Raw genomic sequence first — 247,808 nt, 5'->3', positions numbered from 1 at the left:
ATGGGACTTATCTTAGGTGGGGGCGACGTGGGAAGCAGGAGCATGAGTCACGGGCAGGAAGCTCCACTCTGGGGAGGGCGAGAGGCCGGGAGGGCCAGGAGGACCTGGAGGCCTGTGCAGCCGCCAGATCTGCAAGGTGCATGTGGTGGATGGTGCTCCGCCTGCGTCCCGGCCCAGGAGTCCCAGTGGAAAAGCCGTTTCATTGCAGGGCCCTTGACGCCAAGCACATCACACACCAAGGCCGCGGTCTGCGTGGCAGTGGAACATGCTGGCCTCCGGGAGGCAGCAGGCAGGGCCACCACGTGGAGATCGGCCTTCCAGTGACCGGAACCACCACGAGGAGCTCACAGTGCAGACGCCAGGGCTCCACGGCTTCCTTTCACACTGTGTGCCCAGTGATCTTACATGTTAAAAAAGATCCTTTAAAAAGCTCATCTACATGATGCTGGAAAAGTCGGCGGGCTGGGGCAGCACCCTCACCAACAGTGCGTGGTGGACAGCACCAGGCTCTGGACCGGACCCAAATGGGAAGCCTGGGCCTGCACTTTGGCGTCAGCGGCCACCCCGACAGCCACTGCTTGACTGGCTGCTGGTGCCACAGAGGCTGTGACGTCCTGGAGAGCCACTCATCCTGAGGGACCCTGAGCGGGGGCCGTCCACGTTCTGCTGGAGAAGGCTTTGGTGGAATGTGATGGCGAGGGGTTACCTCTGCAAGCTCAGGCACTCACGGGCAGGGGTCTGAGGTCCCTCCTCCACAGAAGGACCTGTGTCCCTGGCCAAAGATGGAGACTGGAGTGTGATTGTAGAGCAGCGACACCTCAGGTTCCTTGAGACCTTGTTGACCAAGAGTCTTGACCCTTCTAATAAAGCCACGAAATGCTGTGAGGCCCTCAGGCTGGACGGGGTTACTATTTCCAACTGTTTTCATTACTGTAGAATGACACTGTGAACTCCCAGGGAACAATGTGGCTTGGAATTGGGTGACGAGATTTGATGCTCAGTCCCACAGCTTTTTGTCATTGTGAATGTGGGAATGTTTTTCACCTCTCTGGGCCTCGGTGTTGCCGCCTGTGTCTTCAGTGCCTAGGAAGGGCATGATAATGCACTCATACCCGGGCCTCAACGCCCCAGGAAAGAACGAGCTTAAAAATGAACGCAGAAAATATTCACTTCATTTCAGAAGTAGTAGGAATATCCCTTAATTAATATGCAAATTTTGTGCAACTGCATTTTTTTTTTCAATGAAACTCGACAGGGTTATTCAAGGACAGTCAAGAAGAGTGGAAGCCCACTTGGCCCTGATTCTGCGAAGATTCCAAGAATTCTAAAGGGGTAATAATTTAAAGATGAGAACACAATGGTTTCCTATTTCCACTGTTACAAATTACGGGAAACTGGGGGTTTCCAACAGAAACTTCTCGTCTCATGGTTCTGGAGGCCAGAAGTCCAAACCCAAGGTGTGGCCGGGCCTCCCTCTGAAGGCTCCAGGGGAGGGCCCCTCCTGCCTCCTCCTGCCTCTGGCTCTGCTTACAATCCTTGGCCTGAGGTTGTATTGCTCAGTACACACAGTCACATCTGGAATGCCCCCTTCCTCCATCCCCACGTGGCCTTCTCTCTGTGTGGAAACTCCTCTGCCTCCCTCCTGTAAGGACACTCACTCACGGTGGCATTTAGAGCCCACCAGGATAACCCAGGACACTCTCCCATCCCGAGTCTTAATTTAGCCACATCTGCAAACCAGTTCATGTCCTGATGAGAAGTGTCCAGGGACTCAGGCCTGCTTTCTTTCCGCGACCGCTTCTCAGCCTAACCCAAGTAGCAACAGCAAACGGTAGAAAAGAACCACCCGAGTCCGTGTGTGCCAAGGGCGTTCTCCCTTTGTGCTCCCTTCCTTTTAAATTCTGAGAACAAACCTGCAAGAAAAACTGAGCGCAGTCATCTTCCAGAGACATTTTTCTTTGGTGAGGCAGACAGATCATATGCGTAGCATCGTTCAAGTGTTCTGGGGCTGATCCCAGAATGACAGATCACTCGAGTTACCAGAAGAGCGGCTTCCTGGAACAACGGGGTGTGGGAAGGGGTGGAAACACGCCGGCGGGGGCCCTTCGGGGTGATGGAGATGCCGGGCACCTGGCTTGTGGGGCCTTCGAGGTGATGGAGACACCGGGCACCTGGCTTGTGGTGATGGTGGCTGCTGTGGTTTGAATGAGCCACCTCCAAAATTCACGCGGAAGCTTAACCCTCGATGTGGTGGCGTTGAGAAGCGGGGCCTTTGGGGACGGACCTGTGCCTCGTGGACAGACTGGAGGGAACCGGCGCAGGCCTTCTGTGCTCCCCGCTGTCCTGCCAGGAGAGGACAGTGCCAGAGATGGCACCATCGGTGAGGAAGAAGGGCCCTCGCCAATGGCCCCGCGGCACCTGGTCTTGGATTTTCCAGCCTCCGGAACTGTGAGTGATAAATTCCTGTTCTTAATAAATGTCTCCGTTGCAGGTATTTTGTTACAGCAGCACAAATGACTAAGTCAGTTGCACAACTACACATTTCCTAAACGTTGACTTGTACACTTAACATGGGTAAATTTATGGTACACCCACCTGGTACACTAAACCTCAAGAGAGCTGTTTTGAAAAAGCGTGAGTTCCTGATGAATTGTTACTCATTAAATACCTGTGAGCACAGAGACACACAGGAATTTGGAGCTCAACCTTGATCCAGTGTCAGAAGACACTTCACACAGCAACCGAGGATTCCCTGTCACCTCACTCGATGGCAAAAAGAAAAGGTCCCAGGGAGTCACCCCCAATGTATTTCTTCCACAAGGGCTAAAAGCTGACTTCAGCACGAAATCACTCCCCACTGGATACGATTCCACTCAGCCTGCAGGACATGTGAAAATATTACCTGTGCCAATTTCAGAAGAAGGACAGCGTTTTCCGTTTCCAGTTCTGCTATCTTGTCTTCTTTGGCCTACAACCAAGGATGCAAAAAGGACAGCGAACAACAGAGCACGCACCTGGTCGCACCGACAACACGAGAGTTCTGTTCATCGGCCATCACTTTCATCCTCGGAACACAGCGCACACCAGACACAAACACACGGGCCCTCGGCAAGGAACTGCCGTCCTGGGCTGCACGGCTGTGCTTTAGTCAATGACAGGCCTCGTACCTCACAGGGGCCCCTTGAGATGGTAGTGCCTTATTTTTACTGTGGCTTTTCTGTGTCGTGATGCACAATTCCTCACTGTTGTGTTACAGCCACCCGCAGTGTGCGGCACAGTCCCGCGCTGCCCAGGTCTGTGGCCTGGCTGCAATGGCCGCACCCGATAGCAGCAGGCGGGACCTTCCCAGTTCGTGGAAACGCACCCCGCGATGTTCCCACAATGACAAAGTCGTCCAAGGACACATTTCTCAGAACACAACCCCGCCATTAAGCGATGCCTGACTGTATGGGAACTGACCGATGCTGGGCTCGGATGACGCCGCCGCCGCAGGACAGGGAGGAAAGGCCATCTCCACCCCCGACAGGCCCTGCTTCCCTCCCACCGTCCACGCTCACATCCACCACCTCTCCAGCCTCCAGTGTGGCCCCTGACCAGCAGTGGCAGCCGAACCTGGGGGCTTGGACCCTCCCACTCCTTGTCAGAAGGGGACTCAGAGAGGCCGGCTGGGAGGGCTAAGGGCTACCACAGAAACACTGGGGCACAGAAGCAGCCGGTGTGAAGTCCCCGAGGTGGGAACGAGCGTGGCGTGTTGAGGACGGGGCAGAGGCCTGCGAGGTCGGCGAGTGGGTGAGGGAGGCTGGGGTGGGAAGGAGGCCGGGAAACAGCCAGGGTGTGTGCAAGCCAGGTGCAAGCCCGGGTTTGATCCCACGTAGACGGGAGGGCACTGGAGGGTCTGACGTAGGGCAGTGACATATCACCCTATCAACAGTGAACACGGAGAGAGCCAGCGACCAGAGAATTTCCTGCAAAGACAACCACCAGTTTCTTAGGAAGGGGGTTCAGGTGCAGCCCCTCCTACTGGGGGTTCAGTCCTCTGCCGGGGACTCCTCCTCCCCCATGCCTGCTGACACGCCCACAACCAGCTGTGATGAGTTTAGGACAATCTTACTTGTAACTCCAAACTCTTTGGGACTGGTGACGTGACCTGAGGCCTTGGGAGTCATCTACACCAGAGGTCCCCAACCTTTTTCCCATCAGGGGCTGGTTTCGTGGAAGACAGTTTGTCCACAGGCTGGGGGTAGGGTGGTTTTGGGATGAAACTCTTCCACCTCAGGTCATCAGGCATTAGATTCTCATAGGGAGCACGCAACCTAGATGGCCGCATGTGCGGTTCACAAGAGGGTCCACGCTCCTCTGAGACTCTAATGTCGCTGCTGATCTGGTAGGAGGCGGAGCTCAGGAGGGAAAGCTCACTGGCCCCTGCTCACCTCCTGCTGTGCACCCTGTTCCTAACAGGACATGGACCAGTACCAGTCCATGGCATGGAGGCTGGGGACCCCTGATCTACGCTACCCATTGCTATATGCAGTCCATTTAAGCTCTTAAAAAGAAATCTCTGGAATATTTCCTCTCCAATCCACTTAATTCCAAAAGGGCACCCTCTCTTCATGGACAACTGCAGGAGCGGACACCACCACTCTCTGCCAGCTTCTTCTTTCTGGAATTAATTGAAAACATTTCCATATCCTGACTGAGGTACAAATCACACGCCAGACAATTTACTCATCTCAAGTGCACAGTTCAGCAAGCTTTAGTGTCCTTCAAGTGCGACTCACCAGAAAGGTTCAGAATATGTTCATCTTCCTCAGAAGAAACCCTTAGACATTACTCCTAACTACTTCCTACCCCAGTGCCAGGAAACCACTGATCTATTTTCTGTCTCTATTTGCCGATTCTGGACATTTAATGTAAATAGAATCACACAACACGTGGTCCTTCGTGTCTGGCTTCCACTCTGCATGTTTTCAGGGCTCAGCCATGTGTAGCAATATCAGAATTTCATTCCTTTTTATTGCCAAATAGTATTTCATTGTATGGATGTACAACATTTTGTTTATTCATTCATCAGCTGGCGGACGTTGAGGTTTTCTCTTTGGTTATTAAGAGTCATGCTGCCAGGACGTTCACGTACAAGCTTTGTGGAGAAGTGTTTTCAGTTCTCTCGGGTGCATATACCTAGCATTTTGAGGAACTGCTAGACTGTCTTCCAAAGCAGCTGTGAGGCAGGAGGATAGGGAATTCGGGTAACCAAGGGTGAAGGCATAAGCAGAAGAACAGCAGGTGCAGCTACTTCCAGGCAGGACTGGGCAGCACACAGGCCACAGCCTCCCTCCAGTGATAACAAGACAGACAAGTTGCACGTCAGCCTCGGACTGACCACGGGCCACATCTCTGCTTCAGCCTCTGATTGGTCACAGGCCTCTAAAGGGCACCCAGGGGTGTTACCAAATTCTTTTCGCTTAAGAAAAGCCCTAAAGAACATTGCAACTGGGGATCTTGAGCCGCTTGCTTGAGCCCGCTCCCACTCTGTGGGGTGCACTTTCGCTTCAGTAAATCTGCACTTTCTATACATCTGTGCTTTTGTTGCTGTTTTCTTTTGTTGCTTTTTTCTTTTGTTGCTTCTTTCTTTTGTTGCTTTGTTTGTACATTTTGTTCAATTCTTTGTTCAATTTTGTTCAGTTCTTTGTTCAACGCACCAAGAACCTGGACAACTCACAGTCAAGATGTCCCATCCGGTAACAGCAGCATTAGTTTTACTTTCCCACACAATTGCATGAGGATCCTGATTGCTCCACCTACTCTCAAACACCTGTTATTTTCTCTCTTTTTTATTATAGTCCTCTTTGTGACAAGCAGTGGTGTCACACTGCAGTTTTATTTGTCTTTCCCTGGTGGCTAATAATGGTGAACATCATTTTCAGTGTAAAAGTCTTGTTAAGTCTTATACCTTGTACTTCTTTGGTTAAAGGTATCCTGAAATGTTTTGATATTTTTGATGCTATTGTAAGTGAAATTGTTTTCTCTTTCTTTCTTTTTCTTTTTTTTTTTTTTTTGGACAGAGTCTCACTCTGTTGCCTGGGTTGGAGTGCAATGGCCTAATCTTGGCTCACTGCAACCTCCACCTCCCAGGTTCAAGTGATTCTCCTGCCTCAGCCTCCCAAGTAGCTGGGATTACAGGCACCCGCCACCACGCCCAGCTAATTTTTTGTATTTTTATTAGAGATGGGGTTTTGCCATGTTGGCCAGGCTGGTCTCGAACTCCTGACCTCAGGTGATCCACCCGCCTTGGCCTCCCAAAGTGCTGGGATTACAGGCATGAGCCACGGTGCCCAGCCTTTTTTTTTTTTTTTTTTTTAATAGAAACAGGGTCTTGATATGCTGGCCAGAGTGGTCTTGAACTCTTGGCCTCAAGCAACCCTCCTGTCTCAGCCTCCCAGAATGCTAGGATTACAGGCATGAGCCACCATGCCTGGCTGGAATTGTTTTCTTAATTTCATTTTCAGTTGTTCATTTCTACAGTATAGAAATACATTTGCTTTTTGTATATTGATCTTATATTCTTCAACCTTGCCGAATTTGTTTAGTGAGTTTAACTCTATTCTGAATACGCTCCAGGATAAACATGCTAGGTCACAGAACAAGCCTGAATACATTTAAAGGATATAAATCATATATGATTCAGGCTTGTTCTATGACTTAGCATGTTTATCCTGGAGCGTGTTCAATGCGCACTTGAGAAGAATTTTCAATTCTGTTGTTAGGTAGCGTGTTCTACAGGTGTCTGTTAGGTCTGTTCAGTTTATCGCATTCTTTGAGTCTTCTGCTTACTTGCTGATTTTCTATCTAGTTGGTCTACCCATAATTGCAGGTAGAGTATTGAAGTCTGCCATCCTTGTTTTTGAATTGCCTATTTCTCTTCCATTCTGTTGGTTTTTGTCTCACTAGTTCAGGAGCCCTGTTGTTAGGTGTATTCTTCCCTCCTTTTATATTATTATAGTTATACACATTATATGTATATATGTTATAAATATAATACATTGTTATAATTATGACTTTACATAATTTCATGTTCATTAAAGGAGGTGAGAAAAGGAAGGAGGATACATATTTATTTATATGCAAGTTCTATTTCTCTTTTTATTCACCATGTTTGTTTCTCTTCATTTGGTCCTGTGGATTCGAGTCACTGGCGTCCTTTCCTGACTCCAGTAAAACTTTGCCTTCATCACATCCTTTGTGTTATTTTTGTCAAATACATTACATTTCTACATGTTACAGGGCCAACAGTACAATTATACACACTCTGTCTTATACAACTGTTCTTTAAATCAGTTAAGAGAAGGAAAATGAAGAAATATACATGTCTACTGTCTTTTATAATTATATAATTACCTTTACTGATGCTCTTTGTGGATTTGAGTTTCCTTGTGGTTTCACTTGCTTTCAGCCTGAGGGATTTCCTTTTCACAAGAAATTCTCTCTGATTTTTTTTTGAAGAATGCTTTTATTTTGCTTTAATTTTTGAAAGACAGTTTTGCCAGATATAAGACTCTTGATTGACAGCTTTTTTTTCTTTCAGCACTTTGAACATCTCACTCCACTGCCGTATGAGTCCATTTTCATGCTGCTAATATAGACAAACCCAAGACTGGGCAAATTACCAAAGAAAGAGGTTTACTGGACTTACAGTTCCACGTGGCTGGGGAGGCCTTCCAACCATGGCAGAAGGGGAAAGTCACACCTCACATGGTGACAGAGAGAGACAGAAGGAGCTTGTGCAGGGAAACTCCTCCTTTTAAAACCGTCAGATCTCGTGAGACTCATTCACTATCACGAGAACAGCATGGGAAAGATATCTGCTCCCATGATTCAATTACCGCCCACCAGGTCCCTCCCGCAACAGTGGGAATCCAAGATGAGATTTGGGTGGGGAAACAGCCAAACCGTATCAACTGCCCTCTGACTTCCATCATTGCTGAGGAGAAGACAGCCATCAGTCCTTTTGGGTTCTCTTGTACACGGCAACTCGTTCCCACTTTCTGCTTTCAAGATTTTCATGTTGGCTTCAAACATTTGTACTATGACATGTGTGAGTGTGAATCTCTTTGTATTTATCCTACTTTTGGGATTCATTGAACTTCTTTGAGAGATTCACATTTTTAAGCAAATTTGGGAAGTTTTCAGCAATTATTTCTCTGAATGTTTTTCTGCCCCTTTATCTCTCTTCTCTCCTTTTGCTTTCATTATGCATATGCTGGGGGGCTTAAAGGGTTCACATATTTCTCTGAGGTTCTATTCCTTTTTTTCAATCTATTTTTATCTCCGTTTTTAAGATAACATAATTTCTACCAACCTATCTTAAAGTTTGCTGACTTTTCAGTTCAAATCTACTCATGAGCCCTGCCAGATGTTTTTTGGCATTTCAGTTATTTTCAGCTCCAGGATTATCATTAAAAAATAATTTCAATCTCTGTATTTTTTTTTATTTGATGAGACATTGTCATGGTTTCCCTCACTTCTATGAGCACAGTGTTGTTTAGTTTTTTGAACATGGCTGTAATGTCTGCTTTGAAGTCTCTGTCTACTCAACATCTAGGCCCTCCTGCTAGTCAGAGTCAAATTAAAAAAAAAATCTAGGCCCTCACAAGGCAGCTTTTGTTTCCTGTGTTTTCCTCATGTCTCATTTTCCTGTTTCTTTGAATGTCTTTGCATGTCTACATTTTTGTTGAAAATCGGATGTTTTAGGTAACAGTATACAAACTACATGCTGATTCCTCTCTTCCCTCTCTGTAGCTTGGTTTTGTTGTTTTGCTTATTTGTTGAGTCACTTGGCTAGACTATTTCAGTGAAGCTTATTTCCCCTGCAGTGTGAAGCCTCTGGGGTAGTTCCTTGGAGGACTCAGCCTTGGGCATGCACGCAGCCAGCCTGGGTTGTGGTGGTTTTGGTGGGGACACTGGCTATCTCTTTCCTTGATCCCTCTGTTAAGCTATCTACCTCATGCGGTATCATATCTACCTGTTAAGCTCCATTAATTACTAACTGATTGCTCTATGATTTTCAGTAATGACCTGGGCATACATTTCTTCAATGTCTGGTCCAATTAAACTGCAGCAGTGAACATTTTTTAAGGCCAGTCTCTGAGGTTTGTTTTAGCTCCAGGAGGGCTTTTTTTTTTTTTTTTTTTTTTGAGACTGAGTCTTGCTCTGTCACCAGGCTGGAGTGCAATGGCGCGATCTCAGCTCACTGCAACCTCTGCCTCCCGGGTTCGAATGGTTCTCCTGCCTCGGCCTCCCGAGTAGCTGGGACTACAGGTGTGTGCCACCACGCCCAACTAATTTTTATATTTTTAGTAGAGACGGGGTTTCACCATATTGGCCAGGATGGTCTCGATCTCTTGACCTCATGATCCACCCACCTCGGCCTCCCAAAGTGCTGGGATTACAGACGTGAGCCACCGCGCCCAGCCGAGGGCTCTTCTTAGTGTCACCTTGGTTCTCTCTAGCAACCTAGCAGGGCTATGAATTAGTTTGTTGATGATGTGCTGAATTGTGTCTCTACCCTCGAATTCGTATGTTGAAGTCCTAACCCCCAGCGTATTAGAACATGATTCTATTTGAAGATAGGCCCTTTAAAGAGGTGATTAAGTTAAAATGAGTCCATGGGGGTGGGCCGTATTCCAATGTGACTGGTGTCCTTACAAGAGGAGGAAATCTGGACACAGAGACACAAGGAATGAAAAAAGACCACGTGAGGACACAGTGAGAAGGGGGCCATTCACAGGCCAAGGAGAGAGGCCTCTGAGGCAACCAAACCTGCCAACGCCTTGAGCTCAGACGCTTCCGCCTCAGAACTGTGAGGGAGAAATTTCTGTTGTTTAAGCCCCCAGTCTGTGGTGCTTTGTTCTGGCAGCCCTCACAGACCAATTCATTGCTCCTAATTAAGAGGAACAATCATTTCAGAGCATGCCTTCAGGCTTGAATGTTTCCACGCTGTTTCCAATAAAGCCAGTTCCTTTGGGAAGAGCTTCAGAGCAACCTTTTCTTCCCTGTGGACTGCCCTGCTCTCTGGTCTTTTCAGTTTGCCTCTTTTTACGGAACTGCGTCCTACAGTGGAGCTGGGCACAGCAACTGGATCCCAGCCTTCTTAGCCCGCTGTTCTTGGGCTAGAGCCCCATCCGATGAGTAGGGACTGGCTGGAGGAAGGGGGCTGTCCGTCATGCTCACCAGGAATTTAGCCTCTTCAACTGGGTGCTGGGGTGAGAAATGCTGGCATCTGTCCCTCCTGGTGAGATAAGGGGACCCTCGGGTGGGAGCTGAGGGGAGAGCGAGCCCTGTCTCCTTGGCCACAACCACCAAGAGTGGGGCTTCTGTCAAGATGAGCTGGGGTGGGGGAAGGAGGGAGCCACAGATGATCATTATTCTTAGGGAGTTTCAGCAGACTTTCTTGAATAAATATTTGTCATCTGATTTTTGCTGTGAGGACTATGCTCTGATTTTTTTTTAACTCTTACTCAAATTCCTATCTAAGGGGTCTGGGGAGTCATGCCCTACAAATCATAAATTCTTATCAGATGGGTTTTATTTAACCCTATATATTGTGACTTGCTTTCCAAACCTGACTCGTGCATAACATTACGAGACAAGGAAGAAAGTCAAAATATTTTACCCCAAAAGCATGTTTCTTTGCCATATTTTGAAACGGTCCTGCAGAGCTGTCCGTTGTTGGGAGACGTGTACATCTGTAAAGAATCTCTGTTAACATGGCTAGATCTTTCTTCCAGGCCCTCCCAATCCTGAAGAAATGAACTAGAGTCTAGCACCTTTTAAAGATCTAAATAGGAAACATTTGTCACCTATTGTCTCCAAGGGCAGCCACTATGAGGCTTCAAAAGAACCTTGGTCTCCACAGTCTTTTATCTTAACCTGAACATTTCCTTTCTACTGATCCCAGGTCTTCGGAGAAACTCAACCAATTGTCAACCAGAAAGTGTTTACATTTACCTAGAGCCTGGAAGCCCTCCCCCTGCCCTTTGAGTTGTCCCGCTTTTCTGGGCAGAACCAATGTATTTCTTAAACGTATTTGATTGATGTCTCCTGCCTCTCTAAATTGTATAAAACCAAGTTGTGCCCCGGCCACCTTGGCACACGTTCTCAGGACCTTCTGAGGGCCGTGTTACAGGCTGTGGTCACTCATATTTGGCTCCGAATAAATCTCTTCAAATATTTTACAGAGTTTGACTCTTCGTTGACAGCTGTTCGCACAATTTCCATTAAAACCTGGGTGGTTTTCCCCATTTTGCGCGTTTTGCTCAGGTTTCCGGGGCTCCGGTCCCTGCCACCCCGGGTGTCCCCGGGCGGTGTTCTCCCTCCATGGCCATTACTGCGCTTGAACCACCGCCCTCCACAGTGTGACATTTTCAGAATAGGAATGTAATCTCAGCTTCCCACCCTTCTCACAGGCCCTCCGACGGTGGCTCCGTGCCCTCAAAAGAAGGATGATCCCTTCCTGGTCCCGCCTGACCCGGGGGAGCTCGGCCCCTGCTGTGCTGTCAGCCTCGCCCCGGCCGCCCGCGCTGACCCCCGCCCGGCTCACAGCACCGCTGGCCGCAGCCTCTCACCGAGAGCTCCTGCCCTCAGCCTCCAGCCGGAGAAGGACTCCCCATCCCAGCAGAGCTCAGCTCAGCGGGCACGCGCACGACGCAGAAATCCTTGATTTCTCAGGTTAGGCGACGGCTGAATTATAAACACGGGTAAGACCACGCACCTCCACTTCCCAGCGTTCTGTATTTTACAACCATTCTGTGTTTATTTCATTGATCTACTTCCCGGATTCAACGGTATACTCCAAGAGGGCAGTGACTAGAAGAACTTTATCTGTCCCGGCTTCGCTACTGTGCTCCCAGCACGTGCACAGCACACAGCAGACAGTTTTAAAAGCCGCGGAGGCCCCGGGTGGGAGGGGAGAGGAGGCCCCGGATGGGAGGGGAGAAGAGGTCCCGGGTGGGAGGGGAGAGGAGGCCCCGGATGGGAGGGGAGAAGAGGTTCCGGATGGGAGGGGAGAGGAGGCCCCGGATGGGAGGGGAGAAGAGGTCCCGGGTGGGAGGGGACAGCAGGCCCCGGATGGGAGGGGAGAAGAGGTCCCGGGTGGGAGGGGAGAGGAGGCCCCGGATGGGAGGGGAGAAGAGGTCCCGGGTGGGAGGGGAGAGGAGGCCCCGGATGGGAGGGGAGAAGAGGTCCCGGGTGGGAGGGGAGAGGAGGCCCCGGATGGGAGGGGAGAAGAGGTCCCGGGTGGGAGGGGAGAGGAGGCCCCGGATGGGAGGGGAGAAGAGGTCCCGGGTGGGAGGGGAGAGGAGGCCCCGGATGGGAGGGGAGAAGAGGTCCCGGGTGGGAGGGGACAGCAGGCCCCGGATGGGGGGGAGAAGAGGTCCCGGGTGGGAGGGGAGAGGAGGCCCCGGGTGGGAGGGGAGAAGAGGTCCCGGGTGGGAGGGGAGAGAAGGCTCCGGTGTGGGAGGGGGGAGGGGGAAGGGGGTAGGAGGTCCCTGGTGGGAGGGGAGAGGAGATCACCAGGGAAGTCCAGGGGTGGGAGGACAGAGCAGGTCCACCACCCCTAGGTCCTGGAAGCCTAGACGAGAGGGGACAGGTCACGTGGGACGTTTGCGTCCAAAGCTGGCTACCATCCAGTGAAAGCCTCCAGCCCACCCGATTCTCCCAGGCCTCCGCGTGGAGCCTCTGAGGGGGGTCCCTCCTCCCTCCCCCCACTCAGCCGCACTGGGCTCTGCAGCTGCCGGGTCCGTCGCTCCCAGAAGCCCCCCCACCGCCCGCTCCCCGCCGGCATCGCCTCTGCTTCTGGCCTCCTCTCACTGCCCCCAGTGACCAGCACAGGAGCGGGCGTTGGGGAGCACGAGGGGGTGGCTCGAGGCGGGAGCGAGGGGCAGGAAGAAATAGCAGGAAGACCCAGGGGCAGGAGGCCGGTGTTCAAGCGTCGAGGAACGTTTCATCCCTTCTGAATCCCAGGCCTCGCTGGACCACGGACCCGCCAGGTTCTCCCGCAACTTGCGGAGCTCCTGGACCGGCCCTTCCCAGAGGCGCAGCGCTGAGTCCCAGGAGCAGGACCTGAACCAGGAAGGGGAGGGGCGAGCACAGTCCTGCCTCCTCCTCCCCGCACAGTGCTGGGGGAATGACCCCCACTGCCTTCTTCTCCTCCCCCAACACTGCAGGGGGAATGACCCCCACTGCCTCCTCCTCCCAACACACTGCAGGGGGAATGACCCCCACTGTCTTCTCCTCCCAACACACTGCAGGGGGAATGACCCCCACTGTCTTCTCCTCCCAACACACTGCAGGGGGAATGACCCCCACTGCCTCCTCCTCCCAACACACTGCAGGGGGAATGACCCCCACTGTCTTCTCCTCCCCCCACACTGCAGGGGGAATGACCCCCACTGTCTTCTCCTCCCCCCACACTGCAGGGGGAATGACCCCCACTGTCTTCTCCTCCCCACACACTGCAGGGGGAATGACCCCCACTGCCTCCTCCTCCCAACACACTGCAGGGGTAATGACCCCCACTGCCTCCTCCTTCCCCACACACTGCAGGGGGAATGACCCCCACTGCCTTCTCCTCCCCCAACACTGCAGGGGGAATGACCCCCACTGCCTCCTGCTCCCCACACACACACTGCAGGGGGAGTGACCCCCATATTTTAATGCAGTGGTTTCTCTGGTCACTCACGGTCCAGCACTAGCACGCAGCAGTCGGGGAAATGCTGTGGGTATGAGACGGCCTGGATTTTGAAGGCGCTGCATGAAAAAGAATGTAGAGAATCTGAATGCATTTTATGTATAGATTGCATGTTGAAATGATGCTGTTGGGATATATTAGGCAAAATAAAATATATCACAATTTATTACACCTCTTTCTACTTTTTTCATGTGACTCCTAGAAAATGGATGGTCTCTGAAGGGGCTGGTGTCAGGTCTCGAGGGGACTGAGCTGCTCTGAGCCTGTCCCGTGTCACAGAATGTGGCCAAAGGTTCCAGGAGAGTCGGTGGCAGTGCTGGACGGAGGCCTCGTCTCCTGCTGCAGCGTGTTTGTAATACATCAGGTCCGTATCACTTTGTTTCCAAGCTTATTTACGTAGCAGCTGTTGGCTAGGCATGCACATAGGCCAGGAGAACAGTGGCGAAAAGGCCAGCTCACGCCTGGCAGAGGTGACAGGACACGGTGTGCGACGTGATCGCGGCGACCATGTGGCATCGTTGGTTAGGAACATGGACACCAGCTTCTCATGGCCCCAGTGCCAAGGACGCCCTCCCTGACCAGACCCTGGGCTTCTCCACGCCCTTTTTCAACTCAGCCTCAAGTCTGCATCGCCGTGAGAATCCCCCACGCCTGCGTCCGACATCTGATCAGTTCTGCGTCCCCCGCCAACCCCCAGGTGATGCTGGGTTCCCCAGGCCTGACTTTAGGAAGACTCCCCATGGGTCAGTTTAGCCTGAGTGCCCTCCAGCCTTGCTGTATGCAGAGTTGAGTCCAGCTCCAAACTGCGGTGTTTTCTTCCCCCTATTACAAAGTTCTGGAATCCAACCTGCTTTACCACTTTAATGACTCTGGCTCTGCCCATGTCATTAGAAACCCTGCCAAGAGGTGTGACAAATCTGTGTCTCCACCTGAGACAGCCAGAGGCCCCGTGTATGTACACAAGTCAGCCCCGCAAATGGTGTCCTCAGGAGCAAAGAATATTCAGGGCGGCCCATGTCCAGTGCTGCCTGAGAAACTCCTCTTAGAATATGAGGCTGAGACAAATTCCCTCCGGAAGGTGCTTGCGTCTTGCTCCTCTTCTGAATACATGCAACTGGTATGTGGTACCCAGCCTCCCCGCGCAGCACGGCCTCGCAATGCAGTCGGCCTGTGTGGTCCTCACCTTTGCACTCTCCTCTTCCTTCATTTCCTATTTTTGTTTGTATTCCACCAATCCCTTTTCTTGTCTTGCTACAAGAATTCTTGAGAGAGATCTGATCAAATCATTTATAGACTGCAGCCTCCAGCTGTCTGTGAGCAATCCGTCTACTGTACTGAAGATAGCATTCCTCTATGTTTTCTTGCATGGAAAGCTAATTTCAGAAAGTTATATTTAGTAACACTAAGCAAGATGTAACTGGATGACTTGCAGGAGGGAAAGTATATGCAAAAAGTGAATTTTTAATTCCACGATTTCATCCAGTTTATTCCAAAAAGTCACACAACCCCAAAGATACATACTAGACTTCAGATTGAGAAGAATTTACCCAACAAATATTTATGGGTGCCTAGTCTGCGATGGGTGACGTATAATTAAAAAACTGGAAAGAGAAATAAACATCTCACATCACAGGAAGGAGAGGCTGCTTCATTAAATAAGTCACTCTTTGTCCACAAAGACTTAGAGGGCTCTGGACAGTCTCTGCATCGATGTCAGCAATTTTCCAATATTTAGGTAATGGCAGTTACAGAAATCAGACAAACCCAAAGTCCCGAGACTCCCTAGCTATGCTTCGCCTGTTCAGAACATGGTACGTATTTTGCTCAACTGAACTAGGCTGTTTTTATATTTTGGGATCTATTCTCATACAAAAAAGATTGACGGGAGGAAGGTGGAACATTTTTAAAGCCATACAATTGACTCTATGGTTTCCCAGGTCTCTCTTTGGGCTTAGATTACTTAATATCTTATAATCATTTTTAAAAGTTCCAAGTTGAAGTTGGAACCACTGTCTCCAATTTAACATTCATTTAAGCCTGTAGTCCCTATAAAAGAATAAAACGTAAGATTTAGAAGAGCAGAGAAAAATAAGATCTAACCCACTGAAGACATGTGAAAGTAGTTTTCAAACAGAAAGCCATGGTTACCAATTTGTTTGAAAGCCAAGCTGAGTTTTGTCCTCTTTTCTAATCTGTTCTTTGGCATCTCTGTAGCTATGCAAACAACTCTAGAGCTTACCTGTGCCCACCCCAGCCCATGCCTCCATGCTCTCCTATCTGGGTGGCCACACCACCATCTGGTTCCTCAAAGCCTCCAACTCCTGCAGGAGCCTGCTCCGGGCTTCCATTCCTTCCCCTCCCATCCCGGCAACCAGAGCGACAGCCACTGACATCACCTGGGTGGCCCCAGCCCCTCCTAGAAACCCTGCAGAGGCTTTGCACTGCGTGAAGAAAACAAGTCACATTTCCTGCCATGGTCTTAGAAAATACACTCTTTTACCACCGGGTAGTGCCAGGTGGCCCCTGGCTCTCTCCAGCCCCTGCCTGCACCCTCCTGTTCTGGGGCTCTGGCTCTGGGCTCCCCTGATCTTCCTGAGGTTCCAGCTTATCTGCCTCAGGCTTCTCCTTCCATCTGCAAGGCTTCTCAAGATCATCACTTTCTCAAAACAGCCTACCATCTCCCAGGAACTTTATTAGACCTCCAGGTGTCCCCTGCACTTCTTTACTGTTAACAGTTACTATGTATCTGCATATGTAAATGGAACATGTGCTGCTGCCTCCTGGAGTGATGCTCCCTGGGGGCAGAGCCACGCTGTTTCAGGACAGCAGGTAAGCGCTGTGAGACCCGTCACCATCACTGAGGCAGGAGGCACCCGCAGGCTCCCATAAACATCTGCTGAATTAAACAAGAAACTAGCTTCAATTCCCAATCTCAAGTCTAGTATGTCTCTTTTGAGGTTATGTGATTTTTGGAATAAACTGGATGAAATACTGGAAATAACAAAACTATCACTTTTTGTACATCCTTTCCCTCCTCCAAGTCACTCGAATTAAATTTTGCTTAATGTTTACTAAATATAACTAAATCTTTGAAATCAGTTTTCCACTCAATAAAGGATAGAGGAAATTGTGTCCAACGGCGCACACCAGAAAATGATCAAGTGCTTGCTGGTCCGTATGACAGACCACTGTAGGGCAGTACCATTATTTCCACTGACAGCAACAGAAACACAAGGCTTGAGGAGAAAAAGGAATCTGTAATAATACTCAGACTTCCTAAGTTTTTGTATTCCCAAACATTAAAGTCCCCTTTCAAGCATTAAAATATAGTAAAAGTGAATACTATAGTTCTAATACACAAACATCTCGTTCTATCAAAAAGGTCTCCACAAGTTTCTACAACCCTAAGACACACTCCTTCCTTCATGAACGTCCTTATTTTTACAATACATGGACTACAGTCACCCTGCTGTGCAGCACATGGATCTGAAAACCTATTCCTTTTGTCTATCTGAAACTTTGCATCCTTCAACCAACAACTTCCCATCCTTTTCTCCCCCCATGAAAGCTCTAAAAATTCTCCATCCCTGCCCTGTCCCATCCCCCTGCTCACAGGCCATTAAAAGGTCCACTGGAAATAGGCAGAGGCAGGAGATGGCGCAGAGGCAGCGCTGAGCCCTGTCCACACAGAAGGTCCCGCCCGCACATGCCCAGGCCTCCCGCAGCTCCCAGGTCCTCACAATGTGACTTGTGTAGTTTTACAATCAAACACACCCTTTTACACGAGGCCGTCCCGAGTGGGTTCTTGCACTAGGACGCTTCTCACCAGGATGCCTTATGTACACCATTTACTTATTACTACGGATATTTTATTTCAAAGGGGCCACCAAGAGACAGTGTCACTGAGAAATGGCTCGAATGCCCACCTAAGCTTGCTGGGATCAAGGAAGCATCAGGAAGGCCTGGGCAGCAGAACGGCTTATGAGACTCAGACACCACCCGTGAGCTGTGTGACGAGGCACACGACACGTCCCCACAAATGAAAACCACTGCCTGACACAGAAATCATACTCAGTAAGTGTTTAATGAAGAAGAGACAGATGGAAAGAGATGGGCGAGGAAGGCTGATGTTACAAATATAAACTTTGTCAGCACTTTCAAAACAATAGCAAATACACTTAAATACATACAAAGTTTATTAAAAATAGGTTGCAACTGAAATACAGTAGAAATGGAAAACTACAGCAGTTTTGATGTTTTCTCATAGTAATGCAGTTCTGAAAAGCACTTTTACACATATTCACATTTGACCTCACTGCCCAAAGATGGCCAAATCCACTTGTGTATGGGTTTCACAACCACACATACAAATATCCCTGTATGTAGATATTTACATGTATCTGCATGTTCTCCTGTGTATTTTTCTATATATTAACAGAAAAGTAATTCATCTGCATCTCTTTAAAGAAAGTGTGGATTTAGTCACCATAAGGCTGCCAGTGTCCTCAAGATATTTGGGAGGTGCCTGCTTTTCCTAGAACTTCTGCTGCAAGCAAGCAAATCCTTCCTAAACACTCAGAACCATTCACTCTCTTACTCAAACAAGGAAATGGTAAGAGCACACTTTCAAATAAAAACCCTGATAGAGGTAAAAAAAAATATTTACACTCGCATTTTTAATGATTTATCATACAACTTTTATTAAAAGTGATTTCGAAGGCAGTAAAAAGCCCCTATACCTCTCTTTGAAAGTGTGCCTATTTTCCTAACATATGTAAGAGAACATTCTCTTTGAAAATGTGTCTATTTTCCTAACATACGTATGTGTAAGAGAACATTCTCTTTGAAAGTGTGCCTATTTTCCTAACATACGTATGTGTAAGAGAACAATATGGTACAGAAAAATCATTTGGACTCCACCAAGGGCTTTGTCAAATAGAAAATTTGCTTGTAATCACAAAGTAATTTATCATCTTAACACCAGACAATATAAAACACACTGAGGTCCGTCTCCCCAACATCAGCCACATATCCATAGCTGAAGAAATGACAGTGGTAACTAATAATTCAACAAATTAAAATTAAATAACTCTATTATAGTATAAAAATAGCTTGAACTTCCATATGAGTTATTCTTACAATATTTAAGTTACAGATGCCCTGTAACTGAATTCCTTCCTTGACGGCATACAGATGAAAATCGATTTCTTTTTCAAATTTAAAATTTCTGAGTGACAGCTGTGCTTGAGGGGTCCCTACTCATCTCCCATTCTTCTGTCATTCCCAGTCACATGAACATTGCTCCAATAAAGATATCTTCTTTTACAGACGCCTTGGAGCGAAGTATTAGTGAACTTTCCAAGGTAACTGTCATCTTTAAATTTAACAGTGATTTATTAAGTCTAACAATAATCTGGTATTTATAAAAATAAAATCCCCTAAGCTTAAATCCTCAAAATTTTCTTTCAGAATTAAAATTAATCAAATATTTAGAATTGATCAGAAGAGCTCAAATTTGCGAGGAATGAGATGGAACAGTCTCGGACGTGCGTCATCACACAGGAAGCTTTGGCCTAAGCCACTTCACGATGCAGACTAGAAGGATATTGTGGGAACAGACACCATCAGGGGACATGGGAGGAGCATGTCGTCATATGTTCCTTCCCGGGTAGAAGAGCGTGTGGTCACTACTAAACAGTGCCAACAATAGTCTGAATAGTTCAAGCTATTCTCTGCTTGACAGCTAAAATAAAGTTTCTGAAAAAAACAGAAACAGAACTTCTTTGTGCTCCTCGGTCGATGATGAGGGGAAGATGGGAGAGAAGACACATCCATTCTCTTCTCCTGCCCTTAGTTCTGTCCCCTTTGAACTCAGGACTCCAAAAAAGAAACCAACAAAAAACTTACCCTCGTGTGAGTTAGATAATTAAGAAACTAGACAGTGTTTAAATTACATAAATGGCAATCTCATGGTAAAGTAAAATAAAATTTCTTGGAATTGAAACATTTCTAAATCCCAACAATTTTAGAAACAGAAATTGTAAATCACTTAGAAATATAACCCCCTTCCTCTTTTCCTCTTCAAACTCGCACCTACAAACCCACAACTGAAAAGATTTTGGGGTAAATACAAAGTGTTCTCCTCATTTTCTTTCACTTTGTGTTCAGTTCATTCTCCAGTTCTGTTAATTTACGAGAAGCTTTCACTTTATTGGATACATCTTGACCTTGTGAAAAAAGACGCTGGCGTTCCTTGAATGTCAAGTTTTCAGGGGCCCCAGAACTTCCAGGTGAATCTGCATCTTGGCTGCAGAAGAGGGCAATATCAAAGATTACTGGACAAACTAGAAACAACCTGTCAACAATTACACACGTTTGCAAAATGGGCGATTAAAATTTTCACTCATTCTTTGTTAAATTGTGCTATAACCTTTCTTATAATCGAAATCACAGGGGCTGTATTTAAACCCATCTAGAAAAAAAGGGCAACATGTTCTCTTGGCTACAACATTAACTTTTCCCAGTCATAGTCAACTCTCAAAAAACTTGTAAGTTAGATTTTAGCAAGCAGGTGACTCTTACCAGTTAAGTGTAACCTGAGGGGTACAGTTTTAAAATACAGCATTTTAAGGCATCTTACATGTACCTGAGAGGCATCTATAAATATGCCAAATTTAATAATAAGTTATAGAATAGTACTGATGATTTTTCTGGTGAGTTCAAATTCCATGTTTTAAGAACACTTGGGGCAATAGCATTCCTAATTACAATCCAGGTGAGGTCACAGAGTGAAGCCATGAAGTCTGTTTACATAATCTCAAGGTGTCGTGAAGAGTGAAAGGGCTCATCAGGTACAGATGAAGTTCCTCGTCTAGTGCAACCGTCCATACCTTTTAGAGCGCTTCTCTTTTGCATCCCGACAGGCGTCATGGGCTCCAACAGCTGCTCCAGTAGATCCTGGGTAAGAGTTTGGTCCTTTTCCATGAAAGAAACAGTACAAGTTAAAGTACCTGATTATTTCTAAGCTTTACTCATGATAAAGATGCAGTGCTCAGAGAATACAAAAATACCTTTACTGAGTAAGTAGGAAGGTAAAAGACCCCTCATATTGTATCAAAGTTTCATCAGTTTGAAATTCATCCCTGTTGGTGGCCTGAGTAATCCAATTACTACTCTCAAAAGGTGCTAAAATGTTGACCTGACGCCCTTCACTATGAGGGAGGAATACTGCCCACTGGCCCAGCTCTGCCTCTGACTGGCACAGCAACTCTGGGTGAGTGTAACATCAACCCATCGGCAACATTTGCCCTGTTCCTACTGGCTTCGGTGGATTGTTGAGGATCAAAAGATGTGATGCAGATACAAAGTTTTCAATGTATCCAAGTAATAATGTCACTAAGTGTATCCAAGTAACAATCAATGTTATATTGTTAAAATCATAATGCAGTAAATCAGTGTTAATGTATTTCTATTAATTGTAGCATTAGAAAAATTCACACTGGAAAAATCTGACAGTGTAATACAGGCTGCAGTAATAAATGCTCAAACTATTTAGCAAATACTGACAGCAATGAATATTGGATTAAACAGGCCACAAAAGTAGTACAATATTTTCACATTAAAATTCTTTTTCAAACAACTTGCACAAAAATACATTTTTGTTTCTCCTCTTCTACAAAAGGACCTGCTGTGCAGAACTCATCTGATGTGCTGCAGACGGGACACAGCTGCCTTTTGAAGGCGCCTCTCTGCACTGCACCTTCACTCAGGTTTCCCACCACCCTGCAGAGGGCGCCATCCTCAGCAAAGACTCAAAAGATTCAACAGAAACACATCTCCACCTTACGACAATTTATAGCGGGCCTTTAGATAAATTACCGCATGGAGACATTTTTTTCAATTTTAGTTCCAAATTTTTTATCTTGCTTAGTTTTAAAAACATTGTATTATATCTTTTGAGCTTTAAGAATGATACTGGCTTCTTCCACTGGTAAAACTAATTCTTCTGAATTTTCGGAACTTTTAGACTTAAGAGTATCAAATACCTTCAGCTGACTCTCTATGAATACTCCAAATCACAGATCATTTTCAAAAAGCTTTAGTAATGAATCTTTCATACAGTGCTATGTTCAAATCTGGCATTACTCATTCACATCCTAATGCTGCTCCTCTCACTGTCCAGTGGAAGAAGCCCAGTCCATCTGCAGAAGCATGCTTTACCAGAGTGCTCGCGACACAAACAGAGCTGAGCAAGGAATGAGACCATGCTAGTGAAATGAGGAGGACACAAGGTCGGAATGCGCTCTGCACACGGTGCAGACGGCTCTGTACATTACGAAGAAGTCTTCAAAGAGGTGGAGCAATCAGATGTCGGCTATGACCTGGTCCTGTGAGGTACTTCATGTGTGCGGTAAAATAAGGGTTAGTGGTAGGACTGAGAGCCAAGATGGTGAGTAGTGACACCTCATTATAATACTTGGCTACCAAACCTCACATTTCTGTCATGACACATAAAAAAATATCTTAGGTTCAGCTTATAAAATTCAATACAAGGAGACTGATGGCATCCTGCTTCAAAATTTACTATTATTCCGTAAATTTCTCTAAAAGGTACCAAATTGTAGATACTTACAACAGATATTTCATAAAATGATTTAATCCTGGCTTCCAAAGTGACTCAACCTAAATATTATTATATATTAAACCTTCAAAGTAGATCAAAGCTCTGATCCAGGGGGGCGGGGAAAGACAGAATTCTGGCAAAATTAATCTGTTATTTGTAAGGGTGACAGTTACACTGACTCTTAGAATATTTGACAATTTCAGAATTGTCGAGTCCCATGCATTGCTTATGCAGAATGATGCAGGATTTAGAAGACTCTCATACACTCACTAAAAGTAATACTCTTGTATTTGAAGATATTTAGTACCAGAATTCCAGTTTCATTTAAGGTAAGATTAGTGTGAAATCTGAATCCTTATGAATTCAGCTATATTTTAAACATGCTGTCTTGAAAACAATGACTACTGAACCCACGCCTGTGACAGCCTCTAGGCCCTGTCCCCTGCACAACTGTCCTGCTCTACAGTCAGCATAGGGGTTTCCCTAACGGCAGCTGCACGCCTGCTAAGGTCTGGCTGCTGGTGTTACTAGGTGCTAAGAGTGCAAGTAACAGGAAGGAGTGAAGCCAGTTAGAGGAAAAGGGGATGAGAGGAATTTCCCTGTAACGGGGGTCTCTGGACCCTGGCGTGAGGCAGCCTGCACGGAGGTCATGAAGCCAACAGTGAACCAGCTTAGCGGATGCTCCGGCCACACCAACCAAACCACCATGAGAGCGCGTGATCTATTCCACAGGCTACTTAATCCAGAACAGAAAGTTCTGCCAACATTAAATAAAGGAAACTTATAATAGAATTATAACCTTTGTCTCTAGAGACACTACAGCGTGTGAAAAGCACTTGTTCAAACAAATAGAAGATCATTGGTAGAGAGAGAAAATGAAAGCCAAGACCAACAGTACTTCAAGTGATTTGGGAACAACAGAGAAGGACTGATTGTCAGCTGATCAAAGAAATGGAACTTTTTAAAGTGTAAAAGAAATCGGAGTACTAAGATATCTACCAAAGAGTATTAGCACAGAACATCACAATCAGAGGCAGAGGAGGATCACCATGCCGAGACCAGTGATCACATGACATCCAAATTCCAAGGCAAGTATGATCGCCATGGACCATACTACAGGGCAAGTGTGCAGAGAGATGCTGAGGTTCCAATCATTAAGACAAAGAGAGCTGATTTGTCACTCTTTTACCTCTACCTTTGCAGTGGCTGGGATGGTAGGAGCTGGATTTTTTTGGAGGGGGCAGGGGCTGGCCTTTTTTGTGAGCAGTACTGTTGGCTTTGGCTGAGGGTGGCTGGAATGAGTTGGAGAGAAAGACGCCATCGGAGGCCGGGCGTGGCTGGCAGGGGGGTGGCCGTGGTTTAAGAGGGGCAGGAAGAAGGTCCCCATGAGACTTTCTTGTGCTGGAGTACTTATCCTGACCTGCTAGGCTGCAGTCCTCCTCCTCCTCCTCCTCATTGTATGCAACAAACTTGGCAGTGAACAGCGAGTCGGGGGAGAGGACCTGTGTTTTGAGGTAGGAGGCGTTTCGCTGAGGCGGGGGAGGAGGGGCGCCGGGCGCGGGGGACGGGGACGGGGGCTCGTAGTCCCGGGGAAGCGGAGGGCGGCACAGACCGGGCGCCTCGGGCTCCAGCAACCTGCGCGCCGCCTCGTCGTGCTGTCTGCGCCTCTCGGCTTCCAGGCGGCTGTAATACCCTTCTTCCTGTCGCCTCTGCGGGCGGGAATAGACAAGAGTGCAAAGGTCAGAGGTGAGAAGGGAACAGCCGACCCACTGGGCCTTCAAAGGGAACAATCCTCATCATCACACTGACGTCAAAGTTTAATAGTTACAATTACTATGTAACAGAAGCAGCAGGTCAATCCAGAGTCTTCTCCCTAGACTTACAAGTACATTAATACTATCCTGGATTATTTGACAGAAAACTGCTCAGAAGCATGGAATGGATTCTCAGCCTCCTGCTTCCCAGTCACTTATGCCTTTCCATTATCCCAGTGGACTGAATTCTCCTCTGCTTTCCTTCTTTCCTTCCTCCACGCTCCTGTTACTTCCTTCTCTCTCTCCTCTTCTGATTTTGGCAGGATATTAACTTACCTGTTACTGCTGTGTTTAAAGATAATGCAAAACTAAAAATAGGCTGTCACTGGCTTTCTATGGCCAGCACTTTCCAAAAGGCAAACTTGCACTCTTTTTCACTGAGCCCCCATGAATGCAGAAGAGCAGTCCTTCCTGGACAAGGAGGACATGAGTGAACCACCCTGTTTACTTCAGTTATCAGGAAGGAGATTAACAGGAAACCAGAAATGAAGAAAAAAAAAAAAACACTCATTCTCCCAAAGTAACAATCTAACAAATATGCTTTCCATAGTTCTTAACTTGTATTTCAAATCTTAAGAAACTCCCTAACAGACAGAAAATTAGAGAGCCAGGAACTAACAGCAACAGCAACAAGATATTCAAATATATTTTGACACATACTGTACATTTTTTTCTGACATACATCTGCACAAACTACAGTTGACAGTGTTAAAATTCTTTTAACATTAAAAAAGGTAACAGCACAGTTTTGTTAAAGATTGACAAAAGTTTTAGAGCACAAGAAAAAAGTAAATAAGAAGGGGGATGAAAGAGCAAACAGAATAAACTGCCTCGAGTAAATGTTTAATGCTGTGAAATGAAGTACAATGAATTGTAAATTTGTTCAACCAAAGAAAACTAATTTTAGAGAGCTTGCTGGCATTCAGTGAAAAGTTGTTAGTCCCTGTTTTCAATTTCATCCTGTATTTTCTCCCTACTCCCTCTAGAGCTACACACACACACACACACACACACACACACACACACACACACACACAGAGTGAATACGCAATGTCACTCCTTCACCTTTTGAGGGAGAAAACTCTTAAGAATAAATGCCAGCCCCAATTACTGCCCTGAGCCCAATTTTTCATTGAATCTTCTTGCTCTGTGTTTAGAAATCCTGAAGGAAAGACTCTCATCTTCTTGTCTACACAAAGTAAGTGTTCCCTTGGAGTGAGGAATAAACCAGAATGACTTCTTGTGGCTTTTAAATGGAACTATCAAGAATCTTAGTATTAACATGAAGAACAGTTGCTTGGTAACATTTTAGGAAGAAATCAAAATATCCTCTTTTAGTTATACCAAGAGCAGATACAATTACAAGACAACTTTATTCTACCCAACAAATGAATGGCACATTTTTCTATAACAAAGCAAACCCATGAGTTTTGGACATTCTGATATAAAAATAGGTTATTCGCCTTTTTACAGTGACCACTTAATTATAGAAGCAGTTACTAACACAAGTGTATTTCAAATAATCATGAGTTATGAAAACACATTGGAAAAATTAAATAACCCAAGAGTTTCTCAGCACAGGAAAAACATGGCCTGGTCCTCTCTGCATGTGCACTGTGCTGCCGTGACAACCCAGCTGCCCCCGCCGAGGCTCCGGCGTGGCCAGGACTGGGCCCAGCTATAGCAATGGGCACTGTGCACGGCCTGGGACAGCCAAGCTGGCACTGACCTGGAAAAGCACAGCCCTCCAAGCAGCCAGGGAGCGCTTTCATGGAACAGCAAAGCAACAGCAAAAACCACCAACACTTAGACATCAAGCGGCTCAGCATTTTGTAAATCTGATTTCCTTAGAAAGATCATCAATGTTGACTTACCATTACACAAGTGAAAGACTCACAGGGGAACCTAATCCTGAAAGCTCAAACTCTTTGAGAGGACTTCAAATGCTGTTCAGATTCAACAGATAATATGATGATAAACTTAGAGGGCAAAGGTCTACAAAATGCAGAAATCACCAATTTCAACAGAGGTGAGTGTCCTTACATTATTCACTCTACTCCATTTAAGTGAAGTCACATCATGTCTATCAAGCTTACTCTTAGATTGTTCTGTATCCTAATAGAGCATATCACTACAAAAAACTCCCTACAAGTTCTTTTCTGTGAACAGTACACTGTTCTATTAATATAGTTCACTAGACTATCCAAGAAGGAATTATTAATAAAAACTAAATTTTCCGCCATCAGAAGTTGTAACACTGAAAGCTTCTACCTTCATAGAAGGGAAGTAACAGAGAAGAGCAGCTTCTCTCAAACCACACAGAGCAACACGCAGTCCCCTCGGGATGAAACAGGCCCCCACAGGGAGCTCAACGGCTACAGCCTCTTCATCCAGAGGGCGTCGGCCACACACACAGGACAAAGGGAGATATGGAGAGAAACATCTCAAAATCCCCATTTCTCAGAATGTCAAAATTCGCTGTCATTTTAAAATTCAATTAAAAGGGTTACTTGATTTAAACACACACACACACATGAAAATAAATAACTTAGGATATTTACTGGATTACATACTAAATTTTCCTGTATCATGTTTTCTAAGCCATCTGCTCTCTTTACCATCAACCAGAAGTGAGTGATTTGAGTAAACCATCTATTTGAAATGTTGAATGGCAGCCAACTGTCTTACTACGCTCCTACTGCTTCCCACGGTCCACATGCCATTTAAGCAATCACTGAACCAATGTCACCTTCACAATGACAAGCTGGGCCATGTTCAGTAAAGATGAGTGCCCGAGGAAACGAACCCTTTGCAAAGAGGCTCACTGCTACACACGCCCAAGAGTTCAGAAGTTTGAAGGAGACAAAACTTGGCAGATAAGGGGATCTGGAGACAGTCCAGAAGAGAGGTAGGTGGGCCAGATGGGGTAAAGTTGCAGGTCCAATCACAAAGCTGGGGGAGCCAGGCCCTGCTCTGCCTCGTGCTTCTTAAGAAACACAGAACTTCCAGCCCGCTCTGCCCCAGCCAATCGATTACGTTCAGGCTAACTTGGTAAAATTCTAGCTGCCCTTAAAGGACCATAACCTTTTCTTCAGCGTCTCGTTTTGTTCGCTCCTCCTCCTGCCGCCGGCGCTCTTCCTCTTGCCTCGCTCGGTCTTCCGCTTCCCGCTTGCGCATCTCTTCTAACTGCTGCTGCCGCCTCCGCTCCTCGTCCTGCAACTAACAACAGGCTGACATTAATCTCCCTCCACAAACTCCACCAGCACAAGACATAAAATGCACACATTAAGACAAGTAGACACACATATACACAAACACACACACACAGAAAGTTAAATATAAAATACCAGGTTAAAATCACTGTTGGAAAATAAAACTTTTTACAATTTTTTAGCTCTACAATTTTAAAATAAATTACCTAAAAACGGTTGCCACAAATCCCAGTTATTCCTCCATTAATCATGGCTATAAGATGGAATTTATCATCTACATTCACACATTCAACAAGCACAATTCTTTTACTGGAACAAATTTAGTTAACCCGTTCATGTAAATTAACAGGCTCAAACAGGCCCCACTTGATGGACCTGCAGAACACACTGAAACACCTCCTTTCTCCTCTCCCTTTTTAATTTCCACTACGAATATCTTGTAGAAGAGGGAGGCCCCCACTCGCCTCTGCATAGGTGGGACAGAAGCAGCATATGTGACTCCAGTGGGCCGGGCAGTCGTCCATCTTTCCCGGGGACCAAGGCCTGCCACTCTCTCTCCTCTGCCCTTTACCATCAGCTCCCTCCAGATCCCACCCTGGACTTCAAGAATTCCCTCCCGACTCAGGACTACCCTACACTCTGCACCATGGACTCTGAACCTGAGATGGGAAGGAGCCCTATCTCGGCTCTCTTCTGTCTGGACCTAATGTTGACCTCTCAGTCAATACAATCCATTCTGTTTTCAGGTAACACTAGTCAAGAAGTTCTTATGTTAACAATTCATTACCTCATTGTTTCTCTTTTTGGTCATTCCAGTTCTGCCTTTTTGAAACAACACAGAAAGATACCTTTCCTTCATATCATTCAAATACTTAAGGATGTCCTTCAAATACCTAAGTCCCTTCTTTTCAATTTTTAGCTCCTTTATCCTTCTGCTCACATCTCTATGCACTATAGGTTGAAAATACCTTTTCTAAAGAGGAACCCTGGATTAACAACCAGTGCAGAACAGAAAGACTCTCCCTTTTGGTCTTGGATACACGCAGCTTTTCTGTTATTCTAGTCTAAGATAATGGTAACTTTGAAAACTGTGTTCTCCATTTACTTCTTATCTGGTATAGACCTGTGCTACAGGAACACCCACAGCTGTATTATCATGTGTCATGAAGAAGTAATCAATATTTATAGGATTAAAATGAAACTTAAAGCCATCTAGTTCAATCTCTAACCACTGCAGGAATCCCTTACATAAAATTCCTACGTGCTTCAATTTCTACAGAATTACCAGTTTGTCTATAAATTGTTTGTAGTAGAAATATAACAATGTTAAGTGCTGGAATTTGAATTGATTTTGTATGTATTTTTTTTTTTAAATAAAAATCAACTTCACTCTCCCTTGATTTCTGTGAAGAAAACACTGTATCTGGTGAGAAAGAATAAATTAACCTGTGTTACTAGGCTTTTTCATGTCAATAAACAATAATAAAACATCTTAGAAAAAAATTAAAATTGTCTTCTCAAAGAGACAAATAATTGAACTGTCTCTTTAGGACAACCTATCCATACCCCAAGAGGGATGTTAGGATGACTGGCTTTTAGGGGGCTTATAGCAGGAGTAGATGCCACTAAGAACCCACAAGGAAGCCGTCGGTGACGCCTTGCCCTTGAGTTGACAGAACCAGCCACAGCTCCCCACAGGCTTCCTGCACCAGGGGCCAGAGCAAAGGATGGAAACGTTCAGCAAGGATTTCAGGGGTCAAGAAAAACTAGGAGAACTAGGAGAAACAGCGCCAAACAAAAATAGCAAAATAAAGCAAGTGAGAATATTAAATATTCTACAGAAAAGTAATTAGGGTAGAATGTAAAATTGCATTAATGCAATATGGGCCTTTTCCTTATCCCACAAAGCACAAACTAATTTATGTTAATATTTTCTAGCCTCAATTAAAAATAAGCGCTGAGCAAGAAAGTGTTACACAATGATAGACCAATTAGTTCTTTTAAACAGAAGTATATTTTAAGAAATCAGAACAATTATTTTCATAATTTTTTATAAATCTGTAAAAACAGGCATTTTCTTCTTAAAAACCTCTATTCTTCTAAATCTGGAATGCGGTCAGCAAGGAGCCTCCACTTGTGTTCAGCTCATCAGTTACTATTCGTAAAGGAAGGCAAATCAACCAGCACCAATGTCATCAAGGCAGTTTCTTTCCACTCTTTGGCTAACTCACGTATTTCCATCTCCAAAACATAAATTGTTTTGTTCTTCAAAGCTATGTTGCTTTACTCCCACCATTCACAAAGCATTAATGAGAAAAACGAGAATCTCTTAATTTACTCAAAATAATAGCTTAAAACAGTACACTGAATTGTATGGGTTACTCACATTCAGTAACACTTAAAGGATATTTTAACTTAAATTACAAATTTAATCACCCAGCAATCCAGTGGCAAACTGCCTATTAGATTAGCACTTTGATTAAAAGAATGAAAAGTTACATGCTACCAAAATAGCCTTGCAGGAAGTGATCTTTGAGGAGAGTGCAGAATAGATTAAAAAATAACTATTACCCGATGAATCAAGACCATGCAGACTGAAAGTTATTCTAAATCGAGAACTACACTGGGATTTGAAAGCCAGTATGTAGCAAGCTTGAACCAAGGTTCTGCTATATGGGTAGTCCACATTCCCCAAAACAGGTATTTTCAGGTTTTATATACATATATATGTGTGTGTATATGTTGAGATCTGTGTGTTTATAATTTTGTATCATGAAAATGAAACTGGTATCTGAACATAAAATGGGGTCATAATACCCTTTACTTTTTGACAAATTACTGAAAACACGACTCTGTTAAAGCCCTTAAAAAGCCTTTTACTCTACAGACTTTTTCTGCCTATGCTCCCTCCCTTTAAAAATGTCCACCCTAAAAAAATTTTAGGGACAAAAACATGAAGAAAACACCTGATCATTTATTACAAATTAATGATTGAATCGGAGTACCTCTGGTAAGTGACATAACACCTGGTTTTTAGACCAAGCAAAAGTCTACTCTATGTCTTAGGGACCGATTTCCTCATTAGGAAACTGAAGTCCTCTCTCACAGTGGTAGAATGTATTAAATGACACAGGAAAAACCATCCACTGTAGCACCTGGTCCTCAGTAAGTGCTAGCTCCCTTCCTGTAGCACAGCCCACACACTTTTTTCAGATTTAAGTAAAATGACCATTTTATTAGAAGTTGTAAGATCTAGAGCTTAGCTGGTGAAACGCCCTTGTGGCAGAGACTTAACACCGTAATCCACAAGGAAGACAGTGTGGCTCAAAGAGGCCTACAACAGAAACTTGAAGTTCTTTTAGGGCAACTGTTTTACGCAATCATACAAACTTTGTATTCCATTCTGCAATATATACGTGTTGGTTTTAATACATATTTCTTCTCCTAATTCCTTGAGTAAAACTGAGACTTCCTGAAGATGCACTGTGACTACACTGTGGCTCTGATATTCTGGGCAGGGCCCATTTTCATTCTAGAGGCACTCCAATTTGAATAGACAAAATACAGTCTGACTTCCCCCAGATAGATTTCTCTGAAGAAACAATTCTGAAATTAGGCTTCCTACTAATTCCTGCTTGAAATTTTTATAAGGCTTTTAATTCAACCCCTTCTATACCTGGGATGCTCAAGAGGGGCATGTCCAATTTCTACAGTTCCACGCAAAAACAAGCAAACAAAAACAAGAAAGCGGAAGAGGAGGGAAGACCTAGCTTGGGCTTTCATGTAAGGAAAGCAGCAGAACCACGGAACTCTTTGAAAACATCTTTTCACTGGTATTATTACCCCAAGGGGGAGGAATTTCTCCTGTGAGTTCTCATGTTTTCTGAGTCAGCAGATGATCCATTAAAACGTGTTAACAAGACAAACCTGAGCTTAGCCACTGAGAGATTTGTCAAACCAAGTAAATTTCGAGAAAATGGTTCCTGCCACTACAGTGTTACAAAAAGAGGCATTTTTGTGTCCTAGAAAGGGCACGTAATATGAATTCAGAAAACTCTCGTTAAAACCTTCACTCTCACCTGATCCATGTGATACAAAGCAGAGTATCCCTTATCCAAAATGCTTGGAACCAGAAGTGTTTCAAATTTTGGATTTTTTATTTTTGGACTATTTGCATATATGTAATGAGATTTCCTGGAAACAGGACCCAAGTCTAAATATGAATTGATTTCTGTTTCATATACACTATATATATAGCCTAAAGGTAATTTTATAACATATTTGAAATAATTTTGGACATAAAACGAAGCTTTGACTACAACCTCTCACTGAGGTCAGGTGTGGAATTTTCTACTTGTGGCATAATGTCGGTGCTCAAAGAGTTTTGGATTTTGGATTCTGAATTTTCAGATTAGGAATGTTCAACATGTACTGGCAAAGTCTCTCCCATGGTGGGTTTGGGGACCCTGGCTCTCACGTGCTCTGTGTGATACTGGGTCAATCTCTTCCATGCTGGCTTAGGCCCTTGTGCTCTGCCATAGAATAGCTTTGTCATGAGGAAATGAGAGGAATATATGCAGTTATGTGGCAACCTGGAGCAATGAAGGCACGAATCACACACCTTGTCATCAGGTGGAAGGACTAGCTACTTCTCGAGGCTGCAGCCAGGCAAAGCTGCAGCCACAGTCACGGCCACCTCCATGGTCCTAACTAACCGGCTACTCAAGTTAGAGACAGGTTCCAAGGCTAGGACAGAGTACTCTGCCAGGAGAAAGCAGACATCCTGACGAATTCCAGGTGTCCTGGATTTGCCCATGCGATATAAAGGAAAAGCCCTAACGACACAATGGGCTTCATCATAATCTAGTGCTGAAGGAGATCCCTCCAGCAAGTCAGACTTTGGTTTGAACATGACTTACACACCATCTCAGTCATTAAAATAGGAAACAACCTAGTAACAGCTTTACTCTTGAGATGCTAACAGTCAGGAAGGTCACACACCTTCGAGAGCTTGGGACCTTGGCCTGGAATCCGATCCCACTCACTCGACTGCCTACCACACTCCAGAACTCTTCTAGAAACTTGGACAAAGGTCACTGTTCCCATGGAGGTGGCGCTACCCAGAAGAGACAAACATGCCTAATGATGAGTAATGTGTATAGCATGTCCACAGAAAAACACACAGGACACAGTGAGGCCAGTGGGCCCCTGATACAAAGCAGCATGGGCAGGTGGGCCCCCCCCATATGAAGCAGTGGGGGCAGGTGGGCCCCCCCAGAAAGGTGGCATCTGAGAGACACCTGCATGTGCCAAGAGGGTCAGCCATGGAGACAGGCAGGGACCCTCCCGACGGCCCAACATGTGGAGGGTCACTAGAAGGCAGGCAGGCAGGCTGGAGGGCCAGTGGGCAAGGGTGTGAAGAGGAGATGAGACCCGAGCAAACTTAGACCGCCTGTCTAAGTGAAAGGAGAGACTTAGGAGGGCTGTGAGGACATTCTCGTGAGACTGCTGTATGCTATGTCAAGGCTGTCCTGTGAAGGGACTGGGGGACAGTACCGAGGGATCCTGCCAGTCTCTCGCAGTGACCCCGGCAGGAAAAGGAGAGAGGCTCTGGTCACGGGGGCACAGAGATTGGTCAGGTTGTGAGGAGGTCAAGCCAGTAGAGTTTCTGAACAGAGAAAAAAGGGGGTCATGCATGACTGTGAGGTTTCTTGCCTGAGCAACTCGAAGCATCAGCTGAAATGGGGAAGGCTGAAGGCAGAATGATGAGCAGTGCAAGGTGAGTGAAGCAGACAAAGATTTCACTTTGAGCATGCTGCATTCCAAAAGTCTTACTTGACTCCATGTGGAGATGTTACATGGGCAGGTGGATATCTGAGTCTTTAGTATGTGAGAAGTTTGGACTAGAAATCAAATGAGGATATTGCTGGCATCAAAGTGGTGCTACCGTCTCAGGTCGGAAGTGAGCACAGAGGATGGAGAAGGTAGGCCCTGGACTGACAGGGGTGATGGGTCACAAAGAGACCAGAGGGAAGAGCAGAAACGAGTGCAGGCAGCCTCCCAACTTTATGAAACTCAGCTGCTTCCAAACAGGAAAAGACCTGCCTCATTTCTCTAATTACCTACCTGAAAATCCTGTGATGTGTCTAAGAAAATATCTTAAGAACCATACTGGGTAGTGTCACTCCCTATATAGTCACATATTTGCCCTTATCCTTATTAAGGAGAGGGCTAATATCTTCACAGATGAGGGTCTCCTAGGGTAACCTGCCAATTCTTACATAAAAAGAATTCTATAGTTTTTTTTTTTTTTTTTTTTTTTTTTGAGCCAAAGTCTCGCTCTGTTCCCCAGGCTGGAGTGCAGTGGTGCAATCTCTGGTCACTGCAACCTCCACCTCCTGGGTTCGAGCAAGTGTCATGCCTCAGCCTCCTGAGTAGCTGGCATTACAGGTGCCCGCCACTGTGCCCAGCTAATTTTTGTATTTTTAGTAGAGACGAGGTTTCACCATGTTGGTCAGGCTGGTCTTGAACTCCTGGCCTCAGGTGATTCACCTGCTCGGCCTCCCAAAGTGCTGGGATTACAGGCATGAACCACTGTGCCCACCCAAGAATTTTATAAATAATGAGGTGCTGTTAATAATATGTACTGGGGAACTGGGCTAAGAAATGCTCAGAAACATGTGGTTAAGATCAATATTAATACTCAAAATAATTATCTTCTAAAGAAAGAAACTCTCTGAATTATTTCTATGGAACAAAAACCTTATTGCAAGCATTATTTTACTGTTCATGTGTCACAGAATTCTTCATAGTATAAGAAACTCTCTTTGGGCCTGAGAGCTGGCTGGTATCTTCAATGCCTCAGGTCAGTGCCCACCGTGTCATGGATGCTGAGCAAGTATTTGCTGAATGAATATCTCACACTAAGGTGACTCTGATCAATATCTTCCAGCTACACTTATGTACATCAAAACACACAAAGAAGTAGGGAGAAAAATGTATAACTTTTAAATCTTTGTTTCATGTAAAAAAAAAAATGCAAAGCTCAGAAAATATGCCTTCCAATCACCAAGGAGGGAAGGTGTTTGTAAGAAAGGTTCCTCTCTAAGGTGTTATTACCGCTGTGCTAAACTGAGGGGGGAAGGAAAAGGGGACTATTATTTGGTGAAAAGGCCACTAAAGTCAAACCTTGATTCACAGGTTTTAAATGTACCGTCTGATATTGGCTTTTGTCTTTATAAGTTGACTAGAATTTGTCTTCAAGTTTATATAAATATATCAGAGTATAATTGTCTAGCAGGTGATAAAGATACCATACGCAAGCATAATGGGCCCTAAACGATGAGCCAAACTTCCCCAATATGACAATGAACACTTTGAATTTACAACAGACCATGAACCTCAAGTATTTTTCAGCAGACTGATAAATTGGCATGGCTGATAAACTGAATTAAAATCCATGTTATATTATTAAAGAAAACATAGAATACATGTTCACTGGAAATCTCTTACTCTACCAACAGACAGTTATATCTTAACTGGCAAATAATGTCAATACCCTTTCAGCTGAGTTTATAACAACTGAATATTTAAAATCTATGTCTAATGTGAAAAAAATGAAATAGATTACTCATTACAAAATTTATTTCATTTGCTCATGTATTTATGACTACGTAAGAATACACGGAATCAATTTATGACTGAAACCGAGAAAAGGTCAAAACCATAAACAAACAGTAACACTTAAAATTAACGGAGAAAAGCAAAGAGTAACTAAATCTAGGAACATTCAAAGGCATGCTTCTAAAGTGTCAGGGACTCCATCTCCTGATGGAGGACACCCCTAAGGAGAACTGGATCTACTGAAAACATCAAACAGCCACCACTGAAAGAAAAGAAAATCAAGACAGGAAAAAAGTACCAAAGGGAAAGAAACAAGAACATACCAAATCTAGAACAGAGATTGCTGGCATAGCAGTCTGCTGCAGGTAACAGAGAAAGAAAAAAAAAAAGAAAGATGAAGTGTGGAAAAAAAAGTTAGGTTTAGACCTGTAATCTGCCATCGGCATATTTTCTCACTATCATGCGTCATCTGTGTTTCGACAACTTGATGAGAAAGGTAAAGAACTACAGACTAACTTCTAGTATTCAGAAACAGAAAAATGCCCACATGGTATTAAATGAGTTTCATCATTAGGATACATAGAAAATAAAAAACAGCAAAATTTCCCTTAGCTTTCTTATTTGGAGACTAAGATACTAATTGTAACAGAACTACTAAGCAAAAAGCAAATATTTTTTACTAAATTTTCATAAGAAACTTTCCAAATATCGCAATTCATACTAAAAGGCTTTGAAATATTCAGTGTTTTAACCCATTTGGAAAAACTCTGAGAGACCTTTAAATAAAAGTTTAGTCCTCACAGAAAAAGATACTTACAGAAATACTACAAGGCTAATTTTTCATTATTGTCAGGATACAGTTATAACAATAAGAAATGCTGATACTGTTGACTCATTTGCCATACACAACAGTTGTATATTCAGAGTTGAAAATGCAGCGAAGGAAAAGACATCTTTTCATCTTTTGGGGTGTGGGTGACACAAGGCCATGAACGTCCTTAGGATCCTAACGAATCCATCTTAGTGCACCCAGGAGCGACACTGGCCAGAGCAGAGGAGCATGCACCTGGCGCCAGCAGGCCCAGCACCTTTCAGAGAGCTCTGATGGGGAGGGGAATGCAGAGTACTTTTAAAGTACTGTAATTTTTAAGCTACTTTTAAAGTAAAATAGCTATTAATGTAGTGGTTGGTTTTTCAAATAAAACAGTGCTTACAGTAAACACAGCTACTCATCAGGAAGTTTACTACTAATGACTTGAGGAATACTAATAAAAATAGTAGTAAAACAATGTAATAATTCACACTTTGGCCTCATTTAAGAAACTTAAGTGTCTAAGGGGATTCAAGCTGAATTTTGGGCAAAGTTTTATATATACACACATTTTGGCTGAGATATGTATATATTAAGAAGTATGTGTGAGAGAGACTTTTCAGGAAAAATTCACAGAGCAAATCGAAAAAGAATCACACTACTGGGCTCCAAGGATCTAAGGACTCACAAATTATTATCTAAGGTTAAATTTCATTGTGAGGTAGAAAGATTAAAATGTCTGACCTAATAGCTCCTGGTAGAGCTTTACCATTAACAGCATAAAAAAACAGTTGAAATTAGAAACAGAATCCAAAAGATAAAAAGAACATGGCTCTGGCCATCTTTTCTCAAAATATTGCACTGTGTCTAAAAAAGAAAAAAAAATCACTAAAACTCATGAACACAATATGGTCAATAGCATTCTCTATAAATTAATATTAATAAATGCCCAAATTAATAGCAGTAAATGCCTCTTAACAGTTCTCTTTATAGAGTAACAAAGTCTTGCTTTTATCTAAAATTTCTGCATCACAATTTATTGTGTTAAACGAATTTATACTTTTGTTAGTTTATTTAAAACAAAAATCATTTTCATACTGTGGAGAAATAAGAATAAAATCAGTTCTCAATATCTTTATGCTACAATTGGAATATAATTGTTTATTACCTTAACAAATGCTTGCTTCATCAACAGTACAACTACTGTGAAGATTCTATTTTTGGTAATGACTGTAAATGTAATGATCTGAACAGTTTCTTTTGTTCACCACCACAAAATGCTGACAAGACCAGGGGCCAGACAGTCATCTGCCCTGTGTTTCTGTAAATAAAGTTTTATTGGTACAGAGACACACCCATGTGTTTACTTGTGCCTGTGGCTGCTTTTGTGCTACAACAGCAGAGCTGGGGGTTGCCAGAGACCCCGTGGCCTGCAAAGCCTAAAGTATCAATCTGGCCCTGGAAGAAAAATTTTGCCTACCCTGGATCAAGATTATTACTGGTCATTAACAAATACTTGTTTTCTCAACTGGAAGTGTTAAGGAAAAGGATAATTATGAGTTTGCTAATGAAAACAATCAAGTTCCATTTGAATTGTATTTAATACTTGTCAAAGCATGTCTTAAAAAATTTAGCCTTATAGGCCTGACTCATTTCTCTACGACATCAGCCAAGAGTAACACATACAATAAAACAGTATAAGCCTAGGGGCCCTTTTAATCCTTATCACGATCAGGGGCCTAGCTATCCCCATGGGAAACACGCAGAAGCTAAAATAGGGACCACAGATGGGCACAGCCAAAGCACTCCCCCCTTTACCCTCGCTCTTCGTTCAGCCTCCAGGCGCTGCATGATCAGCATGGTGTCCACATCATCGTCCTCCTCCTCCTCGTCATCTTCGTCCTTCTGCTTCGACTCCTGGAGTCTCTTCTGGAACTGCCACTCCAGCATGAGCTTGCGCAGCCGGTCGCTCTCCTCGGCGCTGCGGTCCGGTTTGCTCTGGAGCTCCTGGATCTCCTTGCTCAGCATGTCCACGATGTGCATCTGCTGCTGCTTCTCCAGCTTCTCCTTGGCGTCCCGCTTCCACGGGTCGGGGGACAGACTGTCCCCCGAGGAAAGCTCCTCTTTGCTGACTGTAATGTACTGCAAGTCTCTGCGCTCGATCGTGCGGGGCTGCTGCTGAGGCTGCAGCTCCCGAATGACTGTTTCCTGTGGCCGCTGGAGTGTGGAAGGCTTTTCGGGCTTCATCTGCTGTGCAGTCAGGGGAGAAAACGGAGCAGGGTTTAAGGACTGAGTGCGCATCTGGCCCAACTTCCTCTCCTGCTCTCTCCGCTTCCTCTCCCGCTCCTCCTCCAGGCGGGCCTTCTCCTTCTCATACCAACGCTGATGTTCTTCTCTCTTTCTCCGTTCAGCAGCAGCCACCTGCGCAGACGGCAGCCCTATCTGGTTGGCGGAAGGGGGTGGTGGGAGAGGCAAATCCATGGACATTCCATCGAAATCACCGGCATAGTGGACTGGAGGTGGCGGGGGTGGCGGAGGCAGGTCTGTTCGGATTGGCTGGGAGACGGCCACAGGGGTGGCCGGTATGGCTGCTGGTGTTTTCCAACGGCCAGGGCCACTTTTGGTCAGTGTGGAAGCAGGGGTGACCGACTTAGAGGAATGGTTCAGATGCTCCTGGCTAGAGGTACTGGAGTCCAGTGAGGAGCTCTGATTTATCCACATATCACTATCAGACTTTCGGTCCATAGCTGCCTCTATTCGATGCCGCTCAAGTTGGTAAGCTTTATCTTCTCGAAGTTCTTCTTGGGAACGTGTAACACGCTGCAAAAAGAAAAAGAATTATTATATTTCAGCCATTTACTAGAAATTACCAAATATCCACAAACATTTTATCTTCAGACAGAAGAAAAACTGTTAAATCAGTGTACAGAAAGAGACTGAGACTGCCCTACAAGGCTCATTGGCTAATGTGGAGTAACAGTGCATTTATCTGTGTAAAGAAGGAAAAGCGGCCAAGCGTGGTGGCTCACGCCTATAATCCCAGCACTTTGGGAGGCTGAGGTGGGTGGACTGCTTGAGCCCAGGAGTTCGAGACCAGCCTGGGTAACATAGTCTCTGTCTCGACTAAAATTTAAAAAAAAAAAAAAAAAAAGCAAAAAAGCAAAGCTGTACTTTCTCTCTGCCTCGAGGCCCTTCAGTGCCAGTGCCCATCCTCATCCTCCTCACCCTCCTGTGTGCCCAGCACCATCTCCACTGCAGAGCCAGACATGTGACTTGGACTTCAAAGCAATGAGTGTGTTTATTCATAATATGTAAAAATCAACAACAGGTACTTCTCTAATTACTATGACGAGTGATTATTAAATCTTAACCATGTAACCATCCGTGACTTTCTGCATTTTACAAGCTAAGGACTGGCTTTCTGGGCTGACAGAGCTGTGCACAGTAATGCAAGGACAAGTCCCACACATCTGCGATACGTCCGCTCCAATACCAGAAAGGTCCAAAATGTATTGCTACAAATGTGTTGAACACAAAGGTAGGGGTATGTGTGTGTGTGTCTGTGAGAGACAGAGAGAAATGACACACACACACACACACACACACAGACACAGAGAAAAATGAGTATACTTTTTCCAAAGGGCTAGTCTAAAATCTGAGAAATGGCACATATGAAAGGAGTCTACTCAGATAAACATGATCACTATGAGGTCTGAATCAAGCATCTTTTTCCTGCCCTGTTACTGAATACAAATTAAAGATGTAAACCAGGAAAACAAATTATTTCCTTTTCCTTAAAAAGCAAACCAACAACAAAGATGAAGTATCACTTCAAAAAGCAGTAGTCTCACAGAAAAATGGAACATTTACTCCCAACATTTTGCTAGAGCTTTACTTAGTACACAGAGTCTCATTACTGGGGTATAAAATCTATGGACCACATAAAAACAGAGACTGTGCCTACCGCCGCTCCCTGCTGCCGGAAGGGCTGACCTGAGTCACTTCTCTGCTCCCTTAAGACTTTGCACTGGCCCCGGCTGCTGGCTCGCACTCTCCACCTCCTCGCTTAAACCCCATCATAACTTTTCATTCCACACTCTGGCCTGCCTCTCAGTTCCTCAACTCTCTCCTCTAGGTATTGTTTATCCATGTGAGGTAGAAACAAGTAGCAGCTGTATACTATAAATGTGAAGACGTAATGCCAGCCCCACACAACAGGAAATACTGTGCATAAAAATGGGATTCAATGTATGCACTACAAATTGGGTTGTCTTGACATATGGGAAGCAGATTCTCCTACGTTCTAACAAAAGATACTAGAAGGACTAGGGCACAAAATTACTCAATTTTTAAAGAGAAATTTGGAGAAAGACACCTTCTCCCAGATAACTCCAGCTTTTGGTGACAGAGTGCATCCAAAACTCCCAAGACTGGGCCGTTGCAGGTGATCAGGCCCACCTAGGAAAACAGCAGGATGGACCAGCACACCAGACAAAAGGCCAAGATGAAATCTCCTGATAGCCAACATCTGTGGCCTGAGGAGCATTTTCTGCCGTCAGAAAACAGGCTCCTCCTCATCTGTATCACAGCGTCCATCTCCTCAGTGCAATCCTCTCTCCGCTGCCTACTGTTCTCATTCTTCAAGGCTCAGCTCAAATTCCATCTCAACTCTGAATTCTGTCTTTTCCAACCACTCTAAGAATGCTAATCTTCAGAATTCCTAGAGCGTCTGCGATCCAGGGCATGTATTTGTCACAGATCCTAGACTGTAACTATTTTTAAGCATACCTTTAATTTCTTCTCCCAATCCTTCACCATACAAACAGTTATCTCTCTAAAAAGAAAACCACATTGGATAACGTTCCCCAGCTTAACTACTCAGATTGGCATCACCCGTCTACTAATGTGGACAAAAATCAAATTCCTTAGCTGTCATGTCAAGCCCTTCTGTCTGGCCCCGCCTATCTTCACTGCCTTAGATCTTGCCACCCCTTTCCCCTCTACCCAGGGTTCCTGCTGAACTACTACACATCTCTGTGCCTTTCCCTCCTCCTGGAAGGCCCTTCCGTGCATACAGCTGTGCCCAGGTTCTCGTCCAAGACTGAGAAGCTCCATCCCCTGCTGGGGCCTCTTCTCCCACAGCACTGACCATGCTGTGTCTGTTGTGTCTGTCTCATTTCCCTGCCACACCATGAGCTCCCACAGGCAGGGATAGCTCCTGATACAGTGCAAAATACACCACTTGAGTTCTAATTTCTCACTTCTAGAATCAGTGAACTTTGTCTTAAAAATTGTAAGGCCTTATATTCCTAACATTTTGTTAATCAAACATCAGAGAACAGATAATCCTTTTTCTTATTAAGTATTCTATCCTGTCTCCTTTTTTCCTCAAACTTAACCACAAAACCATTAAAGGAAAAACAAAAGGCCAACAATGCTGTTCTATAGAAAATATTAATTGTGTCTCAGAACTCAGTGTGTCCTCCTTGAGAGGTGAGAAAAGTGTGTGGAATCTTTGATTTCTAACCTGAATTGCAATACTGGAATGATTACTATCTGTGTGCATATGTGGCTTTTCCTCATAATTTGGCCACTGGTTCTGAGGAGGAGCCATCCGATCCTGGGATTTGGAAGCTGGGAAGGTAAAATACTCTCTGGTGTACGTCTGAGTGGGGATGGGGTAGGCTTCAGGTCTAGGCGGAGGCGTCTGCTCCTGTAAAATGTGAAGAACAAAAAAAGTGAGCTTTTTACAACCATACAGACTAACTTGATTTTCAATGATCTGTTTTAAAATTTAAAAAATAGTATATGTTAAATACTGCATTAAAAAGTGTTTGATCCATACTGAGAATAAATAACATTTCATTTTGCCCAGACTTATTAATTTAAAACTGATTTACCTGACTAGTATATTAAAAATCAAAAGATAAAACACTGCAAATTTAGAAATTATAATCAATGCTAATTCAGAGTAAAAATTGTACTAGATAACTGAGATGTCCAAAGGGAACCCTAAGGATGGAAATGCAGTAGAAGCCTTTTGCTTATCAATCAATCAGACCTCAGTGCAGAGGTTTCCAGTAGAGACAGATGTTATCTTCGCTGTTGTTCCAGAGGCATATGCACTTTTCCCTCCAGGACTAGGAGGCTGATCTGCTCAAGTCAGGGGGGAAAAAAAAAAGTGTAATATTAAATAAACAACCTATATATAACATGAAATTTCCTTAAAGACCTCATTCATCTTCATACTGCTAGTGAGTATCCAGCACAGAGATGAAAAAAAAAAATCAAGGCAGGTAAGAAATCAGGTCTTGTCATATCCACATCCATCTTTTAAATAATCAGAGCCCAGAGCTACAAAAAAACCTTTGTAGCTCTGTGTATCAGGCCAGGGACTGGTAAACATTTTTGGTAATAGGCCAGAAAGTAAATACTTTAGGCTTTGTGAGCCTTTGTCTCCTGCTGCATATCCTTCTATTATTTCTTCTTCTCTTTGTTAACAACCCTTTAAAAATGTAAAAAATATTGGCTGGGCATGGTGGCTCAAGCCTGTAATCCCAGCACTTTGGGAGGCCAAGGCGGGCAGATCACGAGGTCAGGAGATCGAGACCATCCTGGCTAACATGGTGAAACCCCGTCTCTACTAAAAATACAAAAAATTAGCCGGGCGTGGTGGTGGGCGCCCATAGTCCCAGCCACTCGGGAAGCTAAGGCAGGAGAATGGCATGAACCCAGGAGGTGGAGCTTGCAGTTAGCCGAGATCGCGCCACTGCACTGCACTCCAGCCTGGGCGAGAGAGTGAGACTCCGTCTCAAAAAAAAAAAAAAAAATGTAAAACATATTTTAGTTTCTCTTGGTAATTTACCAACCCCAAATAGAGATGTTATTAATGTATTTGCTTATGGGATCAACTGAATCTAAAGTTTTTCCATCTTAGTTTTTGTTAGAGAAATGTTACTTATGATATCCCTTATGAAAACCATATCCTAGTTAGCCAATGTTTGCAGAGAATAATTTTAATAATTAACAAACCACAAAGTGCCTCCTCTCACTTCAGACTGTGATCACAAGTGTACTTAGGAAGCAAAAAAGTGTCACTCTTACTTGCTACGTTGGGGCTGGAACGGTGATCAGCTCTATTTTTCATCAGTCTGTCATCACCAGGCAATTTCTTTGGTTCACTATATTCTGCCCAAGGCAGCTGAGGACTCTCAGGAGACCCATTTTGAGTTGAATTATTATAGAGCTCAAAGCCTTCACTCTTTGGTCGGGGTTTACCTGAGCCACGACGATCTGAAACTGGAATCAAAGCATATTCAGTATCTCTTAAGATTTTATTTTCAACACCCTGATTATCATTAAAATTCCATAAGAATTGTTCTTAGCATAAGAAATAAGGTGATAAAGGTCAATTCTTCCTACAGAATCATAAAACAGCTTTTAAGTAAATATACTGAGAATAAAGAAAATATTTTTACTTAATTAGTAATGATGGGAAGATAAACACTTTCAAAGCTTATTTTCTCATTAACTGAAACTTCACTATTTTAAGCAACAAATCTAACCATTTTTAAAGTATCTTTAAAAAAAAAATCAATAAAGATATATATGTTTCCCTGACTTTGTAGAAAAATATCTGAACTTTTAATCGCCCAGCGTCATCGTTCTGAGCAGCCGTCATGTGACGTGAGCCTTCCGCTCCTGGCGGCCGCTTCTGTCAGTTCTCCTCCTTTTTGCTTGCTCACCCTGGTTTATCATCTACTATTCACAGCTTCCCTCTGTGATTTCTAACTCACATTCTAGTTTGCTTCTTTTAAATGACCACTAACTAAGAAATTAGACAACCAAGATGTTAAGTTCTACGTGACATAAAAAGTAAACAACATGCTGAGCAAGGCAGACAATACCACACGAGGTTTTGTTGAGCTGCCCCTTGGGTGGTGTGTGTTTGCTTCAAGAAGCAGCAAGTCACGTTCTCTGATGCCTTGGCTGTGGCTGTGATTTGTTACTATTAGGTACCAACTTGAGGTTCTGGGTTGTGAGGTTTCTAGAATCCTGCCTTACGGAGGAGAAAGCCATAAAGGCCATATTTAGAAGTCTATGTATACATTTAACAAGTTGTGCTATGAATCACAATGGTTTTCTCCTATTGTGTCTGAACTAATTATTTTAAAAGCCCTAAATTTGTATTGATTTTATCCTGAGATTCTTTTTGATGTAGCTGTAAAACCACAGTTCCAGAAAATAAATTATTTAAATAATTAAGATGTTTAAGTGAATTACAGTCATGAACCAAATAAGCCCATTTTGGTCAATGATGAACCACATCCGTGACAGTGGTCTCCTAAGATTAAAACGGAGCTGAAAAATCCCTATCTTCTAAATGATCTTAGCCAGTGTAAAGCTGTAGTACAATGATTCCTCGTGTTTGTGGTCGTGCCAGACTGCACTGCTAGCTGTATACAAGTATAGTTCATACAATTATACACGGTATATAATACTTGATAATGTAATATGCGACTGGGTTGCTTGTTTATATATTTTACTATACTATATTTTTTATTGTTATTTTAGAGTGTACTCCCTTTACTTATAAAAAGAGTTAATGGTCAAGTAGCCCCAGGCAGGTCTGTCAGGAAGCCTTCCAGAAAAAGGCATTGTCACCACAGGAGGTGATGGCTCCATGGCATGTCACTGCCCCTGAAGACCTTCCCGTGGGACCAGATGTGGAGGTGGAAGACAGTGACACTGATAATCCTGACCCTGTGCAGGCCGAAGCTAATGTGTGTGCTTATGTACGAGATTTTAACCAAAAAGATGAAAAGATAAATTAAAAAAAAAATAGAAAATCACTTATGGAATAAGCATAGAAAGAACGAAAATATTTTGTACAGTTGTACAACATGTTTGTGTTTTAAGCCAAGTGTTACTACAAAAGAGTCAAAAGGTTTTTTTTAATTTAAAATTTTATGTAGTAAAGTTACAGCAAGCTAAGGTTAATTTACTATTAAAGAAATATATATATATATTTGTAAATTTAGTGTAGCTTAAGTGTAGAGTGTTGATAAAGTCCACAGTAGTCATGGCCATGTCCTGGGCCTTCACATTCACTCACTACTCACTCGTGGACGCACCCAGAGCAACTTCCATCCTACAAGCTCCACTCAGGGTTAAGTGGCCTTCTATGGGTCTAGCATTGTTACTCTTCCACTTTTTTTTTTTTTAACTGTAGTTTTTCTATGTGAAGATATGTTCCCACTGAATTACAGTTGCCTGCAGTATTCAGTACAGTGACACGCTGTGCAGGTCTACAGCCTAGGAGCAATAGGCTACACCATCTAGGTTTGTGTAGTACACTGTGACGTATATACAATGATGAGATAAACTAAGGACGAATTTTTCAGAATGGATCCCCCTTGCCAGGTGAGCATGACTGTATACAGAATGAGATCATCATGCCTTATCTCAGCAAATGCAGGACTAAGGTAACTACTCATATACAAATAGATGCCTATTTCTTCAGTGAAGAACTGAATTTATTCTTTAAACACTTTAAATCCTGAGTCTGCCTATCAAAACTGAAAATCCATTCATTCATTCTTTAGTTTTTTTCCCAGTTCATCCTTAACACGTCACATTCATTCTCTACTGAGCACCTACTATGTGCCGGGCCTATGGAAGCTCACCAGCAGTCAACCAGCCCTGTGGGGGTGAAGTTAAATGGCTCCTGGTGACAGGGAGGGGTCCTGGTGACTCACAGTGTGGGCTCCAAGGTCAGAAGGTTCACATGGGAATCCCAGGCACTATGCTGAAGCGCTCTCATCCTCAATTTCTTTCTCTTTAAAACTGGGGCGATAGTAACACCAGTACCTCCTCCATGGGGGTTTTGTGACCATTCAAAGAGGCCATGACTGTAAAACACTGTTGTTTCCCTACTGGTCCTTACTTCTCTGCATCATGGGGGATGGCTGATTGAGAAGGGTGGCCAGACCGTGGTAGATGGCACCCTGCTTTGCTACTTCCAGTGTCACCACAGAGCTTGTTCTTGTCATGAGTTCTGCCGCCCTAGGAGAAGAAGATTACACATGTAAGAAAGACTAAAACGCAGTGCCTGCTCTGTCATGAATCGCTGTGATTATAGCAATGGAAAATCATGTTACACAGCTTCATCTATTATTTTGAGTAATGGTTCTGACTTCCAGACAGCTTACTCACTACCCATTTTCTCCTTTGAAAACTGACTATGAAAATAGGCAAACACATCTCCTGTTATCATTTTAAGAATAGTAAGATAATATTCAGAAATTTAAAGAAGTGTTGAGTATGTTTCTTTCAAGTTTCAAAGAAACTGTACTAGATTAAAATATATATTTATAATTTGATAACAAGTGAAATGTCACGTACACTATAAAAGGTAAAGAGTAATATGAGCACGTTTTAGCATAGTTTTTATCTTCCAATTTCAACATTTAATGCAAAAATCACCTAAAAATGCTAATACTATGCTTCAAGCAAATAAATCAATGATACCTTTCCTGAGAGAGTCCAACCAGACTTCGTCCATCCACACTGAGGAGCTGATCACCTGCAGCTAGACGTCCATCCTAGGCAAATCCACAGGTGTGTGCATGGATTAGGGGTAGAGAGCAAAGAGAGCGGGAGGAAGAAAAGGTAATGATGAGTAGATACTCTATTTGTTCTTCCAACAAGCACTATAGTGCTACATAACTAGAAGTATCAGCAGAATCTCTCACATCATTTGCTGAATATATGACACACTGAAAATGTACTTCTTTCAAAATGATACTGACCACATCTGCAGCACCTCCTTTCACAACCGACTTCACATAGATTCCTAGTTTATCTTGACCAGCACCCTATTGCAAAAACAAGGCGAAAACACTGCATTGAAGATATATTGTAAGAAATGCACTATGCAGGAAAGTAAAACAAAAATAAAACCACCCAACATGTACACAGATAACTGCAACAAAGTCCTGGTTCTCATTTTTACATGAAAATTACAAGTATGAAAAATCAGTTATTCATGCATCAGTTAATGATGAGAGTAAAATAGAGACTTGGAATCCTGAAGTTAATTTAAGAATAGTTCTGAACAGCCACAAGTGTAAGCAAACTAAAAACTACCTGCATGATATATACTATCAATCATTTTAATACAAAAAGCAACCTAGTACAGTATTTTTACATTTCACCATTTACCTATATCCTCCCTTATACCCTTGTTCTTTTCATACGTATAGTTTAAGATTTTAAATGATAAAAAAACTTCTTGTGGCAAACAGAGGAACTTAGTAAGAGAAAATCATACAGAAAATAATCAGTATTATAACTCATGTACTGTAACTGTAAATAAATATCAAAGCAACAAGACCCAATTCACATAGAATTGATATATTATGAAAGAATAAAATTCTGTTACATAGACTTAAGTTCTATATATAATTGTTTTCAGAATCACCAATATTCTACTTGGATACCACGACTATACTAAACCTAACTCTATAACAATCAAAATTTTGGGTAATTTATTGCAACTATCAAAGAAAGCAGTCCTACGCATGAAATCTTACTTAGATATTATGGACAAGGTTATACAACTGAGCATAATTCCTTAGGTCACAACGATTGAAGACAAATACAAATCCATTTCAATCACTGCGAGGCACTGTACGGTAAGAGTAAAAATACAGCACAGAAAGGTACGAAGATACGATTCAACACATGACTTAGTTAAAACAGATTTTCTGTAACACCCTGGAGCTATGTAATTTTCACTTGGAAACCACTCGCATTTGTCCCCTTTAGTTAACAAGTTAAGTTTACAGAAGACAGCCTGACTGGCCAGCACTGTTGATCCTGACTCCCTTTATCCCCTCAGGGAAAAAACAAACCAAACCAAACCAAACCAAACCAAAACAAAACGCCTGTAGCAGGTCAAATTTTGTAAGCATAAAACCATCCATTACATATCTCATTTTAAAAACAGTATAGTATTTCTTAATTTAACAAAGCAACTCCATTTTGGAGAGCAGTATATACTTCAAATTTCATGGGTTACATTATCTGGCAACTAAGTTTATAAAAGTTCTACAGAAAGCAAAATCAAGTATTCTCCTTTGCAGCTTTTGATCTGAATTTTCCATCTGTTCACCTCGTCATCCCTCTGTGTCTGTCCACACATCTCTCCTGTGGATGGTTTCCACCCTCACCCCTACATCCCTCTGTGTCTATCCACACATCTCTCCTGTGGATGGTTTCCACCCTCACCCCTACATCCCTCTGTGTCTGTCCACACATCTCTCCTGTGGATGGTTTCCACCCTCACCCCTACATCCCTCTGTGTCTGTCCACACACCTCTCCTGTGGATGGTTTCCACCCTCACCCCTACATCCCTCTGTGTCTGTCCACACACCTCTCCTGTGGATGGTTTCCACCCTCACCCCTACATCCCTCTGTGTCTGTCCACACACCTCTCCTGTGGATGGTTTCCACCCTCATCCCTACATCCCTCTGTGTCTGTCCACACACCTCTCCTGTGGATGGTTTCCACCCTCATCCCTACATCCCTCTGTGTCTGTCCACACACCTCTCCTGTGGATGGTTTCCACCCTCACCCCTACATCCCTCTGTGTCTGTCCACACATCTCTCCTGTGGATGGTTTCCACCCTCACCCCTACATCCCTCTGTGTCTGTCCACATCTCTCCTGTGGATGGTTTCCACCCTCATCCCTACATCCCTCTGTGTCTGTCCACACACCTCTCCTGTGGATGGTTTCCACCCTCATCCCTACATCCCTCTGTGTCTGTCCACACATCTCTCCTGTGGATGGTTTCCACCCTCACCCCTACATCCCTCTGTGTCTGTCCACATCTCTCCTGTGGATGGTTTCCACCCTCATCCCTACATCCCTCTGTGTCTGTCCACACACCTCTCCTGTGGATGGTTTCCACCCTCATCCCTACATCCCTCTGTGTCTGTCCACACATCTCTCCTGTGGATGGTTTCCACCCTCACCCCTACATCCCTCTGTGTCTGTCCACACATCTCTCCTGTGGATGGTTTCCACCCTCACCCCTACATCTCTCTGTGTCTGTCCATATGTCTCCTGTGGATGGCTTCCACCCTCACCCCTACATCCCTCTGTGTCTGTCCACACATCTCTCCTGTGGATGGTTTCCACCCTCACCCCTACATCCCTCTGTGTCTGTCCACACGTCTCCTGTGGATGGCTTCCACCCTCACCCCTACATCCCTCTGTGTCTGTCCACACATCTCTCCTGTGGATGGTTTCCACCCTCACACCTACATCCCTCTGTGTCTGTCCACATGTCTCCTGTGGATGGCTTCCACCCTCACCCCTACATCCCTCTGTGTCTGTCCACACATCTCTCCTGTGGATGGTTTCCACCCTCACCCCTACATCCCTCTGTGTCTGTCCACACATCTCTCCTGTGGATGGCTTCCACCCTCACCCCTACATCCCTCTGTGTCTGTCCACACATCTCTCCTGTGGATGGTTTCCACCCTCACCCCTACATCCCTCTGTGTCTGTCCACACGTCTCCTGTGGATGGCTTCCACCCTCACCCCTACATCCCTCTGTGTCTGTCCACACATCTCTCCTGTGGATGGTTTCCACCCTCACACCTACATCCCTCTGTGTCTGTCCACATGTCTCCTGTGGATGGCTTCCACCCTCACCCCTACATCCCTCTGTGTCTGTCCACACATCTCTCCTGTGGATGGTTTCCACCCTCACCCCTACATCTCTCTGTGTCTGTCCACCCATCTTTCCTGTGGATGGTTTCCACTCTCACCTCAATGCAAGTCTCCAGCCCAGTCCCAGATGCCTCATGGCCCACTTGCTACCTCCCTCTAGAAATCATTCACCATAGTCCACACACCACAACAGCCAAATACAACCTGTGGTCCTTGAACAGATCCTTTTGCCATAAAAAGCATGACTGGGATAGTTGGCAAAGACTGAGCTTTTTATAAATTTAAAATTTCAAAAATAAAAGATAAAATATACAGCAGGCACTCAATAAACAGCAACTTTCTGAATTTTAGCATATCACTTAGAAAAGAATAATACATATGCTTTTTGCCTCACTCTATCTGTGACAATGTTGGGTTTCCTTGAATCTAGGGACCTAAGACACACTACGGAAAAATACTTCTAAGACACAGCACCCTCCTCACCGCCCCTATTTGTTAAATCAGGTAATCCCTCATACATAATCTAATTAACTGAATTTTTTCACACATTTAATAATTTTATGTGATTCATGAATAACTTTAATTCTACAACTTGGCTGTTTAAACGACAATTTCATTCACGGAACAAATATCCATCGAGCGCCTGTATTGTCCTAAGCTCCACGTACACATCAATGAACAAACCAGACAAACACCTTTGCCGTTTGGGAGCTTCTTCTATTCTTCAGCAGAGTTTATCTGTGGTCATCCACTAATAATTTTAGTTGGAGCGCTGATAGTCCTTCTTCTTCTTTTCCTGAAAATGCTGCATGCCTATTCCCTTCCAGCTGGTACCCTAGGTCAGTTTTTAAAAAGTTCTACAAGCACTACTTATTTTTTCCTCTGCTTTCCACCTGACTACAGAAAAGCAATGATTACTGAACATCAGAATGCCAACTGTCAGTGAGAATGGGCACCTCACGACATTTTCACATGGCATTATCTTCCGGTTAATGTAATACTGACCTTGTAAAGAATAAAAATCATCCCTTTACTAAGATAACCAATTATTATCATCTCTGACAAGAAAAATGTTTAGCAATAATATTAGTAATACAGCATTTTTAGTGACACTATTATAAACAAGGAAATACCAAATATATATTTTAGAACAATAAATCAAGCCTCCTTCCTCCATTTCTGGTATGTTTTACATGATCACAATTAATACAGACCAAAAAAATGACAGTTACTTAGACAAACTGTAATAACAAAACTCCCTTTTTAAAATCATAAAATAGAATGATATCAGAAATGAAAACAGGACTGTTTCATTTCTCCCTAAAACCCAAGCCCCTGCACACACAGTTGGTGCTGCCTGCCAGTCAGCTCTTCTGCCACTCCCAATTTTCATTTTTGGAAGATGTCTTTGTTCCAGTTTCACAATAAACTTCAGTTTTGTGGCACCTGTTACTCCATGTTTCAACTCCTTCATTCAGAGCAGTAATCACATACCTGAGGGCAACCACTAGGCTCTTTTCCTTCCTAGCCACCCTATACAAGCAGACAGCCAACGTGCAAGCTGAACATGTGGACTCCACATGAACAGCACATGGCATTTAAAGAACCCGAAATCCTCTACCATTTTAAGGTAGGTAATTTATCATACTATATGCAATAGAAAATTTAATGCCTAAATTTAAATCCTGAAGCAAAACTGATCATGTACTACTGATATTTTGACTGCACTCCCTATCTTTAAATAGGTTGAAGTTTACATTATAAATTTCAGACAAATTCTGGCAAAATGAGGAAGCTCTCCTCATGACTGATCTTCTGGTCTCTCTAAATCCAATCACATTTCCTGAAGCACAGCTCAGCTCACACTATGCTGACCAGACTCTTGTAACTGCCAGCTGCTGTAAAAATTCACAGCAGCTTCCTGCATAAGTTATTCACAGCTCCATGAACCTCTCTCGTCATTCTCCACCCAAATCGCCCCTCACCTCTTCCCATTCTATCTGACTCATGTTCATGACTTGGTTGATGTTCTCTCTACACCAAGTGTCTTTCTGATGCAAGATATATGCCCAAATCCTCTCCATTCACCTCCGAGGCTCACCTGCCAGCCCACTCACCTTCCCAGTGTCAGGGAAGGTATCATCATTCACTTATGTTCTCATCACATTGGATTCTCTTTGTTCTCTTTGAGCAGTGAGTCACTGTGTCCTGCATTACAGCTACCTCTGCAAATGGCTCCTTCCTCCAACTCCATTAGAAGCTTCTTGAATATAAGGAGCTCTATCCCTTCCAGAAGAGCTTCTCAATTAGGTTGACTTATAGTTTACCAACATTGATCGATAAGGAATTTGGCCAATTTCCTATTTTAAAAACCTACGATGAGGAGGTCTGTAATTTTACTGAATAAATAGTAAGTTAAGAAGCAACCGATATGCCCATTATATATGGGTTAGCAATAAAACTGTAAAATTACTAGTTTAGAAAGATAGATACAAAAGCACTTCAGGCTCTGGCACCCAATGTGCCCTTTTAGGAAGGGAACTCAAATCCATGATTGTCAGGAAAGGCACAAATAAGACACATTCTATTTTCTTATATATTCAGAATTTATCTGAATTCTAAGTAATAACCACTTCTTTTAATTCCAAGTAAACTGAATTTATAAAATCTGTTTGTCACAAAAGGAGGTTTTCATTTAAGGAAATAAGCATTCATGATAGGGCCAGGCATGGTGGGAGTCATCCCAACACTTTGGGAGGCTGTGGCGGGAGGACTGCTTGAGGCCAAGAGTTCACAACCAGCCTAGGCAACATGGCGAGATCCTGTCTCTACAAAAAAATTTTAAAAAGCATTCATGATTATTAGAGACCTCAATTCAAAACACCCATTAAAATCTAAAAGGTCTATTCAAGGTTGATCATAAAAATGGAATTTGATCAAAAGTCAAGACAATGCATCACGAAATATATTTTGAAAATACTCTTAGACACAGAAGACAAAACAATGTGCAAGTAAAGAATACGGATCTAGATAATGTAACAGGTATCCACATTTTGGTCGGCATTCGGGCCTCCACTTCACGGACTGCTCTGCTTCATGGACATTTCCGTGGACACATTCCCTGTCCACTGACCCTGCACCTTCTGTACACACTCCTTTCCTGCAGACCCACTGGCCCTGTTCACATGCCCTTCCCTCCTATCACCTCTGGTTATTTGGATCCTACTTATACTTCAGGTGCAGCTCACAGTCATAAACTGATCATAAAAATTCTAACTACAACTGCTGAATGGAGAAATTACAGTTCTACTGGTAATTATCTTAGCAAAACAAAATTAGAGATGATTACCCAGAGATGAAAGAACTCTAGGAAATGTCTATTTGTATCACATCAATATGGGCAATTACCTTCAACCCGAACCACCACAGTCTCTGTCCAACTACAAGGTGTCCACTTGTCCAAGGTTTCTCAGTCTGGCTATGGCAGTGCAGGACTGGAATGTGCACCCTGACTGGGGGAAGAGCAGAGTAAAGAAACTCTGCTGCATCCCTGCCTCTGCTGCTGGTCAGATGCCTCAGCAAACTGTCGTCTGTCGAGCCATAACAATTCCTTAACATTATGGAGCTCTCACTACCTACCCCCCTTCATTTGAATAAATGAGAATTGTACTGCCTACGGTTAAAAAAAAAACTGTATGAAACAATTTATTAATTTCAGAAATATTAAACCACTTAATTTAGGTCTTATTTCTAAACAATAATGGACAATCTATGTAGTCTATTAAGGCTGAACTCAAAATTTATTAAAATAATTAGTGTCTTTATATTTACATGCGCACACAATTAAAATTCATTTTATGGTAATTCTATTTCTTTTCCAACTAAGAAAGAACAGCCAGGCCTAGAAGCTCTATGTTCTTTGCTGCTGTGTGTCAGCATGTAGAACATTCAAGTGTTAGCTACCAACCAAAAACAATCACAGAAATGTAGAAACAGTTCCAAGAATACTAGTGAAACGGCATTAAACACTGTGCTGTTCAGTATGGCAGTAGGCAGGCCACAGGTGGTGACAGAGCACTGAAAGTGTGGCTCATCCAAACTGAAATATGGAAATGCAGAGACTTAGTATGGAAAAAAGAATGTGAACTATCTCATTGATGATTTTTATATTGACTGCATGTTGAAATAACATTTCTGATGTATTAGATAATATAAAATATGGTATTAAAATTAACTTCACTTTTTAAAAAAACACAGCTAGCAGAAAACTGAAAATTCCCCATGTAGCTCATATTATATTTCTATCGGATAGTGCTGCACCAATAATGTAGATTTTCATAGTATGTTTGTTATGAGTAATGATAGGTACTAGCAACACATTTACAATTATGCAGATAATATGGCAAAAACAAGATTTTACCATACTATAATTTACATGCTAACATTACACATCCTGATTTCCAACCAAAAGAAAAAAAAAAGAAAAGCAAAAGAGCCATTAAAATTGAGAACACAATATTATAGATAACTCCAGAAAGGCTAAATAGTTTTAAGGATTACTTGCTTAAAGGTACCTAAATATGGTATTTGAAAAGATATTATTGCATTTTAGTCCATTTATTCTCTGCAAAACTAATTATTCAGGATTACTCATTCCTCATTTAACAAACCAGTTTCTTTAAAGAAAAGTTGAGGCAGAGGTCTTCTGAAAAGCAGTTACAGATTCCAAAGACATCAGGAATTACAAATTTCATTAAGTACAATTTTGGAATTTAATTAACCACACTTAAATACCAGAGGTAAATTTTTAAATGCACTTTTCCCCGTCTGGAGGCCCCTGAGAACATCTGCAGTACAGCGCCCACACTGCTATGTCCAGCCTTTGTGCCCTTCAATGCAATTTCAGCGTATCAGAGGGTACCCAACGTGTAGCACACACTGGCAGAAGATTTAGATCTTGTATCCTTTAAAAAACACGCAAAAAGGAAACACAAAGATCACTGCCTGTTTGATCTTAACATTTTAATCTTAAAATGCCTCTTGAAACTGCCTTTCTTTCCATTAAAAAGGAAGAAGGGGGTTTCAGAGTGGGGATGGGACTAACGAGGGAGAGGAGAGAGAAGAAAGGAGGACAAAAAAGGATGAACCAAAGCTGTATCTGAAATTCACCTGTAGAACGAGCTACAAGAGAGAATGGCAATAAATGAACAAAAAGTTATCAAAAATTATAATAAAAAACAGAAATAACTCAGCTGCCATACATTCAACTTTCCCTAGAACTGAGAAAGAAGCACGCACCTATAAGTTGCTTTGTACATCCGATGAGAAATGGCAACAAGGAAAAGACTGCTCCCCAAATGTCTTCTCTAATTCTTTTACTGCACCTTTTCAGAAGAGGGCTTATAGAAGTGTAGGTAGTCTCCCCACACGCACAGGGAGGCTCGGTCAGGCGGAGCCTAGGCTTCAAACATTCCAGTAGCAAACCCTGAGTGCGTGTGGGAGTACAACGTGATAAACAGCATAAAGACATCATTAAAACACAATCCAAAAAAAAAAGAGCAGGAGGAAGAAAGATATGCTGGCCAAATCATCATGAATCCAACCCTATTGTTCTCAGGTAAGAAAACCTAGCCTGGGTTCTCTGGCTGGTGATTTTAGAACAATAAGTGGCTGAAATGACCTCAGAGCCCAGAAGTATTTCAGTCATCAGGCATACTTCTGTTGACACTCTGCCCGCTCGCTGCTCTCCTCTGGGTTTTTCAACTGCTTTACTTCTAGTCAGATAAGTAAATCCAGGCTTGGGTTTTAAAAACATTCTAAAGATCTCTCTTCTTGGGTAGGAATTACCTTAATTGTGAAATAATCAGTTCTAAAATTCACTTTGTATATGAATTCTACATTCAGCAACCTTGGAAGTCCATGGTAAGTTACCCCCAGCAGGTTTGGTGCTGTGAGCAAGGTAACTGAGCTTGATATCTATGAGCAAGGCTGTAGTTCCAGCTCTGGGTTTCGTTTATGCTTTGTATAAAATACAAACCCAACAGACCACATCTATCTCTTCCCTCTCCATAAAATGAAGGGAACGAAGGTGGTCCCACAGATGGGATGCAGGAAGCCCATAAACCCCCAAAGACCGCACGCGACATTTGCAGGTGTGTGAATTTCACCAGGGTAGAGTGCACAACTCTCCTTAGCCTCGCAAAGCGGTGTGCGACTCAGCAGATTTTCAGGCACAAGAGACCACTGGAGGTGAGCCTGACACTCCTGACAAAGCTCCCCAGAGTCCTGGCCTGTGCAGGGGATGGGTCTGGATCACTTAAGATTCCACTGAGAGAGATGGGGCAAGCCTGGGGCAGTGTGAACCTCTGGGCTACCCCACAGCCAATATTCTACATCCAGGTAAACTCTACAAATTATCATTTTCTATGATGGCTCTTTAGAGGATCAACATTTTATGTTCCTATTATGTTATTTTAATGTTGTACTTGAATTCAGTATTTCAGCCAATCCAAGAAATCAGCACTTAGGCCAAAATTATAAACCAGGTAAAAATAGTATTCTTTTATATAATTTACTATTTTGCTTTTGATACACAAATATATTGTTTCCAAATTCATAAGAAGCCATGAGGGGCAGTGTCACTTCATACAACTTAGTGGAAAGATGTTTCTGGCATCTCCGTGGAAGAAATGTAAGCACAATAGGTCTTTGGAACTGACTAAAAAGGAACCCGGAATTTCCTGACTTCATTTGTTTGACTAGGTGTTTCCCACATGGTCATAATTAGACCATTAAAGAACACAAGAGAAGGTCTCAAAGTCTTCAAAGGACTAAATTACAGTTTATGCGAGAAACTGACTCTCTAAACAGTGAGAAGGCATGTTAATAAACAGTCTTTACCATCTCATTTTTAGGGCATAGGAATCTTATGTTTTAAGCTAAGATTTTAAGATTTTAAAACTTTAAATCAGTACATTGTCTAAAAGCATAAACTTGAACATACTTAAGGCATTAATTAACCATTTATTTTTAAATAAAATAGTAAAATATCCTAAGTACTTTTAAAAGTGTCATTTTTATGTTCACTTTTAGAAAAAACAGGTCTTAGAGAAAGGCTGTAGTTAAAACCACCTAATGGGGCCAAATACAGGTTACATCATAGATATTCTTGTCCATGTCTTCAGCAAGTTACATAGCGGCAGTTATCATATTTAAAGCAACCTTCACCATATTATACCCAGCAGGATGAAATATCATGGCTGTTTTCTTAAATAAGAAGCATACAGAAGGCTTATGTTTTTATGAAGCTTAAGAATTTGCAGCACAAAAGTAGCAAAAACAAAAAAAGAGTGTGTAATTACAAGCTACATTAAACGGTTGTTGCTTCATGAGCAAGTTAATTATTGACAGGTTTAAACAAGTTACACTGAAAGAAAAAGCATTCCTTCAAGACCACAGTGAGCACGAGAACACCGGCAACTGCCCCCTGAAGAAACTCACCACTGACTGTGTTCTTCCAACAACAGAGAACCACATTTTCATTTCCGGGACCACAACAACTTCATGAACTGAAAATCAACCGTCTACTTCTCTCAGTTTTCAACAGCAACCAAGACAGCTGGTTTTTCAAGACCGGGATCACCACATTCTGCGCTGGATGCTATGACCCTGTATGGCATTTATCAACACGACCTAGAACCAATGCAATATTCAGGCTCTTACGTAACCAGTCCACGCTGACTGCTATTCGCTTTGTACTTTTAAACTTTAAAAAGACTTAGAAAAATAAAAAGGAGGGAATTGTTTGTAATTTTAAAATCCAAATTAAACAGGAAGCATCATGTTGTCCCACAGATGACCAAGAAGTAGCCTGCTGACCGTCCCCAAAAGCAATGTTTTAAAAAGTAAACTGCATACCCACACTGCTTCCAAATCATCTGGATTTCATAAAACTTAACCACCGTGTGGAAGGCGAGTCAGGGAACTTAACATCAAAACATGGTTCAGGGTTACAGCAGCTACCCCATACACCAATTTAGAAAAGGAAAAAAGAACGGGCCAAAGACAAAAACCACGCAGCTTATAGAAAACAAGAAAAGCACACAAATGACTAGGGGTAAAATTTAACGACACAAGTCTATAGGTTCCTCTGCAGAAAAAACATATACCACACACTCATGAGACTAACAAGAATACAAACAGCAGGTGATTATCCAATACCAGGCTCAACATGCCTGACACAGCTTCTCTCTCTGAAGAGCTGAGGTAACTATAACTATTACTACTATATTAAAGGCAAGGAAACTGAGGCTTTGAGAGGGGGTGCCATGGGCTCCGTGCTCCAAGGCTGCCAGTGGCAGGAGCAGAATATGCACAGCAGCAGCGTGACTGAAAAGCCCAGGCATAAACAGAATCCTATGTGATGCTGCCACACCAACACGCTCAGTAAGACGCAGGGCAGGGCTAACGGTGAAATCCCCCTGTATACTGCCCTACCCTGCACTCAGAATACACCCCTGAAATCTCAAAAATACCTCCACTCTATTATAATGATGTAAGCAGACCCACATACCTATCAACTATACAGTGTTATCTCGGCAGTGTGTATGTATTAGATGACTTTCCAAGTACCAGAAATTACAAGTAAACTGGAAAAAAAATGGACTGTATTTAGTAATCCAGTATGCCAGGGAACTGCTAGATTCATTTCTCTCATTTCAAGAAAAGGCATTAACAGATGCTTCATTTCTGAAAATGTTACACTGTCCAATTAACAGGCCATTTTCTTTATTTCCTTCAGAGCATCTATATGCTGACATCCAAATTTTATCTCTAGCTCTAACCTTCTGAGCTTCACTATCCAACTATCTACTAGATAATCTATTCACTCACCTGAACAGGCATCCCACATCTCCAGTGTGACATGTTCAAAGCTGAACTCCTGATGCCACCATGCCTGCCCCCTTCAGTTTCCCTGCCTTTGTAAATCACACCTCCATATGTCCAGCTGCTCAAGACAGAATCAAGATTCATCTTCTTGAGATTCATCATACTTCCCTCTTTCATCCACTACTGCAACTCATAAGCCAATCCAAAAACTGCCATTCAACAAATATGTATCAGTACCTACCATAACCAGAAACTGTCAACCTTTCAATAGTGGACAAGAGAAGATGCCCGCCTTCACGGGGTGTCTGTTCCAGAACGCCTTTGTCCTCTGCACACAGAGCAAACCATCTCGTCATCTCCACTGCCACGACCCTATTGTAAGCCTCCACGACCTCTCATCTGGAAAACTAGTACAACTTACTTACTAGTCTCTGGTTGTACTTCTGAGCGTCTCTAATCCATGTTCCAGAGTTGTAAAAATAAACTTTAAAAACTGCACTCTAATCATATCATGCCTCATTTAAACCTCAAGGGTCCTTATTTCACCTATAATAAAATCCTCAGCTCTGTCCAGACCCACCATCACAAGGCCTTTCTTTATGAAGTTTTATTGGAACACAGCCACGCTATGCCACAAACTGCCCTGTGGCTGCCATGATAGCAGAACTACTCAGGGCAACAGATTCCACATGGCCTGCAAAGCAGAAAATCTCCACAGTCTGGGCCCTTACAGAAAAAGCTTGCTGACACTGTACTCTATGATCCGGTCCTATCTGCCTCTCCACACACCCCACATGGCTTCCCCTGACAGCCCAAACTGGGCTGAGCCTGTGCACAGGGCCCGCTGCCATCCTTGACCTGGCTAACACTGACTCATCCTTCAAGTTCAGCACTGACTTCCACTCTGGAGCGCAGTTTAGACATTCTGCAAACAGCCATGGATAATGACCATCAACCATATAATTCATCACTCATATTATTCTGTCTCATCTTTCAAGTGGTCAAGGGGCATGTGCTGATGAAGTGACTAAGATCATAGACATCTCACCAGGAGAAGAAAACTTTTATCACTAGGTAAAAAAAACTTTCATGAGCGTCAAATCCACGCTTAGTCTCCCTAAATCTATTTTATAAGCTGATGATTAACCATTTTATTATTGTTATTATGAGACAGGGTCTTGCCCTGTTACCTGGGCTGGGGTGCAATGATGAAAAAACAGTTCACCACAGCCTCAGCCTCCTGAGCTCAAACCATCCTCCTGCCTCAGCCGCCAGTGTAACTGGGACCACAGGCGCACATCATCACACTCAGTATACTTTTTGATTTTTTTGTAGAAATGGGGTCTCACCTTGTTGCCTGGACTGGTCTCGAACTCCTGGGCTCAAGTGATCCTCCTGCCTCGGCCTAAACCCATCTGCTGGGATTATAGGCATGAGCCATGGCGCCTGGCCAAGTTAACCATTTTAGAACTAAATCTGAACTCCCTTTTCTTTCTTCCAGTTTTCAATTTATACACATTATTCACTGTGGAAGGTATTTGAAAAGACCAAAAACAAGAACAAAGTGAACATCATCTACAAGTTAGGGAGGATCACTCCCCACTTTAGAAAAGGGACACACAGGTCTATGTCCCCAGCAAAGGGAAGAGCAGGGCCTTTCCAGCCACTCTCTACCTCTTCCCGTCTGACTCCTCACGGAGGCAGCAAAGCCATGCATGGGAGAGTGAGACAAGGATGCCAAATAGAGCGGGTGCTCAAAACCTCTTCAGGCTGTCTTTTGGAGTGTCCTGCTCTAAGGGGACAACTACCTTCACCTTCCTCTTACCAGGGAAGACTTGCTGTGTGAGTGACCTGAGGAGGGGGAGGGAAGCATGTTTAATTCAGGAGTCACAAATTTGCAGGTGCAGTGTAGACATGCACATCAGACACATCCCCAATCTAGCTTCAGCTGGTGAAAGGTCCATCTTTTTGACTGTATGTACCTAACCTTCTACGCTGTTACTATGCCCCATTAAGCCCCAATTCTATTAATATAGCCTACAACCCAGTTAGAAGTACTATTAACATTGTTATTTCCTGGTCTTCTTTACAAATCTTTGTAAATATCTTTTGTTAATTTTTTTTTTTTTAATGCTGGAGATTTAAAGTTTAAAAGTGAAAATTTACACTCTACTTTTCACACGATAGGCAGTAATAGTCTTTCTGAAATATTATTTTAACTATTAGACACCACTTTCATACTAAGTTTATTCTAATACTAGTAAAAGTACAAAGAACCTAGTCTTGAAATTACAATATACCCTGAAGCTAACCCCTGCAGACTCCTAAATCACATTAGACTCACGGAAGCCAGTAATTGTACTACACTGATACCTACTGTACCTTTTCACCACACATGACAAATATTTTCGTAATAGCAAAGATTCCAGAGTCAGTTATTTTTATGACAAAATTACTTTCCATTGAAGATACAGAGAGAAGGCTGTGTTTCTTCTGAGGCTTCCTTGTGTAAGAGCAAATGCAAAGAGGACATACAGCAGCTCAGGGGACTTCACACCCCACAGAAGAGGGGATTAGGGATTAGCAGAGGCTGGGTGTGGAAGAGGTGACCAAGTGCAAGGATCTAAAAACAAGAAGCAAAGACAGGTGTGGGCAGCAGCATGGATGCACAAATGGGCAGAGGCCGGGTGGAGCCCATTCAAGCAGCATGGGCTCCCTGGACTCAGGCACAGTCGGGCACTCCTAGGGCTCTGCACCCGTGCCTGAGCGTCTGAGCTGAGGCACTTTTCCTGACACCTTTTGCACTCCTTCCCCTCTTCCCTCCCAGGTTCATAACTGGCAGAATCTTCCTTCTGGAGCTCCTCCTTGAAGTGAGAGGATTCTCCTCATCTGGGCATCATCTGACTGTCACCTGACACTGGGGCTGGCACCTTGTCCCTCAGCCTCTTGCCTGCATTGCCACAGTAAAACTGAACAGAGGCTCAGGTGTGACTTTCAAGCTGGCTTGTTGTCCTAATTGCCCCCTGTCACCCTGGCAAGGACAGAGGTCAAAATTCAGAGACAAACAACCAGAGGCCAGAGGCCACCCAGCAGAGGGTGAGAAAGTGCCAAGTGAACCCAGAGCTCCGCTCCTTCTGCCCTGCTGTAAGGTAATGCTGGTTCCTTTATACATCCGGAAATCATGCGAAAGAGAATACCAAAAACTCTGAAAGACTGAATGCAGAAGTAAATTAGACTTGAATCTATAGGAAACAAATAGTTTTGTACTGCAAGATACTTCTTTTAACTGGAAGAGGTGGACACTGATCTTGGAAGCCCCCTACTTCCACCTCCACACTCTTAAAACCCCAGGTAAGAAGAGCATTTAAAATAAGGTTACAGGATGAACATAACAGAAAATATGGAGGTTACATTCTGCCCACAGATTTGAGTACAGTAGGGTAATTTGTGATTCTGATTTTTTCCTGAAAATGGGCATTGACTCAGTCGGTAAGCAAAGAGAAAACATAGCTCTATGGCTGACAGTTCCCCTTTTACATCTCCAAATGTTTGAGTTCTGGTCCCTTAAATTGCAACAGCCTGGAAACATGGCCTGTGAGCAGGACCCTTACCAGGAGTAAGCAGAAATTCTGGATGGTGAGGTGGACTGAAGGGCCCTGGACTACCCTCTGCCTGCACAGGTGAACCCCACACGTCTTGGTCTCTGAGAGGCAGCTTACTATGCCCCACGCATCACCTTCAACCCATACGCTAAAAGGGTTCAGGTTCCTCTGACGAACTCCTGAACAGATGCCCACCTTTCGTCCCAGGTTCTTCTAATCCATCCTGCACACCAGACCCAGATGAAGCCTCCTAAAATGTCAGTTTCATCATGTTCCTCTTTTGTTCTAAATCCTGCATTTCTTTGTGGTGCCTACAAGATAAGGCACAGACTCCTTAACCTGTCAATCAAGAGTTTTAAAACTAATTAAGCACTGCCTTCCTTATTCTGCTCTCCTTAGTAATCGCACAGGTCTCACCTTATCCAAAAGTGGCCCACACAAGACTCGTTTCTTCTATCTCTGCTTGTGCTCTCACTCCCACCCACAATATATCTCCCTTATTCCTTTATCCCAATTATGTCTGTTCCAAGGATTAGCTGAAACTCCACCTCTCCCAAGATGCCCTCCACAACCGCTACAACGCCCATTCATCTTCTTAATTTCTCCAAAATACACAAAGGTAAAGTTTTATGGTACTTGTACTAGATCTTAATCACATATTGTTTCGTAGGCATTTGTGTTGTTATGACTAAGATTATGGATAACAAATTTTCCTCATAGCTAATTCAGTGAGAGTTGTGCTAATATAGCTGGTAATGTGTTATTTTAAATAAACTAACTTCCAGGATTAAACCTGTGTAACAGCAAATCAAATATCCACTCGGTAAAAAAAAATTGTTCTTATTTGCTATTTTTCAACAAGTATTTTTTGCCTACTATATGCTGGGGACTGTGTCTGGGAGTGGGGATAGCTACAAAGAAGATGCTACAGAATCAGTCTGACAGGAAAAAAGATACCAAACTCATGATTTAATTCCAGTTCTAAAAGTACCCTGATTTAGGGGACAGAGATGAGCAGAGTGAGCTGCCAGCAAGTCCTTGCAAAGTAGGACACAAAAGCTTTGTTAGCACTTTGGGAGGCCGAAGTGGGAGGACTGGTTGAGGCCAGGAGTTTGATCGAGATCAGCCTGGGCAGCATAGCGAGACCCTGTCTCTAAAAAAGTTTTTAAAATTAGCCAGGCATGGTGGTATGCTCCTGTAGTCCTAGCTACTTGGGAGGCTGAGGCCGGAGGATCACTTGGCCCAGGAGTTCAAAGCTGTGATTGTGCCACTGCACTCCAGCCTGGGTGACACAGCAAGACCCAGCCTCTTTTAAAACATAAAAATAAAGGTCTCACAGCATGATGGGACAGTAGATGCAAATATGCCCAGCCAGGCAAAGCCTGTGTACTTGTTAGACCACTTAGTAGCTCACCATCTAGCCTTCGGTTCAAAGCCAGGACCTCAACATTTTTTCTCATACTTCTGCACTTGTTCGCTGCAAAGCTGACCTCATGGCCTGCCCCTATACCCTCATTTCAAACGGACCCTTCACAAATTAGAGCAGCTGAGGAAGAAAAAGCTTCGGTGAAAGCTTTTAAAAATCACAGGTCTCTAGCAATGGGAATGGCAAGGTTTCAAATGACAGTCCATTTATTTCCAAATCAATATTCAGGATAATATAATTCTGGTATAAAGAAAAATAAACTAAAATTTTTGACTATTAGCAATTAAAATATTTCTCAAGGCACATTAACTGTGTAATTCAGAAGGCACTTCTATCATATTGCTATGTAACAGTTTCAAGCTTTTCATATATTCCCTAGAGATAGAAACAAAAATACAAATTGTAGTGGCCAAAGTGTTATTTTTAAGCAAAATATCAGCAAAGTTGACTGAAACATTAGTTACTGAATATTAGCTAAACACATATTTGTTTCATGGAAAATATCTAAATATGATTCAAAGCTAAAATTCATTCTAAGCAAACATAATTGAGATTCCATATTGGAAGAGGCTCATGAGTGAGTAACACCAAGTCACAATACTCATTTCTTTAACTCAAAGAAAAGATCTGTGTAGCTTTAAATATCCTGCCAAAACTAGCAGGTGAAGGGATTCAAACCCCAAGAATTCCAGGAGGGTGGTCCAGCAGTCAACACCTATCAGAACTATATAAGGCCTAGGTTAAGAATGCCATTTCCTAAGCTCCACACCAGACTTACTGGAAGGCACCTGGAAATGAGAACCAGAAATCTCCTTGTGTAGCAAAGTCCTTAGCGGTTTTTATGTGCACTGGAGTCTGAGAAAGGAGTCCAGTGGCCCACTATGATGAGGTGACAGCCCTGTGCCCCACTCCCACGATGCAGTTTTCTACTGTAGCAATGCTTTCTCTCCTCACTGTGCGAATCAAGTTTTGACTATGCCTTTAAATTGTTTCCTTCTGAGCACCATCTGCTCAATCTCAAAGTATCACTCTAGCTACATTCTCAGAGTAGGAGATCATCCCTCAACTAATTGGGCCCAGTGAGCACACTGGCTTCATTCATGTAACACCATTCCTCTCCTACGCAGAAACAGAACTGAACAGGCACGTTATACACAGGTGGTAAAGTACTCCCACACGATCCACTCTGACAACCACTGATTCAATGCCGAAAGACTGGAGAGAACAACTCGCACGTGACTAATTGGCCTACCTTTGCTGCAACAATGCTAAGGCCCATTCCATTCTGCTTTTTTAGGGTCACAGTGATTATTTCAGGTTCTTTCCTCAGAGGCTGAGCCTAAAGGATGAAAACAAAGGTTTATTTTATGACTGAAATGGAAGTGCTTCTGTATGGTTAGACAACTCATGATCTAGTCAATCATGTTCACTGGAGCAAATGGGGAAAGAAAAAGGATGAGAAGATAAACAGTAAAAAAAATTTCAATTAATATAGATACTCTTCAGGTATTAATCTGGTAAACTAAATCGATATTCTTGACTCAAGTCTTAAAGATGAATTTAGTCACAAATGCTATTTAAATTGATTTGAAGAACTTAGTTTATGAAACAAAATTAAACTCCCATTACTATCAGGTAGAAAGCCTGATCGTAAGGAAAAAATTCAATTTTCACTTTATTACCTTTCAAAATAAATTACCAGTCTTTTTGTGTTTTCAAAGAAGAAATGTAAACTTATTTTACACTATCCACGGGGAGGACTGCAAAAAATGGTTATAACAAAGATGACCTAACGTCTTTGTCTCTTGCGAAAACCCAGCAGTCATTTTATTTTAAATCACAGCACCAGGGCCGCTGCAGGACTCATGCAGCAACACCCAGAGCACGCTGCTATTGAGTGAAGCCCGCCTGGCTGGGTAAGGAGCCTAAAACTGACAGACCGTAAGGCAAGACAGCTCCTGACAGACTCAAAGAATGAGAAAGCAAAATTACTCATTGAAGTTACGTATTCTATACATGTCACTCCTATACGCCAAAGAGTAAACAAAATTCAAGAAGAAAATTAACAGTGCATACACACTAAGGAGGAACTTAAGTAATTAAATATATAAGCAGGAAGGTACCTTGCCAAGAGGTGGTAATTATACATATGGCTTTTTAATTTAGAAGGATAATAACTAAAGCTTGTAAGAGACTATTTTAAGGAAAATAAAATTAGTTGACATTAGAATTATTATTTTTTTTTTTAAATCAAAACCTGAAATCTCCTGAGGAATCTTAGAATAAACTAAAAAGACGAGGAATGAGTGAATCTACCTAGAAGGTACTTGTTTTTCCACAAAATTGGGTAAACAGAAGTTGCTGCTGTTATTTGGGACTTAACAGACAGCAGTTAGTAAAGTCAATAAAAAGTATTAGGGGCCGGGCGAGGTGGCTCATGCCTGTAATCCCAGCACTTTGGGAGGCTGAGGTGGGCGAATCATTTGAGGTCAGGAGTTCGAGACCAGGCTGGCCAACATGGTGAATCCCCGTCTCTACTAAAAATTCAAAAAAATTAGCCAAGTGTGGTGGCGGGCACCTGTAATCCCAGCTACTGGGAGGCTGAGGCAGGAGAATCGCTTGAACCCAGGAGGCAGAGGTTGCAATAAGCCAAATCGCGCCACTGCATTTCAGCCTGGGCGACTGAGCGAGACTCTGTCTCAAAAAAAAAAAAAAAAAAAAAAGTATTAGGGTATGTTCACTTTGTCAGTAGTTCAATGTGATCATCTATTTGGTACAAAAGAACGATCATCAATTAATTCAATTTCTGGAGATGGCCATGATATGATGCTCAAACCTAAGGTATGCCAGGAAGCCAAATTAATTACTTTGAATATACAAAAATTCCTGTTTGTGTTTAAAACTGTCTATATGAGGCAAAGTAGAATTGTTCTTAACATGTATGAAACTGGGAAATTTTGGGATTTACCACTCTTTCAAAAAGATATAAAATATTACTAAATGGCTTGATATATATTTAAGACAAGGCAGAACTGACTATAAAAGAATGAAATATTTCTGCCAAAGAATTTTAAGAAAATATTTTAAGGTTATCATATTAATATGTTTTAAAATATGTATTAAGACTGGTACAACCATGGGTATAAGTGTTCTTTATTTTAAAAAGCACCACTGCTTACAGACAAAACTGTAATAGACATGGCTTGGGAGGAAAAAATACATATATATGAATTATGGCTTGAAAATTTCTGAATATCAGTATTTAACAGCGATTTTAAAACTCTGCCATCACACCAATCTTCAGTGTAAGAAAGAAACAAATCTGCATCACATCTTCAAGTCCTAAGGATCCATTTCACTTCATGGTACCCTCAAAATACTTGCCAGCTCTGTGTTCTCACGCAGAAGGTGACTTTCATAATCTGCACCTTCAAAATATATTGTCCAAGTACCTGGTGAACGTGTGTGAGGAATTAACCTGCAAAATCCTAAGGAGGAAACAAGCAAATTGTAAGTGAAAAAGCACATCTTGTCAAGATAAAGGAAGCAAGATTAATTACCAATTGCTTAATATCCAACACACGGTATTGATTCTTCTTACTCTACACCTTTAATCCCCTCTGCAAACTGAATTACCAGACATTTAAAATTATCCATTTGTTTTGGTCCAAGAGCATTTCAGCACCAAGCAGTAAAGTAAAATTGGCCTCCCACTCCTCTGTGTTCCAAAAGAACTTTTTTCTTACTCCTATAAGAAATTACCAAATAGCCTTGTCATTACTTCCTTGCAGAACCGTTTACTCCACTACACTAAGAGATCCTTAATAACATTCAGAATACCTACTTAGCAAAGGGAAAGAAAAGAGGGAAGGAGCCAGAAAACAATACGAGCATGGGGTGTCTGCCAGCACGTCAGACTCTCGGTTCAACTACTTACATTCAAATTACTGGGTAACTTGTATAACAATTCTAGGAGTCCTCCTCATTACTCTGTCCAAATTTACTTTTAAGGTCATACTAATTTAAATTTCTTACAAATAAAGTTCAGAATCATTTTATAATGTTTTCAAGAATATCTCTGATATTTTCATCAGGGACAAATGACATGCTTTGTAAAAGTAAGCCTTTCAATTCAAACTAGGTCATTCCTCATTTAGTCAAATCCTATTTTGTTTCTCAGCAATGTTTTTGACCAACTCCTATCTATCACACGGGCCCTGAACAATCCTCGGTACATTTTCTCTACTGCCATCTTCTTCCCACTATCAGCACCTAACATTCATCAAGAGCGTCCTGTGTGACAGACTCTGCGCAGCTTTTCACCACAGTCTCAAGTGGTCTAATGGCTTGGACTGGTGAGGAGTTTTCCCTGGCAGTAGCTGACAGTCTCACCCATTCCAGTGGTTCAACAAGGAGAAAATTCTGACCGTTATTTGTGGACAATTAGGTTATTTATGGTAGGCAAAAAAGGAGACGTCAAAAACATATTCAGTTAAAATAAGTATACAAAGTAATTTTACTTAGTTTTTTTTTTTATTTTTTAAATCACTATTTCAATTCAGATTCATGAAAATATAACCTACAACTTGCTTCTCTTTCTCATGTTTCAGGGAATCACTAATTTATCATGATTTTGAAATCTGAACAATTATAAATTATTTTATTTTTTTCAAGGGCCGCATTTCCATAACAAGCTCTGGACCATATTACAAATAGAGGTTTGGCTTTATTAGCTTACGGAATGCATCTCAGACAAGGAATGAGTCCAGGCTGGTCGTACAGTCTTTTCTCACAGAACTGTATTGTATGAAGGAAACAAAGGAATATATATTGACGGCACAAAGTAATTCTTTAATCAGCTTGTAAAGAATTGAGTGTGAAGCATTAAAAACACTGATGTCATGAAAGAAAACACTCGATTCTTTGTAAGTCTTCTAAAGGCATCTGTGTACTAAGCTACGTGTACAATGATCATCTAACACACATGAAGTAATGTGGTGATGCCTCGGCCACGGAAATATCACGTATGTCCTAACATTAATCATTTAAGAGAGCTTATGGGGAAGTCACAAAGAATACTCCATCATCAAGTCAAGAGCTCACTATTTCCAACTTGGTGAGGATCCGCCCTATGGCACATGTGACAAAACTGGCAGTTGCTTCTAACCTATAAACTATACGCATTTGCAAAATGCTAGTAGTCACCTTACATGCTTATTTGCAAGGTATTAATTATAAAAACAACAGTTACTGAGCACTGAACATACAGCAGGCCCATGTGAGGTGCTGAGGATCAGAGAAAGTGCAGCTGGTCAAGCCCAGGATCTCAGGGACCACCCTCACTAAGCGTGGAGGACAGACAGCGGCACGCGTTTGAAACACAATGTGACCAGTGCAAAAATAGAAGCAAGTAACTAAGAATCACTCCTGGGGAAGACATGTTAAGTGTGGGGAAGACATGTTAAGTAGGAAGACACTGAGGTTTTCCACATAAAAGGACGCCTGATTAGAATTAAGAAAATAAGTAAGTGTGTAAGTTCAACAGCAGGAGCAGGAGTAGAGTACCGACAACGGTAACAGCACAGATATTAATAATATACAGTTCAATATGAATGACATCTATAGTGTGCGTATTTCAAGGTGAAGAAGTAAGGCTGGAAGATGATGTCATGCTCAACAGTTTAAATTAATCCCACACATGACAGAGGAAGAGTTCCTGGCAGGAGAGCGCCATCCGCAAACCATGGTTTTAAGATACCATGGCAATATGAACAATAGAATACAATGAAAAAGTGGAGTGAGGAGACTGTCCGAGGACTAACGCTCTAAGTAACCCGTGTGTGGGGAAGAAGCCTGTGGGAAGGAAAGCTGGCTGTGCTTTCTGACTTGCTGAGATGCAGCACACTGGGAAGGATACTTCTCAGCAGTCCCGTGGTGGCCGAGTGCCTGCCGCTTGGAAGCTGTGCTGCTGCCTCTGGGTCCACCAGTGTGTGGCATGAGGCTTTTTCCAGGGAATGGCAGAGCACGGAACTAATGCTCTGGGGCTAGTTCAGGCCCACTCCATTTCTCAGACCTGCACTGAAACCCAGCCCTCCTCCTTCCCCAACCTCGTCACAGGTGCACCTCTACCAAGACTGAAGGCTCTCCCTGCCTACTCCTGCTCCTACCCCTCTTCCTTCACACACACTTTCCTAAAAGACCTCACCCCAGCCTCATCTCACCTTGGCCTCTCTCTGCGTCTCTGAGGATGGCACTGAGCCTTGAGCACCTTTTGGAAAGGCTCAGAGGTAACTGTTTTGCAAACACATTTCATTAAAGAAGCAGCCTTTGTAAAATGATTTTTTTAACTATCAGAAACTTTGAAGATATCTTGAAAGGTATAAAAACGTATTTATTGTGGGGAGTGAAACATTCACTGAAATTAAAAATCACACTCACCAGATTTATATACCTACGGGCATAAAACCTCTATCGTTATTACTTTTATGTGTTTAAACAAACCCCTACACTTTGAGTCTAACTTTCTACTCATCTGAGCTGTTTTCTACTTTATGAAAAAGTGGCAGACTGGGATTAAAATTTGGTCTAATACAAAACCTCATACATCAGAAATAACTGTGGTGTTTTTGATCAGTACAGATCACAAGAAAATGTAGTAAAAGTGACATAATAAAATCCAGGAAATCAGTTGTATTCGAACCTTTCAGGGCTATAAGCCCTTCACACAGAAAAGCACACAACATGCTGGAGTTTGGGTCTTGCCAGCACACAGGCGCAAGCCAGCTTGGCAGTGCTGGCCACAGCAGCAGCAGCACTCACACCCACTCGCTCTGTGCTAGAGTTCTGCATGCTCCACAGGAAACCATTCAGTCCTCCCAAGAATCTCTTAGCTGGGTACTATCAACATGCCCATTTCACTGAAAAGAAACTGAGGTGCCAAAGTCACCTGCCAATGGCAGCACAGCCTGTAGGTGACAGAGGTGGGTTTAGAATGCAGGCAGTCTGCTTCCAAAGCTTGTGTTGCTCTTAACTGCTATGCTGGTATCAACAAAGTTTACAATTTAGTGCTAAAGGAATGAATCAACCTACTACGCTCATAAAATACCAAGAAGGGAGAACAATAAACGGTTCCTTGTTATCAGCCCAGGCAGAAAATGTAACCATGACATCAAGTGCGCAGAGCAGATGCTCACTACAGGGTCACAAAACATGCCCAAGGGCTCTGTGTCTCGACACTTCTGACCTTACATCACCATGAAATATTTCTCCAAGTCAGTGGAACACGGACTTCTCCAGACAGCACGAGGGTGCACTCCCACACAAGTGGACTACCCTATGAGATGGACAATGAATAAAATGCTCGCTTCAACCTGGGGCGTAGCTCAGACTCAGGCATTTAGACTAATTTACCTCTCTGGCACAGAGGGTCTAAAAATTCTTGTAAACCATTTGGAATGTTTCTGACAACATCACAAGAATAACCATCTTCTGGCAAAAGAAACGGCAGCTGCAGATCAGGATCCTCCTCCAACTGCACTTCCCTTCCATCACTGCGGGCCAGCTCATCGGCAGTGTTTTCAGCCACAGTCACTACATTTTCTATAAGATCCTGTTTGGAAAACAAACGCAAAATTAAAAAGAGATGCTCACTGCCTGGTGCATGTGACCAACAACTATTCAAAGGCTGTCTGCTCACTGCAGCACAGCTTATCTCACAGACACACACACACACACAGACAGACGCAGGGTTACGGAGGGAGCACAGGTCCCAGGAGTACCCCCATCATCAGTTTTCTAAAGCCAGCAACTCTGGGCCGCACACATTTTATAGATGAACCAAGATTTTAATTACTAATTTTAAGTAACGTGTAGCTTTAAATAAAAAGAAATTGTTCAATCACAAGAAGTTTCTTTTCTAATCATTTTTTTCCTCACACAATTCTTTAATTTTCAGCTGTTAATAACTATATTTGTATAGAATGTTTAATGATATAGGGAAAAGCCCACACAATGTAAAATATAAAAGACCGGAATCAAATATCTACCCAGTATTTTTGCCAGTTTGGAAATATATCAATATATAGAGGTTATTTCTAAATTATTGGTTTATGGGTGATTTTTATTTAGACACGTTTTATTGATGTATTACCCACATATAGGAAAGTTCATAAATCCTAACTGTACAGATCAAAAAGATGAACACACCAGCTCAACCACCAGGTTCACTTCTGTTCAAGAAAAGAGAACATCGCCACCTGAGTAGCCACCCCATTCCCTATCACTGTCCCCTCCTTCTCCTTCAAAAAGAATGACATGGTTTTCAGGCTTCTATCACCAGAGTGTGATTTTGACTGTTCCTAAAGTGTACACAGATAGAAGCATATTCTATGCACTTTGCACAGGGCTGCCTTTTTTCACATTATGTCATAATGTTCATCCCAGTTGTTGTAACTGTAATTCATTCTTTCTCACATATTTCTTTAAATGACTATGACACGATTTATGTATATGCTGTGCTTTTGATTTGGTGATTTCCAGTTTCTGGCTGTTTTGTGCATGTCTTGTTAGCATAAACTCAATGCTGGTCAATCCATCCATCCACATACATAATTCTCATGACTCATATTTAAGTCTACAGTATTTCTCTTTATAAATAGCTAACAGTGGTAGATACTATTTCTCACCCTCTGTTTCTCCTACTGAGAGGCAGGCATACCAAAACTCCTGGCTCCATTCTGGATGAGAAGGGACAAGCCTCTCATTTCAGCTAGGCTGTAAGAGGGTGATCTGTGACAGAGGTACCCACCCTCTACACTCAGTTGTGGCTACGTACACTGGAACCCAACAGTCCTGGGCAGCCTCCTAACCTCCTCTCCTCTAGTCCTTCTGATGACTTCCCAAGAACCTAATTTCCTGAATAAAATCCCTTTCTACTTAGGAGTATAGTTTCTGTTTTTTCATTGAACTCTTGGACAGCAACACGAAAATGATCTTGTAAGATGAGAATAAATAAGTTAACGTATTAAATAGGATTTCCTTTTGTTTTTTCATCCAAATGTCCCCATGCAAACATGTCCCGCACTGTGTGGTAATGTGGCAACATCCACTCACCGTTGGGATAAAAGGCTCATCAGGTGCACAGTGATAGTTCTGTAATAAGGCTTGAAGTTGTAATGAATTTAACTTAAAGCAGGTGCTGTTTATATTTGGAATGTCATCAGGTGCATACTTATCCATGGTAAGCAAAGTCGTTGCCTATGTAAAAGAATAAAGGACATAAAATATCACACTTGTAAAGTTATTTCAAAAATATTATCCTTTATGTAATATTTATAAAAATATAACTTGCTAATTTAACTTTGAAATGCAGAATGATTTCAGGAAACAGACTTCCATTTACAGTAACTATATACATTAAATAGAACTAAAAGCATTATCTTGTAAAGGGCATCTTTTTAGATGCCCTCTTAATTTTATGACGTGCATGTATAATTAGATTTATGTTCGTAAAGCATTTTAAAAACTCTCTTCCAAAGCTAAACATTTACTTGACCATTCAGATGACCAATTACTGGTGTATGAATAGTTTCATCGTCCTGACTTTTCATAACCAGCTGTCTAGCCTCTATACTAAATCTCTTTTAAAAAAAGGTTTAAAAATGGAGAAAAAAATTATACGTAATACTAAAAAAAAAAGTCCTAGGTTTTTAAGCTGTAGATGACTCATTTCGTTAATTGCAAAACATCACCTCCTAGTTTTTCATATCTAAAAAATTTCCTCAGAGCTGGTTAAGCCACTGGGATATTATTTGGCTTTGTATTCTTGAGGGTTAATTATCATCCATTTTAAAACTGGTACTCATCTTTCACTGTAAAGTGTTCTGAAATCCATCTTACTGATCTCAATATAAAGAACCCTTTAAGGATATTTACAGTCCACTGGTTACCACTTATGAGTTAAACTGTGTCCCCTAAAAATTTGCAGGGCTAACCCTCAGTCCTCAAGAGTGTTATCTTTTTTCGAGACAGCATCTTTCCAGGGAATCATCAAGTTAAAACAAGATCAGCTGGTCCAATGTCGGCTGTCCTTATAGAAAGCAGTCTTTCGGACACAGACAGGCAAACAAGGAGAATGCCGTACGAAGACAAAGGCAGGGACTGGGATGATGCATCTACAGGCCAAAGAATGCCAACTGCGTGCAAACCACCAGAAGCTAGGGGGAAGGCCTGAAACAGATCCTTTCCTCAGAGCCCCCAGAAGGAATCAACCCTGCTGACATCTTGATTTCAACTTCTGGCCTCCAGGGCTGTGGAGCAACTGTTAAGCCACTCAGTTTTTGACACAGGTTCAGTATTCCTTAACTGAAATGCTTGGGACCAGAAGTGTTTCAGATTTTGGAGTTTTTCCAATTTTGGAAGATTGACATATATGAGATATCTCTGGGGATGGGACCCAAGTCTAAATATGAAATTTGTTTCATATACACCTTATACACACAGACTGAAGGTAATTTCATACAATATTTGAAATAACTTTGTGCATGAAACAAAGTTTGTGTACATTAAATTATCAGAAAACAAACCATGTAAACAATCTGCAGTTGCTTGGTGTCACCACCATTTCTAACTCTGAATTTTTATTTATCTATAAGCAATCATTTTATTAGATTTATTCAGGCTTAAGTACTTAACAGTAACAATTATGGCATACAATTAATACAGTGAAAAAATAATCTGTACTTTGTAACCGCAGCCCAAGTACTCACATAGCACTACTTCATTATTTGTACATACGAAAAACCCCAAAAAGAGGGTATTGAGGTTTTGCTGCATTGAAGCTCTTGCTCATCATAAAGATCAGATGCCTTTATCATAAAGCACATGAGCTGGGGAGTGGCACCAGCAATCACCTGCACGATCCTGCTCAGATGACAGTCCGCAGCCAGTTCCAGCCCCTGCTTCTCAGCCCAGGCTTCAATATGGCCCAACTGCTGACGGATAATCGCACCCCAGTAATGGGAGCACAGCCCCGAATCTGGGTCGGTCACCAATCTATTGAACAGCCACATATTGATGAAGTGGAAGAGCTGAGAGAAGAGCTGGATGGTCAGGGCGGCATTGACTCTGCAGCGTCGTAGCAAGGACATGGCTCCTGTGAGCGTGTGCAGCACATCATCTGCCCAGACAGGGTGAGAGGACAAGAGGAGCAAAATGTCATCCAGGAAGAAGCCTTTGAATGTGCAGCAGATTTAGATAATGGTACCTATGGTAGTAAGTGCCGTTTAATTACTTTAAAAATATCAACTTCATTCCAAGAGGAAACAGTGACATGATCTTAAACTACATATAGTTATTAACTAATTACACTTAACATCATTAGTTTGGCCTTAAGAGACTTTTTAAAGAGTATGGCCAGCATGACACACCAAAATGAGAACTATCTGTAAACAAAACAAATAATCGTTAAAATTTATTAAAGATTGCCAAACCCAAAAGGACATCCCATTTATTTTAAAAACACCTCCACTTACCTACGCTAAGCATTAAAATGATGCTAAACGTGAAGGAAGCGGGATAGAGGGAGACAGTCAGAAAACATCCTAACCTATTTTTGGTCGTTGCAGACTGTTCTCTTCAGGGTCATCTAGAAAGGCTGGCATGTAATTATTAAGTTCTGATTGAAGACAGTGAACCAAGTATCTGAAAATACATAGACAATTTAAGTAATCTTAGCATGACAGACAGCTATTGTCAGACATGTTATCACATGGGAAACAATCTGGACTCTTAAAAAATATTTTCCATTAAAAAAAAAATGTGGAATCTTGAAACATAGCTCACTGAATTCAGTATAACTATATTAAGGATATAACTATAGGTAGTTAATACATTTTGCAAAAATGTATGCTTCTTTATATTCACCTTCAATCAAGGTAAATATAAATCTTAAAATTAGTTTGGAAAACTGAATAAGAAAACAAATGACTTAATTATTTAGAGTAGTGCCGCCTTCAAAAATGTGTTCCTTACTTAAATGCCATTTGAACCAAATGTGCTAAAACATCTTGAGCATCCAGTGTGATCCGACTAAGGTCTCGGTCTTGCTTAATGAAGTTGAGAAGTTCAGATGCATTTGCCATCCAGAAGGCAAGTGCCCCTGCAATATTCTTCTGTTTCTGTAGACAGAACACACTTCCATAAGCAACAGAGAATAAACAAAAGTAATAAAAATATAAAGGAATGCTCTTGAAAAGCTGCTGAAGATAGACCAGTACCTTCCCATTTCACCAAGGTATTTACCACAGATACCAGATATTTGCAAAATAATTTGGGTGCATACATAGCAATGGGAAGTAAATAACCACTGCAACTATTTCTTAGGATTCATGCACATAGACATATGGATTCAGTTAGCTACAATTTATAGATGGAATCAGCGGAGAAATGGAGATATCAAATAATATAACACCAAATTGTAGACCGTGCATTATCTGGTAGTCTGTGCAGTATACATACATGTATCCATGGTTACCCACAGCCACCCTGATACTTGTAGTCACTGGCTTGGACACCATGCAACTCAGTATCAAGTACTGATCTATCACATCCTCTCCCGACCACATGTGCAGGCCAGGCAACCTCAGATGAGATCCAAAGAATAGGAACCAAGGATAAATAATAAAGAGAAGAAACAGAACTTTTGTCATTTCATATCCACACTGAAGTGCATTAAGCAGAAATTATGAAATGCCGATAAAGGTTGCACAGTCAAAAAGGGTTTTAGTACTGCATGTCTCAGTTGCTGAATGAGTGTTATGAGCTGTTCAGTCCAGCTGTTGTATTACTTATTTGACATGGGAGCAGCATGAGAAACTTGGCTAAGCAACACAGCTAGGATCAGCTCCCAGCAGATGTCCTACCTGGTCAACCTGGTCTACTTCCTGGAGAAAAACAGACGAGGGGAAATCAAGCAGAACGAGAGAAAGAAACTTGTAAACAATCATGATAGTTTAAAAAAATCAAAACACTAATATGAAGGTACGACATGAAGGTACGACATTTAGTTATGTTATTCCCAAAATAACATTTTCATTTATGGTTCTGAAGCACCTTTAGAAGTATACGACCTAAAGGATTAGTTTTATGTTCTTACCACTGGCACAATAACTAACTGTATTTTTAGAGTTTATCAATAAATATGATGTTACCATAAACACACATGAACACACTGATCTCTTTAAAAGATTTACAATGGAAGGACTTGTGAACGAACATCTTTCAGTGATATGGTGTGCTTACTACTTACTTAAAAGGTACCTAATAAGGTGAAAGTCCATCCCTCTAGATTAATTAATAGGAATGGAAGAGACAGGAAAGACCAAGAAACAATCAAAATAAAAGCTGAGAAGATGAGAATTTAAAAGTGTATAAATAACTTACACCTATACTAAAGGGAGCAAATTCTTTGTTTTTTGAAAATAGAATTTAAATTATTCACTACCACAGTTCTTTTCCACTACTTTAAGATTCCCCCCACTGGATACTAACCCTAAATCTGAAGTTTAAAAGACTTGTTTGATAATGGTGATTTCACTGACTAGTTCACATCAATAAGGAAAAGGCTATCAAGGGTAGTTTTATGATAGGTGTCTCACAACTCGAAACAGGCTTAGTAAGTCCAAACATGATAGAAGACAGACAATGGCTTTGAATGACAACTGAAAAGGAAATCCATGTTTGTTTATAAAATAATGACATGAAAGTAACAAAACGGTATCCAAATAAAATGACTTTCTTTTTTACCTATTTCCTAACTTGGGTAAAAGAAGCATAACCCTATCAAACTCATGCTAATCACTCAAATATAAAAGAAACATTTCTTGAAAAATTCTGGCCTTTGAAAACAATTCTGAAGGAACTAAAAGATCTTAGTTTCCCTCAAATGATCCTGCCAGGAGAAAAGCAACCAATCTATCTATGTTATTAACATTATATAACTAGAGTTTTATTAAGTTAAATAACAACATTGACAAGTGATTCAGAAAAACTGAAAAAATCTGTACATTTACTTTTAAGAACTTTAAAGATTAAATCTTCAAATCATCTGTAGATGAAAAACTGCTATGAAAATTTTATCAACTGTAGATCGGGACAGAAAGTACGTAAAGGAGTCAAACCATTCTACCAACAAAATACCTTTATCTTCTGAAATTTTGAAAACAGGTTTATGACAGAATTTCATTTTAAGTGAGAAGTATGTTACAATGTCCATTACACCTACACATGTGCTATCAAAAAGCCCAATTACTACCAACGTCTAGGCTCATTACACAGGAGCAAGTGACTTTTGAGAACCATTTTTAAAAAGTCTAAGAAGGCGTTACCAGGGAACGGGGGAAGAGAAAAACCCCAGGAACTACTTGAGGGGTATCGCTCTGAGGTGATGGAGACGTTTTGGAACCGACAGGGGTGGTGGCTGCACAACACTGTGAATGCACCAAATGCGACTGAATTGTTCACTTCAAAATGGTTAATATTATATGAACTTCATCTCAACAAATTATTTACAGAAAAAATTCTACAAAAGCCCACAACAGTCTCAGCACTTTCTCACAACTATTACTACAAGTTAACTTCACTTATGCTGAAGTTTTACAGGGAAAACAAAATAGAAAAAAGCTTGCATTTCCTTTCAACTCTTTAAAGTTATACATTTTCCTACAATATTTACATAACTTTTATTTTAGAAAAAAATCTTGTAACCAAATGAGAAGCCTTAAAGAAGCTGAATTCACTGGCTTAGCAATTACAACCACAATCACTGGAGGAGCATGGCTGGCCGGCTGGAACGTACCTGGATGACACCCTCCATCATGCTCACCATCTTGTTGACGACTGCAATGACTTTATGTGTGCGCTCTGTAGGGCTGATGTCAGGTCTGTACTGGTTGGACAATACATACCGGCATGCCATATATAATACATATGTAGGGGACAACTTAAAGTGGACTGTAGAGCTATTAGTATAATTTATAATGGCAGACAAAAATGAATCTTCAGCTGTGGAAAGATTTCAAAAACAAAGAAAAAAGGAAAAAAGAATAAAAACGAATGTGAAAATCAGATGGAGTAAAATGGATCAAGAAATAATTCATTGACAATGAAATCTGAAATTACTCACAACTTTCCCTGAATTCAATGCTTGCAGGTAGTATCAGCTCAGGCCCAGAAGCATCCTGTGTTCTAAAAGAAGAAAGCTGACATCACTTAAAATAAGGTCACATGGCTAACAATATTACTGACAACCTGTGTAGATTTCTGCAACTACTTTTTAAATCTATATACTAATCTTTCCAACGTAAAATAATAAAATATCCCTTGTTTTCAGATGTAGCCTAATCAAATAATGCATTGGGAGTGATCTTATCACGACTCCTCTAAGAAGGTTAGTTCCTTGAAGTATATGCCGCCGCCATGACAGCAGATCTGACGTGATTCTGGATTATTAATGAACACTTCATGTCTAGTACAGGGATCGGTCTGTCTTGCATCTGCTACAGCTATGGCTCAGGTAACACTGAAAACAAAGTACTAAGTGACACAAAGAAAAACTAACCATGCCAAGCTTGAAACGGAGTTCTTATACTGAAAGGGAAAAGCTTCCTAAGACCTGGACTTTGTCTTTCTCTGCTGACACAGGGTTAGACAAGCTGACCACGGCAAGTCTCCTTCAGCCATTACTATCATCATTTTCCAATGCTTACAGTGACGCATGCCTTATAAAGAGATGTTCTACTCACTCACATTTCTTCTTACGGTCACATAAATTCCAGGTCCCTTCCACCATTTAGCCTGACACTACACAAATAAGGAACTGTCAAAAATTATAAATACAAAGAAACTATAATTTGGAACATTTATAAAAACTAGCATTGTGCTGATGTTTATCTATTTCCAGGTATTCAGATCAAATTAATTCAAAAGTTAGGTTCATTTCTATCTCTATAAAAATATTCTTCAAACAGTGTGTCATCACCCATTGGCAGGGCAGAAGGCTGTTTTGTGAAACTACTCTTTCAGTTGAATACACATTTGTATGTGTGTTCACCAGAGCACAATGTAAGATATAATCTTGTGTTATAACCACAGTTCAAAAGCATTTTGAAAGCCATTGCTAGGCACAGACTCTTTAAATGTGTAAGATAATAAATTACAAATCCAGTTTAGATTTCCTTATCTTTGTGGATTTATGCTTTTCTCAATGAATAATGCTCAGCTTATTCTTTCACTTAGCCATGTGATTAGAACTTCAAGCCATTTACTTATTACTCTAAGTTCGCTACCCACTGTATTTTATATACAATATTTACCAAAAACCAGCGAAACACATAGTCAAGTGATTAGCTTCCTTAACATTTCAATGTCTTTATCATTTTAGTTCAACTTTAACAGAGATAACCAGGAAGAATTCTCAAAAATGTCTCTGAAAAAATAAGAAAATTTAAATTGACAGTAAGAGCCAGGGAACATGTGTTTTGCCTTCCGCAAACTTAATGAAAAATGAAATTGTGGGGATATTAATGACTTAAACTGTGATGAACATCTCTACTGAGTTAAATATTGACTTAAACTGAGACTAATACTTACTCAAATAAATCTTATTTGGTGAAATGGAAAGTCAACACAGTTATCTTGATATTGGAATGAGAAATACTCATTAGTGACTTCAACAACAGTCATTTCAGCAGCAATGTGTCTGTTAATCTTAGACAACTGGTACTGTACGGCCAGAATTAAGTATTTGGAATTGCTGGTCCACTCATTAAATAAGTTAATATAGATAATAAAAAACTTTCCTTCAAAAATAAAAAGGAATAACTTATGATGATTACAGATTTATAATAGTTTACAGACTGGCTAACTAATTTTTTTTTCAACAGCAAACCATTCTCTTCCCTCCATCCTCACCTTCTCCATGCACCAAAAAATGAATAAAGAGAAATGAATATATTTATACAAAATAATAAAAATATAACCAAATATTTTACTAATAATAAATACAACCCAAATCTTCTTTTTATCAAATTATATGTTTCAGAGTTGATTATTTAGTTTATGATCTAATGATTTAACTCAACAATTAAGGAAAAGAAAAATGCCTCTATAAACAATGTAATTTAAATGATCAATTATTTTAACACATCTCCCTTACATTCCCATATTTACAGACAACTAAAATTGTAGCTAGGCAGTTATATATCTCATAAAGTGAACCTGAGTAAACTTTACCAATTATATTTTAACAAATCTGGTAAAAAAGTGTTTACATTGTCATTGATAAAAGAAAAAAAAATTTAGTGACAATTAAAAGTCGTCCCCTCCATTCAAAAGGGTTTTTTCCTTCACTAATATTAGCATTTTAAACACGTTTAAATTTTTCATGACTGCATCAGTTAAATTAAGTAGTGCTTATTATAACACTGCCCATGTGAAAAACAAAGAATGGAGCAGAAAGGCTCATCTGTTCTCATCATTGTAGTAATAGCAACAAAACAACATAGTTTATAATTAAAATAAAGCCTTTAATAACTCTGCAAACTAATCTTACCTTGTAAAATTAAATTATGTGTTTATGGTAAAAAATAATTCCTGACATACAATTAACCATATTACTATTTTGACACTATATTAATCACTAATTTTGCATATATTAAAAGCATTATCCTAATCAATCCACTCCCTCGTGCGAATTCATTTACTCAAATATTTATGAGCTAAGAACTATGATTCATACTTCTCAGTCACACCTTAGAAATACATAGAGGTATTCCTTACAATACCAATTTACCATTCTGAACATCCTACTCCATAATCCACCAACAAAAACAAGTACAAACACGGAAAGTAAACTATTTATTATCACATGTAATAAGATTCACATAGCCAATAAAAATCTTGCATTAGAACCAAAAATCCACAATAAAAATAAAGTTAAAACCTGGGATTCCCTTATGAGTCTACACATGTATAACTGGTGATGAATGATATTAAAATCCTGCAATATCCAGTGCCCTCTGCTGGAAGTTGGGAAACTGAAGAACTGTGTCTTCGTCACCTGCAACTGAACTGATAGGTGACCCTGGGCAAGTCGCCTGCCTCATCTAACTGCCTCACTGACTGGATCTTTGAAGGAAACACAATGGCCTCTTCAAAAATCTATCTGAAAAGCCCCAAAGGGGGAATGCTGCCAGTTTCACTGCTGATAATGAGAATGCCATAGAAGTCATGCAGTCTTTCTGTATTTCTGTCTGAGTTCCCGCAGAGCTCTGGGGTAGAGGTGTTCAGCACCAAATCATGCTGCTGGTTCCACTAGTCAGTATCTGTTATTTATCCACCATGTTTAATGCAAAGATATTACTCTGCAACATTTAAATAATTCTAGAGGTCACAAGGAAATAGGATTCTGATTAAGGTGACACGTTAAAAATCATAAGACAAGGAAATAACAAGACAGTTCTCTGCCCAGAGAAATCGGCAAGAACAATGTCAGAAAAAAAAAAAAATTCATCCTCCATCTATCTCCACAGGGAGACACATCACATTAGAGCACAAGACATAATATGGCATTTATAATTCTTAAAATCTGTTTCAAAATCATTTTTGATCTTACATATTTTTAAACAGATGAAGATTTCTTCTAGAAATGGGTGAAATGACCAGATTTTTCTAAATACAAAAATCATCAAATATTAAAATCCTATAAAAACTCCCTTTCTCTATGTTTTTACAAAGTAGCAAATTTTAAATGGCAACATTTTAATTCAATGTACTCTTATTTCAATCTGATAACACTGTGGCATATAAGTGAGGGATATAATTATTGGTAAAGCATTTCTTTCAATTCAATAACACAGAAAGGAAATGCCCTTAAAATATTATTGCTAACATTGTAAACATGTCAGCTGAACCTTTATAAATTCAACAATCTTTATCCCAACCCTTTTTTAGGAATACTTTCAGTACTTTCACCATTGAAAAATGATGTGTTTCCTACCTGCTTTCTTGCCTGCGATAATCTGGCTGCTGTTCTACTCTGATCATCGGCTTCACCATTCCCCGCTCGGCTGTGCTAGAGGCAGACGACACTCTGTCGCTGTCCAGCCTAGTGGTGCTCTACATGGAGAGAAAGCACAACGGGTTTAGAACCTCACACAGACCAACCAAGCTTGACACTCAGCGTTGCAAGCAGAGATCTGATACAGGGCTGCCAAGCAGGGCAGGCAAGAACACAGACCAGGAAATAACAAAGCAATGCTGGGGACACTATGTCCACGGGGAGTGCCCAAAGCACACTGGTATTAAAGCATAGGAAGACGCACAGCCACTTTCATTCTCAAAGAGCTAGGAGTTGCCTTTAAAACACAGGCAGGCAAAGCTGGTAACACACACATGATGATTTTTCTGAAAGTACATTAATAGTAATTCGATTCCAACAAGTTATTTTAAAATCAGGATAAGACATAAGAAAATATGTACAACATGAAGAGGCAGGGTCTTTTTAAAGTTTATTATTTCTCAGAACAGATTTAGAAATCCTACTCCTTATAGCTCAATACCTAATGAATTCAGTACAGAAACTGGCTTCTTTCTTGCCCTTAATCAACACCGGGGAAAACACATATTATATGGTAACCCAATCAGGTATATTTAAATACTTCTAAAAAGTATACAATTCTAACCATTTGTATGGAATTTGTAGGCAGACAAAAGGATGAGTTACCTACATTAAGAAAATCACCAGAAAAGAAAAAATTTTATACAATGAAATTCACTGTAGAAAAAATTTCATGTAAAATTTCTTATTACATCTGCTTACTACAGAAACTGGGCACAAGTAGTAAATAAAAAATCATGTTTCTCTTATCACCTAGCGATTATTACTGTACTGTACGTCTTTCCAGCTTTTCATATTTTCCATAAATGGGATTTACAATCTTCTTGATAAAAAAACACTTTTTCAGATGTTACAAACATCTTACAATATCACTTATTTTTATATTACAGACTTGTAATGGCTGTATAACATTTTGTTGTCTATTCATCATACTTCATTAAACCAATGCTTTATTACATCATTTAAAATGTTCATCAGTACAGAGTGACAAGACAATTATGCTTGTAAATATATTTATATACACACCCAATGAATCCTTCCATAAGAGTTTTTTGGTTTTTTTTCTTGGGACGGAGTCTCGCTCTGTCACCCAGGCTGGAGTGCAGTGGCGCGATCTCAGCTCACTGCAAGCTCCGCCTCCCAGGTTCACGCCATTCTCCTGCCTTAGCCTCCTGAGTAGGGGGCTACAGGCGCCCGCCACCACGCCCGGCTAATTTTTTGCATTTTTAGCAGAGACAGGGTTTCACCATGTTAGCCAGGATGGTCTCGATCTCCTGACTTCATGATCCACCCACCTCGGCCTCCCAAAGTGTTGGGATTATAGGCGTGAGCCACCACATCCGGCCCATAAGACAGATTTATAGAAACACAATTGCTGGTCAATGGATGGCAATACTATTTACACACTATTAAAAAATTGTTATAAATGACTAGTAATAGGGCAATGGATAAAGAAATTAGAGTATGTTTATATGCTTACATACTACAGAATGGTTTTCATTTGTTTTTAAGTGACTTTAAAGTACTAAAAAATGCTCACAGAGTAACAGCTGAAGAAAGCAAGAAAGGTGTGTGTGGAGACAAATATATCCAATTGTGTTAAAATGCATACATGAACATATAGACCCATACCAGAGTCCAGAAAAGGACCCCTCACAACATTACTATCAAAGGTCAACTATAAATTGTGGATGACGGATTTTCATTTTTACTTTTTTCCTCTATTTACCAAGTCTTCTTTGTGGACTACACATTTTTTTAAGAAACGAAAATTTTTATAAAGACAGTTTTCTTCGGCTCATTCAATTATTCATGAGATGGTTCCCAAGAGTCTTCTACACAGCAGGCATTTTTTAAGAAAAGTGCAATAGAAATACAGCAATGACGTATGAAACAGGAGCCCCACTTGCAGAGTTCACATTCTACAGCTGGTCAACAAACACAGCAGGTATTGGATGGTAATAAAGACCACATAAATAACTTACATCAGGTGCTGTGACAGTGACAGGATGCTCAGGGACAACCTCTTCAGGAATGTGGCTTTAAGCTGAGGTCTGAGACAAGAAGGGGCCAGAGTGTGAAAAGCAAAGACAAAAGCACAAACACTAGCACAAGAAAGGCCTTCCAATGGGAGGAAAGAGGCAGGCACGGGCACAGGATGGAAGCCTCGTGTGGCCTGAGTGAGCAACAGAGACACGCTGAGAGGAAGCAGGCTCAGGGCATAGGGGCTGAGCAAGTCAGGGTGAAGACTGATATATGGGTTGGGAAGCCACCAGGGGCTTCGAAAGCAGAACAGTAACTAGAATCTAATTTACATTTTTTAAATGTGAGGAGAATGATGAGCTGGGTAGAATGGAAGAGGCTGCTCTTGGGGCCGTGTGGTCCTCCTGCCATGTGATGGCTGCAGCCTAAGCCAGAGAGGCAGAGGAACGAACCCCTGCATGCAGAGGCTGAGAGAAGGAAGGGACCAACTGGGAACGGGGAAGAGGTTTCTATTGGAGCAACGCTGCAGATGGTAGTATTGTCTTCTAAGGTGGGGAAGGATCAGGGAAAGTTTGTTAAGAAAGAAAATCTAGTCTTCTTTTAGCTAGATTTAATTTGAAATATGTACAGGATATGCAAGTGGATATGTCAAGTAAACCTTTAGAGATATGAATCGGGGCTGGGTGCAGTGGCTTACACCTGTAATCCTAGCATTTTGGGAAGCCGAGGCAGGCAGACTGCCTGAGCTCAGGAGTTCAAGACCAGCCTGGGCAACATGGCGAAACACGATCTCTACTAAAAAATACAAAAATTAGCCAAGCATGGTGGCAGGTGCCTGTAATCTCCGCTACGCAGGAGGCAGAGGCAGGAGAATGACTTGAACCTGGGAGGCAGTGGTTGCAGTGAGCCGAGATCATGCCACTGCACTCCAAACTGGGAGAGAGAGCAGACTCTGTCTCAGGAAGAAAAAAAAAAAAGAGAGAGAGATATGCGTCTGGAGAGGTCAGAACCAAAGGTACACATTAGTGGATAATTAACATTAGATGGTATTTAAACTCAGGCAACAGGGTAAGCTCACCTAGGAAAGATGCAGGAAGAAAACAGATTGGTGCCCTACATCTGAAACCCTGGCCCTCCAAACTTTAGGAGTGAAGCATAAGAGGAAGAGGTACCAACAAATCAAACCAAGGAGAAACCACTACTAGGTGGTTTATAGGAGGGTAATATACCCTAGAAGCCAACAGAAGAAAGTGCATCAAGTACGTGGTTGTGGCCTGGCTAAAAACTCCTGCAACAAGTAAGACAGGACAAAATGCGTGCCAGATTTGGGACCTGGGAGGTCATCAGTCCCCCTGACAGACAGTCCCTGTGGAGGGAGGGGCAAGAATGAACAGGAGCAGAGGAAAGAACATAGAGTTTGGAAGTGGAGGGAGCAAGCATAGATGATTTTTTTTTCCCCAAGAAGCTGTGTAGCAAACAGGAGTAGAAAAATGGGGTCAAAACTGGAGGGGTATAAAGAGTTTTCTAAAAGAGAAGACACTGTAACGTGTTTTGATGCTGATGAGAACACTCCAGGATCATAGGAGTTTGTGGCACCATGGCATTCAATAAATCACACCTTGAGTAGTGCCTTCCTCCTGAATCTGGACTGGGCCTGTATTTGCTTCAACCAATGAAAGGTGGAGGAAACGGGGTTGTGTCAGTTCTGGGCCTAACATTCAAGAAGGCCTGGAAGCTCCGTGGTTCTTGTGAGGTCCCACAACACTACGACTTCTGGCTGCCCCAATGGGGCTAAAGGTCCCATGGAGAGAATGTGAGACAGCACAGAGAGAGGGTCAGTGGGCCCTGCACTCCAGCCACTGGCTACCAACTGATCTTCTAGGTGAAGGTGGTCACACCAGTCACCACCAGCAAGACCAGCAAACAAACTGCCCAGGTGAGCTCAAACCAGATTGCACAATGGTAAACAAATAAAATGGTTGCTGTTTAGCCACAAAGTTTTGGAGTGGTTTGTTATCCAGTAATAGAGAATGAAAATGAGAAAGGAAATGAACTGATTATTCCAGAGATAAGGGATCATTATGGAAGCAAAGTGTCTGAGAAGTTAACTGATGAATGGGATTTAGTACCTAAACTGAAGGGTTAATAAAAGGAGTGTATTAAGGGTACTCTGACTGAGCAAGGCTAACTACACAGGAGAAAGCCTAGCAAACATGAAGGCTCTGCTTCAACCTGGCCTTAGAGAAAAGAAAGATCTGGTAACTTTCTTTTATGTATCACTAACAAACAACACAGCAGATTAGGACAACCCACATTTGGGGCCACTGGGAAGTCTGTTTTTACAAAGATGTTTTATAAGTGCACCTATTACCAGTTTACTGGAGTCCCCCTTATCTGCAGTTTCTCTTTCTACAGTTCAGCTACCTGTGGTAAGCTGCAGTCCGAAAACAGGTGAGTACAATACAATAAGATATTTTGAGAGAGGAGACAGAGACCAAATTAACATACCTCTTATTTGAGTATATTGTTATAATATATATTGTTCCATTTTATCTTCAGTTATTGTTGTTAATGTCTTAGTGTGCTTATTTTATAAATTAAACTTTATCACAGGTACATATATACAGGAAAACAACATAGTATCCATAGGGCTCTGTACTATTTATGATTTCAGACATTGACTGGTGGTCTTGGAACACATCCCCCACAAATAAGGGGAACACATCCCCCACCACTACTGTATTCATCCATGGTGTCCTATAGCAAGCACACTTCTATCAGGTAATCCATAATTACCTACCTTGCTTGTCGGTAATGCTGTCCCACTATGAATATCTCCTCCCAAATCAAAAGTTGTCTCCTGAACAATTCTGATGGGATAAAACAAGAAACACACTGACTTAATAACATTCCAATGACAGGCATAGTCTCTTCTTAATACACAAGGAAGAACTAAAATACCAAATGTCAAAGATTTTTAAGAAATTGCTCTGTTTTCAGCACACGAACTTACAGAATTAAAAAACCACCTTATGAACTTTCTTTACTGGTATATACTCAATATTCCCAGTATCTTTTTTTTTTTTTTTTTTTTGAGATGAAGTCTCACTCTGTTGCCCAGGCTGGAGTACAGTAGCACAATTTCGGCTCACTGCAACCTCTGCCTCCTCAGTTCAAGTGATACTCCTGCCTCAGCCTCCCAAATAACTGGTATTACAGACAAGGGCCACCATGCCCGGCTAATTATTGTATTTTTTGTAGAGATGGGGTTTCACCATGTTGGCCAGGCTGGTCTCGAACTCCTGACCTCAGGTGATCCGCCCACCTCAGCCTCCCAAAGTGCTGGGGATTACAGGCATGAGCCACCACGCCCGGCCCGATCATATTTTTTTTTTTAACTATACAAGAAACGGAACATAAAAAACCAGGTTATTTCATTATGTAAGTCTATCCAGGCAGCAAATGGCATATAAATGAGGTGTACAAGGTTGAAGTGCCGGCGGCCCTATTTATGGACACAGGGAAAGTGACACATGAGGAACAGCGGTGAGCTTCTCTCCTATTTGAAAGTCAATCTGATTATTTTTGTAAAGCACATGAGTATCACTACTTAGGCTACAAATTAAAAAGTGGGACATTTTTGATAATGTTAGCATGCAAATCAAAAATTATCCTAGTTTAAACTGATTCTTCAAATATCTCAAAATATCAAAATTTCTAAATATGTCACTTTGAAAACCTAACTCATAAGCAAAATCTCATTATGAAGATTGAAGAGTCTAACAAGCTGGGACCGACTACATTCTTCAGCACAAATGAAGGGTGAATGCAACTCACTGGTCCCAGCTCATTGGAGAGTGCCCTCCCCACCTCCACAAAAAAAAGCCCTAAAAACACCTGGAAACCAACAAGGATGAATTAGTATTTAAATTTCCTGGATTTCTGCAAAACATAATTTAAAAAGAATGAAATGTCCCGTTATAATACTTGAAAAATATTAATATATGGTCTAATTTCAAAGCAGCATGGTAATGGGAAACTTTTATTTACACTCAACCAATAGAAAGAAACAAGGAAGTAATGTAAAAGTTGAAAACAACTTTTCAGATTAGAAGAGCAGGTACAAATTTCTCCTCTATCTCACCACTAAGAAAATAAAACCATTTTGTAATGCAAAATAATACCATGCTTTAAAATAGTAACTTTTGAAAGAGTAAAAGTTTTTACTAAAGGCCAAATAATTGTCAATTTTCTGCACACAACTTTCTGCAATATATTACCAATATTCTGAAATTAAATACTCATAATCTATCACCAAGATATTCACAAAAACATGGAAATGCCCTGCTGGCTCCCATCAGTTTGAGTGGGAGATTCAGTCCAGCTATCGGCTCTGACAACAGGAGTAACAATGACAGCAGGCCAGCTTCTCTGCCACCTACCAAAGCTGCACACAGCAGTGTCCACCCCTAACTTCCTCTTGTGGGTAGTATGTGAGTAGAATCAAAGCCTTCTTGATTCCACTTACAATTATCATCCTAGAACAACAAATTTCCACCATGCAAAATTCTTTAACTTTTCCCACCAAAGCTACCTCTTTCAAGTTTTAACATGGCTCATTTTTACTGCAGGCTGGATATGTGGACAAGACCAACCAAAGTGACTTTATAATATGACTTTGAAATTATCAAACTATGGCCTTTGACTGTAACAATCATGGGTCGCTCCTCCCAGCATTCAGAGAATAGTAGCTCATGCCCTGGGTACTTGATAATTGTAAACTAGATTAACAAATCAGTTAATGAGTCAGTGTATCACCGGGAGGCCCTAAAATTCCCAAACTATCAATATCAAACTTTGCCACTCGTTTATAACCATCAGTAGGATTTGAAGACACACTATGAAATCTGCATTGGAGGGTATGTGAGTTATCTAGCCAGAATCTGTCACAATCGTTTGACACTAGAGCAAAATTAATGTTCCTAAAAAAACAAGAGTCCTTTCTAATTTATGGATGGTATGTTCAGCCGCCAAGCAGCTTTTACCAGATTTGCCAGAAAAATACCTAACAATAGTAACAAAATTTCACAGCACATTCTCCTCATTGAAACCTAAGCCATGTTCTTCAATGATCTCTGCTGCTGGCCAGAAATATGGTAGGAAGAGACATCTGCAGGCTTCCAAAGCAGGATCCACATGGCAAAAATACAGTAGGAGATTGTCTCACACATATAAAAACATTACAAGCAAAACCGAAGGGCAGACTAGGTGTGGGACACAGGCTGCTACTAGAATTGTGTTTATACAGAGAACAGAGATGGACAGTAACACTAGGAGTAACACATGTCACAAGAAATATATTACAACTCAAGAATAAAGGGCATTTGTATATAAGGGCAATAACTACAGGTACTATTGAGAGACCACATGTAACACACAGCGGAAGAAACTGTTTCAGACAATACATAATCTCTTTGGACAAACCTCAGTGAGCCTAAAAAATAAACAGGGAGTCAGGATATACCAGATCAAGATTTTTGATGCTGAAGGGAAGAAACAGGGCTGAAGAAAAGCTGATGATTGAAATGAACATCTAAGCATGAAATCATGACTCGCTACTGAAGGGAAGAGCCCATGTAAAGCTAATGACAAGGGACAGGAAATAGGGACACGGCTGATCAATGAAAAACATCACCTTCAGAAAGAAACAGTTAAAAGCTGTGAAGAATGGAAGGATGGTGTTTAAATACACTAGTTTAAAGATGAAAGTGTTAGAAAGAAATGGATTTTCTTGGGAAGCAGGGAGGAAAAGCACATGCTGGTTTCCTTGGATGCCACAGGTATGGTCATTTGCTGACACTTGGGGTGCAAGGTGAGGTGAGCAGCTGGGGATGGATCTTAAACAGCTGTGAACTTTACAAATAAATATATGTGATAACCCACCAAGTATTCATCTTGGAGAAAGACATTAATTCTAAATAGTCATATGTGGCCCAATGTGTAAGGTCTGGGTGGCTAATCAAAGGCATGCCGTAGAACAAAACAATGGGAAAGGCCAAGCAGGGAAGACCACGCGGGTTCATGTCTGTGCTTCAGGAAGAAAGCCTACAATCTAGGGGAGTTTTCAGTTGTTTTAAGCAGCATGAAAAATAGACAATGAAGTGGCTTAACAGGATGTTTTAAAAAGTAAAACCAAAGGAGAAGTCATATTCCCTACCTACAAAAAAATTTTACTAGATAGTCATTAAGAAAGGCTTTCTGTTTTCCCTTACTAAGCCCACAATGCAAGTCTTCAGAAAAGCACTAGGTGGAGCTAAAATATTCTGAATTCCTTAAGAGATCTTAATGTGTTTCATTATCAGTCACAGAAAAGAATACTTCAAAAAATTTTATAATCTTAGTTACACTGAATAATTACAAAGAACACCATGTTTTTTTCACAAAAGAAAAGGTACTGTTTTAGTATACTGGCTAAAAAACAAAGTTTAAATATAAACAATTTAAAACCAGTGAGAAATTCCAATTTTAAGACAAAGTCAAGACCTTTCTTCTTTCCTCTAAAACCAACCCAAGTTAACAATAGGAACCAAAATCACAAACTTCACTTTGATATTTTTTTAAAAATTGAAACAAAAATAAAAAGCCAAGATATCTATGAATAATCTGAACTACTTTAAGTATAATCAAAACATTTTAAATCTTAGGGTTAATCTATTTACCCAGGTTTATGTCTTGGGCCCTTAACCATCAGGCCTCCATCCACAGATCTTTTTGCAAGAGCATGATCCTGACTGGGGTCCACAAACTTAAATACATGGGACGCCCCAAACTGCACTTTCATGCCACTCTGCAGCATGGTGGTTTCTGAGATGCGCTGGCCTTCCACGTAGGTTTCTGCGTCCATACTTCTGGGCGTCACAGTGACCACTCCATCCATGTTGGTAAGGTCACAGTGATGGGGCTGAATTCCTGGGCCAAACAACTGGAAACCGAAGGAAACCAAAGAAACTCCCATCATGAAGTTCACAGCATTTAAACACAGAATGTTAAAACCGTGAGTACCCCTTTTATGACAAATATAACCTAATAAGCTCTGGATTTTTAGTGCCTTTTAAAGTGGATTTCCCTCAATCGTATAAAAATAATTAAACTGTCAAAAAAAAGTCAAACCAATCAGACCTTTTATTTTTAGTACCCAGTGACTTAAGGCATACTGTAACTTTGCATTAAAAAGCATACAGTTGGCCAGGCGCGGTGGCTCACGCCTGTAATCCCAGCACTTTGGGAGGCCGAGATGGGCGGATCATGAGGTCAGGAGATCGAGACTATCCTGGCCAACATGGTGAAACTCCGTCTCTACGAAAAATACAAAAATTAGCAGGCGTGGTGGCGCGTGCCTGTAACCCCAGCTACTCAGGAGGCTGAGGCAGGAGAATTGCTTGAACCAGGGAGTTGGAGGTTACAGAGAGCCGAGATCGTGCCACAGCACTCCAGCCTGCTGACAGAGTAAGACTGTCTCAAAAAAAAAAAAAAAAAAAAAAAAAGGCATACAGTCATCTTAACCAATATTTGTTAGATGGTTAATGGACAAATCTAAACAGATCATTAGCATTAAAGATTCCTATTATTATTTTTAGTGTTGTGCTAAGAAAGAAGAAATGGTAGAATTGAAAATGATATTAACAATCTGAACCCATCATCTTACAAATTGAGAACTAAGTACAGAGCAAGGGTGATTCGCCTGAATTCAACTTCAAAGAAGTGACAAATTCTGACTTCATTTATTCAAATAATGTGTTAAGCTCTGTTTTAAGTACTTGAGAACCATATTAAGCTAAATTTAATTAGAATTTACCGAATGCCTAATGCTATGTGGTCAGACCTCCAGTGATAAGCACTTCTGCATAGGTTATATCCTGTAATCCTGAAATAGACCTATAAAAGTATCATCACCATCTTTTAGAGAAAAGGAAGCAGTTTCAGAGCAATGTCATCACCAGCCCAAATTTCTAGAGGTGGAACTTGAACATAAACTCACATTCTGCTGTTTCCACACTAAAGCAGAGAAAAGTGACCCAGAGTAGATAAATTATTTATATTTAAATACAAGTCGGTAATTATAATTCCTTCTTTCATTACCATGTGGCAGGCTCTGTACAATACGTTATGCCTCCTGGAATGTCAGAGTTGCAGCAGGAAGCTCAGACTACGTACCTGGATAGAGTTGTCATCCAACTTTTCTGTCCCAACTTCAGTAACACTTAACTGAAGGCGGTAAAGCTTTGGCTTATCTCTAGAGTCAGAACCATCTGTGAGAAGAGAAGGAAGACAGCTCTATTTGCAAAGTCTAATATTACTGTCATGTTATTTCCAACAAACAAAAGGTTATCTCAGGCACTACAGTTCTCATTTCTCAGGATTTCTTTTCAAAAAATTCTCCAAACTTATGTAACACAATTTAACAAACTGGATACAGAAAATTCAAAATAAGAAATAAACGTATCAGTTTCTGATTAACACAAAGTGCTAACACTAGCATTAATTCCACCACATTCTTATTACATTGAAAAAGGCTTCTCTACCGCACTGCCCTGGACGTTTGTTAATGATTCTGAGGAGCAACTGTAGTAGCAATATGAAGCTCATCAAAGACACACAGGCCTTCCCTTCGGACCAGATCTTTCCTGCAGTATTCTTGCTGCCCTTATGGCACACAACACAATACAGGTTGAGGGCACAGCTAAATCACTGACGGAGGTTTTTAAATGTGCAGTTCTCATAGCGCTCCCCAGACCTGGATGAAAATCCTTGGGGATGAGGCCTAAGCATGTGTCCTCTGAAAAATCACCCCAAGTAATTCTGCTGTCCATTACTGATCAAGAATTACTGTTAAAAGTGGTTAGCTCCCTGGAGTAGAACTGGAGTAAAAGGAAGACTGGGTTTTTTGGCTTTTTTTTTTTTGTCATTTTATACCTTTATGAACTGTTGGAATGTTTAATTTATATGAGCATGTGTTTCCATGACAGGGAAGGGGTGAGGAGGAGGAGGAAGCTGCTCTGCCGAAGCCCTCTAGTCCCAATACACCTAGACATGTTTTCTCACTCTTCACCTACTGTATCCCAGATGAGGACAATGTCACTTCATTACCTTAACTAAAAATGAGGTATTCTGATTTCAGAGTTGACATATGAGAAAATGTGCCTTCCAGAACCCATGAATGATGATGTAACTGCAGAGCTTAGCACCTGCACCATAGCCATGGCAGTCAGTCTAGTGTGGCAAGCACACCACCCACCAAAGCTTAGGAAAAGGCCAAACCAGTAAGAGTCGCCAAGATCTGCTTTATGAGTGCCTTATAACTTTCAAACCCGCTGATTCCATTACCTGTTAAAATCTCTAGTCACTGCAATTAGGAACGTAAGCTTTGAGAGTTTCACACGTTAAACAGTTTGGAGTATGAGCGTGCACAGAGTTTGAGACTGCTAAAATCTCTCAGCAGTGGTACCGCTAAACTCTCACAGACAAAAGACACCATAAAAATGCAAGTCCTGTTAGAACTGATGTTAATTTTAGGGTACACAAAGTTACATTCTAATGACAAAATTTTCTATTTCTGAAATACTTCAGAAATCTGTGACATCGAGTAAAGGTAAGATGAGACTGAAGTACCTGAGAGACACTAATGCCTAACACCCATTAAGAAATTGTTCATCATCTGTGCTGCTTCACATCGTGTTGAAACATTTATTTTCAACTCTAACTGCTCTAAAGTCCTGATCTGAACAAGACATCAAAATCATCTGGGGCTTTTCCTGGACATAGGTAGCTCCCTTCTAGACCTGCTGAGTCCAAATCCTCCAGTAATGTTTACTATTTTGTGTGTTTTAACCACCAAAGGCAGTTCTAATGAACCCCCCTAGTTAAGAAATGTGTCCCCCTTATCTACTCCCAGAGCACCCCATCTGTTACATTAATTGTACCACTAACCGTATCGTATGATGATTTCCATCTACTTATCTCCCTCATCTCTGAGCTCCCTGGTGGCTAGGTTTACAAAAAAAAAAAAATTTTTACCCTGGCACTGATCACTCCACATACGGTCCATAGTTAGCAATCAATAAAGACTTGATGTGTCAGCAGTGAATACTTATATAAAAATAAAGAAAACTGAATGCAATATAGTCACAGAGAAATGACACAAATAAATTATAAAGAAAGCAAAAGCAGTAAATAAGTAATCATGTGTGAAACAAGAACATTTCAACGCAAAGTTAAAAACAGAACATGAAAAATGTGTTTAGAGATGAAAGAAAAATTCACATTCATATTCTTCCGAATTCTGAATGCTTCTGAAAGGTCTCTTATGAGACAATAAAGAGCTATCACACACCTTTCTACATCAACAGATTTCAAAACAGAGAAAGGGAGAGACAGAAGCTGCTTTCTCAGTCTCTCCCTTCTCCTCACCTCACCATGGTAATAGAAATTTGTCAACAGATAGAGAGATAAACATCCTTCCCAGGCTCTCTTATTACTTCACAGTAATAATAGGAAACCATAGTTAAAGCTGTTACAGATTTTGAAGAACCTAAATGGTGGCCACAGGATTCAGTGGATAAAGGGATGTTTGGTTTGAGCTGGGGAGGAAAGGGAGAGTGCAGTAGTCCATTCCCTCTCCAAATTAGAAGGACAGTTATCTCACAGGGAGTAACATATAAAACCGTTGCCAAAAACAAAAATCCCAAATTTTCTCCCCTTCCTCAACAAGTATTCTACAAATAGTCAATTTCTGCCCAAAGTGCCTGAGTCTCTTTCTTCCCCGTAGATAATGACAATAAATCTGGAGCACCTTGAAGAGCAGAGACAAATCTAAGTAACCCCACAACAGACAGTAACGGCACTGCTACCAGAAAGTTTTCCTATTCTACAGATGAAGGGAGGCAGACTGGCTGAGCACCGCCCAACGAGTGCTTTGAAACAGCACTCTGTCTTTACTCCCCAGCATCCCTCCACAGCCACTGCTGCTTTTGCCTTCAGTTCCTTCCCAGGGTGAACCTGGGAAAATAAAGACACAAAACAAGCTTCCAGTAAATGAAATGAGTTCTAGATATGGAAACTTACTAGGTACAAATAAAATGACAGTACATTAAATTTCTTAAAATAGGTTATTTATATCAACTAAAAAACTGATACATAAGATATTTGGTCATTCAACACTATTCTGCCCATGAGGTTCTATTAGTGCTTTAGTTATAAAAGTAGTAGTAAGCATAGCATTACCTTCGTAAGTGTGATAGTTGTAGTAGGCAAAGTGATTCCTTCTCCCTGGGGTTAAGACACATGCCAGGACCCAGGTGAAGGCAGCATCAGCAGGAGAGAGACCATGCAGAACACGCGGAATAGGGAAGGAGGAGAAGAGACGCAGAGGGTGAACTTCAGTGAGACACGTTTCAAAGGAAGAAAAGGTACACTTCACCCATCAGCTTTTGTGAGGACAAGACTATACTAGTGCCCCAGTCAGTGTTTTAGAAACCAATGCAGACTGTTAAGGGAAACCACAGGACAACAGGTGAGTCACCAAGCAGCAGGACAGCAACAGTGAGTTAATCATACAGAGGGCTACCACCCCACTGGGCTGATTTCTTCTGTTTAAAGAACACATTCAAATCCAAAGCAAAGAACGAAATAATGTATTTCTCCCCATTTCTCCAAAAGACAATGCTGAGCTCATGACCACATCTCAAAAAAACTCCTAACCACACCCAGCAGAACCTCAGCATTGAGTATATAATGCTTGGCTGACAATGTGCCCAGGGGAAATACAGTACTTATCCATTCATAACAAATCATTATGTATGAATATTATTTTCTCATAAATGGAAAATAGATCAATTTCATTCAGCATGCTGACTGTGAGCAATGCATAATAATGAAAACCTAAAACGACATCATGACTTAGTGAAAGAACATGGCTTTGGTGCAGGGAAGACCCTGGCCTTGCATTCAGGCCTGCCACCAACCCTTAGGTCACCCTTAAAATAGTGGCACCAGACCTGAACTTCAGACATTTGTGGAACAAGTTAAGCTATCCCACAGGCACAGGGCTCAGGAGAAGTCGGGACTAGAGGCAGAGTCACTTGTCACATGGCACTGTGATTCCCTCCCACTGTGTGAATTACCTGAAGGCGGGAAGGAACTTAATCCTTTTGTATCCATTGTTTTGCCTAAAGTAGAAGGGTCAGTGAATGCTGACTGAAGGCAGCAGAGTGCCATGAGGGATGCAGTGTATTAATAACCATGTAACAAATGCTGTTGCCAATATTTGGTGAAAAGTAGTACAGAACTGTGATCTACTCCACACCTACAAAAAAAAATTCTATGTATTTGATTACCTGAGAGACTATAAGTATGAAAGAAGCAGTCGAAATAACAATTCTCACTAGAAGAGAAATCCCCAAGGTGAAGGGGTTTAATCTGTTTTGGTGCTCTACCTCCAAGGCCCAGAACACGGTATGACACACAAGTATTCAATCAATATTTATCAAATGCATGCGTGAATGAATGAATCCTCATCCTGTCTCTGCTATCTACCAAAATAAACTGTCCATTACTCATCTGAAAATTATTCTGTCAGCTGCTATTTATTAATTTCTCTCAGAACTCAACACTCTTAGATCCTCAAAAATTTGGATTTGGAGAAAACAATCATTAGTTTCTAGAATTTAATATAAAATTTTAAAGGGCAGACCCAATACCCAAAAAAGAGCCTAAAAAATTTTAAGTTCAAAAACTAATGGCTGCTTCATAGTTGCCATTCATTACCTCAGACAACCAAACATCAATGCTCTCACACACATTATAGACACACAACAATACTGGGATGTGTTTCCAAACTACAGTGAGATAATAAAGCTTCAAGTAAACTTTCCACCCAGAGAACTGAGGTTAGCAACACCAATATATTCCTCACAAATAGCTAATCAATTGATTTTTTTAAAGTCCTGAAGCATAATTAGGTATAAAAGCTACTACCTAAAGCCACACTGCCACTAACTGTGGCATCAAAATGATACCATCACTTCCTGTATTTATATAACCTACGGTACCATGAGACTGCTGGACAACAAATATCGTATGTAATCATTAGTTAATTGCAATAACCTAGCTGTAAGAAACTAAACAAACCTTGCAAATAAAAATAAACTCTCAAAAATCAAAGAAGAAAAAATGTAATTCACATTCATGGAGCCATATATCATACACATAACTGGTTCAATTTTCTGCTAATTTGCTCTGTGATTACTACTCGGGCTTTCTTTTGATGCAGCTTGGGATGGGGGTGCACCACTCTGATCTTCACAGTATTGTATAATGCAGGTCACATAATAGCATTTAATAATGAAATAAGAAATGAAGTAATGTTAACTGAATGATAAATGTCATGTACAGCCATGCACAGCATACATATGTGCAAATATACACTCTACCTAGGAATGTGTGTGTAAAACATTTCCTTAAGAATGCCCACGTATTTCTCTACTCAATGGCTAACCTGAAACGACAGCTTTAGTGTATTAAGAGTTCTACAAAAAAAACACTTAGAGGACTCATGTGAAAATAAATGTAGTCTGTTACTTTAAAATCAAATAGCCTTCCTCTTACTAAGATGGGTTTCTTAGATATAAAATTTAAAGATATTCTTTTTAGACACTGTCCATGCATCAGAAACAACAGCCACACACACACACACACACACACACACACACACACACACACACCCACCCCTTTATGAAATCTGCCCTAGGTAAATACCAATTTGTCATTGTTGGTAGAGTAACTATTTTACTAAAGTTATCTTGGAAAAAAAAATTTTAGGGATTAAAATAATTTAAAATTGTCCATACACTAAATTTGGTTTCTGAATACTCATCTTTGTCCATGTGAACCATTTTTATGTAAACATATACATATTTTACAACCTTAAGTTTTAATAATTTAAGAGAAATAAATGTTATGAGAGTTACTTTTAAAAAAATAAATGGCTAAAAATGTTAAGTCAGCCAACAGAAGACTACTTGAAGATGCATTAGAAAGTACAAAGATTTGAAGCTAAAAATGCACATTAATAATGTGTGCTGGTGTGACCAGTTTTCTCACCTGGGCTTAACTCTACTAAATAGGGCAGCTTCTCCGGAGGAAGGGTGGAGCCATAGCCAGACCCGTCAGCTCTCTCCTTTCCCTTGGGTGTCTTGCCTTCCAAGTGTTTCTTGGTTTTCTTTGGGATGTGGTCTGGTGGCCTCCTCTTCAACTGAAAGACTAAAATCCCTAGAACAGCAGCATGGGAAATCATCAGGCAGACTCAGGTTGGTCAGGATGGCCCGCTGACTGGCAGTCAACTGTGCAAAACTTTCTCAAAAAGATGCATGTAATTTAGGAACATCTGCCAAGGAATCACTGTGTACAGCTTACCCAATTCATACTTTCACTCAACAGAGGAAATATTAGCCTCTTGGTGTGTTTGAAAAGCTCTAGCAAGCAATTTCCAAAGACTACTCTAAATTAACAGCTACCGAAAGACATCATAAGCTTGAAAAAAAAACACCAGGTTAAGAATAAATGCTTACATTAGTAAACAACTCTATGATCAGTAAATACATTCATACATATAAAAACCACATTCACACACAAATACACATATAAAAATGTACTTTTAGGGTGATAAGTACACTAAAATCTCAGAAATCACCACGAAAAAATTTATTCATGTAACCAAATACCGCCTGTTCCCGCAAAAGCCTATTGAAATAAAACAACAATTCTATTACTAACAAAATATATGTGTATATTTTTAGTTGACCTGATTTTTATTAAATTCAACTTAAAGAATTTAGGCAATTTGCCTTTAATAAAATTTTAACTTTACACTGTTTTTAAAAAATACTAAACAAGTGTTTTAAGGAGGATAGAAATTTGCTTGCTGAGAAAGATTTTTTTGGTGTTTTAAAACTACCAATCTACATTCCATATTGACACGATTAAATGGCAATACATTTTTATGTCGTTATTAATGCAAGGCCCTCTATGGAGTTAACAGTTAACTTATGATGTGAATTTGAAAGAAAACCGTATTTTCTTAAAAACACAGCTTTAAACTTAAGACTGCTTTGAAATAATAAGGGAAAATTGTTTCAGTAGTGCAAAGTGTGAATTCATTATTTGAAATGACTAAATCACTGGACAATCTATAGGGTTACAGAAGTCATTTTCTCTATCATAACAAATTTGTCCAAACATCACACAGTTAATCTAGTCAGCATGAAATGTGTTTTCTACTACTGGTAGATACCAATGATCTTTCGCTTCTTGCTGTAGTGCTAATATTGTGGTTTCTTAATGAGATGTGTGATTTACCTGCAGTATCACCATTTGTTCAGTGTCTAACACATGAGACTCAGATAAGCTGAGTGTGGTCTTAGGGACAACGGCAACACTCAGGAATCATCAAGCAAGTTAATGAAGGAGGCAGAAAGCTCTACAGCAAAAAGCCATCCACATGGAGAAACCCCATCTCTACTAAAAATACAAAATTAGCCGGGCATGGGGGCGGAGCCTGTAATCCCAGCTATTCGGGAGGCTGAGGCAGGAGAATCGCTTGAAACCGGGAGGTGGAGCTTGCAGTGAGCCAAGATTGCGCCACTGCACTCCAGCCTGGGCAACAAGAGTGAGACTGTCTCAACAACAACAACAACAAGGCCATCCAAAAACATTAACGTACACATCTCCTACATCATGTGATAAGGTGAACACCTGGTATATCACATAGGAATCTGGTGTAAGTAATCCTTTAATAAGGTTACTACCTTTGTCACTTGGCCATTCCCTGAAGATTTGTAAAGGACACTCATCATCATCAAGAATAATTTCTTTAGCACCCTTTTCATCAGAATGCTGGGCTCCAGGAGGAAGCATAACCTAAAAAAACAAAAATAATTAACTATGAATGTGCCAAAGTAACTAAGTTAACAAGTACTTAAAAGAACACATTTATTGCTTTTGAATGAATAAAATGTCACCGTAGAATTAAGCACTAGAAACAATTCTCACTCATCATCAAAATAATCATCAATAAAAGTGAAAGGTAACAGTCTATAATAAAAAGCTAAGCCAGCTGATTTGGCTGCTTTTAATCACCTGGTCCCTAAAAAGAGGTAGACTAAATATTTTTTTTTTTTACAACTTTTTATATGGAAAGGCAGTACGGCAGTACGTAATGGTTAACTTCTGTGTAATTTCTTCACTATTGCAAATTTCAATCTCTCTAGTCCTTAACCCACCTTTTCACATTCAAACAATTGTTTTTATAAAGTGGGCTCATACAATATGAGATATCTTAGGATAACCACCATACAACAAGCCAGAATAGTTTTCGTTTTCTTGAAATAATCTCTTTATGATTAAATTTTAATCAGACCATTTAAATATATTACAGGGCAAGTCATTCATTCAACAAATGCTTTTAACCACCTGTTTCAATATACTGTATTCATTGAACTCCTAATTCATAATGCTGTATTACTTTTTTATTACATTTTTACTAGAGCCAAACAATTTTTTTAATAATCTAAGAAAGCCCCCAAAACACTGTAATATGGAGGAGAGTGGGAGATGATGGTTGTCCAATATTCTTCTAGACTTTGGGCTAGTGCTCCATCTTCACTCTAACACACTGCTAACATGAACCAAAACAGGATTAGAGAGAATAAGAAAAGAAGGCCAAGTCACTGGCATGTGAACATTACTTCCAACCTGTAATTAATGTAATGATGTTATCTTAATAGACCTCACCACCCAAATGTATCCTCATGCTCACATACCAAATGGGTTAGACTCTTCTACAGAACCCTGTAATTTCTCTCTACACTGCTTCAATTACCTTAAAAAGACAAATAGACTGTAACACACCTTATCATAAATTAACCAATCTTTCTTCATAGTGTTTCATATTACATTCAGTATCTTGGCTTAGAACACATACTACTTCAGGATCTGACCTTCACTCATCTCTTTAGTCTCAATCTTTATCAAACATTTAGAGCCAAGTCACATGGAACCAGAATCCTCACACTCGGCGACATATAATATGCTTCCATGATCCCTCCTGCCCCAACTTTCATGTCTAATAACATCCACTCATCCTTCAGCTTAAGTACAACTTCTCTAGAAAGCATTCAATGATTTTCATTCTAATAGAAAAGCTCCCTGTTTTCTATTTCTTAGTCTTTCTGTCTCCCTTTATTATAAGCTCTAAGGGCAGCTTCTTCTTATCCCAGGATAATATCTAACAAGGAGAAAATTTATTAAATAATTAAATAGATAAAATAATGAATAAAGAATAAGAAAACAGCTACAATTTATAAAATGGCAACCTGGGCCAGGCACAGTGGCTCATGCCTGTAATCCTAGCACTTTGGGAGGCCAAGGCAGGTGGACTGCCTGAGCTCAGGAGTTCGACACCAGCCTGGGCAACATAGTGAAACCTTGTCTCTACTAAAAAATACAAAAAATTAGCCGGACATGGCAGCGTGCGCCTGTAGTCCCAGTTATTCGGGAGGCTGAGGCAGGAGAATGGCTTGAACCCAAGAGGCGGAAGTTGCAGTGAGCCGAGATCGTGCCATTGCACTCCAGCCTGGGTGACAGAGCGAGACTTCATCTCCAAAAGGAAAAAAAGAAAAAAAAAAAAAAAGGCAAGCTGAGAAGATAAAGAATTTCAAGGTAAAACAATAATTACCTCCTGATTTGTATTGCCTAATCTTGCAAAAGAAAACTGGTTAGGAAATAACAGAACAGAAAACCAAAACTAGAAGAAACACTCAATGGAAATTATCAAATGACTTCATAAGGGACTGTCAATAAAATCCCAAGATAGGCTTTTATAACTTTAAAACCCCGATTAAGGTGCTCTTTCACTTTCTCATTTTCATCAGTAAAAATCAGCCAAAAATTACTGAAAAGAAAAAGATGTTAAAAAGTTTATCAGATGCAATTTTATAGAACAGTTTATTATTAAATAGACTTATATACACTTATCAACATCAACATTCCCTTGGCAAATACTGGAGCAACACCAGGTATCAGATGCAACACCAGGCATTCTTTTTTTTTTTTTTTTTTTTTGATACAGTCTCGCTCTGTCACCCAGGCTGGAGTGCAGTGGTGCGATCTCAGCTCACTGCAACCTCCGCCTCCTGGGTTCAAGTGATTCTCCCACCTCAGCCTCCCGAGTAGCTGGGATTACAGGTGCCCACCACCATGCCCAATTAATTTTTGTATTTTTAGTAGAGACAGGGCTTCAAGTTCCTGCCCTCAGTGTTCACACCACAACAGCTGAGGGACACAGCTCAGAAAGCATCAGGCGTCTGTTCAGTAGTACAGACCCTATGTACACTGCTGTTTTACTAATAGTATTCTGACTTAGAAAACTTTGTACAGCAGTTACTAATCAATTCTAAGTATACGGACCACTTAAAAAACCCATCATATCCATGGACTTAATTATTCTATAGGTAAATTATCTCTCTTATATATACAATCATACTTGCTATATAGTTCTTGTGAATGGTAAGGGATTATCTTATAAGGCCCAGGATTGTAACAGAGCTCTCTTGCACTTCAAGTAACTGTCAGGGCAACACACCACAACACCCTCCAGCTCAGGTATTTTTCCTTCAGAGAGAATGTACAATTACCTTGACTGAACAACCTTACACCCTTACCCAATCAATGCCCCACAGAGTATGGCAGAACTCTAGTTCATGACACTGTTTATCTATGAATTCTCATTTAAAGTATAAATTTTAAAATTTCACTTCTGAGAAGACTTTTTTCCTTCAATTTTATTGATACTATTTCTCACTACTTCCTACTAAAGGCCAAAGAAATAAAAAGGTGCACCAAATTACCAAATACCCATGCTTATCTCTCTTCTCCCATCCCAATGAAATGAGCTTTGCTGTATTTCTTTCTGATTCTGAATAACACATGTTCACTGTAAAAAAATTCAAATACAGAAAAAGCACAAGGGAAAAAAAAAACTACTGTGAGATTACTATATTTTTGTGACCATACTTTCAATAATTATCTTTATGCATTTATTTTATAATGAGATTCAGATCTTAATCATATAACACATGTTAAAAGTCTTTTCCTCCCTCTTTCCCTCACTTAGTTTGTAAGCTAGTATCTTTTCTAGGCATTTAACTTTCTCTTTGCTCATGTAAACATATACACAGCATTGTGTTATCTGGTTTTGTTTATGATGACTGCTTTTACAAAGACAGGGTATTCGTAAATGTACAGGCATACCTTGTTGCTTTATTGTGCCTCACGGATATTGCTCTTTTAAGAAAAAACAAATGTAAGTTGAAGGTTTGCGGCAAGCCTGCGTTGAGCACGCCTACTGATGCCATTTTTCCAACAGCATTGCTCACTTTGTGTCTGTGTGTACATTGTGTTAATTCTCACAATACTTCAAACTTTTTCATTATTATTATTAAATCTGTCATGGTGATCTGTGATCTCTGATGTTACTAATGTTTTGGGGTGCCATGAACTGCACCCATATAAGATGGCAAGCTTAACTGATAAGTGTGTGTGTTCTGAATGTTCCACTCCCCATCTCTCTACCTCTCCTTGGCCCTCCCTATTCTATGAGACATAACATTGAAATTAGGCCAATTAATACCCTAAAATGACCTCTAAGTGAAAGGAAGAGCTGCACATCACTCACTTTCAATCAAAAGCTAAAAATTGATTAAACATAGTGAGAAAGGCATGTCGAAAGCCCAGACAGGCAGAAAGCTAGGCTTCTTGGTGCCAGTCAAGTTATGAATGCAAAGGAAAACTTCTTAAAGGAAATTAAAAGTGCTACTCCAATGAACATATGAATGGTGAGAAAGAGAAACAGCCTTATTGCTCATATGGAGAAAGTCTGAATGGTCTGGATAGATGACCAAATCAGCCACAATATTACAGCCAATTCTACTCTAGAGCAAGGCCCTAACTCTCTTCAATTCTATGAAGGCTGAGAGAGGTGAGAAGGATGCAGAAGAAAAGTCTGAAGCTAGCAGAGGTTGATTTGTGAGGTTTAAGAAATGAAGCCATCTCCATAAAACTGCAAGGTGAAGCAGCTAATGGAGAAGCTGCAGCAAGTTCTCCAGAAGATCTAGCTAAGACCACTGATGGTCACTACACTAAATAACAGATTTTCAATGAAGATGAAACAGCCTTCTATTGGAAAAAGCAGCCATCTAGGACTCTCTAGCTAGAGAGGAGAAGGCAAAGCCTGGCTTCGAAGCTTCAAAGAACAGGCTGATTCTTTTGTTAGGGGCGAATGAAGCTGGTGACTTTAAGTTGAGGCCAATGCTCACTTACCTTTCTGAAAATTCTGGAGCTTTTAAGAATTATACAAATCAACTCTGCCTGTGCTCTATAAATGAACAACAAATCCTAGATGTCAACACATCTATTTACAGCATGGCTTACTATTTTGAGCCCACTGTTGGGACCTACTGCTCAGAGGAAAGAAGAAAAAAAAATAAGAACCCTTTGAAAATATTACTGCTCACTGACAAGGCACCTAGTCACCCAGGCTCTGGTGGAGAGGTACAAGATTAACATTGTTTTCATGCTTACTAAAGCAACACCCACTCTGCAGCCCATGGAACAAGGAGTGATTTTGACTTTCAAGTCTTATTATTTAAGAAACACATTTAATGAGGCTATAGCTGCCATAGATAGTGATTCTCTGATAAATCTGGGGTGAAAACCTGGAAAGTATTCACCATTCTAGATGCCATTAGAATATTCATGATTCACGGGATAAGGAAAAATATCAATAGTGAAAGGAGTTTGGAAGAAACTGATTCAAACCCTATGGATGATTTGGAGCTGTTCAAGACTTTAGTGAAGGAAGTACATGAAGATGAGGTGAAAACAGGAAGAGAACTAAGATTATAAATGGGGTCTGAAGATGTGACTGAAATGCTGCAATCTCATGATAAAAGCTGAACAAACAAGGAGTTGCCTCTTGTGAATAAGCAAAGAAAGTAGTTTCTTATGGAATCAACTCCTGGTGAAGATGCTGTGAACACTGTTGAAATGAAAACAAAGGATTTCAAATATTATATAAACTTAGTTGATAAAGCAGTGGCAGGGGTTGGGAGGACTGACTTCAATTCCGAAAGACATTTTACTGTACATAAAATGTTATCTAACAGTATCATATGCTACAGAGAAATGTTTTGTGAAAGGAAGAGTCAATCAATGCAGCAAACTTCATTTGTTGTATTTTAGGGAGTTGCCACAGCCAACCTAACTCACCTTCAGCAACCACCACCCTGGTCAGTCAGTGGCTATCAACATCCACGCAAGCCCCTGCACCAGCAAAAAGATTATAACTTGCTGAAGGCTCAGATGACTGTTAGCATTTTTTAAGTAATAAAGCATTTTTATATTAAGGTAGGTCCATTTTTTCTTAAACACAATGCTACTGCACACTTTACTAAAAGCATAACTTTTATACGTATTGGGAAACCAAAACACTCCTGTGATTCACTATACTGCGATGCCAGATTTACCGTGACGGTCTCTGGCATCGAACCTGCAACATCTCTGAGGTGTGCCTGTATATACCTCCAGGTCAACTAGTAGAGATTTAACTGACGTTGCAGAGCAACACGTCACTGAGTGGTAGAAGCATTCCTTAGTGCTGGGCTTGTTGTCTGCTTTTTTATTGCTATGCACAGAATACTGCAAAAATAAATGCTCATAGAAATAGCCTCAGGAATTTACTGGCTATTTGTTTATTTTAGATGTCACAACTAGTATTTACCACCATATTTCTAAACAATGTGTCCTTATTGCTATTTACCTTCAGTCTTGGACATTATCTCCAATCTCAAGTGTGTGCCGTTCAGCACTACTGCAGAGGAATCTTCTGGACTTTCCTTCCCCATCATCCTTGGAATTCCCTTCTCTTGATAGATTCTATTCTTGAATTCTCCCTCTCTCTCTTTCTTGGCCTACTCCATCATTCTGCTGGACAATGTCCTCCAGCACTTTTTTGAGATAGGGCACATGGGAGGTAAATTTTTGCCTTGTATGTTTTGAAATGTCTTTATTCCATCCACGTAACACCTGGCTGACAGTCTGGATGGGGAATCATTTCACTCTGCATTTGAAAGTACACGGCATGCCAGATACCATAGTTACTGTTGAGAAGACTAGCACCAGCCTTACTCCCCAAACCTTTATATGCAACTTGAATCTTTTTCTTTTGAATCATTCTTTTCAATACTAGTTTTCTGCAGTTTCAAAATAATAAGCTTTGGTTTGGGTCTTTGTCAAAGCAATTATACCATTATTCAGTGGGCCTTTTCAACCTAGAAACTAAACTTCTTCAGTCCTGAGAGATTCTAGCAGTATTTCCTTGATAACTTCCGTCTCTCCATTTCCTTTGGTTTTCTTTTTTGTTTGTTTGTTTTTGAGACAGAGTCTCGCTCCATCGCCCAGGCTGGAATGCAATGGCGAGATCAAGGCTCACTGCAACCTCCCGGGTTCAAGTAATTGTCCTGCCTCAACCTCCCAAGTAGCTGGGATTACAGGTGTGCGCCACCATGCCCAGCTCATTTTTTTTTTTTTTTTGTAGTTTTAGTAGAGACAAGGTTTCGCAATGTTGACCAGCCTTGTCTCAAACCCCTGACCTCAAAGTGCTGGGATTACAGGAGTGAGCCACCATGCCTGGCTTCCTTTTGATCCCCCTTTAGTATATGTTAAATATTCTACACTAATAATCTAAATATCTTGTCTGTTTTACTTCTTTTTCTGTTTGATCTGTATTTAGGTAGATTTCCTTATTTTCTACCTATCTTATTAACATTTTCCCCCCTCTATCGCTTATTTACTTTATATATTTTTTATTTCTAAGAGTTCTTTCTCCGTCTGTTTCTTTTTCCAGCATTCTAGTCTTATTTCATGGATGCACTATTTTCTTTATCTCTGTAAGTCTTAGTGTTGTCAAACTTCCATCTGTTCTCTCCAGTTTCTCCCTTTTAGCTCCAGTTTTCTTAATGTTTCTGTTATCTGTCCCCGTTTTAAAGGTACTTTTTTCAAATGTCTGTTGAACCTTGGCTATCAACATTTGACAGCAAGTCCCATGAAAGCTGAATGTAAAGGCTATATATGTGGGCAAGGGTTACTGTTGCTAAGTCTCAGAGTGATGTTATTAGACCAGAATTTTCAAAGGTCCATTTTTATACAGATCTTTCTTTCAACAAGTGCCTTCTGAGAGGGATCCATAAATCTTCTAGCCATCAGTATTCTGGGTACAGTCTTTCACTTCATCCTCCTGTTTTCAGTGAAGACCCTTGTCACCTTGTGCTACTCCTGTTACCTCCAAATCCACGGACTCCATTCAATACCCACCCACCTCCCATCAGTTTTACTCTAGCCTTCAGCAGTTAGGGTAGGGAAGTGAATCCGGTGGAGTCTGCCACTTCTTACAGAAACTTTCAGCCCAATTTCTTCTTTTCAGCCCAACTTTCAACACTGCCTTAGAAAGTTCCAAAGCCTCTAATTCCTGAGTCTTCCTGGGGCTGGGATACACTTGCCTGCTTTGTCTTGATGTCCTCCCAGCAAGATTTCTCTGGTCTGGCAAGTCAGAGACCTCTCATTTACATCTGCAAAATTCCACAGACTAATCTCTTGTCATCTCATCTCTCATTCTCTTTGTTCTTGTGCATTTAAACAAATTTTTATTCCTTTATTGTCATTTTAATGTGAGAAAAACATGATTTCCCATCTACTGTCAGCTAAAGTTGAGCTGTATTCATAAGCTTCAAATCACTAGTTTTTCCAACTCAATGTAACTTCTTAGCTTCTCAGCAAAAACATAAAAGTTATAAAACTCAAACAACACACCCTTTTATTTAATTCTACCTGTAGCTAACAAGAGAGGCACAAGACCTCTACACTGAATACTATGAAACACTGCTGAGAGAATTTAAAGCACTAAGTAAATAAAGAGATACACTCTGCTCACAAATTGGAAGACTAAATATTATTAGGATGAGAAGTCTCTCAAAGTTGATCTACAGAGGCAATGCAAACCCAATCACAATCTCAGAAGGTTTTGGGTAGACACTGACAAACTGATCCTAAAATTTATAAAGAAACATAAACAACCTAGAATAAACAAAGCAATTTTTTAAAATCATGAACAAAATTGGCACATACTTTACATAATTTTAGACTTATAAATCTACAGTAATTAAGGCAGCTTGGTATTGGTAAAAAGATAGACATATGTATCAATGGAACAGAAAAGAGACCAGAATAAGAACCACAAGTATATGTGGTCAATTGATTTTGGGGTAATTTTCATTTTCTTTAATTTGCCTTTTAATATTTTTCTTATTTTATAATAGAAATATGTATTGCTTTTGTAATGGAAGGGAGACTGCTTTTTAAAAATATATATTTAGCACATGATTTGTAAATTATCAGATTCTAAATGATATGGTAGGCTGAAAATCTAGGTTTAATTTGATTTAAAGAAAATCTACCATTTAAATGTGAAGTAGAAAGAACTACTGATTTGATAAAGTTCCTTACCCGGGCGATGCAGTAATCCTTAGGGTTTTCTTTTTCCAGACCATACTTCTCTAAAGCTTCAGCCACAGCAAAGTCTGCAGGATCTGTAGTAGACAGCAGGATTGTCTTGTAGGGAATATTTGGTTTTAAACTATCTGCATAAATTCTCAATGTTCCACCTGAAAAAACATTTTGACATCTTTGAGTACAACTTACTTTATGCCAGTAACAGAGATAGCTAACATTTACAGTCACTTGAGAAAAAGGTACCTGCATTCTAGCTAAAATGAGTGTAAAGACAATCTGCCTAATAACTATTGTTTCATTTCCTGTTAGATAACATATAATAGCAGTAACTAGTTGATCTAGTGACACTTAGAAACCATGAACAATCCAGCATGACAAAGACCATTTTCATCTTCTCTCTTCAAGCTAAAGGAGTTTTTAAAAACAATGAATTGATTTCCGTATCTATAGTGAGGAAAGAAAAGGAAGGAACTCCAGAATTTCTCTATGGTGCTGCTCTTTATTCAATTGCTTTGCGATTTCCTTACCTATATATTATTATATACCTATTTCTCCCATTTTCCTACTTCCTGATCATCAATCTGAAAAAAACTAAAAACCCAGATAAAGTTAAATATTAACCCACTAAATAAATCCATTTTTAAAAAGTGAAGTAGGAACCAGGAGATCTCAAGTGCTCAAGGCCAAAGATTTTTCAAAAGAGATTTGCCAACAGAGCAGAGTTCTATTTTTACTTCCAGGCACTACAAACTACAATGTCCTTTATAGCTGTGAACTTATTTAGGAGAAAAAAAGAAAACCAACTACAGCAGAGCAATTTGGATATCCTGACATTTTCTTTTGTTTCTTTTTAATGGAAATCTACATGTATATGTCATAATATTGTCACTTTTGGTGTCATAACCTGCTTTCTACCTATGGTCCAAGATTAATATAACCTGAAATCTGAAGTCCAGATGGAAGGATACTGAGGGAAGAAATTAAGATAGGTTCCACAGTCCCATTATGACACTGTGACCCTAGGTATGCACTCTGGCTTCTTTAACTCTCAATTTTCTCACCTGTAATTTAAGAGAGCTAGATTAGAAAATCTGTGGGTTTCTTGAAGCAAATTCTTAATTTCCATGATTCTATTACTTTTTAATTCTAATGCAGTTATTTCAGTTACTGAATATTTCTCATACTCTCTTTTTCAACAAGTCTGGCATGAATTGCATTTTGATAGCTTAGCTCACAATAAAATCATGTTGGTCTTTTAAGAAACCAACTAGTCCACAGTAGTATTAGAATATGGACCTGCTAAGCCAGACCAGGGGAATCACAGGTTGCAGCACATCTTTACCATGTGCACACTCACACTGCCCAGGGGCTCTCCTGTTCCAATGCAGAGGAACAGCAATAAGCAGGTCAGATGATATTCCTGCCTCAACAGCTTACATCCTGTGGTTGGGAAGTAGGATGCAGAGGAAGAAGACTAACAAGAAAACAAATAAATACCTTTAAAATAGTGACACACATTGTGAAAAATATAAGGTTGTGAGAAAGAACATGACCGAGAGCATCCTAAGCTTGGGTGACTGGCCAAGAACTCTCTGAAGAATAAACATTTGAACTCAGACCTGAACAACCAGACAGAAGTGGCCATGTGAAAATCTAAAGGAAGGGCTTTGTCTCAGCAGGGGACCAGCAACTGCTAAGGCCCAGGGCTGGGCAAGTCTGGTTGGGTTCACTGGCCAGTACGGACAGAGCGAGGGGAAAAGGGGCAGATGAGGTCAGGAACCAACTGAGACCAGATCATACAGGACTTCCCAGACCATGATCACATCATGAGTTTGAATTATTCTAGTTAAAGTGAAAGCCACTGGAAGGGTTTAAGTTCTATGTGTATGAGAGAGAGAGAGAGACAGAGAGAGAGAGAGAGAGAGTGGGTGTGTGTGCGTGCGTGCATGCAAGAGTGCACATGTATGACTGTGTCTGCGTGCATATGTCTAAGGAGGTGGACAAAATGTCACTTGTGCTTTCCAAAGAAGATCCTGGCTTTTGGATGAAGATAGGGACATTAGCAACAGGAGTGGAGTCCATTTAAACTGTGTTTTCCATGACACCAGAAGGCACACTCCTTATTTAATTACACTCCACATCCAAATACAGACCTCAAGTAATTCACAAAAAAAAAGATGTACAATAGGATGAGCAAACAATTGGGTAGACTGCAGTAACATCTATATGATTTTGGTTAGTGCCCCGTTTTGAAGATGAAGAAACTGTGGCTCTTGGTTTGTACACAGTGGTTCCAACTGCACCCTGACCCCAGGTCCATGTTCTTCTGCACTTCACAGTGCCCCGCTACTCACAAGACTGCGCGCTAAAAAACCCAAGAGGAAGAATCAACTAAAACTTCTCTTACAATTCTGTTAATTTATCAGTGAAAAAAAAAAACCATAACAATAAATGGTAGTAGAGTATTTGTACCACAAATGAATTAACTGAGATATATAGGGCATTTTGGGGTCAATTACATTTTGAAGCCATCATGAAGCAAATATAACTGAGTGTCAAAAACACAAAGTTCAGGGGCAAAGCTTGTTATGAATTGTGATGCCTGATCAGCTGTGAGGTGAGTTTAACAAAAACAAATTAAGGAGGACATGCAGGTTCTGTCATCAGAACTTGAGAAACTAATCCTTGGGGTAAAAGAGAAAAAAATAACAGACACAGCTGTCACTCTCAGAGAAGTGGTGTTCACAGGTGCCCTTGTCTCCAGCCCACACTAAAGAATTAACCTGATAGCTAAGCTGATAGCTGCAGTAGGCTGTAAGGATATATTTTTTCAGAGGAAGTTATTTGTTAAAACTAACAAATAAAAACCTTGGACTTCATTAATACTTTTGGCTTCCTTAGTATTAACCATAAAGGGCCATTTTTTGTTATCAATATTTAGTTAAGAGTTTCCTCAGAGTCTACATATAGAAAAATGCTCCTTCTACCCCCAATCACCCCTTTAACAGACAAGCTGTACTTTGATGTTCTGCTATTTCTCCTCCTAATTCTTTGCAGCTTTTCCTGTTTGCTTTGATGACTCCTCTTAACAATCAATGGCTTTCCCTTAAGTTTCTGAATCATCTATACACTGTCTCCTAACACTGATCACTCCCAAACCCTAATCGCCATGTGCCACTGGAACAGTAGCCTAAAATATATCCCATATCCTACCAGCACTTTATGTGACAAACATAAACAAAACCTACCTTCCACCCCCAAACATTCTTTCATTCTACAGTCCATCAACATCTTTCCAATAAAAAGCAGAGGGGCCATCCTAAATGCCTCCCCTCCTCAGTAAAATCCAGTCTATTGCCAGTTCCTGATAATTCTACCTCTTAAATATTTCTTCAGACCCTTCTCTCTTTACAGTCCCACTGTCAATGACAGAGCTCAGAGGCCCCTTATTCCTTATATGGCCAAAGCAATACTTTTAATGGGCATGCCTGCTCCTAATCAGAATTCCCTCAAATCCATCTTCCACTCTGCTTCCACAGTCATCTCTCCAGATATAAAGCTTAGGCTACAATGAAAGCCTTCTAAACCCCTAGCTTAAAACTCTTCAACAGCTTATTAACAAAGCATATCAAATTTTTCCATCAAAATACCCCCAATGGCAGTGCAAAATACATGGGGGAATCTGGGGACATAAGCTAACTGACATACAAAAACTTCCTATTTTATCGTAAAAAAAAAAAATGTAAATGTTACATTCTAACCACATTAAAGCATATTTCATTCTAACAAATATTTTTTAAAGTTAGATATAAAAATTGATACTCTAAGCTAGCTATGTTTACCATGACTCACTACCTCTAGCCCATACCTGAGTATTCTTTAAGGGAACCATAGAATACATTCAGAAATTCATTTCAGTAATAATGTCAAACTCCTTCTTACAGCATACAAAGTGCCTTCAGGTCTGGTACGTGGTTAGCACATGTAGCCATTTCTTAGCATTCCTCTTGTCTTTTAAAAAATTTTTACTACTGTTCTTCTTTGTATTTTCTTTCAGACTCCTTGTTTTGTCTTTTTTGGTGCATAGATTTAGAAATTATTTCAAATTCTTGACAGAACAAGACAAAATATATATAAACAAAGAATCACTTGGGTCTCAAATGTAATCTATTAGAATATTTATGGAACCAAGAAGTCCCGTACTCTCTGAGATCTTTTTTGAATCACTGGCACTACAAGTCCTGTGAAATATGTTAATTACGACTCAGTTATAGGGTGCTAAGGGTCAAAATAAGCACTAACACTAGGGTGGGCCAACGTTCCCCCCAGACGGTGGCTGTCTGGACACTAGGCTGAAATATGCTCAGGAGAAATAGAGTCCTGAGCAGTGTCTGCGATGGATGCAGAAGCAAGTGACCATGCATTCAATGTGTTACATCTCATTTAGATCCCATCTCAAACAGAAGAATCATCTGAGGCAATCAGGAAAATTTAAACAATGACTAGTTATTTGATAGTATTAAGGAATTATTATCAATTATTTTATATATGATAATGATACTATGGTTATATTTTGTTTTGTTTTTAAGGAATCTTTATCCTTCAGGAAAATATACCAAAATATTTATAGTTGAAAGAATGAGAAGTTAGGGATTTGCTTCCCAATAATAGTTTGAGAATGGAGGCAATGTATTTTGGAGAACAGAAGAAACCTCAGTGATACGTACACGGGAGTTTATTGTATCTTTCTCTTTTTTTGTATATACTTGAAATTTTCTAGTTTTTTTTTTTTAAGAGCTGTATTGGGTAAAAGTATGAAACTAAACATATCCCTATGTGAACAGGACTCTTGTACATAGGGTAGGCTGATTTTGTACCAGAAGTATATGGTACACATTTGTTATGAAAAGGTTACACCACCCATTGCTTTAGTTAAAGCAAGTCTCACGCACGTACAGTGTAATTAAACAATGCTCTTTGTAACAGGTAGAACAGAGAAAAAATACCAAGTTGTACCTGAATCAGGCCGCCCATCTGAGCTCCGAAATTCCTGCATTCTCTTTTCCAATTTTTGCTGCCTCCGTCGTTTCATAACCACCTCAGGATTAGAAATGGTTCGAGTAAAGCTGGTTTCCGGCATGTCTTTGTAAACCTCAGCAGCCAGTCGAGAATTTTCACTGTAAGAAAAAAAAATACCAAAAATATTTTAAACACTGTTTTCTTATTAGAAATAGACACATTGCAACCGCACAAAAATCAAAATGGCAGGTGCTATTTGGCTACATCTGTACCTAAGAGGTCTGTTACGTACTATTTACCACATGCTAATTACTATATGATAAAGAATATAGTTTCTCTCAACACAAACTAATATACTGAACTAAGCAGACATCTATCATTAAAAGTTTACATTAATAGTGAGTTTATTCATGAATAATGCTAAAAGAAAAATATATTGATTATACATTTCAGTAACTTCCACCAGTGTTACCCTAAAACAGACCAATATTTTACCATGACCTTCCAACCACAAGAAAGAAATATAGGACTGAATACTTAATTTTGCAAAAATCTGTCTTAACATTACAGTAAATTTAGGCTGGGCATGATGGCTCATGCCTATAATCCCAACACTTTGGGAGGCTGATGTGGGTGGATAATCTGAGGTCGGGAGTTGGAGACCGGCCTGACCAACATGGAGAAACCCCGTCTCTACTAAAAATACAAAATTAGCCGAGCGTGGTGGCAAATGCCTGTAATCCCAGTTACTTGGGAGGCTGAGGCAGGAGAATCACTTGAACTCAGGAGGCGGAGGTTGCAGTGAGCCAAGATTGTGCCACTGCATTCCAGCCTGGGCAACAAGAGCAAAACTTCATCTCAAAAAAAAAAAAAAAAAAAAAATTATAGCAAATTTTGAAAAGCCCAAATTAATTGAATGGAATGATTTTTTTTAACACCTAAAAGATTTAAAAGCATTAACTTTCTTGAAGTTAAATTTTCAAAAAGAATTAATTGCTCCAACAGTTTCTGTGAAGAAGTCAAATGTACAGAATGATGAGCTGAAAACAATACTAGGTAACTGACATACTTAACTAAATTTTGGTAAACATACTTTAAAGACACAATTTTTCATCATAAAAAATAATTTAATTAAAAATAGTCAAGCTTTTAATCAAGTTGAACAACTCATTTTAAGTTAAATAATTTATCACCCCATAAACAAGATGATAAATAGAGCGAGTCATAAAGTAGAAGCTTTTGGTTTGTTTTGGTTTATTTTGAGACAGGGTCTCGCTATGTAGTCCAGTGGCACAGTCATTGCTCACTGCAACCTCTATTTCCCAGGATCAAGCAATCCTCCCACCTTAGCCTCCTGACTAGCTGAGGCTACAGGCATGAACCTAGCCTGTTTTAAACTCTCCTTTTCTTTGATTTTTGTTCATGTATGAGCAACGTATCTTTGTACATTTTTTTCTCTTGCATAACTGCATTTAATAGAGTCTTATTATGTAATACTAGACTCAAGTGATTACATAGGCATCACTGTCTAGTAGATTCATATCTAAACCCCCTTTTGATGCAACACAAAATAGGCTCAAATTCCACTTTAAAGTATACCTTATTCACTGACAAATGGTTAATATCCTCAATACATACAGGACACTTAGAATCAATTTTAAAATGGGAAAAAGCCTTGGACAGGCCACTCCAACAAAAGAATACAAATGGTTAATAAATATGTGGAAAGATGTTGCCTTATTAATAACAAATTCAATTTATGGAAGGTATTATATACTGTAGAGATAATATACTGTTCTGTGACACCTAAGAGTTGCAGGTGTAAGGAAAAGAGAAGTCTTCTGGGCTCCATGACAGTACGGGGCTGTCTGCCGATGGGTTCAGAACACATGAGAGTATCTGAACCCTGTCACCCAACCATTCTTCTAGAATGCACCCTAAGAAAATAATCAGATAAGTTCCCTAAGTCGTAGAACAAGGATATTCACTGGAACATTTATTTAAAAACAAAACAAAGAACCACTATGAACAATCTATAAGTACACCAAAAATGGACTAGTTACATAAATTATGGAAGAACTATATAATACTGTATAATCGTTTAAAAATGTTTTTGTGAAATATAAACATCTTAGTGGAAAAAATATCAAGTGAAAATCCAGTTGAAGAAACTGTGGTTACATTTCTGTTTAAAGCCTCTCCAGACAAGTATATGAAATAGAAACATTTATAGAGAAAAAACAAACTAGATTATGATTCTCTCTGGGTTCATGTGATGACAGGTGAGTTCTTTACGTTCTTCACCCTTTTTGGCAAATCTATATATTCTGACTTTCTAAAAAGAGTATACATTATTTGATTACGGAAAAGTAATGTATAGAATACCATGTAGTCAAGACCAAGGCAACAGCAAGCTGCCTAAGAACAGGCATATGATAACCAAATGCACTAACTAAAAAACCAAAAACTGCTGAGGGTGAAAACAGGAACTAGAAACTCCACATTAAGGGGAAAGTCTAGTTTCTCCCAGTGACTCTTTTTGTTATAGTAAAAATGCAATGATTTAACTTATTCCCTCAGCTCTGTGTCAGATCCTCAAACACTTAAAATAGGTAACCATCTACAATGGAACTGGTGTGACAAAATAAGAAATGGGAGGTGGAAGTGGAGGGAACTAGATGGTGATCTGAAGCTTAAAAGGGAAAACCTGCTTTTCACCTTGTCAGCCTCTGACTAGGCATTAAGTGTATCTGAGGTACATATGAGACAACTGCTGCCTCATGGCCAAAACCACAGAAATGAGGAAAAAACCCAGCTGAAGATGAAAAAGAAAAATAATAATGTTAACTAGAGTTTGCTTATTTAAGACTAGCAAGACTGTGGGTGCAGAGATTCTTCCCAAGCACAGCAAGACAGGCACTGCCAGCAATGAACCCTGCTTAGGTAAGACCCTCTATCCTCCCTCCACACAGAAGAGCTGGGAGTAGACCCAAACACATTTCCTGACTGATACTCATCCTTTCCATAATTTATCTGAAAATTTAACAATTTTGGTGCAACAAAAACATCTGATTTGGAGCACAAAGAAAGGGGAACATTTCCAAAACTGACTTACACATCCTCCCCTTGGAAAGGTCTATCATCTTTATCAGATGCCTGTCGCAATGCCTCTTTTTCTCTCTTCTTTTTTTCCTTCTTTTCTTTCTTTGAGAGAGTTCTCTTGAAGTTCTGGATAACCCCTTCTTTTTCCTGCTTTTCAGGTCCATTACTTTGAGCCTTCTGATGAAAGTAACATTATCACCATATTGACTACTATGCAGAATCACATAAAATTGCCTACGGCTTAGGTAACTTCATCTCACATGCTGCCGAACATGTGAACAAAGCTACTGAAACACAGGAAGGTCTGGAGTAATGAGAATGGTCTTTATCTTGATTCAGCTGGCAGTTACATGGGTGTATTTATCAAAATCAATTGAACTGCACACTCAAGATCTGTGCATCTCACCGAATCTATATTTTACCTCATTTAAAAACTAGCAAGCAAGCAAGCTAAGAAACAAAAATCAAAGCCAGTTAGAAAACTGGGGGAGAAATGATGAAATCTGATTTTCAGTAAATAAAACTCCAAGTAATTTACATAAAGTAACTTGAATAAAAGAAACCTAACAAAATTATAAAAACAAAGAGTGAATAATAGACAAATCGCCTATAGTAGTTTTTAACTTTAAAGGAATTGTTAAGAGTAGCCATAATAAATTGGCTTTTATGAAACTGTTGTAAGTATTATGTTTGTGCAAAAATCTCTAACTTCGTTTCCAGATCTGATTTATTTGCTTGCTTCTTCTTAATTTGTATTTTAACCTCGAACAATGGCCTGCTAGCAGATGACAGAGATGCATTATTTTTACAGATAACTTAATAAGAAAATAACTATGAAAAATAAGGAAAAGAATGGCTATTGTGATGGGAAAGAAAACTACCTTCTGCTTTATAAGTTATGGGAGAAAAGCATGTGAACACTGCCATTTGATTCATAGATACTTGGAGCACTGCACTGGTCTTAGGAGTTCCAATACATGTCAATGAGGGTCTGTGGTCCATAGCAAAATATACAGAATGAAAGAGCATCTGCTGAAATTGTGGAGCAGAAATGAAATAAAACATGTATAGCAAAACAATGGACATGCATTCTTAACTTTTTTTGTATTTGCTGCAAATATGACACATCACTAAGCACAGTAACAAATAAGGTCAATACATTTTGTACATCTCCATGACTCTTCAACATGGAACAGTGACATCACACAAAATAAAAAATTTCTGCTGCTAAAAGTGATTAACGACAGCCTTTTCCCAATCTGTTGGGGGGCGGGGCGGGGGGGAATGAAATGGAAGATTTTTCATAAAAATATTCTTAACCTTTGCATTTGCTATCACTTGTCCATAATGAATTCTTGTGTAAGATGCCACTTGATTTAGCACAAAATAAACATAGCAGCACAGAATTCCAGATATCCTACCACCTAGGAAGTTGTAGAATCACTCTATTCCATCATTCAAGAAAGTTTACTAATTCCTAACCCTGCACATAATGAAAACGTTTTAAATGACCAAAGTTGCATCTAAAAGTTCACAAATAGATATAAAAGCGTTATTTTCCCTTTTGATCCTTATTAGAACTATTCTGATTTTATATTTTGGAAAAAAAAAATAACTGCAGCTGATCACCTGATCATTAAATCTCACAGTAACGAGTTTACATAAATATTCTTTGAAAAGGTGAGAAACAATATCTGGAATTACTAGTTGAGATAAAGGATAAAGTAGAGAGAAAAAGGCTTCTTTTAAATTATTTTCTGGGAGGAGGGTAAAAGGGTTTATAAAGAGAAGCAAAAAAGAGAAGGAACTCCTGTAACAAAACATCAGTCTCCTGTTTATCAGTCAGACCTGGCCCTGGACCAAGACCGTCATAAAATACTGAGGGTTCCTACCTTAGGAGGAATGGCGTCATTCTCATTCTTAAGAACAAATCTGCCTTCCCGATCATCTTTGTTCCAATTCAGTTGTACAACTAGAGGTTTCTCATCTATATCCAATCTTCTTTCTTCTTCAAAACATGAAATGAAAAAAAGAATAAGCTATGGTTATTTCATAGAACTAGCTAATACAAGCATTCTGATATACATTTAATTTTATAGACAAAGCACCTACTTGCAGACTGAAATGTATTGTTCAAAATGTAAAATCATTTGTTTTAATTAATTCAACATTTTGTTGCTACTGTATGTTTATTACCACATATCCAGTGCCAGACACTGAACAGAGGCAATTCCCTCATTTAGATCTAACTGGGAAAATAAGAGAAATATACATGCAATAAGAAAAAAAGTATACATGGTTTTTGCTAAAAGCTTATTTCTGTAAATCAAATTATCTCATATGCAACTGGAAAATAAGGACATAATGTTAATACCACACAGAAGTTCCACTGATTCTATGAGATTGTTCTCATCACATTAATGTTATACCCCACACAAAGCGATGGCAGCAGCCCTCACCAGTCTTGGAAGTGATGACTGCACTATTCTTCCTGTCTCTGTGCATCTGATCCTTGTCTCCAAAATTTGCCCACTTCAACACTTACCTCTCCCTTCCACCATAAAGTTACCATCACTTTTCTTATGTAAAGTATTATGTTTGGTATATTACTTCTTTCATTAGCAAGCCTCCCAGGCACACTTATCAGGAACATGGTACTCCACGGAGGGTCTCCGTGAGAGCCTCACACAGCCTGACCACCTCACAGAGGCCTACGGTCGCTGGAAGCTGTGGAAAAAAGGCGGCACTGAAGGATGGACCTGCTCCTACTGGCCAAGACACCCATCCTAGGCTGGAGAACACTAAGGAAGCAGGAGCTGGCAACAGATTTGACGCTGCAAGCCCCACACACAACTCAGGCTACATTCCCCAGGAATTCTCCTTGTCGCTCGGAGAAATCCATTCACTCTGCTCAAACCTTCAACTGTTCTTTGAGCCAGTGCTACAAATTTAAACAGGTATTGAGTGACCTACCCAAATCTTTCTTTATCTTAAAGTCCCTACCTTTTAGTGTACAATTTGGCAGAATTTTAGTTTTTTTTTAGAAATGCCTCTTTCAGAAACATCTGTTACAGGAATGCTCTGTAACCTGAATATCAGTAACACAAGACCCAGCACTTTCAGAGTTGAGTAAGGAAAGTAAAATTCACCATAAAATAAAATCACTGACTCCCTATCCAAACATCACTCCCTGTCCAGCTCTGCCCACTGCCCAGCACCCCATCAGTCACATCACCTCACAGTCAGAATGCATATGACAGTGCCCTGTCACACAAACTGCAAACTGCTATACTTTGCAGAAAAGGACAAGACTGCACGATGCTGGCTGGACTCACACCTATAATACCAGCACTTTGGGAGGCCAAGGTGGATAGATCGATCGAGCTCAAGAGTTTGAGACCAGCCTGGGCAACATGGCAAGATCCGATTTCCACAGAAAAAAAAAAAAGAAGAAGAAGAAATTAGCCGGGTGTGGTGGTGTGTGCTTGCAGTCCCAGCTGCTTGGAGGGCTGAGGGGGGAGAATCACTTGAGTCCAAGAGGTTGAGGCCACAGTGAACTGTGACGGCACCACTGCACTCCACTCTGGGTGACAAAGTGAGACCCTGTCTCAAAAAAAAAAAAAAAAAAGATTGCACAATGCTGATGATAGTAAAAACTCCATCAAGCACAAACTCGGCCAATGATAAATGAGGATCAGACAGACCAATTAATAACTAAAGAGACAACTGATAAGGATGATGATAACATAGACTCCTTGCAAGAGAAAGATGTGATTTTCCAAGGACTGGAAGACGTTCTGAGAAATACTGGTTCAAGTCCTAAACTCAAAGTGCTCTTCATAATCACACCCCAACAGTCACACAGAAAGTCAAGAAAGACAACCCAAGATTAAGTCTTTGTTTTTTCAATTAGTCCATATTTGAAGCAATAAATGATAAATATGAGATACACTTTGTTTTTCTAACAAAGGTCTCCAAATGCTGTCAGCATTTACTATAAAATTTGATTCCAGATGAGGGTCTCACTATGTTGCCCAGGCTGATCTGAAACTCCTGATTTTAAGTAGCCCTCCAACCTCAGCCTCTTGAGTAGCTGTGACTATAGGTACATGCTACCACATTCAGCTTTGATCCCAGTTTTAAATGTGTTTTTCTAAGGGGCCTTTTACAGATACTATCTCTGGAAAACAGTACTTTGCTGTATTAGTAATAATATATTACAATAAAAACACTAGATGAGGCAGTACAAACGATCACTTTGGTTAGGTTATTCAACGAAAAGATGCCCAGAGACTATATGACCAGGTCAGCCCTTGAAGGAAAGGATAAGCACAGGTTGTTCCAGAAAACTGTCAGAAAGAGAGGCAGTAACAGCATGGTGACGGCACAAGGGTCTTACTACAGCCTCACGCAGGGGAAGAGAACTATTAATTTGAAAAAGCACTTTCAATGCTATGCCAAAAATTTAAATTTTAAATGAGCAATAGTTTACCACCACCCTCCCCATAAAAAATGACACCATAATGATGACAACAATGATGATATTGACAGTACTACTAATAGTGTTGACAAAGATTATCCAGGTAATTATATACAGGATATGCTACAAGGAGGCTGGTAAAAATAGGAGGCCATGAGACTAGCTAGAGAATTATCATGTAACCGGGCGCGGTGGCTCACGCCTGTAATCCCAGCACTTTGGGAGGCCGAGGCAGGTGGATCACAAGGTCAGGCGTTCAAGACCAGTCTGGCCAACACAGTGAAACCCTGTCTCTACTAAAAATACACAAAAAATTGGCCAGGTGTGGTGGCGGGCGCCTGTAATCCCAGCTACTCAGGAGGCTGAGGCAGGAGAATCGCGTGAACCCGGGAGGCGGAGGTTGCCGTGAGCCAAGATCATGCCGCTGCACTCCAGCCTGGGCGACAGAATGAGACTCTGTCTCAAAAAAAAAAAAAAAGAAAAGAAAAAAAAGAATTAGTCCGTAATAGAAACAATAGAAATGCTAGTTATCAAAATACAGAAATAAAAAATTTTGGATAATTATTTTATCAACTGAAAATATAAGAAGTTAAAACCACAGTAAAAATTAGGGATAGAACAGTAAGTCTGAATTCCTTCCATAAACCAAAATTACCAAATCGTTCTTGTTGCAAAATTTTTACTAGATGAAAATCCTTCAGAGTGCAACTTTTAGAGAACTACCATTAACAATTATGTATACATCATAAAAGTAAAGCAAGAAGAGGGCTGAGATATTCTAAAGCAAGTGTGAGTAGGCACTGAAGGTAAAGAGGGAACTGGGTCCTACTGTAATCTTTACGCATTTAAGATCTCTTCTGCCTTAGTGGTTTCATTCACGTTTTTAAAGTAGCATGATCCTTTTTTATGTTTCCTACTGAATTCACACAAAGACTTGGACTATATAAAAAGAATAGATGCAGAGCTTCCCTGGTGGCTGAAGGTTTGGGGCTGGGGCTTTAGCTCACTAGGGCTGCGGTATGCAAACGTGCTGAGGTGACCCCAGGGCACTGAGGAGCATTTAAATATTCAAGAGAAACAAGGTGCATGTGCCAGACACCAAAAGAACTGGTTCGGGTGGCTGCTGGACCACAGCAAACTGCACAGCGTCTCTTCTGTCGGCATCACATACATACAAAGCTGGGTTTTCCGTAACGCTGTAATAAACAAGCAGTACTCTCTGAAAATCAACATGGACAAGAAGTCAGGGCTCCCAGGGTCTGAGGAGCTCGGAAAGGCCCAAGAGGCACAACTGTCCCAGCAGACAGCAGCTGTGATTAAGAATAAAATGAAAGCTTCAGTTTTCCATCATTTTATGTGTACTATTTTTCAAACATCTACCTAACTGTTCACTGTTAAACACTTACTAAACCTGTCTGAATCTAACTACTTAATGAAACGGACTATTAGGTATTTCCTCTGGCCTAGCGGTGCCATTATTAAAAAATGACTGAGACGCTAAGGTTTCTGTAACCCAGAAAAGACTGAGAACCTGCATGCTAGGGCTTTCCTCATACCTGAGGCACTGGTGAAAAAAAACCAGCACTTTAAGCCCAAAGGTGTGGAAGGGTACCTGAGGGAGTGGGGAAGACACTATTTCCTTCTTCTTTAACCATCTTTTTGTTTTCACCCTTTTCTTTAAAAAATCAAATTCATCCAATTTTTAGACCTCAAACTCCAATCTTACATATTATTCAGACTTCACACTCGACAGTATTCAACTAACTGAACAGCACAGACTAAAAAGAAAAAAAAGGTGGAAGTGAGAGAGATTTTATTCTTCTTTGTAACCTATTTACAAAAATTCTAAGGTAAAGGAAAAACTCAGCTTCAGAAAAATCACCCAAAATTGAGAACACCCTCTATTGTTAAATTTAGTTTTGGCATTAATGATGAAGATGATAACCTTAAGAAAAAAAGTAAACAAACAACAACAACAAAAAATGGCCTGACTTACATACTACTGAGGGAAAAAGGATTTAGTCACACCTGAAAATCCCACATATTACAAACACTTTAGTCTATTTTCATATGTACAAAGAAAGCAGTATTTTTTGAGTAAAAAAAAAAAAAAGGTTCAAAAAAGATCTGTGGATGGAACTTAAAAGAGGTATTCAAATTAGGTTTGTGCTATACATAAATCCTTTATTTGCTGCACCAACTGTAATCTGTATTTTATTAAAACAGGTTACTCAACATTTCCAAAACACCAATGAAAAAATTTAAAAATTTCTACATTTCATTTTATTAATTTTTTTAGAGACAAAGTCTCACTGTGTCACCCAGGGTGGAGTGCAGTGGCACGATCCTAGCTCACTGAAGCCTCAAACTCCTGAGCTCAAGTGATCCTCCTGCCTCAGCCTCCCAAGTAGCTGGGACTACAGGCATGTGCCATCATGCCTAGCTAACTTTTTTTTTTTATTTTTTTGTGGAGACGGGTCTCACTATGTTGCCTCAAGCAATCTTCCCACCTCAGCCTCCCAAAGTGTCAGGATTACAGGCATAAGCCATGGCACTTACCTAAATTTCCACATTTCTTAATCAGTCTAATTTTAGTTGTCATTTGATATTGCTATATAAGATATTTTCAGAAATTTCTAATGTTAATACAAGCAGAAATTACTAAATACATAAGGAGGTTTCCTTAAGATACATACCCTAAATTATTCCCAAAGAATAATGAAAATGTATTGTTTCAGAAGGCAAAAATATTACAGCAAGATTGATGACTCATACCTATATAATATTTAACTGTGTTACAATTATTATAATCTCTACATAAGAGCCACATAAAACATTCTCAAAAAGCAGGTAGCATACTACACAATGTATGTGACACCCAGATATGTTGGATAAATGTAACGTTACTTATCTTTGGAGAAATAAGCATATGCAAAATTAATATATTCATTCTAACTTCCAACAGATATATGTGCCAGGGATTTATAAGAACACTTCCCAGACATAAAACAGTTTTCTCAGCCTGCCAGCTACTCTCCTACCCACCAAAAGAGAAGAAAGATGGAGACGAGCAGTAAACCTGACATGACCACAATGACCCTGGACAAGCTGTCTCTTCACAGGTCAGGTCATGCCTCTAGCAAACCCTTCCTGTATACACTGACCTCCGCTGACATGCACTTCATAGAGTGAATACTTGGGAGAGGACAGCATTCGCATATCAGGTCGAAATTTCTCCGCGAGCGTTTCGATTACATCTTGAGTGGTGGCAGTACTAGAGACCCGAATACATTTTGTTGCAAAGTTTCCAGCAGCTTTATCTTGAAAATAAAATCTCATCACTCCATGGAACTCCAAATCCTAAAAGAAAACAAAATGGTACATTTTTGGAAAACAACATTCTGAAAAGGATTCACTTTTTGTAATAATAAATGAGGAAGTCTGTTCACTTTTTTAAAAAATGCTTCATCATAAACATCTGAGACTAATGTAGAGAGATGGGTTTTTAGTCTTCAAGTTTCATTTCTGACTTTGAACAAGTTACTAACAATTTCTCTTTGCCTCACCTGTGTCACGTATGAAATAATGGCTGTCAAATAGATGATGTTATCAACAGCTAACATCTATTGGTCCTTGGCAAGTGGTAGGCACACCATGACACTCAATATTTATAAGAATGCAGCTCAACAGATACTATTATTTAACCCTATTTCAAGATCTAGTTGTCCAAACTCATAGAGTTGAGTTCGGTGCTCGAGCTGGTATGTGGCAGATCCAGAGTTAAGACCCAGATCCACCAGACTCCAAAGTCCGTGCCTGTACTGCCCGTGAGGTCCCTTTCCAGCTCCAAGGGTCAAAAGCCTAAATGAACAAGTTCCTTTTAAAAAGCAAGAGGGAAATGTTGGTCCCAACCATTAATGTGAATAAATGAAAACTCTTAATTTTTGAAGAATATATTATGTTGGTGCAAAATTGTGGGTTTTGCCATTATTTTCAATGGCAAAAAGCACAAGTACTTTTGCACCAACCTAATAGTTGTAACTAATTTTCTAAATGAACTACTTGCCCATAATCAATGAACGCATTTTAGATTTGTCTCAAAATCTTACCTCTAGAGAAAAAGCACATTGGTATTCCAGCCAAAGGTATCCCCTCCACAGGTATCATCTACTGCAATGTGGGCTGACACTCACAACTGTGGGATGTCCTTTCCCATTATTTCCTTGCACACAGAAAAAGCACAACTCCCAACAAAAATTCCAGAGAATATTTCTAACTCCTAGGTCACTTTTACTGTCTCAAGCAAGATTAAAGATTCAGTTGTTCAACTAAAGTCATCCTTGGTTCCACATCTGATCCATCAAAATACACCCAGAATCCAACCAAAGTCCTGTTCAAACTAAGTCACAACACATCATTCCTTGGCTTTACATTTTGCAATGGCTTTCATGTTCTCAAAAGTCAAACCATTTGGTCCTCAAAGCCCATCACACTGAATGAAGCCTTTCTTTAATTTTCCCCAATCCACTAGCCTCTTTTTGACTAATAAGTATGAACTAAGAAGTACTTATTTGAAGAAAAATAGGAGAAATGGGATACAGGTTGAGAATACTTTATTCAAAATGCTTGGAACCAGAACTATTTTGAATTTTGAGTATTTGCAGATTTTGGAATATTTGCATGATACACTTCAGCATGTCTGATCTGAGAATCTGAAATCTGAAATGCTGCAATATGCATTTCTCCTTTGAGTGTCATGTTGGCGCTCAAAACATTTCAGATTTTGGAGCATGTCATATTTCAGGTTTTCAAGTTAGAGACACTTAACCTGTATTAGAACAGGGTTAACAACCATACAAACTTATGAAAATCAAAACAAAAAAGTGAGACAGTAAGGCACATTTCTAGCCCTGAAACTTTATAGTGCTTGCTCAGGGTGTCTTGTTACCCACTATACCAAGAGAAAATACAAAATAAATGAGCATGTATGTTCAGAAACAACACTTACCCATAGATTCTGGAGTAAAGGAGGGCCATAGTTTTGGGTGCGAGACCTGAGAAAGCTTAAAGAGTTGGCAAAATGGGAGCTACATGAGTAGGAGTCCTGCTGTCTCTCAGAAATTCTATCAACAACCTCTTAGTCTGGTCTGGGTCAAGTAACAAACAAAGCAAACCTGACATCCTTTTAAACATGTCCATCTCTATGTTAGTCTGGCAACCCTAAAACCTTTATAACTGCCGGGCACGGTGGCCCATGCCTGTAATCCCAGCACTTCGGGAGGCCGAGGTGGGCGGATCACCTGAGATCAGGAGTTCGAGACCAGCCTGACCAAGATGGTGGAACCCTGTCTCTACAAAAATACAAAAATTAGCTGGGCGTGGTGGCAGGCACCTGTAATCTCAGCTACTCAGGAGGCTGAGGCAGGAGAACTGCTTGAACCCAGGAGGTGGAGGTTGCAGTCAGCCAAGATCGCGCCACTGCACTCCAGCCTGGGCGACAGAGCAAGACTTCATCTAAAAAAAAAAAAACCAAACCTTTATAACTAAAAATGCATGCGAAACATGCTCCTACACTATAAACCTGTGAGTCTTAGGTAATATTAATGACAGGCCACGCTCACCGCCTATGTGCCAGGTACTGTGCTGACCACGTCCTACGCACTGTCTCCCCAGCTTTCCTTCACCTTCGTTCTCCCCACATCTGCTGGCTGTACCTCTTGGAATCATTCAAGCATCTGCCGCTACCCCCTTCCACGGACTCCTAAAATGGCACTTTAGAAAACAAAAATTTCTATACAAATTTAGCTGTATAAATTTAAGATTTTATCATGGGAGCTGTATTTTTATTCCAGGATTCCAATACTTTCACACTACCACCCTGAAACCATCTTTATACTAAACCTAATAGTCTCTAAAATATTCATTGGCAAAACTACCCCCAGGCTTCTCCAAAGGCTCACCCTTATACAAGAAGTTAAAGCAAAAAAGCAATTAATCTCCATAGTACTCAATCATTTTGCTAACAAAATAGTTTTACATTAGTTGTGATCAGAATAAAACAGGCCAGATGTACCAAAGGATGACAAGAAATACAAAAGCACCAGTTTCCCTGAGAATTGCCAACAAATAATTCCAAATTACCAGATATTAAAGAACCAAAAGAAAAACAGAAGCATCATCTGTGGCTGGCAAGGGTGAGAGGGAATGCCCATTAACATCAGCAACACAAAGGAAAGAATCCAGAATGAGCTGATAAAGACAAACAGGGAAAAGAGGAGAATCCACTTAAAGTCACCTTCATGAAAATTCCTTACATATAAATTACTGCCCTTCACTGTAAAAAAGGAAACTGCAAACATAAAATCTTTATTACCAATGTGGCCCAGCTACTTACCTTACATAAAATGTTAAGAGATCAAAGAGAGAAAAAAAAGAAACCCAAGGGAGTAAGGAGATACTGGTGTCCTCATCAGGCAGTAGCATTCCTGTGTATAGAAAAGTAAGAGTATTCCTGGAAACAATGTTCCAGGTTCTACCAAGCCTAAATAAAGCCTATGAAAACTATGTTTTAGTATATTTCATTTGCACTACATGTTAATAAATATTAATTTAGTTTGACATCACACAAGAATGTATTAATACCTGTTCCCAGAATATTCCCTTAATAAACAGATTAACATTCTGCTCAATTATTTTGCCAATCATGTTTGGCTGTTGTGAATAATTCCACAGAATCTTATCAAAACTAGTCAAATGGATAAAATCAAGTTCCTAAACCTGAAAACTGGGTATGAAGGGAGGGGAGAGGAGGGGTGCAGAGGGTTGGGGAGAGGAGGGGAGGTCCAAAGAAGTACACTGACCACCAACACCTAGCTTGCCCAGCAGCAGGGCTGAGGTACAGCCAGCATTAACTGGCCCCAGACCTGCCTACATCACCATGCTCTGCTGGGAGTTTGACACTAATTATTTTTCTCTGATCTTACAACAGGTACAAGAAAAGTTCCAGAAGAAACAAATGAATGAATGGTTAAATGAGAGAAAGAAATTGTTGGTGACTTGAGACCATCACCTACCTAGACAGGCCTGGCATTCAAATACAAGTATTCTTCCTGCTCACGAGGGACTCCGAGGCAGCTCACGCCCCACACAGTGCCTAATCAACCTCATCCACCACGTCTAGACATCTGTCTGTCCTACAGTGCAGCAGAAACATCTGGGGGGCTGCAACAGGACATGAACAGGTTCACATTTCAACATGACAGCCACATCCTTGAGTGAGTTATTTAAAGTCTATGTGAACTCAAATCTCCACTTTATAAAATGAAAACAAGCTTGTTTTGAGGATTAAACAAAATATATAAAGCAACTCATGCTACCTCACACACAGGTAAGTGCTCAACAATGAGAAGTTTTCTTCTTTACAGTCTCTCCCACTAGAATATAGCTTTTCTGGGACAAGGAAACCTCTTTTATTCCCTATTCTAGGTCCTCCCTCAGGATCCAATACAATGCTCTGCATATAACAATAAAAACAAATATGAGTCAAGATGCCCAATAACAAGACCTAATTCTGCCAGCTGTGGTTGTCTGTTCTCAATTGATAAGAATGCTGGAAAGCAAAACTTAAATTTATAATAAACAGCCATAAAGTCTCAAGGGCAGAATTAATAGTCTAATATGTTGCAGCCAACCTAGTTATAATCTTACAAAGACAAAGGTTTCTAAAAAAAAAAAAAAAAAAAAAAAAAAAAGCATTGCTGTAGGTACTTAATACCTAAATGAAGAGCTTACTTGGAAGCAGCACGTTTTCAGAAAGAAGTTTCTATTTAGAATAGGTAAGATAATAACTGCCTATGATCACTTCATCAGTACAGTCAGCGTACAATGCTCATCTCAGTATGTCTCAATAATTTAATTCAAAGGGAAGGAAACCTTTCCTTAATGGTTATTTCTCCTGCCAGGAAAACAACTTTGTTTGGTAAACATTTACCTTGATACACACTTTTCCCTGAGAAATATTATCACCAATGATTACTGAAACAGAAAAACTGCTTTAGGTCAACTCCAAAACAAAATTCTTTTCATGCTTATCAAAAGAATACAATGATCCAAAACTAAAAAAAAAAAAACAACAATAACAAAACCAAGCTACATTGTGAAATTATTAGAGTCAATATAAGAAATAAAGAATTAAAGGTGGAGATTTTCTTTTAAATATCAGTATTTCATTAATAAAACTAACAATCAACTGGCTGTATTCTCCAAGCCAGCAGAAATTCACCAGGACAACCCTAAACCTCCTTTTGATAAAGCTAATCAGAATCATTCTTTCTAAAACTTAAATAGGTCAACCATGCACAATTTACTTTTCTTCTATGGTTAGCACTTAGACGAAACCCATGTCCTAGCCAGTAGCAAAACAACGCTAACTTCAAACAGATCACCAATTCCTACTCCCCATGGAGGAAACTGACGGACTGTCCACTTTGTTACACATGCACACAACCAATTTATTTCTTATGCTGGTGTCTACAAAATATGTGCAAAGGTTAAAAAAAATACAGCTGTGCCTTCAACACACACCAGTTGCTAGTACACAAAACAACCTGGCGGCAATAGCCATTTGACCTACTTAACATTAAGGTGTTAACAGCTTTAGGTAGAGGACAGAAGAAATATTTGAATATGGGCTTTTGAAATCTTTTCTATGAACACTATTTTTAAATCCTAATACTTCAAGAACACTATTTGAAATGAAATGTATTTCATTACCTAAAATTTTTACAAGACAAATAATATACCTGGAAGCATTTGAAAAAGAAAAAAAAAAAAAAAAAAACAAGAACGGCCATAAAATTTCTTCACCAGGCTAACATTCTTTCCACTGTATTCATTCCCAAGAAACCGTCTTCCTAGCCCTTTCCTCCCACTCCTCATTCCTATAAAGCTCCTAGAAACCCAGTTTTCTATTAGCACTAATTCCATTACCTTAGAATTTTCTGACCTTCCCGACCACAAAATAATTTTCTCTAAAAATTCAATCAATTTGCTTTGTCTTTAACCTTGGTTTCCTCATTTATAAAATGAGCACAGTAAAGTATGGACTTACACACAGGGCACTATTATTCTGTTGCCGGCAATGTAAACTGGCAAACAAGCAACTGAGAGCAACTTAGCAAACACAATCCAATTCTAGAAAAAGAATTTACACCTTCATGTGTACATGTGGTCTTTAAAATCAAATGACTTCGTTAAATTTTTGTCTGAAAATAAAGGCATAAGCTTAACACACAGCAATGCACAACTGTGTAATGTGAACCAACCACTGTACTAGAAGTACATCTTAATGCTTATTCACCAAATCTGAGAAAGACCAAGTTCACTGAAAGTGGGAAAAGGTCATCTTCCAAGCAAAGAACAAAATATTTCTGGACTTAAGAAAACTAACAAAACAGAGAGAAAGCACACGATTGCACAGATCTCCCTTTTTATGAACTCTAACAAAAATCCATCCAGTACCCAAACACCTAAATGTTATAAATAAAACAAAATTCTCTGCCAGAAAACACAGCCTGCTGTGAAAACCAACAAGCCAACATACTTTTTAAATTGCCCCAGTTATAACTGCCAACATTATCTACTTAACAATCATCTGCTCACAGCAGCTACACATTTGTAAGCCATAACCCTGCCAACTTTCAAAGCAAGTGAAATCAGTGCTCTGCTGCTGGACTTCACTGGAATTAGAAATCTACCCAAACTCTTAGTCAGCATTATGGAAAGGGGATCAAAAAGTGAAAGTTTTCCCCACAGTACTCTTAAAAATGTTTAACTCTTTTTAAATAACTACCCACACAGACATACACTGGAAATTTGAAAGATAATCAATTAAAAACATTTTAAACCCTCATGACAAAAAAGCAATTATCACATCTGTGATTAAAGATTATGTTTATAACTCAATCATAATCTTTAAATACTATATTCGTACACATGTACATAACACAGAACCCTAAAGCCAACTATCTAGTCTAGGGGTATAACTGATTTTGCCATGCACTGTTTGGACATCTAGTGAAGGCTATGAGTTGGTTCTCAAAGGACTACATTAAAACATAACTAAAATATCTGTAAAACCTAGAATGTAGTAATATAAGTGCTTCTTTATTAACATATTACATAAGATCTACAGTTGGTTCAGGTTCATACAGCTCGGATTTTGAAGTAATCAGTATAATAAACTCATGAGTGAAGAAAATGCTACATTATCATTAATAAGGATGTATTTATTGGAAATACAAATGTAATCCCCCTCTCATCCAAGTTCAAAGGCCCCATGAATGATACTCATAGACTTCAACTTAAGAACCCCCTGAAAAAAATCTAGTGACAGGGAACTATCTAGCCAGTAAAATTAAAATTCCCAAGTCATTTTCATGTTAGTTTACCAAGTAACATTTCTCCTGCTTGGCAAAAATCTGTTAAACAGTCTTTGAGTACAACTAATCAACTGGTTTCTACTTCATCTAATTATTTTAGATCCAGCCCTTAAACACAATAACGTGGTGAAAAACATTATTGAAGTCCTTGATATAGTCCAGATACATTATGACTAAGGCACTTCCCTGAACTACAAACCTGGTAACCCTCTCTCTCACTCTCTAATATCAACTATCCCCACCCCCATCCTATCTCTCGCTCTCTCTTTCACAGGAAATGACAACACTGTATTTAGTAAGCCATACTGGTTCCTACGAATGGAATTACACAGCTTTTAAGCCTCAAGATACTTTCCTCTTCCATCTTACCGTAATCATAGCAAACATTTCCATGAACAGTTCAGTTTTTTACAGTGTGAGTATAAATAACGAGGTTAACATTGCTTTTAAACTTTTTACTGTGTAGTAAACATCTTTCTTACAAAGTGATGCTTCAAAAATTATCCATTAAGATATATAAATATATGCCATCATATGTGACAACAAAACTATACAATTTTATAAATATGTACAAAAGCTCAAAAATAGTCCTTTTTATGCACCCAATTTCCCTCAAACATAAAACAGGCTTAATAAATATATTTGTCATATATATATGACACTAAAACACTCCTTTTTCACAAATTGAAAGTTTCTGTTTTAGCCTTGTCTGGTATTCAGCCTCAGATACCTCTTGTATAAAAATGGAGATAACAGTACCAACTTCTCCATGTTACGGTGGAGAATTAAATGAGACAGTATGCACAAAAGCACCTAGCACAGTGCAGTAGGAACTACATATTTCATCAGTATGTTACTTTCTTCAAATACATGGCTATCCAGTGACCTATAGTTCTTTCTATAAAAGAGTGAATTACCCAATTTCTAGCCAAATACTATAGTAAATTAGAGTAGGCCAAGACTTAACTACCAATTTAATAGTACCTAAGAGTATGTGCACATAAAGAATTATACTTCACTTTTCTAGTTCAAAGCCTTCCAACCATAATGTGTATAGTAGTTCCCCCTTATCTGTAGGGAACATGTTCCAAGACCCCCCACCCCACTGGACGTCTGCTATGGCAACTAGCACAAAGCTCTATATATACTACAGGTTTTTTTCTCCTATACATACAAAGCTATAATAAAGTTTATAAATTAAGCACAGTAAGAGATTAACAATAATAAACTAGAACAGTTATAACAATATGTCAGCATCACCCCTCTTGCATTTTGTGGCCCTTAAGTAAAATAAGCGCTACTTGAACACAAGTTCTGTGGCAGCGCAGCAGTCTATCTGATAAATGAGGCAGCTATATGTGACTAACAGGCATATACAGCATGGAGATGACAGACAAAGGGATGATTCACATCCCGGGTGGAACATAGCTGGACAGCCAGAGGTTTCATCACTATTTAAACTGTCATGCAATTCGAAACATATTAGTTGTTTATTTTTGGATTTTCCATTTCGTATGTTCTGACCACAGTTGATCCTGGCTAACTGTAACCTCAGAAAGTGAACCAGTGGATAGGTGGGACTACTGTACTATGACTTATCATTTCTCAGAAAAGTAATGATGCATCACAAGTGAACACAATTTGCTTAAAGCAGAATTTTACCCTAAAAGTGTTGTATTATCCACTACAATCCTGAGGTTTAAATAATACAGGCCCTTGTCTAAACATTCAGGTCACTATTTGGTGTAGCTAAGTGACCACTGGAGTCTAAAATTCCTGATGTTATTCCAGCTCCGAGAAAAATCAACCACAGTTGTTAAAGCTATAAGCTATCTTCCTACTGTCTAGAATAAACCAGGCTGTTCTAGTACTCTCAAAGTCAATGAATGCTAGCTAAGGGGGGAATCCTCATTTTAAATTAAATAAGAAAGGTGACTGGACCTGACCAAACTGCAAGAATAAGTTCAATTCACAAAGACTTAACTTTTGGTCAGTAATGCAGAGTGGATTCTGAACTCACCTACTTTTTTCACTAAGTAATGTGGCCAGGCTTACTACTTCGTTTTGTAAGATTAAACTTATCTTCTGATATATAATTTTTAAAAATATTTTAAGAAAGAAGACATTTGCCAAGGTACTCCTGGAGGCAGGAGACAACTTGGCTCATTTCAACAAGTAGTTCAACCGTCCAATTAACTAGATCAGTATTGTCAAGCACACGAAAAACAATTTATCACAACTGTATTCATTTTAATAGTTTTAAAAAAGATTAATTTATGAATTCCATGTCACTTCAAATACTTAAGTAAACTAGAATACCTTGAAAACTGTGTCAACTAAACTCAATTTCAACAAAAAATTATAGTTATCAAGGACATGAAGACAAATTTGAAGTCAAATTACACTGAATATCATCATTGAACAGTTTGTTTTTCAAAACAGAATTTCTCTTGTAATATTAACAAAACCTTTTGCTTATTTTCTTCTGAAAAAAATCAAGTTACACACTTAATTTATAAATTTAAGAAAACAGTAACTAAAAATACAATGGTTTTGTTGGTTTTTCTTTTTTTCCTGGAACTAAACAAGCTAATTTAAAAGATTTTATTTCCTATGAGGAAAATAAGCAAGAAATCCAGAGCAATCCAGGAAAAGAAGAATTATAAATATGAAGGGTCAGCCTACTAGATGTTTAAAAAAACTATAAAAATCTCTATTTAAAACACCACCTTGACATAAATGAAAGAAAAAGTCTAGACTTTTAGGTGGGTCTCAAATCAGTGTGGAAAAGACGAAGTTCTTCATAAATGTGTTGGGACAGACAGACGGCAAAGAGAAAACTGGATCTATACATCACACTGTACATTAAGATAAATTTCAAATGGTCAAGGGATACAAAAAAGAAACAACACAAGTACAAGAAAAAATGGATAAACTCCATGAAAACTTAGAAATAAGAAAAGCTTCCTAACCATGACTTGAAATCCAAAGTCAATTAAAGAAATGTTAATAAGTTTGACAATGTAAAACTTTGATATCACAAAAAATTCAAAAAGCACACAATAGGTAAAGTACCAAGACAAGTAACACACTGGGGGAAAAAAATTTCCAACTTGTTTCACAGAAAGAAATATAATTTCTTTAACAGATAAAGAGTTTCTAAAATTTGTGAAGAACGAACCAATAACCCAATAGAAAAATGGGCACCCAAAAAAACCTTCAGGCAGCATACAAAGTAGTGAATCGGCCCTTAAATACACAAAAAGATGAACAACCTCACCCACAATAAAACAACTTTAAAATAGACAATACTAATAGTAAAATGCCATTTTTCAACACCCAAATTGGCAAAAATCTGAAGGTTTGAAACCAGTCTTTTTGTGGGGCTGAAGGGGAAAAAAAAGTATATACCCAAGGTGCAGAATTTGGCAACATTTGGTAAAATTAGATACTCATGTACATTTTGAAACAGCAATTCTCTTGTGGATCTATACCAAAGATACACTAAAAAAAATACATATGAAATGCGAAAGGCTATTCACTGTGGCAATGTTTATAAAAGCAAATGTTTGAAAATGATCCAGCAGTAGGGAACTGGTTGAAAAAATTCTCGTATATTCACTGAGTGGAATAAAACGGTGCCATTAAGAGTTAGGGCAAAACTCTTTATACTGTGATATGGCATGATGCATAAGATACACAGTTAAGTGAAAAAAGCACAACGCACAACAGCATGTGTCATAAGCATCTATTATATGAAAAGACAGGACACAAACACACAACCTGTATTTGGTTACATCTTCAAAGAGATGCCTTCCATGCATGAACAAACCAAAACATAATCAAGATGGAAGCAAAGCTTTTCTAAATGTACTTTATCACACAGTTTCAGCTCTGGAACCATGTAACTATTTAACAAAAAAAGACAATCGCTGGAAACATAAAACAAACTGAAATGAATGAGTCTTAACTCTCTATCAAGTTGGTCATATTAGCATACAGAAAAAAGATTTTTTTCTGAGTGATTTTGGACAACAGCTTTTGACTTTAAATTGCCAGCAGACTAGTCTACTGACAAGTCAGTATCTGCAAATAATTTTGCAGAATTTTTTAAATGCCCATTCAGATATCCTGTTGTTAGTAATAATACTGGCAATATGTTGTAATAATAACTATATGATACAATAAAGCCAACAGGTAGTTGTGTTTATACAGTGACAAGGTTTTCAATGTAAGAGAAAAGAGATATAAAATTAAATAAATTAAGTAAAAGCCATACAAGGCCATTCTGAATTGGAAACATCAGTAGAAATATACAGATTTTTCTCCCCACAAAATATAAATACCTCCTAGTTTTTCCCACTGAAAAGGCCCAGAAGCAAACAACAATCTGTAAAAATGAACATCTCTAGCACTTAGACTGTAGTCTCTTAAATACCACTAAAAGAAACCACAGCTACTTGGAGAAATGGCTTAATCCAGGTCTAGGTCAGAAAATGTACAAGATGAGTTTGGGACATCTTGTTATGCTGGAAAACAAGGAAGTTCTCAAAGACTAACTCATATCAAAAGAACCCTCTAGCCAACCAAAAACTGCAGCTGGACAAATTTGGGACAATCTGAATACCAGCAGAAATGACCTCAAGTTACTGAAACATGGAATACATAAAAATCCACCAGCTCATTATACCAAAGAAAAATGAGAACACCAACAAAACAAAATCAATGTTAGCACTGAAGGTAACTAGAGCAACCAACTCCTTACTCTGGAAAATAAGCAATACAGGAGCTCAGAATTTATGTCTACATATCTTTTAAAGAATTCCAGCCAATAAATGTAAAGAGAAATAATGGAATTAGAAAAACGCCATTTTGTAGCCATTAACTGATTTAGACAAAGATCTCCGAATGAAACAGTGATAAGGAACTTGACAGTACAGGGGCTGTCACCACTTGACCTTCTAATGGGATTCAATATGAAATACACAGCACTGCTTATAAAGCCTTGTCCAACAATTGGACCTGAATCCATTCAAGCCTTTAAAGCTAGAGAAACATGTCAAACCACTACCACCCTGTAAAAGATACAGGTAAGTCTAGAACAGAGATGTTCTACAGAAAAAGTAGCCCAATATTTTCAAAGTGTATGGCATGAAATAAACGCTCTAGATTAAAAGAGATGTAGGAGAAGTAAATATAATGTGTGGCCCTTGTTTGGATTCCAATTCAAATAAATTAACTGCAAAACCACATTCTTGAGAGATATAGGGAATCTCAGTATGGACCGAATAACAGATAATAACAAAGAATTCTGGCTAATTTTGTTAATGAGATTATTGCATGATGGTTGAATTTTTGTTAGATGCACACTGAAGTAGGGAAGAAATAACATGACGGGTTTTAGGATCTGCTTTAAAAAACAGTGCACCTAAAAACAACAAAATTAAGAACGACAAACTGAAAATTGTGAAGTCTAGGGAATGAGTTTCATTTGTGTTTGAAAATTTTCACGCTAAAAAATGTGTAATATGAAAATAATTCAGTTATAATTACCAACTATTAAGTGCAAAATAAAGTAAACCTGTTTTTTTTAAAAATGCGCTACAAAAACTCAAGAACTTTGGTTCTGAAAATGGATAATGAATTATTTAACATCAGAAGCCAAACATAGCTTGCTTACACTCAACAAGCAACAGGTGTGTCATACAAAAAGCAAGTGAGGCAGAGCCTTGGAAACAGCCAGACATTGGGTAAAATCCCACTTAATTTTACTTTCACTTAATACCCACATGAATCTGTGCCAAACACTTGAGTTCTCTCAAGTTCCCTGTCTATAAAGTGGAGGGGCTACTATTTCACAGGGTTTGGTGGTTACTAACTGATTCACACTATATAAAGGAACCTGCCACATATGAGGCACTTGATAAATATTACTTCCTGTCTACAAATTCTCAACTGCCTACACTTACACAAGAACTAGTTGAAAAGGTGGGTGTGCATAGAGGCGAACAACACATTGGGACCCACTGGAGGGTGGAGGGTGGAAGAAGAAATAAGATCAGAAAAAAATATCTAATGGATACTAGGCTTAATACCTGGTTGATAAAATAATCAGTACAACAAACTCCTATGATATACATTTACCTAGGTAACAAACCTGCATACCCTGCAGATGTCCCCTGACCCTAAAAGTTAAAAAAAGAAAGGTGTGTGTTTGTGTTTATGTGTATGTGTATAAAAAACCTATCTCTAGCAAAACTAAATACAAAAGCAAAAAATAACAGAGTATATATTAAAGATCTGTATATATGACGTGAAAAATGAAAACCATCAAACTTTGTAGAAAAAATAGAATGGCACTATACATATTTCAAATTCTATTGTTGAAATTAGCTGGGCATGGTGGTGGGTGCCTGTAACCCCAGCAGGAGGTTGAGGCAGGAGAATCGCTTGAATGCAGGAGGCAGGAGAATCGCCTGAATGCAGGAGGCAGAAGAATCGCTTGCAGGAGGCAGAGGTTGCAATGAGCCGAGATCGGCTCCAGCTATGGGCAACAGAGCAAGACTTTGTCACACACACACACACACACAATAAAAAATTATATTGTTGAAATACAATTTCTGAGAGTTGAAATCATTTCCAGTGATATAACTGATCTACCCAAATCAACCTATACACAAAATTATAAAATGTTTTGGTGTCTACAGAAAATAACCATGTTCTTAAATTCAGCCTCAAAATTATAATACTGAAAGAAAACCCAAGAAAATGTTTTATAATCTTCATCTTGAATCTGCAACTAAGATTCTTCTTTAAGTATGTGAAATAATAAGAAGGTTCTAAATTTGAACGATGAAGATAATGTACCATACAAATTATATACATGAACATTGGTAGATCAGCATTTACTTGGATTTACAGTGAGTTTCACATTAAAGTAAACACTCAAACTATAGCAAATGATTCAAAGAAACTTCCTATAATCAAAGTGCTTCCATCTATCTTTTTATAGTACACTAAAAATTGAATTCACAGCACTCAACCTACTCCAATTAAGAAAAAAAAACTTAAAGCAACTTACCTAAACCTAAAATATCTTCAAAGTACTGCATTAGGAAACAAACACAAGCACATTTTAAAACACAGGCAGTTTTTTCAAGCCTCCACTATCTTAAGACCTTTCACATTTCACACAAAACACATCCATGAGCGAGAGGGGGGTTGGGACAGAGGTGAAAAGAACAAATGAGAAAGAAAATAATTTTGAGGTAGAGTAACATGACTATTACTGCCTTATAACTGGAATTTTACAAACTAAAACAATGTGTTGTTCTGGTTCAAGTATTTGACATTCTCTCCCTGGTATCATGAGTGATCTTGAACTGCATATTTGGTGCCAACCGGTACCTCCTGCCTACCCTTCCAGTTTCACTCTTTGCATTACCAAATGACTACAGCAGATTGGAATGTCACTTAGTACCAGGCATGAGAAAAACAAAAAGGTAAGCTGTGTAAATCAGCACACGGACTTCTGAAAGGAGGTCAAGCTGTTTAGGAGGATTCTTATCAGTAGTAACTTACAAAAGGAACCTAGAACCTCGACAGGAAAAGTGACACTAATGAAACCAGCTCACTGTTCAATTAAGTTTTCTTAATTAATTCTCTTTGCAAAACAGAATCATGGTGAAAAGAACCAATCAGTGAAGTAGATTCTCATTTAATTTTATGGAAACACTCTGTTCACTAGAATAATACTCTTAACTCCTGTTTTTGAGAATCTTCTATACTGTTAAATAAATATCCTAGGCTAACACATACACATATAGATTTCTAAAAAGTACATTCTGAAACAAATTCTTTAGGTAAGTAATGGAATACACAATAGGCATGAACTCAAAGACAGGGATACAGAATATGATAAGAATATGGTAAGATGTGTAAAGTTCCATGAAACAAAAACCTCAAAATCACTGATTGGGTTTTTATAACATTACACTGTTCAAAAAAATCTCATATAAGGATACTTTTGAAGAAGGTACTATCATTTCTAGCTATAATTGAACACAAAATAAGAAACGGCAACAAACAAGAATGCAGAGTCAACCTAGAACATACAATACTAAACCTAAACATGTTGCTGGAAATCTCTCCCCCCCCACAAGTTACATTACATGATACAAAGATAAACATATAAAATCAAGGGAAAGAAAAAACCCACAAATACTAATGATGACAATGCACTACAAATAACAACAGTATAAATGCCTGCCTTATGCTAAACATTGTGCTAATAAGTACTTTTTATGCGTTATCTACTCCAATTTTCACAACAACCCCATAAGGTAGGTATTATTACTGTTCCTGTCTTACAGATGAAGAAACGGGGCCTAAGGAAGATCAAGTAAGTGGACCATGTTCACAGAGCTAATACCAGTGGGCCAGAATTCATACTCTGGCAATTTTGAAACAAGTCACTTTCAACCACTATGCGGCACTGCGTCTCATCCTGCTGTATAAAAATAAGGGTGGAAAACACCCAGTTCCAGCAGTATGGCAGACTAAACAATCAGTAATCATTGTACTATACAATAATACAAAATGAACATTCTGTTTAATACACAGCTGAGTCTGTAAAAAAGAGAAATCCAATTAAAGGGAAGTAAAGGCTAGATGAACATATGAAAACATGCTCACCGACGGAAATCAGGGTAACAAATTGAAATTATTATTTCAAATACTTTAGAGCATATCAACAAATCTGAATATATTGAGGAGGGTGAAGACTGAAGTTTGGAATATAAATTGGTAGAACCATTTCCAAGATCAATTTTGCAGGACCTAAAAAATCTGAATCTAAATATTCCACTTCTAGGTATTCATCCTAAAAATTTTACATCAGTACAGAAGAAAACATGGACAAGACTGTTCATTAAATCCACATTTGTAACTGTGGAAAAGTATATACAATTTATTAATCTCTGGATAGGGACAGAGATAGAATACGGACAACAGAATAATGCAAAGCTGTTAAATAAACTATATCTACTCATATGAAGTTTCACGTCAGTAGTTTTCTTGGGGGAGGCAGAAAGGGAGAAAGAAAACCCTTTCGCTATGTCTGTAACTCTTAATTCCTTAAACTTTCTGGACACTATTTAACTAAAAGAAATGTAAATAATAGTAATATATCCTTTGCTGATGTGGGAATCAAATGAAATAAGAGACTGGTTGTAATGCCTGAATCACTGCTAGGCATGGAACATGTTGTCAAAGAAATGTGACCATGATAGTTACGAATAAACTCAAGCCAAGGTATTCAAAAAGCTTGCCATTTAGGGAGGAGCTCCTGTTTCACCAAAGTGCTACCCCCACAGTTTCACATAGGGTAAATCAACAAAGACTTCTAGGATACTTGAGCAAAGCCTAATTGTAGGGAAAGAACATTCTAAGCCCAGGGAACAAGTACTAAGATCCCAGGCAGAATCCTGGTTGGCATAACTGACAAATAGCAAGCAGGCCCCTTGTGGCTATAGCAGAATGAGAAAGTGAAAAAACGGTATTAGGAATAAGGTTTGTAGGTCAAGGTACACTGAGTGATTAAAAAAAAATTGGGGAGTCTGAATAGAAACATTACATTATTTAACTTAAGGTTTAGAAGTGTATGTCTGTGTAGGAAACAGACTGTAAGGGGGCAAAGGCAGACAAGGGAAATAAATTAAGACTAAGTAAGAGGTTACTGGAACAACCCAGGTGGGAGATATGAAGTTAGCCTGGATTAATTCAGTAGTAAGAAGCAAAGATGGTGAAAAGTGGTTAAATTATAAAAATATTTTGAAAGTAGAGCTGACAGAATCTGCTGCTAAGATTAGATATGATCATGGTCTGAGAGGAAGAAAGGAATCCAGAAGAATGCCAGGCTGTGGACATTAGCAATTGGTAAAGTGAGCTGCTGTTCACTAAGACTTAGGAGAGGGCTGAAGAAGAAGCAGATGAGAGTGCGGTGCCGATGAGAGTGCAGTGGTGGGAAATCAGAGTTTAGTTTTGGACAGGCTCACTTTGAGATGCCTAGAGTGCACCTAAATAGAGATATGAGGGACTGGCTATATGGGGCTGAAGTTCAGAACAAGGGCCAAACTTAGAGATGTAAATTTGGAATATATTAGCACTTAAAACCACAAAAATGAAATATTTCACCTAGGGAATAAGTGGAGAAAAGAGTGTGTATTGGGATCAGACCCTGAGGTCTGGGCAACAGGCCAGTCCTGAAGACCAAGTGAAGGAAGAATTTGATGGAAGATGTGATCAACTGCTGCTGCATCAGAAGATAAACGACTGGATGTGTCAGCATGAAAGTCTTTAATGACTTTGAGGAGAGTGGTTTTCGTGAAGTTAAAAGCTGCTCCCACTTACGGTAAAAAAGCAAATGAAAAGCGTTCTAAAATTTAACTTTCAGCTTTAAAATTAAACAAACTGACAGAGTATAGACATACCTCACTATTTTTTTATTGTACAGATGACAGGTTTGCATCAATCAAATAACTAAACTGGCAAAACAATAATACAATTATTGAATGTCTTAACGCAGATTCAGTTGACGAATTATATTAAACAATATTTGATTTCTACTAACTCAGAGTTTTAATTATGACTTTTCTAATAGATTAACTCCCCTGAAAATGCCATTTCCTAGACATCCTATACTCCTCCCCCAAATCTCATAGAAGATTCTCTAAGATACATTGAAAAAAAAAAAAAAAACAACTTGGTTTTTTTTTTAAATATTATACTTTTTTCAATCTTCAATTATTTTCTTTACTGTGATGTTTGTGGAAATAAACTGAAAAAAAAAGCCATTTCATAAATATACATCACAACAAATAAAAAGTTAATGAGAAGTTTTAAGTAATCAGACAACCTTAACTATTTACAACTATCAGTAAGGCTAATTTCTACAAAGCTCATGGCTTATTTTTGAACTTTTAAAAGTTCACGCACTGGTTTTCGGGGAGTTTTGTTTATGTTCATTTATCCCCAAAACAGAAAAAAACACCCCTATAGTTCATTTTGAGAATCTTCTCAAAGTCACTGAAGTAAAATTATTTTAGTATTTTTGTAGTCATATGAAAAATTAGGAACTTAAAACATCTAAACTAGTCAACATTTAAAGATCTCATTAACAAACCTACATCCAAGGCTTCTTTCGATACCACGCAGTCCAGTCACAGAGAGTTTAATAAATTTGAACCTCATTTAAGGAAAAAAAAGACCGCCCAAGCTCTGATAAACTGCTACCTACTAGATGTAAAAGGAATGGGGTCCAAGCTATCCGCTGTAACTCAAGTGATATGGTTTGGCTGTGTGCCCCCACCCAAATCTCATCTCGAATCATAATCCCCTTATGTCAAGGGAGGGAAGTGATTGGATCATGGAGGCAGTTTCCCCCATGCTGTTCTTGTGACTGAGTGGAGATCTGATGGTTTTATAAGCATCTGGCATTTCCCCTGCTTGCACTCACTTCTCTCCTGCCACCTTGTGAAGAAGGTGCTTGCTTCTCCTTTGTCTTCCGTCATGATTGTTAAGTTTCCTGAGGTCTCCCCAGCCATGTGGAACTGATTCAACTAAACTTCTTTCCTTTATAAATTACCCAGTCTTGGGTAGTTCTTTATACCAGTGTAAAAACAGACTAATACACTAAGATATTTTGGGTTTTAAAAAATAAGTGCTCACTCAGTCTTTTTAGTTAAATTTCAAGTCCCCTAAAAATAAGAAAACAAAGTATTAAGAAATATTCATTTAGGCCAGGCGTGGTGGCTCACGCCTGTAATCCCAGCACTTTGGGAAGCCGAGGCAGACGGATCACCTGAGGTCAGGAGTTGGAAAGCAGTCTGACCAACATGGCGAAACCCTGTCTCTACTAAAAATACCATCTGCCTGTAATCCCAGCTACTAGGGAGACTGAGGCAGGAGAATCGCTTGAACCTGGGAGGTGGAGGTGCCAGTGAGCCAAGATCGCGCCATTGCACTCCAACCTGGGAAACAAGAGTAAAACTCTGTCTAAAAAAAGCAAGAAAAGAAAAGAAAAAGAAAAGAAAAGAAATATTCATTTAATAGCAAAAATACCATAAAATCAGAAGACCAAAATGACTGAGTAGGAAAAACTATTTATAAACACAGTAAAACATCAAAATGTTTATTTAAAAAGGATTTTCCATAAAAATTGACGAGAATAAAACAAATTTCTTGACAGAAAAACAGGCACTTCACATAGAAAGAAAATAAAGATGGCAAGAAACATTCATGAAAGATGCCCTGCTAAGTGCAGTGGCTCGTGTCTGTAATCTCAGCATTTTGGGAGGCCAAGGCAGGCAGACCATTTGAGCCCAAGAGTTCAAGACCAGTGTGGGCAACATAGTGAGACCACATCTTTATACAAATTTCTTAAAAATTAGCTGGGCATGGTGGCACATGCCTGTAGCCCCAGCTACTCAGGAGGCTGAGACGTGAGAATCATTTGAGCCTGGGAGGTCGAGGCTACAGTGAGCTATGATCGCGCCACTGCACTCCAGCCTGAGTGACAGAGTGAGACCCTGTCTCAAAAACCAAAAAAAAAAAAAAAAAAAAAGAAAAGAAAAGGATGCTCATTCTCAACAATGAATAAGGAATTACAAATTTTAAAACCAATGACACATTACTTTTTACCTGTCAGACTGAAAAGTTTAATTCATAATATGCAGTGTTAGGTAAAGGGTCATAGTCACAACAGTGGCAGCATAAACTGGAGGGCCCCCTACCTTTTGAATAATAACTTGGTAGTCTATCAATATTTTCAACAAGTACAGCCTTTGACTCAAATTGCACTCATAGGAATCTATTTTATGGAAATACCCAAGTATAGAAAGATATGTGTATAAAAATGTTCATAGCAGCATTACTGAAACAGTGTACTGTGGAAACAGTCAAAGTGTTCATTAATAGTTAAGAAAATGATTACTACATGGATTATACAGCTACTAAAAAGATAATTATATTTATACATACTTTTGTTTTATAGAAATATGGGAGAATTTCTTTAATAAAGCATGTTGCAGAAAAGTGTATATCCTACGATCCAATTTTTGTAAAACAAAATTCAAATACAGCTGTGCTACAATGGTGCATTCCTGTAATCCCAGCTATTTGGGAGGCAGGAGGATTGCTTGAGCCCAGGATTTAAGAGACCAGCCTGAGCAACACAGCAAGATCTCATCTCAAAACACACACACACACACACACACACACACACACACACACACACTTCATTTTTGAGTCTACAAGAGCAAAACTGGGAAAGACACACTGTAAAAATTCCTTACAGTGGCTATGTCTGGATAGCTAGAATTCAGAGGAGAAAGGGAGACCTTCAAATTTACCCTACAGACTCAATTCAAAAAACACGAACTAAATTTTATCCACATAAATCTTAATAAATACAAGCTCTCCATATCTCTTGCTATAAAACTTAAGTTTCCCTTTGAGTAAAACAGGTCAGTTACTGCCCACCTGAAAAAGCTTACATTAGTCTTCAACAGCCTAACTATCCCAAGGTGTTTCTCCTTTAGTCAGATATTGAAATGTTAACACAAAAGGTTCTAATTATATGAGCAGATTATAGTACCAGGTGAAAAGCAGCAGCATATTCTCAGAATAAATCTATTATTTCTTACAATGTACTACCAAATCATGAATATCTGCAATGAGCTACTTATATTTAATAAATTTTTGCTGTAAGTTATCCTATTTCTAAAGAAATCTACACAAGCCCAGCAAGGGGCCAGACTTTCAAAGCTTTAAATAAAAGTCTTCAAATTTACTGTGCTGAGTTTGTGTATGACAGTTATGTCCTTACCGATCAACTTTCATTAATTTCTTAATGCATGCATTCTTCAATTATCCACTGTGCACATTGTGTCCTCCTCTGGAAGACCACACAGCCTGGTCTCTGTCCTCAAAGAGCTCAAGTTTAGTGCAATACCCTTTTAAGTGCATTAACAATGTACTAATGCCCATTCATCAATCTTAGCAATAAAATAGCTCTCTTATACTTAGTGCTTAATTCAGTGAGGAATACTGTCACATCCTTGACTTTTAGTAGATTTCCCTACAGCAACTTTTTCTTCTCATATTGTAGGGAGAAGAGGTCAGGAATTGCTAAAGGGGCATTTTAGCAGTCTGGAGTCCTCCAGGTGATGAAATATTGGGGACATTAATGTAACATTTGAGTATAGAATGGACTAGAAGCAAAGAGACCAATCAAGTTTACGATGTGGAGGTAATATTTGCACATAGGCTAATCTAAGAGAGAATACTGGAGCAATAAGTCAAATCCCAACTTTGTCAGCTACCCAAGTGCACTTGATTCCTACTGAAACTCCAGGATTCAATTTATTTTCCTCCCCTATCCTATGCCACTACTCATTAACTACTGTATTTCCTCAATTCCTCTCTTCCAAGACTGGCCACCAAAATCAAACATAGTTTTAGTTTTTTTTTGTAGACCTTTATTTACAGATAGTAGCAAATGACTAAAAGCTCATGTGTTTTTATAAAACTTTACTGGAGATGCTAAAGACAACCACCAAGGCAGAGGACTTGAAAAACAGCAAAAGCCAGCATTTCCTGAGCAATATTCTCAATTGACTGCCAATCTAAAATTGAAAATCAATACTGGATTTTAGTATAGGTAAATCATCACCTAGATTACTTCACCTAGAAATATGCAGTCCAGATTCTGTGATGAAAGCAATATGTCAACATAGTGAGATGAAACCAAGTATGTGAAATAATACATCCTAGTGGAGGAGAGGAAGGAAGACAGCCCAGTAAATAGCAGCTACCACGAAATCAGGCTCTCCATCAACCCATCTTGCAGAGTATATACTGTGACCCAGGAATGCCAGCCAAATTTTTAAATATCTAAATAAGCATACACAGTTTGAAGTCAATAAATGCTAAGTATATTATGTCAGCTAGAGTCATTATCAATGTGCCTCCTTGACCTCAGGATTGTGGCCCCATAGTTAATTATGGGGCATTTTTTAATTGAGAGAATGAGTAGAAGAACATCAAGAATCCAGCATTACAATACACACTGTCCTGAGACATGAGCAAAATGGAGTCAACTAAGGGAGATAAGGAAAGAATAGCTCCAGAAAGAGGCTAGTATCATTACCAAGAAAAAAAAAGGGTGGTAAATAAAGCCTTTTATGGTCCCACAGTGGGCAACTGGTTTTGGTAATCAGGAAATCAAGGCTATCAAGAAAGGCAGTTCTAGCAGTGTTTTGGGGATAGAAGCAAGAAAGGCAAGGGTTAAATGAGTCAGGAGTAGATGGGGGAAAGGGATAATTCCTGCAGTAAGTTGGAGTAGAAATGTTTGTTTAATGAATGATGAGACAAAACATGAAGAGTTACAAAACTTTAGCAAAGTTTTTTTTTTAATTAAAAAACAAAACCTGAGTGCCTTTTAACAGAAGAGAAAAGCCCAAAGATGAGTGAATGGGAGGTAAGAAGAAAGGACAGAGAGGAAGGGAAGTAAGACAGAAGGAATGAAAGGGCAGCTGCAAAGTCCCAGAGGAATGGGATCTCAAAAGAAGAAAGGCATCGGTGAGAATCCAGAGCGCTCTTGAAGTAATAAAATAGATAACAATCATAAAAATGTTTCCAGTAGTAGAAAAAAAAAATTAGCAACATAAATTGAAACACTCTAACTGATATATTATGGACATCACAGATGATCAAAGAATAGGAAACTTTACAGAATGCTAGGAAGGGGGGCATTTAAGAGGATACCGAAAAAACTATGAAGCAAGACCAGAGAGTAGAAATTAAATTAAATGCAATTTAACAAACTTTAAAGCAAGATCATGGAGGACGAAGTTTAGTAGGTGACACTTTCTAAACTTTCCTCTCCTGATCTGACATCGTTGTACAGTATTTTTTTTTTCCTGTATTGGACTTCTATGCCCATTCCCTTCCAGTACACTTAGCCAGTTCCCCTTCCCCAGCCCACAAGATATTTTGTTCTCAGGCTTTCTGTCCTAGGTTCTTGTCTCTCTTCACACAACTTTTTCCTTGTAGTCTCCTCTACGCCTTGGCTACCTGCTACCTACACAATCACCCTGAATCCCCTGGCTCTCTTCCTAAGTGCCTATGTAGGATGCCTCTGGGAAATCCACAAGTACCTCAAATTTGGTGTATCTCAAAGAGAACTTTTTATTTCCCCACTCAAATCTAATCTACCACTGACATTTTTGATTCTGGTTAATGACACCATCACCTACCCAAAGTAGCCAAGCAAAAAACTGGGGTTTCCCTGGAATGCTTTCCTTTCTCTCCTCGTCAGTCTCCAAATTCCAGTTTACCTCCTTCAGTTTCATTTTCTCCTTCCCTGTTACCTTAGTTCAGGCCTTTATCTCACAGACACAAGCGCAGGAAGGCCTGAAGGCCCCGCCTCCAAGCGTGCCCTCCCTTCACTCCACAGACTCAGATGCCACGGAGGTCCATCTGAACTGCAAACTTCCTCACATTCTTTCATCTCGAATGTTTTTAACTTCCCTCCCTTCACTCCACAGACTCGGCTGCCAGGGAGGTCCATCTGAACTGTCAACCTCCTCATGTTCTTTCATCTTGAATGTTCTTAACTTGGCTTACAAGGCCCATAAGAACTGACCATGATTTACACCTTTGGTTTCATAACTGGCAACTGGCTCCTCAGCCCCAAACCAACTAGTATGTACACTTGCATGTACACACAGACACACATATAGTACTCTTCTCAGTCACAACATGATGCTATGAAAACACATGGCCCCAAGATCTTAGCAGCTTACAACAACAAAGCTGTATTTCTTTCTCACAATAACATATCATTCTGTGAGTAGCTGGAGCTCTGATCTAGTCATCTTCATTCTGGTACTATGGTTCAAGAATGAGCCCCAGCATGGGACACACTGATTCACGGATGACAGAAAAAGGCAATGACAGAACCATGAAATGGACTTCAAGCTTCTGCTCAGAAACCGTATCTGTCACTGGCCAAAGAAAGTCACATGGTCAAACTTGATGTCAAAAGGGCAAAGGCCATATAATCCTCTTACAAGGAGGACAGTGAATAACGAGGAACAGTACAATCTGCAAGCCACAAAATGGGCCTGCATATTCACACATGTCTGCGCACAGATTCAACCAAATTGAATGTTTTTAAATAAGGTCTCAAGCCTTACCCCTTTGCCCAGCTATTTCCTACAAATTTTTCAGGATTCAGAATAAACATCACTTCCTAAAATGAACTCAGTTAAGCTTCCCTGACTTGACAAATCCTGGAAAGGTCCACCGCCCATGAGCTACCTACCGGGTCTCCCCTCTTCACAGCCCTGAACACACTCTGCTTGCTTGCTGTGCCTGTCTTCCACCACAATGAGATTCTGCCGCAGCTGCAGTGCTCCTCTTGCTCAGCGCGGCACCACTGTGCTAGTACAGTGTGTACACACAATGGGTACAAAGAGGACACATCTCTGCTGCAGGAATGCCGGTCCCCTCTTCCCCATAGAATATTCCTTCTCATCTAGAGACTCCAGTCTGTAACCATGTGCCTGATTCCCACCACCCAAATAGAGTATTTACCATACTACTGCCATTTTTCCCCAATTTATCTCCCATACTGAAATGGGAGCTTTTTGAGAAAAAGACCATGTGTCAATTAAGTGTCACATGCTCAGCAAAACTTACATATAGTGGATGACCACTCAATGAGTGAACGTGGAAATGGAGACAGAAAGGAACACATGTACTGAGTGGGAGGGCTAGGAGTCAACGTCAAGCCCCAGATCTCAGTGCCAGTTACCGCTCCCTCTTCTTAAGGCACAGCAAGCTCATTAGGTAATTGTTCACTTCCTCCCTTGAGATCACAGATTACTTCATTCCTTCATCTCTGACAAAGTCTGACTCCTAACAGGCTCTCAATAAATACCAGTCTGAATGAATAAGTACATTATCCTCATATAAATCCCTACAATTGAAGAAAAATGTTTAAATGTCCATAATTTTAATAGGGCTAAGCCATTACTGGAAAAAAAAAAAGTAAACAACAGAAACAATTTCCCATGCTTCTCGGCCCATGAAACAGGCACATAACTATTTCCGAAACGTTTGCTGTTCATAGGCATCAGTTCATGAAAACAATAATTTCCATTACATTTAATGTAAAATCTGAAGTGTTTCTCAAAAACATGCATTTGTAATTACATACTAAAATAAAATGTCTAAGATGCCATTACACTAATAAAATGTTAACATTACTGATTTATCAGAAGCTACTGTTCAGCAGCTACACAAATTATAAACAGGTAGCACTTCATGGTTGGGTGCCACTTGGTTAAAAAAAAAAGTTTTTGAAGTTAAATTATATTTTATGCAAGAATATTGGCCACAAGAATCTAAAGGCAAACGCTACATTAAACCGATAGAAATAAGGAAAATATAATGGGTGAGCAATTGAAGTTACCTGCATCTAAGCATCTTACAACACTAGCAGAGTGAGTAGTCTTAGTTTATTCTCATCACAATATCAGGTAGGCTAATATGTGGTTCTTAAAATCAAATATTCAGAGCACCCATGATTCATGAAAGAAAAATATTCCTAACTTCCTACCTAGAAACCTCCTCCAGGGTTACTCGCCAAGCTTCACTGTTTCTTACAAGAAGGAAAAACAAAGGCTCATCACCAGAGAAGATGGGCTGTAGGATGTAAGAAGGTACAACAGGCCACTGTGTCTGAGATTCACCCTTTTCATTTGGAAATGCAAGTATTTGTTCAGTAGATGTTGAGGAACTGTTGGTAATAAAGATAACCTCTCGAAGATTGTTAAAATTCAAATGTTATCTGGGGAAAAATTGCTAGTTAATGTGTAAATAAAACTTTATGACACAAAATTAACTGAGTGATGGCAGTAAGGAGAACCAGAGTCTCCAAGAGTCACAGAATAAACACATTTTGTTTATTGTTTAATTGTAAGCACAGACCAGGGAAGGGCTAGGGCAACATCCAGAGCAGAGTCAGGCAAGGCAGCACCAAGAGGAAGCCCAGTAAGAGGACAGGGACTAAGCGAGATGGCGAGATGGCATGAGCAGGCACAACGATCTCCACAAGCGCAGCGTCACAGCCAATGCTGTCAAAAAGGCATCTGAACCTTGGGTAGGTCTTGACCTCCTTTCTTTCCTATAGGCCTAAGAAAGTAATCAGTGAAGCTATGAAGACTTCTTCACTGAACTCCTCATTCATATTCCAATTTCTGGATGCTATATAAGATACAAGGTTTGTATATAGTTACAAAATAAAATATGGCATGTGTCACCTTGGCTACAAAACACAGAATCTACTATCACAATGATAAAATTATAATAGGGCTTTAAAAAGTCTAGATGAAAATCAATACATCATGTATTTATGTATGAAATAAATATATATGCACATAAGTATATGATCCAAATAAAACAGAAGAGATGTTTTATTACATTATGCCTGTGGTTCTTCCTGAAAATTACATTCCAAATTTTCTACTTGGATATTATTTTCCTATAAAACTTCCAAACACTGGTTTCATTGCAGTGACCTTAAATTTTTGGATTTTACAAACATAGTGCTTAAGAGAAGGTTCCAGAGTCAGAGGATCTGGGTTCCAATCACTGCTCTGTGGCTTACTAGTTTTGCATACCCTGAAGCAAGTTATTTAATCTCCCTGTGCCTTGGGTTCTTCATCCAGAAATGGGAACAGCAAAAGGACATACCTCACAGGAGAACGTAAAAAGATAACATACACAAAGCATTTACACTAATGTCAGGTATATATCACATGTGTTCACTACATGTGATGTATTACAATTACTATCAGAATAACTTAGGTGACTTTAAAAACTAGATTCCTGACAGATGCATGGCTGGTTAAGAAACACGATTCAGTACTAAAGATGTAAACAACTAATAAGCAGATACAGCTAAACATACACGCAAACTTTTTTCCAAAATAAAATAAAATGTTAAAAAAAAAAAAAAAGCCTGAAAAGCAACTCATTTCTTCAGATGGCAGAACACTAGGTAATTTGTTACCTTCATTTCTGTTTGTATTTTCCAAATGCTCTAAAATAAGCATATTTGAATAATGGAAAGAAGCAAATATTTTTTAAATGTATCTTACTATAGTGAAGCAAACATACTAGCTCCTTCATGTCTAATCATATTTGCAAGAATATACTTTAAAAATAAGCCATATCATAAATATTTTTTAATGTTTTTCCTGATTTACTAGTCTTAATTTCACTGTCCTTCATATTCTCAAAACTAACAATGTCATGAAGGTAATAAAATATATTTTTTATAAATTAAAATCAGCAAGTTTGTCACAAAAACCACTTTAATTGTACTATGAACTCACTGAAGTCACCTTTGCCAATCTTAAATTAAAAACACATTTTTAAATATTCGAGGTCATAAACATTAAATTCAGTAAAAACACTGTCCATGGTACTCCTGGCAGAGTTCTGAATCAACGAAAGCTTAGCTGCTTTACAAAAGAATCATTACAAATTCATATATTCACCAACTACAATTTTTTATCTGTATTATATTGTTCTGATAAATTAAAACAATGTTTGCTAATAAGCATGATGCACTAAACGGTTAAAAATTGTGTACCATCATAATAGTTTAGTAATGCTATCTATAACAATTAAATTGGTGACTTAAAAACTCAAAATGCATTTGCACTCATCCATAAATTAACAACACAATATATTTTGTGCAAAACAAGGTGCCACTACGTAGAAATAAAACTAATCTTAAGTGATGCTAATCTTAAATATAAATGCAGTACTCTGACATTTTGTTTTTACTACACGTATTTTTTTAATATATCCACATATTATTTTGAAGTATTAAAAATCCATATGTGCGTGATTGGTCTTAGAACATAAAATACTGTCTGTGTTTGTGTGTCTGTTTCTCAGGAAATAAGCCAAGGGAAAATACAACTAAACATAGTAGGAGAAAAAGACGTCTTTACACAGCCGATGGTTGGCTAACTCAAGAGTTTATATTTGGGAGACGGAGACTGAAGGGGCAGACAAGTGCCAGAAGGCCTAAGCCACATTAAACAACAGCATAACTCCACATTGTGCTGAATACATGAGACGCCACTGCTCCCTGAACTACAAGATCTATAAGTAGAACTTGAAAATGTCCCATAAGTAGGTGTGGCTTAGGTCACATCCCGAGTGAATTCAAGTAATAAAACTTGATGGTCATCACTCTAATAGCTTGTGGCCAGTATTCTCAAGTCACAAAAATGTAAATGTGTGCATCTTAGCACTGATAACTAAAAATTAAAAGGAGGCATTTATAAATACAGAAAATATATAATGCGTAAAATAAATGTTGAAATGTATACTTCCATAATAATGAGCCCTATGTTTACATTTTAAATATTATACGTTTATATTATAGCCTTACTTGGAAAACCACATAATATCTACCTTAGAACACACATATTTTTTAAATCAGCCCTAAAACTCATCACTAAACATTCTAGGGCAGCAGCTCATAAACTGCAGTCCATGAACCCCCAAGGTTCTCTGAGACCCTTTCAGGTCATCTGTGAGATCAAAACTATTTTCTTAGTAATATTTTGACAGTATTAGCCTTTCTCATTTTGTTGGAATTTGCATGAATGGTCAAAGCAATGATGAGTATAGCTGATGGCACCTTAGCACCAAATCAAGGCAGTAGCATCAAAATGCACTATATACAAAACGTATTTTTTACTACCATGCAAACTTTTTTAAAAAGCCAGTTTCACTTAAGAATGTCTTTGGTACAACAGAAAAAAATGACTGATTTCCTTGAAAATTGAGTACGTTTCTTTGTTCAATTATGTGCCAAAATGGGAGGCATACATAAAGCCCTTCTGCATACCACAGCTTGACAGCTGTCTCAAAAAAAAAGTATATGAGCAATTGTTTAAGTTGTGAATTGAATTAGTCACTTCTTTCATGGAACACCATTTTTTTACTTGAAAGAACAACTATGCTTATTTAGGCTTAGATATTTGACAGACATTTTGTCAAAAATGAATAACGCAAGCTTATCTCTTCAAGTGCTGCCTATGACAGTGATGTCAATAATAAAATTTGAGCTCTGAAATGAAAATTTTTTAAAAACTTGTATCCACTACTGAGAGTTTGAGAGCTTCCCTATACTTACAATTTTTCTGATGAGATCAGTGGTGATATTAACAAAGGTTAACATTTTGTTATTGTTTAAGGAAATTTATCAACATTTAGTAGATCTGCATAACTCAGTGAATCAATATTTTCCTAATAATCAACAAGAGGGAAGAAAATCACACGTGAGTAAAAGAACCATTCAAAGTGCAAGGCAGACAAATGTTTTTCTTTTTTGAGATGGGGTCTCACTCTGTCACCCAGGCTGCAGTGCAGTGCAGTGGCTCCTTCATAGGTCACTGCAGCCTTGACCTCCTGGGCTCAAGCAATCGTCCTGCCTCAGCCTCCCAAGAAGCTGGGAACACAGGTATGTGCCACCCTGCTTGTTAATTTTTTTTTAAATTTTGGTAGAGACGGGACCTCACTGTGTTGCCCAGACTGGTCACAAACTTTTGGGCTCAAGCAATACTCCTGCCTTGGCCTCCCAAACTGCTGGGATTACAGGGATAAGCCACTGTATAGAGTATGAAAAGTATTTAAAAGAATCTTCCAAAGGAGGACAGCAGAAATGAAAATAAAGTAAGTTCAAACTAGAATCCTTGACACAACTGGTTTTATTCCCAATGCCTCTTAAAAAGAATCGTTCCATGGGTGGCAGGAGGGGTGTTTTCATGGTGTGATGCACCGTGACTTGTTATTCAAGATGTAGTCCAGTGTTCCATCTATCACGTTTTATACCTTTCGAAAAAAAAAAAAAAAAAAAAAACCGAAACAACAACAACAACAAAAATCATTCCAATTAATGGCATTCACAGCAACCTGGATGGGACTGGAGACTATATTCTAAGTGAAGTAACTCAAGAATGGAAAACCAAACATATGTTCTCGCTCCTAAGTGCGAGCACTTATGAGGATACAAAGGCCTAAGAATGACACAATGGACTTCGGGGACTCGGGGAAAAGGGTGGGAAGAGGATGAGAGATAAAAGACTACTAACTGGGTTCAGTGTACACTGCTAGGGTGATGGATGCACTAAAATCTCACAAATCACCACTAAAGAACTTACTCAAGTAACCATATACCTCTTGTTCCCCAAAAACCTACAGAAATAAAAAATTTAAAAAAAAATTCCAAGTTTTTCCCAATGAAATTAATGTAAAAAGTGTAATGTAATGTAACCTAATAACTCATTAAAAAGCTCGTGTAAAATCATATTATTGAAAAACAAATGTTCTTTGCAACCTATGTAAAATCATGGTATACTGTATGAGCATCTAGGAGTCTGCAGCACTCAGAAGTTTATTTGGATAATAATAACAATATTTAAAATAACATATTTGAAAGATATGTCCTCAATCTATGAATTTTATACTAAGCATGTTTATAAGAGATTATAAAACTTAAAAATACAATGTTTTTAAAACAGTGGATAGTGTCTGAGAGTGACCATATTGTTACTCCCATTTCATTTTCTCTACTTAACATACAGAACCGAAGTCAAAGAGGAGGAGGGAAACTGGCAACCTCAAAGCTCAGTACCAAAAGCTGGTTAACAGTGAAAAAATTGACAGAATTTTTGTTGGTTCTCCTATAAAAAAATCAGGAACTAGAATAATAAGTAGACCACAATGGAAAGTACCACTATGAGCAAACAAGAATAAAGAGAAAGCAAATTCTTGGAAGAACCAAAAGTTTTAAGTCTGCAAAGAGCAGAAACCGCCTGATTTTCCTTTAATAGAACATGTATGAACTCAAGCAAGAGAACTTGCTAGGATTCTGAATAGAACAGCCCACTGCACCACTCAGCCAATAAAACACCCCCCAAACAACAAACAAATGAGCATTTTTTTCACGGATCATAATGTTGGGTCAACCTTTCTTCTATTCTGAAAATCAAAGGCACTTTCAGGTGGAGTTTTAGGAGGCAAGGCACGACTTCCTAATTTGGAAACAACCTATCCTGCTGTTGTTACTATAGTCAGTGGCAGAGCTAGACTAGAGCTAGCCTCAACTGCAATATGTACTTTTCAGCCTGCTTCCACCCTACCGAAGAGGAAGATGGTTTTTAAAACACCCACAAAAAAGTCTGAATATTCTGTGAAAATGGTCTTGTCCTGTCAGCCTAGGTCAGTCAGGCACTAATAAACTTCAGGAAGTTTGAAACTGCAGAAACTGAAAAAACAGTGCCAGCAAGTCCAACCTGTTCATACCTAGAGTTAAAGGAGACAACTCCAGTTTATGGCTGTTGTCCTGGTATAATTATTAATAGTGCCCACTTGTACTCACAGGGTTCCACATAGCCACTCTAACTACAAAGGAGTGACGCTTACAAGGTAAAGCAAGTTGTGTATATTCAGCCTAAAAACACAGCAAAGTGTAAACATGTGCAACCAAGGTTGACATTGCTTATTTTCTGTAAGCCATACAATTTTAACATTAAATTTCTTGTGAGCAAAAGCACAAAAATTTTGGCTCTTTTCCAGCCATAGTAAACTATTCCATTTCAGTTCCTCAAAAGAGTTTCACTCATGACATACATGCATAAATTTGTAAGTATAAAACTTCAAATTATCCTTTTTGGAAATACACTGGGAAAATACCTTCCTGCTTGTATTTGAACCACCTCTCTATATGCTTATTCTCACTTTATTAAGCACATTCACTTTCTAAATTAAATTCTAATATGGTTTTGGTCAATCACATATGTCAAAATGATTAGTGAATTTTATGTTCTTATGGTTGCTAGAATAAAATCTCAACCAGATGACTTCAGCTAGGCAAAGATCTCCCTTGCCACCTCTCAGCCTGCTTTAGCCCAGTTACACACAACGAGAAATGTTCAGAAAAATCTTCTACTCATTAACAAAGACGGTACAATTCTTAGAACACGCACACTCCTGCTATGAACTCCCACATAGAGAGACACGAACTGGAAGCCCACCGGTAGATTTTTCAGGCCCTATCAGCACATCAGCGTTAGCCAACTCCGACATGCCCAGAACTGGTTAAAGGGTCTGTGGGATTTGGCACACTGCTCAGTATCCAACTTACAAGTGTAAATGTAGGTCAGACAGATACATTTGATCTCTGTCTTAAGTATCTACAAGGTGAATGGGTATATCCTATATACTATCAGCCAGAAAACTAACAGAAATAGCAAACATTTGAACAACAGCAGAAATCAAGACTCAATCTAACCTGAAAATAATTTTCAAATGAGTTCAGTCTCATATGTTCAATAACTGCTACCTGCATATACATTTTATTTATAATAAAGAAACATGTTTATATCAAAATAAATGCTATCCTACTTATTAGTACACACTGTCTGACATTACACCAAAATTCAAGTCTGGTAAAACTGTTTATAAACAAATTAGTCTATGCTACCAGATTAACCAACACCTAGAAATAATGCTTTATACACTACAATTGCTCAATCAAATCCTTAATGACAATCATAAACGTTTCTTAAGCTTCTCACCAATTTGGTATCATATCCTAATCATTTATGATCCCTGTTTTTCAAGAATATGAAAGACCCACTTCTGCTAGTCTGCCACTATTAATTTAACCACAATCACAGTTTGATAGTGTTATAAAAGTCTACAGTTATAACACTTATTTTCCATCAGGTCTGCAAATTATGTAAAATAAAATTATTTTTCACTGGCAGGAAGACAGCAAATTGAAACTAGCCTAGATGTAGTTTCAACTTAAGATGACTCAACACTGTTAGATAAGAGCTGTCCCTCAGACTTACAAGAACACACCGAATCAAACATAAAACGTAACCAGTTATTAAAGGAAATAAAAGATTTTTAAAAGGTTATAACCACCAATGAGATTCAACTTATCAAAAATAAAAAATAGGGATGCCTATAAATACTAAAAATACATCATTGGCAATCATCCATCTCATTAAAACATCAGTCACCAGAAACAGATCTTCAGCAGTACCAATATTTAAAAATACAACTATTGACAGCCAGGCACAGTGGCTCATGCCTGTAATCCCAGGACTTTGGGAGGCCAGGCAGATCACCTGAGGCCAGGAGTTCAAGACCAGCCTGGCCAACATGGCAAAACCCCGTCTCTACTAAAAATACAAAAGCTAGCCAGATGTTGTGGCACATGCTTGTAATCCCAGCTACTCAGGTAGCTGAGGCACAAGAATCACTTGAACCTGGAAGGTAGAGGTTGTAATGAGCTGAGATCGTGCCACTGCACTCCAGCCTGGGCAAGAGAGTGAGACTCTGACTCAAAAAAAAAAAAAAAAAAAAAAAAAAGTTTCAAATATAGTTCAGTTGTATGATAAAGCATAGTCACAAGCTAATATTAGTCTGGAATATAGATGTAGCTATAAGTTATGCAATTATTACCACTTCACCTGAAGACTTCCTACTCCACCTCTGCTGACAAAGTTATTTCTTACACACATCTCCAGAAAACATGAATCACCACATTACTTCTCGATTAATCAGAGTATTAAAATGTAATGTATTCACCTGTAATAAAGCATATGTAGGTGTCCACATAAATTCTGGGTTATTTTTACCATCAGGGCAAGAAGGAGGCAATAAATCCAATAAAAAATAAATGACTTTAAGAAGTATCTCGTGAAGCTAAATAGTCAATTACCTAGCATAATTTCTGCATTTAAGTGTAAGCTTCTTGCAAAACTAAGAATAAGACATGAAAACATAAATACTCACTGGCCTAATAAACACTCTTCACTACATTTTTAGAAAGCATATATGCCATATTTTGTCATGAATAAAGGTATATACAATGAAGGCCATATTCAACATTCTTTCCACACAATATTTATTGAGCTCCTACCATGCAAGATACAGAACAATTATCCAAGAAAATTCTACACTCTTGCCTTCGTGTAATAAGAGGGAGACAGACATACCAATGACAATGACAAGTCTGGTAAGTTAAAACCAACAGGGAGACCTTTGGATAACCAGAGAAGCCCTCTTCTAAGGAGGTGACAGGAAAGATTAAAAGGACTCTGCTGCCATAATTATCCAGGAATCCCTAAAAGAAAACAAGCTGTAACATTAAAAATAAGCAAAGGAGGGACTATACATACTTTAAGGAGTTTCTGTGAGCTACAGCTTTTCATAGTAATCAAGACATTAAGTCAGCTTAGCATCAATCTCCTGGTTATAAAATAACAACATCAGGTTCAGATCAACTCTCATTTTACAAATTCCAAATGAATCTAGGATCCAAGTGACAAAGAGCCTGAAAAATACTCCAGTGATAGCCTGCTTATTCTTTGTAAGCCCTTCCTTTACCCACAAATGTGAATACAAAGGAAAAAGCAAACTTAGCCAGGATGATGTTAAAACATACTCTAGTTTTCTTAAAAAAAGAATGTAATCCAAAGAACCAAGTTTATCATCTTCCTAAACACAGAAACCACAAAATTATCAGTGGTTATCAAAGCTGCCTGAAACCACCAATCATAGATGATTAATGAAGTTATAAAATTTGAAAACAGATACTTATCACTGTACCCAAAAAAAAAACAACAAAAGAAAACCCACAACTATACTCTCATACACATAAAAAGATTACCCAAGTAAATAAATACAAGGCTTAAATCTTATTTCTACAAATCAACTCCTGCAGTGAATTTGTTCAACATCTACTGAACATCTGATAAGGACCAGTACAATGCTTCTGTTCTTGCAGAAAACTAAAAAATTGGACTTGTGATGGCCAAATAGAGTAAAAATAATCATTAGATGGTTAAAAAAAAAAATTCACACGAGCTTAGACAAAGCAAATTGAAACTGTTGGCCTTGAAATACTGGCTGAGAGAATTACTCATATTAAGTTTACCTACATCATAATAAAAGATACAATATGTTAAATGCAAAGCTTAACTAGGACCAGAATAAATTTAATAGTACAGGAAAGTTCTCGAGAAAACAAAATAGAAATGTGAGCCAGCCACTATATAGTAAAAAAGCTAAAAAACCAATATATGGACATTCTTAAAAACCATTCATTTCATTATGAAAGGCTTCTAATACAATTCTGAAGAATAATTTCTAAAAATGGAAATGTTCAGATATAAGTAGGGAGAAAAATTAGGAAATGAAATATATCATCTTTTTTTCCAAGTCCTTCAATTCTTGTTTTGCTTCAGTGTATGTACAAAGCAAACTTTCACCTACAGTATAACTGAAAAAACAGCTTTCCAAATGACAGGCCAATTTTAAAAACTAGTCATATCACTAAGAAATAAAAAGTTTCAATTGAGTGCTTAAAATAGAATTTAATTAAATCAATGAACTATAATGTTTCTGATTTGAGATTTTTTTAATGCTAACTCAATTCAAAATCCCAAAAAGCTGAATTCTCTTTATTAAACCGAAAAAAGATTCCTTTCCACCAGACTTGAGAAATCTCTCAAAAAAAAAAAAAATCCATTCAAACAAAAAAAAAAAGCTACACACCAAGAAAATGTTTTATGGTCAACTTTTTTTACCTTGTGATAAAAAGAAAAATGAATTCATTATTCTAAAAGAAAACATAATCCTGAAACTAAATTATCATGTCACCTTTCTAAAGATACACTAGTCTATGAACGAACACTTAAGTACATAGTACTAACTCCCTTACTAGAACCTAACTCATAAAATCATTACAGAAGATGAATGAATCAGGAGTAACTTAACATAACATCTATGCTCAAATTGACAACCTGAGCCTAATGGCGTGTGTCAGTATTCAACTCAGTATTAAGACAAATGGCTAGCTACCCACGTCAAGTGCAGTCACAGGTACAGATGAAAACAGAAGAAATAGAGTCCTTCCCATGACTGGCAAAAACTCAAGAAATCAGAGAAGCAATAGTCAAATTCTCTCAAAAACATAAAGTGGAATTTAATGATAAAAGGATTACATTTCGTAAGAATGTTCAAATCTGCCAAACATGTTTTGTTGCCTAGGAGCTAGTATTTTATAGCAAGTATTAACTATAAATTACCTATTACAACAAATCAAAAATAGACGCTATTAAAATGATTTCCTAAACGGGCACAAATATTGAGTGAAATTTTTTTATGCTGGTAAAGTCTGTGCAGCCACCGAATGAACAGAGCGCGGAACCGACCCTTGCGGAGCGATTTACAGGGTTGCTCCCCGACCCTTCACCTCCCTCCCCTCTCCACGGAGCCCTTCCTAGTGGACTTGGACTCAAACATTTTTTTAAAAGCTGCTCGGAACGCTTTCAGCAGCTTTGCTATAAACAACCCCCATTGTTACCAGGCCAGGAGCGAGCGTGATTTCCTCCTCCTCTCAGGGAGCCAGCCTGGGGCCGGCGCCTCCCTCCGGGCAGAGGCCGCCGCAGAGGGCCCTTCCTCGCGGCCCCGAAGGTGGAGAAGGCGCGCCTTTCCTCGGAGGCGTCCGACTCCGGGCCTGTGCCATCAGGCAGCCCGCACCTCCCGAACTTTGTGATACTGACTTTCCCCTCCCAGCTGGCAGCCTGCAAGTTTATGAACCCGAAGCACAGCGCGCGTCACAGGCTCCATCCCGGCCACGGCGAAGGGGCGCCGCGAGCCACAACCGGGCTGCAGGTGGAGGGCGCCGGCCCCGCGCGCCGCCGCGCCCCCCGCGCCGCCGGGGATGAGGCCGGGGCCGCGCCGCGCTCGCGGGGGTGGGGGCGGCGGCCCAGGTGAGCCACCAGGTGAGCGGCCGGAGAGGGGAACAGGTGACTGCCGCGCCCCGCCAGCCCCCGCTCGGCCCGCGCGACCCCGGGATACACCGCGGCAGGGGGACGGGGGCTGCGGGGGACGCCGGGGCCCGCGGTGGGCCTGGGGGAGGGGGAGGGGAGAGAAGGGGCGGAGGGGGGAGGGGGAAAGGAGGGCGGGTCCGCGGCTGGCGGGCGGCGGCGGGGGGGAGGGGCGGGGCGCGGCGCAGCGGGCGGGGGTCGCGCAGGCCCCGCGCCCGGCGGTGCTCACCTCGGTCGGCTGGCTGATCTCGAACAGGTCCAGCCGGTTGGCGTTCCAGTGGTGGATGATGTCGGCCAGCTTCCGCCGCTCCTCGTCACGGCCGCCCGCCGACATGGTCCTGGCCGCGCCTCCTCAGCCGCGCGGGGCCGGGGCCGGAGGACGGGCCGAGGACGACAGGTCCGCGGGGGCCCGGCGCCCCTCGCCACCCCCCGCCGGCCGCCTCCGCCTCCGCGGCTGCCTCCGCCTCCGCGGCCGCGCCGCGTCCTCCGACTTGGCCTCCGCCTGGGGCTCAGTCCGCGCCGCGCCGCGCCGCCTCAGCCCCGCCGGCCGGTGTGCGCCCGGCGCCCGCCGCCCGCCGCCCGCACCCGCCCGCGCCCCGCCCGCCGCCGTGCGCGCCGCCGCCCGCCGTGCGCGCCGCCGCCCCGCGCGGCGCCGCCGCACCTCCGGGCCGCTCCACTAGGTGCTGCTGCCGCGGCCGCCAGGGAGGGAGGTGTCGGAGGGCGGGCCCCGCGCGGTGCTAGGGTTCCGTCTGGACTGGCGGTGGTGGGTCCCAACCGGCGGTACCGGGTTCCTTCCCGACCAGCGGTGCTAGGTTCGGTTCGGACGCGCGCTGCTGGATCTAAATGGGCAGTGCTGGGTCCGATGGGTGGTGCTGTGTTGGGTCCGGACGCGCGGTGCAGAGTCCGGACGGGCGGTGCTGGATCCAAATGGGCGGTGCTGGATCTGGACGGGCGGTGATGGGTCCGATGGGCGGTGCTATGTTCGGTTCGGACGGGCGGTGCTAGGTCTAAATGGGCGCTGCTGGGTCCGATGGGCGGTGCTGCGTTCGGTCCGGACGGGCGGGGACGGGCGGTGCTGGGTCCAAATGGGTGGTGATGGATCTGTGGACGGGCGGTGCTGGTTCCAGACGGGCGGTGCTGGGTCCAGACGGGCGGTGGGTCCGATGGGCGGTGCTAGGTTCGGTTCGGATGGGTGGTGCTAGGTCTAAATGGGCGGCGCCGGATCCGATGGGCGGTGCTGGGTTCGGTCCGGACTGGCGGGTCCGGGTCTGGACGGGCGGTGCTGGATCCAAATGGGGGTGCAGTGCTGGATCTGGACGGGCGGTGCTGGGTCCGAACGGGCGATGGGTCCCATGGGCGGTGCTAGGTTCGGTTCGGACTGGCGGTGCTGGGTCTAAATGGGCGGCGCTGGGTCCGATGGGTGGTACTGGGTCCGGACGGGCGGTTCTGGGTCTGGACGGGCGGTGCAGTATCCAAATGGGCGCTGCTGGGTCCGGACGGGCGGTGCTAGGTTCGGTCCGGACGGGTGGTGCTGGGTCTAAATGGGCGGTGCTAGGCTCAGCAGGGGACCGGTGGGCGTGGCGGCACAGGTACGGAGCGCAGGGCCGGTGGAGCGCCCTCTCCGAAGGGCCCTGCGCTCCCCGCGCTCGCTGCTCCTCCTGCCCGCGCATTGCCCCGGGGCTGCTGCGTGTTTCTTCCAGGGTGATTCCTTTCCGCTGGGTCACTTCAAAGCCGACCTTTTCAAGCTGTTTTCTTCCGCGGAGGACACGTTGTTAGGCTTTGTGTGCATTTCAAGGGTCATGTTTTCTGAACCGCGCTCTGCCGCTCTTGGGGTGTTCGAGCCCCCACACTGCTGTGCGGTGTTCCTCTCACAGAGTGAGGTTGGAGGGTCCCACTCCCTTTGTGTGTCTCCTTAGAAAACGCCTCTTCTCTCAGACACATCGTTATCTGCCAATTCTTCGCAGACGTAGAGAACGGACTGCAGAGTTAATAAACGTCGAGGGGAAGCTTTGATGCGCCCCATTTGGCCCTGAGAGATGCCACGTGATCGTCATTTTAAATCCTGTACGTGTCCCCGTGGACGTGGAAACCTGAAATTAATTTCAGTAGCAAGCTTTGTGAATTGTAGGGATTTTTTTTCATAAGGTGTCTTTTTTGTAATTGCCCCTCCCCTCCCCCACCCTTTGTTTTGGCTGCAGAGCGCCATCTCTGCAGTCTCCCCACGCCGGGTTCAGTCAGGCGAAGTTGCGTTATCTGTGATGTGTTGTAACAAAAAGCGTTTATCTTTGAAACACTAAGGCAAGTAATGAGAAGAGTGAACTATATTTGACAAAGCCTTTTTATTTTTGTCATTACTTTTTTTTCCAATGTGGAAATAATTTTTCTCTCCACCAACTGGATTTCCTCTTTTGCAGACAATTAAAGAATTCTGTCATCCCCACTGGGTTCTGTCTTTTCTACCGCACTTGTCCAGTACAGCTACATAAGGAGGCTTCTCAGCAGAGGAGCCTGGGGTGTTGAACCAGTGCCATGAGGGAATGAATTATTCAATAGATCGCTAGTCTCCTTTCTTAAAATTAAAGTGTGGTGACTTGCAGAAAAGCATCTGTGTCTAAATGTCATCTTCGTGTTCTAGCACTCGGTTTCTTTATGCCTTTCAGTTCCTGGGCTTCCCGATGGACTCGAGTTTTTACTATGTGAGCATCCCGGTGCCTGCACAGCAAGGACTCTCATTGGGTTCCACACGTGCTGCGCAGATCCCTGACGCAGCGTTCACTGAACCTCAACTGCAGGAGCTTCATTCCTGAGGACGCTGTTACCAAGAATGACTTGCCTCTTGAAGAATGAGTTTGCAAAGCCGGCAGTTAGATTGCTGATGTCCAAAGTAAGTATGTGTAGCATCACTAAAGAGAAAATTCAGGATTCCTGGAAAACAGTTATGGGCTCTCTGCAGTGTTATTTTTGTAATAAAAAACATATAGCATATGTGAAATACCTACTGGGTGATGCAGGACACATAGAAGGCTCGAAATTAATGTGAATCATTCTCGTTTTTCTGACTGTCATTAAAAGTCCCCATTTGTATTATGTATGAGTGGTATATCAATATCTAAACTACACTTTATTGTAGGTCCCAACCAACATTAGTTTATTGACAAATGTTTAAGAGCAGCCAAAAATTCATAGAATACCTATGATTCTTAAATCATGAACACTCCCATAACTGGTATATGTTTAGGACATGAAAATTTCCAGGCTGACAAATAATTTCGCTGTCATCGGTCAAGACTCCAGGATGATATTCTGAGCCATATGTTAATTTTGATAACCACCTAGAACAATAAAAGGTAAACATGCTACCATCTTCTATTCTCATTGCACCACTGGATTCTGGTACATCTAAAAATTGTACTTAAATGATATCCAAGAAATGCTGTAAAAAACAAAATAGGGCCGGGCGCAGTGGCTCACACCTGTAATCCCAGCATTTTGGGAGGCCAAGGCGGGCAGATCACGAGGTCAGGAGATCAAGACCATCCTGGCTAACACGGTGAAACCCCGTCTCTACTAAAAATACAAAAAAAAAAAAAATTAGCCGGGCATGGTTGTGGGTGCCTGTAGTTCCAGCTACTCAGGAGGCTGAGGCAGGAGAATGACGTGAACCCGGGAGGCGGAGGTTGCAGTGAGCTGAGACCGCGCCACTGCACTCCAGCCTGGGCGACAGAGCAAGACTCTGTCTCAAAATAAATAAATAAATAAAAGAATGGGCTTTTCTGTTATTAATTCCATTTTATACATGGTGAGACTGAAATGCAAGATAAAGGACTGGACTGAAGCTAAACAAACCTGCACTGGGCGAGGTTGAAAAAGACCTTTTTAATCTATAAGTCGGTTTTTGAAAATTCAAGTTTCTACTTTATAATTTTAGTTTTCCTTTTAAACGTATATTATTGTTAGTTGCACTGTTCAAAAAGTTTTACAGCTTCTATTTCAATCAGCACTGGTATACTAATATTTTTAAGTATCTCCTATCTAAAACCAAAATCTACGTAAAACCTAAAAGTACCAGGTAATAGAGGACAACAGAGCAAGACTGTCTCTTAAAAAAAGAAGTATCACATAATAGGAATAAATATGAGGACAGAAAGTAATAATATTTTTGAATTTCTGATTAAACTTTGCACTTACTTTAAAATTTTTTTCGAAATATTATGAAAACCAGGTTCTGAGACCAGCCACATGAAATAAACCTTTTCCTGCCCCAATTTTCACAGCCTCTAGAAAATAGTAGGTACCAGGGAAAAGATTAATACATCTAAAAAAAAAAAGATACAAATATATCAACTATGTTTAACTATATCAACTATATTTAGTACCCTAGGTCATTTAATTTTCTAGCCACCAATAAATTCCATATTTTATTAAATTAATCAAATTTTGAAAAGTGTCAATATTACTGTATAAATCATCTTACAAGTCCTTTTAGTAGATATATCAATTTAGAGGATGGTCTTTAGCAAAAAAAGTAAAGGAAAAGGATTTAATAAAGGTCCAATAGCAGACCTTCTAGGGCAGGCAGCCTTCTATAGTAGCCCATGCATGTGAAAGTTAATCTAATTAGTTGATCTATAAAGTTAAATAACCAAACTCTCCTTTGCTTAACCCATTGCTAGAAAGGCCAGTGTTGTTAATTTCATTTTTTAAACAAACAAGCAAAAAAAATTCTAGAGGATGAGTTTTTCATAAGTAGGGTATGTGCTACTTTATTGGAAAATGAAGAAATATATCTTTCAACTCTGCTTCCTTCATTGCTTTCCCGTGTTCCTAATATTTAGTCACATTTTAGGTTAGAACTTTCAGGAAGTGAGTTTTTACACAGAAATTAGTGCTATAAACAGCCCTTAAAATGGGAATTTAATCGTACTTATTTAAAATATATATGTATATAATCTTACCAACCCAGAAAGACATGTTCTCTGGCATTTTATAAACTAAGATGCTACTGGAAGGAAAAAGCTAAATCTGAAATACACAAACAACATATTTACACTGTGATATGGTTTAGATCTGTATGCCAAAGCTGAATCTCATGTCAGATTGTAATCTCCAATGTTGGAGATGGGGCCTAGGAGGAGGTGATTGGATTGGATCATGGGGGCGGATTTCCTCCTTTGGTGCTATTCTGGTGATGGAGTTCTCACTAAATCTTGTTGTTTAAAAGTGTGTGGTACCTCCCTTCCCCAGCTTCCTCCTGTTCCAGCCAGGTAAGACATGTCTGCTTCCCCTTTGCCTTCTGCCATGATTGTAAGTTTCCTGAGGCCTCCCCAGCCATGCTTCCTGTACAGCCTGCAGAACCATGAGCCAATTAAACCTCTTTTCTTTATAAATTACCTAGTCTCAGGTATTTCTTTATAGCAATGCAAGAATGGAATGGACTAATACACACTGAATGCAAAGAAATGAAATGGTTGTGTGTGTGTGTGTGTGTGTGTGTGTGTGTGTGTGTATGGAAGGTATTAGAAGGGGATTATACCGTAAACATGGGTCACTTACCTTTTACTGTGTTGGAGAATTGCTTTGCACTATCTTCTTTTTATTCAGTACATGTTGCAGACTAAGTTAAAATGTGATCATATATATCCTGAAAATAATGAAAGAATATCAGGCTGTGAGTAGATTTGTGAAAGGGCGTCTCCCCTGCCTGCCTCCTTGTCCTCCTTTCCGCATTCTGTCCATCCTCAGCCGTGCGAGGTGTCGCTGCATGCTGCTCTGGAAGTGCTCTCACTTCCAGAATTTCTCCGTCCAGTGGCCCATTTCGTCAGTTTCGGTTTCCCACTTTGAAAACCGATCAACTGGCCGGGCGCGGTGGCTCACGTCTGTAATCCCAGCACTTTGGTAGGCCGGGATGGGCAGATCACGAGGTCAGGAGATCGAGACCATCCTGGCTAACAGGGTGAAACCCCGTCTCTACTAAAAAATACAAAAAATTAGCCGGGCGTGGTGGCGGGCGCCTGTAGTCCCAGCTACTCCGGAGGCTGAGGCAGGAGAATGGCGTGAACCCGGGAGGTGGAGCTTGCAGTGAGCCGAGATCGCGCCCCTGCACTCCAGCCTGGGCGACAGAGCGAGACTCCGTCTCAAGAAAAAAAACCGATCAACTAAACTGTACTAGTTCTTTTGTTGCCATCTCCCCATATTTTCCTGATCCCTTAACACTTGGCACTTTGATTTTAGCTGCTACCTTGAATTTGGTTTTGACTTGAAATTCTGAATGTGCCTTTTTCCTCACGAGTTCTGTTCCCCGTGGTGTTGGGGACCCATCTTACTGATGTTTGATTCCGTGCCCCGCTTCTAGCAGAGAGCACAGTTTTTTGTACCTAGTGGATGTTTAATAAACGCTTATTGGCTAGATTGAAGATGGCTGTGTACTGGGGTGCGGGGTAGGGGTACCCAGCACACAGCTTCTACAGCTAGTCTAGTCCCAGCGGCTGAGACTAGACTTTACTCAGGTGAGTGGTCTTTACAAGGGTAGAGAGTCCACAGTCCGGAGGCCGTGGAGGTTTTCCATCCAGCCTTTCACCTTTTTTCTTGATAATAAAAGGTACAGTTCTAAACAATGGGTCTAGAAGAAGAAAGAATTGTGCTTGCCTCATCCCTAAAAGAGAGGGCTTGACCTACTGAGCAACTTTAATATGACTCTATGATCTCGCTGTCATTAATAGAACAAAGGCCAGAAACATTTAGGAGGCGTTATGGAAACCAGGTGCTAAAATGAACTAAATGTCATAAACCTAATTCCCTCCCCAGTTTTCACAGGTTCTATAATATAGAAAGTACTAGGGAAAAGAGGAGGAACTTTATACACCTGAGAAGAGCAAAGGGTACAAATATATCAACTATTATTTTTTACATCTTATGCCCTTTTCTGCTAGAAAATTATATGTATAATATATAATATATGCTGAATGTATAAATTTTGCTAGGAAACTAGTATTTTGAAATGCAAACTCCCATTAAATTTTATTTTAACAAATAAAAATGTTAAATGAAGGGGAATGTACTATTAACATGCTATTTACCAGCAGTAAAAATAATAGAAACAAAAAAGTGTTGAAAAATGTGTTGTTCATGGCAAACCAATGAATGGAATACCCAAGGACTTCTCCCAAGAAAAATATTTTCTTTATCCGCTAGTGTCTCTGGAAATAAAAATTACCAAGTTACAGGGTTTTGCTTGTTTTTGAAAATAGAGTGCAGCTTAGACATTTTTTCAAGTGCTTTCAACATTTGCAGTAGTTCTATGAGAAAGGAGAAACCTGGCCTAAGGACTTCCGCTAAGATGGTTCTATAAACATGTACCCTGAAGCACCCTTACCACACGCACATACCTGCTCTAAATATATGCCAATGGTAGATGACAAATAAAGAGGGAAAACGTAAAACTGTAGGAGACTTGAAACAGCATGGGCACGGCTGAGGATCAGTGTTGGGATGGAGATGCATGATGGTGAGAAGGAGCTGAAGGAAATGTCCTGCTGGAGTCTGGAACCCAAAGGCAGATCCTGCGAGGAGCGGGGCGCTTGTTGGGCAGTGGGGACTATGATGGGGACCACAAGTGCTCATGAGAGGAGAGGAAGCTGCTGCCAACTGCAGCTGCCGGCACAACTGACATGAAGCCATGTGTCTGCGGGAAGAGAAAACGTGCATGTGGCCCCCTGCCAGGAACTGCCATGCAGCAAGTAACTGCATCTGATGCCTTCAACCACGGCAACACAGCTTGTTCCTGGACGAGGGCCCCACACGGACGAGGTGCCTTTGTTAAGCAGAGGTGTGAGCAGAGAGACACTGAGAAAGATAGACAGTAGAGAGAGAATCTCCCACTTACGATGAGCTGGCAAAGAAATAATTACCATGCACGTGAACACAGCAAATGCTAAGGGGCCACCCGAATCAGCAACCATTCTGAAAAGAGCTTTAAAATAAACATGTTTGGAAACCTTGAAGAAATGTATGCAGGAATAACATGCATCAAAAGGGATAAGAAGTTATGAAGAACTGGCAGAAATATATTATCCTAACTGAATTAACACAGAAGCAGAAAACCAAATACTGCATATTCTCCTAAGTGGGAGCTACACACTGTGGACACAGGGACATAGGGATGGAAACGGTGGGCAGTGGAGTCCATGGGAGGGAGAAAGGGGCAAGGAGAGAAGAACTGCCTACTGGGAACTGTGTTCACTCTTTGGGTGAGGGGTTCGATCAAGGCCCAAACCTCAGCATCACACAGTAAATCCACGTAACAAACCTGCATATGTACTCTGACTCTAAAAAAAAAAATAAGGGGGGGTGGGGGCCAGGCACAGTGGCTCAAGCCTGTAATCCTAGCACTTTGGAAGGCCGAGGCGGGAGGTCAGAAGTTCGAGACCTATCTGGCCAACCTGGTGAAACTCCGTCTCTACTAAAAACACAAAATTGGCCTGGCACGGTGGCTCACGCCTGTAATCCCAGCACTTTGGGAGGCCGAAGAGGCCGAAGTGGGCGGATCACCTGAGGTTGGGAGTTCCAGACCAGCTTGACCAACATGGACAAACCCTGTCTCTACTAAAAATACAAAATTAACCCGGAATGGTGGCACGTACATGTAATCCCAGCTACTCGGGAGACTGAGGCAGGAGAATCGCTTGAACCCAGGAGGTGGAAGTTGCAGTGAGCAGAGATCACACCATGGCACTAGAGCCTGGGCAACAAGAGCAAAACTCTGTCTAAAAAAAAAAAAAAAAAAATACACAAAATTAGCCGGGGGTGGTGGTGTGTGCCTGTAATCCCAGCTACTCTGGAGGCAGAGGCAGGAGAAACACTTGAACCCAGGAGGCAGAGGTTGCAATGAGCCAATATCGTGCTACTGCACTCCAGCCTGGGCAACAGTAAGACTCCGTCTCAAAAAAAAAAAAAAGACTGGCAGAAATAATAAAACAAGAACATAAAGAAATCCAATCGAAAAGAAAAAAGCTGAGAAATGCATCTGGAAAGTAAAATGAGTGGAAAGAAGAAAAGATTCATAAAAGCGAGAGATCTTAAGGAGCAAGAGCTGTAGGCTGAGGGAGTTAATCTCATCTCGTCAGAATTCCAGAGGATTAGAGAGAATGATGGAGAGGCATAATTAAAGAGATGATCGCTGGGAATTTTCCAGAATGTAAGAAGCATAACAGTCTTAAAATTAAAAGTGCTTTCAAATATCAAGCAGGACACATGGAAGTCAATTTGCACCTGAATAAACCATAAGGCAACTCTAAGGTAAAGCTCAAAAAGGAAATGCTGAAAGTCACCTGAGAAAGAAAAGGAGAAAATTGCCTGAGAGAGAAAGTTCCTGTAAAAGAAGGAAAGAGAGTGGACTCAAGAGGGGATCTGAAAACCTGTCTCTGAGTTTGAGACAAACCACAGATGAGAAATCTGAGGCCCAGAAGTGTCCCCTGCTCATGACTCACCTACACTTGTCTATATTCCAATGCCCTGTTTTGGTAAAACTATTTCCTGATTTTACCACCACTGCAGAGAAGGGCAAACAGGTGAGTGACCTCGAACAATACAGCTAGAATGTAGCAATACAGCAGACATGGCAGTGTACAGGGAACCTCTGTAATTATAGTTATGTGGTTGGATTAGATCAATGATCCAATCTGTAATTATAGTTATGTGGTTGGATTAGATCAATGATCCAATGGGTGATCATCAGAATTTCCTGGGGAGCTTTTCTTGCAACATTTTTGTTATACAAATGTGCAGTGATACGAATAGTATCGAATACGAATAGAATGCCAGAGGAAGTCCCTGTCCCCACTCCCCACTCACCACCTGGCTTCAGTTGTCACAGCCTGTTTCATTTATCCCCTTCCCTCTCCCTCCGCTCCTGGATTATTTTTAAACACAAATCAGACTTTACATAATTTCATTAGTAAATGTTGCAGATGTATCTTCAGAAGACACTCTTTAAAAATATATTTTCTTCATATCGTTTTCATACTTTGAAAAATGACAATAATTCCTTAAAGTCATCAAATATCAAGACACTGTTCAAGTTTCAGAAAACTGTTTCAGCATACACATCCCTTCAACTCAGTGGCAGACACAGAGAATCAGAGTCTCAGGGCAAGTCCAACAATCTTTTATTCTCAGTCTCCCTGAGTGACTCTGATGTTCAGTTGAGTTCGAGAATCACTGGCTCAGATGACCTTGTAGGTTTGACCTTGAGACTCTCCCAGTGTCACACACCTCCTTTCTCCTAGGGGAAACTTTCCACCAATTCCTAACTAGCACAGAGATCGACTCTCTGTGGTCAGAGACATTGTCGTGGGAAAGTAGTCTTGGGTTAAGCGCCACAGTTCCCAACCTTGAGCTCCATCTCTTACACTAATTGTAGGGCAGTGAAGGGTCTGTACAGGTCTGAGACTCAGTTTCCTCAAGTGAAAAATAAACATGATGGCTGGGCGCGGTGGCTCAAGCCTGTAATCCCAGCACTTTGAGAGGCCGAGGCAGGCACATCACGAGGTCAGGAGATCGAGACCATCCTGGCTAATATGGTGAAACCCTGTCTCTACTAAAAACACAAAAAAATTAGCCGGGCGTGGTGGTGGGTGCCTGTAGTCCCAGCTACTTGGGAGGCTGAGGCAGGAAAATGGCATGAACCCAGGAGGTGGAGCTTGCATGAGCCGAGATAGCGCCACTGCACTCCAGCCTGGGCAACAGAGCAAGACTCTGTCTCAAAAAAAAAAAAAAGAAAAAAGAAACATGATGATGGCAACAGACCTTCACTGCCCACCTTACAGAGCTGTTATAAGGATAAAATTAAAGTAAGGCATATGAATGTTCTCTCCAAGTATGCATTCACATAGAAATGTTTTCATTCTTCATTTGAATGTTGGCACTGCAGGGGTTAAAAATGTACATGAGAAAAAAGGAAGTCCAGAAAAGTTTTCTTTTTTTTTTTTAAGTAGTCCTGCATGTCGGAAACCATACAGAAGTATTCGCCCTTCTGGAAAAAAAGAAAAATCATTCAATTTTAACATTTTATGCATATTTTTAATTATTAAAGGGCGCTACATTAGAGCTTCCATTTGTTCAGAATATTGCAGTAAACTTCTAAAGTCTTTGGAGGCTTTCAAAGCCATACATATATGTAATACTACATAGCACCCCACCCCCCAGAAAAACCACAGCAATATAGTATTATAATTGTTTTCATTGCAATAAGTCATCTATGATGAATTTGGTAGATTATATGTTGTGAGTGTTTCAACTACATATTCTATAGGAAGGAGAAGACAAGTGCTCTGTGTCTGCCTCCCCATGACCTGCTTCCCAGTTGCTTTCCCTCTCTGAGTTCACCTGATCGCGCCTCTGGACGTCTTGGAAGCACGCCTCTGCTTCCCCGCCTCGCCTGCGGGGCTAGACTCTTCCCTCCACCCGGAGGACCCCTTCTCATAGCTGCGGGCTGAGGTCCTGACCATCTCTGCTGGACACCCGTTTGAATTGTCCTCTGCTAAGCACACGGAATTTCACCTTCCGCCCTGTGAAGGCGGGCGTGGCCACGTGACTAGTTCTGGTGAATGCAATGGCAGAGGAGCCGGCGTGTCACTTCCGTATGGAAGTGTGCAGGAGCCAGGAGCGACAGTCCAGCCCCGTCTTTCCTTGCCTCAGTGCCTGTGGAAACGCCAGTGTGGGTGTGGAGAAACTGGAAAGTCCAGCAGCCAGGTCTCAGCCGCCGCCTACCGGACAGCTGCCCTGGAGGGGCGCTGGGTCCCACAGAGGGGTTCGGGTTTTGCAGTTTACAAGAAAGAAGTTTTGGTGTTAAGACGCTGAAATTTCAGGGTTGCCTATTGCAGCAGGAAAACTTGGCCCATCTGCTCAAATATCATCGACTCAAGGCCCAGCTCAAACACCTCTCTACCACCTCCAGGAGGGCACCCTTCTGCTGAACCCTCTAGAGCCACGTGTCCGTTCCTCTGGTTCACAATCAGACCCCTGCGCGGTGAAACATCTGTTGGGTTAGAGCCACACAGACCTGAATTCGAATGTCAAACTGCCATCGGCCATGTAATAGCCAAGCATCTTTCTGAAACTCAATTTTTTAATCTAAATGATTGATGTGATGCCTCATAGAATTGTCAAAGAAAAATGAACACTGCAATAATACATCTGTAGTGCTGTTAAATCCTTTCATATTGATATATTTTTCTCGGTGGAGAAAACTTACAAAACTTAAAGCAATTTCAAAGAATAACATTTTCTTTTTATTTTTCTGCAATTACAGGACTGCACAAATTTCTCTGCCTAATATTTTTACCAAAGTATAATGTCTTTAAAGTAAGACACAGATGTATATTTATTTTTAAGATAATTAATGAGGCAAAACATAGCTATGTACATAGTTTGATTAAATTGTTACATAGTAACACTCTTGTCTTTTTAAAAATAAATTTTTTTCTTTTTCTTTTTTTTTTTTTTTGAGACGGAGTCTCGCTCTGTCACCCAGGCTGGAGTGCAATGGCGCGATCTCAGCTCACTGCAACCTCCACCTCCCAGATTCAAGCGATTCTCCTGCCTCAGCCTCCCGAGTAGTTGGGATTACAGGCACCCACCACCAAGCTCAGCTAATTTTTGTATTTTTAGTAGAGACAGGGTTTTGCCATGTTGGTCAGGCTGGTCTCGAACTCCTCACCTCAGGTGATCCGCCCACCTCGGCCTCCCAAAGTGCTGGGATTGCAGGCGTGAGCCACCATGCCTGCTAGCATAAGGAATTTGAAAGTTATTCAAATACATATCCAATAACGTTTGACCTGCATATCTAACTATTTTGAAGTAAATGACCATTTTTGGTTTCAAGGCTTTTTATGTGTATTGTTTAATAGAGATTTACTTCAGATCAAGAAATGAATAAATATACATTCATTATATATTAACTCACATTTTAGACTAGAAGAAACCAATTTATTGTTTAGCTATTAAATTCCTTCTTTCTTTCATTTATTTATTTATTTTGAGATGGAGTCTCCCTCTGTCGCCCAGGCTGGAGTGCAGTGGCTCTTTCTCAGCTAACTGAAACCTCTGCCTCCTGGGTTCAAGCAATTCTCCAGCCTCAGCCTCCCAAGTAGCTGGGATTACAGGTGCCTGCCACCATGCCCAGTTATTTTTTGTATTTTTTAGTAGAGATGGGGTTTCGCCACCTTGGCCAGGCTGGTCTCGAACTCCTGACCTTCAGTGATACACCCACCTCGGTCTTCCAGAGTTCTGGGATTACAGGGCTGGCCAGATACTAAATTATTTAAATAATTATATATCAATACATATTGGAATCATAGCTTTTTCATTAGGCTAAAGTAAACCTACAATGTGCTGAGAAATGCCTTATTAACAACAGTGTTAGGTACTAGGGAGTTTCAATAATTTGTGGTTATAATTCCTATAAGAAATTTAATATATTATTAGCATCTTTTATACCATAAATTTCAGAAGATAATTATAAGGGAATTGTATATGATTCTAGGCTTGGATTTGGATGGAGACTCCAGACATGAACCCTTTCAGCTCAATAATACAATTATTTTTTCACAGTCATTTTTAACTTTTAATTTCCCATACATACATTATTTCCCATTAAATAAAGATAAGATTACAGTTTAAATTTCAATGTCTAAATATAGTGAAGTGGCAATAGAGTAAAAAATATAATTTTAAAATGAGCTGTAGCCAAGGGTATAGATGACAAAATATCCAAAGTATAGATATTCAATTATGAGTAAGAGAAGTGTTTTAGCTAAAAACTATTTGTTTAAACATAGAAAATTCATGAAGAGATGCTTGTTCAAAGATTAATGTCAAAATGTTAGTTATTTTTGTTTAATTGTTTGGTTTATTTGTTGTAAGGCTGGTCGAGTATTCATTATCCAAAATGCTTGGGACCAGAAACGTCTCAAATTTCAGATTTTGGAATCTTTGCATGATCTATTTACCAGTTCAGCATCCCTAATCCAAAAATCTGAAATCCAAAATGCTCCAATGAGCAACTCCTTAGCATGTCCTGTCAGCACTCAAAAAGTTTCAGATTTGGGTGCATTTTGCATTTTTGGATTCGGACTACTCAACCTGTATAAAAGAGTGACACAGCAGGGTGAATTCCACCATTAAAAACATTCTAAATACTTTTAGATGTATGTCATTTTCAACACCACAGACTACATCTTCTCAAGCAGCTCCTATTTCTGGGATCCCTTAGACTATGAATTAATATGTAGAAAATCCTTAATATTCTAGACCGGGGTGGACAAAGTACAACCTGCAAGGCAAATCCCTCTTGCCTCTTATTTTTGTATGGCTCACAAACTAACCATCTTCTTTACATTTGTAAATGGTTGGGAAAAAAAATCAGAATGAGAGGTGAACATGGCAAAATATTAATTTTGAAGGCTAGATATAAGGTATCAGTTTAAAAAAAAGACAAAACAGATATTAAGTTACAGACAAGGCCGGGTGCAGTGGTTCACACCTGTAATCCCAGCACTTTGGGAGTCCGAGGCGGGGATCACGAGGTCAGGAAATCGAGACCATCCTGGCCAACACCGTGAAACCTCGTCTCTACTAAAATACAAAAAATTAGCTGGGCGTGGTAGTGCACGCCTGTAATCCCAGCTACTCTGGAGGCTGAGGCAGGAGAATTGCTTGAACCTGGGAGGCGGAGGTTGCAGTGAGCCGAGATCACACCACTGCACTCCAGCCTGGCAACAGAGTGAGACTCCATCTCAAAAAAAAAAAAAAACAAGTTACAGACAGAAAAGAGGAGGGAAGCATCCAATTCTTATCAGTGAAGAATCATTTAAACGAGACTGGCTTTGCCGAAACCAAAATGGACGTCAGAGTTGATGGCTTTTCTTGGGGGACGATGGTAATTAACCCAGAAGAAAGTGTTTCAGTCTAAAATGATTCTCAAGGTTTTCTACTAGCAAACCAGATGAGGGTAAGGGTTAGGATAAGGGTTAGGGTTAGGTATTTGCACATATGTATTTTTAATGATAACTCACTCAGAAAGATCCAGCAACCATTAACTACATGAAATTCCCCTGAAGTCATTTGGAGGTTTCCTAGGGAGGGCACTGGGGTAACAGGATTAATCCTTAATTAGGTTGCCTGAGGAAACAGCTCTAGGGAAAAAGCTGAATCATTATTTTTTAGTTTACAGTTGTATTTTCTTAGATGGAAATAGACGATAGTTATGAATTCACCTCTAAATATCCTTGGAGAAATCACAAAGGTGGATTAATGGGCATCCTCCACTGATGCAGGCAGAAGAACGTTGAGAACAGGGCAGGGATGTGAAGACACAAAAGCAAGAACCCAGGCTCACCTGGGCATGCTGTCTTCCGGGGAAGAAGGCAGCACCATGGCACTGGGAAACTTGGTGAAAAATTCCATCTCTGGAGTCACATTGCTCCCATCTGGACTAGGACTCAGTATCTTGTATGAGTTGTCATCCTGAGATCTCCCTTCAGCCCCCTCATGGGAGGTTTCTGTAAACATAACTCCTGTTTTCTATCTTCTGTTTCCTCTGTTCTTTCCTTGGCAAGAAGCCAGGCCAACCATGGCAGTTGATAATATGTTCTCCTCTGAGCTCTTGCTATACTTTCTACCTCATCCATTTTCCTCTTCATACTGATTAAGTTATTATGATAACCTAATTGATTCCTGTTCTTCTATGTTGAACACATACAGGAAAGTGCATGCCCCATCATTATACAGCTTGATGAACACTTGTGCACACACCCAGGTTTAAACACAACAGCAGAATATGGCCAACACCCCGGAGCCCCACTCGTGTCTCTTCCCAGTCACTCCCTTCACTCCCTGCTCAAGTTAAACGCTGTCCTGACATCACAGACTCATTTGTCTTGTTTTTGAAGTTTGTGAAAACGGAATCCTACAGTATATATTTTTGTGGGTATGTTTGGCTTCTTTTCCTCAGAACTGAGTGTGACTGTGTATGTATGAAAGATTCATCCTTTGGTTGTATGAGGCAACAGTTATTTCATATAAATTGCTGTTTAATGTCCTATTGTTTGGCTACTGTGATGTCCACTGTTAGTGAACATTTGGATTGCTTCCAATGTTTGACTGCCCATAAGAATGCTGCCGTGAATAGTTACGTATGTGTCTTGATGTGCAGCACGAGCTCACATGCTGGTTGGGCACGTGCCTATGAGTGGAATTGCTGAGGCATTGGGTAGGCACATACACACACTTAGTAAATACTGTCAAATTCCCAAAGAGGTTGAACCAATCTACGTTTTCATCACCAGCATAGTGGGATTTCAGTTGGTATTATCAGCCTTTAGCCATCCTGGTGGATGTGTAGTGATATTCTATTGCCTTAATTCACATTTTCCCCATTTCTAATGAGAATGACCATCCTCTCACATATTTGTTGATCATTTGGATCTCCTCTTTTGTGAAGTCTTAGTGTCTCTTGCTTGTTTTTCTGTTGGGTTGTCTGTCTTAATTGATTTGTAGAAACTATTGATATATACTGGATAGGACTTTTTGTCTTGATATAACCACGCTACCACTCAGTGGCTTGCCTGTCACTCTCATAGTATTATCTTTTACTCTTAAATTTAAAAAGTCTTTAATTTTAATATAGTCTAATTTATCAATCTTTCTCTTTATGGTTAGTGCTCAAAAGAGCATTATTCCTATTCAATTTTCTCTATCCCAAAATCTTAAAGGCTTTTCTCTTATATAATTTTCTCAAAGTCTTGTTATTTGACCCTTCAAATTTAAATAAGCAGTATACCTGGAATTAACTTTTGTGTATAACTCTTCAGGGTAGGGTTATATTTAATTTTTTTCATGTTGTTATCCAAATTATTCAAGCACCATCTACTGAAAAAAAAAAAATCTCCACTACTTTGCAGTACTATTACTTTTACCAGAAATGGAATATCCATATGTGTGTGTCTGTATGCACCAATTATTCCATTTTTTCGGTCTATTTGTTTATCATTGCACAAAAAACTGCCTTAATTACTGAAGCTTTATAATAAATTCTGATATCGAGTAGACTAAGTCCTGCCTTGTTCTTTTCATTAAAGTTTTCTTGGCTTTTCTTGGCCCTTTGTGCATCCACATACGTTTTAGAATTATTTTGTTAATTACCACAGAAAATCCTGCTGAGGCTTTTATCAACATGGCATTAGATTTATAGACCAATTCAGGGAAAATGAATATATTTACAATAATAACATTTCTAATCTATGAACATGGTATATCCCCCCCACTTAATTAGATTATCTTGAATTTTTCTAAAAAATGTTGTAGTTTTTTCTGCATAGCCCTTGTGCATCTTTTAAAGAAGTTTTAGTGTTAAATATTTAATATTTTATGCTTTTGTACGTGAATCTGTTTTAGTATTTCATTTTCCAACTGTGCTAATACAGAGGAATATAATTGATTTTTAAAAATATTCACCTGTGTCTAACAACTTTGCTAAACTAACTTCTTAATTCTAATAATTTATGCTTTCTACATCGAAATATTATCAACAAATAGTGGTAGTTTTATTATCTCTTAGCCAGTCTGCATCTCTTTACTGCACTGGCTAGAATTACTAGTTTAATGCTGAATAAATGTGGTGATATAAAATATTCTTGTTTACTTCCTAATCTCAGATGGAAAGGTTTCAACATTTCACTATTAAATGTGTTTTTTAAAATACTCTTTACTATAATAATGATGTTGCATTCTATTCCTAGCTATTTTAAAATGTACTCTGTATCATGATAATGAAGTTCCACTCTCTTCCTAGCTTGCTAAGAGGTTTTTTTTTTTTTTAACATAAATGGATTTAAATTTTTAAAAAATGCTTTCTCTTTATCAATTGTATGATTACTTACTTTTCCTCTCCTTTATAGTGTTAAGACACTACTTTGAAGAATAAGCCCCAAAATGTGTGATACATTATCCTTTTTGTACATTGCTATATTTAATTTCCTGATATTTTATTTATAAAGTTTACATACATATGTACAAGGAAAATTGACCTATTATTTTTTTCTTATAATGTCCTTGTTAGTTTGATGCTTAAATTGTACTGATTTTATTAAAATTGCTGGGAAGTGCCCACCCTTTTTTATTCTCTAACTTTCCCCACACTCTCTTAAACATTTAGTTGGGCTGGGACTTTTGTTTTGTGGGAGGATGGGTGGGGTCAGAGTGGGAGAGCTTGAAGTACAGATAATTCCTGAATATTTACAGAACTTTTAAAATCTCCTATTTCTTCTTGTGTCAATATTGGTAAGTTTCACCTTTCTAAGACTATGTTCAGTTCATCTAACATTTCAAATTTGAATATATGGTCTTTTGTGACTGATTTCTTTCACTTAGCATAATATTTTCAAGGTTCATCTATGTTGTAGTACAACTTTTTTTGTTTTTTGTTTTGTTTTGTTTATTTTTTTTTGAGATGGAGTTTCGCTCTTGTTGCCCAGGCTGGAGTGCAATGGCGCAGTCTCAGCCCACTGCAAGCTCTGCCTCCCGGGTTCAAGCGATTCTCCTGCCTCAGCCTTCGAGTAGCTTGGGATTACAGGCTCGTGCCACCACACCTGGATAATTTTTGTGTTTTTAGTAAGAGACAGGGTTTCACCATGTTGGCTAGACTGGTCTCGAACTCCTGAACTCAAGTGATCCTCCTGCCTCAGCCTCCCAAAGCACTTGGTTTACAAGCGTGAGCCACCGCACCCAGCCCAACTTTGTTTTAAAGTGAAAAAAATTAACATGAATTCTGTAATGTGATTAAAGTATATCAATTCTATTGCACAGGACAGGACAGTATTAGACTTTGTTATCCCTACTCAGTATGCTTAACGAGGTGCTAATATTTATAATACATTTTCTAGATGTAAATATTCTCATCTTGGTTCATTTTACTGAAGGGAAAAAATCAAGCTGAGCATTATGTTAGTTGTACAATTAATATTTCTGAAATAGATCCTTATTCAATAGAAAATTGTTCTTAAATTATTAAACATAATTTCAAAAATAATATAACATTTTTGTGGGATAAACATCAAATTGAACAGCTTTAGTTAAAAATGGAGTATAACGTATCTTCCTTTTCTATACCAATTAATAATATAAAACTTCACAGCCATCTTAGAAGCTTTAATTTGGAAATATTTATGGCTGAGTTTTTTTTGAGCTATCAGGATTCTACTTCAGCCTTGAAGAAAATATTTGCAAACCATATATCCAGGGAAGGGGGAGAAGTAGGAATTACAATCGATCCTGAGGCATTATCTTGATGATCATGTTTTCATGGATGTATGCATGTGTTAAAACTCAACAGATCAAACCCTTTAAATACATGCAGGTTATTATATGTTAACTATACCTCAGTAAAGCTGGAGAACAATATTTTACCCAATGTGCAATCAAATCCTGTTCTATATATAGCCATGCCACACGCCTGGGCAGAGTGGTTCCCGTTGTGGTTTTCACTTCTTGAGGTGGTTAGATTTAGCAAAAATGTGGCTACTTTATTCTTTCTGATCCTTTTTTAGACATTTAATTTTGGCATTTCACTCCCCTCCTATTTTTTTTTTAAATGGACACATATGGTATAAATATTTTAGCACTAAATAGATAATCATTGAGAATAAAAATCATACATTTCAATTGTGTAAAATTGTTTTCTATGTCTAGAAATAAACTATAATCTTTTAAGTTTAAATACAATTTTAGAAAGCATTTTCTAGTAAATTTCTGCAGAAATGCATATATAATAATGACATAAAATTTTTTCAGAAACTCAATTTATTTCTTAATTAAATTACCATATTATCAAAATGCATGAATATGATATTATTGTCTTTATAAGAAAAAAAATTCACAGTGTGCCCAAATGCAAGTACCACACACTATGGCATTGAGGGTGGCCTGTTTTGAACAGGTGGTGAGTCGGGACAGAGGTGGCCCTGCTCCGCCCTGCACTCCCAGGTGGGTCCAAGCACATGGAGGCTGTGCCCTCCAGGGGCAATGGCTCTGATTTGACTTTCTATATCTCATGCTCTGCGTATGAAGAATTCATATTGCTAGACTCTGGGGTGAGGTTAAAATGCATAATGCTAGATTGCGAGGCCTGGTTAAAGGGCCGGTGATCATAGGTTTGTTCTTGAAACGCTCTAAATATTCAAGGTGCCAGTGTGGTAAATTCAGGAGTTTGTGGTCATAATGCCTTTTGTTTATTTACTTATTTATTTATTATTATTTTTTGAGATGGGGTTTCACTTGTTGGCCAGGCTGGTCTCAAACTCCTGACCTCAAGTGATCCGCCCAGGCTGGAGTGAAGTGGCGTGATCTTGGCTCACTGCAACCTCCGCTTTCCCAGTTCAAGCGATTCTTGTGCCTCAGCCTCCCGAGTAACTGGAGTTACAGGTGCATGCCATCACACCCAGCGAATTTTTGTATTTTTAGTAGAGACGCGGTTTCACCATGTTGGCCATGCTGGTTTCGAACTCCTGACCTCAAGTGATCCACTCACCTCAGCCTCCCAAAGTGCTGGGATTACAGGCGTGAGCCACCTCGCCTGGCCCATAATGCCTTTTATATATTGATTAATCATGCTCTAATGTGGAGGACTACTATTTGGCTGTAAGATACAGAGGGGAGAGTTCTGGAGTCAAACCCACCCGGATTTGAGTTCTGATTCTTCAATTTAATAAGCTTTGTGACTTGAGCAGGCTGGTTACCTTTTCAAATGCTTCCTTTATGAATCTGTAATAAGTGGAATAACATTGCCTGCCATTGAGAGCTAATTCTCCATGCGTCTCCACTTGCAACTCATCGTGTGTGCAAAGCCATCAACAGCCCTTTGTGACACTATCTTGGGAGACAGAGATAATGTCTCCCTCTGGGGCAAAGGTCAAGTTTGCTTGCAGCCCATCATAAAAAAATGGGGTTTCCCAAGCTTGGACTTTGTCAGCTGTGACACACACCCACCAGATATGCAGGATCCAACTGGAACTTTCCACCTCACCCCCATGGGACTTGGAGAGCAAGGGGAACTGAGGCACATATACAACTCCTCTGCCTGCTGTGTGGGAGTAATAAAGCTACTTGTCCTGAGCTCAGGGGGCTCAGGTCTGCTGCCAGTGTGTACAGAACCACTGCAGGCCCACCTGTTGGCTTGCAAGTAGGGTAAAACCCCGTAGCCTTCAGAGTCCTGGCACCCACCTTTCAGAGTTACTGAGAGAATAGGCAGAGGCTGTATCATCTGCCAAGCAGCTTGGCAGATGGCAGTCCGTCAAAAATATGCTATTTTTTTTCTTTTTGACACTAAGGTCTGATTATATCTACATAACAAACAACCAGATGAAAGGTTAATGCATTTCCAGCATTTTCCTCTTAGTTCAAGTCGGCTATTCCGATACTTCCAAACAAGCAACTAAAACTTTCACTTTTGGGTAGGCAGCCTGAATATCTGGCATCGGCGCATATTAAAATGTTATCAGAGCTCTGCTGTGTTGTGCGGTACAGTGTCTGCTTATAAGAAAAAAGACTAAAGAATGCTCAATGATTCTAACTTACTGTGTTTTCTTATTGTAGTTTATGGGAAGTAGGAGAGTAGACTGTGAATAGAGTATGACAAGAAAAATGGAAAATCAATCTCACTGAGAGATAAAAATTGGCTCTTCAGGCTAGCCGTGTTGTAGAACTCTGACACTGTATCAGTGATGATGCGTACCTTTTCAGTAGTAAATTCTGCTTGGAGATTCAGTAGCACTGGAGTAGTTTCTTCTGTTTCTAGTTCCTAATGGAATAAAGAGCAGAATCCTCCTAACTTTTACCTCCTCCTCCTCACCTGCTGGCCGTCTGCCAATATGAAATATCAATCACACACAGTAACATTGCCACCAAACAAGAGTTTACTGTGTTTAAAAACTCCTACCAGAGCTTCTTGTAAAAATTTCACAGGGAGATCAAAATAGCACTTCTTCTTTGTCAAAACATTTTATTTTAACTTCTGTTTAAGGAAAGAATCCAAACCACCCCATTCTCCTTGATGTTTACTTTCTCTGAAAAATGTCTTTATGAAATGTTTCTGGAGGCTTTTATTTTCAAGCTCTCCTCCCAGAAGATATGTCCTTGCATGTCGTCTTCAGTTTGTTGGAAAAAAGAAGATTCAAGTTTCCTTCTTGTCTGTGGCAAATTTCCCAATCTAAACCGCTTGTCGCTAACCTTTCCACATTGAAGATGCTTGTGTTTTATTGTTGGGGAATAAATACTAGGAACCCAAAACTTCAGCTTGTTTTATGTGTTCCAGACGCCTGGTAGTTGGGTGCACTGTCTTGGCCACTGTACCTGAGCCGGGCCTGGTGGCAGCAGGTGACTGAGTCAGGCGCCTGTCCTGACTGCTGTGTGAGTGCTGCTGACTTCCTAAGACTTCGGGCTCCTGGAGTGGCGAGCTCTGGGGGACAGGCAGTCTTAAGACCGCACTTTCTTGAAGTTTGACAGGGGTGGGTGACCTTGCTGTTTTCCGAGCCTCGTGGCCATTTCCTTACCTGTGGAACAGAGATGTTAACATGGCTCCTGGTGATGTGTGTGAGGCCTGGTGTGCCTGGCACTGAGGCTGCTTTTCCACCCGCCTCCTGCCCGCGTGGCCTTCCTCGCCTCACGCGAGGCTCTGCTGCAGCAGGTGATGGGGTGCGGGTCGCAAGGATGTTTCCAGGACATTCTCTCTCCTTCTGCCCTCCTTTGACTGATGTTCTTTTTGGCACCAGGCTGGACTGCAGGTGGGCCCAGGGAAGATCAACCCATGGCGTGCACAAGGAGTGGGGTACAGGGCCCCCCTGCATGGGGCAGGGCAAGGACACCTCAGGGCTGCCACATGTGGGACTGAGAGGACAGGTGCCACAGGTGTGGACATCACGACAGCCACACGCTGAGGTCTGTTGGCCCACAGGTGGGCCCTTCGTGGAGAAGCTACCGCCCTCGGCACAGCCCTGCAAGGCCCAGCATCCTCATTCTACTTGTGATGGAGACAGTGACAACAGCCAGCGAAGGGGCTGCGTGGACACTGTGCACGGCAAGAGCCTGAGAGAAGAGTCGGGGCTGAGGACAAGCCGGGTGTGTATCTGCCACCCCACAAAGCCCAACAAGAGGCGACTGGTTCTGGGTTCGAGAAAAAAAAAGAGGAAAGCAAACGGTTGGGACAAAGCTCTGAAGATTCTTGCTACCAGCCTAAAGGAACACAGGTCAGCGGTCAGAAGCTATGTCCTGCCGGGAGGTGGGAGCTTTGTGTTTGGGGTCCTCCATGTCCTTCTCTCCCCCAGCACAATGCTTACCCAAGAGGACCCCCGTTATGACGCAGATGGCAGTGGGTCTGGGAGCCCTGCATTCCTGCGCCCCGGCTCTCTCACTGGGCAGAGGTGGCCAATGGGCAACCCTCAGGCTGTAGAAATGCTTTTGCTTCGTGGTCTGCATTGACAGGCCACGTCTTTTATTATTATTTTTAATTGTATCTACAATCTGGGACACCTGGCCACCCTGGGTCAGCATTTCCTCTTGGGAACAGCCTGTGGGGACTGACCTGTTGATGAGCAAGTGCCCCCCACCCTAGCACCCCAGTTGCCCCAGTGTGAGGAGATGTGGATTGCTGAGAGACTGGAGACAGGATTTCACGGGGATCTTGAGAAGGTGGTGATGGTAGAGACAGGGAGATGGCCATGTGCAGTTTCTGAGCCAACAGGGCTGGGGAATGGCTGCTCTCCTCTGCTGGCTCTGCCAAAGCCAGGAACCCGCCTTTCCTCTGATTCAGAAGTATGGTCTGGGCCAGAGCCTGGGGGCTAGGGGAGGGAGCATGGGGTCTTTCTTCCTGTTTACTCACTAGCTTTCTGGGTCTGGCTGTGACTTTGTTCTTCTCTGCCTGGGTAACCCTCAGGCAGGTGGCTCCAGGTTTCAGAACCACTGGTCTCTCCCCTCTGCCTCCAGGCCCACAGGCTGCTGGCTCCTCAGTCCCTATTACTGCTCAGTCTGAATGCTCCCATTGCCTCCTCCTCTTCCCTGTAAACAACTCTCACAGTTTTATTGAGATGTAATTCATGTACATGCAGTTCACTGGTTTACACCGTGCCATTCATTGGTGTCTGGCACATTCACAGAGTTGTGCAGCCATCACCATGGTCCATTCTAGAACATTCTGCAGTGTCATCCCCAAATGAACCAGTGAACCCATACCCCTCAGTGGCCACTCCCCATGTCCCCCAACCCCTCTACCCCAGGCTGTCACCAGTCTGCCTTCTGTCTCTAGATTGCCTATCCGGACATGTTCTATGAACAAATTTCAACACTTTGTCTTCTCTTTTGTGTTCCCTCAGCCCGCCCACACTCATGTAAATAGTCCCTTCATAAAACTCTTTTCAGTTAAACCCTCTAAGTGGGCCACCTTGTCCTGCCAGGACCCTGGCTGATTCACACTTGTCTGCCAATAGGATGTGAAGAATAAGAGGACAGAGAATAGGAGGAGACAAGACCTTATGGGGTCCCAGCCTTGGCCACTAGGTCATGGGTAATGTCATTCACAAAGATCAGAAAGACAGAATCAGAGCATTTTTGAAGGTGAGGAGACAGTGGGTGCTGTTGGAATACAGCAGGTTCAATTTGCTTGCAGGGGTTTTGGGGAGAATGTCTACCAGGCAGGTAGATACATGAAAGTACAGTTCAGGGATGCAGGTAGAACCATTAAGCTCTTGCTACCACCACCAAAGAGGCTGAGCCCTGGACAAAGAGAGACTCCACAAATACCCGACTGCTTCTCTGTGCCCCTTGAACAATGCGAAGATGTCAGCACCCCAGGGGAGCATCCCCATCCACCTCCCCCACCCTCCATAGGCCCAGAGGCTGGTGTCTTCAGGAACATTTCCAGTGCCCTTCCCTTTCCCAGGTACTTCTACCTTTTCAGGCCTGTCTCCCCACTGATTCTTCACAACAGAGGGCTGGCTCCGGCCTGACCACAAGGAGAATTGTATTTGCAAAGAGAGAGGTAAAGGTGACAAATTAGATGGACAAAACCATAACCTCTCAACAGATGTCTTAGTCCATTTCATGCTAATATGACAGAATTCCACAGACTGGGTAATCTACAATGAACAGAAATGTATTTCTCACAGTTCTGGAGGCTGACAAGTCCAATATCAAGTTGCCAGCATCTGGCAAGGGCCCTTGTGCTCTGACATCCCATGGTGGGTGGTGGAAGGTGGAAATGCAAAGGAGGGGGATGGCGGCTGAACCCATTCACTTATCAGGAGCCCACTGCCCAGATGTAATGACGACAGTAATCCATTTATGAAGCAGAGCCCTCATGACCTAATCACCTCTCAAAGGTCCCACCTCTTAGCATGGTTGCATTGGGGATTAAGTTGTCAAAACATGAACTTCAGTGGACACATCCAAACCACAGCACCAGGATAGGGCTCCTGGCGCGTTAGTAACACTTCTCAGTTAGTATGGAGTTGGAAGAAGATTGTAGATTAATTTTTGGGGAAATCCCAACACTTAAGGAGCAGGCAGAAGAAGAGAAAGCCATAAAAGAGCGTGGCAAAGAATCTGTCATAAGAGATATAGGAAGAAATCCAGAAAGGAGAATTTTTGTGGAATTGAGAGAAACGCAGTTTCAAGAAGGAGGGTAGTCACTTGTACCAAATGTGGAAGAAAGGTCAAAGGCGTTGAGATGGGAATTGTATGCACCAGATTTATCACTTAGGAAGCTGTGTGAATACCTTCAGCAAGGGCAGTTTCTCCACTGGAGTGGTGTTTGGCAAATTTTATTTCTTTCCTGGTGGGGTTGGGGAGTGAAATTTCAGCTTTTAAATGTGTGAATGAAGAGTGAGGAAGTAGAAAGGGAGAGTGTAAGGTGTTTACTGGGAAGCTTGTTGGTAGAGGAAGGAGAGGGAAGGCAGCTGGACTGAAGACTGCAGGTGATGGAAACATATGTGTTGATGGTGCTGGGGAAGGTCAGAGGAGAGGGAAAGGGCAGGACAGGGACAAGGACAAGCGTTTGGGGTCAGAAAAACTCTGAGCCTGGAGGGTCTATAACATCAGCAACAAGTCATCACTCTTTTGATATTTTCTCTCACCTCTTTATTGTTTTCTCTGTTCTGAAAGGTATTTTTTTTTAACTTTTTCTAATTACTTAGCCAACCCATTTCTTATCCTAAGATTTGTCGGAAAATACAGCAGGAAGTGTGAAGAAGAAGAGGAAGAAGGAGGAGGAGAAGAAGAAAAACTATAAGAAGAAATATGAAAGTTAAAGTAATTAAAGCCTGAGAACATTTAATGTGGGTTCAAAAATCCTTCTAGAATTCAATGGACCCAATGATATAATTGCTCCAAAATTTACTTTCTTAACACTCACACTGAATCGCACACACACATTATATTGCTATTTGTTAAAGAATGTAAAAAAAGGTTTCATATATTACAGGCCATCTAAAATGGTTTAAAAGTTTTAAAGGAGTCAACTTCCATTATTTAGAAAGATAAATTATAAGAAGCAGTTTAGTCTCCAATATTGCCAACCAAATAAAGTGTGAGAATATGGTTAGGATAATGAAATATTTGCTGGAGGTGTGGCAGTGCACACTTGTAGGATGCAACTGGCCATGTGCGTGTGGCTGGAGCTGGTGGCATCAGAGCCGAGCTGGTGTGTTCTGTGTGGCTGCCGCCTCGGTGCCCAGGAGCTTCTGTCCAGCTTCACGGCTGGAACCCTGTGATTTCCTAAGCTATCCTGTGCTCTTCTTTTTTTAAGTTTTTCTTTTTTTTAGGAAATGAACTAGAATGGCTCATAGTTTGCACCTGTGAACCCAGGTGAACGAATTCTGGCAACCCAGGTTGCTAGCGTTCTTGCCAACTGAAATAACTTTAAAGTTGCTTTGGTTTGTTGCTAAATAATTTAACTGTTCTTGTGGCGAATGGGCCCAATATTAACAGGGTTTTTGTTTTTGTTTTTTTGAGACAGAGTCTCTCTCTGTCACCCAGGCTGGAGTGCAGTGGTACGATCTTGGCTCACTGCAACCTCCACCTCCCAGGCTCAAACAATTCTCATGCCTCAGCCTCCTGAGTAGCTGGGGTTACAGGCATGCACCATCACATTCGGCTAATTTTTGTATTTTTAGTAGAGACGGGGTTTTACCCTGTTGGCCAGGTTAGTCTTGAACTCCTGACCTCAAGTGATCCACCCGTCTCGGCCTCCCAAAGTGCTGGGATTACAGGCATGAGCCACCGCGCCCGGTTGATCGTAACAGTTTTGCCTTTTAATTTTCCTCTGTGGACTAGTAGGTGTAAGGAAAGATAATTACAGCTCAGAGCCCTGCCCTGACACTAGGCATTAGGCACTCCCAGTGAGGGGGGAAAGACGAGAGTCCTCTCTCTTCTAAGGAGGCTTTTCTTGAAAACTTCATGCTGGCATTGTTTTCCTTTCTACAGTTTTACTCCTATTGTTTCTGCTAGGTGTGTTTCCTGGTCTCACATCTGAATTTTTAAAGGATGGTGACCACACCTGCCTCCCTCCTTCCTCGTGGCCCCTCGCATGGTGCTAAGCGCGCTGTGGGCAGCTGATACTCAAAGCCATGGATTGGTTGATCTGGTAGAATATGAGCCTGGAAAAACAGGAAAGCTGGTGTATTTTAGTTGCTATATACTGTTTCCATGACGTCAGCACACTGCTTATTTTCTCAATTTCCCTGGTCACTGAACAACAAAGGATTCCCAAATGAAGCAGAGGAAGAGACCCAGAGATGTCAGTCCGGGGACAACCCAGGGGCAACCGAGAAGCCAGAGTCCGGCCACGCCAGGCTCTGAGGGCGCGCCTGGGTCACACTGCACTGGCTGGAGGCCCCTGGCTTGCTCATCACTGTGGAAACTGTAAACGCTGCCATCTGTCTGCTGCATTGGGCTGTCAGGAGGGAAGCCAGATGGTGTCAGGGAGTGTGGACCCATGAGGGGAGAAAGACGCCAGGCGGAGGTGCACTGCGGCCCCCTCCCCAGGGTTGATCCCCCTTGGCTGTGTGCCTGGAGCAGCGCCCGCTCCTGTGGATGGCGAAGAGGGCCTGCTGCCAGTCACAGGAGGACATTCTGGGAGAGTGAAGGTCGTCATTAGAATCTGAATCACCAGGAAATGGAGCAGAACTTGATGTGGCACATTCCAAAGATTAAAAAAAAAAAAACCAAAAACACCTCGTTATTAATTTGAGTCGTTCTCCTCATAAACAAATTCACACGCTGACTCTTTGGGCAAAAGAAAGGCAAAGATTAAACAGGTGCAACCCAGCAGGATACACACGCAGAACTAGACTCCGCTCAGCAACTCCATGCCACAGAAGGCCGCTTTCGGAACCGCAAGGATCAGTTTTGGGTTCTGCTTGACTTTGATGATAAATATGGAATTAAAAAATCAATCTATGAAAATGTTATTTAATCTCAGAAATCTTTCCTGCCTTATTCATTAATGTGATTATTTGTTTCTTAGTCAATGCCACCTTCTTCTATAACTTTCTACGTAGAGGGGGAAAAGCCCCAGTATTTAGCACTCTGAGTTTTATAAAGCGTCTTCACACTTCTCCTGTCTCGCGTCACTACCCTTTGATAGCATTGGGGAGGGACTTTTGCTATTTCCATGTTACAAATGGGTCACGCAGGCACCCGGAACTCGAGTAACTAGCCCATGCCTGCGAAGCTCCCACCTGGAGTGGGGGACTAGAGCCAGATCACCAGACCCAAAACTGAGGCCTTGAGGAGGAGACTACGAACGTGGCGGTGGAGATGTTTATCTCTTCACAGCGGCTGAGTTGTCTCTACTTTATGGGCTGCGAATACTTTCTGGCTTGTCATCTAGGAATCTCTTGGCATCTTTTTACCAAGTTTAATATCACAGAGCTATAAGGCTTAGAAGACCTCAGAGGCCATTACAGCCAACCCCCAGACTCCTATTCTGCATCCAAATTAGTGATAACACGTTATATAATTCCATTAAAAAAACCCAACCAACGAACCTTTTAGTACCTTCCTAAAAGAAGAGTTTTTCTTGAACACGGTGCTAACTAACCAATTTGATTGAAACCACCCGATATTTTGACATGGTAAAAAGCATATTGTGTAATAGAAATACAATGAGAGTCACATATGTGATTTAAAATTTTATTGAGCCATATTAAAAAAGTAAAAAGACACACACTCTTCTCGTGCGACACAGAACCGGGACCCCCGTACAGAACATTTTACTGTTTTCCCTTAATACCCAGGAAACATGCACTAACCTGGTAAATACCTGCTTCATGGAGAGTAGTCTTTCAGGATTCATACCCTCAGGACATTGTTGGGGACCTACTGGACTGAACAAAGGCGGGCAACACGGGAATAAAAGACAAGAGACAACAGAGTATATTTGGAAGAAGGGGTTAGGGGCACCTTGCCTTTAGTGGACAAGGGCCCTGAGCTTTACACAGCCCTCCGTATTTATTAGGCAAAAAGAGATAGCGAGAAAGCTGGGGGAGGGGGGTGATTGTCAGTCTGCCGTTTGGTTCACAGTAGTCTTGCATTTTTTGGACAATAGGCACTAGATTTTTTAGGCAGATAACTTTAAGGAGCCCGGAGCTAGGGAGTGATGTCTGTTAGCAAACCTTTTGGTGGCAGGGCAGTGTGAGTTTGCCCACATCCTGCATTCATGATAAACAGTTTGCTGTTTGTAGCCTCCAGCGGAATGCTGAGTTGGTCACGTCCCCCACGGGCCTTCGGCTCCCTGCAGGACACCACCGCCTAGACATTTGCCCACATTTGCTGACCTACACGCAGACACTCTGGCTGGTCTAGACACTCAGGGCCTTTACTCCGGCTCCCGCCAGAGGCCTGAGAAATCCACACCTCACTGATAGCTCCATAGCTCACCAGCGTCCGTGGTGAGCCAGTTTCCTTGGCGGCAGCATCCTCCGCCTTGGGAGAGGCCGTGGGGACCGTACTGAAGAAACTGCCACTCCGAGGCATTGCTCCGTGCTGGGCACTGCCATTGAGAAGTGCACCTAAGCGGCCACCAGTGAGCGACGACCACGCATGAACAGGAATGTTCTAGAGCGGAATGCACCTATGAAGGCTGAGGCCTGCGCGAGAACCTGCACCTGGAAGCCACCCTGACACGCTCCTCCCCTCGGGGCAACGTCCACCTCCTCGCTGTAGGGTGGGGAGGATGCCGCTGCTGCTGTGGACGGGGAGGGCCAGCGCGTGCGCCGCGGCCAGGGAGCCGTAGAAGCTCAGTCCCATCCGCCTTTCTCATGCCCCTTCCCTTTCCCGTCCTCCCTCCTCTCCTCTCACCTGCGTGGTAACAACGATTGTGACACTCGGTTTTCTTAAGAGGTGCACGTGATTCATTTTTAAAATTCCCTCAAAAGAACGTTTTCTTGAATTGAAACTAATGATCAAACAGAAGCTAGGCCGGGGGCAATGGCACCACCCTCTCTGCTTCCCTCAGTTCCACTCCCCTCCCCGCCACGCCCCACCTTCCTGCTCAGTGTGGGCTGGGGCGGGCAGCAGGCAGGACACGTGGAAACGCAACCGCCAGGAGGAAAGGCGGGACACAGCGGGAAGGGAGGTTTGCCTCCCCTCTCTTCCTGTGGTGACCCCCACCTCACTTACAAAAATCACCACCGACGTTTGGGAACCGTGCACGCCGACTGAAAGCAAAGCTCAGCTGACCTGCGAGGAGTCCCCGGGGAGCTGCCGCGGTGGTCGCCGTTGAGTCCGTCCGTGCCGCTGGGGCCGAGGCAGCTGGAGGTGAGCAGGTGCGGGCGGTGCGGCCGGATGGAGCCCACCAGCAACCGGGTGGAGGAGCCCGCAGCTCTCCCAGCTGCTGCCTAGCTGCTCCCTGCCCTGTTTTGAATTAGCGGTAGCAGAAAGAAACGGCGGAGCAGCGGCCCTCGGTGCCCAGAGGCCTGGCAGTGCAGTGCATCCTCTCCTTGTGCTGCAGGAGGTCAGAGCCAGCCAGGGAGGCAACTGCCTGCTTGGTCTGCCGGTGTCCAGACCGTATCCAGAGAGGGCGTGGCTGGATCTGAGAAAAGGCTGGCACCGGCCAGACTGGCAGTGGCTCAGTCCTGCCTGGCAGGAGCATCCACGGACTGGCTGGCCAGAGTGCAGGACAGCTGCCCAGGTTCCGCCTGTTCCACAACGTTCTATTCGCAAGGGGCCAGGGGCACTGCCCGCCTGGCCAGGTCTGCTGTGTAGAGGCGTGCAGGTGGCCAGTGACTGGCTGGGCTCCCGGGGCTGCTGCCTTTGCTCTGGGAAGACCACAGATGCCTCCTCTTGCGAGGGGCCTTCTTGTGTGCCGCTTGTTGGGAGATGTGGCCCACCTGCCTCGGGGCGGCTCCTGCAGGGTGGATCTCTGGCCACCCGGCCAGCTGAGAGGTGTCTCAGGGCTCACTCCGAAGCCTTGGCTTGGCTTTGTTCTCATTTCTTCTTTTGACCTCAAACAGGCCACGGTTCATGACTCTCTCAGGAAGGGATTTTATCTCCATCACTTGCAACTTCTTGGAGCTGAAGTCTGCACAGCACTGTGGAGATTGTCAGATCTGCGTGGACAAGGGAGGGCAGGCCTGGTGGTTTGGAGAAGTAGGGCTATGCCAGAGTGAGGTGGCACGGGGTGCAGGCGGCTTCTTTGAGGGGGACCCGGGGAAGCAGGAACAGGAAAGCCAGCTAAACTGCAACCTCAGTCCCCGTTGAAGACAGCAGGGCCTGAGGCAGCTGCACCCAGACGTCTCCGGAGTTCGTGTTGGTCCAAAGGAGGGAGGCTGGGTGGAGACTCACCTGCTGCAGTCCCCATGGGCTGAGTGTTGTGGAGCTGTCGGCTCCCTTTGTTCGGGGGTCTGTCCAAGCCTGGGCAGCGAGCTTCCTCGGCCTGGGAGGAGCCCACGAGGGGGACGCGGGAGGAGGGCACTGCCCCTCATTCGCTCCGGATGCTTGTCTCATTAGCCGTCAATTCACAGAGAGCAGTTTCCAGTAGAACAATTCCAGAAAAAACCAGAGCCACCACCAGGGCCTGTGTGTTTCATTCCTGACCTGGGGAAGGTAGCAGAAGCTTTCAGCAGCAACTATTCAAATAACCACCTATTTAACACATGGACCCGTGAATGGCGGCCCTGGGTGCTTTGTCCCATTGTTTTTCTTCTTTCCTCTCCCCCATTTCCTTCCTCTCTTCCCCCTCAAAAACACACGTGTGCATAAACATTTGCATACCTCAGCCACACCACCAACAGCTTCTCCATGGGCTGGGGTCTCTGCCTTGTCGAAATGATATTAATAAATGATAAAGCCAGGGTCATCTCTATCTCTCATCTATCTCTATCTATTAATTATCTATCTATCTATTATCTATCTCTATTAACCTGTTATCTATCTACCTACTAACTACCTACCTATCCACATCTACTGTCTATCTATACCTAAGTTCATTATCATCATTATCTACCATCTATCTGTCTCTATTAACCTATTATCTATTTATCTATCTCTCATCTGTCCATCCATCATCTTGCTGACGTTAGCTCTGGGACTCCTCAAGCCTGTGTGTGATGATGAGCGATCATCCAGCTGTTTGACACTATGATTCTAGTGAATTTGCATTGGGCAACAAATGTTTGGATGAGCACACGAATAAACACTATTTATTTGCTAAGTGTTGTAGGGAGCCTGCCTTAAAGAACCTTATCCATGTGAAACCAAGACGTCCCACCCTCCCCTTGGCAGGGCTGTTATATGACAACTCTCTGCAAAGGCCACCTCCCAGTGTGGTGGGAACCAGGGCCAGTCCCACACATGTGCACATTCTCCAGGTGGCGTGCGAGGCTGCTACGCTTGCAGGAGGGCTCTGAGGTGGCCGTGTGCCCGGACCTCTGCAGAGGCTACGGTGACAGAGGGCTCAGCAGAGTTACCTTCCACTGTGCACAGGAAGGAATGTGCCCTGAGTGCTGAGCTAAAGAGGAATACAGGGAGGTTTTCACCTGCGCCGGGCCCCTGTGCCACTACCATCTATTCATTAACAGATGTTTATTGAGCAGCGACTATAATTCAGGCGTTGTGTGCGTGATGGTAGCAAAACAACAGGGGAAGAAAGTCCATCGCCTCTCCCTTCCTGGAGCTTCCATATTGGTGAAGGAGATGGAAAGTAAAATGAAAAGCAAATATAAAATTACATATTTTACTATGTGCAATGAAAAAATATAAAGCGTGTGGTGACAGAGAATGGCAGGGAATGGATACTTAGTGTCATCAAGCAAGGATTTCAGAAGAATGCATCAACTTGGGGCTTGTGAGAATTAAAGACAGTTTTCGAAGCACTGAAGTGAATGAATTAATTTGGGCATAGGGGACTGGGACAGCTAGAGGGGTCTCAGAATCACACTCTGTGATGTGAGCAGGAGAAAATCCACCAGAAGCATGATGATGACTCCCAGGCTCTAGTTGGATCTTCTGGAATTTGAACAGAAACCTCAACAATTTTCTTTTGAAACTCTAAGATGCTCCATGTGAGGAGGACTTTTGGGCAGGTTCTTATCAAACATTATTTCAAGTACCATCATAAAATAAAGGAAACTGTGGCCTCCGTGGAGGCAATAAAGCGTCAATATTTCAGCAGTTATTCACACGCTTGTTTACACTGAAACCTGCTCCATCGACAGGTGGTAGAATCATTGTCAGGCTGGGCTCACAGACGTTGGTGTTACCAGGCGTAGGTTATCAACGCCCATGCCCAGAGGCCCTGGAAAACGGTGACCGAGGATGAATTAAAGGAAATTACACCAACAGGGCAACATGCCTGACATATTTCCAGAAACAGAAACAAAAGGATCTGCATAGCTAGGCCAGACCACAACACCATCTTGTAGAAGCACATCAGCCTCAAACCACTGCAGAAATGGACTTTGTACACCACACTTAGAAGAAGATATTCTTAAGGACTGTGTTTCAGTGTTAAACTTTACAGGCTAGGGAGATTTTTAAAAAAAATCATAATTCTTTGATTGTCTTTTTTTCAGCACAATGGTTTAAAATGATCCAGCTGGTTAGAAAAATGTCAGCATTGTCCTCACATGAAACATTGATCCACATGGGCACTGACACATTTCAGCTTCAATATTTGACATCAGATCAATCTTGCCTTCTCCTGCATTAGCAGCCCAATATTCAGGCCTGCAGACTGGAGGCTGCTGCACCTGGCTTTTTGCCATACGGGCTGACCCTCCCTAATTCAAAAACCTGGAATCCCAAATGCCCTGACATCTACAATGTTTAGAGCACTAACCTCATGCCACAAGTGAAACATTCCACACCTGACCTCATGTATTAATCTGTTTCCATGCTGCTGATAAAAACATACCCAAAACTGGGAAGAAACAGAGGTTTAGTTGGACTTACAGTTCCACATGGCCGGGGAGGCCTCAGAATCATGGCGGGAGGCAAAAGGCACTTCTTACATGGTGGCAGCAAGAGGAAAATGAGGAAGAAGCAAAAGCAGAAACCCCTGATAAAGCCATCAAATCTCATGAGACTTATTCACTATTAGGAGAACAGCACAGGAAAGACCGGCCCCCGTGATTCAATCACCTCCCCCTTGGTCCCTCCCACAACATGTGGGAATTCTGGGAGATACAATTCAAGTTGAGATTTGGGTGGGGACACAGCCAAACCATATCACCTCATGTGACAGGTTGCAGTCACAATGTAACCAAAATTTCATTACATTTACAAACTATTAAAAATATTGTATAAAATTACCTCAGGCTATGTGTATATAAAGCATGAATTTATTTTGTGTTTCAACTTGGGTAGCATCTCCAAGATGTCTCATTATGTATACGCAAATATTCCAAAATACGAAACAATAAAACACTCAAAACACTTCTGGTACCAGGCATTTCGAATAAGAGAGACTCCACTTGTACCAGCTCCGTATCCCACGGCTTTTGCAAAATCTCTATGACCTGGTGCTAAGGGACCTTTTGGGTTTAAAGCACTGCTTGTGTTGCTGATTCTGAAAGGGTTAAAGGGAGAGTAATCATTGATGGTGTCCCACAGCCATGCCCGCAGCCTGTCAAGCACAGGGAGGTTGAGAGAGAGAGCGGATTGGTCCAGGCGCAGCCACCCCTTCACTACCAAGCGTGCACTCATCCCAAGAGCCGCCACCCCGCACCCGCCAGGAACTGATCAGGAAGGAACAAGAAGGACATGGTTCTGTCCTCAGGGAACTTGGGGATAAATAACATATGCAATTAAGATGTAAGACAAAATATATTCGTATAAAGTGCAAAAACACAGGCACATCACTCTCTGCCTTCAGAAGTGAGGGTGCCAGAGCTTGGTGCCTGGGAGTGGCCCGCAGAGGGTTCAGGGCTGCTGTGTGTTCAGGTTGTTCATCTGGCTCTGCTGATGAGGCTGAGTGCAGGCTGTGAAAATTCATCAAGCTGATACTTTAAGTGTACTTTCTGTATGTATGTTCTATTTCCATAAAAAGGGAGAAGTGAAAAAAATTAATGAGAAAGAAGGCTTGAGTTACAAAATCAGAAATTTCATCAGCTAGTCTACCTCTCTGCCGCCTTCTTCTCTGCCTGGGGTCTCTGCCAGAGTGGGCAGCACAGGAAGCTGCTGGACTCTAGGTGCCTTGCCGCCCTCAGAAACTCCACATTTCACAAAATGGTCAGATGCCAATGCAAATTAATGACGTAAGTTTATGTTGCTAAAATGATGACCCCAGGCAAAATAAACTCTTGCTTAATCCATGCTTTTTCTGGCAGCTTCACTTACCAAGGCTCCAGGTGACGCTGGGGTGTGCTGCTGGCCACTCACCTCACATGCTGCCCAGGCTAAGCTTGGATCCCCGGCTGCCCCCAGACCCCACGTGCTGTTGCCTGTACTGGGGCCGCCCCATCACCTGCTTGGTGCCCTGGTGCTCAGGGCCAGAGCTGGTTCAACTTCTGTATCACTGTGATGTATTTTCCTTCAGCTTTTTGAAAACAAACTTTTCAAGAAGGAACTAAGATCACGCAGTGTTCCCAGCACTGGTTAATATTAGACTAACACCTGCCCCGTGGTACATTTGATTGAACTGTGTTGTGGGGGAGATAACTGTCCTCCCTAAGTTCCCTGAGGACACAGCCATGTCCTTCTTGTTCAGTTCCTGGTGGGTGCTGGGTGACAGCTCATGGGATGAGTGCCGTGAAGGCTGTGGTTGATGGGCTGATGAAGGGGTGGCCGTGCCGGGACCCACCTGTCCTCCCCTCCTTCTCCCTGTGCCATGCAGATGTGGTCAACGGGCTGATGGGCACGGCTGTGGGACCCCATCATTCCCCTGCCCCGCATGACTCTGCTCTCCCAGCTCGACTGCTCACTTCAGACTTCCCTTATGGAAGGAGTTGCCAGATAGAGCAAGTAAAATACAGTGTGCCAGGTAAGTGTGCATTTACAATGACCATGGATTATTTTTTGGCATAATCTAATACATGGTAGTAGAGTAGGGTTGTATATAGTGTTATCTCAATCTAGTATAAGTTAAGAAATTATCTGTGGTTGATTGAAGTTCAGGTGGACCCAGGTGCCCTGTATTTGCCTGCTGCATGCTAGGGTACTGCCTAGCACACTATGCTGGGCCAATGTGTGTGTGTCTTAAGGGAAGGGCAGCTTTTCATCGTTCAACTCCCTGAAATTTTTTTAAGGGAGAGGGGACCAAAAAAACCCTTCATTCCCTCAAGTGAAATGTCTCACCCACTGCAATGGCGATAACTCGGAGGGTGAGTGGAATGGATGGAAACCCTTGAAGAGCAGATAAGAATTTAGGTGGAGGGTCCTTTGCTCTCTCAGGCAGGTTGGTGGATGCATGGGCTTTGGGCAGATGCCTGAAGCGGGGTGGATGTCCTGAGTAAGAGAGAGTAGGGTGGGTGGTGGGGGGTAGGGGCAGATGGTGAGGGGTAGGTGTGGATTATGGGGGGTAGGGGAGGATGGTGGGGGGTAGGGGAGGATGGTGAGGGGTAGTATTGGGTGATTGAGATGGGGTGGATGGTGAGGGGTATGGGTGGATGGTGAGGGGTATGGGTGGATGGTGAGGGGTATGGGTGGATGGTGGGGAGATGGATGATGAGGGGTAGGATTGGATGGTGGGGTTGGGGAGGATGGTGAGGGGTAGTATTGGGTGGCTGAGGATGGGGTGGATGGTGAGGGGTGGGGTGGATGGTGGGGAGCAGGGGTGGATGGTTGAGTGCAGGGGTGGATGACGGGGTATGGGGTGGACGGTGAGGGGTAAGGGTGGATGGTTGAGTGCAGGGGTGGATGGCTGAGTGCGGTGGTGATGGTGGCATGCAAGGGTGAATGGCAGGAATGGATGGTGTATTGTGGGGATGGATGATGGGGGTGGGGGTAGGGGTGGGGGGTGGTGTAAGGGTGGCTGGTTTAGTGCAGAGGTAGATAGTGGATAGTGTGCAGGGGTGGATGGGGGCATGGGGGTGGATGGTGGCATGCAGGGGTGGATGGGGAGGGTGAGGCTTGCATCTCTGGTGAGCCTTGAGTGAGACTGGAGCCTGTGGGTTGGAGCTGCTTCATCTACAAGGAGACAGGAGAGTTTTGTGTGGTGTTGACATTGCTATTGTATTATTCTGCCTGGGTTGCTGTCTGTGGACTGGGTAGTTTCAGCTTAAACCACATACATTGATTCCTCACAGTTCTGGAGGCCGGAAGTCCGAGATCCAGGGGGCAGCAGGCAGATTGCATTTTGAGGCTTCCAGACTTGCCCAGCAGCCCCTGTCCCTCTATGCTTGTGTGCCGAGACAGCAAGCTCTCTGGTGGCTCCTCTTATACGGACAGCAATCCTATTGGCTCAGGGACCCACCCTTATGACCCCGTCTAACCTTAACGACCTCCTTACAGGCCCCTGCTCCATGCTGAGGGGTGGGGCTTCCCCTGGGAATTTGCAGGGTGGGAGTGCACAGTTCAGTCCATAGCAACTGTTGAGTAGAAGTTTCTGAAATACTTCTGTCCATTTTCAAAAGCTATCTCACAAGCTCTATACTACATATTCCCTGACTTCAGAGGTTTAGTTTCTAGTTGGAAAAACAAAAGTAAACATCAAAAATAAAAAGAAAGAAAAAGGAAGGAAGGAATGAAGGAAGGAAGGAAGAAGAAAGAAAGAAAGAAAGAAAGAAAGAAGCACAAAGGAGCTACCCTGAAACTCAGAACTATATTTTATTGTTAGGACATTTTAAAGTTTGGATTTATCAATCTGGAACATAAGTGTACAAATCATTTTATCTAATTAATCTTATTCACTTACATCTTCATCCTATTTATTGAATTTTTAAAAAGTAATGTTGTATTTCTCTTAATATATTTTGTAATTCAGATTTTAATGAATTAGATGAGGCTTACTAGTGTAATTCTAAATTAATGAGGTTTGGTTATAATTTGCTTTAGTCACATGTGAAAGTAGAGAATGAGGGAAAAGTAGGTATCTCTAAATCAAGACATTTTTACAATCATGATAACTATCCAGTTGAATCATCTTATTTTGTAGACTTGGAGACTGAGTGTACAAAGGGTTAAGTGACATGCTGAAAACTCATTCATTTGTGCATAAATATTTATTAAGTGTCTCCTCGGTGCCAAGCATTATGCTGTATGCTAATAAAGCTAAGCCTGGCTCAAAAAGCCAGGCCTTGGATTCTATAATAAATCCAAGGTTCTTTCTTCTGTTTGTCTTCCTAAGGCTCTTTGTTTAACTTGTTACAAATTAGACCAGCCTCTCCAGCAGTTGCCACCAAATTCTAAAAGAGAATCCGAAACACTCTGCCTCGTCCTACCTTGGGATGCTTGTTGACACGGTCTCTGTCTTTGTGCATGGCCGTGAGAAGTCTCTCTCGGTCACATGAGGACAATTAGCCTTGCTTCAGCAAGGGCACCACAGCATACTGGGTCCCCAGATGGTGAGACCTGAATGCGCAGTGTCCCCACCCCACCCCCCGGCCCCGTGGGCGTTCCTCCGTGGCTTCGGGAGGCTCTGACTCAGGATAGTAAAAGAAGCTCTAGCCGCAAAGGCGTCGCGACAGCAGCCTCCAGGCTTTAGTTACACCCCCCCCACCAGTGCGGAAGAAGACATTCTTCAAATTTATAAATTATAAGAAATCAGAAAATGAAAAGATCAAAATGCTAAATAAACTGGCGTTAAGGAGCTCTCGCTCTGCTCTTGCGCGTGGTAGTGGTGAGAGCGGGGCATCCGAGAGCCCTAGAGCTGGTGACTGGGCGACCTCAGCCTAACACCTGCCTTTGAGCCTGTATCCTCGCCAGGTGGCTGGAAGAGTAACTGATGGGGATTGGGACAAAGGTCCCCACAGGTGTCTTCTTAGTTTATATTCATTTCCTCATTCCAAGAGTGCTATTTTAGGGCATTTAAAAGTGAAATGGTTCTAATAAGATAAAATTACATTTCCATGTAGACAGAAACAAATTTAATGGAATTTTGTTAAATTGCACCATTATTAAATGTTGAACAAACACCCATTGATGGCCACAGTGCAGCAAGTACTCCGGCAGGGAGTACCAGATACACGGAAACGGATTCTACATTCAAAGATGTCACAATCTCGAAAGGGAAGTAGATCATCTATGCAACTCGTAATCATGGGTGGAAAACGGAACATGTTTGCAGAGAAATATAAGAAAAGCATCCTAATAGTTCATAGGAAAAGTCAGACAAATACCAAATTACAAATGAATTCTGTCTTGTTTTTGTTTTCTTTTGCAGACACAGGTTTATTTCAACACTGGGAAGGCTCCATTCCTACTTAAACCCAGCAGGGAACAGGGAGCGGTGTGCAGAGGAGGTGGCCTGCCCGGGAAGCCGGCCTTGGTGCTGGGACTGCAGGGAGAGGGCTGTGAGGAAGAGCACAGGCTTCATGCACATTGCACAGAGGAGGAGATTCATGGGGACAGCAGGCACTGGTTAGGCACAGCGGGAAGGTTATCGAAGACAAAACACATTTCTACCCAAGTTTAAATGACCTGCTATGCCCACAGAGCTTGATCCAGAAGTGCACAGGTAAGTATTTAGCAGGCTGGCCGATGTTGATTTGAACAATCTCAAGAATGTGCTCTTTAGTGCATTAAACATATGTGACGAGAGCTGAGCACGTTTAAAATCTCAGTAACTTTGGGGTTTGTAAGTGTTGTAGCTCATAGTGTCGGTTAAGGTTAGACATCTCAGTCACATGCTGTCTTGGCACCAGCTGTGGACTGTGCTGTGAAAGAGATCTGTGACCTTGCACCCTGAGATCTCAGGCTCAATTAAGAGACAAAACAGGCAATGCAGTATCAGTGCAGATGGGAAAGAGAAAGCAGAAAGTATGAAGAGGGAAAGGAGGAGCACAAAGGAGTTAGCATTAGTCTCTACTGAGCAATTCCTATTCCAACCACGTCCTAAATGATGAGTTGGATCCTAGCAGAAAGGGAACACATGTTATTTTTAACTGATTTTAACTTGATTTATTGTAACCTATCAGGAGCTCTTAATAAATATGGCTCTTTATGTTGTTAGCAAGTGTGTTTGATTTTTGCCACTCTAGGAGGTGAGCTCTGTCCATGTTTTCAGAGTAGAAAGTGATCTATGATACAATGAACTGTTTTTAGCTTCATGAGTTAGAAGTAGGAAGAGGAGAATGTATCAATTTGTTAACTGCCTTTTCCTGTTCAAAAAAAAGCTTTTTCAGCAAAACATAGTCCTTAAGTTTAAAAAGTCAGTGTTTATTATCTGACAGATATGTTTAAATTAGTAAAGAAAACATTACATTTTCATAAACATTGAATGAACATTATGTGAACATTGAGTTTAACTTTTGGTTGTCTCTTGGGAAATTTTTGTCAATTTGAAAAATGATGAAAAGCATCAATAAAAGATGCAAGCAATTGTGTAATCTCAATGTGCTACCGAAGTGGCTCTCTGCTTGGGTATGAGAAAAGCTATCAAAGGAAAATTTGATTTAAGAAAGGAAATCTAGGCCAGGAGCAGTGGTTCAGGCCTATAATTCCAGCATTTGGAGAGGTTGTAGTGGGAGGATTACTTTAAGCCATAAGTTTGAGACCAGCCTAGGCAACATAGTAAGACCTCATCTCTATAAAAATAAAATGGAAAGAAAGAAATGGAATCTAAAATAAAGAAAAACAATATTAATGGCATATCTTATGCCAGATTAAAGGCTTCATTTTGTACTTTTAAAAATTGCCGGCCGGGCGTGGTGGCTCACACCTGTAATCCCAGCCCTTTGGGAGGCCGAGGCGGGCGGATCACGAGGTCAGGAGATCGAGACCATCCTGGCTAACATGGTGAAACCCCGTCTCTACTGAAATACAAAAAATTAGCCGGGGGTGGTAGCTGTAGTCCCAGCTACTCGGGAGGCTGAGGCAGGAGAATGGCGTGAACCTGAGAGGCAGAGCTTGCAGTGAGCCGAGATCGTGCCACTGCACTCCAGCCTGGGCGACAGAGCAAGACTCCGTCTCAAAAAAAAAAAAAAAGGTGCCCTCTTTTTTCAAATGATAAATGTACTAATGTAGGGCAAAACACAATGAGTGTTTTCTGGATTTTGTTTCAATGTTTTGTACGCAGTAGAATTGGGATCATATGGCATATTGTTGGTTCTCAGTAGGGGGTATATCTAAAATATCAGTGAGCAGAACTTTTTTTTTTTTTTTTTTTTTGAGACAGAGTCTCGCTCTTTCGCCCAGGCCGGACTGCAGTGGCGCGATCTCGGCTCACTGCAACCTCCGCCTCCCGGGTTCACGTCATTCTCCCGCCTCAGCCTCCCGAGTAGCTGGGACTACAGGCGCCTGCCGCTGCGCCCGGCTAATTTTTTGTATTTTTAGTAGAGACGGGGTTTCACCATGTTAGCCAGGATGGTCTCGATCTCCTGACCTCGTGATCTGCCCGCCTCAGCCTCCCAAAGTGCTGGGATTACAGGAGTGAGCCACCGCTCCCGGCCCAGAACTTTTAATAAATATAAATACACAGGTAATTTTAACACATATTCCTGATGAAATCATTATTATCTGCAATGCTTTCATTCTGCTTTTTCTCTTAACAATGGCATAAACATTTTTCAAGGTCAATAAATGTTTTTCAAAATCGCATTTGTATTAGTGGCTGTATAGTTTTCTATCAAATGTGGAATAAACTCAATTTATTTCTCCCTTTTGTTCTTGAACATTTAAGATCATTGGTTCATAGTTACTAATCATGTTACAACAAATATTCATGTATTCCAAATTTTGCTCATTCCTGATTATTTCCTTAGATTTCCAGGTATGGAATAATTAGGTTGAAGTGTTTGAAATCTTTTTTTGTTGGTTTGTTTGTTTTTGAGATGTAGCTTCCCTCTGTTGCCCCGGCTGGAGTGCACTGGCATGATCTCAGCTCACTCACTGCAACCTCTGCTGCCTGGTTCAAGCGATTCTCCTGCCTCAGCCTCCTGAATAGCTGGGGTTACAGGTGCGCACCACCACGCCCGGCTAATTTTTGTATTTTTAGTAGAGACAGGGTTTCATCATGTTGGCCAGGTGGGTCTCAAACTCCTGACCTCAGGTGGTCCTTCTGCCTTGGCCTCCCAAAGTGCTGGGATTACAGGCGTGAGCCACTGCGCCCGGCCGAAGTGTTTGAAATCTTTAAGCATCCTGGTAAATATTGAGTTTTGTCAATATTTAGAAAAGTTGCATGATTGACATCGCTTCCACCCATGTTTCAGAGCATCTGATTTGTCAGACCCTCACCAAAAATGGGCTTTTATCAAAATGTAATAAAAAATAAATACAACTTTTCCAATGACAAAACTGGTTTCTCATTTTTTTGATACATGTTTCTTGAATTCTAGAGAGATTGAATATTATGAATATGTTTTCTGTTATATCTTTTATATTAATATAAATGTTATATATTTACATATTTTTAATGAGTTGGCAATTATGCCCTGGCTTCATTTTTTTTCTCATGGGAGTTATCTTTTTTACTTACTGATTGTTAAAATAATCAAATATTCTAGAAAATAAATGTTTTGTTTTTCATGCATAGTGCAAGTATTTCATTTGGACTTTTCATTTGTTTGTAATTTTGTTAATTGAAGTTTGGCATCTAGAGATTTTACACTTTTAGGTATAAAAGTTGTGACTGTTTTCCTTATTGTTTCTGTCTTTGCTTTTGTATTATTTATAAAAAAAAATAGGCCTTCCTCATCAAAAGATTATATAAACATTCACTGAAATTTTTTTGCATCTGTTTCCTTGTAGGCTAAACATATATCATCTCCTCATAGTTACTGATGAAATGATGTTCTTTCTGGGAGGTCCTTGGAGTGATTGATGTGCTTCCAGTTGTGACACTGGACAGAATAGGCTTTTTTGGGGGAACGCAGCACAGGACTTGCTTTGACTTCATTCATGCTGAGTGCCTGGTGCAGGCATCTTGAAGGTTAAGTGTATGCAAACATTTTGAAAATGGTAATATTTTTCAAAGGATTCAGTTATGAGCAAGGCCTTAGATAAATGGGAAAATTGGGAAAGCATTTTAGATGGGGTGTAAATTTTGAGGAGTAGATTCAAAGCAGCATACATTATTTCAAAAAGAGTCATTTTAGCTGTTGACTGAAACTCTTGGAGGTAAGAAGCAATTATGAAATATCTCTGCACTTACAACTTGGCATTCAATAGAAGGTGAAAACTTGCTTAGATATTGATAAAGACTTCTTTATCAGAGACTTCCATTGGAACAGATGTCAATTCCTTCCATTCCTTCCATTGGAACAGGTGTCAATAATATTCCAGAATGGTTAAAGTTACTGCTGAAGGTGACACTAAGTGCAGCAACATAGGCAAAATTTAGCCCAAATTATCCCTTGTTATTAAAGAGGACAGACCTACCTTCCTTCCTTCCTTCCTTCCTTCCTTCCTTCCTTCCTTCCTTCCTTCCTTCCTTCCTCTCTCTCTCTCTCTCTGTCTCTCTGGATTGTTTGCCCTTCAGGTTCCAGATGAACTCCAGAGCTTTGCTGGGGACACTGAGTGGCAGTCTCTGCTGGAGACTGGAAGCTGTTAAGCCACAGTCACCTGTCCAGAAGCTGGGAAATGAGCTGGTGGTGCCTGAGCACATTACCTACTTGACAATTACATTACAATGAATATTTTTAAACATTCAAAGATGAAATGTTAAAAATGCCAATTAGAATAATTTCAAAAGTTCTTAAGTCAGTGGCTGGTAGAAGACCAAAGTGCAGGCAAACCTTTCTGCACCATGGACTAGACACAGGAGGGAGGCAAGTCCCAAGTGACTGCACAAACATTCTCCTGTCATAGAGCGCTGCTGTGGACATGGAGAGCAGGTGTGTAGACAGAAAAGGGTATTTTCCCTCCTCTGGCCCACTGAGGGCCTGAAGAGGCTTCACTGGGACTGAAGTTTCCAGAGGGAGAAGGAATTCTGTCTCCAGTTGGCCTTCGGACTCCAGACTGAAATATCAACTGTCATCTCCATCTCCAGGCAGCTGACCTGCCCTGTGGACTCCAGACTTGCCAGTTCCCCGAATCACATGAGCCCCGATTCCTCCCACTCTCTCTCTCTATCTCTGTATCTATATATCTCCTGTTGGCTCTGCTTCTCTGGAGAATCCTGACTCATACAAAACTGAATCACAAAAATGAAAAGGTAGATTCATTCGTGTAATCAGGAAAGTTGTAGAAGATGTTCTAGAGGACAGATCAGAGAAGTACCAAGAGTGGAAAAGGGCTTTGTGGCTCCTAGTAAGGTTCGTCAACCATCAGCATGGGTTTTACCTGGGAGGTTGTTTAAGACACAGATTGTCAGGCCCAGCCCACGTGCTTTCATATAATATGTGAGGGGCACTACTATAGCCCAGTCACTGCAAGTGCAGATGCTGGAGTCAGACCCCCACATCCCAGCTCCTCCCCTTCATGGCTGTTTAAGCTTGGCTGAGTTAGTTGCCTTCTCTGATGCTCAGGGTTCTCACCTATAAAGAATGTATCTTATTGCAAGGATTAAATTCCATTAGTTAATTTATGGATCTAGCCCTGCTTCAGAGACCTGTGCAGCCATCATCTGTTTTTATAATTTTGTAGGGCTAGGGAGGGTTGAGACAGGGAGCTGCCGCCCTGAGAACTCTCTTCTGTGGTGGGGATTTGCCGATCTGGTCAGTAGAGCAAAGACAGACTTAAGCCTGCAGAGCTCAGTGATTTATTCATCCAGCCACTTATGTATTCGCCAAGCTCTTGATGAGCCCCTACTAAGTGAAGGTGCTGCGTTACTCACTGCCATGATTCACAGATCTTTTACATACATCAGGCCAAATAGCCCAGCACAAAGATGTTGTCTGCATGGGCCCATTCGCATGCCTGGAAGGGAGAGCATCAGAAGCGATTTAATTTTGTGAGGTTTGATTCTTCTCATTCTCTACAAACAGTGACGACTAAGATCCCTGGTCTTTAAACCGGAGTGCCGTGGAGGCACCGACTAGGTGCAGGGATCCTTGGATGGAGATTCGTGGTTTTTTTTACTACCTCCTGGGATTCAGCAAGAAGTCCCTAACTTTTATCTGTGGGCATAAAAGAGAAAGAGCCTTTTGAAAGAGCATAACCGTTCCCATTGTTACGGTCCAGACCGACTCTGAGAGGTGCACCTTCTCTCTTCTGGATGTTCACCCTCGGGAGTAGTGGGTGGCTGTCAGGGCAGCTAATGCAGGCAATTTTCTTTACCTGTAGGGACATAAAGAAGGATGGATTGAGGTGGGCGTGAGCCTATGAGTGGAAAGGCAGGTGACTCATCAGCTCCCCGGGAAAACGTGATGTGTACAAGCAATTAAAGGTGCATTTGCAGCAAGTGGAGAAGGCAACCCGAATCTGCAGCTTGCATTCATTTCCAAGCATGAGGGGCATTGACAGGAGCCTCTAAACACCTTGAAGCTGTTCTTTTCATTCTAGAAAACAAATGGGGACGTGTATTTCCCTGAAAAGGTAACTGACAACCTTTAGTTTCCGATTCTTCCTTTGCCCACGTGTGACACAGCAACGGTGAGTGTGGGAGTGGACAGGCGGAGGGTGTGGCTTCTCCACCTGATGGCACATCACTGTGGGGAGGGCCTGGGCCTGGCTCTCCTTGTGAGTGCTCAGGCAAAGCTGGAGTCATTCTGTGGGGAGGGCAGGTGCAGGATGGGCTTTGAGAATCATTCAGGCCTTCTTCCTCTGTACGTGTGCTTTTAAAAGTATTAATTTATTTTTGAGACAGGGTCTCGCCCTATAGCCCAGGCTGGAGTGCAGTGGCACAATCGTGGCTCACTGCAGCCTTAAACTCCTGGGCTCAAGTGATCCTCCCACCTCAGCCTCCCGAGTGGTTGGGACCACAGGCATGCAACCACCACGCCCGGTTAATTTTAAATATTTTTTTGGAGAGATGGGACCTCACTGTGTTGCCCAGGCTCGAGCTTCTGGGCTGGCCTCAGCCTCCCAAAGTGCTGGGGTTCCACGTGTGGCTGCCACACCAGGACTTCCTCTGTGTTTTGACCTCTCAACTAGCTCTTTTCACATTCTCATTTTTACATTTGACAATTCAGGGACTTATCTGGTCTAATTTTATTGATTAGTAATTACCAGGATTATAAATTCACATCTTGATTGATAATGAGCTGAGTAGGAATGCATGCAGTTTTATGGTTGGGGTGGTTTGTGCATTTCTGCTAAGATTCATGTTCCACCACAGCAGACAAGGGGATGGCTGCTAGTGGACGGATAACCCAGAGCTGAGGTCTCTCCGCCGGCCCCTGCTGCTCAGCTATTCACAAACAGTCCCCGAGGGTAGGCTTGGTCAGCCTGGTGAGTGCCCAGTGTATGATGCCACCAAATACAGACCTCCTGCCTTAGGAAAACAGCCTGGGGAGGAGAAAGACCACTGGGGCTTAAAGGCTGCCTTGTAAGTGCATAGGAAAGCCCCTAGACCAGTCTTCGAAGGTCCGGAGGGCTCCGAGAGACGGTCGTGGCTAAGCTGAGATGTGAAGAGATGGTGTAGGCAGGCAGATGAGAAACACTGGGTGAACAGGCCATCTAAGCTTTGGGGGCAGCAGAAGATGAGCAGTGGGTGGTGGGCGTGGAGGTTCCTAGCCAGGACCCCCGGGAGAGTGAAGGAGGCCTGCGTGTGAAGAGGGGAGTGAGTCTCTCAGGAAACCCACAGCAGAAGGCCCAACGTCAGTCCAGACAGGAGGCTGGCCTTTTGCTACTAAAATTGTGACCATTTTTATGTTTTGAACTATCCTTTCCATTGCGTCTGCTGTGGCCTGAATGTGTCCACCAAGATTCATATGTGGAGACGTGGTCACCAGTGTGACGGTGCTGAGAGGAGGGACGTGCAGGAGGACTAGCTCCTTATTAGAAAGCGGCTCAAGGGGCGAGTCTGTTCCTTCCTCACCTCCTGCCATGTGAGGACGTGGAGAAGGTGCTGTCTGAGAGGAGCCGCCCCTGACCAGGCACTGAACCTGCCGGTACCTTGATCTCGGACCCGGCCTCCGGAGTGTGAGAATCAACGTCTGTTCTTCACAAATGACCCAGCCTCAGATATTTTGTTATAATCACATAAACAGGCTGAGACCTATTACTCACTGCACTGAGTTAAATCAATGCACCTGCCAGGCAGCTATTAATATTCCCATTCACCCAGAGTTTGGAGGGAGGCCCAAGTCAACCGTCAGCTCTTCATGGGTCCCTTGCTATAGGCCCCAGTGCAATTCCGAGTTCCCTGGGGACCCCGAGCTGCCAAGTCCCATGCCAGCCCTCGCAGTCACACTGCAACCTGGCTGTGAAGGAAGTGAAAGTGTATATTTTAAAAATTTGGGCATTTTTATATTTGTAAGATAACACCTTCAGTGTTGTCGGGGAGACAGACTGAATCTTAGGAAACCATTAGGCAGCAACACACAGAAACACAGTGCTGAAGCCCAGGGCTTGAGAGGATGCTGTGGTCCTTCCAGGGAAGGCCTCTCCCCCGGGGTCACAAAGACACGGGGGCATGCCCACTTGCCAGCCTCGCTCAGAGGCCACCTTCTCCAAGAAACTGTCTCTGCACCACGCCAGCCTCAAACACATATTTTCCGTCTTCCACAGCAACTACTATCTTTGCCACTTCTTTGGTATTAATCATTTTCTACCTTATATTAATGACAATTCTTTATATTACTTCTGTCTTTTCTGCTGATTTAATTCATTACCAGCTCTTTTAAGCCAGGGACCCCGCCTCATGTCTAGTCTACGTCCTGCACATCGGGGGCTCTTGGTCACTGCCCCAGGAACTAGAAGAGAGCGAGGCCTCCGGGCTTCGGAGGAGGTTGCAAGCTATGGCCGTGAGGAACCACAGGCCTCTTAGGAAGGGTGGGCCAGGCTGTAGCTACGCAATCCTGTGCAAACTGCTAGACTGTTCTGAGGCTGTTTTCCAGTGTGTGAAATGGGAACTGAGCTTGCCTGTCACATGTGGCTGAGTGTGGTGATCGGGTAAGGTAAGAGGCACTGCAGAGCTCTGGAGGCAGCGTTCTCACCATACACAGTGGACATTGCTATGGCTTTGCTTTGGTGGCTGGAGCCACGGCTTGGGGGAAAGGAGAGAGGCGTGGAAGAGGCTCGGAGGCGACCAAGCTCACACGGGAGCCAAGATCACATGGAAGTCTCCGGAACAAGACAAACAAGCTGGTGACCTGGCGTGGCCAGTAATTACCAGCCCGAGTGCATTCCTGAGCAGAGGAGGGCCGGCCAGGCCATGTCTGGGGAGGTGCGTCTGGCCGTGGCTTTGGGAAGCAGAAGAGGCTGGAGCAGGCAGGTGGGGGTGAAGGTGGGTGGGCCTAGGGGGGGATGTTAGGGACCTGCACCCAGGAGGGCAGGAGCTGCAGGATCCCAGGACGCTGGAGGTGCACTGGGACTCTTTTTGTTTGTTTTTTGAGACAGAGTCTTGCTCTGTTGCCCAGGCTGGAGTGCAGTGGTGCGATCTCGGCTCACTGCAACCTCCGCCTCCTGGGTTCAGTCGATTCTCCTGCCTCAGCCTCCCGAGTAGCTGGGATTACAGGGGTGAGCCACCACGCCTGGCTAATTTTTGTATTTCTTTAGAGACGGGGTTTCACCATATTGGCCAGGGTGGTCTCGAACTCCTGACTCAGGTGATCTGCCCGCCTCGGCCTCCCAAAGTGCTGGGATTACAGTTGTGAGCCACCGTGCCCAGCCTGGGGCTCTTATCTTATTGCAGTGACAGTGCTAGGGACAGCAACAGAGTGGAGTGGGAGTGTTTCCAAAAGTGAGATGGTAATGACTCTATGCGGATGACTCCAACTAGGGCAGCTGAATACAGCTTTGGAGCAAAGGAAAGCAATGTCACCTTGGCTGGCCTGGATGTTGTCGGAGACACGTCTGTCTCTTCATCAACAGATAATGACAGTGCGAGGCGACATTAGAAACACTAATTAATATTTGCACCACGCTCAGAGGGTTGTAGACAAGAGAACATTTGGAAAAGGCTCGTAGTCCTGAGTGCATGGTAAGCCTCATCCTCAGAAGTGGCTAGCTGTGAGGCCAGGGAGTTTAGTCTGCTGTTGTTTTTGACAGAATTGGGGACAGTCACATTACTCCTCCATGGCCAAGTTGATGTGAGCTTGCTTCTCAACCAGAATAAGCCCAGTTAAACAAAACTCACCCCTCACCAATCACTCATTTTATTTGTGCTGCATTTCTCGATGAAAGCTAGTTTAGACCAGCTCACGGGTACTTTTTGTTTGCTTGTTCTTGGCCTGTAAATCCAGGTTTTATTGATCAGGAGATGAAGGAAAATTATAGGGAAAGAGCTTCACTCGAAGCAAGAGGAATATAGGTTGGCAGAGATGAGGCGAGGCCAGGCGAGCCATGGGTGGGGTCATGGGTGGAGGCGGCACCAGATGTTTAAATGACTGCGGCAGATATTTCTCTCTCTGGGATTACCTCACTAACATTTCTGACTGCAAGCAGATTGATTCCAGATCTATGAAACCAAAATCAAAATGTAGGCAACTGCAGGGGGTAGGCAGGAGACGGTTAGTGTCATAGCTGGTGGCGTAGTTAACTCGCATTGATTTTGGGGAGGACACTTTTAAGTTCTTGAGTCTGAGCTGCATTTTCCCCATACTTCCGTTTCCCTTTCCCTTTCCCTGCACTCTCTGTGCTTTGGGGTGAGCTGCCAGACTGCCCTTTGCTCTCCAGCCTTAGGGATGAATGGCAGCCATGTCTATACTCAGCTCATTTGTTCTTTTCTCCTCGTCCTCCTTGGGCCAGGGGCCTCGGAACTCAGGGCTGGCAGAGCCTCAGAGCTGGTGCTTTTGCTGGAGAGGAAGTGGGGCTCAGGGGTCTGCTCTAAATGTGGTTACTTGTAGGAGTCAGGACTGCCGTCCTCATGGTCTGCAGAGTCCTGGCAGGTGGGGCAACATCGCTCTGGAAGTCCCGGAGCAGTGAGTGCCGGTCTGATGTGGAGACTGAGCGCCAGTCTCAGCCTTGAAATACCCCCTTGGGCTGATAAAAGCTCCCTGCTCCCCACCGGACTTCAACAAATCCCTCTACTTCCAGCAACTCTCCCACCTTCAGAAAGAATCCCAGCTGGTTTAGAAAGCCCCGCTCTCTAGCTCTCTAAAAAGGCCTTTCTTCTCCACTCTAAACAAAACCCTCATGCTGTTTGTGGGCCAAGCTGGGAACTCAATAATTGGGAAGAGAAATGTGTATGGCTCAGATACCACATGTCTAAATATTTAGACAGTTGAGAGGGATAGCAAGAAATCCCTCTTCTGTGTAATAATTGTCGTGCTCATCAATCCTATGGCAATAATAGTCAGCAAATGATACAGTTAATGAGAACAGCTTTACTATGTATTCTCCTTCCAGCTGCCTTCTAGTTGGATGCTGGACAATTGTCTAAGTGGAAACATCAGAAGAAAGAAGAGAATCAGAATATTTAATTAATTTATTTATTTGAGACAGGATCTCGCTCTGTTGTCCAGGCTGGAGTGCATTGGTGTGATCATGGCTCACTGTAGCTTTCACCTCCTGAGCTCAAGCCATCCTCCCACTTCAGTCTCCCAAGTAGGTGGGATGACAGGCACGCACCACCACACCCAGCTAATTTTTGTATTTTTAGTAGAGATGGGGTTTCACCATGTTGGTCAGGCTGGTCTCAAACTCCTGACCTCAGATGATCTGCCCGCCTTGGCCTCCCAAAGTGCTGGGATTACAGGCATGAGCCACCGCGCCCGGCCCTAAACCTGTTAATCTAATGCTACGATGACTAAGCCCCCAAACACACGGAAAGTTACGGCATAGCCTCATATGCAGAACAAACAATGCAGTCTGGTTACTGGGCCGGAATGGACATGACAGAGGTAAAGTCTATCAGGACACAGCAGGGCTAATACGCCAACACCTCAGAACAGCTGGTGTAGGCAGGGCTCGGGGCTAAGGCTTGGCGATGGTGGTAGAGGGACAATGGCTGTAAGCAGCTCCTTGCCCTTCTATTAGGTGAAGACATCATCTGCAGTAGGTGGATATTACAATGGGGGTGTGTGTCATTATTATTTGTCCAAACCCATAGAATGCACACTATTAAGTGGGGGGCTCTCCTGTAAACTGTCGACTTTGGGTGACGATGTGTCACTGTAGGTTCATCAATTGTAACACATGCTCGCTGTGGTGGGGATGTGGGTTGTGAGGGAGGCTGTGTGTGTGTTGAGGGGCAGAGGGTAGGTGGGAAATCTCTGTACCTTCTGCTCAGTTTTGCTGTGAACCTAAAACTACTCTAAAAAACAAAGTCTATTAAAGAGAAGTACAGACACATTCTCCAACACAGTGTACCTTGAAAACGTGCCTAGGGGACGAACCAGGTACAAAAAGCCACACACTGTCTACTTCCATGTGCATGAAAGTCCAGAACAGGCAAATCCAGAGGGAGAGAAAGTCAGGCAGTGGCTGCCAGGGGCTGGAGGATGGAAAGGAACTGCCAAGGAGAATGCAGTTTCTCCTGGGAGACTGGAAATTTTCAGGAGTCAGGGAGCGGTGATGGTTGCACAATCTCGTGAATGTACTAGTACCACTGAATTATACACTTTAAATAGGTAAATTTAGGGTATGTCAATTATATCACAAGAAGTTGGTTAGAAAAGTCATGTGCATATTAAAAAGGATAGCCCTTAAGAATGATAATGAACTCCATCCAACGCGATCCAGAATCCTGGGGCCAGGCGAGCATTCCCACCGATGTCCGTGCATTAACACGCCGTCAGGCCGGACTGTTGGTGAAAACACTGAAATATTTCCATAGTGCTTGGTATGTAGTAAATAGTATAAGAGTAGCTGTGATAATGGGCAATCTTTAATTATAATATAAATTCTAGGGTAAGCTCACTGGGTCACACTGATACTGACCATTGCGACAAGTATAGACACATGGGCTTTCTGTTGCACTGTCTTCTGAGAAACTTTTGGTTTTATTGTTATGGGGCATTGCATTTTTTATGTAGGTGGTAGCTATAGAATCTAAGATAAAATATTGTAAAAAAATCACTCTGGATAAGTGTAGGAATGCTTGCTTTAAATTTCATAAACATGCGTCTTCTGAGAGAGTGTGAATCAGATCTACTGCCTGGAGCATCCTCTGGTGTTGGAAACACCAATCTGGCCTGGAGCAGGGTTTGATTGGCAAGAATTAGTTGTTGTTGCTTTTTTTTTTTTTTTTTTTAGAAAAAGCTGCATTGCTGGAATTAAAAACAACTTGATTATTTCAACAAAATTGAATGACCTATTATTGATACTGACACAAATGCCAGATGCAAGTGGTGCCAACTGTGTAATGTCAAAAGTTAAAGTTGCCAGCCATCTACACACTTAGTGCAGGGATAACCACATCGTGCAAAAGACTCAGGTTTCCATATGGAAATGTGTAAAATTAATGAAAAAAATTAGAAGAATGATTTTCTTAATTCATAATTCAATTTCACATGTAAACATTTCAAATCATAAAAAATTATTTTAAAATTTATTAAAGAGTATTAATGAAGAAACTGAAAAAATGTTTAGAAGTGTTGCTTTTATAATCTTTTATACCACCTATTCTGTGGCTAAAAATAATCAGGCATTTCAGACATAAATAGTTTTATTGTTTATTTGTTTTTTGTTTTTGAGACAGAGTTTCACTCTTGTCACCCAGGCTGGAGTGCAATGGCATGATCTCAGCTGAGTGCAACCTCTGCCTCCCAATGTCAAGCGATTCTCCTGCCTCAGCCTCCTGAGTAGCTGGGACTACATGCGTGTGCCACCACACCCGGCTAATTTTGTATTTTTTTACTAGAGATGGTGTTTCGCCATGTTGGCCAGGCTAGTCTCGAACTCCTGACCTCAGGTGATCTGCCTGCCTCAGCCTCCCAAAGTGCTGGGATTACAGGTGTGAGCCACCGCACCCAGCCTATAAATAGTCATTAGAGCTTCAAAAACAGAATAACGCTAATATAGATGGATTATTGTAATCTAGATTTATTTATTTATTTATTTATAGTTGGGGTTCTTGCTCTGTTGCCCAGGCTGGAGTGCAGCGGCACAATTATAGCTCACTCTATCTTCAAACTCCTGAGCTCAAGCATTTCTCCTGCCTCAGCCTCCTGAATAGCTAGAACTTCAGGTGCACACCACCATGCCTTTTTTGTAGAGATGAGGTCTCCCTGTGTTGCCCAGGCTGGTCTTGAACTCCTATCCTCAAGTGATCCTACTGCTTGAGCCTCCCAAAGTGCTGGGATTACAGGCATGAGCCACTGCACCTGGCCATAATCTAGAATTTTGACTCGTCTACTTGAAAACATACATCCATTGAAATATGAAAACAAGTTTTAAGGAAGCTTACAAGTCAAGGCAGTACATTTCAATCATTATCAGCCAAATTTCATTACTTTCACATAAGACTATTGTAATAATTTATTTGAAATACAAAATTCAGAACTTTGAAGACAGTTTAATGGTTTTCTTGATTTTGTGAACGTCATAAAATTAAATGTCAATCATTCTTTTTAGTGTCGGAGAAAAATAATTTCCATGAGAAACTTCTTATGTAGAATACATTAGGTATGTATAAACAGTGTCAGTGTAATTGTGTGAAGAAAATATGTCATTTCTGCCAAATTTTTATAAAGTTTCAACATGTTTTAATTTAAGTTGTCTAATTTTGATTGTCTACTCAATTTAGACTAATTTATAGTCTGAAATGACTGTATTCAATTATATCTGAATGGCGCAATAACATTTGTAAATCAATCACTGTATCTGTTCCCAATAAGCTTTATGTTTGTATTATACATCAAGTAAACAGCAGAGAGAATTAAATACTATGTCTGAAGAGCTAGAATAAAAACAAAAACTGGAAGATAGCTGAGATTGTAGTGGGTACCCTGTGCAGGATAGAGCTTGTTAGAGTGTTTTTTTTGTTTTGTTGTGTTTTGTTTTTTTTGAGACGAAGTCTGGCTCTGTCGCCCAGGCTGGAGTGCAGTGGCGCGATCTCAGCTCACTGCAAGCTCTGCCTTCTGGGTTCACGCCATTCTCCTGCCTCAGCCTCCCGAGTAACTGGGACTACAGGCACCTGCCACAACGCCCGGCTAATTTTTTTGTATTTTTAGTAGAGATGGGGTTTCACCATGTTAGCCAGGACGGTCTTGATCTCCTGACCTGGTGATCCGCCCGCCTTGGCCTCCCAAAGTGCTGGGATTATGGGCGTGAGCCACCACACCAGCCTAGAATGTTTTAAAAAGTATATCAAGATTCACAGAGTCCCTCTGATAAAAACTGTGTCATGGGAGTGGTTAAACATTTGAAGACTGTGGCTTTAGTAAACACCATTAATGCTTTGTTAGCCTGACAAGAAAAACATATTTCAGTTATTAAAGCAAAGATGAAAAAGGTTTTCACATGCATATTCCTCTAGGTGAGTCCTACCCTGACTATTAAAAATTCCAAGGAACGAAACTCCCACTGTCCCACAGAACTCCAGATTCCCTTCCCTGGTCTATTTCTTTTGCAAAAGCATTTATCAGCTTTAAATCATACGTTGTAATTGTTTGGTTATGTTTATTATTTGTTTCCTTTTCTCTACACTGTAAGTCCATGAAGGGCAGAGATTTTTGTTGCTGTTGTTGATTTTGGTCACTGATGTGCCTAGCGTGGTGCCTTCTACCTGGTAGATGGTCAATATATAAATGTTTCTTGAATGAATGAATATATAAAATAAATAAACAAAATAGTGAAGGAAAAGTAGGAAGTATTTAAGTAAAGAAATAAGATAAAAATTGAAATAAAAACATAAAGTAGCTATTCTAAGAGAAAAAACTATCAGTTTGTGTAATAAGTTATTGGAAAATGCATTTTTGGTTTGAAGAGAAAAGTTAAACAATGAAATGTTAAGATGTTTAAGTAGTTTGAATTCTGAAACTAGGTCAGAGGACATTTGTGAATCTCTGTGGATAAAGAAAATTCAGCTGACTAATTAAATATAGTGAGCTAATAACCAATTTTCATAACAGTCTAGTAGTAGAGAAATCACATATAGCTAAATGTCAGACAGTGTTAGGAGGGCTGGATATTTACGTGTCATTAATGTTAGCGCAGCAAAGGCTGACACAGGTCTTTGCACCATGAGTAATGGCAATAATGTTAAAAGAAGTTCTTTTTGGAGACTTAGGTTAGGTGGCTTTATGGAGACTTTAAAATTGTGTCATGGGAGTGGTTAAACATTTGGAGATTTGCTTTAATAAACACTATTCTAAAGTGTTAGAATACATCATAGTCACCTAACGACCGTGTAATGGATAAGGAAGTTTTTGGGAGAATTTTCGAGGACTTTCCATGTCTAATCATGGCTAACTCAGAGCCATCTTCAGGAAGAGCTGTGCCAAACAGATCGTATGCCAATAATTTTGGGATGTTTATTGATGATTTGGAAGCTCTTAGAATGATCTGATAAAAAATTCGTGCTATAATTCCTATACCCTGGTAAATGGCTATCTAGGCATGCATGTTTATGTAATAATAATAGAGTTTAAAAAAGGGGATCTATTTTACAATTTTTAAAGGCTATATTGATTGACATATTTGTTTTACTGTGCTGTTGTTAACTATTTTGACTCTTGCTCATGGCGCTGAGTGCTGAAATTGGCTGGGACCAGGCTATCCAGTTTATAAAGACGCGGAGGGCAGGTCTTTACCATTCCTAAGACATTCACATCTTCACGGACGAAGTCCAGCCAGAGAGGCATGCAGCATTAATGAGGGAGCCCCACATGGCACCCAAATGGTGAGGAGAGAGACTCCATCCTGGTCTGGGATGTTCAAGGCCCAGAGATGCAGGTGATACATGAACGCCAGCGAGGTCTCAGGACTTGGGAATTAGAGTGAGGAGTGGGGCCTGTCTGGATGGAGGGAAGTGGGGCCCGGAGGCTGACCTAACCCTAACCCTAACCCTGAGCAACGCTGGAGCCGGGGGAGGAAGCACTCCCAGGCTGGGGGTGGCTGCTCTGAAGCTGCAACTCAAATTATGAGGTTGGAGAGGCAGAAAAGAGCTAATGCTTGGAAAGCTTTGAGCACCAGCTCGGGACTTTGGGCCGTGGGGTGGGAGACATGGGAATTCATGCTGGGAGTCATCAGGCCTGGGTGTGTCGAGCTGGGCAGGAACAGGAGGTGCTGTGGGCACAGGAAAGAGGCAGTGAGGCCTGAGGCTCCCCAGAGGCGCAGGAACGGGGCAGCATGAGGAGACGCCCCTGGTGCTGCAAGGAATAGACACCAAGGCCAAGGAGAAAGGAGGGGGGAAGGAGCCACAGCACTCATGCAGGCACCCGGGTGAGGATAGAGGAGCTGGGCTGGGTCCCAGGCCACTGGGAAAGGCAGAGACGGGTATGGACGGAGTCAGCCTGGAGGAGAGAGTTGAAGTTTGGAAAACAAAACAGAGGGAGATTCTATTAGAAGCCACACTTTCACCATCAGGGAACATAAAACTGCTGGCCAAGGTCTGGCCAATCGTTAAGGAGACACATAGGGTGAGAAAGGCTGTCCATCCATCGGTCAGGGCTCCGCAGGTTGGGGAGTGACAGTAGGTGATGGACCCTTAGGTGATAGACCTTTGTGGTGATCTCACCACGAAGCTCACTTCTCACCTCTGGGATGGGAGTCCAGGCATGAGGAACGGGAGCTGCCCACCCTCTCCCTCCACTGTCTTTCTCCCTGTGACAATCTCCATCTTTGGGGTAAGGCGCCCGGAGTCAGGGTTCCTAGCCAGTGGGATGGAAGCGTGGTGGCCTCATCCACACCAGGGGCCTCCTTTGGATAATCCTGCCTGTGCAATGCCCTCCCCATGGGAAGACCGAGCTCTGGGCGGCTCTCAGCAGGTGGGCTGGAAGTCCTGGCCACTCGCAGGATAATGATACTTCAGGCCGGCCTCACTGACCATGTTTGTGAAGAAGCCTCACCTCTCTTCTCTTCCTCTTCTTCCACCTTTGTCTTCCCAGCATTTCACATCCTCTTGGTGAAGGGTGACAGGAAACCCTCTAGGTGTGCAGGGATCTCTGGAATGTGTATCAGGTGAAAAATCTGAGACTGTTCCAGGGTAAAATATTCCACTGCAATGAAGAAATGTCAGCCTCAAGCCAGCTTAGGAGCAGATGGGTTCCTTATACCACCCTCGTGGTAAAAACGAGCCGAGTTTGCATTTCTCTAGTCTACCTTTGGTCATTCTTTCTATTTATTCAGCTACAACTTGGTCTCTGAACAAAGCTAAATGAAATCTTGGCATATTGTGCTGCCTATCGTAGAGGGGGATTGAGGGCTGAGAGATACCATTTCTTGAAAAATAAGACCATTTTACAGAAAATGGTAGCAGTAACATCTCTCTTAGGGTTGTTTCAAATACAGCCACACACTAATTACAGTCAAAATTTAACCTGAAGAAAAAAAGAAGGGAAACTGGAAAAATAATATGTGCGTTTTTAGATTATTTTGATAAAACAGAGAGGGAGGCTGGGAGACTGGGCTCTGAGTCCAGGAACATTCGAGAAGGCGAACGTCGATTTTGTGAATGCGTCGTGCATGGGGCAGGGGTAAGTTCTCCCCACCATGACTCCCGTCAGCCCTCCCAGCCCTGCGTGGCTTAGTGAATATTTCTGGGGCCTTTCAAATGGGTCACTCTTTGGAGGGAAGTCTGGGAGGCAGTGAGGGGCCAAGGAAGGGGCTGTGCTCGGACTTTTCTGCACCCTGACACATGGGACTGGGGTGAGTGCCCAGGTCAGACGTGCGGCCTGTTGGTGGGTGAGGGCATCTTCCTGGGGGGACTGCTGTGAAACTGAGGCAGCTGGTGACACACTGACCCAGGCAGGTCTTTCCCGGGGCAGGGGATGGAGAGGGTGACCCTTCTTTCTCTGGCTGGCCCCCCAGGTGCTCATCTCTCCGTGGGGCCTGTGGTGCACCCCTGTCTTGGAAGGGAAGCCCGACAGGGAGGGGAGTTCCTGAGCCACCTCTGGTTCCCACCTCCCCTGATGAAAACCTCCCCGTATCAAAAGAAACCTGGGATGGCCACAGGGGCAAGTGCAGAGGGACTACCAGTCCAGCTGCCACTACTCCCGGCTCTGGGCCAGGGGCTTCCCCTAGCGTCCCTGAGGCGCCGTCTCTGCGTCTCAAGGAGGGAGAGGGAACCTGGCTGAGAGCACCCGGAGGCTTGAGCAGAGGGTCTGTCATGTTACACAGAACAGAGTAAATGGCGTAAAAGAGCATTTCATGAAGCTCTAGGAGAAATACACGTCCTGGGTGCTGTGCTCACCTACATACTAGGGGTCTGGCGTACCCACCCGCCTTCTTTGAAAATCTTTGATTTCTTGAGGCATTGGAGAAATGAAAGTCATCACCATGCAACAGAAAGAGAAGAACACAAGGGCGTTGTGCCATTGTATCAGGATTTGAAAACTTGTATACACGGAACCTCTATGTGAGGCTAAGAGACAGCGGGAATGGAACAGTCTGGAGCAAGCCAGGGTGGACATGCTGCAGAGACAGTCTCCTGTTTATAACTGCTCCTTCAGGTATACAGGGAATGGAATTAAAGGTGCCAGAGACGTGGGTCCCTACAGCTATCTTGGACCTGCACCGAACACTGGATCATGTCAACAAGCAGCCGGCAAGTTCCGGGGAAGTACGGAGTTGGAGTGTGCAGCCCTCGGCAGGACTTTGGAGGCCTGGCCAACATGAAGAACTAGAGAGGCCTGTAGTGCAGTTCTGGGTTCTGTGGCATGTGGCATGAGATCTGCAGCAAATTCAGTGAATGCTCCTGCTCCTGTGGGCAGCGGCGCCTGATTCTGAATGAGGAACTGAGCCCTGCATCACTAGTTCTAGGGGCTACGCTGCCAGAAGCAACCACTCGAATTGCCAGATACGATGGCAGGCAGGGCCTGGGCGAGCTGTTGAAAGATGCTGTTGTTTACGGTCAGTCTCGGATGCGAAGGCCCCGGAAGAAGACTCTAATCCTTGTGGAAGGAACATACGGCATGAGGAGTGTATTGTTGACCTTCCTGAAGTGGTTGCCCTCAAGAAGAAACCCGAGGCATCCTTGCATCTGGATGAGGCTCACAGCACGGGGGCCCGGGCCCTGCAGCTGAGCTGCTGTGGAATACCTCAGCCTGGATCCGAGGATGCGGACGTTATGATGGGAGCATCCGCAAAGAGCTCCCGTGCTTCAGGAGGACACATTGAAGGCAAGGAGGAGCAGACGGACTCTCCGTGGACACCTTCTCTCAGTGCGACGCACGCCACCCTGCTGTCACCACCTGTAGTGCAGCGATCCCTCTATGGAGTGTGTCATGGAGCAGGATGGCACGGCCCTGGTAAGGAGCGTGTGCAGCTGTCAGCAGAAAACACCTGGCATTTCAGGAGACGCACTTCTCACCTATGGCAACAAAGATTCTCTGACGCTCTGCGGGATGCCAAAATTGGTGCCTTTGGACCAGCTGCTGGAGCAGAACCTCGGTGCGGCTGGGGTGGGATTTCCTGCCCCCCGAGTGATTGAGTCCAGAGCCAGGCTCGCCTGCATGAACTCATGCCAAAGAAATACTGCCTGCTGCTTTAAAGGAGAGAGACGAAGCTGGGGACTGATTGCAGCTGGAGCGCTCCTGTCATCCGTTGGTGCCTGTACTGGACAGGCTCTTGGACGAGGCTACACGTGAAGAAACAGAAGACTGGGTCTTTCTCGTGCTCCCTTAGAGGAACTCTCCCTCACCCAGGACAGTGTGTGGCCTTTCTGAGCCAGTTCAAGGAACTGTGGCCATCTCACGGAAAAGACATTTCCTCAGCTACTGAAGGTGGCTGCCTCACTCTGCGTGGCATTTTGCAAACAGTGAGGAAAGGCTTCACATCCTTCCTTTGCTAAGTCTCACCTTTAACAATGAAGGTGACTCTGCTTGCTTTTCTGGTTCATTAAACAAATGTTTTATTTTAAAGAACCCCAGAAATCTAGGAATGTCATATCCTTGCAATCTGAAGAGTCCACTAGTACAGGGTTATCAAAAATGCAAGTGGAAAAGCATGTTGTCCGGCGAGTCAGCAGATCGTCACCATCATAAATAAAATGCCCGCTGGGTGCGACACGCCACTTTACCTCTAAATCTAATAGCAGCACGTGGGGAAGGTGTTCCTGTTTCCAGTTTATAGGTGAAGACTTGAGGTCTCGGGGCTTTAAGCATCTGGTACAGGCAGGTTAGTCTGACTTCAAAGAACCTGCGCCAACGAACTGAAAGATGTTGTTTCTGCCCATTTCTAGTTAGGGCATGGGCAAGCGTATGGCAGAAGGACGCTATCAGCCTCCATGGGAAAGCACTCCATGAGCCGTTGTGGGTCCAGGTATATATTTCACAGCTGCTGAGCAAAAGCCAGACCACAGCAGGTTAAGTGCAAAAGCTTACTTAACAAGAGCCACAGATCATAGTTTGTGGTGCTGTGAGGTGGATCCTCTATTGGGAAAATGGATCAAATTAGCAAAATGATTAAGTGAAATCTGTAAAACGCAGTCTCAGATCAGTTGACCCCAGGCCAGACCACACTCACACATCGCCGAGTGAGCCCACTCAGGGCCCTTGGGGAGAAAAACTGGAGCACGAATCATTCACTTAGTGCACGAGGTAGTTCAGATGCTTGTGTCCTCCAAGTCTCATGCTGAGATTTGGTCCCCAGGGTTGGGGGTGGGACCTGGTGGGAGGGGTTGGGTCACGGGGGTGGATCTCTCAGGCATGGGTGGGTGTTGTCCTTGCAGTAATGAGTGACTTCTCTATTAGTTCACACGAGACCTGGTTTTTAACTATAGAGTGGCACTTCCTCTCCTGTCTCTCTCGCTCCCTCTCACACCACGTGAGGCTGGCTCTCCTTCACCTTCTGCCCTGAGCAGAAGCTTCCTGAGGCCTCACCAGATGCAGATGCTGGTTCCATGCTTCTTGCACAGCCTGCAGAGCTGTGAGCCAAACAAACCTCTATTCTTTATAAATCACCCAGCCTCGGGGATTATTTATAGCAATGCAAACGGACTAATACATGCATGAAGGTGAAGTATTTATTACTGGTTAAAAGTCAGATCTGGGAGGGATTTCCAGACGCTGCAGACAGGGGGGCCTCCTCTATGCCAAGTATGCTGCCCCATGTCTGCCTGAATCCATCTTCGAGCCCAGAGACTTTCAGTCACAGACCACACAGATACACAGTCCTGTAGCCCCTGCAACTCTGTCTCTGTTGGGAAGAAAACACAGAATGACAAGCAAAGCCGGGCAATCCTCATGAGTTTGATGATTTATGTCACACTGCGGCTCACCTGTGATGCGTGGAGCTGCAAATGAACTCATGTCAGTCCGCCCATGTCAACCAGGGTTGAAGTCCAGAAATAAAGACCCTCTGTACCCAACTCAGGGATTGATTTAACTCTTGGAATTTAGATTCATCCCCAAAGAGCCCACATTCCTAATGGCAAAGCTCGAACCCTGATGAAGAGATTTGATAGAAAATTCTGATTCAGCTTGGCTCTGTTTCCATGTGCAAATTATTCTTCTTAATTGAGGCCAAGGTATATTTTAAAATCTTGCTTTTCGGTCCTGAGGGCTGTCACAGTGCTTTAAAGTCTGGAGGGGACAGCCCAGAATGGGAGATTTTTCTCTAAGAGACTGATTTTATGATTAATTTAAGTATCCTGGGCCAGCGAATTTCTTTGAAGATGACATTTGCAGTAACTAATATAGGAGTCGAAGTCCACTGGGATTGAGCAAAAAACCAAGCAGGGGTTCGGCCAGAATTCAAAGCACCTTTGATTAGAACTCTGTTTTTCCAGTGACACACTCCTCTTTACCCTCTGAAGCTGAGTACGAAAAACACAAGCATTTGAGCAGGCGGGATCTTTTCACCTCGTGAGTGGGGGATAGACTTCGTCTTCCATTTGCTCCCTTAGCCCAGACGTCACCTCTTCCAGGACGGCTGCTGCCCCCAGTCCTGTCTCAAGGAGGCCTCTGACATCTCTCCCACCCCTAGCAGTTCACAGAGGGCTGGAGTTGTTCCCGACAGTATCTGGTAGGCATAATCACCCTAATGTCTTTCATTTCTAAAATGAGGACACGAAAGTAATAGGGAGGTTAAACTACTCACCCACGGCTGTGTGACCTGGAAGCGGGAGGCTGGAATCCAAGCCCACTCTGGTTCCCCAGCTCAGGTTTATTTTACAAGCCCACTGGTTTCAACATTTATTAAAGTCAGGGAACTGTTTCTTCAAATGAGATTGAAAATGGAAATCCAGTCTGTATGTCTAGGAATTGGGGCTGGGTATGCGGGCCAGGCCTCTGTGGTGCCCTCACTCTTCCTCCTTGGGTTTTCGGAAACAACTGGAGTCGCACGTACCTCACTGCACCGAGCCGAGAGTAGCAGGGCGACAGGGAAGTGCACTGTCTCTGTGCTTGGCCACTGATGGCACACCTGGCCCAGCAAGGTCCTGGCAACTGGATGTCCATGACATAGTAACTCCTCGGGATTCCAATACTGTTGTGTGATGATTCTGGTACGAGTTTAATGTATGCAGTCCCTCTTGATGGTTATGGGGTGTGTTCTGCTGTCTTTTTCCAATCTTTATGTCCCTCCTCTAGCGAGAAGTAGGGAAAACAATCTTGCTGCTGTCAGCCACAGTTGTGTATACAAAAGAATATTTAAGGCCATAAAAATGGAATCTGGCTTTAAAAAATGCCTTAATAAAGTAGCATAAACTTCAGTTTCATTTCTTGTTACTTTCCATTCTGGCCTCAGTTTCTGCATTTGTCAAATGGGGGGAAGTGGGGTCAGCCTCAGCGGCTGTTCTGAGGACAGCAGCAGTGACCACAGCTGCAGGTTTCAGAACAGCATCCGGCACAGAGTGTGCACATTTGCAGGACAGACCACAGGAGAGGCTGTGCTGACCAGTTTATAGGACAGGCCTCACTATCCTGTTGGATGCTGCAGAATCCAGCAGCCTGGTGTCTTGGTTCCTGCTCATTCCAAGTGTCCCTTAGGGACGACCCGTGAGTCCTCTGGGGCTGCATTGTCCTCATCTGGGACCAGGCCTGGCAAAGCCAGCATTTGAGTCTATTCTCACACTGCTAATGAAGACATCCCCAACACTGGGTAATTTATAAGGAAAGAGGCTTAATTGACTCACAGTTCCGCATGGCTGGGGAGGCCTCAGAAAACTTACGATCTTGATGGAAGGGGAAGCAAACGTGTCCTTCTTCACATGGCAGCAGCAAAGAGAAGTGCAGAGTGAAGAGGGGGAAAGCCCCTCATAAAACCATCAGATCTCATGAAAACTCACTCATTATCATGAGAAAAGCATGGAGGTAACTGCCCCATGATTCAATTACCTCCCACCAGGTCCCTCCCACGACACATGGGGATTATGGGAACTACAAGTCAAGATGAGATTTGGGTGGGGACAGCCAAACCATATCAGCCAACGACCAGAGAAGAGGGAAGGAGAAGGCTGGAGGGTCTTATCTTAGCAGGTCCCATGCTCTGTGCAGATGCTGCACACACACCTACCATCCAGGCCACACTACGAGGCTATGCCCACTGTGGGGCTACAGGAAGGCCAATCCTCCACGTGCTGGAGAGAAGAGATTGGATATTGGTGAGCAGCACTGCTTACTAACGCAGCACTTAATAACTATTAGCCTGGAGAAACCCCATCTCCACTAAAAATACAAAATTAGCCGGACGTGGTGGCACATGCCTGTAATCCCAGCTACTCAGGAGGCTGAGGCAGGAGAATCACTTGAACCTGGGAGGTGGAAGTTGCAGTGAGCCGAGATCGTGCCATTGCACTCCAGCCTAGGCAACAAGAGCAAAACTCCATCTCAAAAACAAAATGAAACAAAACAAAACTATTAGCCGTGACTATCCAGGAAAACATTTACTCAGCAGGGGACAGAGGATCATCGGGTATGTCATGTAACATGGATGCTATACACAGGGTCTTTGTTTTAAAATCTGAAGGAAAGTCGAGATTATTTTTGATTTATTTCACTCTATTTTTTGGCTTTCAACTATGTTCTTGTGGGTAGCCACTTTACAGAAGCTCTAGGTAGATCAAGTCCAATAAAAAGAAATGAAGGATGAATGTAGCATTATATAACTCAATTTTAAGATTGTGTTTATTGGCTGTATTGAAAAACCGCAACAGCCATGCGTATTATTTATTGACCAAAGCTGTTTTCCTTTCTTTTGCACCAGATGGAAACACAAAGACTGCATTGTGTGTTGGTGCTCACACTGTCTCCTGGCAGTGGCTGTGTGCTGACACTGGATTTTGCACCGCTGATAACATGATTGAGAAACAGCTCATAGTTTGTCAGGACATTTGCAATGGAGCCTGTCCCAGGAGTGTGAGTTTCACCTGCCATAGAGTCTGTTGCCCGGCTTATGGGAGACTGGATATATCTGGTGATAATTTCACTAATCAATCAATGCAATCAACCCCTTATGCTACTCTTATCCGGGTAATTTATCATGGACATTCCAGTTACTTTCCTTCCATAGGTGAAGTTTATGCTTCACTAGTATAAAACGCAGCATTGTTCAGAACTAAGGTGACATTTAGGAAGGGCAAACAATGGGAAGAAAAGCTTTCCTGGGGGGCGTGTAAGGTTAGCGAGGGGTGGAGATGAAAGGTAGAGGGAGTACAAAGATGGGACCCAGAAGTGGGGGTGAACAGGGAGGCATCTAGGGATGTTTCCTCTTGGTCACAGAAAGATGCCCATCCCGCTTCGGCCTTCTGCGCCAGCCCTCTCTGTGCACACAGCCTAATGCATGTGGTAGCAGGTGCACAGTGTGTGTCCACATCTCTTCTTCTCTTTGCTACCACCCAGCTTGGTCTGCTGCCAAACCAATGGGCTTGTTAGTAATATATAGATGGGTGGATGGAGGGATGGGGGGAGGGAAAAAGGGAGGGAGGCATGGACGGGTGTACAGTGGAGAGCTGTAATCCGGTGTTCTGGGTTGAGAGAGGCTGCATGGCATGGTGACTAAGAGCCAGCCTTTCAGGGCTGCGCAGCCTGAGTTTAAATCCCTGTGCCCAGCATCCTCCCCGTATGGCCCCCTGCCTCAGTCTTTCCAACTGTAAAATGTCAATAATAACGGGCCGTCGTGAGGATTGAGTGAGTTAATCCAGGAGCAGTGCCTGGCTCAGCGTCTGCTGTGCAACCGTGACTATCTCCCCAATCCCTCCTCACTCAGTGGCTGGCCTCCTGGCTGCTTGAGCTTCTGTGGCAGAGCTGGGCTGGAGAACGATCGTGCAGACTCCCATCCAGAGCACACGTCACATGGGCACTGGACAGAGTCCTGGGAACCAGAGAGTCAGCTCAAAGTTTTCACAGTTTCAAAATACTTCCTCACCTCTGACCTCAGCACTCCAAGGCAGCCATGTGGATGCCGGCTCTTGGCAGGGAGTGAATGGAATCTTTAAGGAGCGCTCCAGCCGCCTTGCCCTGGGGCGACCTTGGCTCAGCACACATCCTAATGCTCAAGGCCTTCAGGGCCAGGGTCTTCCCATGAGGCCCCCTCTGTGCATCCATCTGTTCCGCAAGTATTTGTTAAGCACCTACTGTACGCATGTGTGTGGTTTGGGGTCTGCCACCTCTACCTTCATTCTGAGTCAGGTCTTTTCCTATGAAATGTTTATCTTTCTGTTCTGCACTGTGTGGTCTTGATGCTTGCCAGGGAATCAGGGTTGGGTTTGGCAGGCATGAGCCTGGAACCTTCCAGAACGGTGTGGGAGGTAACAATGAGTGATTACAACATGGCTCTTGATTTTCTCCCCTCCTCATACCTAACCTCATTTTCTCACCCTTAACCTAGGGTTCCTTAACTCCAGATCTGGGTGAACTTCCTGAGGAGGGTATAAAGAGTGATATGGGACATTAGAAGGTTTTGGAAGGAAAACTTGAACATCCCACTGAGCCCTCAAGTGAGCAGAATGGCTATCATGAGGGTGTGCAGTTGTCCTACAACTTTATCTGTATGTGGGTGGGGTGGGGTGAGGTGGGGTGGGTGGGTGCCAGGAATGGAGTGGGACCATCTGGGTCATTCCATGCCCCTTAGTACCAGAATGACCCTGTCTGGACCTGGGGTAAACTGATCTGAAGCAGACAGACAGGTAGTCTCCACAGGGAAGGCTTTCCTGACTTCAGGGTCTTTGTTGGGCTGGGCCTTGACGTGATTTCCGTTCCCAAAGCCGACGAGCAGTGTGGAGGATGGGGAGGAGCCCACTCTTACATGTCCATGGGGTCCGTGGGGAAATATTTCTGCAGACTTGGAAATAATGAAAGTTAAACTGCACATTGAAATAGAAAATGGACTATAATATCGCAATCAGTGAATCAGAGCAGAGCTAGGTCAAGAAATCCTTCCTGGAGTGAACAGTGACAACCATCTTCTCTGCCAGCTCCACACCAGGCACTGTTCCTCGCCTTTGCCCCTGACGCCTGAAATGGCACCTGAGCCCCAGGCCATCCCCCACACCGAACAGGTCCCTCTGTCTCTCAGAAGCTGCACCTGCGTGTCGGCATCCCCAAAGCCCGAGGCGAGGCAGGCTGGGAGGCGAGGGCCGTGAAACATCTCTTGGGCAGCTTTTGAAAATGCACGTGTCTGCCTGCAGGTTTCGAACATGTCATCCAGCCCACCCCAGTCCACCCTGCCAGAGTGCTGACTCCATCTTCATCTGGGAATTGCCGCCAATCACATTCAGGAGGGGATGAGCCAGTCTCACTCCTGTCAAAGGCCAGACCCTTCCCCCTGCACCCGCCTGGGAAGCCCTGTGGCGCCTCCTTCTCCCGCCCACATCGTCATATTCGCCCTCTCTCCCTGATCTTTCTCACCAGTGCCCAGACGTGCTACTATTTCTCCCATCTCGGGAAAACGAAACCAAAACATTCCTTTTGGCCCATTTTTTCCCTTCCGGATCCACTCCATTTTCCCACATCCTCTTGCAGCGGACTTCTTCACAGGTCGCCTAAATCAGATGACCAGGAATCTTCCTGCGCTATATCTTCCCTTGAGCCTGATCTCCTCCTCCACAGCTGCTCTGAATTCTCCATCCTCTCCCTGAACTCTCCCTCATCCTGCCCAGCCTTCACGGCCTCCCCAGAGCCCCCGTTCCACCAGCATCAGGGACACCCCTCCCTTGGCCATCTCCCGCCTGGTCAGGCTGCACCTTCTCAGCCCCCTTTCCTGGGTCCTTTCCTGACCTCCTGAGACCTGCGCGCTCAGAGGTCCACCTGGGATCTTGTTCTCTCCACTCAACCTCCAGGCTCTGGGCCTCAAAGCTCATCTCTGAGCCGATGGCTCTCCATCTGGGCTCCAGCTCCGTCCCTTCTCCTGAACTTTGGACTCACAAAGGGCTCCTGGGAGCCTCCACTTAGCTGCCCAATGGACATCTCAGCATTGCCATGTCCCAAGTTGAAATCCCTTCCTGCAGAACCTGCTCCTGGCACTCCGCTCCCGTCCTGGTAAACTCGATGTTCCAGGTGTGCCAGCCTCCCCTGGGTGCCACCCTGGGGAACTCTCTCTCTCAACCACCACATCCAACCCAGCAGCAAATTAGGTTGGCTCTAACTTCCAAATATATCCAGGACAGAATCACTTGCAGGCATTTTGTGCCAAATCCTCACAAAGCTCTTTAGACATTTTCCTAAGTCACAGGTGAGGGTCCTGGTGACTTTCCGTGCCCTGGGGCTGTCAGGGCAGCAGGCCCTGGAGCGGGGCAGAACTGTGCCCTTTCAGCTCCGGCCTGCCTTCCTCATCCAGCTCAGACGGGGGGCAGAGGGAGGAGGGCAATGTCAAGATGGAGTGCCCCAAGCTGGGGCCGCAGAAGCAGGCTCTGTGCAAGTGGGGTGGGGGCGCCCGGAGGACTTGACGCAGAACCCCTCTCTCCTCTGCCTGCACGCCTGGCTCTCCCCTCCTATGGCTGCGTGGTTGTGAGGGGAGTGGGCGGCTGTTTGGACATCAGTCCCCCAGTTTAGCCTTGTTGTCCTGGAGGGATTCTGAGCAAGCATCCCAGGCTAGGAGGGGCCATCCCAGTGAAGCCTTGGGAAGAGTCGCCAGGCTTCTGGGGCCCTCTCCTGGCTCGGTTCATGGGCTGGGTATGTGACAAAGGGATTTTGAAGGCCTCTGTGGGCCCTGCTATGGGCTCTGCCCTCTGAGGTGTTCCTGGTGGTCAATAATCCGGGCCATCACTCGGGGGCTCCGTCTGCAGGGACAGGCTCTGGACATGGAGCCCAGCAGAGCCCGTGGCTGCCCAGGGATGAATCCTGCGACACAGTTATGCCCTCCTCTCCACCGGGTTGCCTCAGACCACAGCAAATGGTCTGGCCCAGGGGTCTGAAGGAGCTGCCGGCTGCCGTGGCATAGAGGGCATCCCCTAGCCTTGCTGTGCCACAGCCAAATCCTCACTGCTGAGTCCATTTACACTACTTCAAGCGCACTAAGCACATGTATTTACTTCCTACTCTCTGCCACTGTCACTGTTAGTGGCAGCCTCGGTTCCCCTTCCCAGTCCCTGCAGGATGATGTGGGGTCAGTGAGCAAGAGACCCACAGCTCACCCGAAACCATGGCGCAGAAACCATGGCAAAACCGGTTTCAGGCTCCACATATGGTGAGGAAAGGAACCTCCTGGAGCTTCTTCCGCAGGGCACCGGGACTGCCTGGGGCTTCGACGTCCACAGGAGCCCCGTCTGCAGAGGACAGAGGTTCTACCCAGGCCCGGTAGGGATGAGCTGGGGCCACCTGCTCACACGTCACCGCTGCCTCTGGGTGCTTGTCTTGTGTCTCCCAAAAGACGCTCTTTTCCAGACAACCTGACTGTAGGATCAGCACCAGCAAAGCCTTCCCCGCTCCACCGTGCTAAATATCACTATGTAACAGGCAAATCCCTGCACACGCACAGTGGGTCTTCCCATACTTACAGGTTTAATTTTATCAGAAGGAGAATGACCTGGAGTCAGATAATGAGCCATATTCCGCCTGGTGTCTGGTCTCACTACTGGCTCTCTAAAATTGATATGGAATGTTTAGAGGGACGTTGGATGCAATACCTAATGATCATTCTCTTAAGAATACACATTTCAGTGGCTCTTTATCATTCCCAGTAAGAGAAATGCAACTGAAACTAAATTGAGATTCTATTTCTCAGGGATGAGATAAGCAAACAACTGAAAGGGGTGAGAATGCATTCTGTTGGAGGTGCTGTGGAAAGCAGGCACTCGTGTGTTGTCGGGAGATATGCAAAATGGCATTCCAGCTAGGGAAGGGAATCTGGTGTTGTCCATACCAGCCCATGTGCAAAATGACATCTGTGCACCACTCACCGTGGTGTGTTTGTAACAGCACAAGGCCGGGAGAGGAGCAGATGTAAATCCATCCAGGGCTGCTTGAATTATATGCAGCTCTAGGGAAAGAATGAGAAAGAGCTCCGTGTATGGATAAGGAAAGATCATCAGAATATGACGTTCAGCAAAAAAAAGCAATATGCTGCACTGTGTGCACGAGGAAGGGGAATAAGAATACGAATGGGCACTGCTTGCATCTTCGTAGACATAGACAGGCGAGCCAGACCCAGTGCACGCGGCACAGCAGGAGGTGTGACAAGGGACCCGCATGCATGGGGGTGGAGTGGGAGTGAGACCTCCTGAACACATCTTTAAATATCATTTAAATATTTGAGCCATGGAAAGTATTATCTGGCTAAACAGAAAGTTAGAGATTAAGTAACAGTTCATGACTAAGGTTCTACCTCTCTCTCCTCTGCCTGCCATGTCTTTTGAAGCCCAGCTCATCCTGAAGCTTCCCATCAGATTGAATCCCTGACCCAGCATCCCCACCATGTAGTTTGTACACTTATTATAGCATCCATGGCATTCAGCCTGGCGTGATAGTTAGTAATTAACCTGCCTGTCTCCCCTAAATTATGCCTTTCGTGGAGGGAAGTTTCTCATACTGCTCATTACAGCTGTTTGCACAGAGTGAGTGACTCCACAGGTATTTGTTGAATGAATGAGTAGTTTAGAGACTCCCAAGAAGGTTCACATCTTCATTAGGTGGTTCTGGAACTTTGTTAGGGACTGGGACTCTCTCTAGGATGAACTGGGGTACCTGAGGATCTCTGGGAGCAAATGACAGTCTCTGGACTGGCCATGGACATCCTCAGGCCTCCTTCAGACCCACGTTCTGCTGGTCCTGGGGGAGCTGTGGATTGGGGGGTGGGGGACTCACTTTACTAGTTAAGTCCCATCCCTGTGTCAGGGGAACGAAAATTCTGATGTCCAGTGCAAAGTCAATGACGTTTTCTGCATTTTACTTTTCCAAATGACACAATGCGTCTACACAATGCTAAATAGATGAAGAATTTCATCAATTAAAAAAAAAACTCAGCTAATGAAAATTAATAATAAGAATAATTAATGAGACATTTGATTTGATCCATGTCTGATCAACTTGACAGATCTCTTTTGCACTCAGAAGCTCTTACTGGGGGAACTTACTGTGTGCAGGCTGAGCCAGGGTATGTGGGTGTTATCACCCCAGGCTGACACAGCCCCTGTCTGCTGAGCAGTGGGGGACCTTGAGGGCTCATCTGAAGGTGGCCGGTGCTAAGACTGATGACTATCTAATGACACCCCTTAGCATCCCAACAGGGCTTCCCTCCCTGAGGCTGAAAGCAGGAAGTAAAGAGCGGACAGGCACTGGGGTCCCCATGTCACCTTTCTGGCCTTAAGGTATCAGGGGTGGCCCGGTAACATCAGGGCCTCTGCTGGGTAAAATTGAAGGGAGCTTTGGAAGCATCCCCTTTTACTCAATGATTCATGAGAATCAGATCATGGAACTGATCTGAGACAGGAAGGGCTTTTCCAGGTCACAGCAGCGAGCCTGTCCTCGGGCCGCAGCAGCCCCTGCAGCTCTGGGGTGCAGACGAAGGCTCACTGTGTCCTCAAATTGCCTCTTTTGAATGATTGTTTTCCATTTAAAACTTACCGGTCAATGAAAATCCATTTCTCCTTGTCTGCTGCGTTACCTTGAACTCGCCCCCACTACCAGGACGAGTCCCACCCGCTTCTGCCTGCGTGCCCCTGGCATTGCACTGACGGATTCCAACACACCTGCAGGCATCCCCGCTCCCAGGCCCCAGTGAGAGAGGTGGAGTGAGAAGCAGCAACAGCAATAACATTATCAATGAACGTTCAATGAGGGCATTCGGTATTAAACGCGCTTCATGTTTGTATTTTCTAAGTGTTACATGCAGTAACTAATTTAATTTTCTCAGCAGCCCTCTGGGGTAGGCTCCACTACAATCCACATTTTACAAGAACATGGAAGCACAAACGGGGTGAGTCCCCTGGCCTGGCGCACACCTCACAGCTACTCCAGCACTCCATGGGCTGGTCCCAAAGAAACAGCTTCATTTACCTGCAGCATTTTTTTTTAAACATTTTCAAAGAGAAAAATACTTCTGAGCTCATACTTGAGTTTTGCTTTAAAGTTGTAGAAAAAAATTAAAAATAAATAAAAAGCCTTAAAGTCATTTTTAAAATTTCAACATTTGGAGCCATGAATACAAAAGTTTGAAGAGTTCATGCTGGGCGTTGTGATGGTTCAAAGGTGTAAACACACTGGAACCTCTCCATGACAAGCTACGCTAAACGCAGCAGGGTTGGACCCTCCCCAAGGGTCTCTATACCTGAAAATACAGAAAAATGAGTTCTAACATGTTTCCTCTTATTCTGCGGGGTGAAGCTGAGTCTACACTGGAAGCCCTGGGTCCTCTGAGGCCTTGCCATCCCAGCATGGCCCCACAGCGGCCTCCCCAGGAGCTGGTTAGAGATGCTGATCCCTGCCCCCTGCCCTGCCCCTGTCCTCCGACTCAGAACTCTCCCTAACGAGATGCCCAGGGGATCGCATGCACGATGACATTTGAGAAGCTCCACTCTAAGATACGGGTCTTAATTTCTGAGATCTTTTCTAAGCTTTAAAGTTTTATGATTCATTCTCTCTTTGAAACTCTGGTTATGATGAAACTACGGCTGACATGGTTAATTGGCCACCATAATTCGTGACAGGGAGGCTTCCCTGGGACTACTGTCCATGCCCAGCCCAGAGCACTAGCCACAGCCACTCAGATTTCTCCTTTGGTTGATTAATTCTTTCCTTTTTTGAGAGACAGGGGACACTACTGATATGGTTTGGCTGTGTCCCCATTCAAATCTCAACTTCAATTGTATCTCCCAGAATTCCCATGTGTTGTGGGAGGGACCCAGGGGGAGGTCATTGAATCACGGGGGCCGGTCTTTTCCATGCTATTCTCATGATAGTGAATAAGTCTCACGAGATCTAATAGTTTTATCTGCTTTTGCTTCTTCCTCATTCTCTCTTGCTGCCACCATGTAAGAAGTGCCTTTTGCCTCCCTCCATGATTCAGAGGCCTCCCCAGTCATGTGGAACTGTAAGTCCAATTAAACCTCTTTTTCTTCCCAGTTTCAGGTATGTCTTTCTCAGCAGTGTGAATACAGACTAATGCAGTAAATTGGTACCAGTAGAGTGGGGTGCTGCTGAAAAGATACACCAAAATGTGGAAGCAATTTTGGAACTGGGTAACAGGCAGATTTTGGAACAGTTTGGAGCGCTCTGAGGAAGACAGGAAAATGTGGGAAAGTTTGGAACTTCCTAGAGACTCGTTGAATGGCTTTGACCAAAAGCCTGATAGCAATATGGACAATAAGGTCCAGGCTGAGGTGGTCTCAGAAGGAGATGAGGAGCTTGTTGGGAACTGGAGTAAAGGTGACTTTGTTATGTTTTAGCAAAGAGACAGGGAGCATTTTGCTTCTGCCCTAGAGATTTGTGGAACTTTGAACTTGAGAGAGATGATTTAGGGTATTGGGTGGAAGAAATTTCTAAGCAGCAAATCATTCAAGCTGTGACCTGGGTGCTGTTAAAAGCATTCCCTTTTAAAAGGGAAGCAGAGCATCAAAGTTCAGAACATCTGCAGCCTGACGATGCAGTAGAAAAGAAAAACCCATCTTCTGGGGAGAAATTCAAGCCGGCTGCAGAAATTTCATAAGTAGCAAGGAGCCTAATGTTAATCCCCAAGACCATGGGGAAAATGTCTCCAGGCCATGTCACAGACCTTCATGGCAGCCCCTCCCATCACAGGTCCAGAGGCCCAGGAGGCAAAAGTGGTTTTGTGGGCCAGGCCCAGGGTCCCTGTGCTGTGTGCAGCCTAGGGACTTGGTGCCCTGTGTTCCAGATGCTCCAGCCATGACTGAAAGGGGCCGACATACAGCTCAGGCTGTGGCTTCAGAGGGTGGAAGCCCCAAGCCTTGGTAGCTTCCACGTGGTGTTGAGCATGAGGGTGCACAGAAGTCAAGAACTGAGGTTTGGGAACCTCCACCTAGATTACAGAAGATGTGTGGAAACACCTGGATGCCCAGGCAAAAGTTTGCTGCAGGGGTGGGGCCCTCATGGAGAACCTCTGCCAGGGCAGTGCAGAAGGGAAATGTGGGGTTGGAGCCCTCACACAGAGTCCTTACTGGGGCACTGGCTAGTGGAGCTATGAGAAGAGGGCCATTGTCCACCAGACCCCAGAATGGTAGATCCACAAACAGCTTGCACTGTGTGCCTGGAAAAGCCACAGACACTCAACGCCAACCCATGAAAGCAGCTGGGATGGAGGCTGTACCCTGAAAAGCCACAGGGGCAGAGCTGCCCAAGACCATGGGAACCTACCTCTTGCATCAGCATGACCTGGATGTGAGACCTGGAGTCAAAGGACATCATTTTGGAGCTTTAAAATTTGACATTCCCGCTGGATTTTGGACTTGCATGGGCCCTGTAACCCCTTTGTTTTGGCCAATTTCTCCCATTTGGAACAGCTGTATTTACCCAATACCTGTACCCCTATTGTATCTAGGAAGGAACTAGCTTGCTTTTGATTTTACAGGCCCATAGGTGGAAGAAACTTCCACCATGCCTTGTCTCAGATGAGACTTTGGACTGTGGACTTTTGGGTTAATGCTGAAATGAGTTAAGACTTTGGGGGAGTGTTGAGAAGGCATGATTGGTTTTGAAATGTGAGGACATAAGATTTGGAGGGGCCAGGGAAAGAATGATAAGATTTGGCTGTGTCCCCATTCAAATCTCAACTTCAATTGTATCTCTCAGAATTCCCACATGTTGTGGGAGCAACTCAGGGGGAGGTAACTGAATCATGGGGGTCGATCGTTTCCATGCTATTCTTGTGATGGTGAGTAAGTCTCATGAGATCTGATGGGTTTATCAGGGGCTTCTGCTTTTATTTCTTCCTCATTCTTTCTTGCTGCCGCCATGTATGGTGTGCCTTTTGTCCTCCACCATGATTCTGAGGCCTTCCCAGCCACGTGGAACTGTGAATCCAATTAAGTCTCTTTTTCTTCCCAGTCTCAGGTGTGTCTTTATCAGCAGCATAACAATGGACTAATACAACTATGTTGCCCAGGCTGGATTCCAACCTGGGCATAACTGATCCTTCAGCCTCAGCCTCCTGAATAGCTGGGACCACAGGTGCATGCCGCTGTGCCTGGCTTGGTTGATACATTCTTGTGATGGGTTTAGATCTTGTTTGTATATACATATTTTTACTATTTAAAGGGGTAGCTTAATTGTTTATTTAGCAATAAAATTTGTGGGGGAGAACTAGAACTAGGAGCTTGCTTTACAATGGCTGAGATGGAGCCCGCATGAAGGCTGGGTCAGGCTGAGATGGACAAGCAGCTGCCTTTGGGCTGCTGTGCCAGCAACATCGTGGCCAGTGGTTTGGCAAAGAAGGCAACATCAAGGCTTGGTCAAGGCAACATCAAGGCTTGGTCAATGCAGCCGGGGCAAGAGTCCAAGCAGTGCTACCCCAACTTGACAGGAGAGGCAGAGAAACTGAAGGATTCCAGCTCATCTGTCTGGACACTCCACAGCCACCAAAGAGCCAGCACCATCTCCCTGGATCTGGGCACCTTCCAACCTTGAGAAGACTCAGGACGGCAGAATGGTGTGCCGTGAGGAAGTTAGGAGGCAGCTAGCCTCGGAGGCCCCTCTGTGGCAGCTGCCCACTTCCTGGACCCAGGCTGGCCACAGGCTCTCCCGGGCCTGCCAGCCTTGCCCAGCATCCTGCAGTCAGAAGGAGGAAGAGGAGAGAAAAGGGATAAGGAGAGAACAAAGCTGTCAACACTCTTTTGGAGGGACTTGAATTAAATGCCCAGAATTCTGGCATGAATGGAGAGGGCTGCTCCCACAATATACCTGTGCCATGCCGTGCATCAACTCTCTGCATCCTGATTTTAGACAGGAGGACTCACCAGTTTGAAGAAATGATGCTATTTCTAGGGCTAAGAGCCCCGAAAGAATCCAGATGGGTCCGTCTGGTGCATTGTAGAGCTGTAATGTAATGTAATGTAGAGTCTCTTATGTAACTTACTCCTGAGGCAACAATCCAGCCTCACTGCTTGCACAGCCCAACAAGCAACAAGCAGACAAACAGGTTAAGCTGCCCTCCCAGTGGGACTGAGAGTCAGATGACCTGAGAGGTGTGAGGTTGTTCCCAAAGCACTTCCTGAAAGGCCAGCAGTAAACAACCTGAGCAGGCTTCCCAGGCTTGGCAGGCAGGGCAGCTCCGTCCCTTCTGTGGCCTTGCTAAGCAGCACAGCCCTGGCCAGCACCAGACTGGCTGCCCGCCCTGGGGAGTGTCTCTGGCCACCAAGAACCTGAGGGCAGAACCGGCAGGGAACTTGCTCTCAACCAGGGGCTCCTCATGCAAACACAACACATTGCCCATTTGTCGGTGAAAAGAGTCGAACTCTGTAAAATATTTGAAGAGATTTATTCTGAGCCAAATATGAGTGATCATGGCCTGTGACGTGTGCCCAAGGTGGTTGGAGCACAGCTTGGTTATACACATTGTAGGGAGATGTGAGACTTCAATCACATACATTTAAGAAATACCTTGGTTCGGTCCAGAAAGTTGGGACAACTTAAGATTTTATCATGCGGATGAAACCTCCCTCCCGGTAGCAGGCTTCAGAGAGAAGAGATGGTCAGTGTTTCTTATCAAACTTCAGGTCTGTACTGATGTTTATGCTGGTCAGCTTTCCTTGAATTCCAAAAGGGAGGTGGGCATGATGAAGCCTGTCCCACCCCCTCTTCCCATCACAGCCTGAACCAGCTTTTCAGTTGAACTCTGGAGTGCCCTTTGCCGGGTTCATTCAGATGGTTGGGAGGGGTGGAGCTTAACATTTTATTTTTTGTTTATGCATTTAAACTTTACAAAAGATGGAAAAATTAGGTTGTTGCAGCAGTGTGGAGTCTAACATTCCTAGAGAAAAGGTGGAAAATTACCAGATTCATGAGGAACGCAAGCAAACATTTTCTGTTTATCGGCTGTGTGCCGTGTCAGGCTCTCATGCCAGTCACACCCGATCTAGCCTCAGAACCAACCCCAGGAGGCAGGCGCACCCTCATTTTCCACAAAAGGCAGCATTCAGGGAGGCCAAGTCATTTTCCTGAGGTTGAGTGGCTTACATATTGCTGAACATTTTGCATTGTTAACAAAAAATTTACTAAGTCTGGGCTGGGCACGGTGGCTCACGCCTGTAATCCCAGCACTTTGGGAGGCCGAGGCGGGCAGATCATCTGAGTCAGGAATTCGAGACCAGCCTAGCCAACATGGCGAAACCCCATCTCTACTAAAAATACAAAAATTAGCCAGGTGTGGTGGTGCACCCCTGTAATCCCAACTACTTGGCAGGCTGAGGCAGGAGAGTTACTTGAGCCCAGGATGTGGAGGTTGCAGTGAGCCAAGATTGCACCATTGCACTCCAGCCTGGGAGAGAGAGCAAAATTCCATCCCAAAGAAAAATAAATGTGTATATATATATATATATATATACACACACACACACTAAAACTGACTTTATAGGTTACCAATATGACATTTCATTTAAATATAGTAAAACATACAGGTTCTGTTGCAGCAGTATGTGTGAGTCTGGAAGCTGCAGCACTGCATGTGGTTGGATAAATGGGGATGGGGATTTTCAGTAGAATATAAAGGAAAGAAAAGGAAACTTTCAATATAAACTTGGAATCCCAAGGTGAGTATAAAATGAAATCATATGGCTGTTTATGTAGTCATTTTTAAAAAAATTGAATTGTAAGTTTTCTTCCTTCAAACTTCTAAGAATATGACAGTGATTTTTAACGAACCTCTGTGTACACAGATGCTCTCTGGCAGCTTCGTTTTTGCTCCTTACAGGAGACTGTTTAGAAGTCTGCTCTGAAATGTTTTTAGAATTAAGAATATGTCTTCTGTATGTTTAAAATGTTCCCTTTGCATAAAACATAAGAAAATGTTTTATAACTGGTTCTTAACCTTTTGGGTTGGCAAAAATCTTTGAAAATCTGAAAAGCTGCAGGCCCTCTCTCCAGAAACATGTACACAAACATGACAGCATCATTGTACATCAACTTGCAGGGGCTTTCCAGGTGCGCCTGGAGCCTGTCCGAGCCCCACGCTGACCCGCCCTGAGCGCGTGGTCCTGGCCTCCTCTGTAATAACTTTCCGCGCGGGTGTACCTTGCTGTGCCCATGGAAGTTGGGTTTACTCCCTGAGCATTTTCTCATCAGCCAAGCCTCGCCTGTGTTTTCAAGTAATCAAATAAACTGAGGGAGTGTTTTTTCCCACTGCCCTGAGAATGATTCATCTTTCCAAGTGGAAGGAAGGCTGTCTTTAGGGTGATTAATGGTGTTTGGGAGCAAAGGGCTGCAGCCGGTTGCTGCGTGACCCTGGCAGGCCAGCTCTGCTCCCTGGGGCCTGGGGAGCTGGTTGCAGCGTGACCCTGGCCAGGCCAGCTCTGCTCCCTGGGGCCTGGGGCTGCGGCGGCACTGACCCCGTGCCTGCTCATCTATGTGGCCAGTGCTTGTAAGTGGGGCCCGACCCGACGGCCTCTGCTCCATGGCTAAGAGCATTGGTTGCAGAGGATGCAACACATGGCTGGTGCAACAACCCACACATGCTTCTCGGCCTTTCAGAGTGTACTCTCTGCAGGGGTCTCAGCATTTCCCATTCCAGAGGGAACCCCAGGCTCCTCGCTTCCCGGGAGAGGCCTGTAGGTCAGAGGGCTCTGAGAGGGAACACCCTGGGGCATCCCCTTCCCGTTGGAGCCCCGGCCCCAGGCTCAGGCTGGGGACTTCAGATCGGGGACCTCAGCGTCTTGGTGGTTTGGGGAGGTCCCCTGCAGTCCTGGCATTGGGGACCTCAGCTTCTTGGTGGTTTGGGGAGGTCCCCTGCAGTCCTGGCATTGGGGACCTCAGCGTCTTGGTGGTTTGGGGAGGTCCCCTACAGCACTGGCACAAGGTCGTTGTCTCCCCCGTGCCTGGAGCTGATGGGCTCCACTCCGTGAGCACAGAATTGGCTCTGGTTCACTTCCTTCTGTGCACCCACGCCTGGCACACCATTGCTACATTTTCATGTTCAGTGAAGTGAGTAAAACCGCATCACCCCAGCCAGGACTGGAAGTCAGGAGTGGGCAGTTGCTGGATGTGTGTGGTGAGTTCAGTTTGGTTCACGGGTGAGACTCGGGGTACAGACGAGAAAGCTGAGCAGAGAAAGAGTTTGGGGTCTGCCCAGTGCCAGGCACCGGGGTCGTGACAAGCACCCATAGGCATAGGGTAGGGTTGTTCTCCACCTGGAGGGAGACAGAGCTTTGCTGGGGAGAGGGAGAGCTTTGCTGGGGAGAGGGAGTCGGGCACCATCTCTTTCATGCATTCCCCTTTCTTCCCAGCACTCACACATGTACACACATGTGCACACAATACACACACATGAACACACACACACCGCCGAGCCGAGTCTGAGCGTAGAAATTAAGTGTGACTGCCTGCCTCCCTTCCCTCCATTCTCCCTTCCCTCCCTCCCTCCCCTTCCTTCTCCCCTCCCTTCCTCTCCTCCTCCCCTCCCCTCTTCCTCTCTCCCCTCCTCCTCCTCCCTTCCTTCCCTCCTTCCTCCCACCCTCCCTCTCTCCCTTCCTTTCTCCCTTCCTTCCCTCTTCAATCCCTCCCCCCCTCCCTTCCACAGCATGGACAGGAGTCAACACAATAACACACAACACAATAAGAAGTGTTTAAAAGTAAGAATTTGTTGTCTCTTTACCGAAACATTGCGTTAATTCAAAAAAAGTATTTTCAAATTGTTTTAGTACAACAATTCACCTATCCAACCGGTAAATAGGCACAAATCGACACTGTTCGAAGTACATTATTTATTTTGTTTAAAAATGCATGGCGTGGCCATCAATAATGGATCCAGCAGGAGGACGTTAATTTACTGCAGCTAATAGCACCTGGCTTAGTGTCTCCCTCCTCCCGGTCCTCCATTCCCTAATCAATATGTTCCCTGAGTCCGTCCAAAGACACGACGCCAGGTCCAGCCCAGGTTGGCCCAAACACCGCAGTCCCTGTGCCTATCCAGCCCATCTGGCAGCAACGGCTCCCCAAGGATTCCATGTACGTTGTGGGCCCAGCTTGTGGCAAATAAGAAACATAAGAGACTTAGCTCTTGAAGACTGGAAGTTTGCAAAGCAATCTCAAAAAGGGATTAAGATCCTTTGTGGATAAACATCTTGTCATGTGTTCTTGGAAGGACTCGAGGAGGAAGCACAGCAGCAGGATTAGGTTGTACAGGATGAGGCAGGAAAAGGAACGTACTTGGAGAGCTGACTCTTTTCTTTCCACCTATTATAGAAGTTTTCAAGGTTCATTTAAAAATTATTGTTCTTCACTAAAAAAGCCCCAGAGCACAAGTCTTATAAAATCCAATTATTAAAATAATCTAAACAACCTGGAGTCTCTTCGAGTCAGGTTAAAACGGCTCTGCCATCTTTCCAGCCTCCCCTGGCTTGTGCCAGTTTTGAGAAAGGAGGTGTGGCACGGCACACACATTGCCACTCTACAGTGGCAGGGTCCGTCTTCGTCTGAGACGCCCGCTCGGGGCGGGGGGAGGTGAGGCCAGGTAGAGACAGAAGCGCCGGGGTGGGACTTGTTCAGCAGAGGCTGCGGCTACGGGTCCCATTTTGAGATTCTTGCCTTTATCACCATCCCATGAGGAGACGCCATTGGTGTTTGGCTTCAGAAAAGCGTAGGGAAACGCAAAGCCATGAGGGATGGCTCTGGTTTGTGTCATTCAAGAGATGCCTGGCTCCATTTCCATGGTTTAGCGGCAGACTTTTAGTACATCCAGACATTTTTATGGTTGAATGTGGAAAAGACAGGGTACATATTTCCCCTGAAAGTAGAGTTGCTCTTTTTTGCTGGTCTGAGCAACTTTGCTTCCCCAAAGCCAAGGGAACATTTTCTTCAGCAGGGGTTGGACGCTGTGTGGGACCGACGCCAGTCTGTCGTGAAGCCCAGCTCTGGCCGGGAGGGCTGAGGATGTGTGGACGATAGTCTGATGGGTATGACCTGCCAGCACCCAGCAAGCATGAGTGTGGAGCCTGGGAGGGCTCTGGGGCTGGACTGCCCAGAGGGAGAGGCAGGAGGGAAGGGCCTGGGCTGCTGGAGCTGCTCCTGCTTCTTGTTTTAAAGCAGAAACCAGCAATTTGGATTTTTAAACGAAATTTCATAATTTAAAATATTGGCAATGCAGTCAACCAGTGGGATGGAATTCCTAGCTTGTGCTTGAGCCCAGTTCCACATCTGACAGACGTGTGTGGAACGGCTTGTCCAGGGTGCCGCAGGCATTTCATGGGGAAGCTGGGACATGAACTCTGAGTTCCAGGTGATCAGTCCCCAAGTCTTCCCACAGTGCCGTTTGACAACCGTCCTCAGAGACAGTTGTGTCCTGGTGGGGGCAGGGTTCTAACTTACACACTCAGTGGCGGAGTTGGGTTATTGTGCTCAATGAACTTGCCACCCCTTGGATTGGACGATGTCTCTTACAGCTGGCCGCCCCTGAAGAAAATGTGTATCCCAGAGGCTTTCGTCCCCACCATCTTCGGAGCGAGGCCAGCCACCAGATGCCCCGGGATTCTTTCAAGATGAAGGGAGGAGCCGATGGAAGACTTCCACCACTGATACTTCAAGCAGAGATAACTACCCCAGCCTCTGATCCAGGCAGTCCGAGGAGATCTTGAAAACATGCCTGGAATTCACTTCAGCATGTCCACGTCTAAGGAGAGAGTCAGCAAGTGCTTCCTCTCCTGAAGCCTGGAGCCAGCTTGGAGCTGCCCACATGGGGAGTGGTTGGCTGGGGAGAGCTCTGGATGGGGGGCTCTGGTCATAGCCTTATCTATGTCACACTGGGTGACGTCCTGTGTATGGGTGGTTTTGGGTCCTTAGCCTTCGGCATTTCTAAAATGAGAAGGCTGGATTGTTCTCGCCCAGATCCAAAGCCTATCATCTCTGGAATCTTGGAGCCCTGGTTTGAAGTCTCAGCTTGCATATTACCCGGGGCAGATTATTTATCCCCTCTGTCCTTCAATTTTCTTATCGGTGAAATAATCCTGTTAGGATTCGTTGAGATAATGTGAGCATTCCTAAGATAAGCTCCCCACCCTCCACAGTGTGTCATCACCTAACACAGCTCTTGCCCCAAAGAAAAACTGACGGCAGAATAATAGCCTGGGATCTAAGGTGGCAGTCAGATGCATAGGGTTTGAAAACTCACAACCACCAGGACATGCTAAGCCTGCCTGGAAACTTTAGTGTTGTACAGTGGAAACCACAGAAGAGTCTGAAGGGTTTGAAGTTTGTGGGTGGGGAATTGGGCAAATCATGTTCCCTCTAAGAATAAACAACAACAGTTCTTCACTTTTTTTTCCTGGGGCTTGGGCAACTTCACAGTTGCAACTGAGGATGTGACGAAAACTGTATAACCTGCCCCGGAAAGAGGCACATATGCTTACACACACTGAATTCTGTATTCAAACCTGCAAGTTTCACGGACTTTAGGACACCCATTCCTGAATACTTAATGGCTTTGGAAGTTTCTCTTCAAGCAAAAGGAGCCTCGGGAACGGGTGGCTACGCAGAGGCTTCCTGGGGAGCATGGTTGGGGCTCACTTGAAAGAGGTGCCACACAGCAGACTCTCCCGAAGATGCGGACTTAGCTGAGGGTGGTTTAGGGAGCCCAGGGAGGTTTTTCTGCCACCTTCCATGTCTCTTTAGAGAGTCACAGATCCTGGTCTTCAGAAGCCCCTGTCAACAGAACAAGTATGGATGGTATCCCTGGGGGATACCAATCACCCAATCACCAACGGCAGCCATCACCGACTGAATACTTCCTGCTGGAGACGGTGCTTCTGTCCAAGTTGAGCCCGGGTGCAGGTTCAAGACCGCCTGAGTCCAACGCTATTGACCACTGTGGCTTCAATAACAGGGATGTTTAAACATTGTTCCAAAATCGTTCTGCCATATGATGCAAAAACCTCCCCGTCCCTACTGCTTGGGGGTCCCCAGCTCTATTTCTCTGAAGTGAAATGGAGCTCAGTGTCCTTGCTTTTTTGGCATGGGTTCTCAGCTTTCAGTCATTTTGCTTTTCTCTACACTTCTGGTGCCAAAATCTGTGTCAGTCAGAGTTCAATGAGAGAAACAGAGCCAGTAGGAAGCACACACTGACTCAGCACAGAGAGCTGGCCTGGGCAACAAGAGGTGAGGTGAGTCCGGCATCTTAGGGCAGACACCAGGCTGAGTAGGCTGAAGCAGCCGTCTGCCAGGAGCTTTTCCTCACCTGAGAGGCCCCTGGTCTCCCCAGAAGGCCTTTTGGCTGAATCAGGACCACCCAGGTTATCTGTTATAATTTTTTTACTTAAAGTCAACTGATTATGGACTTTAATCACATTGGCTTCCTTCACAGCAACACCTGTTGTTTGATAGAATGAATTAATGGGGATGGTAGCCTTGCCAGGTTGACACAGAAAACTAACCATCACAGTCCTCCCCTTGTCAACCTGGCACTCATGCACAGCTCTTTAAACCATACTTAGTTTCCATATAAAGACAACAAGAAGTCATACCTCTGCACCCAGTGGTACAGTTTCGTACAACCGACAATACACCAGCTCTTTCCCCAGAAGAGGACACGAAGTTCTTGGTTGATGTTCACTTTTTTTTGACATTTTGTAACTTAAATACAGTCAAGTAAAGTTTATTATTATTAATTCATCTTATGTTACATTATAAGAAAAAGACGGAAAGGAAGAAAACAAAAATACTGTATTAACATACATGCAAACATATTCATAACAAAATAAGGAAGAAATACGCAGACTCCTTTTATCCTTTAGCTGTAACTGGTCCCAAGGTTGTAGCTGGTATTTGTAACAGCTCTTGTCCTTTACCCAGGCTGTATTTCCTGTACCCTTACTAAGCACCTCAGTTGGTCACGATTCTTTACTAGTTCATCCCCAAAGGGTCTGGGCCATCAAGTAGCCCTATCTGAACTGGGTTGCTGTAGTTTTCCATTAACTTAAGCTTAGGACATGGTGGTACTATGAGATGCCCTAAGGAATTTTCTGTATTTCAGACACACTCTTCTTTCCCTCCATTGTGGAGTAGCAGCTCAATTTCTTCTAGTATTCAGGACTGTCACCCAACTAGTAGAGCCCCTTCTTAGCTTGTTGATTGAGAAGCATCAGGAGCTGAGAGTAGCCAGGCAGTTTTAACTTCCAGTTCAATGGAATCATTGTTGTGTCTGCTGGTGGGAGCCCTCCTCCCCCTGGAATGAGAACTTCTGGTCTGGCAGAGCCTAAGGTCAGAGCTGAGAAGCAAACATTTTGCTTGTGAGTCACTAGGGGTGATAGTGAGTGGAGTCACTCCTACTCCACTCTGTTGGTGTGAAGCAGGAAAGTCCCCCCACTGCCCTTTCTCTTGCTGTGGATGACAATAAGCACATTTGACCTTTATTTTTTCTTAAGGCAGAAAGAGTTAGGGTTAACTAAAAATAATGGACATGTGGACACCCTCAGACCCAAGAAGGCAACAGAAAGAGTTAGGGTTAACTAAAACTAATGGACATGTGGACGTCCTCAAACCCAAGAAGGCAACATAAAGAGTTAGGGTTAACTAAAACTAATGGACATGTGGATGTCCTCAAACCCAAGAAGGCAACATAAAGAGTTAGGGTTAACTAAAACTAATGGACATGTGGACGTCCTCAAACACAAGAAGGCAACATAAAGAGTTAGGGTTAACTAAAACTAATGGACATGTGGGCATCCTCAAACCCAAGAAGGCAACAGGAGCCCTTTGGGTGCCTGCCTTTCCCTACATCTAACTGCGAGGTGACTCTCCTGGGTCTCCCAGCCACACGTGCATATGGTGCTTGGATCTATTCAGTCACATGCTTGTGTCCCAAGTGGATAATTTGCATTTTACCCACTTAATCATAATCTTTCATTCACATAATCACTAACTCATTCATTCACACATTCATTTATTTAACAAATATTAATTAAACCAAACAACATGCCAAGCACTGTTTTAGGTACAGGAGACATCCCTCTGAGCAAGGCACAAAAATAACTCTGCCCTCATAGAGCTCATCATTGGGTCCATTTTAGAGAACATGGTGGGCCAAGTAGCCCCAGGTTTCTGACCCCATGATCTACAGGGAAAGGAAGGAAGAGAGGCCTTTATTCTCACCACCACTTTTACTTTAAAGAAAATGCAGCCAGCAAGAAAGGG

The 247,808-nt window shown here is 42.3% G+C and overlaps 1 protein-coding gene, 6 long non-coding RNA genes and 1 pseudogene across 59 annotated transcripts, besides 15 other annotated features; 4 read left to right on the top strand and 4 right to left on the bottom strand.

Moving 5' to 3' along the window:
• Positions 7,618-7,818: a silencer, noted in NCBI's record as "peak6321 fragment used in MPRA reporter construct". NCBI's record gives its function as "represses an SCP1 promoter by STARR-seq MPRAs in K562 erythroleukemia cells {active_cell/tissue: K562}" and the evidence as "EXISTENCE:reporter gene assay evidence [ECO:0000049][PMID:32103011]".
• Positions 9,683-10,258: an enhancer, noted in NCBI's record as "NANOG-H3K27ac hESC enhancer chr6:168380255-168380830 (GRCh37/hg19 assembly coordinates)". NCBI's record gives its function as "activates a minimal SCP1, AML or CMV promoter by ChIP-STARR-seq in naive H9 embryonic stem cells {active_cell/tissue: H9 hESC(naive)}" and the evidence as "EXISTENCE:reporter gene assay evidence [ECO:0000049][PMID:30033119]".
• Positions 10,040-13,915, top strand: HGC6.3 (uncharacterized LOC100128124). The gene is made up of 3 exons (NR_171011.1): positions 10,040-10,288; positions 11,463-11,753; positions 13,018-13,915. It is a non-coding gene; the product is annotated as an uncharacterized LOC100128124 (long non-coding RNA).
• Positions 10,836-11,412: an enhancer, noted in NCBI's record as "NANOG-H3K4me1 hESC enhancer chr6:168379101-168379677 (GRCh37/hg19 assembly coordinates)". NCBI's record gives its function as "activates a minimal SCP1, AML or CMV promoter by ChIP-STARR-seq in naive H9 embryonic stem cells {active_cell/tissue: H9 hESC(naive)}" and the evidence as "EXISTENCE:reporter gene assay evidence [ECO:0000049][PMID:30033119]".
• Positions 11,413-11,989: an enhancer, noted in NCBI's record as "H3K4me1 hESC enhancer chr6:168378524-168379100 (GRCh37/hg19 assembly coordinates)". NCBI's record gives its function as "activates a minimal SCP1, AML or CMV promoter by ChIP-STARR-seq in naive H9 embryonic stem cells {active_cell/tissue: H9 hESC(naive)}" and the evidence as "EXISTENCE:reporter gene assay evidence [ECO:0000049][PMID:30033119]".
• Positions 13,829-14,738: an enhancer, noted in NCBI's record as "H3K27ac-H3K4me1 hESC enhancer chr6:168375775-168376684 (GRCh37/hg19 assembly coordinates)". NCBI's record gives its function as "activates a minimal SCP1, AML or CMV promoter by ChIP-STARR-seq in naive and primed H9 embryonic stem cells {active_cell/tissue: H9 hESC(naive and primed)}" and the evidence as "EXISTENCE:reporter gene assay evidence [ECO:0000049][PMID:30033119]".
• AFDN (afadin, adherens junction formation factor) lies at positions 17,810-163,269 on the bottom strand. 53 transcript variants are annotated; one of them, XM_047418788.1, is made up of 34 exons: positions 162,596-163,269; positions 125,087-125,282; positions 119,335-119,450; positions 117,456-117,619; positions 114,338-114,498; positions 109,316-109,473; positions 100,507-100,618; positions 98,804-98,971; positions 95,927-95,971; positions 92,861-92,955; positions 91,366-91,628; positions 87,447-87,516; positions 82,544-82,662; positions 78,671-78,732; positions 78,344-78,549; positions 76,410-76,430; positions 75,520-75,665; positions 75,095-75,189; positions 74,400-74,665; positions 72,601-72,744; positions 70,900-71,098; positions 66,874-66,977; positions 64,742-64,828; positions 46,639-46,704; positions 46,358-46,431; positions 45,774-45,892; positions 42,932-43,126; positions 41,889-41,980; positions 41,355-41,540; positions 37,646-38,647; positions 27,266-27,400; positions 23,557-24,076; positions 20,635-20,719; positions 17,810-20,051 (listed from the first exon to the last, which is right to left on the bottom strand). In XM_047418788.1, exons 1-34 carry the CDS (start codon positions 162,698-162,700, stop codon positions 19,898-19,900), a joined length of 5,730 nt encoding a protein of 1,909 aa, XP_047274744.1. In that variant the 5' UTR covers positions 162,701-163,269; the 3' UTR covers positions 17,810-19,897. The 53 variants fall into 53 exon arrangements, with proteins under 53 accessions (XP_047274744.1, XP_047274745.1, XP_016866367.1 ...); XM_047418789.1 differs by having other exon boundaries at positions 23,563-24,076; XM_017010878.2 differs by having other exon boundaries at positions 23,788-24,076.
• On the bottom strand, positions 53,354-55,069 carry LOC107986673 (uncharacterized). Its single transcript, XR_001744471.2, has 2 exons — positions 54,871-55,069; positions 53,354-54,536 (listed from the first exon to the last, which is right to left on the bottom strand). It is a non-coding gene; the product is annotated as an uncharacterized LOC107986673 (long non-coding RNA).
• Positions 95,545-96,420: an enhancer, noted in NCBI's record as "NANOG-H3K27ac-H3K4me1 hESC enhancer chr6:168294093-168294968 (GRCh37/hg19 assembly coordinates)". NCBI's record gives its function as "activates a minimal SCP1, AML or CMV promoter by ChIP-STARR-seq in primed H9 embryonic stem cells {active_cell/tissue: H9 hESC(primed)}" and the evidence as "EXISTENCE:reporter gene assay evidence [ECO:0000049][PMID:30033119]".
• Positions 124,510-125,709: an enhancer, noted in NCBI's record as "BRD4-independent group 4 enhancer chr6:168264804-168266003 (GRCh37/hg19 assembly coordinates)". NCBI's record gives its function as "activates an origin of replication core promoter dependent on BRD2, P300/CBP, MED14 and CDK7 cofactors, and independent of BRD4, by STARR-seq in HCT116 cells {active_cell/tissue: HCT116}" and the evidence as "EXISTENCE:reporter gene assay evidence [ECO:0000049][PMID:35650434]".
• Positions 132,470-132,764: an enhancer, noted in NCBI's record as "tiled region #4710; HepG2 Activating non-DNase unmatched - State 6:EnhF". NCBI's record gives its function as "activates a minimal TATA promoter and a strong SV40 promoter by Sharpr-MPRA in HepG2 cells {active_cell/tissue: HepG2}" and the evidence as "EXISTENCE:reporter gene assay evidence [ECO:0000049][PMID:27701403]".
• Positions 162,770-162,969: a silencer, noted in NCBI's record as "silent region_17793". NCBI's record gives its function as "represses an Ori minimal core promoter by ATAC-STARR-seq in GM12878 lymphoblastoid cells {active_cell/tissue: GM12878}" and the evidence as "EXISTENCE:reporter gene assay evidence [ECO:0000049][PMID:35858748]".
• Positions 163,037-165,943, top strand: AFDN-DT (AFDN divergent transcript). Its single transcript, NR_027906.1, has 2 exons — positions 163,037-164,430; positions 165,027-165,943. It is a non-coding gene; the product is annotated as an AFDN divergent transcript (long non-coding RNA).
• Positions 163,120-163,199: an enhancer, noted in NCBI's record as "active region_25461". NCBI's record gives its function as "activates an Ori minimal core promoter by ATAC-STARR-seq in GM12878 lymphoblastoid cells {active_cell/tissue: GM12878}" and the evidence as "EXISTENCE:reporter gene assay evidence [ECO:0000049][PMID:35858748]".
• Positions 163,230-163,299: an enhancer, noted in NCBI's record as "active region_25460". NCBI's record gives its function as "activates an Ori minimal core promoter by ATAC-STARR-seq in GM12878 lymphoblastoid cells {active_cell/tissue: GM12878}" and the evidence as "EXISTENCE:reporter gene assay evidence [ECO:0000049][PMID:35858748]".
• Positions 163,884-163,953: a silencer, noted in NCBI's record as "silent region_17792". NCBI's record gives its function as "represses an Ori minimal core promoter by ATAC-STARR-seq in GM12878 lymphoblastoid cells {active_cell/tissue: GM12878}" and the evidence as "EXISTENCE:reporter gene assay evidence [ECO:0000049][PMID:35858748]".
• Positions 174,050-174,344: a silencer, noted in NCBI's record as "tiled region #935; HepG2 Repressive non-DNase unmatched - State 23:Low, and K562 Repressive non-DNase unmatched - State 1:Tss". NCBI's record gives its function as "represses a minimal TATA promoter and a strong SV40 promoter by Sharpr-MPRA in HepG2 and K562 cells {active_cell/tissue: HepG2 | K562}" and the evidence as "EXISTENCE:reporter gene assay evidence [ECO:0000049][PMID:27701403]".
• Positions 190,342-190,875: an enhancer, noted in NCBI's record as "H3K4me1 hESC enhancer chr6:168199638-168200171 (GRCh37/hg19 assembly coordinates)". NCBI's record gives its function as "activates a minimal SCP1, AML or CMV promoter by ChIP-STARR-seq in primed H9 embryonic stem cells {active_cell/tissue: H9 hESC(primed)}" and the evidence as "EXISTENCE:reporter gene assay evidence [ECO:0000049][PMID:30033119]".
• LOC441179 (uncharacterized) lies at positions 191,585-194,304 on the bottom strand. Its single transcript, NR_149041.1, has one exon. It is a non-coding gene; the product is annotated as an uncharacterized LOC441179 (long non-coding RNA).
• Positions 192,974-205,296, top strand: LINC01558 (long intergenic non-protein coding RNA 1558). Its single transcript, NR_026773.1, has 4 exons — positions 192,974-193,224; positions 198,740-198,886; positions 202,226-202,519; positions 204,337-205,296. It is a non-coding gene; the product is annotated as a long intergenic non-protein coding RNA 1558 (long non-coding RNA).
• Positions 221,248-222,750, top strand: LOC100422263 (serine palmitoyltransferase long chain base subunit 2 pseudogene; annotated as a pseudogene).
• Positions 222,409-222,909: an enhancer, noted in NCBI's record as "H3K4me1 hESC enhancer chr6:168167604-168168104 (GRCh37/hg19 assembly coordinates)". NCBI's record gives its function as "activates a minimal SCP1, AML or CMV promoter by ChIP-STARR-seq in primed H9 embryonic stem cells {active_cell/tissue: H9 hESC(primed)}" and the evidence as "EXISTENCE:reporter gene assay evidence [ECO:0000049][PMID:30033119]".
• On the bottom strand, positions 237,728-238,523 carry LOC107986547 (uncharacterized). Its single transcript, XR_001743900.2, has 2 exons — positions 238,377-238,523; positions 237,728-238,244 (listed from the first exon to the last, which is right to left on the bottom strand). It is a non-coding gene; the product is annotated as an uncharacterized LOC107986547 (long non-coding RNA).
• Positions 238,524-247,808: the final 9,285 nt, after the last annotated feature.

Source organism: Homo sapiens, chromosome 6 (genome assembly GCF_000001405.40).
Source record: "Homo sapiens chromosome 6, GRCh38.p14 Primary Assembly".
NCBI lineage: Eukaryota > Metazoa > Chordata > Mammalia > Primates > Hominidae > Homo > Homo sapiens.
This window is presented reverse-complemented; position numbering and strand designations above follow the sequence as displayed.

What these genes read in the sequence shown, in the direction of transcription:
- AFDN (XM_047418788.1), bottom strand. Translation starts at nt 162,700, where the DNA reads ATGTCGGCGGGCGGCCGTGACGAGGAGCGGCGGAAGCTGGCCGACATC. An exon ending in TGATGGAGGGTGTCATCCAG is followed by an intron (nt 76,431 to 78,343) that starts GTACGTTCCAGC and finishes GTTTTTCTCCAG; the next exon opens with GAAGTAGACCAGGTTGACCA. An exon ending in TCTGCAACGACCAAAAATAG is followed by an intron (nt 74,666 to 75,094) that starts GTTAGGATGTTT and finishes CTGTCTGGGCAG; the next exon opens with ATGATGTGCTGCACACGCTC.